General features: G+C 40.2%; 11 protein-coding genes and 1 long non-coding RNA gene across 32 annotated transcripts in view; 6 read left to right on the top strand and 6 right to left on the bottom strand.

The window, feature by feature from the left end:
• LOC103478225 (furin-like protease kpc-1) overlaps window positions 1-62,509 on the top strand; it is a 209,099-nt gene extending 146,590 nt beyond the window's left edge. For 4 of the 5 annotated variants that reach the window (XM_081597297.1, XM_081597296.1, XM_081597299.1 and 1 more), the window contains 6 exons: window positions 25,736-25,846; window positions 25,933-26,026; window positions 30,219-30,404; window positions 44,963-45,086; window positions 52,557-52,726; window positions 58,128-58,402. In XM_081597297.1, coding sequence (XP_081453423.1) covers window positions 25,736-25,846; window positions 25,933-26,026; window positions 30,219-30,404; window positions 44,963-45,086; window positions 52,557-52,726; window positions 58,128-58,367 — 925 coding nt within the window. In that variant the 3' untranslated portion in view covers window positions 58,368-58,402. Of the gene's footprint in view, window positions 1-25,735; window positions 25,847-25,932; window positions 26,027-30,218; window positions 30,405-44,962; window positions 45,087-52,556; window positions 52,727-58,127; window positions 58,403-61,008 lie in introns of those variants that run through there. The other variant, XM_081597298.1, reaches the window with a different exon arrangement.
• fbxl4 (F-box and leucine-rich repeat protein 4) lies at window positions 45,242-101,367 on the bottom strand. 3 transcript variants are annotated; one of them, XM_081597302.1, is made up of 11 exons: window positions 99,312-99,448; window positions 97,005-97,642; window positions 95,840-96,176; window positions 93,353-93,597; window positions 93,012-93,225; window positions 90,324-90,395; window positions 89,270-89,394; window positions 88,977-89,164; window positions 87,516-88,048; window positions 61,117-61,187; window positions 45,242-50,969 (listed from the first exon to the last, which is right to left on the bottom strand). In XM_081597302.1, exons 2-9 carry the CDS (start codon window positions 97,499-97,501, stop codon window positions 87,885-87,887), a joined length of 1,842 nt encoding a protein of 613 aa, XP_081453428.1. In that variant the 5' UTR covers window positions 97,502-97,642; window positions 99,312-99,448; the 3' UTR covers window positions 45,242-50,969; window positions 61,117-61,187; window positions 87,516-87,884. The 3 variants fall into 3 exon arrangements, with proteins under 3 accessions (XP_081453428.1, XP_081453427.1, XP_008430098.1); XM_081597301.1 differs by lacking the exons at window positions 45,242-50,969; window positions 99,312-99,448 and adding exons at window positions 55,126-55,425; window positions 101,261-101,367; XM_008431876.3 differs by lacking the exon at window positions 45,242-50,969 and adding an exon at window positions 55,126-55,425.
• pou3f2b (POU class 3 homeobox 2b) lies at window positions 70,574-74,532 on the top strand. The gene has a single exon (XM_008431868.3). The coding sequence runs from the start codon at window positions 70,849-70,851 to the stop codon at window positions 72,133-72,135; it is 1,287 nt and encodes a 428-aa protein (XP_008430090.1). The 5' UTR covers window positions 70,574-70,848; the 3' UTR covers window positions 72,136-74,532.
• Window positions 101,368-114,064: 12,697 nt separating the features above from the next.
• Window positions 114,065-120,704, bottom strand: LOC145547727 (uncharacterized). Its single transcript, XR_014084025.1, has 4 exons — window positions 120,314-120,704; window positions 117,924-118,158; window positions 116,689-116,833; window positions 114,065-115,393 (listed from the first exon to the last, which is right to left on the bottom strand). It is a non-coding gene; the product is annotated as an uncharacterized LOC145547727 (long non-coding RNA).
• Window positions 120,705-123,922: 3,218 nt separating this feature from the next.
• On the bottom strand, window positions 123,923-141,370 carry faxcb (failed axon connections homolog, metaxin like GST domain containing b). 3 transcript variants are annotated; one of them, XR_014083943.1, is made up of 7 exons: window positions 138,421-139,259; window positions 134,464-134,599; window positions 134,137-134,333; window positions 130,592-130,809; window positions 130,269-130,385; window positions 127,395-128,255; window positions 123,923-127,132 (listed from the first exon to the last, which is right to left on the bottom strand). XR_014083943.1 is itself a non-coding variant. In XM_008431880.3 (7 exons), exons 1-7 carry the CDS (start codon window positions 140,513-140,515, stop codon window positions 127,936-127,938), a joined length of 1,146 nt encoding a protein of 381 aa, XP_008430102.1. In that variant the 5' UTR covers window positions 140,516-141,370; the 3' UTR covers window positions 123,923-127,935. The 3 variants fall into 3 exon arrangements, 2 of the variants coding, with proteins under 2 accessions (XP_008430102.1, XP_008430101.1); XM_008431880.3 differs by adding an exon at window positions 140,480-141,370 and having other exon boundaries at window positions 123,923-128,255; window positions 138,421-138,542; XM_008431879.3 differs by having other exon boundaries at window positions 123,923-128,255.
• Window positions 141,371-141,986: 616 nt separating this feature from the next.
• Window positions 141,987-147,968, bottom strand: coq3 (coenzyme Q3 methyltransferase). The gene is made up of 6 exons (XM_008431881.3): window positions 147,722-147,968; window positions 146,594-146,731; window positions 145,643-145,742; window positions 143,622-143,888; window positions 142,652-142,811; window positions 141,987-142,503 (listed from the first exon to the last, which is right to left on the bottom strand). Exons 1-6 carry the CDS (start codon window positions 147,895-147,897, stop codon window positions 142,331-142,333), a joined length of 1,014 nt encoding a protein of 337 aa, XP_008430103.2. The 5' UTR covers window positions 147,898-147,968; the 3' UTR covers window positions 141,987-142,330.
• A 1,173-nt stretch (window positions 147,969-149,141) lies between these two features.
• pnisr (PNN-interacting serine/arginine-rich protein) lies at window positions 149,142-158,776 on the bottom strand. Of its 3 annotated transcripts, none has more exons than XM_008431882.3 (12): window positions 158,668-158,775; window positions 158,096-158,207; window positions 157,791-157,976; window positions 156,027-156,271; window positions 154,588-154,771; window positions 153,418-153,608; window positions 153,175-153,315; window positions 152,984-153,083; window positions 152,368-152,421; window positions 151,814-152,005; window positions 149,854-150,934; window positions 149,142-149,473 (listed from the first exon to the last, which is right to left on the bottom strand). In XM_008431882.3, exons 2-12 carry the CDS (start codon window positions 158,184-158,186, stop codon window positions 149,440-149,442), a joined length of 2,499 nt encoding a protein of 832 aa, XP_008430104.1. In that variant the 5' UTR covers window positions 158,187-158,207; window positions 158,668-158,775; the 3' UTR covers window positions 149,142-149,439. The 3 variants fall into 3 exon arrangements, with proteins under 3 accessions (XP_008430104.1, XP_008430105.1, XP_017165123.1); XM_008431883.3 differs by having other exon boundaries at window positions 149,854-150,931; XM_017309634.2 differs by lacking the exons at window positions 149,142-149,473; window positions 149,854-150,934; window positions 151,814-152,005; ... (1 more) ...; window positions 152,984-153,083; window positions 153,175-153,315 and having other exon boundaries at window positions 153,461-153,608; window positions 156,091-156,271; window positions 158,668-158,776.
• Window positions 158,777-160,511: 1,735 nt separating this feature from the next.
• LOC103478232 (uncharacterized) lies at window positions 160,512-168,826 on the top strand. Of its 7 annotated transcripts, none has more exons than XM_081597416.1 (9): window positions 160,512-160,994; window positions 164,018-165,599; window positions 165,680-165,764; window positions 165,923-166,012; window positions 166,114-166,262; window positions 166,439-166,753; window positions 166,855-167,094; window positions 167,255-167,324; window positions 167,426-168,826. In XM_081597416.1, exon 2 carries the CDS (start codon window positions 164,026-164,028, stop codon window positions 165,145-165,147), a length of 1,122 nt encoding a protein of 373 aa, XP_081453542.1. In that variant the 5' UTR covers window positions 160,512-160,994; window positions 164,018-164,025; the 3' UTR covers window positions 165,148-165,599; window positions 165,680-165,764; window positions 165,923-166,012; window positions 166,114-166,262; window positions 166,439-166,753; window positions 166,855-167,094; window positions 167,255-167,324; window positions 167,426-168,826. The 7 variants fall into 7 exon arrangements, with proteins under 7 accessions (XP_081453542.1, XP_081453541.1, XP_081453540.1 ...); XM_081597415.1 differs by having other exon boundaries at window positions 165,920-166,012; XM_081597414.1 differs by having other exon boundaries at window positions 165,906-166,012.
• A 2,085-nt stretch (window positions 168,827-170,911) lies between these two features.
• usp45 (ubiquitin specific peptidase 45) lies at window positions 170,912-212,212 on the bottom strand. Of its 3 annotated transcripts, none has more exons than XM_008431891.3 (18): window positions 211,672-212,212; window positions 208,417-208,527; window positions 207,275-207,444; window positions 206,761-206,861; window positions 204,908-205,008; window positions 195,135-195,286; window positions 192,488-192,583; window positions 192,098-192,228; window positions 183,198-183,285; window positions 180,198-180,279; window positions 179,792-179,883; window positions 178,117-178,173; window positions 177,861-177,992; window positions 176,320-176,992; window positions 175,301-175,398; window positions 175,096-175,182; window positions 174,263-174,407; window positions 170,912-173,297 (listed from the first exon to the last, which is right to left on the bottom strand). In XM_008431891.3, exons 2-18 carry the CDS (start codon window positions 208,517-208,519, stop codon window positions 173,167-173,169), a joined length of 2,439 nt encoding a protein of 812 aa, XP_008430113.2. In that variant the 5' UTR covers window positions 208,520-208,527; window positions 211,672-212,212; the 3' UTR covers window positions 170,912-173,166. The 3 variants fall into 3 exon arrangements, with proteins under 3 accessions (XP_008430113.2, XP_008430115.2, XP_008430114.2); XM_008431893.3 differs by having other exon boundaries at window positions 176,320-176,989; XM_008431892.3 differs by having other exon boundaries at window positions 195,135-195,283.
• tstd3 (thiosulfate sulfurtransferase like domain containing 3) lies at window positions 212,192-215,533 on the top strand. The gene is made up of 4 exons (XM_008431890.3): window positions 212,192-212,372; window positions 212,459-212,626; window positions 212,798-212,957; window positions 213,959-215,533. Exons 1-4 carry the CDS (start codon window positions 212,246-212,248, stop codon window positions 214,014-214,016), a joined length of 513 nt encoding a protein of 170 aa, XP_008430112.2. The 5' UTR covers window positions 212,192-212,245; the 3' UTR covers window positions 214,017-215,533.
• Window positions 215,534-219,778: 4,245 nt separating this feature from the next.
• Window positions 219,779-227,311, top strand: LOC103478235 (uncharacterized). Its single transcript, XM_008431894.2, has 11 exons — window positions 219,779-221,069; window positions 221,590-221,749; window positions 223,257-223,406; window positions 224,292-224,411; window positions 224,501-224,596; window positions 224,666-224,800; window positions 224,883-224,993; window positions 225,082-225,192; window positions 225,280-225,404; window positions 225,490-226,749; window positions 226,922-227,311. Exons 1-11 carry the CDS (start codon window positions 220,708-220,710, stop codon window positions 227,013-227,015), a joined length of 2,724 nt encoding a protein of 907 aa, XP_008430116.1. The 5' UTR covers window positions 219,779-220,707; the 3' UTR covers window positions 227,016-227,311.
• Window positions 227,312-229,165: 1,854 nt separating this feature from the next.
• On the top strand, window positions 229,166-243,044 carry prdm13 (PR domain containing 13). Of its 3 annotated transcripts, none has more exons than XM_008431897.3 (5): window positions 229,166-229,479; window positions 235,989-236,161; window positions 237,407-237,538; window positions 237,658-237,778; window positions 240,363-243,043. In XM_008431897.3, exons 2-5 carry the CDS (start codon window positions 235,994-235,996, stop codon window positions 241,853-241,855), a joined length of 1,914 nt encoding a protein of 637 aa, XP_008430119.1. In that variant the 5' UTR covers window positions 229,166-229,479; window positions 235,989-235,993; the 3' UTR covers window positions 241,856-243,043. The 3 variants fall into 3 exon arrangements, with proteins under 3 accessions (XP_008430119.1, XP_081453592.1, XP_008430118.1); XM_081597466.1 differs by lacking the exon at window positions 229,166-229,479 and adding an exon at window positions 234,933-235,139 and having other exon boundaries at window positions 240,363-243,044; XM_008431896.3 differs by lacking the exon at window positions 229,166-229,479 and having other exon boundaries at window positions 235,735-236,161; window positions 240,363-243,044.
• The last annotated feature ends 45,314 nt before the right edge of the window (window positions 243,045-288,358 follow it).

Raw genomic sequence — 288,358 nt, 5'->3', positions numbered from 1 at the left:
GCTGGTCTTCCTCCTGGGATGAAAGAACGTAGAGATAAATACAGGTTTATCCCTCCATTTGCTTGCTGATTGTTGAAAAGTGCAACGTCCTGCCGAGCATTTTGATTATTTCCTCTTTCTGTGCCAGACTCGGCCTTGTATCAGATCTCTATCAGTATTTCCTCAGGTTTCTTTTTTGTCTCCTCTCTTGTTCTTCTCTCTCCTCCAGCCGACCCCCTGCTGAGTTGTGTTGTTTTAGCCTCATTTGGTGGATCTAAGCTCACCGGGTTTGGCCTCTTGTGATCTCTTTTTTTTGTTTGTTTTGTTTTTGTCCCCCAGCATCGATCGTGTTGACTCTCTTCCCCCCAGTGGGTGGAAATCAGGACACATGCTGATCATCCATAGGTCACTGGCTGGGATAGAGGTCAGGAGAAGGTCGGGGTTCTTTTCACCTGCGTGTGAATGTGGATGGATGGGTCCGTCGAGGCGCCGACTGAAATAGTTTTCTGTTTCACTTCATGGAATCAAGCCAGCATCTTTACTCCGGAGTTTTGTGTTGATTCCTGGAGACTGAACACCTTCTGTCAAAAGCAACAAAAAAATTTTCTAGAGCGGTTGAGGAAAATCGTCCTTGCTAGATATCAGGTCAATATCTGCGTTTTCTCGTTACAAATGTACACAAAATTTGCTAGTGTCGAAAAAAAGCTGTTTCACAATTCTGTTAAGAAACGCAATTAAAATCACACGTGAATAAGCGTGTCATTGACAAACATCTTCCAACTACTTCTTGTCGTCTTCCTCTTCGTGTTTTGCTCCAGTAGTAACATCCGGTTGTTGATCCCGTGACTCGTATGATGCAAAAAAAATAATAAAATAATAATAAAAGTGTTTCCATTGCATTTTTATGTGAAATAAATCAATTTCAGTAGAGCTGAAAAACCACCTCATTCAAACCTTTTCATCAAAAAATGAGAGTTTAATCGAAATGGCTGTGTTTCCATTAAGTGAATTTATGTTCTAAATGTCAAATTGCACAATTATATGGTCAATGGAGATGCAGCTTCTGTCTAATTAGTTTTTTAACAGGGTCATGCCTCAATCAGACCTCTAGTTACCAGCAGTCGGTTTTTACTCTGTTCACCTCATCCTCTGTTCAGCACCTTCTTCATCCCTCCGTCCCTTTGTCGCTCACATCTTTACTACTTTTTCCCTCTTTCCTTACTCCTTCATCCTTCCTTCCTTCAGCTTTCAACTCTACTTCTTTTACCCTTCATCTTTCCTCCCTTCCTCAAGAACTCTTGTCTCTAAATCTGTCATCCCTCATCCATAACTTCTTCTCACCCGTCATCTCTGCATCCTTCATCCCTCCTTTTTTAACCATCATCCTTCATCCCATCCATAATTTCTTCATCCCTCAGGCCGAAGTCCTACATTTTGTCTTAAACTTTCATCTCTACCTCCGTCGTCTCTTACCCCAACTTGCCCGTCCTTACCTCCCTAACTGCTTCTTCCCAAACTCTCTCACCCTTCATCCATTACTCCTCCATCCCTCATTCTTTACCCATACATCCTTCATCCCTTGTTTCTGCCTCCATATCTCATCCCCTCTCTCTTCCTCTCTCATACTTAACTCTTTCATCCCTCGTCCCAAATGCCCTCACACTCATAGTTCATCTCAAAATTGTTTATAATACTGGAAAATAATATTTAAATGTATTTTCATTCAGCCAAGAAGTTTGCACACCTTTTAAAAACATTAAAATTTAAAATAGCTCGTCAAAGATAATTCATAACCTTCTCAATCTGTAATACCGGACCAACATTTTTTCTATTTGTTCAAAATGAACAACCAAAGGGGGGGGAAGCCATTCTTGACATCACCTTCATTTTTTGCTTCCTTCACATTTTCTCAATCAAATTTAAATCAGAACTCTGACTGCCCCAGTTCAAAACACTAATTTTACTTCCAGTAATACAGAATATGTTAATAAAATGAAAAAGTTTCTACATCTGCCAGGGTTCATTCTCTTGTGAGTACACATAAAAACTTTTTCTGAAAGACTTAATTTATGTAATACTAGTTGAGCTGATCACTAATTCAACCTGGTCTAAAGCAACATCTCATCATTTAGTCTTTGCTTTAAATAATGGCACAGTCCAACTTTACAACCACACACAGTGACGTCGCCTCCTTTCCTTCTGCTGAATAACTGCTGACAGCAAATTTATACTATTACTGACAATCAGAAGAAACATGTAAAACGTAAAGAAACCTAATAAATCTACCAGAGAAATGAATAAATTTAGTCTCAACCAACCTCCCCTTATCACTACATCCTTACTTCCCTCCTCCTTATCCACTTCATTCTTCAACCCTGATTCCTTCATCACTCATCCTCTTCATCCATCTCATCCATTTGAATCATTATTTTTGTCTGAGGGTTCCCTCGTCTTTCAGCCGGTCTTCTTCGATGTTCTAATCAAAGTTCCTGGATCCTCTACTCCTACAACATCTTCGTCTCTCCTCATTAAAACTGGCGTAGTTGTTGGTGTGGTCCTTGCTAGTGAATGCGGAGGCACATCCAGGCAGTGTGATATCAGTATCACGTTGTCTGACGGGTTAACTAACCCAACTTCCTGTATGCAGGTTGACCGACTTGCAGACCCACTGCTCTTCCCCAGTGGCCACAAAGGGAGGGAGATGGGTGAGCCTGATCAACCCCAGCACTGTCAACCCAATTACTCATTCTCTTAAAGGGCTATTAAAACATAATTGCCCGGCGATTTACATCCAAGTTAACGTGGCCCCGAGATAATTTATTATTTTCCATAAGCCCTTTCTTTTGTGTGCAGACTGAAAGAGTGTGTGGGGGAGAAAGGAGAGGGAGACTGTAATTTCCTGAGTCATGAAGAAAAGCATGTTGGCAGCCCAGTGTAATTGTTTAAACCCCACTCTCAGACACCTTCCAGTAACCCCCTTTTAATCCTCGTTATCGCTCTCATTAGCCCGGGGTCAGGGGTCAGTCGGCTCCCTCTAGAAAGACAAACACAGCGCTGGGGAGAGGAGGGCACGGATGGTGGGCTTGATGAGAGGCTGGAGCGATGGGGTTGTGATGGAGATTTTCATTTCAGCTCTGGGAATCATTTGGCTGCTGCACATTTTATTATTGCAAACTACGTGGGGGTTTGTTGTAAGGGGCGGTGTTATGTAAAATTGGCTTTTTTTTAGCTTTTACATCATGTTATAATATTATTCACTCATCAAAAACATACCAGGAGTGTTGCCTTGATTATTTCATGCATGTTTGAGAAATCCGTTGACCTCCCATGGCAACCATTCAGCTGTGCAAGATGCCTGGGTAAAAGCGAGTCACAGAGCACCCTTCCACCTGAAAAATCCCCCACTCAGGTCCTTCAGACTAGCCAGCAGCAATTAGCAAACACCTGGTGGAACTGAACTTCTGCTGAACTCATTATGTGAGCTACTTCTCAGTGCAAAGCTGGTAAAAAACCTTGTTAACGGTTTAAAGGAGACAAAATATGGGCATGATGACTTCCTGAAGGCGGAGTTTCATAAAAAAATTAAAGTTTTTAAAGAGACAGAGGCCCAATTTCAAGATGTTAAATTATGAAGTTAAATTTCTTTTAAGTTATGTTTGATATATATGTATATAGCATTTTTATAACAACTGAAGGTAACTTAACTGTGCTTTAAAGTTGCACTAGGTGCCTGGAAAACACATAACACTGCCCTTTAATGACAAATATTTTCAAGACAGTATAAGATTCTAAATGTCATTAAGAAGGCTGGGTGTTTCACTGGTAATTCAACACACTGGTACTGGTAATTTGCTGTCAGCATATTTTATTAATGTTAAGATATTTTATTAAAATTAAGATGTTTGTACTAGAAACTGGACCGAAAGATGCTTGGTAAGATTTTGTATTTTCACAGTGTCAATTTAATGTTACATGCAGTTTGTTCAAACGTCGTACATATCTGACTGTTTTTTTTTGTTTTTTTTTAATAATTACTGGTTGAGTTTGTCAGCAAGAAGCACTTCAGATGCTTTCGGGAAACTAATTTGATCAAATGAATGTGTGAATAAGCACCTCATGTCTACTGTTGGGGAAGATGCAATGATGAAGACGTGCTTCACTTCATAAGGTGCTGGGAACCATGTTAGAGTCCAGAACTTTGGGAAATCTCTGAAGTACTTGAACATTTCACCTAAAACTTGATGGAACAGGATTTCGACAGGATATCAATTCAAAACAAATGGCATAATCAACACAGAAATGACTCACCTGACAGAATCAGCCTTATTCTGTGGCCATCTTTATTCTCAAGACCTAAATACTCCAGAACACATGAGGTGAGCTGAAGAGGAGAGAGGACCCAGTACGCTCTATGATTCAGAAGAGCTTTGTGCCATGTTTGCTCAATAATTCCTCTCTCTTTATAGGTCACATAAAAGTAGATGCCCAGCACTGTGTGGCTTCAAATGTTTGGATGTCTGAAGTCAACAGGAACTAGGATACTGAATCTAATCAGTTTGTTGTGTGCACCTTGGTTTTAAATCATCTCATTCAGTGAGAACTACAGACTCATGGTACAAGACAACTACTGAACCCAATAATTATTGGAATTCCCTAAAATTCCCCAGAGAGGAGAATAAAATTGTGTCTTTCCCATTAAATGTACCATTATAGATGCATTTAGCAATAATGAAAATTAACACAAAGTTTTACTGAAGCAAGTGCACAAAAGCCACCATTCTAAAGGCCTTGCAACAACTCAACCCTGTTTCTGAAATCAAACGGATTCCTTTAAAAATATGCTACAATAACAGAGCTTTAAGATTGGGTTATAATTTTTTTTTGCAAATAATTTCACAGACCCTTTTTAAGACGTTGGGAATTGCTACCATTACAGAGAAATGGAGGTGGCTTCAGTAAGAGCATGTTTCCATTTACTTAGCAACAGTGGCCTCTGTGGTCGTGAGTGGTAATTACAGGATTCCTTTGTGATTGTGAGCAGTTTATCAATCAGTCTGGGAGCTGCCAACGCAACTCATAATTTCCATACTGAAATCTGGCATTTTGTCACCAAGGCAACAGACAATTAAATATCTGTGTGTTCATCTGCATGACAACTTGCTTTAGTTTGCAAGATTTTCATTACGCTGTATTATGGAGTGGCTCAGCTAAAATTAATGCAAAGTATATTATAGGATGAATTATTTCCAGCTCATCTTCTCTTGAGCACATGATCTCCAATTGAAGGCACTGCTTATACATTCTGATGAAGGAACACTGCCATTCTGTAAACACCACAAAATAAGAGGCACTGTGACATTATTTTAGCCTTTTCTTCTTTGCAAAATAGTTTTTAACTCGGACATACTGGAATATGGAGCCCAGACCATTACATTACCACCACCATGTTTGACTGCCACCATGATGCTTTTGTTTTTTCTTTAATGCTATTACTTTTGCATCAGATGTAGCAAGATACACACTGTCCACCTGCCTACACTTTTTGTTTTTAACACTGACCTTAACTGAGGCGTGACCTGCAGTGCGTTGGTTGTTGTTGAGCCTTCCTGGATGATTCATCAGTGTGCTCTTGGAATCATTTTAAATGGGCCGTCACTTCCTTGAAAGGTTCATATTTTCTCTGCTGTGGTTCCTTGGAGTCCTGAAGCCTTAATAATGGCTTTGCTTTTTTCAGACTGATAGATGTCAATGAATTTTATGTTGTCATGCCAGTTCTAAATAAAATAAAGCCTTTTATATTTACGCATTGAGCTTGTGATTAATGTCAGGTATGATGACTAAGTTTGAAATAAACAAATATAGGGATGATTTAAAGTGGAATTTATTAAACCCTTTGGATTTGGGACTTTAGACCATATGAAATCTGTAAAATAATACAACAGATGCAGACTCAGATTTTTTGTCTAAAAATGTCCATAAACATTTATTTGAAGAAAGATGCCGCAAACAGAAAACATGCTTCAAATCCAGTTTAATTCAATTCAAAAACTCTTCACAATACATATATTAGAGGTAAATGAAATGTTATCATGACGCATGTCAAAGAGTCATTGTGGACGGTGATGCTGTGTGCAGGAAGGATCTAGCCTAGCAGTCAGTCTTGCAGCAAATTTGCTCAGTTGTAAATGTCAAAACAAAACAAAAACCTTTTTGCCATTTTTGCCGTGGCTACATATCATAGCAACTGTCTGAAACTCAAAAAGTGAGAGCAAAAATCCAAAATCCAGCATCCAAACTGGAGTGAATAATTGTTCAAACAATGTCACAGCCAAAGAAATTATGAACAAAAAGAACAAATCAGAGCTGCTCCAACATGTTGCTACCATGAGTTACACAATTCTACAGAAACTTCATGAAGAACAATTAACAGCTTTAAAATTACTTTAGTAGGTTTATGAGTCACTCCTACTGGACAAAGGATCCAAGCTCCACCTGTTACCACTTCACTTGATACTTTCATCTATTTGGCCTTCAAAAACTTTTAGAACCTAACTAATTATATTACTGAAGTGGATACTCTAATATTCAGTAGCTTGGATGAAGCTGGAGCTGAACTCCACTGACCCATACAGAACAGAGGTTTTCCTCTGTGTATGTGTGTGTGCGCGCACGCGTGTGTGTGCTGTGTGTGTGTGTGTGAGGAAAACAAATATGATTTCTGTTTAAAACTCGACAATAAATTTCAATGTCGACTAATTATTATAGTTTCTGTGACTGATTCTGAGGAAAGGTCCCGCCACCTCTAACTAATGTACTGTATAAGAGGACATGTTCAATGCTGATGCGTCACATCTGCACAAAACTCCAGCTTAATCTTATATTCCTTTAATTTGGCTAAAGATTTGTGTTTGCCTGCTTCAGCTTTTCTCCTCTATTCAATAAAACGGTCTCCGTCTTTTCAGCGGTCTTTCTCACTTCCTCTGAACTTTCTGCCAGAATTAGAACCTTGTTTCCTCCCCCGTGTCCGTCTCTAACCGGAGCTAATAAGAATCAATCAAAGCCATTACAAACCCTGCTCACTAAATGCATTACCAGGCTCTCTGTCTTTCTCAGTTTATACCACATGTCTCTCTCCTGCCTCACTGTGCATGCACAGCAGGGGGTGGGGAGCCTGTTGGGTGTAGGGGCCGAGGCATTTCCAGGGTCACATCAATGAACAGTTCCTCTGGCTGACATTTAATCACATGGTCTGAGGCCAGTACTGATTCATTTGCATATATTTTCCCTTGTAAGTTACACTCAGACTGATATTCCTAATGATTCAAATCATTGTCAGAGATAGAGAGGATTCTGTTTTTTTTTTCTTTTATTAAAGATTCTTCTCGACTCCCAGAAGGTGAGGAATTTTCTCCATGTGCTTATGATTTTTGGCTAAATTTGTTCCACAAAAAATGACCTTAACAACAGTGTCGACTGTTGCTTCAGTACTTGCCAAAAGGAAGGAAGGAAGCTGTGTGATTTTCAATTTCCTTTCACAAATAAATTCTGTAAAGTGGTAAAACCATTTGTATGTTGCCACCTTTCTCTAATGTCATCCATAATTGTCTTATGCATATGTAGGGCTGGGTTTAAGGGAGATGCAGACTTCCCTCTCCCTTTTCACTTGGGCTCCTCCGGGGGAATCCCAAGCTGTTCCCAGACCAGCTGAGATGCACAGTATCTCCATCGTTTCCTGGATTTTCCTCTGGGTCTCCTTCCAGTGGGACATGCTCAGAATACCTCGCCAGAGTCCTCATCAAAGAGGCATCCTAACCAGATGACTGAGTCACTTCAGCATGGAGAAGGATCCTTCCTGGATGACCCTGTCTCTAAGGTTGAGCCCAGAGAACCTGTGGACGAAGCTCATTTCGACTGCTTGTATCCGCAATCTTGTTCTTTCAGGAACTGAAGGTCTGACGAGACAACCCCCACTGCTTCCACTGTCCAGCCGTGACATCCAAAACCTTGCACGGCAGGAATAAACAAAATCCATCTCAACCAATTGCTTTTAGAACGGTGTTTAATTGTATGCAGTACTTTGTGATGGTTTATTATGTAAAACACAGATGAAATACGTTTATGGGTTTAACATGACAAAATATGAATCCTTCGATGACATCCAACTGACTTGACAACATTTTATACATATATAAATATCTGTAGAGTAGGTTTGATTGTGCGATCCTTATCCACTGCCTTCAGACTTCTTGTATCACCACAGCCGAGGCTGGAGTGTTACTGCACTATCAAACGAATGTAACACCATTCCTGGTTCAAACTCAACAGAAAGTGATATGACAGCGTGATAAGAGAGATGAAGAAGGAGAATTGACCCATTCACAAGACAGCAGGAAGCCTGATGGTGCTACCATGAGCTGATAGGACAGTCGGCACACTTCTTTCAGATGACAGTGTGCGTGTATGTGTGTGGGGGTGTGCGTGTGTGTGTGTACTTGTCTGACTATCTTATATAGGGCCATTTCTTGGTGTATTACCTATCCTTCTGAAGACTGATGGGTCTTATGAATACCAGAACCTGGCCTTAACACAGAGGACCCCCTTGTTCAGAATTAAGGGTTTAGATGTATGATGTGAATTAGGATTTGGTCAGGGTTAGGAATAGACTTGTAAGGGTTAGGGAAAACATTTGGGTTACGCTGAAATACAGCAACTAAAATGAATGAAAACCAATACAAAGTCCTAATATGGGTAGAAATACAAACTTGTGAGGATGTGTCCTGTACCTATGAAGAAACATAATCAATGTGTTTTACATTTTGATTACAGTTTGTTAGAATGTAAAAAATACCCATTAAGTGTAGAGTTTGTTAAAGATTGCTGATGACACTGGTGGATGTGTCTGGTTTCAGGTGTGTGTGGTGGTGTGTATGAAATAGGTTTTCATTAGTGAATGAGACTCCAGTGTAACAGGCAGGAAGTCGCTGATCACTGAGGCTCAGCTCTGCCTCCCTCTCCATATGGTCACAAAAAGCTCTGTCTGCCTCTTCAGGTCTCTGCCGCTGTGAAACCCAGTTGTGTGGAATGGATGGGAATTAGACATCATTCAGAGCAGACACACAATTAAAAGATCTGCAGCTTTTACAAGCACTGGACACTGTGTGAATTCTCAAACCCATAACTTGAAAAGTAGTAGTAGTAGTTTGGTTTTTTTGTGTGTCATTTTTAGAGGAATTCATTCAAATAATAATTCTGGAAAGCCCAAACAGTAATTTGTACCATGTTATAAAAAGTTCACATTTATGTTTGTGCTTACATGGTTAGGGGTAAAGAGCCTTGATAAAATAGAAAGTGTTGAAAATGAACCAGTTCTGGTAACCATGCTGATTTCTCGGTGTTCATAATATCGTCCCAACCTTTTGTTTTCAAGTGAACAGGTTTTTCAAAAGGTTTGGTCTGCTTGACTCAGTGCAGTGTGAAAGAGAACCACAGCAACTGGAGATGGAACAACAAGTCTACCGGATTATTGGATGTGAAAACACCCTAAGAAGACTTGGCTTGAATTCTTTTAAGTCACTTTCTAATTCCTAAACTGTGTCGCTTAACTTAGTGGTGCATCTGTTTCAGTCCAAAAATGCCTAAGTAAAAAAAAAAAACTCTTTAATTTGCTTAACTTTATAGGTTTATAACTGATTTTACAAGAGCGTTAGCCTTAACTTAAACAGAAACAGTTTGCACTGCTTTATAAATTCCTTCAGGAAGTCTATCAAGATAATCGCTAGTACTGCTCATCTCTGCTGTATTGTCTCCTGTTTGCTTCATGTCCTTCATGATGCTTGGGTGGGCTGCAGTGTAAATATCTCAGACCAATTATTACTAGTCCCCCCATCCCAAAAAGATGTTTTCATCCCAAAAAAAATATCTTCCTCGCCACTGTCAAGCCACTAAGTACAAAATGGTGAATTGCAGACATGAAGAGAGATAATTGCCACTCACGCTGGAAATTTGGCAAGCGCCTTCCCCACGAGACCCGGATGAAATGGTGCTTCAACCCCCGAAACTGTCATTCTTAATGAAATGGTAATTACAAACCCAGCGGAACAGCTGAGGGGCCTGCCGAGGCCCACGGAGCCCAACTACAAGAATAAACCTGCTTCAACAACCTGCCGAGAAGAGAGAGAGAGAGAGGAACGGAGACGGGAGGGGAGAAACAGAGGCGCTACTACAAGGAATCTGCAATTTATTTCAATCGCGAAATGCAACACGCTATCCAGGCTGGAGTATGCAATGCATTGGGAGCCCTCATCAATAACACCGGCTGTGTGGAAGGCAGGAGTGGAGGTTGCTTAAAAGCGCCCACACAGCCTGAGTAATTGATTGCTTTGTAAGCGAACGTGTCTTTAACCTTTGGGAGGTCAGGCCCAGTCGGACACCATCAGTCCTGCCCGGGGTTGAACCGCTTCCAGCCGTTTGTCTTCCGCTGCTCCCTCATCTCGGGAGCCGATTTGTCAAGCATGAGATGTTTTGGGTGTTTAGATTACAGGCGAGTTGGGAAAACAAAAGGCAAAATGCCACCCCAAACAAAAGGCCCGAGCCTGGATCTCCCACTGATCTGCGAGCCGGGCAGGAGGCCAGCTACCTGGGGTGCTGAAACAGAAAAGGAGGGGCGGTGGAGGGATCTGCTAAAACAGAGCCACAATGAAGCCCCCATCCTGTAAAAACAACAAAAAAGAAACAACAACAAAAAAAACAGCCACAGCGGAGCTTGAAGCGGAGCCAGAATGGAGACTGAACGGGAGCCAACGCGAGAGCTGAACGGCAGCCAGGACGGTGACATGAGATAGAGCCGGAATAGCACCTTGAGACGGAGCCAAAATGGCAGCCAGAAACTCGGGCTGATAAGGGAGGGAGCCGGCGGGTGTTGGGTGGCGGCGGGGGGCGGCGGCTAACTGTTCTCTTAATGGCAATGCTTCTCATCACTGGAGATTTTAAAGTGTCCCTTTGCAACCCTCCCAGGTACTTAGGCCTGTCTGTCTGTCAGGCTGTTAGAGAGCAGCTAAAGATGATTTATCTGGGAGATTACGGAGGCCAGTGTGTCATCGCTCATGTGATGCCTTGGAGGGACAGGTCAGACACAGGTGCCACTTTCTGGGACCAGCGTTCAAACGCCTTCTCGTTGTTGGAGGGCGTGGAGTCATCTGTAGTCACCTCGTTTTGATGCGGCACCTAGCAACAGGAGTCCTTTACACTTTCTTTGCATTTTGTTAAGTTACATCTGAAAACTTGAATGTGTTTTCAATTACGACCTGTTGCTCTAGAACCACAGGTGGGTCTTTATCGGTGGCTGCTTTTGATAAAATAGATAAAGTTACTGATGACAGTTTAGAAAGATAGTTTTAGCTCCCCTGTATGTGATGATCAGGCTAGAAATGTCACATTTTGTTTTACAATCCTAATATTTCACTAAACTAATAAGTATTTGCTCTTAAAAAAGAAAAACATGCTCAAAGACAGACATGTTGGTGGCAGTGGGATGTTCTGGTCCAGCATTACTGTTTCAGGAAGTTGATGATGGAGCCGTGAACTTTGTATTCGTCTGCCCATTAGGCCAAAGTGTGCTCTGGTTTTTCAACAGGACAGTGGTCCAAGTTCAGGATTTGGAGAGGATTACTCGAAGTCTGTCTTTAAATAAGTTGTTGTGGAATGACCTTAAACAGTTGGGTAGCTTCTTTCTACAGCCGGGTCTTTTGCGAGTAAATTTTGATTAATTCTTTGTTTAGATTTTAATGCGTTACATACAAAAGTCCTGAGATGGAACATTTCTGTTCTGTTCCTGGTACACCCTAAAATCTGACGTGCAAGCAACATCCAAAAACAACCATGGATGACTTGTCTTGGGGGGATAATATTTGCTTAAAAAAATGGTTTGATATTACGCTGGAAAAGACTATTGTTGTGTTCAAGTTGTGCAAAATGGAGTAGGCCAACCGCTGAAGCTTTTCAGACCTAAAATACAGTCTCATTGCAAAAAAGGGGGAAAAAAGTGGTTTTGAATTGAAAAGGTTGCTTACTTTGCTGAAATGCGGTTTTCGAATACGTGATTAATTTCTGTTTTATTTATTTACAGACCCTGCAATTAACTCCCACCATTACTTTTCCATACCACATAGCTGAAATCTTAATTTAAAAACCGTTTTTAAAGCTTAGACCGGTTGCTGTCTGTGTCCATTACTAAAAAATGTGGGCTTCACATGCAGAGTGACAAATCTGTTAGGGGAAAATCCATCTCTACATAACTCTAGGTATTTGTCATCTACCTAACATCTATGCACTAAAAAAAGGACATAAAATTCTAATAACATACATAAGCACTGTTGCATGTAACTTGACAAAATGGGCAAAAGTTCAGTAGGAATGAGCAAAGCTCTCCAAAATTGCTGAAATTTTGCGAGACACTTGTGGATTAAGTCCTATTTACAGATGTGAGATTTTATCACCATAAGCTAAAAGCAGCTTGTTTTTAGCGTGTCTGTGTCAGTGTGTTTTTATAACATATGAGCTACTATGTGCACTTGACAGAAGAGAGAGAGTGTGTGCCTGCCAGGAGCATCTGTTGCTCTGTTACCATAGATGTGATGTACCTGCTGCTTTGCTGCTTCGTTGAGGAATGTGTGTGTGTTTGTGTGTGTATCCTCCCATTCTGTTGTTAGATCTGACAACAACTAACACAAGATTATGTTGCTGTGGAAGGGGAGGGTGTGTTGGGGTAACGGGGGGGGGGGGGGGGGCAGCCTCTGGAGTTCCAAATCCCACCCTGAACCTGACAGAGAGCCTGTCGAAGGCTGCGGAAACGCCGATCTCTCCTCTTCGCTTACACTCCTCACCTCAGTCCTCTGCCGAGATTTAAGCAACCCCCCAAATTCTATTTTGACACCGTTCCCTGAAGTGCAGTATATGCTCAGCGTGACACCATGTTCTGCTGCTTCTAGTCGAGGCCTTTATAGTGAGACTCGCTTGTTTCAGCTTTTGGTTTCACAGTAAACTTGTCCTTCACACTATTACAGCTGCTATTTCTGGATTTTTTGACATCCTAAGGATTTTTTTTCCCTCTCTCACTTCTCTGTACCCTGTAGGAAAGAAACAGAACTTGACTCTTAAATCCATTTTCTGCTTTTTTTTTTTTTTTTGCTGAAGGTGTCGAGCTTGTTTTGTGTAGGCTGATTTTTGTATTTGCACGCCACATTAGACCTTTAGGTGATTGTTTAATCTCTCACTGGGAGATTTAAAGTGCATGAAAATAGTTCAGTTTGTTAGCTAAATTGAGGATTGTGTATCTTATTTTTATCATATAAATGAGTCATCTTTTTTGTACTTGTTTAAATAAGGCTCAGTTGACGGATGAATATTATTTTTCATTACATCATTTCTACAAAAAGCTCTGCCAAAGTCATTTCATATGTTCCTACCTTCTAAACGTAAGCGTATTCCTTCTAATATCTGATGGGTGAATAATAAAAACATACATTCTAGATCTTTTTTTCTTTTTTGGTCTCTACATCTTTGTTACGATTTCAAGGTGAGTCATTTCACAACCTTTTAGACTTTTAATGTACATTATAATCTGTACAACTGAATTGGAAAACACATGTTTGATACAAAAAAATAATAAAAGCAATAAGATAAACCTAAGAAATGCAAATCCAACATAACTTGTATGTTTATTTCTTCTTGTTGTTTTGGGTGATGAGTCAAGCAAAATGGTGAATTTACACAGCCTCCCTCCAATCATTCCCACAAAACTTCAATCTGGCTTCTGGAGAAGCCATTGTTTTCTACATTATAATGTATGCTTTGGATTGCCGTTTGACAGAATAAAATGGTATCTGGAACAGTTTATTATTCTTTAAACTTTGACTAAGGCACCAGTTTAAGCTGAAGAAAATTACCCCCAAAACATAATGGTGCCACTGCCGTGCTTCCCTGTGACTACACTCTGCTTTTGGGTGATCGATGGTCAAAAATCAACATATATTTCCACACACTTTTCAGAATTTGTTTTTTTTTTTGAGAAAGATAAACTTTGATTTCTTCAAGATAAGAAAAATCTTCTGCTAGGGAAAATTCAGCTCAGACCTCTGACATATGAAGATTATCACATCTACAACACTTCAATTATTTGCCAGTAATTGCTGCATTTTACGTTAACATTAGCTTTAGCCTCTGTTTATCCTTCCTGTTCAGTTTTCTTCTGGCCATTTCCTCAGTTTTCCAGGTTTCTGTTCATTGTTGAACCATATTTCCTCCCATTGATGATGTCCGTTTAATGCCTGGAAATTTTTCTGAACTCTTCTTTGTAGTATTAAGAATGGTAAGTGAGTGTAAATGTGCAGGTTAAAGGTCAAATTGAAGATGGAAGAGGTTTTGAGATGATTTATCTTGGTCACTTTTTTATGTCATAAAAACCTGGCATTTTGATAAGAATGTGAGCCTTTTCATATCAACATTATGAACAATAAATAAAACACGGACAAAATGCTCCAATATTTGATTAAGTATCTTCCGAGCATTAAAAATGCAACACGCTTTAGTGAAGGAGAGGAACTGAGCTCAGGAAAAGTTATTTACCTGTGTATTATTTATATTTCTCTGAACTATACCAATAAAGAAAAGAGCAATTGTGTTTCAGAAAGAAGAAAAAAGTGGAAATATGAAAAATTGATTTCATTGTGAAGATTTTCCACATTTGTCACAGCATATTAAAGCGGTGCATGAGTAGTCTGCTTTGGAAACAAAACATGTTTTTCCCTTTTTCCGCTCTTTGGCTCACCGACTGAAGATCAAACACAAAACCTTGCAAAAGTTTTTGTACTCCCTCGACTTTTATTTATTTATTTCTTTTACAATTTGTGACATAACAGCTGCAGCTTTGAAGTATTTCTTTGGAACTTTGTGTGATAAACTAACACATTATTGCAAAGTGGTGGGGAAAAAAATCAATACATTCTGATGCCCTGAAAGAAAATCCTTTACGACTAACTGGACTCAGAAGTGGACTAAAAAATGTAGTAATCTCAGGATCTACATCACTGATATTTGTCTTCATATATTTGATCATCTTTCTTTAATTTGCTTCAACATGCATCATTTTGGAAAACTGAGATTCATCATCACTTCATTGAGCTGACTGAGACAATTTCATTTTATTTTTCATTTGGGCTCAATTTAACATTTATTCTGATTATAAGAATAAATGGGGACACAATTTGGGACACTTGCTTTCAAAATGCTTGCTATACATAGCCAAATTTAATAAGTTAGATTCAAGTTGATTTCATCTAAAATAAACTGTACAGGGGTCCATATCAATGTGGACCCCTGGGCTGGAACTAGTTTTTTTACCCGGTCTATTATAGCTCATTAATAGGTAGACCTATACATGAATCGATACATTGCAGGATTGATATGTCCACCGAGCAGGAGTTCAGTGTTGCTCTCAAAAAAATGTCCCACTTAATTTTCAAATACATGTTTGTAATCATAAAAATGTGAAACATATTAAAGGTACAGTATTATGTAAATTTGACTTTTTTGAGCTTTACATCAGTGATATAATCATGGAAAACATTCCCTCATCAAAAACATACCTGGAGTGTTGACTTGATTCTTTCATGTATGTTTGAGAAATCCTTTAATCTCCCGTGGCAACCATTCAACTGCGCAAAACACCTGAGTGAACCTAGCCCCGCCTTCAAGACGCCCAATTTCAAGGAGTTAAAATACAAAGTCAAATTTCTTTCAAGTCATATTTCATAGTATATACATCATTTATTTAGAACAACTGAAGGTAGCATAGTTACTTGATTGTGCTATAAATTGGCACCATGTGGCTGGAAAACGTATAACACCGCTTCTTTTAATACCATTCATCTGAAATGGGCCTACAAGTTTTCCATGAAATACAAAGCAAAACACGCATCGATTTAAAAGAAAACAATCTTTCCAGTAAAATTCTCTGATTAGACCAGTTCCTACTTATTATAAAAGCTTGGATATAAAAAGATGAATACTTGGTATTGTACTTTTTCATTGTGAGAAAATGTTGTTGGTGATCACTTTGCCCTGTTTACAGATAAAAAGTCTGGCATCAACCAGCTGTGCTGGAGCGGCCAGTCATGTCTGCATCATGCCAGTTATTGCAAGCATGTTTGTTTGCATCTTCCTGAGAACAGTCTTCAATCCACGAGTGTGTGTATGTGTGTGAAATAAGAATAAGTGCATACACACCTAATGCATTTCAGCAAGTCATTTCCAATTTGAACAAGACCGTAGATCGTCGGAGGGCAGCAGGTCTCTCTCGGTCCGACTCGCAGCCTCCCTGGTGGGGTTGTAAAACCGGCCTTGCGTCTCTCGCCCCAGCCACATAGATTAATGAATTATCCAGATTGCCTCTTTTTTCATGGCTGATCCAATTACTCTGTGACTGAGCATGTGGTCTATATATACTACTAGTTAGAGGAGAGAAAGGGACGGGGCGCGTGCGTGCAGAGGGTAATTAAAGAAATGGCCCGGCCACAGACCAACAATACCACTATTACTTAATACTGGAGTAGCTGAGCAGAGATATTGTTTCCTGTATACCAAGTGGGTGTGTGTGTGCGCGTGTGTGTAGGTAATTGTTGGTTCATTGAGAGAAAGTGCAGTCTGGCGATGTGAGTGGGTGTGTGCATTAGTTGGAAGAAAGAAAGAAGAAAAAAAAACCTGAAGTCGTCTTGTTGATGATGATAAACCCCAGTGAGGAGGACGACTGTTAGCTTCATGAGACCATGGACTTTTTTTTCTTTTTCTTCTGCAAATGTGCATCAGATAAAAGCAAATGAATCCCCTTTTTTTCGCTATAGTTTTCAACTTGGCTGACTTAAAAGTACGGAAATCTTCCGGTGTCCCTTTAATACGAAGCCCCTCTGGAGAAACGTAATAACTCAGCTTTGTCAGAAATGCAACATGTTTATGGTAATTGTGTGTTTGCGCCGGCGCGTTTTGATTGATGGGTCAGCAGATGAACCAGGCTCAATGCAAGGAAGGGGGGGAGACAAGGGGGGTGTTGTGCCCTGAGGGACGGTGGGAGAAGCGGAGCGCTGCGCCTCCTGCAGGGGGTGCCGTGTCTCCCAGCAGAGGGATGCAGCAGTCAAACAGAGGGGTGCCTGTGTGCCCCCCCCCTCCCCCCCCTGCACACAGACACACTCATTACCCCCAGTGCACCCTACTGAGCTACGAGGAGAGTGGATGTGGGGGTGGGGGGGATCCTGCTCTCTTCTAAACCTCTGCTGATGCATAATTCATGTGTAAGTAGCAATTTTGGTATTTTGCTACAGGGGTTTGAAAATAGAAAAAAAAATATGAGGAAAGTTTTTCCAAAACAGCATTACACTCCTCCTCCTCCTCAAACCTTCATAGTTTTACAACTTGAGAACATTGAAAACTGTAAATCGGGATTTAATTGTTTTAAAATATATTTTCAAACTTATCACTATATAGTGATAGCGGTATGTCTTCCACCACTCTATTTTTGTCAGTTCTTCTTTGCATAATAGCATGAGCTCCATCTGATTACACGGTGAGTGTGTGCGTGAATACCTATTTTTAGTTTAGCTACAGATTCTCATTTTTGACACCTGCATATGCTTTAAAGTAGATATTGCTGAATGTTAAGGTTTGTTGTCTTGCTGAAAGGTGAAACTGCCACAGTCTCAAAACATTTTGCTTCCTTCATAACATTTTCTTCCTAGATTGTTCTGTAAATTAAAAGCTTTTCCACAACATGATGCTGCCGCCACCATGTTTCACCATAGGGATGGTGTATTATGTGTATTATGTGTTTTCCAGCCACATAGTATTTTATAACATAATCAAGTAACTGTTAACTTCAAATATGACTAAAATAAATTTGACTTCCTAATTTAATATCTTAAGATTGGGCCTCTGTCTCTTTAAAAACTCCTGCTCTTTCTGAAACTCCACCTTCAGGGAGTCATCACAACATGGCTCCTCTATTAACCCTTTCGCAACATTTTTACCAGAAGCAGCCTGTATAATGAGCTCTGCAGATGAGCAGTTCCACCAGGTGTTTGCTAATTACTGCTGGCTAGTCTGCAAAGGGCTGAGAGGAGACGGCAGGGCTGCTCTCCCAGGTGAAAGCTCTGAGGGGGGGGCTCGGTCTCACCAAGTGTTTTGCACAGGTGGACGACCAAGGGAGATTCAAGGATTTCTCAAATATGAATGAAAGAATAAAATCAACACTCCAGGTATGTTTTTGGTGAGGGAATAACATTATAACATAATATGAAGCTCAAAAACGTTAATTTTACATAGCACTGCGTCCAGCCCTAGTTTAAATGTTGCAGTATTGCATGTAGATGCAGTAAAGGACTGCCGCAAACTACCAGCTCAGTGTTTGTTTTGTCCGGTGTGACGGCCAGCCACTCTGGACCAGAAACCCAAGACTTCTGCCAAACATTTAGCCATGTTATTCTCACAGCTTCTCCCTCTCCTGCCTGTTCTCTTCTTCTCCCCACAAGGGCAGAGACTTTTTTTTTTTTTTTAAAGGACCATACCTTGGTGCGCGTCCAACAAAAGCTCTCCATCCATTTTCATCTTCTTTTGAATTTGAGTTTGAATAACACGGCGGCCACAAATCAAAACATGTCGGACGCTTTGAGTGAGGTCCCGGGTTGTAGATCACCACGGCGTCCAGAGAACGTTTCCTTGTGTGTGTGAAACGCGAGGGCACGGCGGCCATGACTGATGGCTTTAGAGGGGCTCCTCGGGGCCCGCTGTCCGGTGCCAGAGCCAAACCCCTCATTTCACTCTCAGCAATACATTTCATTGAACTTGAAACTCTTCACAAGCTTAATTTCTTGACATGTTGAGGCTTTTTCTGCTGAGTGTTTCTGCCCGTGTAATTTCAGAGGCTTCATAAAAAAGAAAAGAAAAAAAAACACACAGAAAAATGTAATATTAAAAGGATAAAACCGGGCGGCATCGCAGCGAACCGAGCCGGGCCCCGCGCAGCGCGTCGTTTCACGGTTGCAACAGTAAGGGGTCCCAGTGGCGCAGATATAATTAAGACCTCTTCTTAATTACTTAATAAGCCTAATTAGTAACATTTCTGAGCCATAGATTTGGCTGCGAGAGCGATGAAAATCAGAGGAGTATTAAGTCTATTTGTTATTTCATTTAAATCCTAATGTTAATGAAATTAGCGCATTATGATACGACTGAAACAAACCACGCTGGGATTGACCAAAGGGGCTAACGCGGCCTTTTATGCTCCTGATAAGCTTCCAACTAAGAGGCACAAAAGGAGGAAAGGAAAACAGGAGGAAAACAAAAGCTACATTTCTGCCGGCAGATGACGTGGCAGATTCGGAGGCTCTCGCCGTTTCCGCTCGTCGTCGGGTTTTCTTTACCAGCTGTGAAGGCGAGGCGCGTGAATTCGAGAAACGTGAAGCCCACCAATCACGCGCTTGGGTTGCTGCTGCTGCTGCTGCTGCCGCATTCCCGGCCATTTAATTAGAAGTTGTTGGTACCACAGAAGGTGTCACCAACCTTTTCAGGCACCGAACAGATGGTGTCCCCCTTTCTTTTTTTTTTTTTCTTTTTTTTTGAGGTCCTGCCAATGCCCACTCTGTGGCTCCTGGGAAAATGACCTAACTCACAGGCAGCTGCTTAGTGCGGCTTGAGTGATTCTTTACAGCCGCTCATATTGGGGTGGATGAGTGGGGGGTGGTTGCAGGATGTACCACTGAAAACAAGGAGTGAGATGGCTATAGCATGTTTCCTGGGTAGCTGCAAAAAAAAAAAAAAGTATCTGTTTTGGTGGCCGTGTACCAGTTGTTTAAATCTGTGTTTTGGGGCAAAGACGAAGCAAAGGGCTCGACCCCTCGGAGATCTGGACCCCTCCGTGTGGTGGTCGCGTTTATGCCCACAGTTCCTTCACTCTGGGCAGATGGTGTGAATATCAACCGAGAAAGAAGCCGAGAAGGTCCGGCCGAACAAGAAGAAAAAAAAAGAAAAGAAACGTGAAAGGGGTTCCGCCACAGTTACAAAGAGGCCCCATGGAGAGGTGGGGGCGTGGGGTGTGCGCTAACAGATAAAAAGAAAAAGGGAGTAAGAGTTTGTGAGGGGGCAGTTGCAGTCGAGGAGCGAGAGTGGAAGGAGAAAACGGGAGAGCCGCGGGTTTGATATCCGAGGCGGGGGTCGTGGGAGTGAAGTGAGGGGAGGAGGTGGGGGGTTAACATGCTTCGTGCTGCGTGGACAGAAGATTGGCCGTCGCCCCGTTGTCAGCTTGGCTCAGCCTCCGTTCGACTACGCAGGAGGTGGAGAAAGAACAAGTTGAGAATTGGAAGGCTGTGATTTCTGACTAATTACTTGATCTGCGGCAGATTATGTGGGTTTGATTGAAAGTAACATTTTATGGCGCTACCACCGATCACTCGCATACTGAGGAGAAATTTTACAAACCTGTTTTTGGAACCACTCGACTGTTTTGTCCGACCCCACAGGCCGAAATCCGGATCTGCACACTTTTATAGTTAAAGGGCCGGTATTGTTTATTTTCCAGCCACATAGTGCCACTTTATAGTGTAATCAAATAACTGTTAACTTCAGTTATTATAAAAATGCTCTACATATCAAATTTGGCTTTGTAGTTTAATGTCTTGAAATTGGGCCTCTGTCTCTTTAAAAACTTCTACTCTTTCTGAAACTCCACCTTCAGGTAGTCATCACAACATCGGTCTTCTATTAACCCTTTAACAACATTTTTACCAGCGTTTCACTGAGAAGTAGCTCCTATAATGAACTCAGCAGATGTGCAGTTCCACCAGGTGTTTGCTAATTGCTGCTGGCTAGTCTGAAGGAGCTGAGTGGGGAAGTCAAGGGGAAGGGCTGCTCTGTTAGATGGAAGCTCAAAACTTTGGAAATTCCAACTCTGAGAGGAGCTTTGTCCTCAAAGGCGGGGCTAGGCCCCACCAGACGTTTTGGACAGTTGAATGGTTGCAATGGGAGATGAAAGGATTTATCAAACATAAATGAAAGAATTAAGGCAACGCTCAAAATATAGTTTTGGTGAGCGGAAAAATGTTCTAACAAGTCAATTTTACATAACACCGCCCCTGTAAGCTGACCCATAGGGTGCGCTCTTAATTCCAATTCCTGCCCTTTGATGTCGACGATGTGGCAGAAAAAGCCCCAGGAACTCCCTGAAAAGCGCCTCGGCTCAGTGGTGAGGCTCCATCGACGTGGCAGGAAACATAAAATCTGTCGTTTTCATCACGTTCCATCTTGGGTAAACTTGTGTCCTGCAGCTTTCTCTATTAGTTATCTGTTCATGCGGGTTTACGACCGTGGAGCAAGCCCGATCGATCAGCAGGAGCTGTGGGATTTAATGGGTGCAGCGCTCTCGCTTAAGGATACAGGCTCAGGAGTGTATATTTAATCACTAAAAGGGATGAGGGTGGCGAGCATCGGTCACCAGCAGTCTGTTATATGAGAAGTCAGGTATTGGTCCACCCCACGCTGTGAAATATCTGCTGGGGAAGAGTTATTATTGTTTCTGCAGCCAACAAAAATGATCTGAGACAGAGATCCAGACATACGGGTCAAAAGTGATTTCAACTCCAGATCCTTATCAAAAACCGAAATGTTCTCAATAGCAGCGATTTAGTAGTGTGTTACTTTTCACTTGTGAAGGTACATGGCTTCTAAAATAAATTTGAAAAATAAATTAACTTGGGAATCTTCACAGAACACCTGCATTCATCCTGAGATTAAATTATATTTCCATGGGTGGACTCTCTTTAATTGGTTGCACTGGATTTTATTATTTAGAGCATTGAGGTCAAATGGGTTGAATGCAAATGCACACCTTCTTTTGGCAGATTTTTATTTGTAAAATATTTTTTTTAAATGGGATATTGAGCATCTCAACATGTCATAAGGTTACTTCCTCATCAAAAACATACCTGGAGGTTCAGACCCCAGCCCTGTGGGGTGGGAAGGGTTACTCGCCCCACAGGTAACCCCTCCCCAGTGCCATCCCCACACAGCTCCTCCAGACTAGCGGCAGCAGCAATTAGTAAACACCTGGTTTAGCATAGTGAAGAGAGAGCTGAGTCAAAAAGCGAAGCTCTCGATTTACCGGTCGATCTACGTTCCCACCCTCATCTATGGTCATGAGCTTTGGGTCATGACCGAAAGAACGAGATCACGGGTACAAGCGGCCGAAATGGGTGGCTGGGCTCTCCCTTAGAGATAGGGTGAGAAGCTCAGTCATCCGGGAGGGACTCAGAGTAGAGCCGCTGCTCCTCCACGTCGAGAGGAGCCAGTTGAAGTGGCTCGGGCATCTGGTCAGGATGCCTCCTGGACGCCTCCCTGGTGAGGTGTTCCGGGCACGTCCCACCGGGAGAAGGCCTCGGGGAAGACCCAGGACACGCTGGAGGGACTATGTCCCTCGGCTGGCCTGGGAACGCCTTGGGATTCCCCAGGAGGAGCTGGAAGAAGTGGCTGGGGAGAGGGAAGTCTGAGCCTCCCTTCTGAAGCTGCTGCCCCTGCAACCTGACCACGGATAAGCGGAAGAAAATGGATGGATGGATGGATGGATGGATGGATGGATGGATGGATGGATGGATGGATGGATGGATGGATGGATGGATGGATGGATGGATGGATTGGATGGATGGATGGTTTAGCAAAACAATCTATTGTGTTTTTGCAATGGATTTTTTTGCTTTCTATTTTCCTGGTTTAATGGCATCAATATATAAAAATCCCCACAGCATAATGTTGCCACCACCATGTTTCACAGCAGGGTTTGTCCTCCCGTGCTTAGTGATCATAATCAAATATTTTAGCTTTTTCTTTTTGTTGTTGTGATTTTCTGGAGCTAACATGTGATTCCTGACCTTCTGAGCGCAGAGCCACATAAGGTGTGTGTGTGTGAGCTCATTCTACTCACCCCAGCCATCAAATCTTCCGTGACATCCTCAGCGGTGTGTGGAGAAACACATGAGGTGGGAGATAAGAAAAAATGTGCAAAATAATTTGTTGACTTCGTCTTTCGTGGCCACATAAAGTGAGAACAAATAAAAGTGCTGTGATCTAGCCCAGCGATCCGGCTTAATCAAATTCATTGTGACTCGTTTCATTAGTAGCAGCCCCCAACTCAGAATTCTTTTACGTGAAACTCAAAGAGTGTGACAAATATATATATACATATATAAAAAAGTGTGAATATACCTCCAGGTTCATCAAATGAATACGTAATTATATGACCGGCGCTGCATGTGAAACCTGAAATTCTCTGTTTACATTGCAGCGTCAGTGCCAGATTTCTCTTGTTTTAACTGTTTGTGACTGTGACAGATAAACTGATGGCTGCAATGATGAACGCTCCGAGCTGTAAAAGTGTTGTTTTCATATTTCACTTGAAATGCAGAAATATTGCCGTGTGAACCATCTTAAAGTTTCACTACATGCCAAAACAACACAAGCTACTCTCAGGTAGCTCCTTTATACCAGGGCTGCTCAAGTTTGGACTAGAAACTAGTCTGGGTAGAGTAGGATTTTGTATGTTTATAGTGTTTCAGGTGCATCCCTGCTCCTACACACCTGAATCAAATGAACAGTTCAGAGCTGGATGACTGCTGCTGAGAGAGTTCAGCTATTTGATCCCGGTCTGTTGGGGTAAGGATGCATCTAAAAGTTGCAGGACGGTAGCTCTGGAGGACTGAACTTGATCCCCCTTGCTTTGTACTGACCGGTACGTTAACAGAACCCCTCTTCTTCTGTTGTATCTCCTCCCTCTTTAATAAACCCCAAATGCCCTTGAACACTCACTCCAACCCTGCACACCAGTCTGCCTAATATTATTATGTCGGGACCTACATGCTACAAGTCATTGGTGGTGATAGCGCCTGATTAGATTGTGTCCATTGATTGGCCTGCGTGCTGTTCGGTCGGCGGCGGTGTGTGCCGCAGCTCCTCCTTAGATGCACTGACAGTCTGAGTCAGAGGAGATAGAGCCCCATGCAGGGCGACTGATTGAGTTATTGATCAGCGCTCATCTTCCTCCCCCCACCCCTCGTCCCAGGCTTTCCCTCCAAGAAACCCCTTCATCAGGATAATGAATTTCACTTATTGTAGATTAACGGCACAAGGTCTGAATGGGAATAATGGCGGAAATTAGCAGATTGTTAACCCCTGTGATTTAAAAAATAAAATAAAAGAGAGAAAGTGGGGAGAGAGAGAGGGAGGCAGGGAGGGGAGATGGAGACCGTTACTTGAGGATTGCTACTTCAGGGAAAGAGCATGAATGCGGCCGATTTGGCAGATTACGTGGGAGAAATTTCAGATTCTGATGTCGGAGTAGAATGAACGGCTAAACCCGAGTGATGATGAAGAGCGGAGGAGAGTTTCAAAGAAACGGCGAGTCTCTTGGAGATATAGGGCAAAGCGGGAAAATGAGAGAAGATTATTCCGAAGTGGTGATTAGCAGAGTGGAAATGAGCAGCATGATGGGCAGTGGTCACACAGTCACCAGGCAGAGGCGCAGCTTAAAGGTCGGCCATTGTGTCGCCAGCATCAAAATTGGGCTGGTAAAGAATGAATAATGAGGCTTGATTACGGTCAGTGAGATGGAACATTGCTTCGAATCAATCCTCCAGACAATTACAGGCAGCACAAACAGCAGCCCTCAGCCACGGCCCAGGCAGCAGGAAGCGATTGTGTCAGAGGACGACGTCTCCTTCATCAATAACTTGTTGCCTCGGCCGTGTTGTCCTCCTGCTTCTAACACGGCTCTGGTCTGATACTGAACATAAAACTATCAGGGTACGCAATGTAGGATTAAAACCACTTTGGGACTTTAATTACGCAACTAAGTGGTTCTTTTGCCGAGGTTGTACTGTTATACAATTTTTGGTTTTTATAAAACATAAATTGGATGCTCAAATATATAAACACAGTTTTCTAAGATGTTCTTGTTTGGGTTTTTTTTGTTTTTACCATGACAAACCACATACCTTTCCACGGAGCCCTCCAGGGGACATGGGAAAATTATTTTCTTTTGCTTTCCCTCGCAATAATATGCTTACTGCAATATTTGCTGGTCTACTTTGCATACAGTCACACCAGTGAAACTGGTGTTCCAGCAGACTCCAGTTGCTTTTATGAAAACCTTGAACCTTACTGGTTGCTGTGTCAGCAAAATTCAAATGACGTCATTCATGCATGACAGATGAATTTAAAAATGAGCCCAAATCCATTGACATCTTTCTTCTTACTGGAGTTAATATTGATGTTTTGGAGTGGTGCAGCCAAAGTCCTGACTGGAATCTGAAAGAGAATCTGTATAGGGGAGCTAAAGATTAGGGTGATGGAAGGAGGCCTGCCAACAAAGACTTGGAGAGGAATTATGAAAATATGAGAGGAGACAAGATGGCCAGACATTATAAGAAGGGCTTGATTGTTATTAGAATAAAGATTGAGCCATTCAGGAGGATATTAGAAATATTTGACTTGCAATTTTTAATAAAATGTAAACCCAATCCCTTCTGTTTTGTTATGTTTTGACAGAAACACAGATTCCAATTAGAAATAAACAGATGTAACTGTACTTTTCTGACCAGAGTTTGAATGCAAGTTTCCTGCATGTTATGCTACATCTCACACACTGACAGAGCATCCCTCCCACCTGTTGCAGGTACGGGTTTGGAGTGTTGGACGCAGGGCTGATGGTGCAGCATGCTGCGCTGTTCCAAGGAGCTGCTCCCCAGAGGAAATGCAAGCAAGAGGTCGCATTTAATCCTGCCAGGTACAGAAACTTCTTTGGAATTATTATTAGTAGTGGTATCAGTATTAGTAGTAGTATTATTGTTGTTGTTGTTGTTGTTGTTGTAGATCCTTCTCTGCTGGAGGCCAAGTGAGCATCGGCATCGAATCTGATGCCTGCCGAGGGAGAGCTGATGAAGTCAACACTTTGGAGCATGTGCAGGTATGCAGTCGAAAAATATCTTATCAACAGATTTAGTGTAAAAGGTGCAACTTTTTGTGCTGGAGTTCAATTTTACGCTACAGCCAAGTCAGTTCAGTTTTAAGGTGCAAGCAAGAACCCAACAGAAATGTTTGAAAACATGAAACTAAAATGTAACTTTTAACACCCACTACTGTCTAAACATTGTTCAGTCCCACCATGACGAGTGTCTGTTTGTGAAGTCATCTTTTTTTTTTTTGAAAGTATGATTTAGTTTGAAATTTCGATGAAACACTTGCATTGTTACCTTCATTTAATCATCCAAATTGTTGTTGTGCGTTTTGTTTGCTGCACACACTTGATTAATATTTAATTCTACCAATACGCTAAATCTTCAGTGGAGATTGAATCGTTTTAGGTGCGACTATAAGAGGTTATGTTTTCTTTTTTTTTACAGATTCAACAAATGGGATGTAAAAGTAAAATCGGTGAAGTTTAAAGGGCCAAGCGTATGGATTTTGTTCTCTTTGACAGTTTTCCCTTTATCTTACCTCTAAGCCTAGATAAGTTAACCCTGATGCAGCTTCTGTGAGAATGATATGGAAGATAAGATCAGATTGGTTTCAGTCTCTTCGTCCAAGTCTTGGCAAGAAGTGAAAATAAAGTTTGTTTTCCAACAATGGAAAACTTTTACTCTGAAGTAGAGAAAGGGACATTTGTCTATTTGACATGTCCTCACAGTGCTTTGTACTAGTATACGCCCCCTTCTTGAACTATTTTTTTGCATTTTGTCATCTTACAACTTATGTCTTAATACTTTGTAGATCCACTTTTCACTTCAATCTTTTGGGAAATGATTGCCAGCTTTTTGCACACATGCAATGAAACATCGCCATATTCGTCTTTTCCTATTAGCTGAAGTTTAGTCAACTAGATAGAGAGCGTCTGCAAACATCAATCTTAAACTATTGCCAAAGACTTTCAAGAGGTTTTAGTTCTGAATCCCAGCACATGACTGCTTTGATCAAAGCCATTCCATTGTGGCGTGGCTTTACTTTTCACTGGTGGAAAATGAAACACTGTCCCAGTCTGAACAGGATTTTTCCTTAAAACATGCAATACTACTGATGGTCTGCAAAATAAAATCATAACATACATAGAATAGACATGCAAGTTATGGATTAATAAGTTGATTGATCTTATTGATCGACTAACAATTAACTGATAAGTGGCCGTTTTCTTAAAAACCTGAATTTTCTCATTTCTCATTTCAGAGAGTCAGCCATCCTTCCTTGACATAAAGGGCTACATTTTTATAATAAAAAAGTCATTACATTTTAACATTATTTTATGTCAGCTCTATGAAATTCTGACTGCATAAACAGAAATTATTGTTCTTTCACATTACTAAACTTAAACATATTTATATGATATCCCAAAGCAGGAACCTCTTAGGTTGCTGAGTAGAAAAATAAAGATAAAAAGAATAAAATATGTGAAACACTTAGTCCCCCATGAACAGAGAAATACTCTTCCAGAAGTGCTCTATAAGTTGGATTAACTCATGACAAGCTTCAACGTCAACATTGCTTATTGGCATCATGTTTTCTTTTTCATCATGTTACATTTTTTTCTGTAATGCCCCTCCTCTTTTCTGTATTAAGTTGTATTTTTTTCCCCCTCAAATCAACTGAAGGTGCTTGTCAAGTATTTATATTTCAAAACAGAATGGCATAAGATGCATTTTGCATCCCACACTGGACGCTTTTTGGATGGTTTCACTTTCTCGTTCTGGTATACCCCTGCCATCTTTATTTCTGTATCATCTGGCTCTGCTTAAGGATGAAAACTACAGCATTAAAAGAGAAGGTCTGAGTGGCTCTTACTAATCGATTAGAACTCATTTTAATCTTATAAAAGCATTTATCACCAATGAATCATAAGTCAATCGTTTGCATCATATTTGTAACAAAACCTTTAAAAGTGCAAGAAGGTTTGGGATACTTTTGTAAGTTGCTGTGTGTCTCTGTTTGCCGTTGATGTCCGTGTTGTGCTACAGACGCTCCATGTTCCTGTTGCCCTTGAAAACATACAAGTCAAGTAGAATTAGTTTCCAATTTGAACTTCTGCAAGCAGCCAGGGAGGCTTGTCATACAAATAGTTTTCCAGTGTCTCTGCCATGCGCTGTATCTGAGAATAGAAAAGATAGAGGAGATTAAAAAAAAGAATCCAACTGTGATGTGTAATGTGTTGGCAGTGTCATTTGCAGAAAATGGCAAAACTGTGTTTTCTTGAGTACCGCCACATACATGCAAATGTGTTTATATTTGATTGTGACAGCAGGCATACGTGTCTGTTGGTGCACATTTGAGTTTGAGCGAGTTATCTGTGTTTGTGAGTTTGTGTTCTTGTGAAATAGCAGAGAGAGAGAGAGAGAGGAAGAGAGAGAGACAGGGAGTGTGTCAGCATGTAAATTGAAAAGGCTTCATCTTTGCGGCTCTGCTCCCTGGCAGAAAGCGTGGGTCAGGCCATCGCCGCGAGGTGTGATTGATGGACGTGTTGCCGTGGTAACATGCCGTAAACAGGAGCAGGCTGTCAGTCTTTTTGCAGCTTGGCGGCTTTCTCTGCGATGTGCCATTGTCACACCAGATGTGCTGCTTGTGATGAACAGGGACAGGGAGGGTGTTTACCGGGTGGTGGTAGAGTAGGGTGCGGGAGGATTTGGGGGGGGTGCAAGGCGGATGGGGGTTGGGGGGGAGGGGGGGAGTGCTTATCTAAATCATTTAGCTAATATTCCCCTCAGCTGTTTCTCTGCGCTTTCTCTACCTTTGCTTTTTTTTTCTTTCCTGCATCTCTTTGGGAGGGAGTGGAAAGGAGGGGGGGGATCATGGACAGATCATTGCCATGTCCATCTGTTCGGCACATTCAGGATGACAGACAGGAGCAGCTGGATCTGGATGTAAATTCACCGGCAGAGTGCATGGTGGCGCTTCGGTTTGGAGACTACATGGGCTGATCCATTTACAGATGCGTGTTTGTTAGAAACTGAAACGAAGAGGACTGAGATCCGGTTTACGCTCGCGTTAAACCACACAGGGATGAGATGATTAGCTTGTCCCGAGAGAGAAGTGGAAAATTGAACTGGACTTATTATGTGTATAGCTTCTGCTTGTCAAACATGTTTGGAAAATAAAAACGAAAAAAACTGTTTTGTATTTTACCTGTTTTGAGATGAAAAATCAGAAATGAGAGTAAATTATAAAGTACGACGTCCAACATGTTAAAGGGGCAGCGATGATTATGTAAAATCAACTTGTTGAGCTTTCCATCATGTTCTAATGTTGTTCTCTCAACAAAAACATAACTGGAGTGATGCCTTGATTATTTTATGCATGTTTGAGAAATCCTTTAATTTCCCATGGCAACCATTCAGCTGGTCAAAACACTCGAGGGGACCGAGCACCGCCTTCAAGGATGAAGCTCCTCCTCCGAGCTACAGTGTCCGATCTTTCGCCTAACAGAGGCCTCCTCCTCCTCTGCGACTCCCCCACTCAGCACCTTCAGACTAGCCAGCAGCAATTAGCAAACACCCGGTGGAACTGGTGATCTGCTGAACTTATTATACGAGCTGCTTCTCAGTGATAAAAACATTGTTAAAGGTTGCTAGGTGAGCCATGTTGTGATGACTTCCTGAAGGTGTAGTTTCAGAGAAAGTAGGAGATTTTAAAGAGCGAGAGACCCAGTTTCAAACATCTTAGCACTACGGCAGAAGTAGCATCTACAGACTTCCTTATCTGTATTGTTTGGGTTACAGCCAATCAGTGCCAAGGAAAATGATGATTGGCCATTGTGCAAATGCCAGCCAATGTCCAGTAGCGTTGTTCCAAAGTATTTCAGTTTCCAGACCTGCATTGTTTTTGGAATATTTTGGATATGTTCTGTAAAAAAATTGCAAATGTGAATTTGAATATATGTTGTACAGAAAAATTGAAAAATGGGTGAATCCATGATTACTGAGTCGCAAATTATCAAGAGCTCACTGCAAACTTCAAATATTTACTGATGCAAAACACAGATGTAGTAAATAAAAATGAGCATAACGTTTATAAGTAGTGGCCTTTGCTGGGAAACTTTGCTGGGACATCCTACAGCTACATGTATCATTTCTAAATAATGTCTCTATTCTCCACTTGTTCCTTGCTTCTCCTTCCAGGTGAGAATGAGTATTTCGGCGCTGTGTCGCGGCGACCTCTCCATAAGTCTGGAGTCTCCGGGCGGCACGGTGTCTCTGCTGCTGGACACCCGGCCCAACGACGCCTCGGCTGCAGGCCTGAAGAACTGGACCCTTATGACGTTGCACTGCTGGGGCGAGCAGCCGCGAGGTCTGTGGACCCTGAAGGTCAGAGAAAGCCTTTCCTCCTCTCAGCTCTACTGATTCATATGTTTACCACATCGTTTCTAGTTAGTTTTCAATGTCATTCAGCTGATGTCAGATGGTAAACGAAGATCAAAAACCACAATATTACTGCTGTTCGCTCTCAACCCTAATGCTGCCATTTTCATTATTTACCCAAATTGCACCTTTTTTCACATTCTGTGACATCACAACAACAAACTCCAGTACATTTTATTTGGATCTTACATGATAGACCACGTGGTTTCTCTATAAAGGCCAAAAAACGTGCAAACCAGAGAAAATGTTTTTTTTAATAAATACAGAAAAACTATTTTTTTGGGACAGTTTTTAGTTGTGTCTCCTCAATGCTAAACTAACAGGACAAGATTTTATTGAAACATACAAATAGGTCAGCCGTTTGTAGAAAAATGATCTGTAAATTATTGTCGATCCAACACACACAGAAGGATTTTTGGGTCGACTGATTCCTTCACAAAAGCCACAAACGTTCAGAGTTAAAGCTTCTGAACGTTTGTGGTTCTATTCACCACCAAATTAAGACGAATCCAGAAACCTTTTTAATGAATGAGAAATAATTGAAAAGGTTTTGCACAGCTGAATGGTTGCAATGAGAGATTAAAGGATTTCTCCAACATGCATGAAAGAATCATGGCAAAACTCCAGGTGTGTTTTTGATGAGGGAACGACATCATAACATGAAGTAAAGCTCATCTACATTAACCCTGCACAGAACCCTAAACATCACATTCCAGTTTGACAGAATGGTGGCGACAGGCAGCATCATGCTGGGGGAATGTTTTTCCACAGCATGAAGAGGGATGCTGGTTAGAGTTGATGGGAAGACGGGTGGAGCTGAAAGCTGGATGTTAGAGGATGTAAAATACTTGAGTCTGAGGTAGCAGAACAAAAATACATCCTTCTGCCAAATACCTGCTTGAATTAGATCAGAGCATCTTCATTCTAAAGTGATCCAGTCAAAGTTTTGACTTAAATTCCAATTGAGAGTCCTTATAGAAATGCTTGAAAATTGCTGCGTCAGGACAGGATGCTCTCCATCCAGACTGATCGAGAAGATTGGAAAAGACATAAAGACATCCTGCGTATTGTTTCCTGCTTCCTGTCTCTGTGGTGGTTAATTATACAAATCCCATTAAAATAAGCCAAAGTTTGTCGAGACCGGCATGATGTGTCTGACGTCTTCCTGGAATATCGTCTCTCATGATACAGAAATGAATTCCGACGCTTCACGCCGTCCTCTCCCGGTTGTTGCGGCGTACAGAAGTTTAAAAATAGCTCGGCTCAGCTTGCTTCAGTTCATTTTGCAATAGCAAAGTGAATCATCCTCTACTTTCATCTCCGAGCTTCAGCCAAGCATGGCAATCTTCATTTTCCTTCCCGCGCTCTTCTCTTCTCTTCTCTTCACTTCTCTTCTCTTCTCTTCCTCTTCTTTTTTTTTTCTTCTTCTTCTTTGGCTCTCATAGATGTGCTGATGTTTGATATGGAGGACGGAGCTAAAATGGAAAGGGAAATTAGGACTGGAAGGTTAAGTAACCTTGGCCGCGTTTGACAGACACAGTGCTGTCTGATTACAATCCGCTCTCACAGACGGCAGCACTGAGGTCATTTGCTGTATATATGTTGGTGGTGGTGTTGGTGGTTTACCGTGTAGAAATGTAATGCAAGTTTTGTGTGTGTGCAAATAGACGTCAGCGCTTGTAAACAGTTGGAGGTTGCTAAATAAAAAGCTGTGAAGATGAAAGACACCCACCTTCTGTCCTCCACCACCTACCTTTCCTGCAAACAAGCACGCAGACTCTTTCTCTCCGTCTCTTCCTGTCTGTCGCTGTATCTCGCCTCCGTCCTCCTGTAGATTTACTGTCCCCTCTGTGACCAATTACCAGCGCCTGGTATGTCGCGGGGATGGGAAGGAGGCGCTGACATTACGGGGGGTGGGGGGGAGAACGAGACGCTCATAAAACGAATTAACAGTCACATCTGATGGGCGGCAGGACTCTGGACACAGCATCCTGTACGCACAACTGACTCAGACCTGATCAGAGTCTGAAACGAATGAGAAATGAAACAATTTTTCCTAAACTGCATACTTAGTAATGTTAAAGTTACACTGGTTTTCATTAAAGAGGCAGTATTATGTCAGTTTGATGTTTTTAAGTCTTACATCATGTTATAATGTCGTTCTCTCATCAAAAACATACCTGGAGTGTTGTTGTTTGGATTCTTTCATGCATGTTTGAGAAATCCTTAAATCTTCCATGGCAACCATTCAGCTGTGCTAAAACCTGGGTGGACCTAGCTCCGCCTTCGTGGCGCAGCTCCTCTTTGGAGCTTCACTTTTCGAGCTTCCGCCTCACAAAGCAGCTCTCTTCTGCAACTCCCTAACTTCACTCCTTAAGACTAACCAGCAGCAATTAGCAAACACTTAGTGAAAGCGAACAGCTGCTGAGCTCATTACAGGAGCTACTTCTCAGTGCAACGCTGGTAAAGACGTTAAAGTGTTAATAGAGGAGCCATGTTGTGATGACTTCCTGAAGGCGGAGTTTCAGATAGAGCTTCTTAAAGAGACAGAGGCCCGATTTCAGGGTGTTAAATTACAAAGTCAGTTTTCTTATAAGTCATTTTGAATATATATATATATATATATATATATATATATATATATATATATATATATATATATATATATATATATATATATATATAGCATTTTATAACAACTGAAGATTTTAAAGTTACTTGACTGTACAAAAGAAATGGCAATATGCGCCTGGAAAAACACATAAAATACATTTTCTACTACAGCAAAAGAGTTAGATAAGCAGAAATGTAAATTAAATCTACAAGGACACCAGCCTGGTAAAATCCAGACCCTTGTTCTACTATTTGTTTCATACAGATGGTTTGCACTCATGGCTATTGAGAAGCGATTTCTTACTGGAAGCGTAGACTTTAGCCTATCGCTGACATTTGTCCATTACATTTGTAATGCAGCAGTTCAACGCTGTGAAGCTAATCTCAAAATGCCTGCGCTGTAAACAACCATCCTCCACGAGAGAAGGCCGAGCTAAACGAAGTGCCTAGTGTTAAGTCAATATTTGGAAATGTGACCAACATAGACTGAACAGCTTCATTCACTTCCTCCACTATCATTTTCTGTTGCTGACTGGCCCGGTTTAAATTCTCCCAGAGAAATCGGGCTTAGTCGGAGAAATCCCCAGCGGAGCAGAGGAGGGAGATGGGAATCTAGTGGAACTGAGTTGGAAGGCAATGGCCATAAAGACAGACATAAAGAGATTGCAAAGGTAATATAATAGTAGATGTAGAGAGTGAAGGGTAAACCATAAAACATGTGGCCAGGAATGAGACTTTAACTTGACTATCAGCTAGATTAAAATTTTGAAACTCAAGGGCGGCACAGAGTAGGCCTGGTAGGAGTGGGTTACTGGGTGGGGGCTAAAAGACAGGAAGGGGGTCTGAAAGAGTCTATATTGATTTGCCAAATGGTGGCAATTGTTAAAGAGCATAGTGGTTGTGTTGGAATAAAAAAAAGAGAGAGAGGGACTGAAGTGAAAGAAAACGAATGTTATGGCTCGAGGCTCATGACCTTCCAGCTCTGTGAAGGACACAGGACCGCGAGGCTGAAAATCCTCTCTGTGTCTCTTCTTATGCTGTCTGCTCTCCCCTGTGCCGCCTCTGCTGCCATCTGCAGCGCCTCGACTCTGCTCAGGGCTTTCACTGCTGATCACAGACAGGGTGGATGATTAAGCTTTCCTCCCAGGTGATTTCTAGAGGGAACCGCGACTAGTTAAACACGTTGGCCTAAACACGTTGGCATTTTCCTGTTAACCTAAACATTGTTGTTTTCGATACCTAAAATTTCATGATTACTTCAAACATTTTTGTCTCTATATTGGCTTTTTTGTTTTTGTCTGAGGAGGTAGCCATTTTTTTCACCTGCGCGATGCATGCCGGGCCAATGACTCGGGTAGGTTAACCAGTTTTAATTGTCACCCTCTAAAAACTTCCTTGTAAGTCAGTGGTTTCACTCAGGACACCATTGTCCTCACCACAGCTCTGGGGTTTTAAAGTGGACTACACAAAACCCGTGGATTGAGGCAAACTGCCTCAAAGTTTTCATGTGCATGAGGTATTTGTTGAAACAAACAGGCGAGGCCAGTTTCTAATCTACTGTTCACGATATTAGCTCCAGTTAGCAACATTAGCAGTTGCTAGCACAATTAGCAGTACACCATTAGAAGGATTGAAAACCAAACGTAGTAGCTAACACCATTAGCAGGAGCTAACGGCATTAGCAGTAGCTAAAACCTTTAGCAGTAGTTAAAACCATTTGCAGGTAGCTTACATTGTTAGAAACTTAGCTTATAGTGTTAGCAGGAGCTAAAACTATTAGCAATACCTAACATTATCAGTAGCTAACATTACTTTACTATTAGCAGTATCTGACAGAAACTAACACCGCTAGAAAGAGCTAACATCATTAACAGAAGCTAACTCAAAAAGGCTACGTTCACACAGAAGGTTTTGATGCTACATTAGAATTTTTAGCTGTTTACATCTGGAGAAGTCAGATAAAATGCAACATGACGTGCAGACTACAGGTGCTTCCAAAAATATTAGCTTATATAACCAGTTTAGCTCCATACATGGTAGTGGCACAGATCCAAACTGGGTCGTTCAGACTGCCGTGGAAAAGACAGATATGGTTTATCTTTTCTGGCCAGAGAAACTTCTTCCACTTCCTAAAGGCTGATTTCACTAAAACAAAAATAAAAATCGCAGCTGTTCTGCATGGTTTACTTCAGTTTCCTCACATAGTGTATAAACTCATACCACATGGCAATTTTCACCCCCTTTTTTTGTGACATCAGAAATATTTATTAATGGGAATTTATGTCCTGCAGCCACAAACTGGCAGAATATAACAAAAACTGTGTTATGAGAAGCCTCCAGAAGTTGAGGGGAAAAATCCGTCCATGTGTAATTCGGGTGGAGCGACCCTTTCTGCGTAATGCTTTAGCGCCTGCTCTAATTAGTAACTATGACTGGCAGCATATTTCTTTCCCTCTGCCGTGTAACACAATAGGTTTTCAGAGAAGAAGATGGAGGGGTGTCATTACTGTGCTCCACTTTCACAGAAAGCCGTTCTTCTAAACACACAAACACAGAAAAACACACCGAAATTATAAACACACATCCACAAGTCTCTCTTTCTTCCCACCAGGCTTTATGTTAACGTGCCCACAGGGAGTGTATTCCATTGTGTGCGTGTGCGTGTGCGTGCGTGTGCGTGTGCATGCGTGTGTGTGTGCGTGTGCGTGCGTGTGCGTGTGTGTGTGTCAGGAGGAGGGTGGCAGCAGTCTTTGAGTCTCCAGATCCCGGGGGACTTGGAGACTTAGTCGACTAGTGGTGCTGTTGGAATATAATGGCAATATTTAGCCTGAGGCGATGTGGACGCACACGCAAACACACAAACAGACACACTCACTCGCTGGCTGGCTGGCTGGCTGGTACTGACTGACTGTTCGTATATTTACCGTCAGCTTCTTAGGGAGTCGCTCCCCGCTTGTCTGCCCAGCAGATTGCACAAACCAAACATGCACAGTGAGCAAGTGATAAAAGAATAACCTGCAGATAATGTATTAATTATGCTTTTCAGCTGATGCACACAGCCTGTGGGAAAACATTATTAGCCAGCTTCTTCCACACCTGGAAGTGATGGATAAGGAGCGGCTTGTTTTATCATACAGCATACTTATTAGCAAAAATGATCAATATTTAGTCTCTGTAGCAAGATGAATGTACCAAATCGCTGCTTAGGGGCTCTTTTTTTTCTTCATCTGAGAAAAATTAATTTGTCAATATCCGGTGTCATGGTAATTATTTAATTTTCTTTAAGGAGATATTAGTTGGAGTAAAGGGAAATGGTTTCAACCCTATTGTAATCATTGTATCTCATGAGATTTGTGAATATATTTCCTATGTTTTCCAACATTTTCACAAATATCATCAAAAGCAAAACAAAGAAAAAAAAGCATATGATCAAAATATTAACACAAAAAAAATGCTTAGACTTTAAATAAAAACATCCTTCATTTTTCTCTGGTGCCTGCAGTTGTTCATCCTCTCCACTGTCACCCCATGCATGCGCTGTATGAGGTGTTGTTGCAAACTTAAGGAGTCAATGAAATCAACTGTCCTCTTCATGCTACACAGCTCGGTTTAGATTTTTTTTTTACCACAATCAGAATAAACTCAACTTCACTTCTTTATTTTATAACCAGGATCAAAATGTCCTGAGTGTAATTTACCTTACATCTGTGTAATTGGACTGAATTGTTGATGTTTTTCTGTGTATTAGAGATGCACTGCTTTAAAAATAAGAGCCATAATTGTTATCTGATTTCTGTTGTTGCCACTACTTGAAATGTTTCCCATTTTATGTTATTTTTATGGTAACACGATAGAATTAAACATTGTTTATCAATATCAGTTTTACTTATCAGATGTATGCCGTTATGTTATGTCGATATAATGTGCATTCCCTACTTTGTAAAATTTTAGGTCAGTTAGTCTTGTGAAGTTCATTGAGATGTTACAGAAACTGATTTTTCTGAAATCTTCTGCCACCTAATGTACGAGTGCACCTAAAATGATTTAACCCCACCTGTCAATTAGGTTTAGCAAAAAAAAAATCTAATTAGTTTCAATAACTAAAAATAACCAGATTTTTTTTTAAAAACTAACTACGAAGAAGTTATTAGAACTCAACACTGACTTTCAAAGTCTCAAAATGTTTGTAGCCCCTGAATATTCCTACATAAAAGCACACATTAGCAAATCAGTGTTTGTCTCAGGATGCAACCAATCAGGTCTGAATGAGTTAATACTTAACATTTACCCATGAAGGGTCTAAGATTCCTCAGGAATGCTGCGTGAAGCTAAGCCGGGTAAAAACCAGCTCCTTGTTCTACGCTTTGCTGCGTCAGGAGCCTCTGGAGAAACGATTGCTTCCAGTTTGAATGTTACTGACACTCTGCTAGTCAGTAAAATCATCAATTTCTGTTTCATTTGTAGAAACAACTCAGAATCTTCTTGTACGCATAACCATGTATGTTGAACTACGTAAACGTTTCTGGCTTCATTTGTGTTTTGCCGATTGCTGCTAGTTTATGTATTTTGATCAACTTAATTTTAATTGAGGGTTAAATCATTTTAGTTGTGTGTGGGTCCTTAATATTCATCAAGACACAAATCTAGATTTTACAGAGATCCACCGTATTCACTCAGTGGCAGAAAAGATATCTTTGACACATGTGATATTAATATCAATTGTGACTAAGTACATTTTGGGAGCTGCAGGAAGGTTATAACCTCCCAGGTACTTCATTCGTTTTTTTATTTGCGACTCAGGGCAGCTTTAAAGGCTCACTGCATGCCGAGGGAGCCGCCATTGAAACATCATCCTCTGCATAAGCTGGTCGTTATCTCACCATAATTTCCCTCTGGGATTAATAAAGTTTTGTGATTGTGAATTAGCAAACGCAGGTCAAGGGGCTTTTGTTACTGTGGTTCATACCTTCTTGCTTAAATGTCTTTCGTTCGGATTCATGATGGACCAAAAGACCTTCCTAAAGTAAAGCAGGAGTTGAACAGGAATAGGATCCCATATCTGTCCACATTGTTGATTTTTTTTTTTTTATATGTCTACACCTGCATCTGTTTTACTCTGAAATATTTTGCCACAGTCATCTGTACCCATTTATCAAAAGGGAGTTGTTCTGACCAGCCTGTGTTCTTTCACAGGGACAATTTTAATTAAAGAATGGACTGTAGATGTTAATGTGGATATAAAAATGATCCAGGAGACGGGTCAACTCGCTTAGAATGTTTTTTTAGGTTTTTTTTTATTGTTTTTACTGTTTTTTTCTTTCTAGAGGGTTTGGGATATTCGTTTTAAATACAACAAAACCTAAAACAGTCTTTTCTCTCTCTGTTTCCTTAGAAAAATTACAATCAAATGTAATACTGTATTTAATCTAAGGAAGACCTTACTAGCTGTAAAGTTAAGTTAAGAGAGTCCTCATTTCAAAATGTTATCCAAAACACTCTGTTTAGTGAATTAGTTATGCACATTTTGTCTTTTAGACAATTAGACTCCTTGTTGAGTCAGATGTAAACTGTTGTGTTAAATGCAGAATACAAAATTGATAATGGACATCAAATTAAAAAATGCTGTCACATGATAAAAGTTATAGGTATGAACAATTTATCAGCACCTTTAATGGTTAGTATGTCGTTAATGTAGAGGCACGCATAATGTTGTCCAGCTACATGTTGTGAATGTTTTGCTTTATTGTTTGAAACAATAAAATGGAGAGAAAACACATAATCAATCCCTATTGTGGGTAGTAGTTAGATTTTTTTAAAATGTGAAAATCACGTCTTTGTACTGTCGTAAAATCCCAAACAAAGTACAATAAAAGTTGAAGACATATTGATTACTGTGAAAGGCGATAAATGTCAAAAAGGAAGACACAAAAATCACTATACCCACTTCCCTGAAATGCAGCTTTATTGTCCAAGGTAAAGGCTGACTGTCACTGTTTTCAGGTAAAACGACCACGAACAGTCTGTATAGAACATTGCCATTATGCTTCAGTAGTCTATAACCATATTGTATCAGACGGCTATATATAAAGTATGATCTTGGGAGGAACTGCTATTTAGCTTTAAATGATCAGTTTTGCTTATTGGACTAATCAGAACTTCCTGTTTGATGCAAACCTTGACTTTTACCAAAACCTGCTTCATCCTCTTTGTCCTTAAAACTGCGTTATGTAACCTTAACAAAAATATGTTTGTGTAAACATACAGTATGAGACAGATCTGTGAAAAATTTGAGTTCCTCAATCTCCTTTCAGTTGTACTATTGCGGTCTGCAGAAATGCACGGATCCTGGTCAAAAACAGCTAATCAGATCCAGGAGGAGGGTCTTAGCGCTGTCAATCACCCTCATGTCCGCTGCTCAATGTGCGGAGAAAAACAACTTAGTGTTACAGGAAAATCATTCATCTGCCGTCTTCTGTGTCTATGTTAATCAGCCTTAGCATAGCTAGTTAGCATAGCTGTAGCTTATCAAAGAGCAAGCGGGAGGGCATGAACATAAGACACAATATAATACAATATATATATATATATATATATATATATATATATATATATATATATATATATATATATATATGAAATGGTAATGGCTAATGGCGAACCATTGTGGTGGTTGATAAAGAACAGAGGAAAGCCGTTGTGGTGGATGTAGCAATACCAAGTGACTACAACATCAGAAAAAAGGAGCACGAGAAACTGGAGAAATGCCAGGGCCTCAGGGAGGAACTGGAAAAGGCCTGGAAGGAGAAGACCACAGTGGTGCCTGTGGTCATCGGGGCCCTCGGGGCAGTCAGCCCCAAACTGGAGCAGTGGCTGAAACAGATCCCAGGAACAACATCAGACATCTCAGTCCAGAAATGTGCAGTTCTAGGCACAGCCAAGATACTGCGCAGAACCCTCAAGCTCCCAGGCCTCTGGTAGAGGACCCGAGCTCAGAGGATGAGAGAGAGAGAGACCACCAACGGAGGGTGAGAAGGGAATTTTTATATTCCCTTCTCATATATATATATACACATTTATTTATTTATTTATTTATTTATTTATTTATTTATTTATTTATTTATTTATTTATTATAGAAGTTACAAACTGTAGCTTTAACCATCATAAGATGTTGATCCCGGTCCAGTGACCTGCAGACGTCCTTTTGGTTTTTACTTGACTAGTTCAGCACCTTGGACAGCGCCCAGCTGTGTCTTCCTTGTGGACCTGTGGGGCTTTAAGGACTGTTGCAAAGTGAAAAAGGGACATGCTTTGTCTTTACCTAAAGTCAGTTACATCTTATATCACCGAATCTTTCCGGATTTTTTTGCAACATGTAAACATCTGCTGTCAACCTTCACAAAGTCAAAGTAAGAGCTAGCTGCGTAAGGGCAAACTCTCTTCTTAAACAAAGACATCGTTTTTCACATGAGAATTCAGTAACGCTGCTTTGTGTTGTGGTGCTAAAATGTGACACTTCTGCTGACCCAGTAAACTTTTCTGTTTTTATTTTCACCGAAATTGATGAAAATTTTAACCGAAAATTCCAAAAAGCAGGATGAAGTTTTTATTTTTATTTTTTTATTTATTTTTTTTGCAGATGCACTGTCAAAGCCTAAAGTGGAAACAGAATCACTTGCTCATTCAAACAAACTCTCACTTTCAACCACAAACACACACAAACAGTCTTCCATTCTCTGTGGCCCAAGGTGGATTTCTAGAGGTGCATACATTTGCATACATCTGCATGGTTAATGAGTTTTGGGAGATCAAGCGATCTGAGCGGCCCTTTGTGGGTATTTCTTTCTATTATTGTGTGTGTGTGTGTGTGTGTGTGTGTGTGTGTGTGTGTGTGTGTGTGTGTGTGTGTGTGTGTGTGTGTGTGTGTGTGTGTGTAAGTGGAAAGGAGGGGTGGAGGGGGCGCCTCCATGTAAATATCACCCACTGTGTGCTGGCACCCGTCACAGATGGTCGGGGGCGAGGGCGCCCTGTGGGCACAGGATGCCTATTTCTGTGTATCTGTGTGCTTTGAGGCTGCAAGGCAAAGAGTGTGACCCGGTGTGTGTGTGTGTGCGCGTGTGTGCGTGTGTGTGTGTGTGTGTGTGCGTGTGTGTGCGTGCGTTTGTGTGAATACTTTGCACTTGATGTGTTTGTGTGCCATTAACTGTAAGAACTTGTTAGGAGCTTGTTTGTCCCTGCGCTTGTTGCAGAGGGTTCATTTGAGTAATTCGGTGTCTGCACGCATGTCTGTTTCAACGGCTGCGGTCACATGATGGTGATGTGTGTGTGTGTGTGTTTAGAGGCGCTGCGGAGCGTGCGCGCCTGTGCTCGTGTGGCTCCCAGCATGCAGTGTGGCTATGATGGCCCTGTTTTGGATGATTGATGTGTTGGAGGGAACAGCGAGGAGCCCAGGTTGGGCCAGAGCCTCAGTCTGACACGCTGCTACTTCCCTGCTGCTTTACATATGTAGACGCAGCACGAGTCCTCCTCCCCTCCCATCTGACTCTGCCTCAGTCTCACAACTCAGCCAACACTCACAGGTTCTTTTTTTTTTTTTTTTTTTTAGGAAGGGTGGGAGGAGGGATTTTATTTTGAAGCTTTCTGTTTATTGCGAGAGGGAAGACTAGAGCAGTCTGCTGCAGTCGCTCCTGCTGCCGGACGGACACCTACATGCACACATCAGTTTTCACAGGCAGATGTGGAATTTGTTTTGGTCCTTGAACACAATAACAACACTCACAAATAAGTTGAACCTGACAAAGGCTTAATGGCATCTTGTTGTTTATCCCATATTTGACACAATTAATGCCCCCAGACTTTTCATAGTATTAAAAACAAGGAACATGCTTAAAATTTGAATGAGTTGGTCAAAATACTATGTGTCAGGTCAAAACATCAATTTCGTTTAGTCCCATTTTGAGTCGGATGACGATTAAGTTCATCTCCACCAGATATGGAAAATTGTATTTGTTTGGTTTCTGAATTTGTTTGTGTTTGTACGGATGACAATTAGGGCCATTAAATGATAAAGAATTCTAACCTTAAAACTGCTGTATGTAGCTTTTAAAAAAATAACTTTTTGCATGTTTGTTAAAACTATCACTATGTTGTGATAGTACATTATGAGACAGATAATGGCTGCACTAACTAGCCTGCACATTCGCGACAGGTTGGGAAGAAGCTGTAGCATAGCAGAGAGCAGAGGGCGGGATGTGAGCGGCGCATACATGAAAGTGATTGACAGCACTAAGATCCTAATCCTGGCTCTGACTGGTTGTTTTTGACTGAGCTATGTATTTAATAAACAGTAATAAAAAAACATAGTTCTCTACCTTTCTCTGTCTTATCTTTTACTGTCAGAATATCAAAAAATCTTTGTAAATATGTAAAAAAAAAACGTTTTTTGTTTTTAAATAAAAGTTACACACTGATTGGAAGAGGATTAGACTTTTATTTTCTCACCAGCTGATTACAGCTTAAGGCAAGTCAACATTTGTACCAAGTAAGTATTATAATAACATCCAGCTAATATATGTAGATATTAGTTTCATTATTTAAAATTACATTGAATATACTTGTTTTTGTCTGTAAATTATTTGTTATATTTGTTTATCCATATTGTTTGGCTATATTTTCTTTACCAGAGAATGAATATTACAAAAATGCAACAGCCTACATAAAGCTGACTTATAAGAAAATTCTTCACAATACCATGACGGTGAATTGTGCTGCAAACTGCTGATTAATCACTTCATGAAAGGCCTTCAACGTTTGTAGAAACGATTGCAAATATGGAACAGGCAGCAGAACTGTCCTCTGGTATCAGAACAATGTGGCATGAAATAACAGAATAGTGAAGGTGATGCAGAGCATCATCCCTCAGTGGCTTTCTAGAAAAAAAACAAACAAAAAAAACCTCATGGTGCATGTTGACCTGGAAAGGATCCAGTCTGTTTTTAATCAGAACCACCATGAAGAGCTTTTCCTCTCTTGTCTCCAGGTCTGCGTCTCTCTACCACCAGTTTTCTCTTTGTCTTCTCTTTTCTCACTAAAACTGTCTCTTCCCCTCTCTGTTTTTGTTCTTTTCATGTCTGTGTCTATCAGACTCCCACTCTCTGTCTCTGACTGTCTTCTCTCATCTTTTTTTTTTTTTATCTGGTGTTTGCCTAACTCAGTCTCAGGATCTCTTTCTAAACTCCTTTCTATCACATGGTCTCACTTTCCTCTCACCCATTTCGATATCCTGCCATCTCTCGCCCATCTCTAATCCTCCGCCCCACCACCGCCTCTTTTCTTCCTCTCTGTAGTTTCTCCCCGGCTTTGAAAGCCTTCTTCTCTCCCTTCTTTATTTCAGCTTTTGCTAATCCCTATATTTTCTTTTGTCTCTCTCATGTGTAGTTTGTTTCTCCAGCCCAGGCTTGGTTTGCCTTTGCTAGTGGCTCTTGCATTATTGTAGTGTGGATAAATGCAGTAGGAAATGATTTCTGGAGGTGTTGTACCATGAAGACGATGCACACAAACACTGAAACGCCATTTCGTCAGAGTCAGAGACGTCGAGTTACGTACAAAATTAACTATCGCCCCAATTAAAAAGTAAGTGCTGCAACTCAAAATACTGTCTTGATCATATTTCCCGGCGACAGCGAGGTTAAGACTTCTCACACAACCATGTCAGCCTCGTAGAAAGGCATGCTGGGAGGCTGGGAGGTATACAAGCCTTATTGATCCACCTGTCGCATCCAGCTGTTTGTTTACCAACAACAAATCAATGCAACTCTCAGCTGGGGAGCAACCAGGCCTGGCCCCAGATCTGCTCTGAGCCCTCTCTCTCACACACACACACACACACACACACACACACACACACACACACACACACACACAAAACACTAAGCGCAGTTCAACACAGAATACACACAAATACCACATACCTGCTCAATGCAGATATTACCGGTATATACGATTACTTGTATTCGAATAATTATTTTTCATTTTCCAAACCATAAGAATCTTTGTTTTCTAAAGGCGGTAAACAAAAAAACATTGATATCATCTGAAAATAATAATATAAACTAAAGTGTATGTGAGACTTTACATGATCTCATTTATGTATATTATGAACAATTTGGGACCAAATACACACCCTTGTGGAACACCACTATTTATGTCTATGTGAGCCGATTTGTACAAACAGTTCTGATCAGTGGCATCAAATGCTTTCTATAAGTCTATAAATATTCCTGCTGCATGTCTTTTTTTATTCTACAGCATTTGAGATTTTTTTTAAACCACTCCCAGCAGGGCTAGAGTTGTTGATCTTTCTTTTCTGTAACCCTGCTGAAAAGTCCATTTATTTCAGGAACGATGTAATGATAGAGATACATTTTTTCACCAGAGAATTACAGCTTTACTGCTGTGATTGGTTAAAACTGTCTATTATTTCACATTTCCTGTAAAACCAAATGTAGTTGATGACTGGGTCTTTACTCATTGTGTTTTGAGGTTGTATCTGATCTGCATTTTTAACTCAAGTTCACTGGTCTTGAATGCAGTTGCAGCTTATTGACAATTTGGCTGACTTTAAATTTAAATTTTAGATTTTAATTTAAAAACTCGTATTTGAGTGTAGATTAAACACAAAGTGATCTGAAACTGTTAGCGAGAACTGTTAGCTGACTGACTAAAAGCCTTTGATTCAACCTAATGCCGGTTCGCTGTTTTACAGTGAAACATTTCACCTGCCAAAGTGGTTCCTCCTCTTTATATAATATGTTTGTTTTTTGCTGGTGTAAGTTTTTCTCATCAACCTCTTTTGATGGAAAAATGACATCTTAGCTGCTGTGCTTGTTTCTAGGTGGCTGACCATAAAGGCAGCGTGTGGAGCTGCAGGAGGCAGAGTGAGGAGGAGGCTGGCGGAGCTCTGCTCAGCGCTACACTCATCCTGTTCGGCACCCACCGCCCACACGAGGCCATGCCTGGTATGTGAAAGTGTCGGCCTCTTTTAGTACTTTGAACTCACGCAAACTGTGGTGAGCGTGCAGGCGAGGACGCCGGAGAAGTGCGACAGACACCGAGCGAGATTGGAAAACCTGACAAATGATTCATTTCATGACTTGATTTCAGAAATTTCTTATGTTTGTTTGTTTGTTTGTTTGTTTTTTTGTTTTTTTGTTTGTTTGTTTGTTTGTTTTTGCATGACTCAAGCTGTGTTGATGCAAAAGACAAATATGTCGCCTGATTGTGTATTTTGGGATAGTTTTGTTTTTATAAGTCAATTTTTTCTTTTAAAGGTACGGGAGCATTTAGAATTTGATTTTGCATTATAGACTCCCACTCAGAATGTATGTTTTGCATATATTGCTTTTGTAATTTGATTTCAGATTCACTTTATTTTTGGTAAATTGACAACATGACAAAAACGACAACACAACAAAGTGCTATTTTACAAACCAATTAATTTCTCCTTTTTTCTATTCGCTAGCATTGAAACTCCTTCAAAATGTCTTGTCTTGCTTTTTTATTATTATTATTTTATGTCCTGTAAATCAAAAACTTAGGAATGGAGTAGTTTATTTAACAATTTTGCAAAAAGAAAGAAAATTGATATCTAAAGCAGTGTGGCTCCCATAGTAAATAACACAAATAACCCAAAAAAAGTTAGCAAAAAAATGTTTTTTATTATTTTTTTAGGAGACTGTAACAGATTTTTAATAACTTGTAGTCAATAAAATGATTGCACAAAAATTAAATTGATCAAAATTAATCAGAATCAGTGTTGCTCCTGGTTGCTGAGCAACAAAAAAGTTACATTGCAGAGTTTCTTTTTTCTAAACTCAATCAATTTTCCTTCAACCAAAACAACTTTTTCTTACTAAAACAGCCGTTGAAGTGGTTAATAATTCTGGAAAGTGATTAATGTATCATTCCAAAAGTAATAATGGCATTTATTTAACAAAAATCCCTTTTAAATTTGTTGATGTGTAATATATTACAGGCAATCTTTAGTATCCAAACAATACAGATGGAGTACAAAATGAAGGGACTCCTCTTGTTCCAAATGTAAAGATTTGAAATAAAACTACGACATCAGAATTTTCATGAAAACCTCAGAGAAACGTCACCACCTGAAGACTCTCCTGCAGCGGCTGGAGCTTTGTGGTCAGCAGAGTGACCACAGAGGCCCTGATGTGTAATTACAGTGTGACCCCTGGCTGCCCCCTCCCCGGTCTCACATGCACCTTGTTAGCGACAAAGCTACCCCAGCTGCCCCCGCGCCCCTGCTGGGGGGTTTTGGGGAGACCCTGAATCACACTTTCCTCTGTCAACATGAGCTGCTTGGGGTCGGAAAAAAAAAAGTCACAATCTTCCACAAATATTGATTGATTCAATGTTTGTATTAATTTTATTTATGCCTTTTCTCTTATTTTTAGCAAAATTTTGTTGAAAATCAGACTAGAGGAAAGAGACTGTGATAGAAGATGGAAATATGACAGGAAACTGATGGAATTTCACAGTGGGAGCCGTCTCTCCCTCTGAGTGCGTGCGCGCGTGTGTGTGCGTGTTTGGGGAGGGGAGGGATCTTACTCTGTCTTCTCTTTTTGTCAAAATGTTGATCTCTGTTGAGAAATCAATGGTTCCCCCCTCTCCTCCTCCTCTCTTCTCTCTATCCATCCACCCATCCATGTATTCCTCTCCATGTCTCTGGATCTCACCCAGGTTCAAACTGTTACTCAATCTGCTGTCCATGCACACCTTCACGCACGCACACACACACGCACACACACACACACATGCGCACACAGACAACTCATTCACAGGTTCCTATAGGCTACTGCTGCTATTCCTCCTTTCTTATTCCCATTCAAATTCTCTCACTAAAAATCAAATGCAGTCACAACGTTGTCATTCTAAAACCAACCAACATACAGTATATGAAGCTAGCGTTAGCTTTATATGTGAAGCTAAGGCTAGGTGTGGTCAGTACCATAAACTGTTTCTGCTTCTGTGCGCTAAGCTCAGCTAACCTGCTTTAGCAGAGAAAAGAGAAGAATTGAGGATCAACATGCGTTTATTTCTGAAACCAACATAAAATTGCTATGGATCTCAAAAGAAAACGTCCACCTGTCAAATGTAAAGGTTTTCTCTGATGTAACTGGGGAAACTGAAAAAACACAAAGAAACTGTAGCTGTCAGGTTAAATTAAGGTTCCAGCTAAAACTAAATCTTACATTCTGATAGATTTTAAATATGTAAATATTTCAAAGGTATGTTGGCCGAGTCCTACAAGAGAAGACTGAATGTTTAGGGGTTTTCCCATTTATGCAACTGAGTTATTGCAACTCTTCTATTTTTGATATTTTTCCTTAAATATTTTTGTTCATCTGTTTATTAGTTAATTAATTCTGTCATATTTAGCATCATCCTCTATGTTGTGATGAACTGAAACTGGTCAGAGGACTGACAAAGACTGGACCTCACCCTGTACATCTAATGAGTGATAGATTTTTATTTTTAAGAAGGCGTTCACATGTTTTTACTTAGATTTTATTCATATGAGCGACTATCTTGACTTTAAACATGTCAGTAATGTGTTTTTTTTTTGTCTTTCTTTAACCATGTGACACATTCTGGGATCCACAAAATGTGGTGGTGTTTACGGGCACCTTCACAGCAGCCCTGTTTAGTTTACTATAATCAAACTATGTTTTTTCCAAGAAAGTTCAGTTCGTTTGGCCAAGTGTGAATGAGTTGTCAAACTCTGATGTGGACCAAAGAATTGAACACGAGTCCGCCTAAAACCTGATATCTGTGTTCGGTTGAAGTGAACTCTGATGCGGTTTGAATGCGTATGTGAATGACAAGCAGACCTGAGACCACTCCAAAAGCAGGAAGTGGACTATAGTGCAGGGCAGTAAAAAGAATCAAAACAAACGTGTGTGTTTACTGCTAGTAGGAGAAATTGACCGTTTTTTTTTTTCTTTCTTTTTTTTTCACCAAACATGAAAGTGAAATCCTACGACGGCTAAAATTAGACTCCACTCCATTTTTGTTCACATTTCTTGAAGAAGGAAGTTGTGTTCGGTGTCTTCTTCTCAGGTTTTTATGCTGTTTCCTTCAGTGGGTCTTGGTGCAGCGCCACCACAGGCGAGGAGGTGAACAGTTTTCTCAAAGGGTTTGGTTCGTTTGACACAGTACAGTGTGAAAGCAAACCGCCCCAACTGAAAATGTAGCAAATGTTGCAACTCTGGTTCCCAATCGAACCAATTCCACCGGACTGTCAGGGGTGATAACTTCCTAAATTATCATCGTTTCCAACCACAGATTTCTCAAAACCTGCTGGGATGTGCCAGTAAATTCACAGTTTCTTAATTCCAATGTTGAAATCCTCCAATGATCGTTTCTGCACCCAAATCTATGCTAATGTTTGATAAAACTAGATGGTATGGCAAATATTTATGCCATGCAAAGAACATCAGAATGAATAGGGAGACTGGGACCTAACAGTGACCATAGTGGTTCATGATAACTTTTCAGTTTTTAACAAATCCATAGACCCTTGATAACAATTTGGATTCAGTAAAATCATTTTACTCAACCTTACACCTGAACGCATCACGTCTGTTCCCAGCAGGCAGAGCGTTGGGAGCTCTACTCTGACAGGATGAAACCGCAGCCCGTCTTTCTGGACCAGCCTTGTCCTTGTGTCTGTGTGTCTGTGTGTGTGTGTATGCGTGTTCCAGAGTGTTTTTCTAAGTGTACTCAACGCTGCGTGCGCGCTTGTGTGTTTGGCGTCCGTGCAGCAAGCGAAGGTAAATTGCTGTGATTATGTGGCAGTAATTGAACAGGGATGGTGTGTTTAATTGAGTTGTTGTTTCCTGATGTTTCTCTGTAGTAGCAGGAGGCTCCGTGCTGACAGGTGCCTCATCTCGCCTCACTAAGATGAGAAGTTTCTTTTCTTCCTTTTTTTCTTTTGTCTTTTCTACGGCAAAGTGCTTTGTGTGTCTGCTTAGACTTAATAGTGTTTGTTTGAGTTAGTTGTGGGCATGAGTTGGTGTGTGAGTGTGTGTGTGTGTGTGTGTGTGTGTTGTGAGGACTGCCTCAGCAGGTAGAAGAAAGCATTGACTCTACAAGCTTACATGTGGTATGAAGCTGCGTTTCCGTTACAAATGTGTGCAAATCGTTGTCAATGTATGTCGGGGAAACACAATTTCGTAGTCGCTGTAAAATTGAAATCATACGTGAAAATGGTGTTCACGCAATAACTCACTAAAAATCATGTCAGTGGCGGATATAAACAGCTACATGAGATATAGTCATAATTCAGCCATGACACTAGCGCCATCTGAGGAGACGTCTGCGTCTTATTCAGGTGTTGGAGCAACAAGCTCATCATACCTGGGACCGACTACGTAGGCGGCATTTTGGGGAAATTGTAGTTTGCGATTTTACAGAAGAGTTAAGGATTCAACAGGTTTTAATGACACACAACTTTTTATGAACTGTGATGCAGTGAACGTTCTGGTGGAGCCAGCTGCTCATTGTCTGAAAAAAATACACATTAACAATCCTTCTCTACTTCCTGTCGTGTTCTTTGTCGTTTCCTCCAGTAGTAACATCCGGCTGTTTGATAACATGACTCGTGTGACGTGAAAGAAGTGTTTCCACTGCAGTTCTGCAAAATACATCTATTTCTATATGACTGAAAAACCTCCTCACACTACCACGAAAAGTAACACTTTATTTGAAGGGGGGTGAATAAGACTGTCATGACACTTTCATAAACATGATATAACACCTGTCATGAACATGAATAAGCCTTCATGAATATTTATGAATGTTGTCATAAAGCGTCATTCGGTAAACTATGACACTTTTAATACAAAGTTGACATTATTCAAAATGTCTTTGTTATGACAACTTGACATTAACCAAGAAATCATTACTGTTTAAACTTTACCTTTAATAACATAAAGTTACCTAATTTTTAAAGTGCAATCAGTAATACTTTTATAACAAATTTATATCAGTAATGATTTCTTGCTTAATGTCAAGTTGTCATAAAGACATTTTGAATAATGTCAACTTTGTATTAAAAGTGTCATAATTTACCGAATGACGCTTTATGACAACAGTCATAAATATTCATAAAGGCTTATTTATGTTCATGATGGGTGTTATGTCATGTTTATGACAGTGTCATGACAGTCTTATTCACCCCCCTTCAAATAAAGTGTTATTTTTGAAATTGTTGTGTTTCCACCTGGCTTGTTTGGCGCCCTGGGCGAATCGCCCTTAAGGCACCCCTTACACCCCACTTGGGGGTTGAGGGTGAGTGCCGTTCCGACAAGATACTGCCGCTGTGTGTTTCTGCTAAGTGAATTTGTTTTCGTAATTTCAAGTTGCGCAATGTTATGGTTGACGGAAACGCAGCTTGTGTGTTCAAAAGGATTTCCAGTTCCTAAATCATGCAACTACCTATAAGGCATTGTGTTTGTGTGCATGTGTGTGTGTTGTATCTGATGATCTGCTCTGCCTCCTGGGCTCCTCGACCCAAATCAAATGGTTTTGTTTCCTACAACTCCTCCCCTCTCTTCTTCTATCCTTTCCACTTCCTCCCCTCCTAACTGCGTCGCTTTCTCTCTGTGGAGGTGTGATTACTTTCCTCCTCTGAGCACCAGTGATCTGAGGGTTCAGCGTGTGTGTGTGCGTGTGTTTGGTTGGTGATCTGAGCAGCCTGGTGCTGGGTATTGTGCGGCGCAATTCACGGACGATGTCTCCAGATGAATGCCCCCATTCACAATTACAGCTCCTCCATTAGCTGCAGCACCGCTCACCGCCTTGTTGTTGTCTTTTCTTCGTCTCTGAGAGGAAGAAAGAAAAAAAAAGCAATTAAAAGCAGGACAAAAACAAGATAGAGGAACACAAGCAGAGTACCTGGAGAAAGAGGGGAAGAAAAGAGAACATGAAGGGTTTCTGGCTGCGTCCGCATGCGGAGGGGATTCTCGCACGTTTTCCTTCCCTGAACTTTTCAGGCTAAATTACGTCTCCTCCTAAGTGGCTCACACAACTAATCAGCGCTGCAAGTTTATTCCTCGTTTTGCCGCGAGTTTCATAAATGACGTGCTTTAGGTTCTTTGGGTGTAAAGGTCAAGGGTGTCATTTGAGGAATAATTCAGAAACCATTGATATTTGTATTTTTCCTTCTCAGGAAGAAAACGGTTTAGAATGAAACTTTGAATTAGAGCGAAGGTAAACCATTGGGGCTGGTTCCTCAAGCTACATTTCTGCAGAAAAAGGAAGAAATATGTATATTAAATTAATAAATTCAGTCCTATTTAATAAATTACTGACAAATAAATTTATTTTAGTAACTATACCGCTAAATGAAACGCATCATAAAAATTAATTACGCACAGAGGGATGTTTGAGAGACTTTATTTTTGTTAAATTTAATGATTTTTCCACATCCAAGTAATGAAAACATGACTTTTAAAATCAGAATATTACATCAGACCAATAAAAATATATACATATATTTTAAAAACATTAAAATAGACTTCAAAAAAATCATATTTCATACCTGCATGAAGGTTGTTAATTTCAAAAGTTGCTTTTAATCTGACATACAAGACTCATGGAGACATATGTTCTGGTTTACTGAATATGACTTTATATAATGTCCTTTTAGAACATTTTTCTCACTTTATGTTGAGGAAATTCTGCGGAACAAGATTAAACAGATAACCCAGTGAACAATAATGATATTTATATTTCCACTTGTTGATCAACTCCTAACTTAAACGTTAACTTCTACTTTTTGATGCATCATAAAATTTAGGAAATTGTCGTTGGGATTGAAGTTTTACACTGTAATCAAGCAGTTTCCTTTAAAGACTAATTGTGACACCAATAATCAAACTATCGATCAAGTTTATTACCCAAAAAAGCAATTTGAAGTGCCTTAGATCATGAAAACAAAAACAAAAAAATTAAAAGTCATAAAAACATCCTACGGTCACCAAAAGAGAAGCCAGTAACAAACATTACGTTTTGTCGATTGCCATCATCAAAATCATTAATACACATCAGATATATTGATCAATGTTCAAAAGCAACTCTAAACAGATCAGGATTTTAGCCTTGATTTAAAAGAACTCAGTGTTTTGGCTGTTTTGCAGTTTTTGCTGTTTACAAACATTTTCAATGTGTAACACGCAGTTCTGTTCAGACTAAGACTATGAAAACATCTAATAATATTAAGGAATTATTCACTTAAAACAAGCTCTTATATCTTGCTGAAAAGTCACTTGTAAGTTAGTTTTGTCTCATTTCAAGTGTTTTAAGATATTTGCACTAGAAACTCGACCAAAATGACTTGGTAAGATTTTGTGTTTCTTGCCGAGTTGAGCTGCATTATGAATTCTCCGTTCTTCTCTGTTGTGTCTCAGAGGGGCCCCTGCGGAGCATCGTGTCCATGGGGGGCCGTCACCTGGTTCCTCACGGTGGGCTCTACCGGAGGGACCGCTCCCCTCCTCTGGACGTGCTGCAGTGGGTCTTCCACATGGAGAGGGACAGGAAAGTACGAGCTGGCGACATCACTTTGCCAACCAAACACAAGGTACAGTACTGTACACAGAGGTAAAGCATCTCACACACACCATACACACACACACGCATACACACACACATGCTGTGATTTACTGTTCCAATAAATCACTGGAGCCGCCTAATTTCCTATGGATTTCAATTTCCCCCTGGACATATCTGCATTGATCAACTTCAGGTGTGAGGATGTGCCAGGCGTCGCTCACGGTGACACTGAAGAATGGCTCTCAGATCTCTGCCATACGGCTCAACGTGTGTGTGTGTGTGTGTGTGTGTGTGTGCGTGCGTGCGTGCGTGTGTGTGTGTGTGTCTGTGAGTGCGTGCGTGCGTGTGTGTGCGTATGTGTGCGAGTGTGTTGGGGTATAACTGTAGGATTTGTGCGCATGCAGCGTTTCTGTTCAGCTCTGTCGTCACCGGCGAGGCGTTCAGGAGACAAATCCTCGACTCTGGGTAATAGGATCTGAAAATGTCAGAGATAGAGGATCAGACATATCGAGACTCCAGATACTGTTACTGCGATCAGATCGTCTTCTGTTCAGATCACGAGGAACAATTAAACATCCAGATCAGATCCGCGTCGTAACCAGCAAGTTTCAATGGATGCAATGCAGACGCCCATCTTTTATCGCCTTCTGTCTTTGTCGGTGCTGCATTATTAAACCAATTGTAGCGCTGATGAAAGTTTGCCTGTAGATGAAAGATGTGTGCGTGCGTGCGAGCGTGCGTGCGTTTCTGGCTGACATGTCCTTGCAGAGGTGTGTGCTCCTCTGGGCCTGTAGATGAGTTTTGAGCCGGTGTTAGGAGGCGGCGACGAGACCTGACAACGTTTTTACCCCGAGTTCCTCCCCTGGAGGCAGATCTGAATGGATTGTAGGAGCAAGGAGGAGAAATAAATTGGAGAAAAGGATAAATCAATGCTTGGCAGAGAGGCAAACAGACCTTCCAACCCCCAAGTCCACACGTACGCACACGCACACGCACACACACACACACACACACAGGTTCCACAGCGTGGCTTATTTTTTTCTTCCTTGGGCTGTATTGGATTGGTATGCAGAGCTGAAGAAAGAGACACTCAGAAAAAGACTTGGCCTACAAATGATGTCCTTTGTTTGATCCATTACGTTGGGGGGGGTTGTTGGTGGGCTGGTGTGTGTGTGTGTGTGTGTGTGTGTGTGTGTGTGTGTGTGTGTGTGTGTGTGTGTGTGTGTGTGTGTGTGTGTTTATTGAGGGATGAGGGGGGGTCCCACTGAGATAGTAGAGGAGCTGAGAAACAAATACTACATCTGAATGGGAGCATATCCTTCTTCCTGGGAGAGGGACAGAGAGCACAGAGGTGTTCTGTTTATTGCACAGCTTAGATTGTTTGAAAATGTCCTAATAAAGCTTTTAATCTTAGCAGTTATTTGCTTCCCTGTTGCATGTGATTTTTCTGCGTTTCAGTCACAAATGTGCGCAAAGACTTTGTAAATATTCCGCTAATGTAAAAAAAAACAACACAATTTTGCAGTTGAAGTGTTTCCATTAAATAAGAAATGCAATTAAAATCACATGTGAATACGTTTGTCCACGCGGTGTGTCGTTAAAAACCACACCGTGCCATCGTGCTCCAACCACTTTCTGTCGTCTTCTTCGTGGTTTGCACCAGTGGTAACATCCGGTTGCTGATCATGTGACACGTGTGATACCAACAAAACCTTTCCATTGCTGTTTTGCAAAATTAACTAGGTTTAGGTAAACTAGGCTTTATCGACCATCCGATTTATCTGTGCTGATTTCCTTCATTTTGGGAGGTCAGTGATCGGCCGGTTTTTACATGTGAACCTGATCTTATCCACCGATGTTATCAACCTCAGCAAAGGTCTAAAAAATCAACCATTGTGCTTTTCTTTTCTCTTTTTCTTTTTCTTTTCTCCCGTGAGAGAGGTTTGACTGACAAACCGGCCGACCAGCTCATGTCTACACATTTACAGTTAACAATAGTCACTTCATTGTTGCCAATTCAGCAACATTTCAGACAAAAAACTGGTATCGGCCAAAATCGGAATCAGTAAGTTAGGCTTTTTAAAAGAAAGTTAATCGCCGATCGGCCAAAAAACTGCAATCGGTGCATCCCTAAAACAAACTAATCTTGATATGGCAAAAAAATAAATAAAATCTCATTCAATGCCAAAAGTTTTTTATGGTGGAACTAGAGCTTTTTCTAAATTCCTGTCACCATTAAGTAGATTTCTTTTTGAAATGTCAAATTTCAAAAAATAAATGTCAGCTACTGATTAGAGAAAGTTTCCAACCATTTCAGGTTGATCAAGATAAATACTGTCAGATTCCTGTCATCAGTCTGTTTCTGTTGGTGTGTGTGTTACACAAGAAGTTTAGAAAATCGTGCAAAATTACCAACAAAAACCAAAATGAATCTTAAAGACAGCTTTATTTTATTTGTAATAATGTCAATATGTGGAAAAACAACTATTTTTGTTCATTTAAGAGTGAAAACCTGAACAGTGGTAAATATGACGAGATGTTTAAACAATCTGTACTTTAATGGTGGATGGAAACAACATGCATTTTAATCGAAATTACGACTAAATATGTTTGCTTTAAGATAGACTGACAACTTTAGTTTGTTCTCATAAGAAAAAACAGTGATTTGAAACAACATGAAGCAGGATGTCCAACCAGCAGCAGCAGCTCCTCAGAGATGACGCTGACCTGAGAGGAAGTTACACACAAGAGAACAGAGTTTAAGTTGGTTTAGAAAAAATACCCATAAATGACATTACAACAACAACAACACATTAGTGAGTGATACTAAAACTCCTGAATTTCTGTATTATTGTTTACAAACTAACTAAAGCTTATCTGGTAAAAAATGCTGAGAGTTTTCTTCTTCACGCTCTTCTCTCACGGCTTAAAAAGTCTACAGTTATCAGTCTACAGCAGTTAGTCAAGAAACTGACTGATTTATTTATTTATTGAATAAATCAGAACATGCATTCAAATGAAATCAGATTCAAAATACCTTTTGAAAATAACAACCATTCAGCAGGTATTAAACATACTTCATAAAACCCACATTTCCGTATTTAAATGTTATCTGATGTTAATATCCTAATCTGTTGTGTTTTATTACCTTTAAGCAGAAAAGCATCACAACTGACAGATATAAAATCTTAAAAACATTAAGTTGATCAGTACAACGCAAAAACACAAAGTCTTGAAAAGTAATTTTAATTTTAGTCTAATTTCTAATGCAAATATCTTAGTACACTGGAAATTAGTGCTGGTTTACTTTCAGTAATTCCTTAATATTGATGAAAAAGTCCTAGTTCCACTTCTAACATGGGAAAAATGTCTTGTTATTTTTGAAACAATCTGCCAGTGGAACTAGCATTTGTTTCATCATAAATACTAAAGATGCTAGCCTGAAATACAGCCCTACCTCTAACACACATGGTAAATTATTAGTGCAGTCATTTTGTTCACGGACAATAAATCACTCATCAGCCCTAAGCTGCTCTTTATATTTCTGCTAACTAGCAACTGTTAACACTTTATAACCAGCGATCATGTAAAAACGGCGCATAAAGCTGCCAGAACTTGTCGTAAACCCTTCTCACTTGCTTCTTAAATATGGATCTAATTGTATGAGCCCCCCTGCTGAGGTTATCAGACCATTTTCACTCTCAAAACAGACTCTTAAAATGCAATCAAATCTCAACTTCAACCTCCCTCTAATTATTTATGCAGCAATTTTTTCCCCATCACCGCTCCGCTCTGTCTGCGCTCCAACACTCTGTCTCTATCTCTCATTTTTTTTTTTTTTTTTTCTGAGACATGTACCACTCCGAGCTCTTCACACCCCGTTTAGATTAGCTTGGGAGTTCTCTCTCTCTCTCTCTTTTTTTTCCAGCGTTTCTTTTTATAGTTTGGTCGCTCGTACTGTACTCCCTGCTGTGCTTCTATTTTCATGAATGCTGTGAGAAATAATTGAAAGCGCCGTGTTCGGCGCCGTCTGTTGCAGCTCTCCCACTTGCTCATGCCTTGTAAATACTGTATCGCTAAAACCCCCGCTGAAAAGCTGCCAGTTCGGGAATCCTCACAACTCTGAGAGAGAGAGAGAGAGAGAGAGAGAGAGAGAGAGAGACGTCAACGCTGGCTGAAAACTTGAGCCAAGATCACATTGTTACCGCGAGCTGAACGCTGCTCCTGTTGGACGGAGCTTGTTCAGCTGCTTGTCCTTGTCGATTTTATATTTATTTATTTTTTTACTGTGAAACTAAATTCTCTGTGAATGTCTTTTTCTCTGTGTGTTTGCTCGAAAATTTCTCACCCGTGACTTCTACGCAAAGCGGCAGAAGCATGTCAGAGGAGTCGTGACTCCTGCTGTAAGCCACGCTGTAGCAGATGGAAGACATCAAGGAATCTTAACAGGAACGAATGTTGTGCGTGTGTGTGTGTGTGTGTGTGCGTGCGTGTGTAGAGGAGCTTTCCAGAAAATGACCTCTGCCCCGGCTGCCGCCAGGTGTGTGGGTGGGACTCTAAGGGAACGAAAGCCCCTCACCTTTACCAGTGTGGGTCTAATAATGTTGAGCACTGATACTTATGGCAGGAGTGTGAAACTCATTTTCATTTTTGGGTCATGTCAAGATCCTGGATGTACTCAAAGGGCCTGTTATAGCAGAATGTATTGATAAAACTGTTAAAATATTAATAAATAGCTCTTTTGCATTTGTTGAGTGCTTCTTGAAATTAAATATTGAGCTTCTTTTCATGTTAATGTACTTTGACGGTATGCAGAATAAAAAAAAGGCTTTGATTTGGTTGATAAAATCGTATTTAAGAGCAGTGGTGTTCAAGCATTTTGCCTTGGGGGCCAAAACTAGGGGATTTAAACTACATCTTTAAATTAAAGATGTAAAAATTTGTTTGATTACCCTTATTTTGTTTTTGTATCTGCTCAACAATAAACAACATTTTAATTAAATCTGTGTATCAGTAAAGATCCAAAACATGAAAAACTGTGGATTTATTAAAAGAGAAATAGACAACTTCCACATTTTTGGGGGTCATGAACTGTTTTCTGTTTTAGTGGCCACATTTTTACTGTTCTAGTCTTGTTGTGGTCAGGGGTTAAAAAATCATATCAAGGGTCACAAATGGCCCCCAAACCACACTTTGAAGAATCCTGCTTTTAAAGTCCAGAGGACCACATGAAAAATTACACTGGGCTGGATTTGGCCCCTGGGCCTCGAGTTTGACACACATACGATGCCCTAACCTCTTCTGCTTTATTATGTAGCGTAGAAGTGCAGAAAACAGTAAAATAATTTCCACTGTATTTCTAGTTCTGAAACTGGCACATGCCACTCACACTGCCTGCTTTAATATGAAACATCTCTTCCATGATCCAGATGTCGGAAACTACAGGAGGCAGAACGACGAGCTTGAGCCTCATCGAGCCCCCGACGTGGAGGGAGGCTTTGAAGGTTTGTAAACTGCAGCGCGTTTTTGAATTTTTTTTGGATGAGATGCGGGAAAATATTTTTCAATCAGACAAATATGTGTTTTCATGTGAGGCACACCTGGCAGGAAGCCTGCTTGGCCACCAAAATGTATGTTTGTTTTGGGGGGTTTTACGTTGCATATGTTGATGTCTACAGCTGGAACGGTTATTGAAGCTGGCAAATATTTTGACAATTATTCAGTTCGTAAAATCAATGTTTTCATCCCACAAATATGTAGCTGTGGCTTTTAGGTTTCATATGTTGCTCATTGTTGGCAGGAAAAATCTCACTGCATGAATGGCAGCCTGGGTCTAATGCTAGATTAATATTTATTCATATAGAGCTTTCTAGAAACATAGAGAAGCTGAGAGATAGATAGATAGATAGATAGATAGATAGATAGATAGATAGATAGATAGATAGATAGATAGATAGATAGATAGATAGATAGATAGATAGATAGATAGATAGATAGATAGATAGATAGATAGATAGATAGATAGATAGATAGATAGATAGATAGATACTTTTGTGAACCTACACTAGCTGCCCAGTAGGTGGCAGTGTGTTAAGTGAGGCTTTTATGCAAGCATAGCATCAACACACAAGTAAATTGAAGCAATAACTGTACTTGAAAGAATTGGCTGTATAGAGAAAGAAATGATTTAAAACTGGAGATGCTTAAATAAAGCAACTCCTTCAAAAATACCAAAATTTGGATTTTGATAATGAATCAGAGGAAAACACTTGAATATATTTAGGTATTGTTTATGCAGGGCCACGTTTTCCTACGACTCTAACACCAACAAATGACTGATTCTTTGTTGATGGTGGCGCCCTCTATACATTCTGCCCTGGGTAGTGAGCCATATCAGAAACCACTGCTCTTAGTAAGATTTGTTAGTTAAATGTGTCTGCTTGTCCTTAAAAACTCTTGTATTCGTGTATCTAAAATTAAGGCCTTAAAATGTCTTAAATTCTTTTTCTCTTTTTTTTAAAATCACAGATCTTAAATTTTGTTGTGGTAGGACTATTTAATCTCATGTAGTTTTCCTTTTTCTTGCAGGACTTTACTGTTATACAAATGTTTGAGTCACAAGACTCGAGGCGGTTGCAGCTAATGGTAACCAGCTGCTAATACGCCTTCGCTAGCTAACTATTGAGCTTTTTCAGGTCCATAATGGTTAAGAAAACGCTAAATTGCCACCAGCTAGCTGAGCGATTGGTTGACTTCTGTTGTCAAGCTATAAGATTTATTTACAGGTCATAAATTCCATTCAGAATGGCCTTAAAAAGTCTTACATTTAAGTTGGTGGAACCTGCAGATGCCCTGAAGTTGTTAAAAGACCTTTTTCACAGATTAAATGTAGACTAGCATCGACTAATTTATTATAACATATACAGTGGGTAAAATATGTATTGGACATGTCAATATTCTTCTCAGTAAATATATTTCAAATGGGGTTACTGGCATGAAATTTCCTCCAGTTCTCAGCAACAACCCAAGTAATCCACACATAAAAAAACAAAGCAAATTAGTCTATAAATAAAGTTGTGGTCAAAACATTTATTGGAACAGGGAATAATTACATAAATATCTTAAATATGGTTTTTTTTTTTTTTTAGCCTTATCAACTCTATTTCCATTGTCTTCCTTGGAAGTCATCTTCAGATATTTAGGTTGTCCTGGTACATTTATCCATTCATCCTCCATTCAGTAATGGTTCTTCCTCCAAAAATGATTTCTGCAAAGAGTTTAGCTTAAGCCTCAATCTCCAGGTAAAACTCTGCCTGCTACTCCTGGGTCTCTCTGAGGATCTCTGTTAATGCTTCTTGGCTCTTGGACAACAGTTTTGACTTTTCCATCAGAAATCCTATGAGAGACGCCTGGCTGTGTCTGCTTTATGTTGAACTTCTCCTCTTCTGGATTATGGCCCCAACTGGCGTTCACTGGAATATTTAGAGGTTTAGAAAGACATCCCATAACCATTGACGTCCAAATGTTTTGCAACGGTGCAACTTTCTTTTTTATTAAAATTTCCTATCTCTCTGTCCAATACTTTGCTAACAAGAAAACAGTTAATATTAATGAGTTAATATTAAACCAGCTGATCGCAGCTGATTCTAAATACTGACAGATCTCAGTTGTTGTTGTTTTTTTTGTCTTCTAGGCTTCGTTTTGTTCATGTGTTCAGTAGTTATTCCCTGTACCAATTCACTTCATCGCACATAACTTTACAAACAACGAATTTGTTGTTATCTTTGCATGTGTGGATTACTTGGCTTGTTACCAAAATTTGGTGTGAATTTCATGTGGATAGAGTGAATCCCCGTCTATCTGCAGTTCAGTTTTCGTCCATTTTTTGGTAGAACGTAACTAAGACATTGGAAAGAAATCCACCTTGGGAAGCTGAATACCGAGGCACATTGCTACTTGATGCACAATAGATCGAGGTTTACAGATCAGCCAAAGAAGAATCGCTATTTCCTTTCCTTGGCACTGAATGATTGTATCAGTGTTGTGGATGTTAGCTCCTGTGGTATTGCCAAAATGCTTCTACCGTGTGTGTTAAGGCATATTAAGGTAAATTTTATGTTTGAACTATTAAAACTGGCAACTCTTATCATTTCAGAGGCGTCTAAGTATTTCTACATTTCTTCTGTTTGCGGTCAACTATGGTCAATAATTCTCGCCAATACTGGGGTTGCATTGTATATCTATTTAGAAAACCATGGATGTGTTCAATGCATATATGATTAGAATGACTGTCACTTTTTTTTTCCACAGCTACGTCCATCAGATGTTCAGCAGATGTCCTCCCTACGACCCAGACCTATTCTGATGACGAAAACAGAACCTAAAGGAAGAAGACGGACCGACAGAGCTGCTCCTTACCATCATAAGACTCAAAGGGTGTCGCCATGAAGAGGGACCAATTGGACCAATCAGAACCACTAGGTGAAGCTCTGTAAGAAGAAAAAGAAAGAGGTTGGGAGGGTGTAGTATGTGTCGGGGAGTATAAGACCCAACATGGAACATGATTGAATAAAGACTGTTGTTTTCCTCTGTGCAGCAAGCCAATTGATCACAAATCCACTTGTATTTTCTACTGTGTGTGACCTCAGTGTCAGCTGTGATTATTGCTTGTAAATTCTTTACCCATTCCCCTTTCCCACCTGCCCAAACTGCACACAAACACAACAATCCTTTCTCCCACTCCGCCAAAAAAGAAAGAAAGAAAAAATAGTTTGAGGAAGAGGTTTCAACGCTCCTCAGTTCGCCTCCTCGAGTTGCGAAGGGTTAGCGAGCGATATGTTTGTCTTTTTCCACTTCAGTGAAGGGTGAATTCAGCTTGGCTGCAATAAGAAATGGATTACCCGTTCATTAAGGAGGCTGCGTCACTCCTCATTGAGCTGGACAAATAACAAATTAATTCCTAGCCGCCTAATTTCTCTCTGTTCTCCGCTGAATTTTCGATAGCGTCGAATTACTGATCACAGCCGCGTGGCCGCTCCCTCAACTTTTTCTTTCTTTTTTTTTTTTTATCAAAAATGTGCCACGCTCGGTGAGAAAGATGCGATGGAGGGAAAATATCTTCCTAGCTGGTAGAATATTTAGAAGGGACAAAAACTTTACAGGGGAAAAAGTTTTTTTTGTTTCGTTTTACAATAGCGTTTTTTTTGTTGTTGTTGTTGTTTTTTATCAAGTCGTCTCAATCTTGTATCAGTCAAGTGCGGGTCAGGTTGCTCGTGGTGTTTTGTAAAGTAGCGGCGGCGTATTGACGGGCTGGTATTGATGTTTCAATTAGAGCAGCGTTACATAGAGCTGCGGCTTGGTAACACGGCGCGGCTCCCGCCATCTGCTTCTGCCTCCGCGTCTGACGAACGAGGCACGTGGGGCTAATCGAGCCGCACATGAGCGATGGCACCGCGATATCTGGCTCGAGCACGCGAACGCGCACGTCCTTATGTGGGGGGGCGGAGGGGCGGAGGAGTGTGTGTGTGTGTGTGTGTGTGTGTGTGTGTGTGTGTGTGTGTGTGTGTGTGTGTGTGTGTGTGTGTGTGTGTGTGTGTGTGTGTGTGTGTGTGTTTGGGGGTTTGGGGAGGGTTTCTTGTTTAAACAGCCCCGCAGAAAAAAAAAAAAAAAAAAAAAAGCTTGTGCCCCGGGGAGCAGCCAGCAGGTTATTTCTCCCGACAAGGATTCAGGCTATAGAAGCACCAGATGCACGAGATGGAAAATTCTTCAAAAGCTTGTCTTGATGAAAAGACAAAAAAAAAAAAAAAGGAAATGGCCTGTGCCAGGTTTCTCTTGCACTGGGACAGCCTGGAATAACAGTGTGCATTATGCCTGGCGTTGCTGCCTGCCAAACCACACGAATCAAAGGCCTCATTGTGTGGATTACCTCGTTAATCTGCTGATGCCATTGAGCAGTATTGCAGGTGTTAATGTGCCAGTTTTTTTTCCCTTTCCTCTCTATCTCTCTCCCTCTCTCTCTCTCTCTTCTTTTATTGGGGAGGTGTAGCGTCAGGTTTGTAATCTGCTTTAAATGCTTTCTGGGGAACGACACACTGAAACTCTGCCAAGAGATTGCGAGGAGCTCTCTGTTAAAGGGGATGGAAAGGCGGGTGGTGGGGTATGTGGGGTGTGTGTGTGGGGGGAGACGCGGTGCCGAAGCCTGTGTGGACTATAGCTGGTGAGCTGCACGGCCCACACCACTTGTTGAAATATAGGGCTGCATGAATAATGAAAGAGGGAGAGGGGAAGCGATATTGCTAAAGCAGTCCCACAATGACATCCATCATAGTAATGCCCCGTCGCTCTGCTTCTTTTGTCTCATCCGGCGCACTAACTCCAAGTTGCGTCTCTTTGGAGGAGCGAGCGTGCTCTGTGTGTGCCTGGGCTGATAGACCAGAAGAAGCAGGAAAAGATAGATAGATAGATAGATAGATAGATAGATAGATAGATAGATAGATAGATAGATAGATAGATAGATAGATAGATAGATAGATAAGGAAAAAAAGGAGTGAAAAGTGGAGAGAAATGTGCTTCTTTTCTGCTCCCTGGGGTGGTCTCTTCATCCAGGGGCCTCAAAGAGCGAGAGAATACACCTCCCTGCTACAATGGAAGGGGGGGGGACCCACAGGGGCTGTTGCTATTTGAGTGTGTGTGTGTGTGTGTGTGTGTAGTGGGGGTGCAGCTTTAAGCAGGCCTTTGAGTGGCCTAATTGCATTGGAATACAGCAGCCTGAGAGCTGGTTCAGATCACGGCGGGCTGCTGGAGGGGTGAGCGCCCGCACCTCGACAGCCACACTCAGCAAAAGAGCCCCGGCACAAAGCGCACAATTAATGCTCTCCCTCTCGTTAACTCTCTCCCCACTTTTTGTCCTCTCCTACTTTTTTTTTATCCGCTCATCCCCCCCCCCCTCTCCCTCCATCTCTCTCTCTCACTCCGTCCTGACCGAACAGCTCAGTATGTCGTCACTCACCCACTGTATTAATCCTCCCATGCAGCCCCGTCAATCTCCCCATCTTTGATGCACACAACAATTACAGTAAAGATGAAAGGCGTGGGTCGGCTGCCTTCCCATTATGTAAGACTTGAAACAGGGAGAAAATGACTGAGATGCAAGCATGCTGGTCTGAAATAATAATAATGATAAAAAAAACTTTTAGAGGCGGATGGACATGTGATGTGTGCCGGTTCACACGTGAATATTTAAAGTAGAAACAGAATTACATGACTAAATGTTAAAGTTATAAAGAAAAAGAAAATTAGAATCTTTGCAGCCAGCCCAAAAAACAGCAAACATCACTAAGATGTTTAGCATTTACACTTTTTCTTTTATTATTGCTGCTAGAATTCAACCCAGAAAAGAAATTTGGCTGCATTTTAGTCTGGTAGATTTTAATCAATTACATTAAATTGGTATTATGTAAATGTAACAACTGAAAGATTAATGAAATCCAAACGGAACAAAATTTTATTAAATTCTAATTATTATGATGATTTTATTCATAGGGTTTGTCCATCCTGAAAAAAACAACAACCAAAAAGCAAGAATTGGTTCATAATGACTGAGCCATGAATCATTACTGAAATAGTACAAACTTTTTGCATGTCTCTCATGTAATTTATTATGCTAATCTTTTCAATTAAACCACCGCTGAGACGCATTTATGAAGGTTAACATGCTAGTAGCTTTGTCTTTAGCATTAGCGCTGTCGCTAAGCAAATCAAAGGTGGACACAAAGTGAAATACTGAAAACTATACAAACTGTTTTAAAAATTCTTAAAGTTCATTAAGTTGATATATTTTAATAATAGGATCCATATAAACATATCAGCCTTAATGTATTAATTTTTTAGTCATGGGTTGTTACAAAGTTGTTAATAACGTAGCTACTAATGTAGCTACTAATGTAGCTAATAATGTAGCGAATCTTGTTAGTTTTCTTCTTGTTGCTTTTACAAACTAATACGCTTGTTTGCAGTTTTAAGATATTTTTGGGCAAATATATCAAAGCTAATTGTTTTGTGCAGTGGAGCTTCATTCCTCCTTTCAGAGACGGCTCAGTCATTTTAGTATTAGAGACCTTACTGGTGAAAGCATTTGGATTATTGTGGATTTTTATTAGTGTTTATGATTATAGATCCTTAGATATGAATAAAACTTACTATCTTCAACTGAAACCATAAACTTTGTTGTCTCGATGTTTTTGACGTGCTGAATGTCTTCAACATGAATGCTGTTTTGTATTTAAGACCTAAGACACAACAGGAGAAACATGTTAAAATTTAGAAAACATGACCACCCTGCAACAAGGGTTCTTCTATGAAGTTGGTCATTAGCATTCTGCTACTTTCTCTGCATCATATCAGTAAAAAAATATTTTTTTTTAAATCTTCCACAGTCCAATCACAGTCTAGTTTCTCCATATTCAAACAGCCCTCACCTTGGATTCTCTGGGCCGAGTTGTGTGAGGAGGAAGTGGGCGATTCTGAAAACATTTCATATCCAACCAGCCCCAGCCTTTGATTTCCTTTATTACCGGAGCCGTGTCTTAATAAAATCTAATTATTTCCGCTCGCAGGACGTTTTCGGGTGAGAAACTGGCAGAGGGATGTGAGCTGATGTATGGGGGAGACAGTCGCCTAATTAGAGCGTTAGAAATTGAATCTTTACAGCACACGGGTCATATAATTATCCTACTGTTAATTTAACGCTTACATTCCCCACCGTTCACTTCACTCCCTTAAATGTAGCTTGGCAGCAGCTCAGCACCCCGGTGCCTGGGAGGAGGGCCCCCATCGTTGGCCCTTCCGAGCGACTGAATAACAGCAGACCCTGAAGTCCAAATAACAAGGCTCGCATCATTTATGCATTGTTAAGCCATGTAATTGAAACGAGCCGTAGTTTGCATATTACGCCATTAAAATAATGTGCTTCGCGTTTCTCCCAACACGACTGTTTAAGCCTGTGTGGCGATGTGGTAATTCCTCGAATTACAGCCTAATTACCACAATGTTCTTTTGATTTGGCCGATTTCAATGTTACGCCACAATAATGTGGAATATTAGCAGAATGAATGACCGAGCCGTGCACGGAAACTTTTTGCGGCATAACTTAAATCCTGGTGGCTGCTTGAGCCGTCAGTGCAGCTGGAGCCACATCTATAAAGGATTATTAGCCTATGAAATGAGATCCATTAAAGGCCCAATCACAAATCTTTCATTAAAGAGCTCGGCTTTACGTGGAATAGGACTATTTTGTGTGCGTTACTCTCTTGATCCTCATTATCCACTTTAAATCACAGAGTGTGCATGTGTTACTGCTGTAAACATCGTAATGATGTTTATGCTCACTATAAAAGTATATTTAATTTATGACCGGTACTAGGAATTTACAGCATATTTGCATTTTTTGTCATTTTCTTGTCAACACGCGCCTTTAAGAAATAATGTAGTAAATTATTGCAGTTTATAGCTATGAATATAGTCAACCTTTTAAAGTCTGATGCAATAAATTGTATTCAGAAAGCAATATAGTTCTAATTTTAAATCTGTATTTGATTCTCCTAACTAAAAGTTGAATGGTCGCCTTTAATTTCTGTTTGTATCATAATCGATACATTAGGCATATGTGGCTGTATTCATTAAACTTTCCCAACCAAACTGAGATTTTTAGTTTGCCCTAAAAAAACAACACAGCTAAGCAGCTTTTACCGCTGCACATTTGATCCAATCAAAAACAAGCGGAAAAAATGATGCGTTCTGTGCTACTGAGATTAAGACGACTATATCTAGGCCTCACAATGAACGATAAATCAAGTAATCGCATGATAAATTAAAAAAATCTCAATTTATCTTTCTCTTTCTTTCTACCAAAGTTGGTCTTCAGTTTGATGCTTTGGTCTCAACTAGCATTTTTTTTTTGCATTTTTTTAAGGACAGTTTTGTTTATAGAATCTACATGATTCATCTTATTTATTGTTTCTGTTGTTTTGTGTATTTATTTCGGATATTTAAAATGTCTTCCAGTTCCAGTGTTAAATATTCATTAAAATTTAAAGTTTATTGATTTTTGAGAATGTGTTCTTGCATTGTCATGCTGTCACCATTATATTACTTGAAGGGGGTCTAAAAACAACAATAGTATCGTTTATCGCGATAACGTCTGGGACAAGTTATTGTGGATCAAAATTTGTAATCGTGACAGGCCTACTTATAGCTCCTATTAAGATAATTTAAGGTCACCAAAAAGCAGAACCAAAGAACCCAACATGCTGCAATTGACCAAGTTGTTGTATTTTATAGCTATGATAGTCAAACTTTCAAATTATTAGGAAAAAGATAATATTCAGAAAGTAATAGTTTTCATTTGAACTTTTTATTTGATGCTTCTTACAAAAAGTTGCCTTTAATTTCTGTCTGTTTGGTATCATAATTGATGCACTAGGCATATATGGCTGTATTTATCAAACTTTCTCAACCAAATACAGTTTTAATTTGCAGTATTATAGTATTTTTAAAAAATACACATTCAAATTGTCCACCCTGGCCACCTAAAAAATAAAAAAAAGCAGTCAAAGCAACCATAAAAAGTTTTGGAACTCCTTCATATGGATTATAAAATAATCCAGTGCAGGTCAGAAAGAACTGAACATGCTGCAATCAGCACCTGCTTCTAACTAATTATTGCAGTTTAAAGCTATAAGTATAGTTAAATTTTAAACCTGATTCAAACAATGACGTAAAGAAAATAATAGTTTTAATTTGAACTCTGTATTTGATGCGCCTTTCAAAAAGTTGGATGACTGCCTTTAATTTCTGTCTGTTTTGTATCATATTTGATACATTAGGCGTATGTGGTTGTACTTATCAAACTTTCCCAATGAGATAGTTTTAATTTGCAGCATTCATTTTGTAAAATACAGATTAAAATTGTCCACCCTTGCCAATAAAAAAGCAGTCAAAGCAACCATAACATTTTTTTAGAAACGCCATCAACCAACACGTGGATCATAAAACAATCCACTCCAGGTCAGAGAGAACCGACCCCAATGCAATTAGCACCTGAATCTTCCTGCATGCCTCTGCATTGTTCTCATGTTCCCGTCTGCACATTTGACATGTGTCCTTGTGTGAACTTTTTTTTTTTTTTTAATAAATTAACATGGCTGAAAATGATTTGTGAGAGTGAATATTTAATATATAGGCTTTTGTGTGTTCCCTGAACACTTTGGATTTTTTTTCTTTGTGAAAGTATTTCTTTGATTGCTTTTTTATTGCCTTTTAATTTTACTGCCTGTCCACGTTATTAAATAAAATGTTTAATTACAGTTTCAGTCATTTGCATAGCAAGAAAGTTATAAATTGGAGATATCGGGACGTGTATGGGCTGATTTATTGGTTTAATTTGTTGCCACTAGGTAATAACATTATATCTGGTGGGAAGTAAATTGTTGTAGGCCAGACCAACCTACAGTGCTTTTTAATTGCATCCGTACTTGTAGGACGTATCCGCGCCTTTAAATCTAAATTGGTGACAACACCCAGAAGTTGTAAAGTTGAAATCTGCTTCCGGTCACAAAATATTGCGTTTCTGTTCGGTTTTGATTTATCCCTCGACAGAGTGAGGAGCAGCTCTGAGGAGAGACATAATCTCATCTTTTTCAGCTCTTCTAGTCCTCTCTTTCTTTATTTCTTTCTTTCTTTCTTTTGGGGGGCCTGCGTTCCTCACTCCTCCCTCCTTTATCCCTGCAAAGGCTTTGTCCCCTCAGCACAGAGCCTCTCTAAATAGAGGCCTTTAGACAGTCATGGTTTGGAGTGGGGTGGGATGGGGGGAGAGGCATCAGCAGTGATGCAACTGCTGTTGTTTCATTTACCTCTCCCTATGGCAACCAGCAGCAGTCGGCCAGGAATGTCCCCTCTCTGGACAAAGTCCTGGTCCCTGAAGCTGACACCGGGGGCAGCGACAGCTGGGACGGGATGGAGGCTTTGCCCTCCGTGCCCCGACTGGAGGCCTTAGCTTGGACTTAATCCTTCTGTTCACCTCTGTCTGTTTTCACTTCATTGGACGATGAGCAAGTCTTTGGACTCACTATTGCTTCTACAGCGGTTCTCTAGAACACACGGAAACAAATTCACTGACTTTTTTTTCCTGCTGATAGTCATTTTCTGCACAGCCTTTGTAACAATCCCACAATAAATCCTTAAAGAGCTGCAAACGTATTTCAGACGCCTCAAGTCTTCATTTACTGTCTTATTTCATTTTTTTTAAATCAAAATATTCTTATCATATGCGACACTAAAACTCAGCTCAAAGTTACTTTTTCTTTCTTGGGCTTCTGGCATCAGGTATACGCCAAGCTTTTCAAAAGTGATCATTTCCAAACTGCTACGTTTCAAGTCCGTTTACTGAAGTGCCAGACACTTTTCTCTGGATCATACCTGAGAATAGCACGGCCCTTCCCCCACCTATTGCTGCACACTGCCAGTCAGCTGCCTGAAAAAAGGCTGTCGCACTTTTCCCTCGCTTACAATAAAAACAAATTTCCCTCTACTGATATTTCAGTTGCAAATAACAAGCAGTTGATAAAGGTTACAAGATAACATTGACAAGGATTGACTTTATGTCTCATAATCAAAGTATCATATTATTTTAGTGGAAGTCTGAATAACTGTTGCTTTTCTGTTAGAGTTAAAAGCAACCAGATCAAGTTACACATGTAGTTTTAAAATTGGGGGCAAATGCAGTAAAGCAGTGTTATTTTTACTGCGTCCAATACCAGCTCGTGCCTCGCCTGTAGCCCCGCCCACTAAAGCTTTAAGTTGATTGGTTGAGCTCAGTTTGTTTACAGAGAGCAGCTGAGCATCTCTGAGAAATATCCAGTGAACAAAATCAGAACTTTAGCAGTCTGGAGATTCCCTCAGCCTAAAATGAACTGTGACATGATTATGAGGTGATCGTTATTTAATCTGGAAATGTTGTTTTATAAACTGTCTATCACTAAATTAGGAATAAACGTCTTTTGTAGTGGAAAATATTATTAATATTTATTAATCAATTAAAACATTTTTTTTTGTTAAATAAAACATCCTAGATATTGTTTTCCTGGATGATTTCCCGTTTCTTTTCAGACCTGACACTTGTTCCCTCATGAGGACATGCAAGAGAAAACCCGCTGCAGTTTGTTTAATAACTGTATTAAATACAACAGAGAACGAGGATTGTTACTTTATTTATCAAAGCACTTTTCGAACCTTTAGCTCATTTTCTTGTTAAACTTAAAACCCGCAGTTGTAATTACATTCTACTCCGTTGGATGCATGTTTATGGAACTAAAAATAGTGGGAAATTGTAGTTTTGTTGCAGCTCTAACATACGTTGTTAGCATTTTCTCAAAGTGTTTTTAATCCAGAAACGAAAACAAAAAACGCATTTGAGTTTTCCAGCTAATTAATAGTTAAACATTTATTTAGTCACTAGTTAATCTAAATAGTAATATAGTTTACATCTTTAAACTAATAGTTTGATTCCATTAATTTAAAGAAGTCGAAATGATGATGTGTAAGGAGAAATGGTGTTATGAATTTTTACACACTAAATAAGTAGCAATGCACAAATAAAACGGTCTAAAATTACTAATCAATCACCCAGCCTGCAGTGATAAATATCAAAATTGTTCTAAAAAAAAAAAGTCAACGTGTTACAAAATACACATAAAGACGACACAAATGTGCAACTAATTTGTCTCATTTAAAATAAACATGACTAAAATAATCACATTTTCACAACCTAAACTGCTGTGCACAATAACACCTTAACCAACAAAATAAATCTGCTGCCTACATCAGAGGAAATCCTCGCAGCTGGAGTTCGACTACCTGCAGTCTGAGTCCGGATAAAAACCTGACTGCCAGAGTAAATCAACTGGATCTTTCAGCCGCACCTGCTGATCCCGGAGCTCCGTCTCCTCGCGCCGCACTCCGGCTCTCCGCTTCCACAGGAGCCTCAAACAACTCGCACCTCTCCGGCAAAACAAGGCTGTGTTTGTTGAGACTCCCGCCGAGCCAATCCGCGCGCCGTTGCCCCTGGCAACCGTGTCCATCATTTCTCGACGCCCAATGAGCGACGGGGGCGGCGCGGAGTCCAGGTGCGCCTCGGCGTCCACTTGGCAGAGCGCCTGTGAGCCGCCTATGGGCAGGAGCGGATCTGTCAAATGCGAGGTTCCTTTAATAAGAGCGACCAGTCCGGCTCCGGGAGTCATGGCGACCGCAGCGTCTAACCACTACAGCATCCTCACCTCCAGCGCATCCATCGTGCACTCGGAGCCCGGCGGCATGCAGCAAGCCACGGCGTACCGGGACGCGCAGAGCTTGTTGCAGAGCGACTACCCGCTGCAGAGCAACAGCCACACGCTCAGCCACGCGCACCAGTGGATCACGGCGTTGTCCCACGGAGAGGGGACCCCGTGGTCCTCGAGCCCCATCGGCGCGGAGCAGGACATCAAGCCCGCAGTGCAGGGCGCCAGGGAGGAGATGCACAATTCCAGCAGCAGCCTGCAGCACCAGTCGCGGCCGCCGCACCTGGTGCACCAGGCGCACGGGAACCACCACGACGCGCGGGCGTGGAGGACCACCACCGCGGCGCACATACCGAGCATGGCGACGACGAACGGCCAAAGCCTTATTTACTCCCAGCCGGGCTTCGGCGTCAACGGGCTGATCCCGGGGAGCGGCCAGGGGATGCACCACCACAACCTGCGGGACAGCCACGAGGACCACCACAGCCCGCACCTCAGCGAGCACGGCCACCCCGCGTCCCAGCACCAGCACCAGCACCGGCCGCAGAGTCACCACGACCACTCGGACGAGGACACGCCGACGTCGGACGACCTGGAGCAGTTCGCCAAGCAGTTCAAGCAGCGGAGGATCAAGCTGGGCTTCACGCAGGCGGACGTGGGACTCGCCCTGGGGACCCTGTACGGAAATGTGTTTTCCCAAACGACCATATGCAGGTTTGAGGCCCTGCAGCTCAGCTTCAAAAACATGTGCAAACTGAAGCCGCTGTTGAACAAGTGGCTGGAGGAGGCGGACTCCACCTCGGGCAGCCCGACCAGCCTGGACAAGATCGCGGCGCAGGGCAGGAAACGGAAAAAACGGACCTCGATCGAGGTGAGCGTAAAGGGAGCTTTGGAGAGCCATTTTTTGAAGTGCCCTAAGCCGGCCGCGTCGGAAATAATCACCCTGGCGGACAGTCTTCACCTGGAGAAAGAAGTGGTGAGAGTTTGGTTTTGTAACAGGAGACAGAAGGAGAAGCGCATGACCCCTCCCGGAGGAGCGCTGCCGGGCAGCGAGGATGTGTACGGGGACACGCCGCCGCACCACGGGGTCCAGACCCCGGTCCAATGAACTCTACCGGACCGCTCCTCCAGGACTTGTTCATCGGTTGTTGTTTTTTTTTTAATTATTATTATTATTATTATTATTAATTATTATTTATCCCCGAGGTTATATATAAATCACTGGACTATCAGACGATCTAGTGAGTGTTTTATGTATAATAGATTGCAGTGAGCACCTCCACGATATCTGCAGTGAATGTGTGAGAGATGAAGGGAGGGTGGGAGAGGGGGGATGGGGGGATGGGGGGGGACAGTTTGTGCTCTAGGAGGACACATGCCCAGCACTGTGAGTCGACGCGGTTTCAAGGTGTAGCCCCTGTTGTGTATTCAAAATTATATTTGACTCAAAAAAATAATAATAATAAAATAAAAAAATAATAAAATAAAAATATATAATAAAAAAAACAGAGAGGGAGGGAGGTATTTTTTAGATGAAAAGCCTAGCAGAATAGTTTCCACTTTTCTACCAACTCCGACATCATTGTTGCTGTGTGCAGAAGAGGGTTAGTTTGTAGTTGCGCGTCCTGCAGCGAAGGGGGCACCGGGGATGATGATGGGGTAGGGGGTTAGGGGGTTGGGGGGCAGATAGGGGTCACAGAAAGCTGCGTTAATGGAGTGAAGTGGAGGCCAGTAAAAAAGGCTGAAGCCCCAGTCCGGTGGAGTCCCATCTGTCAGCACAGAGGTCAGCTGCCACTCATCCATTTCTATTATTATTATTATTATTATTATTATTATTATTATTATTATTATTATTATTATTATTATTATTAGTCGTGCTGCGACCTCTGCAATTAGCGGCGTAAACACAGAGACCGCTCTGGGGTTTTTTCTCAGCCATCACAACCAGTTCAATAACATGATCTCCTCCCTCAGAGCTTTTGTTCTGCTCGTAGAAGAAGAAAAAGAAGGAGGAGAAGAAGAAGATGAAGAAAAGGATCCACGGCGACTGATTGGACTATCTGGCACTTTTCCCACGACAAGATGGGCTCTAGATATCTCAGCAAAATAAAAATGAATAAATACCAACAAGACGGCAGCAAAAACATTCGGATTCACATCTGTAAATATTGTACAACTTTAAACAAAAAGTTATGGATTTATCCCTTTTTTTAAAAAAAAATTATATATATATATTTTCACTGGGGCACTTTTGTTTTTGTTTTATTCTCCCCCTTCCCCTTTTCATTATTGAGTTTCAGGATCCAGCCTACCTGCTGCCTTGTATTTGCGTGCTGTTCTTTTTGTCGCTCGAATTTAACTCTCAAATGCGATTTTTTCTTCTTCTTTTTTTTTTCTTTTTTTTTTGCGCATTTAATTTGCAGCTCTTGTGTTATTGATTTAAATGTCAGCTAATTCATTTTTGATTTGAGTCACTTCCCGTCCGCTCTGAGTGGAAAACAAAAACAATTCAAAACACAGAAACCTCCAAAACACAAAACAGCGCTTCAGAACCGGAACCGAGACGGATTATTAATATTTAGAAACGCTCAGAAATAATTCAAATGTTCCAGAACGACGCGTTCGATAATAACTAATAATAATAATATATTAACAGATATAATAATAATAATAATAATAATAATAATAATAATAATAATAATAATAATAATAATGATTTTGCACATTTTGTTTTCAAATGATTTTAAAATATATTTCCAAATTTTGCACCCTTTGAGAAAATTATTATTATTATTATTATTATTATTATTATTATTATTATTATTATTATTATTATTATTATTATTGCTTTATTGTGGAGGGACTATATGGTTACAGCAAGTCGATTTTATTTTTCTATCTTTGTTTTGTTTTTGTTTGAGCTTGTAATTTATTACGTCATTCTTATTTTATTTACGTGACGCAAAAAGATGAGATGAATCTATTTAAGCTAAACTGAGACGCAGAGGGGAGGCAGGCAGCCTGGACTAGCCAGACAGAGTTATGTATATATAAATATATGTCTTAATTCCACACAGTAGCTCGCTTTTGTTTGTTTGTTTGTTTGTTTTATGCAAATATACATATCCAGGGATTTTATTCCCACCTTTCTTTTTATTATTTTATTTTACTTTGTTTTCATTTTCTTCCCTCTCTCCTGTTTCTGCAGAAATGATCACTGGAATCTCTCCTCGGTAGCTTTAATGGAACGATCAGATTTGACTGAAGTTGTGGGATGTAGACCTGTAGCAACCCAACGCTGTGGATTTGTTCTGTTTACTGCTTGTTTTTTTATTATTATTATTACTATTATTATTATTATTTGGGGCATATTCACTGGATGAACTTGGGGTCGAGCTATCAGAGGTGATAAACGCCTGCTGGTGTTTCATCTCTCGCCACATGAACAAAGGGACTTGCACATTTTTAAATAATGAGGTTGATATTAAAAAGGCTTTTTTTCCAATGTCAAGCCTACATGTTTTTTTGTTTTTTTTTAAAGCAAACGCAGAGATAAAGCCAAGAAATGTTCCTGCTGCTGCAGCAGGTTCATGCTGTGGCTGCAGCTCCGTCGTTTGAGAGGAATTAATGGCTGCGAGAAAATGAGGCTGGATGATTGTGAGCTGATGATGTTGTTTCTGCTTCCAAACGGACTGACTTTGGCCCGGAGAGGCCACAGCTTTCATCGAGGGGAGGGGGGTTCGGTTAGGTCTTCAAGCTGGGGCCCGAGGAGCAAAAAGTGGCCCCTGGAAAGGACTGAAAGGGGTCCACTACAGTGACTGCTTTTGACCGCTTAAAAGTGTAAGTGCTTTTATTATTGTTACTATTATTTGTATTTTCTGCTTCTCATTTCAGCTGGTCTGAGATGACGACAGAAGCGATTTCTGTCATTTGTTTGCTTGACCGTAGTTTGCCAGATTCTAAACTTAAAAAGGGGCCAAACGGACCATCTCTGGGAGACAGTAGGAATAAAATCGACACTTGTAAAACGGCAAAAGCAGATATATCTTAAGAAGATACAGTGAAAGCACCAGCTCTCTGTTTTTCTATAGTACCGCTTCTCTGAAATGTTTCCTGAAGGAGGGAAAAACTGTAAGCTGCTCATTTTAGCTCCAAAGTGCCCAAATCTGCCATATTTATTATTATTATTATTGTTTTGATTTTCAATCAAATTGTTCCGTTGAGCTGGGAAAGAGATGCTCAGCATTATATGTGGATGAATAATGGGAGTTTTTGTCTGATCAGTCATCAATGACATCAAGTGAAAACACACAAACTTCCTGTTTGTAATCACTAATATGTAGTTTGATTGGTAAAAAAAAAAACAAAACAAAAAAAACTGAATGTTGGCCCTTTAATCTATCCAAACTCTGCTGAAAAGTGATTTCATTAACCTGATTGTGTTTAATCCACAAGTTTTTATGAGGATAGACAGTTTATATTATATCATCCCCACATCAGTTCAGTTGCCTCATCATTCCCCATCATCATCATCATCATCATCATCATCATCATCATCATCATCATCATCATCTACATTTGACCTGACCTGCCGTTTTTACGCGTGACACCAGGAAGCAGCTCCTCTCCCTCTCTCTAATATCCCAAGCAGACTTTTCACGGGGCCGCGTAGTAAAAAAAGGGGGTGAAGCACACCCCGGTGCCCTTCATCCGCTCTCTAGCAGATGCAATTAATAGCGCGACGCGTTAATTACACCTTCCTTTTTATTTAGGTGACTTGAAATTTCCCATCAGGCTCACAGAGAGGGAAGAGAGAGAGACAGCAAAAAAAAAAGAAAAAAAAAGATGAAGAAAGTCTGAAGCAATGGAGGAAAGTCGGTGCGCAAGCGCCATCTAGTGGCGTCAACACGACCAAAGGGTGAGTTGAAGATCTTTAATCGCTGTGATGCAGCCAGAAAAAAAACAAAAAACAACATGGTGCACGGAATCTGAATAATTCTTACTGAACAAAATGCAAGATTGCAAAGGTGTGTGGTTTTAGGGGGGAAAACAAACATAAATATGAAGATGCAGTTTATACTGAAAATGGAAATTTTAGGTTAAAATTTCCAATTGAGAATTTGAAATCTTCAAGATATCAGAACAAGCTTAAAGATGTTCTTAGTTATTTAAGTGGTTAGTGGAGTTTATCCATGTTAGTGACACTTTTTCAGTTTATTCTTAAAAAAAAAAAAATCTGCAAAAGAAATGTACGTTAACTCAAAGTGCTGTGAACTTACTGTACCTGAGGTAAAGCATCTGTGGCAAATAAGTAATGAAGATTATTTTCAGATGGAACAGAATGGGTCAAAGTTGGTCTTTTATGTTTGCCTCATTTTACAGCCACTTATTGATCAACGTGATGAAATGATGCCATGTTTATAAACGGTTCAGTCCAGAATTATTCATACCCTGGCAGAATTCATGTCAAGATGATTTTAATTCAGTCAAGAAGTTTGTCTCTGATAGGCAACGTGACACAATGATGTAAAATAGTATAAAAAAATTTAAAAGCCGTCATTTTATTGACTAACAGAATGTTGAAAATTGTTTACAGCTTTGCCAATAAATAACAGAAAAAAACTTTATCAAGCTGTTCTCATATTATTACTGAGCAGCCATTTATTTTTAATCTCCTTTGGTGTTTTGATTTTTCTTTTCTTTTTTTTCTTTTGAAGGTCAGCTGTCTGTGAGGTTGGGATGGCCTCCTTTCCATCACCCTAATCTTTATCTCCCTCCCAAACGTTGATAAGAACCATCAGACAGAAGAAACCTGTTGATTAAATTTAAAAAATGTTGTTTTTACCTGAATATGCCAAGGGTATGAATAATTTTGGCTTTCACTGGATAGAATAAGATGCAAAAATACAAAATTGAAAATAAAATTTCACTGATGGCAGACATGAGGAAACCTGGTGAGATATCTCTCTGGTGGGGAGGAAAGCTGAGCTGCTCTGGCTGAACAGCTATATGAAATTCATTTAGCTTTTTAAAATATTGTTATTAATAATATGAAATTATCATCAAAACAACGCATCCAATATGAGACTGTGAGCTGGCTGGAGAAGAACTCAGTGATATATGAGCTGAGCCTCTGTTCATGGCCTCCAGGTCAGCAGGGGGCCCCCAAGAGCCCTTGATTTTTTTTTTTTTTTTTTTCTGAAAGCGTAGAACTGGTAAGCTTTATTGGCTGTTTGTTGCTTGTAGTGAAGTTGATCAGAAATTAGGTCATTTTTTAATTTTCTCCAATTTTTATTTATTTATTTTACAAATATCAGGTTCAAAATATTTCTCATTAGAAAATATAGATTTTATTATTTTTTGACATAAGGTTGAAAACAACTTCTACTTTATTCTTAATGTCATCTATGAAAATGATGCAAACTGACTGAAATTCATTAATGGCTTAAATTCCTTTTCTAAAAATGTGCCATGTTTAGCAGCTAGGTGGCGCTGTGGGGGCTCCGGTTCGGCACTGCTGACCCACAGGGGCCACTCAGAAATCACTCAGCGAACTGGAATCAAAACTGTGGGTTGGTTTATAAACAATAACAGAATTATATTCTGTTTTTTTTTTTTTGTTTGTTTTTTTTAAATAATTAGACAAAATATATTTCAGTTTTACACACGACGGATGTATTAAGGGGGCAGTATTATGTATTTTGTGCCATTTTGTAGCACAATCAATTAGCTATGTTACCTTCAGTTGTTAATTATATCAAAATATGACTTAAAAGAAAGTTGACTTTATAATTTAACTACTCATAATTGGGCTTCTGTCTCTTTAAAAACTCCTGCTCTTTCTGAAACTCCGCCTTCAGGAAGTCATCACGACATGGCTCCTCTATTAACTCTTTACCAGCGTTTCACTGAGAAGTGGCTCCTATAATGAGCTCAGCTGATGCTCAGTTTCAACAGATGTTTGCCAATTGCTGCTGGCTAGTCTGAAGGAGCTGAGAGGGGGAGTCGAAGCTTGGTAACTGCAGCTCCAAGCAGGAACTTTGTCCTCGAAGGCGGAGCTAGGTCCACCCAGGCATTTTGCCCAGATGAATGGTTGCCATGGGAGATTAAAGGATTCCTCAAACATCCAAGAGCGAATCAAGGCAACACTCCAGGTTTGTTTTTGATGAGTGAATAACGCTGTAACATAATGCAAAGCTCACAAAAGTTGATTTTACATAAAACTGCCATTTTAAAGTGGAATATTATTATATTATTTCACTATGCTGTCAGAAGAAAGTGTAACTGGTCAGCATGTTGGAGCAAATGATGACTCAGCTTAAACAACATAAATATAAAAACATGGCCTCACATGTGGAGATTTTCTTCTTCAGTTTGAACACAAAGTCAAACAACATGTCCACCTCAGAGGCTCTGTGTCAATCACTCGTCCAATCTGTACTGCTTCTGTCTTACACGCTTCACACTAACACACACACACACACACACACACACGCATACACATACACACACACACCTCTCATATATAACCCCAACACACACACACACACATACACACACTCAGTCTCAGCGTGGTTGCACCGTTTGACATTGCGGCTGCTCACTCTCACTCAGATGCATCGCGGCTAATTACTCTTTGCACACTTAAGTACACAAATGCGCGTGTGCGTTCATTTGTAAACGAGTTATTGTTTAATTATAACTTCACATGAACTTTGTTGAGCAGCGGGGCGAATCGTGTCTCCCCCTTCAGCGCGTAATTACTCGGACTGTAATTGCCAAGCCTGTTTGCTAAAAAGGCGCTCGTCTCCGAGCCGCGTTCCCTCCTCCACACACACACAAACGCCGTCCGCGGTGGGGGCCCCTCCTGGAGGTTGGGCCCTGGGAGGTTTGCCATGGCTGAAATCTGATCACATAAAATCTAGAGACTCAAACATTTTCACCAATTATGACCACAAACCTGAATGAATTTCATTAGGATTTAATAGATGGTAGTTTGTGAAGTGAAAGGAAAAAGATACCTGGGCCTTTTGCGTTTGTGTTCAGTCCCGTTTAATAAAAACTTTCTCTGCAGTTCCATCGACACGACTCAGGAGTCACCAGCTTCACTCGTCTAAAGAGAGAAACGTTTGTCCATTTTTTTCTTACAGAAAAACACAAAGCTCAGTCCAATGGGATGGACAGCATTTATTCAAATCCTGTCAAATTCCCAACTAATTCTGGACTTTGACTGGGCCATTTTAACTCACAAATCCGCTTTTATCTAATCCCTTTTTTGCTATGTTTACTGTTGCTGTCCTTGTGGAAGCTGAGCCTCCAGCAGGTCGTCTTCCAGGGACCAAACTCCCAATGACAAGCACTCCCACAGCATAATGCTGCCGCCACCATGCTTTACTGTGAAAATGGTACGTTGAGGGGGATTTACAAAATTTTAAATTGAAAGCGTCTCATGTCTTTCTTCATGTCACTTATTCCAGCAGGTAAGATTTAAGCTAAGGTTAATGCGTTCCTGTCCTGGTATTCACTAATTGGTCAGAGTGGATTTCATTTTTAGGGGTATCAGAGTAAAAAGGGGGGGAGGGGTGAACACAAACACAAAAAAACACTTTTTTAATATAAATGACAACATATTTATGTCTCTTCTGTTTTATAGTTATTTATTATTTTGTGTTGGTCCATCAGATAAAATTCTGGTATAAAAAACAACAAAACTTTATGATTGCAATGTGAGAAAATATATTTAAAAATCAAGTACAGTAAAAACTTTTGCGAGGTACTTTACATTTATTGAGCAAAATTTACTTTAAGTGAACTTTACTGTTCGCTCTGTGTGTGGGACCCTAATGACCTCTGACCTCATGTTACATAAAAACCACCGGAAACACGAACACCATTTCACTTTGTTTTGTTAAAACTTTATTTTTAACTATGGCAATGTTGAGTCAATATATTTATATGATTGTTGTTGTTTGTTTTGTCTTTTAAAAAACTTTAGAGTGATGAAGGATTAGCTAACATCACATCAAGCTTCAGCTAATTTTCTAAAGGAAGCTATCTTTGGGAAAAAAACTAATTCCTTCCGATATCGATGTCTGAAGGTCACAAGTTGTTTTGCTTAAAGAGGCGTGTGACTAAATCTCTCCTTTTATTAATAAAATCCTTTTTGTTTTTTCTCTAGAAGGCAGCAAACAAAGACGCGTTGTTTCGAGCCTCCATGGGCTTTTATGAGACAAGCGATCCTGATCCTGAGCGACACTGTTTATCTCTTCAGCGAGAGTCGGATGGGATCTGCGAGCAGCCTCTGTGCGCCGTCGCCTGGTTACAGTAATTATACAGCAGTATCACAGTCAGACTGAGGCGCGTGCAAATGAAAACGGTTCTCCTCGCCGACTTGGTCATGGCGAAGGAAAGCTGCACACGGATTTCTGGGCTTAAATGGATTTGAGAAACCGAGCTCTGACATTCTCAATATCCTGGATTTAAAAACAAAAAACAACAACAACAAAAAACACAGACATATCAAAAATAATAAGCTTTAGACACGACAGTGTGAACTGTCAGGGATGTCTTCATTATTAGAGCCTGAGCTGGGGGAAACTAGAGAAGGAACGCCAAGCCACATAATGACGGGTATCACAGGGAGGCCTCCCTCAGACAGGCCTGAGGAGAGGAGTCCCACCACAACCTCCTGCAAGACGAGGCCGGTCCTCCCGCTCTGCCTGGCGGGGGACGCTGCCAGTGGCCCAGCCAGACACACAAAATAAAAACACAAGGAGCGGGGAAAGTTTGTGCTGCCACCCCAACACTTCCCTGATTCAAACACTAACTGCTTTTAATCATCATTCAGGAACACTTACATCTTTAAAGGGCCTTGTAAAAGTAAACACTTTAACTTTTCCACATTGTGCGACATTAAAACGTAAACATCAGGGAGACTTGAGATAGGCCAAAATGACACAAATGTGCGACAAGTAGGGCACATTTGTGTTCAATCACTTTTGGTTGCAATTTCAACTCCAAGTATTGGAAGTCGACATTTGTCAGGTTTCACTGTCAAATTTGGAGTTAAGTATTTATTTTGCCAACTATAAATATTTAGCTTGGAGATATTGAAGCTCTGTGTTGAGCTCTCTAGCTAAGCATTTAGCTTGGAGCTAGGTATTTAGTTTAGAAACTGAATATTCACCTTGCTAATAAAATATTTAGTTTGAAGTTAAACATTTGATTTGAAGCTAATTACTTTGCTCAGTTTGGAGCTAAGTGTTTAGCTGGCTAATGACAGAGACTGAAGCTACTTTAGCTTCAAGTTATAACTAAGCATTTGACTTGCAGTTAAGTATGTACTTTGCAATCTAAATATTCAGCCTGTTAACAAAATATTTTGTTTGGAGCTAGCTAAATATTTAGCTAGCTAATTATTTTTGGGAAACCCACTTAGGAAAAAAACCCATACCCAACTCTAAACTAAATATCTTGTTCTTGAGCAGGTGATTTCTTAACTAAGTATTCAGCATCAACAATGTATTTATTTTTAAGCTAAATATTTAGCTAGCTAACTAAACATTTTGTCAGGAGCCAACTACTTAGCGGATTAACTAAACATTTATTTTGAAGCAAAATATTTAGTTTGGAGCTAAGTGTTATGTTTGTTAACTTGATTTGCAAACAAAATATATTTTGAAGCTAAATATTTAGCATGAAGCTACATGTTGAGCTTTCTAACTAAACATTTAGGCCAGCTAAGTATCTAGCTGGTTAAAGATTTATTTTGTACTAAATATTTAGTTCTAAAGAGCAGCTACAAGTCTTTGACTTGTGTATATTCATGAATATGCTTTCATCTAAACCTTTCCACATGGGCTGCAAGAAGCTTTTATTTAGGGGCATCAGCATTAAGAACACAAGAAGTCTTCCAATTATTATAGGTGAAAAAAACACATGGCTTACTTTGTATCTTGGTCTGTCACATAAGATCTCATTGAAATTTGAAGCTGTGCTCTGACAAAATGTGAAAAAGTTCCAGTGGTGTGAACAGTTCTACAAGTTGCTGCGTGTCCCCTGTGCTGATGCGTTCTGCTCTCATCTGAGAGCTCTACAACCACAAATAAAAGGCTGAACTAATTGCTATGGATCCCCTGGATACTACATCAGCCTCATAGAAGAGTGTGACAGCGAGAAATCAAGCCGTAGCTGCACGGCGAGCAGCCGCCATGAATCACGTCGCGCTCAGCCGCGGCGTTAAGAGCTGAGGAATAATCATTGGGGAGGCAGTCCAAATTAATACTTCAGCTGAGGCCGCTTCATTCTCCGTCATTAGGGCACATTACAGGGCCACAATATACATCATTAAACCAGGCATAAACAATTCATTAAAAGGCCGTTAAGAAGACAAGCTAATGTCACTTCTCCCTGTGGTATTAATAGACTGTAAAATGGCAGCAGAGTTGAGGCAAAAAGGATCATTCCGCTACAGCTACCCAGTCACTCACCCTGAATATCCCTGAGCTGAGCTACCGATCACACCGCGAAGAAGAGATATGTTTATATTTGTTTTGGCAACATTGGTGTAACGAACTTAAAAAAAAAAAACGGGACATTAAATAGCTGCATGTTAACACCTTTGCAGGAATGAAGCCACTTTGTTCTCTGGTTAGGTTCCGTTGTAATATCTGTGATCAAAACAAAGACTGTGAGGATTGAGGGGAGACACGACGCGTCAGTCAGCAGCTCTCCAGTTTATTCAAACCACCAAGCCAGTGAAGCACACAACCTTCCTCCACAACAACCACGCACGGTGCAAATGTTGATCACACCTGACATGAGAGGGTGAGTGGTGTCGCAGCGGACCGCTCCACCGGTGAAGTACATCACCATAACCTGCTGGTCATTAGCTGTACACTGTAGACATCCAACGTGTTCTTACAGGGACACTTTTATTCACATATACTTGAAATGATACACTGGAGTTTGGTGGATAAATGAAGGGGGAAGAAAAGTTATCAAAATAACTGACTTTAAATGTAGAGGTTAAATGTGAGGTTTTCAACCAAAAAAACCTAATAAACCTGGAAAAATCTTTAAGTGTTTAATAAAATGTTTTACCAGGACAAGAACCGGGCTGGTTCTTCTTCTGCTTACTCCTGACTACCAGTAGTTCATTTTTGTCCTCTTTAGAGGACATTTCTAAACTTGAATATCTCCCACCCACTGTATACTATTTAATTAATTCCTTTTGGTATCTAGAGAGGACATTTAGAGCTTTTCAATGATACCACATGTGAAGGGGTGGGGCTTTTGTACCTTCCTTTTTCTCATTCATAAAAAATTATGTTCATCAGTACAAGCACATTTTATGGGAAGAGAAAAAGTAAGTGCATTAAACTTTTTATTGTGCAAATTTTGGTTTAAAATTTTGTTGGCATATTCTAATCAAGTCTCTTAGCAGCATATTAAAACATTCTATGAATTATTTTGACTGTATTTTATCGTAGTATTTAAAAGTTGAAAAATTGTCCTCTGTAGTTGACATTTGTAATTATTTTCTGTTTTTTCTGTATCCATCCATCCATCCATCCATCCATCCATCCATCCATCCATCCATCCATCCATCCATCCATCTTTCTATACACTTTTGTCCCTTAGTGAAGTTGGGAGGGTTGTTGCTGCCTATCTCCAGCTAACATTCTGGGTGAGAGGCGGGGTCACCCTGGACAGGTCGCCAGGCAACACAGAGACAGACAAACAACCATGCACACTCACACCTAGGGAGAATTTGGAGAAGTCAATTAACCTGACAGTCATGTTTTTGGACTGTGGGAGGAAACCAGAGAACCCAGAGAGAACCCACCATACACAGGGAGAACATGCAGACACCATGCAGAAAGACCCCAGGCTGGGAATCGAACCCAGAACCTTCTTGCTAGGCAACAGTGCTCAGTTTTGTCAATGTGAAATTCATTCTTATGTTGATGTTTGGATATTTTCTTTGGGACAAACTGGTTGCCATCAAGGTTCAATTTCAAATGTATGGGGTTCCGATGTCCACTGTAGTGGACACATCATATTTCAAAACTTTTTTTTTTTTCCAAAAAAATGTTTTCAGTATTCTAATTACCTTACAAAGATTGTGGAATTTAAAAAAATGGTGATTGGACAATATTTTTTGCTGGTAGTCAGAAGGTACAGAAGAAGACAAAAACTTAACTTCAGACCAGAAGTGGCAGTCAGGTGTAAAAAGCCTTAAAATAAATTCAGATCCAGTATTTAATTTTAGTTCATTTATTCAATGATGGAGGAGTAATAAAAAAACTAAAAAATAAATAATTATTGGCATCGATCTGCTGGTGGGGGTTGTTTGCTCTGGTGGTTACTGGTCACTGGCAGGTTGTCAGGGCAACTCAGAGGCACACAGGACAAACAACCAACAACCAACTCAACCTTAGAAACTGTTGGAGGAAGCCGGAGTACCCAGAGAGAACACCTGGCTGCTGACGCCTTAACTTTGTCATTTTTAAATATGAAATATTTTGATCACTTAAGTTTATTTCAGTCTTATTCAAGTCATTTCTTGGATGACTACCTTTTTTTTTTACTTTTACTTGAGTAAAAATATGTAGTAGTGCTACTCTTTAGTACAATTTTCAGGTATATGGATGATATCTGTATGCAAACCAGTTGTCTGGGTGTGAGGCAAAAAAAAAAAGTTTGCAAAACTCAACTAGGACTTTCTGGATGTTTCAGCAGCAGACAATCTATAAAACAAAGATCTGGAAAATCATTCCCAAAGTTAAGCAAGGTGTTGGATCTCTGATGTTTCTCCTCCAAAAGCCACAATGATCTCGTTAGAGTGCAAAGTATCATGGATACAATCGTCTAATTGAAAACGTGTTTTTTAGCCAGATACAGGTAAAAAAAAATATTCAACCAAATCAACGCAGAACTTATTCGAAGGCTTTTTGCACATCTTTAACAGCGTTGACAACAAATGTAACCAGCAGCGTTTACAGAGTGAACTCCGCTGGATGGCGCTCCACACAGGAAAGTATAAATAAATGTCATTTTTGCATATTAATTTGCATGGCTGATGCGCGGCGCTCAGAGCGGTCAGACCCAGCCCAGGGCCCCGATTCAGCAGAACACTGTGAATTCCTTTGGTAGGAGGGGCTTCAGAGCAACAATCTAAACTCAACCACTTGAACATCTCGCAACATTCATACGGGAGAATAAGGCACAAATATTTACGACTAGCAGGTCCTTCGAAGAAAAGTTCAGGTTTTCTTACTGAAAACAAAGAGGGGGGGGGATAAAACCGCTTTTCAAGCCGACTCCCCCAAAGTTTCAGTCACTGAAATAAATAATCAGCAGATTTTTCTAAACAGCAGCAGCATCAACATACATTTCAACTTCCTCAGTTACATTAGTGACTGTTGTTGTTAAAGCTGACTCAGTCGGCTGTAAGTTACAGTACATCCGTCCTTTGATTGTAAAGTAACTTACATTATTAAAAAAAAAAAAAAACAACAATATGATGCTGATATGTATGTACAGAATGGACAAGCCCTGAGTTTGATACACGTTGACAAACCGTCCTTGGTTTAAAAGGGCAGGGCTCCTTTACAACCATGACCTCCGTTTTAATGAGAATTCATTCAGTGATGAATTCTTGAGGGGAAAAAAAAAAGTTTAGAAATCGCCCCTGCTAAAGAAGCTAAATATTCAGAGTTTTAAATCCATGTACGTACACGGAAAGTTTAATGGAAGGAAAAAGAAGAGGTAGAAAAAGGAGCAGTAAACTTTTTCTATTTCTGAAATAAAAAGGTGTGAATCCTTATTGTAATGGTTTAACTTTAGAGGAAAACAGCAAAAAAAAAAAAAATCTGATAGTTTGGTGAACTAAGAAAATTCCATTTAAATCAACAGCTTCATGTTTGTTTTCTTTCTCTACCACTTTTACTTCCAACCACTAACTTTCAAGTTGATGCCTGTGGATTTTTCAACTCTGCTTAATATTTACATTTTAAAAGAAAAAAATGAAATAAAACAAGTTTGATCATGTTCTTTACGACCAGTATTTGCCCCCCTGCAGACTTGTTAACTTTTTTTTGTTTTGGTTGTTTTTCTGTTACTTTTCCCAATTATTGTTAAAACAATAATTAAATAACATTTATTTATTGTTATAAGATTTATTTTATAACAATAAATAAAGGTTATTGTTACAAATAGGAATTTCATTCATTCATTCAGTGAAGTCATTCAAACCAACATGGTCTCATTTAACATAAAATCTTAATGATCCCCAGTGGTTTTAGGAAATATTCTGACTTCAAACAGTCAGACATGGTAGCAGCAGTATGATGCTGTGGGTCTGTTTGCTGCTCCAGGACCTGGACGACCTTTGCTGTAACATGCTGTAACATCTTCTTTCTGCCAGAAAATATGACCAAATCCTACTAAGTTCCCCTCTGAATGTTTTCAAAAACAAACAAACAAAAAAAATTGATGGTTTTGTTTCGACTGAATCCAAAATTTCTCCACATCGACGTAAAAAGAGTCACTGCCATAATCAGCGAAATGGTTCACACATTTCATTGGCTTTCTATTTAGTCCAGTTATTTGACATTAACATTCGTCTGATTGTCTGAAGAAGAAGAAAAAAATCAAGTAAAGACGGGGAATCTGAAAGGGGGCAAATACTTTTCCATAGCATTTCATCCAATGAGCAACAAGGTCACTGACTGTTTCTTCTTTTTTTTTTTTTCAGCATAAAATCCTGAATGAATCTGTAGCGATCTCTCTCCCTCTGGTTTCAACCTTTCAGCCTGAGGCAACGTAGAAGCAGGAAGTGTGAACCTGACTATGACGGACGTTAGCAAATGTCATCAGAAAGACGCTCGTATGCTGCATGTTCTCAGCTTAAAACACACCACTCCTGCTTTATTATTATTATTATTATTATTATTATTATTATTATTATTATTATTATTATTATATTATTATTATTTTGGCTCCTGTTAGAGTTTAACTAAAAGGCCGTTAACATCCTGCTGTGGTCCAAATGAGGAAGCGGTAAGTGCAAGTACTTGATAATAAAAGTATAAGTTGATTTTCAGTAAATTACATGAATTTATCTAAAAAAAGAAAAAGGAAAAAAGGGGCATAATCAATAAATAAACTAACAAACTGTTGCCTAAGTCTGCTTCTAAATACAAGAAACAAGGTACTTTTTGTTGAGGACCTAAAGATGTCTTTATTTTATTTCACAAATAAACATAAATTATGCAGTTTTGTTTTTGTTTTGTTTTCTACAAACAAAAAAGAAAAGCTGCTTAAAATACAATTGCTGGTTATTCTGAAAACCATGGCAGCAGCCAGGAGTGGTACGCTGTGAAACTGAGAACATTTACACCCGATCGCTCTGACAAGGCACTAAAAAGAAACACCTGGGTTGTTTTATTGTGATTGAAATAAAAGAAAGGAAATCATTTTTACCAGGTTTTGTTCGCCTAAGTAAGCAGCACGATGCACGGGTGTCGCTTCCTTAGCGTGTCACTCGTCGCGCCGAGTTTCTCGTCCTTTTGGAGCTTGGCGATGCAAAAAATAAAAAATAAAAAGTAGACGTTGAGTGTCAGATTAAGAGGTCAGCAACCCTGATTCGGAGCGGGGGAGGTTTTTGTGTCGTACAGTCTGAAGGCCGGCTGCTTGTTCATTCAAAGTCCAAATAATCTCTCTGACGACGTCTGACCGCTCCGAGGACGTAAGCTATTCCCGGCGTTTGGTGTCACTCGGACCCGTCGGGGAGCCAGAACCCGCTGGTGAACCTCTCACTTGGTCGTGACGCCTCTCGACCGGCGTGGGGGGTCACTGAGTAAAACTTTTCTTGATGGCCACGCTGGGGAAGAGGCTAGAGAGTTCCTGGACTGCCCGGGTGTCCACCTGGGAGCAGAAGGAGACATCCAGCAGGACAAGCTGAGGACACGACTGGAGGAGCTTCTTGAGAGACGCGTCGCTCACCAACCGTGTTCCTGATGATGAAAAAAAACATAAAAATAGCAAAAAAAAAAAAGGACTGAAATCCAAAACTATGAGCTAATTTTAAACTAAACCGACGTTACTTACTTCACAGATTAATGTGCAACTGGATTTACCATCATCAACATTTCCATCTTATGTTTTTAATGCAGAAGTATTCATACGTCTTAAACCTTCTTATGCGATAACAAGTTTAGCTGGACGATAAATCGTCCCAGAAGTTATCACGATAAACGATAATGTTGTTTTGAGGTCAAAACAATTAAGTGAATTATTTTTGAAATTGCGGAAAAAAAACTCTAGCTTAGTGGGATTTTAGGTGGATGTCACTTTTTTTTTAAACCACAAGTTTACATACACCGAAATAAACCTCCTGTCTGAAGTTAAATCACACCACACGTCTCTTGTTTCAGGTCAGTCAGAATGGCCTAAATTAGCTCGATTTGTTAAATACACAATGAGAGAGATTTGTTTATTGTCTTCAAATCAGAAGTTTACATACCTTTCCTCAGAATTTCTCAGAGTTGCCTTTGATCTGTACGAGTTGGGTCAAACGTTTTGCTTCCACTAGTGTGTGAATGTGTGTTTGTCAGATACACTCTCAAGTTGGGCTGCAGCTGCCACTAAATGCATCTTGCACCATGTACTTTCCAACGATGTTAAACTGCTATTATTATACAAGCATATAAGTTTGTTGTTGTGGATTCTCCGTTTTGTTTCCTGCAGGTGTAGAGGCAGACATTCTATCTATGCTTCTTTCTCTACCACTCCTCTTTTCCTTTAGACCTTTTCTCCCTTACTTTTCTCATCTCTGTGTCCATTACATTTGAAACAAGCCCAAAGCAATTAACTTAAAACAAAATAAGAAAATCAAAACAGGGTGATGTGCAGCGTTAATAGCTGACCAAACGCAGAGCGTACCCAGTATGTCGAGGTGCTGCAGCGCCGGGCAGCACGTGGCCAGCTCCTCTATGTCCGAGTCGCAGATGGTGCGGTTGGCGGTGAGGAAGAGCTTCCTCAGTCGGGGCAGGCTGCGGGCGAGCTGCTGGAAGCAGCCGGTGCTGCTCTGCAGGGTGGGACACCAGCCCAGGTCCAACTCCTCCAACATCCTTAGTCACCGCAGAACGTCAAACCGTAAGGAGCCGTCGCTCTGCGGTACTCGCGACGCTCTAAGCGTGGTGTGGTGTGGTGTGGGGCTGTGCTGAGTTGCTTACCTGCAGCCGGTAACGAGCTCGGCCAGGCCTCGGTCCGTCAGGTTCCTGCAGCGCCACAGGTCCAGAGAGCACAGGGAGCGGCACCGAGTGGCCAGCATGCTGGCAACCACATCATAGTCCTCTATCTGCAGAGACAGACGGATGTCGCTCTGATCATCTCCTCAGGTGTGTGCAGTTGGAATGTAAAACTTAAAGGTGTAGTTAGTAACTGTTGGTGAAAAAAAATTTGAGCTTCTCTGACTCCTCCCAGCACTTACTGCAGAAATACACCACTAAGTGAGAAAACTAACCAATCAAAACCAGGAGGATTGTGTTTGTGTTAGTGCTGTCAATCATGCTTGTGCATGTGTTGCTCACACCCTCCTAATTTCTCTCTGCTACACTGCAGCTGGTTCAACACAACAACACCTGCCACACCCAGATGCTAAAGCTGGAAAGCTGGTTAGCATTTGTTGTATGACTGTGACTAAACAGTTTTCCTGGAACAGTAAATCGTTTCTCCACCGTTAGCACATTTAGCAGCATGTACACAAGAATTATTGACAACATTAAGCACATCCTCCTGGCTCTGACTGGTTGTTTTTGGTTGGGAGTGGTTCATTTCTTCAGAGGGCAACAGGAGCTCGGTGAGGATCTTTTCACATTATCCGACTCATATGAAATTCTCACAACATGGTGACAGTTTTAACAAATATGGAAATAAATATATTTTTATAAAAGCAACTTTAACAAATTCTGCTGGATGATACATTGTCCTTAATTTTTCAAAGAACATTTAACACTGAACCTGGAAGATATTTCAATCACTCTTATAAATCTTATTTGCAAAATAGTTCAGATTCAGTTAGATTGGATAGAAACTGACTGAATGACTGAATACTGCTTTTCAAGTTTTACCACAGACTACATATTGGTTTTAGGTCACATGACCTAAATCAGGATGGTTTCTTATCTTGGAATCTCTGTTTTACTTTAATCCAATATGTTCTGTGTCTAAAAACGTGACTGTCAAATGCATATTTACTGCTTTTTATTTGATTTGTTTTTTCCTTACCCTCACACAACTCCCCAGGTTGAGATGTCTGATCTCAGGGCAGAAGGTCAGGATGCTGAGGATGGCTGTTTGCTACAGAGGGGACATAAAGAAAGAAAGAAAAAATACAATTAAAACAAAAAAGAAAAAGCAGAAAAAGTAACAGGCAATTTTATGAAGCGGTATTGTGTGTTTTCCAGCCACATAGTCTCATTTTATAACACAATCAAATAACTGTGTTACCTTCAATTGTTATTAAAATGCTACATATATCAAACATGACTTAAAGAAATGTTACTTTTATTATTTAACAACTTGAAATTGGGGGCCTCTGTCTCTTTAAAAACTCCTGCTCTTTCTGAAACATAACATGGCTCCTCTATTAACACTTTAGCAATGTTTTTACTAGCGTTGCACTGAGAAGCAGCTCCTATAAAGAGCTCAGCAGATGTTCAGTTCCACCAGGTGTTTGCTAATTGCTGCTGGCTAGTCTGAAGGAGCTGAGTGGAGGAGAATCACTCTGTGAAGTAGAACTTTGGAGGCCACAGCTCTGAGGAGGAGTTTCATCCTCGAAGGTGGTGCTAGGTCCAATCAGGCATTTTACTCAGCTGAATGGTTGTCATGGAGATTAGAGGATTTCTCAAACATGCATAAAAGAATCAAGGCGACACTCCAGGTACGTTTTTGATGAGGCAATAACATTAAAACATGATGTACAGCTTAAAAAAAAGGCCACATTTACATGATACTGCCCCTTTAAATGTGAAAATAATGACAAAACATCACATCTAAATCACAGTGTTGCATTCTGCTGAGTCAGTCATGTCATCTGACCTTCCTCCAAACAGACCGTCTGTCTTCCCAATCAACATTTGAAGGAATTTAATAAAGCCCTGGAGATCAGTTCTGCGCACTGCGAAGCGAGCCGAGGACGGAGCCTTCTCCTGTGGCGCTGCGGCGCGCGCCCAGATATGGAAATTCAACGCGCCAATTGCCAACACGTGTACATCTGTGGCAGGAGAAAGTGTCAAGAGATGAAAGTGAAAGCCTCTTGTGAGTGTGTGCGTGCGCCGAACTCAGTCTGGCATCTTTATAAACGCCTCTCTCTCTCTCTGCGGTGAGCTACTCATTTAATTAGAGCGCTGACAGGGTAATGACAGCTGAGATGTCAGAATCCCCCCCCCCTCCCTCAGGCAGACACACAGCTCTCACTGTCTGTCCGCGGCGTAAACAACCTGCGGCGCGCGGCCCGGCTCCACTGCAGAAACCCGACGCCGTCCGTAACAACGCTCTTGTCTGCAGCACAGCAAAAACGCCGAGGCGCAACATGAAAACAACGCTCCGGACGTGCCCGCACCTGAACGCATGCCCCGCGGACCCGGAGCTGACAAAGGAGCGTACGCAGCGAGCAACACGAGCCATCAGATAAGAAGCCGGATCGTTTTACGACAAATAGTCTGAAGGTTTTATTAAAGCCGCTCTGTACGTGTTTTGTTATTGACGGGGCGTACAGAAGGCAGCGATACCTCAAGAGGTTTAAAGATGAACCTGTAAGTGAGAGACACTTACAAGAAAGCAGAGATGGGAATAAAAACAGGAGCTACTTTCATCTAAAAGATTTGCTAAAAGCCTTTAGATAAATGTATATTTAACTGCAGTAGCAGTGACCAATTGAACCACATGAGCAAATAATCGATTGTACCCCAACCAGTTCCTACATTGTACTGAACATTTATATTTTTCATATTATTTTACTAATTACTAATTACAGTACAATGTATATCAGGTTTAACACTGTGGCCAGTAGGTGGAATGTCAAACTTTTCAAAAAGTCAACACGCTCTCAGAATGCTAAGGCTAATTAGCCGATGATAGCAGATCAACAGTTTTCCCGAAATAGTAAGTTGTTCATTCTCCACCGACACATTTAGCAGCGCATACACGAGTCCGACCAACAGTGCTAAGACACTCCTCCTGGCTCTGATTGGCTGTTTCTGACCGAGAGGCTCTTCAAACAGCAATAGTAGCTCTGGGTGGAAGTGGAGGAGATCGATCTTTTCACAGATTATTTTACACTTTGACGACAATATGTAAAGACAAATATGTAAAGAAACATATTTTTATAAAACTTACATACATCCAGCTTTAACAGGAGCCTTGGTTTGCTGAGACGACAAATTCAGCTTTATGCAGCAGTGTGTCAAAACTCTTCCTAAGGATCAGCTTGGAGGATCCGTGGTGCCGTGGATCTGTTTCTATACCAACAGCCTTCAGAAGCTAAAAATAAACTCTCTGATATATGAAGTTATATTAAGTAAAAAATTGGGAGTCTTTTTGCTGGCAGTGAATCTGTGTACAACCCAACCTTGTAAGATGTGACAGGAGAATACTAAGAGCTTTCTTATAGGAAGAGAGACCTGCACAAAGTATTAACTCTGCCAACATCTAAGCCACAAGTGAATTAAATGTGATTTCACTGTTTTTTTCAGAATAACTGAATAAAACTTCCATTTATTTTCAGGCTTTTTACACATCTTTACCTGGAGTGAAGAGGACATAAAGGAAACTACAAAGAATCAAAACGAAAGTAAATGCTTGAATGAGTTCTTACGTGAAGGGTTTGCCAATTAAGTCTCGGTTTTTCTGAAAGATGCTCGATAACAGTGGACCTTCTACAGGTCATTGCAGTCCGCAGGTGACCACACCTACCTCTACCTTGGTGCGGTACAGCACCAGCCTGCGGAGGTGCGAGAGTTTGGAGATGTGCGTGAAGGCCTGCGGGTGGAGGCGGTCGCACGACGACAAGTTGAGCTCCTGCAGCTTGGGGCAGGCCTGGGCGATGACCTCGAGACACGGCTCATTCAGGAAGTGACAACACGACAACTCCAGGCACACCAGGCTGAGACCGCGGGCCTTCATGAAACTAGAGGGGGAAAAACAGAACGACCTTCTTAATCTGGACTTAGAATATTTGTCTGCCGTTCTACCAACTTTAAAACTATTCGTCCTTGCGAGTGTTTTTTTTTTTTCTGAGGTCATTTCGGTCTGACCTGCTGAAACCCGTCAGGGTGAGAGCGCCGCGGCTGCCCGTCCAGGACAGGTTGAGTCTCTGGAGGAGGGTGCAGCGGCTCTGCAGGTGTCCCAGGGAGGCGTCACTCAGCCGGGCCCAGTACGGCTGCAGGCTCAGCTGGGTGTACTGCAGCGGGTCGCAGCAGTGCTGGTGCAGCAGCTTGCAGGTCTGGGCCAGACGGCAGAGGTCAGGCAGGGTCAGGTGGCTCAGAATCAGCTGGATAAGCTGAAGGCGGAAGACCGGGAGGGGCGAGAGAGAAGGGTCAGGAAAGGAGAGGCGAGGAAAAGCGGAAACTCTTTAAGTGACGGTAAAAAGCTGAAGGATAATAAGTGTACCGTAGATGAATGTTTCCTCTCTATGAGGGAGAGATCTAAATGGCTCTGATGTTCCGCTCTGTGTTTGTGTTGCCTCTCTCAGAGACAAAGAGTGATTTGCCCCGCGCGGGTGTGTCGCGGCGGATCAACAACGTGCCGTGCTTTCAGGGCCCGGTGTCGGCTGATGGATAATAGCTGTATTGTGTTTCAGAGGCGGTTTGTGAGGACCGCCGTTAATGGCAGCGGTTTGGAGTGCAGATGAGACGAGCGCCACGGGCATTTTCTTGAAGCGTGCCGCAGACAACATGACGCGAGGTCGGCCCATTGGGTCGAGGACGGAGCCCCAACACGTTAATGCGTTTGTGAGGAATGCAGGAACATGGGAGTGTATTCGTACCACTTCAAACTTTTTAATCCTTTTGGTCACAAACTTCAGTGTGTCTTAATGTTGTGATGCCTGACAGAACAACACAGAGTAGAGCACAGTCAAGTAACAATGTGAAACCCCACACCATAATTCTACCACCATCGTGTTTCATAACAGGCAACATGTTTTCATGGTAATTGTTTTCCACTAAGGCTGCATGAAGTTACAAAAACATGTTGGTGAATGTTATCAAGGTATGACTTAAAATAAACAAATCAACTGATCAGTGTTTGTGTTGTTGTAAACAGAGACTCTAAAATAGCGACTCCAGCAAAAAGAAATTAACTTCTTTATTTCAAACACAACAACATGATTTAATTGGAAAAGTTGCATTTTTTCTCGACCTGTTGTTGTGAAAAGGAAACACTTTAGTTCAAGTTTCTAAGTGACTTTATCAAAGAACATTAAAGTGTCAATATTATGCGTTTTCCAGACACATAGTGCCATTTTATAGCACAACCAAGTAACTATGTTACCTTCAGTTGTTATAAAAATGTTATAAATATTAAACATGACTTAACCAAAAATTTACTTTGTTATTTATCCATCCATCCATCCATTTTCTTCCGCTTCATCCGGAGTCGGGTCGCGGGGGCAGCAGCTTCAGAAGGGAGGCCCAGACTTCCCTCTCCCCAGCCACTTCTTCCAGCTCCTCCGGGGGAACCCCGAGAGACATAGTCCCTCCAGCGTGTCCTGGGTTTTCCCTGAGGCCTCCTCCAGGTGGGACGTGCCCGGAACACCTCACCAGGGAGGCGTCCAGGAGGCATCCTGACCAGATGCCCGAGCCACTTCAACTGGCTCCTCTCGATGTGGAGGAGCAGCGGCTCTACTCTGAGTCCCTCCCGGATGACCGAGCTTCTCACCCTATCTCTTATGGAGAGCCCCTAGGGACACGGTCGAACGCCTTCTCCAAGTCCACAAAACACATGTAGACTGGTTGGGCGAACTCCCATGCACCCTCCAGGACCCTGCTGAGGGTGTAGAGCTGGTCCAGTGTTCCACGACCAGGACGAAAACCACACTGCTCTTTCTGAATCCGAGGTTCAACTAACCGACGGATCCTCCTCTCCAGGACCCTGAACAGACCTTACTAGAGAGGCTTAAGAGTGTGACCCCCCTGTAATTGGAGCACACCCTCCGGTCCCTCTTTTTGAACAGGCGGACCACCACCCCAGTCTACCAATCCAGGGAAACTGCCCCCAATGTCCATGCGATATTGCAGAGTTGCATGAGCCAACACAACCCTACAACATCCAGAGCCTTGAGGAACTCTGGGCGGATCTCATCCACCCCCGGGGCCCTGCCACCGAGGAGCTTGTTGACCACCTCGGCGACCTCGTCCCCAGAGATTGGAGAGCCCAACCCAGAGTCCCCAGGCTCAGCTTCCTCAACAGAAGGCATGTTTGCTATTTAATGGGTCTCTGTCCCTTTAAGAAATTCCTGCTCTTTCTCAAACTCCACCTTCAAGAAGTCATCACAACATGGCTCCTCTATTAACCCTTTAGTAACATTTTTACCTGCGCTGCAGTGTTTGCTAATTGCTGCTGGATAGAAACTGCAGCTCAGAGGAGGAGCTTCATCCTCCTTGGTTTGTTTTTGAATAACATTATTACACAATGTAAAGCTCAAAAAAGTTGATTTTACATAACACTGTCCTTTAACATTAAGGTTCCTTTGACCTTCATGTTTTGCTCTGCGCCCTGCAGTGTGTTTGTTCTGCTGTCACCTCGTATGGCAGTTTGTCAAAGTAGCCATTGGCCGTCCTCTGCTGCTTGCCGTCTCCTCCTGGTTTGAAAGGACAGCTGACGTCAGACATCTCGTCCTCGCTGTCGCTTAAGTCGCTTATGTCGATGAGAGGCATCTTATAAAGTGCGAGCATGGGCCTCTCCTTCACCCCGCGGAGGATAACGGCGTCCAGTTCGGTGTAGTAGTCCAGCAGGGAGCAGTTGACCTCCAGGCGGAGCAGATTGGTGGGGAAGTTGATGTGTTTGATTTTCGGGGAGAACTGTCGAGCCTGGGGGGTCAGCGCTTTGGTGGGCTCTCCTGACCACAACACCTCCCACCTGGACAACAGACAGCATGCTTAGCATCGCACAAGGTTATACTGGCTGATTAGGGTTAATGATTGTGTGCTAAAGGGTGTTAGCATGAGGACTTGTTTTGCTGCTTCTGCTTACTGGACATATTATTAAAGACAAATTAATCAATTAATTAATGAGCTCAATAATTTCCATCCTGATCATTAATCCTTTTTTGAAGGCCAATTTTGTTTACAGTGAAATCATAATCCATTACAATTATGGTTTCGGTCGTGTATTTTTTATTTTCCATTTCCATTTTGTTTATTGATATTTGTTGTCATGTTTTATTTTGCATATTAAAGGTTTTTTCAAGTTCAAGTGTTAATTGTTCTTTACAAACTTAAGTTTAATTCTCTTTGAGAGAGAATATTAAGTAATTGTCAATATATTACTTGAAAATGGTCTCAAAACAACAACAGTATCGTTTATCGCAATATTTACAGGGGCAATTTATCGTCTAGCAAAATTTCTTACATTTTTTTTGTTTCAAATGTCAAAAAAGTTCAACTTTTGCAACTTTTCAAAAGTTGAAAATGTTTTAAAAACTCAGAAATGTCCATGTTTTTTCTTGAAAATTTCTGAAATTAATTTCTAAATTTCAGAGTTTTTTCTAGAAAATTTCTCACTTTTCAAACTCAGAAAATTCCTTGGTTTTTTTTCTAGAAAATTTTGAAGCTTTTTGGCTAAAAAGTACTCCTCCTTTTACCCCCCTATCCACAATGGCCAAAGTACGCGTGGTAGTGCAGGACCCTGTTCTAGTTATTGCTAATGGAAGTTGCTTCAGGATGTCGTCACTGGGGGGGCTGTTACCTGACATCAGTGGGTGGGTTTTGGGAGAACGGGTTGTGGGAGCAGGCCAGGATTTGGACGATGGCTCCAGGATAATAAGTCTCAAACACCTCCACTGCCGTGGGGTAGACAGGCTCCTCGAAGCCCAGCTCGATGTAATCCTGACTGTGGAAGCCGTCGGGGGTCCGGCGGAACGCCAAGGGAGCGCTGGCGCACTGTTCCCACCACTTCCCGTAAGCTCTGAACACGGCCGTTTGCGTGAAGTCCCCCGAGCTGGGGTAAACGTTGGGGATCCCGGCCAGGTTCCACATGGTGTAGGACATGCTGTTCTCACTGCCATAGTGGGAGCTGAAGTCCAGAACCTCCTTGGCGTACTGCTCCACCTCCACGCTAACCGGCAGCACCGCCCTCTGGCCCGACTCCACGGCACGCCGGCTGGTCAGTGCCTCGCCTCGAGTCCCGCTCCTGGAGCGCCGCCGCAGACATATATAGTAAAACATGCTCAAGAGGGTTAACATAGGGAACTCTGGGAGCGGCAGGGGCGGAGGGGGAAAAGACGGAGGCTAGACGGAGGAAGAGCCTCCGGCTACGTGTAGCGTATTGTCTCGAGGGCTGGGTTCAGACAAAACGCAAGCTAGAGGCCCGGCTGCATGCATGACCTGTGGGGTTAGGCAGAGACAAACACATCCATGAGTGGGACGAGCAAAACATTGAGTCTGACACAACACAGACTCAATGTGTTTGTGTCAGACAACAGTTGTCAATCACACTAAATACACAGAGTGATTTGCAAAAGTATTTACACTCAACTTTTTCCCCATGTGTCAGGTTACAGCTATAACTTTTACAATGATTGAGTTGTAGTTTTCTTTGTTTTGCATTTACTGTTTATACTGATCGTATTTCTTAACTAAATTTGTGTAGCTAAGTTATTCTAACCTACTTTTGTAAAACCTTGTTTTTAGCAAGACATATTACTGATCATCCAAGGACAGCAGATGAAAGACATTTTGGCTAATTATGGAACATTTGCAGAAATGTTCAAGTGTTATCCAGGCACATAGAGCCATTTAATAGCACAATCAAGTAACTCTGTTACCTTCAGTTGTTATAAAAATGCTACATATATCACAAATGACATAAAAGAAATTTGATATCGTATTGAAATTGGGCCTATGTCTCTATAAAAACTCCCACTCTTTCAGAAACTCCACCTCCAGGAAGTCATCATAACATTGCTCGTACATACTGTCAGCACTCATAACATTACAATGTTTTCACTGAGAAGTAGCTTGTAGATCCTCAGATCCACCATCAATAGGTGGTTGCCAATTGCTACTGGATAGTTTGAAGGAACTGAGTGGAGGGGAATAGCAGGGGAGAATTAGCATAGAGCAACTTTCAATACAGCATTCAAAACTAGAACAAGTATTGTGCAAGTCCAAACCTAAAAAAAATCTTAATAATACAAATATTTATCAGCCTAAACTAACATTCTATGCAATAAGAATAGACCAAAGGCCCATAGAAGCTTTGGAGGAGCTGCACAGCCCAGGAGAATCTGAAGAAGTCATCGTTGAACAAAAAGCAAAAAGGACTTCCATTTAAGGTTAAAATACATAAAACTTTGGGACCAAATGAGAAAATGTTTAGGTGGTGTAAATACTTTTGCTAGACACTCAACTATACTTTATTTTAAATCAAAGTCATAAATACAAAGTTGTCCTTGCTTAAAGAGCAGCCTACAACGGGCAGGTCGGTCCGTCATCAGTGACCACCATGTTGGAGGTTTGTTGACAGGTACAAAGCAGCCAAGCTGTCTGACTTCTATGTAGGTCAATCAGCAGCAGCACCACTATTCGGGAGAATATCTGAGCCACTGTCAGCTTTAGTTAACGTTTAACTTTTTGACCTTACACAAACTCAGATATTTCTTTAGAATCCAAGATAAAATAAACATAAAATCAATGGGGAAAGGGTTTGTACTAGATAGCAGTGTTGTAATTAAAGTTGTTAGTAGGTAAGAATATATGTAAACATAAAACAAGGAACTTGCCCAATAACTCGTCTGGTTTTTTATATGGAAAATAAGTAGTATATTTCCAGCTGCGAGTTTTCTGTAAAACTTCAGTAAAGTGACATTAAAACGTGAATTTGTTTGGTGACATTTAACAAACAGCAGTTTTCTGTCAGTGGTGGCTAATGTTAAATAGCTGGGGTTAGCTAACATTCAGACAAGCTGAGCTGTCAAACATGAACCGCTTGCTTCCGCTTGGCAGCTTTAACAGCAAAACACACAAAAAACAAATGAACATGAAGTCAATTTACGGCAAACGGAGATCGATATATCCATTCATGGGGATGTATCTTCTTCTTTCCATCAGCTGTAGCTGGATATTTCAGTCCGCAAAATACATTCCTATCGCCTATCTCGTGTTCCCTTCAGGGACCAGCAGGACAACGTATTAAGTCACGAAAAGTCCACTGGATCCAACTAGCAAATGTCGTATTTTTTTTAATGTTTTTTTTTATGATTTGTGAAAAAAAAATCACAGATTAAAATTTGTTTAAATTTATATCATTAAACATTAGTTACCCGTATTAATTTCGGTAGAAATGCTTCGTTCTCCTCCTTGTAACATCTCCGCCGCTGCAATGACTTACTTTTGTTTAAAGAAAAAATAGCTCAGATAGAAAAGGCTACAGATTACAATTTGAACCGATATAATCAAACGCTACATATCTGACTTGTTTTAAAGAAGAACAAACTAGGCGTATGTACATAAAAAGAGGAGTTCCGTGCCAGCTTTGAAGGTGTCACGAGTTGTCAACATCCGGACGGCGAGCTTTTATCGCAAAGGATTATGGGGATAGTAGTTCGTATGATGCAAGGAAAAAAATACTACTGACTTCAAAAGAGAAAATTCGCATGTATAGTTGTACGTTTATCTAATTATATGTTATTGGGAATTAAAATGTAATAGGACAAAATCAGAAAGTGGAAGTTAGACTTCAAATAAAGCCAGAAATAGCTAATGACCGGGAAAGAAATAAATCTGTTTTGTTCATACAAAACAATTGAGATAATTTGGCTGTAAAATTTTAAGTAAGTCCCCCTTAATGATTTAACTTTAACATCAGTTAACTGCATCTCCTGCTGGTTTTGCACATTTTTATAAAGTCACCAAACTCTCCCAGAGTGGCCTGGCTTTCTTAGCACACCCCAGTCCAGATTTCACATCTGCCTCGTTTAATCCTCATCTGAACCTGTCCATGCAGCTAGGACCAAAACACTGAAGCACATCAGAGGGGAAAAAAAAGCAAAGCCACCACACACACACACAGACACACACACACACACACGCACGCATATACAAGCACAAAAAGGCACATAAACAGCATCCAGACAGATTTAGAGTTAACAAGATAGAATAATGCGAGCAGTGAGCTTCTGGGCCTGCACCCTGATTGACAGGCCAGGCTGCTGTCAGCTCCTCCAGGCAGGCATCAGCGAGCAGCAGCTCTGCTACTGTCAGAGCTCTGTTCTGGTCCACTGTGCCACCCATACATATGCACACGGCCAGGCTCACTCAAATGCAAATGGGAGATGGACGCACACAGGAGTGCCTGAAGAGATACATGTACACACACATAAATGCACACCCATACACCAACACATCCTCTGTACGTTCTTTTTATGCCCCAGCTGGTAAAAGGCAGGAAAATAATAAGTCTGCTGTACCTCCCCCTCATCCCCCTCCCACACCACCCTCTCCTTCTGTTTTTTTTTTTTTCTTTTGCTTGGACACATGAAAGCTGGTTGTTGCACATGTGAAGCACCGTGCTTGGTTATTCTCATTTAGATGGAGAAAGCAGCAGCCCTGCTTTGTTGCCGGTGTTCTGTTTTACTTCGATACTCGGAAATGAAAGAGCAATTTGTGATGTTTTTTTGCACCTGAAAGTATTACACGGCTTTCTCCGGCTTTGCTTTTTTGTAAGACTGTCCTACACAGACCTCAGAAAGGGCGTGTTTATAAAAGCAGTTTCTCCAAAAGTTGGGCTATTGTGTGAAAAGCGAGCAAAAATAAGAATACACTTGGTTTGCTAAGTGTTAAGCACTTAGCAAGTATAAAAAAATAATGATGCCTGCCAAAATATATCTCATATAAGAGACCCATACATAACAGGATAGAACTGGGAAGTGGAAGAAAAAGACTGCGTGGTTTAAAAAAAAAAATAAAGGCTGAAAACGTAAACACTTTTTACAATCAACACACCTTTTGACTCTTCGGAGGGGCAGCCAGTATGAAACAATGTTCCTTGTTGCTCTGTGAAAAACAGTGTCGTATTAACTGCTGTAACTGCGGTAATAACTGTCGTACAAACTGGTGTAACTGCTGTAAGTTACTAACTGCTGTATTTGGGAGAAGACTAACTGCACTAGACAAAAAGTGTTAAAAAGTTCAAAAATACAAGTGTACAGCTCGAACCAGAAATCAAGGGCTTCACCAAATTACTGGCAAAATAAAACACATTCAAATTTGCTGTAATAAAAACACATATGGCTATTTACATTAAATATCTACCTCGCTAACTAAATATTTAGTTTGGAGTTACTTGGTTGATTAACTAAATACCTAGGTGGCTAAATAAATTTTTAGCTTCAAATATTTAGCTTGTGAACTAAATATTTAGTCTGAAGCTAAATATTTAGTTACCTAAATATTCTAGCTAGCTAAACATTTAGGTTGAAACTGAGACGATTATAAATCAATGAATGATATTGTGATAAATTAAACCCTATTTGTTTCTCTTGTAACTTTAGAAACGTCACATCAGAGCTGCAGACGCCCAACGTAATTCTGGATCAATCACAGAAAGCCAGAGCTCAGGTGGAAGGATTGACAGCACAAATATCAGTCATACAATCAGAAGAGATGGCAGAAGGCTGTCATCATTGAATGAAAACTATAAGAAGTTTCTTTTGAAGTTTTGCCACAAGCCATATGAGGGACACAGAGAATATCTGGAACAAGGTGACCTGGCCAGATGGGACCAACTTTTGACTTTTAGGTCTACCTGCAAAATGTCGCATGAGGCAGGAAACTGAGCGCCAAATCTTACTATCAGTTTATGTGCGAATTTTGTGTTGGTTTATCACATAAAACCACATTTTAACCACATGGAGGTTTGTGGTTAAAATGTGGCAAAATGTGAAAATGACTGAAGGGTATAAATACTTTTTCAAGTTGCTGTAGAAGAAGAATGTGAAATTACATTTTTCAAATGCCATACAGTTCTGTTTATTTAATTTTTCCTCTTAGTGTGACTTTTTTAACTACCATATGCAGCACAGTAAGTTCAGCAGTGTACAAATTCATTCCAAATACATTAATGAGTGACCTTTGCAGCATGAAATAGTTCCTCATCTGAACAAGCCTCCCTCTCTCAATAACTTCAGATCGGTATCAGTTTAACATTTTGATTCATCACATTTTTACTCTTACAGCTGCGGCCGAGTCAGGAGCCAAATATTCAGCAGACTTTCAAGCGTATTCCTTTCTACAGAAGTTTTCTCTTCCCAATACTTTCTACACAGTTCGACACAAATTCATTCATTTGAAATACTGAGTCGTAAGAAGTGGAGAATACCTACCTCGCTTGAGTCAGTGCCATCCCGTCAGAAAGCACCAACCTTTGGATTCATTTATGAGGAAATAGCAAGCGGTAGTGATTTTTATGGGGTTTTTTTTCGCAGATTATTGACGTGAAAAAAGCTTTTTCCCCCTATGTTCCTTTTCCTATGTTGTTTTTCATTAGCAGATTTTTTTTTCCTTCTTTTTGTTGTTGATGTCTAACTGTATAAGCACCAAAGTGTGTGTCTCGTGTGTCCTGACAAAACCCACAACACACAGCCGCCACGAAAAGTGCACACCGATACTTGAGTGAACTAAGAATATTAACCTCAGGTCTGATTTTCAGTGGGGATGATTTAATTCAGAGTCTTTCTCTCACCTCCATGGCTCTTAGCTCTCATGAACACTGATCGTTTCAGTCACCGGCACGTTTGGGTTGTTTCCGGCTGATTGCAAAAGTTCTCCGACTTTTTAAGTCTCGGCGACAGAATTTGCAAATATAATTACCGCTGCGAGAAAAACCCAGCCGAGATAGCGGCGAGGAGCTGTCATCTGCCATTGTTTCTTGCCCGTGTCCTCCAACTGAACTTCACCGACCGACAGTTTAATTGGTTTCAGGGAATCGAGTGTGAAGAGGAGCCATGACCTTGATCTTTCTCTCTGATAAATGATTTTTTTCCCCCCCCCTTCTCTTTTTGTACCGGCTATACATGCAAATATGAAGACCGTGTGTGTCGGAGTGCTGAGAGGAAAGTAAACAGATACACATTGTCTCCTTTTATTGTGTGTTTAGTGGCTGATTAGAGGCCTAATTAAATACGGTGTTGGTGAGCTCGGCGGCAAACAGAGGAGACACTGACCCCGTGACTCCTGATGCACCCCGGGGGACGGTCTGAACAAAGAGAGGAGATGCACTCGGCCTGATAGAGAACATGCATTCAGAGACATTAAACAATAAAGCACCATCAGACCCCTTATCGTGGTAACCTGTCCTGAATTCGCCCCCCTCACACCCCACCATGGTTTGTATGATAAATATTCATCAAAAGGCCAGCAGGAAATTGAACAAAACTAACAGCACAATAGTGTTGGCTACAGTTCAGACTTGTAGGAGTAAAAGCAACGCAAGAAAGCAAAACGAAATCAGCAACAAATGTCTTGACGTGGGTTTAGGAGGCCATCTGCACTCATAGTACCATACCTATATAAAAAAGAAAAAAAATCAACCACCTGCTCAAATTTCTCTTCTGAATTTGCTTTTTGGTTACATTTAAATGTTGATCAGATCATCAACTGAATCCTACAATGTGACCAGGTGACTGTGAACCCATCCCAGCACTGAAGAAATGCTTAGAACAGATCAATGTGTGGGTGTGCCGAAACGAAACTGAAGTTATTATCTCTTGCGTCACCTCACAGCTTCATTTATTACAGCTGGAAACTAGAAGTCAGGCCCGCAATCTGACATCTAGAGATAGACTCAGACTGAACCTTCAAAGCCACATGAAGACAACTACAAAGTCGGCCTTCATCTGATTAAAGGAGCAATGTCCCAGCAAGACCTAGAGAAATCCAAACAGAACGCTTCCTCAAACCAGGAACATAGAGCACATCACCCCAGTTCTAAAGTCCTTTATTGGCTCCCAGAATTTAAAATACTGTTGTTAGTTTAAAAAAATCACCGGATGTCTGATTTGATATAGCATTTTTATATCAATTGCTGGTTGATTGTGTTATAAATTGACACTGTGGCTGGAAAATACATAATGTCATCCCTTTAAGACACCTCTTATTCAAGATAACAAGGGAGCAGTGAACTAGTTATGATTTACCTCTACTTAGTTTTTTCTTGTAAAGAAAATTAAACTGAGGCTGGAAGGTGAGCTGACTCATAAGTCCAAATTCTGATCTTTTTTTTTTTTTTTACTTATTTCACATTTAAACTATATGAAATAAGTTACTCCACATCTTAAGGTTGTGTAGTATACTTCACAGAAGACATGAACAAAAAAAACATTTAAAAGCCCCCAAAAAATGACATAAAGTCTGTAGGCAGAGTAAATACAAAGATTGCTTATAACAGCGGTCAGTATAACCATCATGATGGGAAGAAACTGCTCCAAAATCACTGCAGTGGGCTAACGTTTGATTTTTCCTCTGTGTGTCTGGAGGCCGGCGAGGGTTGTTTCACATGCAACCCCAACCCCTCCGGTCTGGTGCCCCCTCTCCCCCACCCAACCAACCCTCTCCACCCCATCGGCACCAACAATACCCCCTCTCACCGCAGCTCCCCACTCTCAACAGGCTTCTGCGCAATTTATTCAAATATTTTGACATTTCGCCTCCCCTCACTTCCCGAGCAGAAATGATTTGTGACAGCTGGAGATGGGCTCTGTCGGAGGAGCTTCCTCTAAAAACGCTCTGCCTTCTTTTATTCCCCTCTCCCCCTCATTCCTCCCCACTCCGCACCCCGCCCCTCTCTTTGTAGAAGGGCACGTTTTTCTCTTTCTACTCCCATCTTTTTTTTTTCCATCTTCCTTTATTCACCGCTGCTCCTCTTGTCAGCCGGTGCAGCCCATAAAGCAGCTCCCCTTCAATTTTTTTTTTTTTTTTTTTTTTTGCTTTGTGATTTCTTAGCGTGATATATAAACTATTTGTTGACATTTTTTGTATTTCCTGTCTCCTTCGGGCCTTTTTCCCCACCCACTGTTTTGGCTCCTAGCTTTGAGCCTTGTGCTTGGGAAAAAATAAAATAAAATAAAATAAAAAAATTAGAAGGAGGACACTGGTCGCTCCTTTCAACTGACCGTCGCTCACTCTGCTTTTGGGTTAATATCAATCCTCTGAATCAGTCGGGAAGATCCCACAATTCAGGAGAGAGGAGGCGGAACTCGCCGACGGTTTCAAGGCGCCTCGGTTTTTGTGCTGTCGCAGGTGACAAACTGATAGAGCAGAGCGTCAAAAATCACGCAAGGCTGCCTGTTACAGCGCGGTGCGTCGACAACAAAGGCTCCATTTGAATAATGCTGCTCATTAGCTAGCAGGGAGGGCTGGAGAGGTGAGGCGGTGGAGGGGGGGCAGGGGCCTTGTTCTGTTGCCGCCTGTCCCCGGTCACTTTGCGGCACCGCGATATGGACAAACGCGCACATGGCTCACAGCGAAGCCGGAACGTCGTCCATCACTGCACGCGAGATTCCCCGTGACAAATGCACCTTTCTGCGGGGTTTATTTACTCTGCTGTGATTAGAGGCTTTCTTTCCAAGAGCACACGCGCAGAGGGGGGGAAAAAAGGAGCCGGCGGCGGAGCTCTCTCCGGCGTAGCGGCCACTGAATGCAGGTGAAAGGAGGATCTGAGAACCGAGCGCAGACAAGCTGCTGGAAAACGAGTCGAGCTTCACAATAGGAAAGGATAATGAACTCCGCAAGTCACCGTGAAATACTCAACATAACAACGGGCTGCTATCCAAACAGTATAAGAAAAGATAAAAATTTTTAAAAAAAGGAAAAGGAAAAACAGCAGTTATTGTCAGGTCTTTAGTCCACAAACCTTTCACAGGTTGTAGAAGACAGCGTCTGTTGGTGAAGAGTTTGAGTAAACAGTGGATGCTACATATTTATAGACTTTTTCCAAATCCGTTTTAAAACTAATAAAAATAATATTCTATCAAGGTATAATTAACTAAATTGATTCAGTAGAGTTCTACTAAGACTTTTTTTCATTGTTTATACACATCATCTGTTCTGTGGATCTACATGGATGGTTGAGTCCTTTTTAGATGTTGATGGTACAGTGAGCTGACCTTAGAGAATATCTAAGATTTTTTTTCTTCAGACTTCTCTCTTTTGTTCACATTTTTGTTTATGTCAACATGTGACAAGTACATTTTAAACTGTGTATGAAATAAAATAAATGAATGACTGTATTTGCTTTGCTCCCAACGTTCAGGCAAACAAATTCACACAGTAACCCCTCATGTCTAGACAGCGTCGGCTCTCCTGTGTAAAGGAATGAAAAGATCAAGGTTGGCTCTGTTCAGACGCTGCCTAAGTGAGAACATTTCTAAATCAACTCTGATGTTGGTCTTTAGTTTGTAAGAAAAATCATGTTGTCCATTTTCTCTGTTAAAAAGTGCTGCAGTCGCCTCTTGCAGTTAAAAATAGTCCTCACTACTCATCTTTTTATCTACTGTAACACCCCAAGACAAGATTTTCTGTGTCCAAGCAAATCTCAGAAATGCGTTCGCTTGTCAGATCTTAAAATTAAGCAAACGCAACAATAAAACTCGGTGTTGAGGTAGAAGAAATATCATTTAGAAGGAGGGGCTGTGGATGGTTTTATAAGCACCAGGTGTGGAGTCGGGTCAGACTGGACAGGATTTCAGCAGATTACAGTCTCCACCCCCAAACACCAGCAGGTGCCCTCTGTCCAGACAATCTACATTGATAATGAAGTGCATCAATGGAGTATCTATTAAAAACGCACATCAATTATGTATGGATTATATGCTAAATACCAGTGACGTATTTATTTAGGTTAGGAAATAACAAATTTTTATCTCGTTTGACATCTTTCTAAGGTATATGACTAAGACCTGATTTCATTAGGACTTTGCTTATTCCAGACTGGATTTGGTTATTGTGTGACCATGATCCCAATGCTCTGATTCTTTAAAATCAAAGTCCAGAGAAGAACCAGCTGACTCGTGTCTCCTTGACCAAAATGAGTGCACAAAGCTTCTATTTAACACAACACAGTTTGGGTGAAATATAAAAGCGTAAATATTGAAAAGTTTGTATTTTAGTCATTTGATTCACCAGTGAAACACACGAGCCTCCACTTAAGTTCATGATGATCATTTTCAGCTTCTAGCTGATGAAAGTATGAGATTTAACATTAGGATATTACATCAGACCAATGAATTCATAAAATGTATGTTTAAAACGGGCTTAAAGGTTGTTATTCTGAAAAGATGATTTTAATCTGACAAATAAGCCTCACTAGAGCCCATGCTCTAATATATATGATGTATGGATTCATGCAGGCCTGGGCTGATGTAACCTGAGCATTAGCGTTAGCTTTTAACTCCAGAAAAGGGGCTAAAGTGACTAATGTATAATACTAACGCTACCAAGAGTTTGGTTAACAATAATCTGATCCATATCCTGAATTACTAATCCAACCAGCCATATTTGACATTATAACAGTACATTTTATATATTACCAATATATAGAAACTTAGCAACCAACATTTAGGTCAAAGTGTGGACATTTAACACAGCGCTGGCTTGCTGTCCCTCGTTCTCTGCTGGGAATTAGTCATTAAACAACTGGCTGATGTGATCACTATTAAACAGCAGCATTTCAGTTTAGCCATTTCTTATTTTATCTTTTGAAAGACGTTTACAGAGATCTGACCAGGTTGTTGTTTAGTTAAAAAAAAAAAGGTACCTTCTAGTTTCTTCTTAGACCAAACAAACTAAGTTACAGTCTTCAGACTAATGTTATGTTTAAAGAACATAAACCTAGCCGAAATCAATAATACAAAAGCAATAATTCATCTATCCATTCATCTTCTTAGACCTCTATCCCACTGGGTTTGGGAGGGGCGCTGGTGCCCATCTCCAGCGAGAGGTGGAGTCACCCTGGACATGTCAGTCACAGAAGCAATAATAAAATAATCAAAAAGCACTCAGTGCTTGGTCTCATTGAGATACTTGTAGGTTCACATGAAATGAGCTGTATTCAAGCATTTCGCAGCTAAAAGTGAGGAATGGGGCAATGTTTCCTCAGCATCACTTAACTCAATATACAAGACATTTCTGACTAGTTATTTCAAAGTTATTTCAACAAGAGGACATGTTGATAAAGATGTTTAATGGGTCATGTTTATTTCTTAATGTAACGCAGTTGATAATAGACATCCTTTTCTTAACCATTTCATCTCTAAGCTGAACTATTTGCCTTTGTTGATCTTTGTGTTTCTGATTCCCAGTATTTGTAGTGATTTGAAGCTACTCTTTAGAAGAGAGCTAGGTCAAATTCATCAGAGAACAATAAGGTTGTACAGAAAATGATGATCTATGCTGTGTTCTAACTGGTCTCATATCATATATACACTTTGACTTTTGGGTTTTTAATGGACTGTGGACTATTTAATGTTCATTTTAAGTTGTATTTATAACATTCAGACCTTATTAGGATAAGGTAAACAAACTGATAAGACAAACAGAAATGAACTTGTAAAATTTCATTGTATTTCTGGGTAGAAGTTTTCAAATTTAACAAAAAAAAAATAGAGAAAAAAAACCCCCACTGAGATAATTTGGTGAAATTCCTACCAGTTACCACGGTAACTTTGCATGTAAGGCATAAACATTACTAAGATAGTGAGAAACCTTTTTTAAGTTTATTCGTACAAAGTGACATGGGAAGCTGTCAATTCATTACAGCCAATCAGTCACAAGGAAAAACAATGCTGCTCCTCAATCTGCAACCAATAGGATGTCACGTAGCATTATGCTTAATAGGCTGGGGTCAACTGTAATATGTCTGAATAAAATTAAAGTTATTGTAAAAGGCTGATGTTTAGCAGTATACAGAATTCCTTTTGTACTATATCGCATCATGTTTATTAAAACATGTATTCAATGTATTAACATTACTTTAGATTTAAAACGTGGGTAATTTTATATTGAGATTACAATCATGGTATTGTAGCTTTTTTTTGTTTTGTATTGATTGTATTTATAGACCGAATTTGGAGTTAAGCTCAATAGTGAGACAAATTTTCCAATTGTCCAGGGAAAACAGATGAAAAATAACCAATTGGCTAATTCTAGCATATTTACAGTGAATGTTAATTACTGTACATAATCCCAGCCCAAAATATATCACCAAATTTCAAAAGCGGCCTTCCTGGGACAGTTTGGCCGGGTCCGTTCTGAGCAAAGTGAAAATAGAAAAAGAAAAAAAAAACAGTTTGACTCAAACCGAACACGGGAGCTTTGCAATTTGTCTGAGCAGACCTGAGGAAAATCCAGCTGTAGCTCCACAAAAGGAGAAAATCAGTCATCTGCCAAGGACAGCCGGAGCTAATAAGTGTGTAACATGATAGAAAAGAAAATTAGTTCATAGCTGTCATCTTCTTGATGAAGAGGCAATCAAAATCAAAGTGAATCATTCTGCGAGGAGGATTGTGTTTTGGAATTCAAACGGGCAATGCCTCAATATGACAAATCAGCCGGTGTGGTGCATGTTGATTGATTCCGTCCATGAAAACCTAATAGATTTAGCCCTCTGTGAATTTGGCTCTCATTAACCTCGCAGCGTTTTCATACCAGAATGTATTGGAGCCATTTTATCCACCACTCAAAGGCAATTCAGTGGGTGATAAATCCTTTGGCTTATCTGGCTGCAGGTGACAGCACAGCAGAGAAATGCCGCTGACGGGGGGAGCAGGAACACGCACATATGCATACATACACACACACACACACACACACACACACACACACACACACACACACACACACACACACACACACACACACACACACACACAAACACACACACACACACACACACACACGCACACGCACGCACACAAACACAAATTTTCTCTGAGGGGTCGCCATGGTGACCCCCCACACAGGGAATTAAATAAATAAATAAAAACTTGTGATCCAACCGGAACCGAAAGACACGCTCCTTGACCTGAACGGGGGCAGCCACCACAGAAAAAAAGAAAAAAAAAAAATCTTCCTCTCAGCTTCTGGAATAGAAGAGGAGGGGGAAAAAAACAGAATTCAATTACACAGTCGAAACCCACTCTTTGCCCTCGGGGAGTGATATCAGCACCATTTAAAAGTCTGATTACTCACAAAACCAATAACATTTTGACTCCCTGGTAATGGACCAGTAGATTAGAAAATTTAGATTACATTTAACTGCCTGTAGATTCTCATTAAAACGCCACCAACTAGTTAGAAACAATAGGTAATTAAGAGTGTAATGAAGCGCAGTAGCGTTAGCGCTAGTCGGCTTTATGCTACTCTTGTGGGACCCAGCCTTACTTTGCACTTATCCTGCAGCGAAGCCGTACCCGCCGTCTCATTTGGGCAATACGACATATTTAATTAGATTAATGAATTTCGGTGGCGTCTCCGTGGGGCTGGCGGCTCTCCTTCGTGGTGACAGTGTAACAACAGATTATATATTGGGGAGGGGAATGCGAGCTGCTGGCAGACCAGTGCTGGTTGCTCCCCTGACAGACAGACAGACAGACAGAGGTGTGACAGTTTGGGTGGAACCTGTCTCAGGTTTTACTGCTGCTAAATAGTTCAAATGCAAATACTCACAGACAAGCGCGCTGCATGAGTAAACACACAAACTCTTATCCAAAACTCCAGATTTTGATTTAGCAAAAAGGAGGCCTATTGAATTAAACATGATTGATTGTGACACGACGGGGGAACAGCGCACAAACACAGGCAGGAAAGCCCATGGTGATAAATGGGCTGGTGGCCGCGTTTAGCTTTAAGCTAGTGTTTGCGACTCTGCTCAGCCACGAGGAAGCGCTTCGACACGAGCTGAAGACTGAAGGAAATGAACTGGAGCAGAGTTTCTCTGAAGCTAACTAAAGTTTGTTCGGAAGTCTTCTAGCCTCCTCCAGCAGTCAGCTACTTGAGCTACTTTTTTCTGTTTGCTTTTTTTTTTTTTTTTTTTTTTTTACATTTTCAGAAAAGAGAACAAGGTTTGAAGAATACGCGCGCAGCTATGGTTAAAAGTCATCTGAAAAGGCTGCAATAAGCAGAAGGTTTATGGTCAAGCTAGCTAACTTTGGCGGTGGCTAAAACAGGGCTCAATGGTGGAAATACTTCAAAATTTAATTTTCTTAATTACTACTTGAAAGTCCAACCCCGATATGCTTGAATTCTTTTTTGAAAAGTCCAATATCCATCATGGCTGCTGAACACAAAATACACCATTAAAGTTGTCTATTCACCATAGAGCTTTTATAACTCCTGTATCTCATTGCAGCCATACAGGACTGTATCTTCTCTATCTCGTCTCTTAGTGTTTAAACACACATGGAGGGAAATATGTTCTTCGCACTCCGACAACAAGCTAATCCCCCCTGGTTTCCTGGCTTGTATCAGGGCATTCAACTCAGGAGTAGTGCGATTCCTGGTTTTAAATTTTAAATGTCAGAGACAAATGGCATCCTCATGCTGAGCGCTGTTTGTACTTGAAAGTTAGATTTTTTAAAATGTGTTTCCAGATGAAAATGCAACCGTGTCTGGAATCAGACTGGCTCTCCGGACAGGCCCAAGTTCAATATCCAATATGGCTGCAGAGCATTCAACACGCTTGAAGCTGTAGGAAACTATTTATTAGCACCTCCTGACTGTTTTTATCTAATTAAAAACATATTATTGGGTTGTTATTTTTTTAATTGTAAAAAAATAAGAATTTTTTGTACATGTTCCTTTAGAGTTTGAATGCACAAACCAAACAAAATGCATAGTTATCAGCATGTCTTGCTGTTAGAAGTTCACACACCAACAATTAGTAGATCTCACCCGTTTCCCAGCTTGAAACTTCGAAGGCAGTCACCTGGGATGTGACATAATTCTCAGACTCGAGTTCTGACTTTGAGAAAACTCTAATGCAGCATTGTGCTGCATTCTGTTTGAACTCAGAAGTCGGATTTTCCAAGTTTCCAGCCGCAAATACAACAGCGTTCACTGAAGTAGGAGTTCTGATTTGGAAATGTTGACATTTCCTAGCAGCTTCTGCATGAAAGTCTAGCTGTGGATCTATATCTCACAAGATCTAACTATAAATATCTAAAAGCCCTTTAGCATCAGATCATTAGGCTATAGGCCGTGGGGATCAATTTAGGCCACCCTCAATGTACAGCAATGTTTTCTTTAAGAAAGCCATGTGAAGCGTTTCAAAATCCACTACTCTTTTTAACTAACTTCATGTGCTGCACATATGACATGTAGTAAAACCTGTAGATATAAACTATTTATTAGCAATTCTCGCAGTTTTAGAAGCGACACACACAAGACAGCGTTCCTTATGAACGTGCTCCTTTAGACGTCTGAAAGCATAAAACAGAAAGATGTGAGTCGTTACTCCTCGCAATGCTAACGCTAGTTAGCGCCACAGCAATTAGCAAATCCCACTGGTTTTCTGTGAGCAGAACGCATTCAGCCCAGGTGTTATGTAATTCTGAATGCCACATTGCAGGCAGCATGTGAGGCAGGTATAATTTGCTGTAGATGTGACATTTAAACATTTAAAGGTGCTAAAAGTGTTACATGAGCAAATGTTGGATAATCTTCCTCCACTATAACACTTTCGCTCTCTCAAAAGCACGTCAGTGTTTCGGCATATATGGCTGTATAACAAAGCGATTGATAATGTGCAGGTGAACAGGTTTATATTTAAAAAATAATCTCAAATCTAACATAAAAGTTTTTGTTGTCATTTTAAGAGTCTAAGATGATTTGGGGCACTGAACAGAATTTGATTGGAATACCTTCCACAATCTACTTAACTAATATCTGCTTATATTTTCAATGGTGGAGTATTTACACAAATCACTTAACGCACATTAAAGTTCACACCTGGAAATAACCAAAAATAACCAGAAAACTTCACGAGACTTTAACTGGACAATTTGAAACTCATGAGTCATTTGTACAATGTAAGATAACATGATTTTTATTATGTTTAGAAATCTTAAGATATTTTTTCGTTGCTGATTTGAAAGAAATTTTGCTTTTAGATTCTGGGGCCGAACTAGACGATTAGAGGTTCACATTTTTTTTAAACTGAATGCTTTTTTCGTACTAGTGTAGGCAGTTCTTCCCCCTGCTGGTGTGGTGACTTGCTTTGTCAGATCTAGTTTTGATGAACTGTATGTTCCAGCTCAATTTTAAATCTCAAGATTTCTGGGGTTCCATTTCTGTTGGTACAGTAAACAGTAAAAATATTGTGGCACAAATATACAATATGTATGTAATGTTCGTAGATTGGCAAATCCAGTAAAAAGAAAAAAGATTTTTTTGAGCTGTAAGATAACCAATCAGGGAAGACTTGATCGCCTTGAGACCATAAACTGACCGAAGCTATGAGGGAGAGATAAAGACTGCAGACAGTGTGTTCAATTTTGGTTTGAGAAAAAAACAAAACATATTTTGTAAACATATTAGAGTTTGTAAAATCTTCAAACTGTTCTACAAACTATTCATAATCCTAATAATTTGATCTATTAAGCTTTTTCTGGCACACAGAAATAAACCCCCTGCCAAATCAAAACTGTCTAATGTTGTAAACTCAAAACACTGAAGTCTAAAGAAGAATATCAATAATAAAATATCAACAAATTAAGCAGAGTAAAACTTTAAATCAAAATGAAACATGATCAGAACAAATGATAAAAAAAGAAAAAGCTCATAGAATACAGTAAAAACTTAAACATTGATGTCATAAGGGAGTGTAGCTTAGACACATTAGAAAACTTGGAGATAAAAGGCAGTGAGTTTTCCGTTTGCGCCTTTTTCTCATAAGGTCACGCGCTACAGGTTCTCTAATGTAGCAACACACTGCCCTCTATCGGCCTGTACTGTTACTGCCCAACACAGACATGGATTTCTCTCTCACACAGCCTGCCCAGCTGTTTCCCCAGCACCTTATATCCACATATATATTCCAACACGGAGAGAATTCCAATCTGGCGATGAGCATTTCAGCCACTCCGTCCTGAGCCGAACGTTTCCTGGGTCAGCTGTAAACGAGCCAGTGGGTTTTTTTTTATTTTATTTTACTTTTGTTCAGATGACATGGTGAGAGTGGTGAGAGAGACACAGATATTACATGCTTTGGCTGTATAGATACAGGAATCACAAAGGGAATATGTCTTAAAACACACACACACACACGCGCGCACACACACACCTCCAAATAGGCAGAGAGTAAACACTGGAGCAACTGAGCCAGATTCAAACACTTTGTTTTGCAGAAAGGAGAAGGCGAGCAGATGGCCCAGAGCAGATAGACTCTGACACTGAAAGCGAGGTGTGTTCTCTGAAGGACGAAGTCCCGCATTGTCGCGGCTGTGACGGCCTCTCTGTCACACCGCGTACCAGGGGTCCCCAAAGAGCCGGGGTCTTATGGTGTCAGAGCCCCACCGCTCCTCCGTTCCCCTCCCCTCGCTCCTCGCCCTCCAGCCCTGGCCTATTGTGATTGCCATTTTTTAATTTCTCTAACGCAATCAAGTGTGACACAAACTGTTTACCTAGCGTGTCTGCCACAACCAGAAAGAAAAAGGGACCAGAGAGAGAGAGAGAGAGAGAAAACTGCCTCACAAGCCAGGATCTCAGCACAAAATAATCCTCCATAATACCAGAGAGTTTAAAGAGGCTTTGCCAACACCTCCCCGAGTCCTCCCTCAACCTGACTTTGCTCTTGTGAAAAAAAAGAGAGAGAAAGAGAGAGAGAGGGGTGAAAATTAACACACGAGAGAAAAAGAAAATCTGTTAAATTCACGTCCCTGGCTGTCGTTTTGGGATTGCTAATTATTGTTTTTAGAGCTAAACAATCAGGGTATTAGGGCGTAAGCGGATGGAGATAACATCCGAGGCGGAGGGCAGAGGAGGGAAGGTGGAGAACAGAGGAGAGGTACACTGGGGGGAATGGATAAGAGGCTGACAGAAGGGAAGTTATAATAAGGCCTGGTACCATGGATGTTTGTGTCTGGGCTGTGAAAAGAAAAAAAAAACAGAATAAAAGGAGACAATGAATCAGTCCTTCTCCAAATGTCTGGAAAAGTGAAGCGAAAGTTTAAAAAGTCAAACAAGATCAGAGAAACAAACAGGAATTAGAAATTGATCCAGACTGCTAAAAAACCCCAACAAATATTCCACCATAAAATTAAGGGATTTTTAATTCGTGGCTAGATGACATTGTAATTGTCATTGTTGCTGGGCTCGATGTTTTACCGTAAAAGAAAATGTTTTCCCTAAAGTGCACATGAAAACAACATTTAAAATGAATTTCACCGATTAATTTATTAATTTGCATCAAATCAACAGTTTTAGATAGTTTTATAGTCTATATACAGATACAGATGTTTTTGTGCAGGAACATCAATACAGCTGTAACAATCTGGAACCAGAGAAATCAGACTTCTTTTGGCATTTTTATGCTTCATTCATTCATCATGATGTTAGATGGAGATGAAATAATCTTTTTATCATGTTAAAGATGAGGCTTAGATTGTTGAATAATGTCCAGATTCACTCTGACGCTATGAACTCTTGATTTACACGCATTTCAATGTCACAACATTTCTGTGAGAAGTGAAGTGAATTCTGGTAGTTTAGAAACCCACAGACTGTGAAACTGAACTTCAGCTTAAAATGCTTTTAGCCAGGGGTATTTTTTTTATTAATTAATTAATTAATTTATTTTTGGTATTTGGAGCTGGAGCTTCTCTGAAAATGTTAAATGTTGGCTTTGAAAAAGTAGAAAAACGTATTTTTCTCAACTGTTACATACTGATTTCTGTTAGCCCTGAATGCTAATTCAGAAAGGAGCTCACCAGGTATCAGATACAAGCTGTAACATTTTTTTTCACTTGCTAAATTGTTTTTCGTTTATCGCAAATTTCAGTAGTTTAATCTTTGCACCGCAAAAACACAAAAATCCTACCAAGTATTTTTGGTCTATTTTCTAGTTCGAATATCTTAGTTCATTTGAAATGAGACAAAACTAACTTACAGGTCAATTTTCAAGTTCCACAGGCAGATTATTTCACTTATTACAAGACATTTTCTCCATGTTATAAGTGAAATAATCTGCCAATGGAACAAGTACTTTTTAGTACTTATATTACCAAGGAATTACAGACCTGATCGTATTTTTTTTTTAAAGAGAAGCAGCCAAAATGCTCGTGGCAGCTTTGATATTTACAGCTCAGGTGAGGAAGTCTCTTGACAGAACCGTCTAACCAAATACAAAACATGATGTGCCGTAGGATATTTTAACTGCATACCCTGAATGCACCATCCCCGTGTAGACACTTCACGATGATGGCAGTGTCAAGACGGGTGGATGTTTTTCTTCAGCGGGGATGGAAATGTTGGAGAAAGTTGATGGGAAGGTGAGTCAGGCAGTGGTAGAAGAAAACCTGGTAGAGACTGCAAAACATTCACATTAACTGAACGATCAACCAACAAGCCAGAAACTGTCAGAGTCAAAAGTTTCTCTTCACTCAAATCAACAAACGTGTGGAAATCAAATGTCAATTTAGATACTTAAACAAGAAACGCCCACAAAAAAAAAAGGAAACAAATGTGCGGAGGCACAAAATGCCCCAAAAGACACTTTTTGTTTTTCTTTTTCCTTTTACATTCATTTTAAAATGTTTTCTAAACAGCTTCCTCAAAAGTAGTTTTCACTTTTCTGCAGGCGTTTCTTGTTTAAAAATGTACATTTGTATATAATTTAAAATGACATTTTTTAATTTTTAAAAGCTGGCAAAAACATAACCAATAAAGTGAGCAAAGCTGATTCAGAGTATTGACTCTTTATGGTGTACAATTCAGCTTTTTCCCCTTCACAGATATTAACTACTTCATGTTTATTTTACGATCAATCGCATAAAATCCCCCTATTGAACTTTGTGGATTTTATGTGACAAAATTTAGGGAGCATGAATAATTTTTTCAAGGCATAACTCATCAACTTGTTTTCATTGTTGTAAATGAACTTTACATCAAAACATGTAGGTATATTCCTAACAATTACCTAAATAGTATTTGCTTGTAGATAATTCAGCATTATTAATCCAGTTTATGAAAATGATAAAAAAAAGTCAACTTTTTCAAAATATACCTCATCAACAGAGCTAATTGAAATAAAGTTGGTTGTTTTTCCTGATCCTGATCCAGTGTAACGACTCAAACCCGTCCTCTGCAGGGTGAACTTTAACCCAGGTCTCTCGCACGGCAGGACACCATCGATACCGCATCGCCTCCCAGCGACGACTAATGAACGAAACGCTTCCTCCAAACACCGCCCTGTGAGCGTGATCCAGTCAGCGGCGCCGTTGTTGCCAGCAAAATATAATTAAAAGGATTTGTAAAATACGTGCGCAACTTCTTGTAAACATGCTTAGCCTTTGGCAAAAGGAAAAATAGACGGGTTCAAATCTAGATGTGAAAGATTAAACAGTGCCTGGCTTTGCACCAAAGGGAGAGAAGAGAGCTGTAAAAAAACAGACTTCACCTGAAAAGGTTGTGTGTCTGAGAAGAGTGCAGGGAGAAAAGAACTTCCATTTGAAGCGTCAGCGTCCAAATGAATCCGTTGGCAGGTATAGCAGAGTCAATTTTTTGTAAATCTTCTGAGGCCTCGTGTCTGATGTCATCTGAAGCAAGTAAAGACTTCCTGTTGTTGCCACGGGAGTCCAAAGCGCTCTGCGAACTCCTGAGTCAGATCCGTCAAGGGATTGAATGTAGAAACTCTGTGAAAGTTCAAATTGCTCAGCTGTTAGATAAGCTTAAGACATAAACATGATAACAAACAGACAGTACTGAAACTGTGTGATTGAGAACAAAGTGGCAGGATGTGAATGCAGAAGAACTTCCTGATGTTCTGTGTGGGCTTTCAATGTAATTTTAATGATCATATGAAATTATTAAAGTATTATGTTTTTCAAGTCATCCAATGCCATTTTAAAAAAATTGTTGAAACTATGTTAATTTAAGTTGTTTTAAAAATACTACGTACATAAAATATGACTTAAAAGAAATTTGATTATGTAATTTTGAGCCTCTGTCTCTTTAAGAAGCACCTGCTCTTTCTGAAACTCCACCATCAGGAGTTTAACCCTTTAACAATATTTTTTTTACCAGTGTTGCACTGAGTAGCAGTACATGTGCTCAGTTCCACCAGGTGTTTGCTAATTGCTGCTGGCTAGTCTGAAGGAGCTGAGTGAGGGAAGGGGACTCTATATGAGGCAGAAGCTCCGTAGCTTGGAACTATCCAACTAATGTATGTCGCTTGGTGTCCTGATAGAAATTTGGCTTTAGACAACAGCCCAGACATTTTCTACAGGGTACAAATCAAAACGCTGGAACAGACATTTAAGATGTTGAATTTTTAACTTAATTTTAACTTTATCCATTCAAAAGTCAGTTTTAATTTACGTTTGGGATCATTGTTCTCTTGGACCAAACACAAATACATCCAAGTTTTAAACCTCTAATGGTATCGGCATCAGATCCTGGGTGATAAGATCGGTTGCTTAGATTTGTTCTCGAACTATCATTTTTGTGGACTTTGTTTATTTAGAAAACAATGCAATCCATTTGTTTCCGTTTATCATTTCAATATGTCATTAAAATGCGTTATAGAAACCTATAAAATTATCTAAATTCTGTCCTAGGTCTTAGCAGAATAATTCACAGGTAAAATCAGAAAAACAGCAGCAGTTTGATGATAAATCATACTTATTGACCATCAGTATTGATATCAGTATCGGTATTGATATCTGCGATATGGACCCTGTATTCATTTGGTATTGGATAGATACCAAAATATGCAGTATCATATGCCTCTAGTTTTTAAGTGGGAAAGTAAAAGTCGTATTTCCTTTGAACGTAGACTGAGATGTAAATTGACACTGTAGAATGGCCTTGACCTCAATTCTTACAAAAATAGAAGTTTAGAACAGAAAGTTAGGAAAGTTGTATAGTTGATTATTTCTTTGTTGTCTCCATGTTTCCCTTTAGCATAAATCTTAAGCTATCTAAAAGGCTGTTTATTTTTCTCTAAATGGTGCAACATTTGTAAAAAAGTCATGATAAAAGTGCAGTTGTGGTTGTGTGTGGTTCATCCTCGCTCTACTGAGACTCTTATTTGTTAAATCAACACCAATATGTATCCTTTCTTCAAAACATCAATCACAATTTAAAAACTGACACCAAACAAGAGCCAATAGCAGATTAAGTTGTCTGTCCTTTACAAACGAGGCGCCATTTTAAAGAAAAATATTCACCCTGTGAAGACCTGTCGACAGGACGCACTGTTGCACCAACAAAATAACCCAGCACAAATTTCTGCAAAGTTTAATAAAGAATCTCATGGTTTGTGCCTCATAGAAAAGAAGGGGGAAAAAAACAAAACACATACACATGCACAAACGCACACACACACACACTCACGCACTCACACAAACGCAAACACATTGGCTTTTATCCTGCAAACCACAAGGCCGGCCAAAGTCATCTGGAAGCTTCCACATGCCAATGAATAAATAAAGCCGTAATTAGTAAAGAAAACAGCGCCACCTGTTGGCGTCCCACCCCTGTGAACCCAGGCTATTATAGCGAGCTGTGGGACGCACCTGAGCCTGCAAAGGTTCTGTGTAAAGAGCTGGCACTCGCCAGCGCCGCGGTGTTTCATCTGGGCCACCCATGTAACCATGTGTGTTGTAGCGCCTCCATTTGTAAAGAGGCTTACTGAGCATATGTGTTGCTATTGTGAGGAGAGTGCACGTACTCAGTATGTGTGTGTGTGTGTGTGTGTGTGTGTGTGTGTGTGTGTGTGTGTGTGTGTGTGTGTGTGTGTGTGTGTGTGTGTGGGTAAAAGGTCCTACTGTGCATCCTGGGACCCACCTGGCAGCGCCGGGCAGATTCTGGAGTCGGAGCAGCTGGCCTGGGGGCTTTTCACGGTGTTCGGAGAGTGTGTGTGTGGAGGGGTCTTCCATGGCCTACGTCCCACCAGAACCAGGCGGTACAGGAGGCAGATGGACAGGCCAGAGACACTGCCAGAGGGCCACAGGGGCCACAGGACTCAGGGAGGGAGCTAAGTGAGATCAGTCTGCAAAAAATAAGTAAAAAGGCAAAGTGACTACCATAAACTTTTCCAGTGTTTAGTCACATTTCGATCACAAATTTTTAAAGTATCTTAATATGACTAAGTTTGATGAATAAGTAGCACATAATTACACTGCAAAAACACAACATTTTACCAGTAACTTTGGTCTAGTTTCTAATGCAAATATCTCAGTGCACTTGAAATGAGATAAGACTAAGTAACTTTTTATCAAGAAATAGGAGTTTGTTTAAAGTCAATGATTCTTAAAGATTGACTTAAAAACTAATAGTTCCATTGGCAGATTATTTAACTTACTGTATAACAAGATATTTTTCTCATGTTATAAGTGAAATAACCTGCCAGTGGAACAAGGGCTTTTTCATCAATATCAAGTAATTATTGACTTTAAAACAGCTGAAAAGTTGCATGTTAGTAAGTTTTTCCTTATTTCAAGCGCACTGAGATATTTGCACTAAAAACTAGACCAAAATTACCTGGTAGGATTTTGTGTTTTTGCAGTGTATAATGTGGAAGGAAGCCGTAATTAGTAACTTTTCATAAAGTTAGGAAAAGTATGTATGTATTCCTTTACATTTATCCTCTTACTCCGATAACCCTAAATAAAATCCAGTGGATCCAAATCCCTAAATTCCTCCTGTGTGTAATTTAATCTCAGTATAAAAACAGTGGCTCTGCAAAGACTTCAGAGGGTTGTTGGAGAACATTTGTGAAAAAAAGTTGAAGAAAAATAACATAGTAAGCTTTTAAATCTCAGTAATGTTTAATCCATCATCTGAAAATAGAAAGACACACACACACATCATCACTTAACAGAAGGGAGAATCTGTTGAATTGTGGACACAATAATCTAAGTTAAATTAAAAAACGGCAGGTAAGAACAATCACATTTTGAAATATGCAGCGAAATGACATCTTATTCTCAACTGCCACAAACTATGTAACAAATCAAACTTTTTTGGCATACCTGCAGAATGTACAAGTAGTTGAGAACTAACAGCAACCCCACCATAATCCATGGTACTAGCAGCATCATGCTATGTGATTGGTTTTCTTCAGCAGCGACAGGGAAGATAGTAAGAATGGTTGAGAAAATAGAAGACAGATTGAGCATATCAGAACGGCCTAGTTCAAGTCCAGACCAAAATGCAAACAACAATTTGCAGCAAATTGATATTAAAAGTTCAGTTTGACTGAGCTTGAGGTATTTTGCAAAAATGTGTTGGGGAAAAAATTTGTCTCTAGAAAAAACTTGCAGCTGTAAGTGCAGTGAAAAGTAGTTCTTTTTTAATATTCACTTACGTGGGGCTGAATACAAATGCTCTGCAGATATGTTCAATTTTACTAGTAAAAAGAACAAAAACTCACATGATTTTCATTCCACTTCAAGTGACACACTATTTTATTTTAGATTGTTAAATTTCAATAAAAGGCATCAAAGTTTAAGATTATAATGTGAAACTATGGAAAAAGTTGAAGGCACAGCATCTGTATTTAAAGGGGCAGTCTCGTGCTTAATGGAGGAACTGTTGTGACAAAGTGCTGAAGGCAGAGTGACGAAATTGTAGTCAAATTTCTAAGTCATTTTTGACATTAACATAAGCTTTGTTTCCTTAAATAACGCATGCAAAACATTGTCAATATTCCACTATTGTCAAAAATACACAATTTCCAAATTGGAACGTTTTCGTTAAATAAGAAATAGTCTTGTTAAAAAAAACATGGTGTGTTGTGATCATCCTACCACTTCCTGTCATCTTCTTCTTCGTGGTTTGTGCCAGTGGCGACATCCGGTTGTTGATAATCTTAGCGCCAAACTTTTTTTTTTTATCAAAAAACAAGCTTTGGTAAATTGGCATTAAGCAAATTAATTTTAAAAATGTTACAATTGCACAACTATATTGTCAATAGAAACTCGGCTACTGTGCCTGAAAAACACCTAATGCTAAAGCCAGGTAGAGCATGATGGGCCTTGTTGACAGGATGAGTAGAAAGGAACACGTCGAACTCACGGTGTCGAAATCAGCCACCGACTCGGGCGGTCCAGAGAGTCACAGATGCTTCTCCGTTTTGTGTGTTGACTCTCCGTAATTTGTTTGCTCTAATTTGTTTTGCCGAGCCAGGGGAGTTCTGATTTTAATTTTGCTCCGTGTGTGTTTACCCCTCTTTGTGGATCGCTGATCTGTTAAGCGTAGAGAGAAAGGGAGAGACAGTCAGAGAGAGGAGGCTGGGCTGTTCGCAGAGCCAAATTTAAAAAAAAAAAAAAGGAGCAGTGCAGATTGTTTTAAGCTCTGGCAACCCCGTCAGGCCCAAAGGCCTCGCTCGCAGTCTGCACCTGCTCCGTCCCCCGGGAGCCTGGTTCCTGAACCGTGGCCCTCGAATCTTCTCCTCAGGCCCCCTGTAGCCCAGCCACCTCATCCCCTCCACATCTCTCCTCTCCTCCTCACTGAAAATTCTCTTTCTATATTTCACTTCTTTCACTCCCTCTCTCCTCTTCCCCCTGTGACTCCCAACAATCCCTCCATCCCCAGCTCTGGCTTTTTCCACCCTCTCTCTCCACTCTACCACCTGCTCCTCCTCTTATCCCTCCTTTCACTTTTTGCTCCTGGTTACTCCTGCATTTGCCCCTGCTGAACTTTGTCTTCCCCACAGCCCCTAGTTCCTTTCTTTTCACCTTCAGTAAATCTCTGCTGCTACTGGCTCACCCTCCAGCAGCTGGCAGGTCCCCTTGGCACCCGAATGACTGGAACTTGTTTGCCTGTTTGATAACACAATCAAACACAGAAAATACAACCAGAAATATGACAATTAGGAATATTTAAAAAAAAAGTAACATCTGCCATACCATCTTTACTCCCTCGAGAGATGAAAAAAAAATAAATCTTAACAAGATGTTTAAAATTGTCACAGCTAGGCTTTATTGAAATCCTCCAGTCGCCTCACTTTTTATGACTGCACAGCCACAGGTAGTTGGATCAGTCAGTCAGACCTACATACAGCAGGATACACATTGTCACACGATATTTACATTACACCGGCATTAACTGCTATGACATTTCTCCAAAAACAAGACATCTAGTTTTAATATGGCTTGATTAAATCAATCCAACTGTACGGTTTGTGGTGACTGGATCGATCAGGTCAGACAAGACAACATGTTGGAAACAGAACCTTAAAGTCCAAGAATCGAGCTCTGAGCTAAAGCCATTAGAGTACCTAAACAGTTTTCAGGTTACTAAAAGGTCCGGTGACATGAAAATAATTTTGGTTTCAGTGTCCAGCTGTTAAAATTGACCAATTCTGTCCCAGACCAATAAAGATGAGTGGAATTTTATAGAATGTCATTCACACAACCATTTTAAACAAAAATATAAGAGTATGTAATCTAGTTTCTTTTCTTTTTTTTTTTTTTAAAGAAAATGCTTCAAGTATTAGAACCATAATTCTCTTTTGGGGTATAGAAATGTTCACACCTTTTTTTCAGCCAACTAACTGGCAGTGTGCAGTCAGCTCTACATTAATCTATGGCCCAAACAGCCAGAGAAAACACGTCATTTCAGTCGTTCTTTTATCCAGTTAAAAAGGACTTTAAAACATTGAAATAATGACATTTTACCAGCTCTTTTGTAAAACATTTAACCGTCTTTATTCCACCGTAATGGGGCAGGGATTACGGTGGTAGGAACCAAGTTTGAGAAAAGGTGTGTGGCTCTGTGTGCTCACTCTAATCACACTACTGCGCACGCAACGCCCCAAATAAAAAAAAAATTTTAAAGATCTTTTTGGCTCTAGTGCCCTTTATTTGATAGTTAATTGACAGGAAAGTGGGTAATGAGAGAAGGGGGAAGACATGCAGCAAAGGTCGCCAAGGCCAGGAATCGAACCTGCAACAGCTGCGTCGAGGACTAAGGCCTCCCTATGTGGGTTGTGCTTAACCCCTGCGCCACCACAGCACACCCAACGCGCCAAATTTTTACTTTTTTTTGTAAGAATTATTTCGACACTAGCATCTTTTATTCAACAGTAATGTGGCAGAAAACCAATAACGGGGGTTCACCTTGGGATGGACGAGTCGAGGTTTGTGGTTTCTGTATGCGGGTCGCCGCTCTAAGCAGCCGCCACGTGATGCCACAAATTTAAGCACATTTTAAACTTTTTAAAACCTTCATAAATGGCCCCTTACTTCGAAAAAAAAAAAAATAGGGTTAACATGAACTTTTTAATTATTTTCAGTTTTAAACAGAAATCTCGAGCAGCATATCTTCCTGTTTGGTTGCCAAACGCTCAGTTGGTGCACTTTACCAGCCAGGCACTGGCTTAATTGGCGAGTCATTTGTTTTGGAGCAATCATCGTACATGGGGTTTCGGTTTTCCCTCTGCTGAATGAGCGGCCTGCTGCTTCTAGGAAGGATGCTAATGAGAGCAGTGATACTGAACCAAAACAAAACAGAGAGGTTGTGTCACTGGAAAAAAAAGAAGTGATTTGCAGATAGCTTTTGACAAACTTGTCATTTCAGAAAGAGAGTTCTTTTTCTTTGCCATTTTTTTACCCAATATACAAGCTTCTCACTTTTTGTAACAGCTTTACTCTGAGAAATCATTCATCTGGTGACAACTGTTCCAGACAATTCAGAGCAGCAGAAGGTGTAAAAAAAAGTGGCAAATAAAATTCCACTCATCTCTTTTGTTTTATGGAGGTCTATAAACCACTATGTGTGGGAAATGTATTCTCTAATTTCACCAAGTTTAAATACAGATGTACATATTTATTGGCAACAGTTGTAAAGATGTGCGAACAGCCCTAAAATTAACTCTTGTATTGCAGTGGCATAATTTTACACAGAAAAAAAGTCAGGGTAATCCAATTAAAAATGTAATTGTGTTTATTAAAATCAAACTTGTGGGTATCCTTAAGAATCCCTTTGACATAAATGTAGCTGAAGCTTTTTAAAATAATTTATTTTTAGTTGTTTAGCTAACTTTCTAGGGACTTCTTAATAGATCATAACTTTCTGTTTTCCTGGGATGTCCATGTGATTTGACACAGGAACATGTTGCTTTAAGCCACTAGACTAGATGATAATTCATTTTTATCTTCCCACTATGCATTGAGCAGTACTGTACAGGAGAAGAAGAAAAATATCTTCAAAGCTCATTGTTGGAGAACTGTGATAACACACAATCTAGATTTCATTTGTGAAGCATGGCAGAAAAAAAAACTTTTCCAACCATCACATTTGTAAACAATAAGTTTACTTAACTTCAGTAGTACTACTCAAACACAATTAAGTATTGTGCTTTCTGTCAGACAAGACAATGACTGATCTTTTCAGCATACAATATTAAGTCACTTGTTTATTTCCAGCATAAATTCAGGATAAAAAAATGCAGAAAAGGATCTCATGCCCGTTATTAGGTACGGTAGAGGACATTTGATGCTGAGTCTGCTTGTCGTCCAAAGGGCCTGGAAATCTTGTTAGAGTGCCAGGCAACATCAAGTCATTAAAATACCAGGAGATTTTACATGACAATCTGCTGTACTGTAATGGGAAATAGAAAAAATAAAACCCAGAATGGATCATCTAGGCATATTGTTCAAAGAGGCCAAAAATCTCTCTGTGTACGCAGACTTCATTAGATTTAACAGGACAAGACTAATATTTATTTCCAATGTTTTATTTCCCCTCATCTTTAATTAACAATTGGATGGAAAAAATGGTAATGTGAAATTATGGTAAAGCAAGGAAAGATGAATTAATTTTAAGGCTATTCACGCATCTTTACCGGCGGAAGCAACTAATGTATCCACATGTCTACTATTAGTTTCATGTTGTGTAATCATCTTTACATCCATCACGTTGCCGTTTTGAGCTCTTCCACCTGAAAGCTCCCCAGATACTTCTGATCCATGTTTTTACTCAGACATTTCTCATCTAGCTACTTTTGGTTTGAAATCCTGTCTCAGTCCATAAAGAGTTTTCATGAACTGTCTCACTGATGACATTCACGCAGGGTAACATTCACATCCACACAGCTAACAGGAGCGATGCATTCTCCCTCACTGAATAATCATTACCAGGACCTCTTTAGTTTCTCATGTTACATCCATCACAGCATCTCTTTTTGGCCTTTACAGCAGACTTTCCTTTAACATAAAGTGAAAAGAAATTCCATTATTGCAAAAATAATATATCTCTGACAGCAATAAGAAAAAAAACATAATAAAAAATATATATTTGTAAACATAAACTCATTAGAAAAATAATCAAATGGCACTGTTAATAAATTATGATGGAACAAAAAAATGACTAATGTCACCACTTTATAAATATTCTGAGCACTAAGGTTGATTTGTTGCTGTGTGCTCAGTTTCAGTTTGCAGTTACGCATGCACCCACACACAACACCTACACGCTGTATGACAAGTCACCAATGAATAGGAATTACAATGTCAGGAATGAAGGACAAATACTTTGTTTGTAGCAGTAAATGACTCATATCTTCTGCAGAAGTCTGCTCCATGTTACAGCAAAGGAAGGGCAAAAGGGATGTCTCATGCCGCCATCTAGTGGTCGAATATGGCTCTGACATCAAGTGAGCTGAAATTGTAATAAATAAATGAATAAAATTGAAGCTTAAACATGAAGTGCATGTAAATAATTACTCAAAATGAAATCTGGTAACTGATACAGGCACAAATTATTTCTTCTGCTCTCAATCCAGTAAACCTGCGACTAGACCTGGGTTGGAGATGATGAAGTCATAGGCCTCCTTCCCCAGTCTTTAATCAGATTTCCACAATACACAGCAGCATAAAGGAAATGACACTAGGATCTGTGACGGACGAGAAGTGGCACTCACTGTTATCTGTGTTTACTATTCAGCACACGGATGGTAAACAGCAGAGACACGGCAGCTGTTCCCTTTTGAGCCACATGATCAATCTGCACCTGTTGGAATGGATTTACGCGTTTTTGACACATGGCAGAGTGGTGATTAGTTGCATCATCTCGTAACAAGTGAAGTGCCACCTGTCACGTCTGCAACACTTCCTCCTCCGTCGCCGCGCTTCTCATGAGATCCGACGTTTGGTTTGTGTAACTTTTGCGCCGGCGACTTCTGGATCTGAGGGCGAAACAAATAAGGCAAAGAGGAACTGGCAACGCGACAGTTCGGATGGTAAGGAAGGGGACGAACGGGTACGCCATTATGAGGTTTACTTTGTATCCTCTGCATATAAACACCCAGTCTGATGGGGGAAGTTGGAATTAGCGAGTGGAGACACTGGACTAGTTTCTCCAGATGTGCAAAGCGTCATCAGGACAGGTTGTAGCTGGCTGTAGCTGCCTGCCGCATCCGCTATTCCGCTTTCCTGTTAAGTCCCGCTCTTACTGGTCACAAGTCAAACCTCCAGGTCTGGCATCATCTCCTCTTTGAGCTGAATGTCGTTTTCGGAGCCCGTCCCCACATCCGAGTCAAAAAGCGAGTGGTCCGACTCGGGGGAGGGTGTGTGTGTGTGTCTGGTGGACTGGCTGCCACTGTCACTGTCATCCAGAGTGTCAGTCCTGGAGAACAGGCCAAAGTCCAGCAGGCCTGCAGGGGTGCTACTGCTGCTGCTCTCACTGTCTCCGTCATAAAAAAGGTCCTCTACCTCCACAAACCACTCAGGCCAGAACTTCCTTCGCATCCGCTCACAGAACATGGCCAGGTTGATCAGCTCTCCTGAGAAGACATTAACCACAGATACGGCATTTCAGAGCAAGAGTTAAAAACTCTGGTTTAAGGACTTTTGTTTTTTCTTTTCACAACTGTTAAAGGGGACGTATTATGCAAAATTCACATTTTACACATTTTGTACTTCAAGTTGCGTCCCAACCGCTTCTAAAAACAGCCCAAGCACTTAAAAAACCCCACCCTGCTGTTTTTTGGCAATAAGCGACTACTGTTTTTTTAAAGGTATGGACGTGTGGTTTATTTCTGCTCTATAGTTTGATTCCGGATGGAAACATGTCAGAGAAGACAAGAAGACAAGACTGGGGCAGAGTTTCACTTTCCAGATCAAAGCATATTTACATGTTAAGATGGCCCAGTCAAAGTTCAGACCTAAAACAAACTGGGAATCTGTGTCAAGCCTTGAAAATTGATGCTCACAGAAGCTCTCCACAAACTCCGATTGTTATACTGATCCTTTAACTTCAGTATCTATAGAGAGATGATTTTAGAGATTCACATGTCAAGTTTATTGTTTTTTAAATATCTGGTTGTACAAGTTTTGTTTCTCTCATCATTAGGAGAAATGATTGCCCCTGTGATGGAGAGCTATTTTAGTGTTTTTTGTCACATTCTAATTAGAAAAAGTGATTTATTATTCTCCTACCAGATGACGTTTAAGGATTAAACACCAAAGTGCTCAAAACTTCTTTTGTTGCGCAAAAGACCACTGCCATCTTGTGGTCAAAAGTAAAACATCATTAAATATTCCTCAGGATTTCCTAAAGTTATAGAAAACCTTCTGCATAAGTCAGCTTCATTGTATCTTTACCCTTCAAATGGCTATCTCAATTGGCCACTTTTGTAGTTGTATGGATTATTAGAGTTAATCAATCCAATTCGGCAGATAAGTTTACATTTGCCATACAGGTTTAAGGACTACTCTGAGACACTGGCTTACATAGCAGAGGTTTGATTACACTAAAAGACAAAACTCGGAACAAAACATCCAGAACAAAACATTAGTTATGTTTCGTTTTAAAAAATAAAAACATTAAAAAAAAATAATAAAATAAGGTTAAACAGGTGGTGAATCTGTGTGAACCTTTTATGTGTTGTACTCTGGAATAAGCTTTAAATATGGAAGCTGTTGTATCAGATCTTGGAGTCTCCGGTTTGACAGATCCTGCTGAAAGGGTTCCCACAAGGTTATCATTTCAAAATTTTACACTTTTCCTGACTAAAATCTCAGAACGTTTTTTTTTTTTATGGTGTTTATAACATTTGTGTAACATTGCCCTCATTAGGTTTTATTATATGCGTATCAAATTTAAAATCTAAAGTTCTAAATTCATACATTTTTTCTGATTGGTATGAATCAATACTTATTTAAACTTAACTTGTGGTGGAAAAGGTGAAACACTGGTCCTGAATGATAATGACTGATACATATATTCATACACGTTTGTCTTGATGACCATTTATCTATCAAATACCTTTTAGTTGACCTACTTTGACACAAGTAGTGATATACTTTTTACCCCTATAAAGTATATGGGTATTTGTACCCCTATAGTATATAGGGATATACGCTTATAACCAATTTTATGTAATAAGCTAACACAAAGTAATTTATAATCAAGTTCTACAGAGTGCTGCTAATGACTTAATGACAGATTAAGGTGAGTTGGAACAGCGGAACATCTAAAATCCATCTGAGGGCTGCAGTTTCACCCTGGTGGGTTAGATCAAAGCGTATTCATGTCTGACAGCAGCCCAGCCCAAATCTAAGTTAAAGAGCTTTGGCAAGAATTAAAATTTGCTGTTCCCAAAAGCTCTTCCTTTCTGCTGAATCAGTGGAGCGGACGCAAATGCAGGACAAACTTTGATTTTTTTATTTGTAAAACCTTTCAAAAACCATCTATTATCTTCTTTGTGTCAGTTAAAAAGAACCGTGATAAAATACAACTGAAATTTGTGGTTGCAATGCGACAAAATGTGAAAAGGTGCTGAAAGGACTCCAACCTTTGATGAGTTGCTCTGGCCGGGTCCCGGGTAGAGTCCACATAGCCTGAGCCAGATGGCCGAACACTGTGGCGTCTAACGTTGACATCTTGGAGCCCATAAAGTATTTCTTATCTCCTACATGACAAAACAACAGATGTGTTAAATTCAGAGATTTTACAGCATGAGCTCAGCTGCTCCTCTGCCATAAAATCATGTCATCACATGTCACCATTTTATCTTTATCCTAATTAAGGATTGGGCCAGTTACTTTCCAGCCAACTTCTCTCCCCCTGATCATGATGATGCTGATGATAAATGAGCTGATGGGTTCCTGCTTCTACCTAGCAGAGTGGCCAGTGTCCTCATGTCCTTCTCCATCAGCGTGTAGACCTCCTCCTTCGAGAATCGGCCGATGCCGTGGCCGTACATCTCTCTGCGCACCATGCTGCCGTTCAGGTGGCTCAGCAGCCACTTCAGCGTGTCACTCAGAGGACCGTTCATCGCCAGCAGCTTCTGGGTTTCTTCCACATTGTCCACCCACTGGCAGTATGCTATTGTCCTGAGGAAACACACGGAGTAACTACAGTTAAAAAATATTAATGAGAATCAAAAATTGCTTTGCCTCAACTTTGAGTTCACTGCAGTAATAGGAATCTCATGCTAAGAAAGAATTCCACCGGTAATTTTCTTTAAAAACGTTAAACAAAAGGCAGAGGATGATGTTGTAATCTCTATTAGAACTATCCCCTAGATGCATTCAATTCTTTTTTTTATCTCAGATTTAGTATTTCTTAAATGAACTTATAATAATATGTTTGCAGAAGAATAAGTGTTAAGTGTCTTGACATAGCAGAGAAAGTAGTTGTTGATGGCTTTTGATGCATGCCCAAACAGGGTTAATTGACAATTTATCTTACATCTCACAATGTTCGCTTCTCACTGCTGGATTTGGCAAATCATGCGGATCTAATATTAAAGGTGCACTGATTGCAGTTTCCCCATCATACCCCATAACTACTTAATAATAAAAAAAACAAAGGTGTGGAGTGAGAGGAGAAAATGATTACAACGGCTCTAGAGGAAACTGGGTAAAACAGGAAAGGTCACACCACCAGTTTGGACATATTTCAAATATTTAAAACCAAAAACTAATCAATAATTATCAATATTGACTGATGTGAAATACTGACATAATGATTTTTTATTAAGCCAAATCGTCCAGCCCTATCAAAACGGATTTAAATGTGCAACAATTTTTTAAAAGAAGAATGCATGCGACTTTGGTTGAGATTTGACTTTTTATTTTATGGGAGTTAATCCGATAGATTTGATACAATAATAATAATGCAGTGTGGTGTTTTGCTAATTTTGTGCAGCTCTGATTGAAAAACTGCAGAGAGTTGTTTCAGTTTCAGTGTACTTTAACTGGAGGCTCAGATCCTGCCTCTGTGTCTACACAAACTTCAGTCTAATTAAAAGAAGTGCACCACTAGCAGTCGCATTTCTCTCTGCTGCCTGCCAGCTCGCTTCATCTTATCAGCTCCGTATCCTGCCTGCTACTTGTTATGTACTAGAGGCCAAGCTGCAAGATGGCACAAAAAAAGTGACAACGGGTGACAAGCATAATATTAACATTTTAAGGAGGAGAAAATTTTTTTTAACAAAAACATCTTCACATTGCAGCTTATCATCTTCTCTTAAAGAAGAGGAAACCAAACAAGTTGCACTAAAACAATCCATCTATTATCCTGATGTTAAGTTAGAATTTTCTCAAAGCACTGTTACTATAAACTGTGTTGTATGTGTGTAAGAATAAACAGATCTAACTCAGTTTTCCAACTATAGTCTCTATAATGTCACCTAGATGTTTGTGGCTATCACAGAGCTACATTAACAAAGCTACTAAAAGAACGACTGCTTTTTAGTGCTTATATGCTATTTGATACATTGATTTTTCTCCATTTTTAGATCAAGCTCTGTGTGCATGCAGCCACTTAATGTTTCAGTTGCTTTGCTCCCTAAAAACGAAATATTTATTATAAAACAGTTTGGTTTTTTGCTTGACTGAACCTGACCAGTGAGTGGCTGGTCAAAGTTACAATGTATGATTTATTTAATCAGTAAACTCGCCATATGTAAACGTTACCAGGACACACTGAAAAAAAAGAACAGCGCCTGCTAACCAGGCTATTATAACAGAGTGAGACTTTGCTGGTTATTTTCACATAGCTTTTTCATAAAAATGAGTGATGTTTACCGTTAGTAGTAGCTACCACAGTAATCATGCTAAGTGCTAATATAGGATGCTAAAGTTACCTTTGAATCTAAACTCATAATAATTGTGTATTTGTTTCATACAAGCAACATGCTAAAATGTCACCTCACCATCTAAAGTAAATAATTACATTAACGTCAGAAATGGTAAAAAAACAAATATTTCTAACGCTAATTATTATTTTAGCTCTTTCAGAGAATCTGCAATCAGCAATAAGAGGTCAAAGTTTTACAGAGAAACATAAATCAGGAATCAACTCAAAATCTCTGGTTGGTACATCTCCAGTCAGATCTTTGAAGTCTCTTAGACTATCTCATACTATGATGAGCTTCAACCTATCAGTTCATCTACAAAATCTGAAGCCTGATGTCAAACTCCCTTTTGTAAGGAGATGGAAGAGGTCCAAATCTCCTGCAGCACTCCTTCAATATACTGTGTATGACTGGTTCCTTGACACAAATTCAATCAAAGACTCTGGGCAGTATCGTGTCTGACTGCAAACTGACGCTTGTATCTGATATCCCAAAGACAGACGCAGCTTTATTAAAATAAAAATAAAAACTGTTCGAGACGTTGGCTAGTATATACGGTCGCCTAAAGCGACTGCTTTCTAAAAAGGCTTCCAGTATATGAATACCTTCCATAAAACACATACTAATAATAAAAACCCCGGACCAGCAGCGGTTGTGTGGTATTTAAGAGCAACATGCGAGCTGTAGCCTCTGGGGCTCAGGAAACAGCCTGCAGATGCTTGCATGCATCTCATCACGTAACGAGCAACAAGCTGTCACAGTGCCCTTCATCAATAATTCAGCCCACAGGTCTAAATGTGGGTCTAAATGTGGCAGGTGGATGTAGTGGCACAGAAAGCAGTCAGAGGGGAGGAAGGATTGGAGGAGGATGTGGGTTATAAGACTGATCGTGGGTTACAAGACTGATCTCAGCTAATGCTATGAGGAATCCACTGAGTGTGGGGTTAAAACAAGATTTTTCTGGATGCTGTGTCCTGATCTTATGAAAGTGATGGAAATGAAACAGAAGGTTAAAGCAGTGTGTGTGTATTATGTGTGTGTGTAGGGGATGAGAGGTAGAAGATGGATTCAGCTTTTAGGTAATGGAAAACAACCTGTGTGTGTTGGAAGAGGAGTGAAAACAATATCCTAGAAGCAGAAGTAGCCTGCGTTTGTTCCAGTCGATCTGGTGTGACTCAACACACCATCAAATCAGGAACCTTCAGGTTCCTGAAGATTCCGGACCAGCCCATAGAAAAATGAAGAGTATTATCCTTAAGTAAAGCTAGAGGGCTAGTCAGCAAACAAACCTTTTTTTTTTTTTTTCAGAATGACAAAGTGGACATTATGTAGCTAAAATAATGTGATCCAAGTTTGTACCAAGCTGTTATACATCCAGTCTTTCATAATGTACCAGGTCTCCATGCTGTTAATAAATATCAGTAGATGTTTTGTCAATTATCTCCAGAGTGGAAAATATGAATATGTTTGTATTCAGTGGCAAAAAGCTTACATAACGAATGATTTTTTTGTTGCTCAAATAATCTCAAACTGTCTAAGAGAATGTTCTGTGAGTGTTTCTTCTGGGTCACCCCTTTACCAGTAGAGGTGCTCCTCAACCATCTTGGTGACTGCTCTGGACACGGCTATTTCTTGTGGGGTCAGGTTCTTGTTCAAGTTGACCCCCAGTTTCTCCTCCAGAAAGTCTACGATGAACTCTGACCCCGACACCTGCTCATGGTTGTACTCGATCCACGGCATCTTTCCCTGCGGTGATAGCTTCCCATCAAAGTAGTTCTGCAAGTGATAAAAACAACAACAAAAAAAAGATGTACTCAGGTCCTTCGTCATTGGTACACAGGCTTTATTTTGAAATCACTTTCTCTAAGGATGAAAAAATACAGCAACTGTGGAGAGTCTGTGTTACCTGGTAAGGCAGATCCAACATGCGCAGGTACGTCTCTATTTTGAGGCAGAAGGGGGAGAGGCTGGGGATGCCGTTCTTTGGTCTGGAGAACTGATGGAGGATGATGGCATCTTTAGAATCCAACTCCTGCTCCTTCCTACACACACAGAGAGGCAGAACACAAATAAATAAAAGTATGCATTTAATAAAGTTAATTTTTACTCTATTTAATCAATTATTTTGAGCTCATTGTTAATAAAATGACAGTTTCTTTCAATGAATTGATTTGTACGAATATATTTTGTCACCTGGTTTAAGCTTTACACAGAGAGGACTCTAAGTTATCAGTCTGAGATGTTCAGCACTTTAAGAGATAATTTATTCACGGAGGGTCATGGAGCGATAGGTATTTTAAGCTAGCTTGAAAATATAGCTGATATGCCACTGTCCTGCTCCAGTGTATCAGCTGAGCGGTATCAAGGGCTTGTGAAGGACTTGAATGTGGAAAGTAAATGAGTCATTCTCCCCCAGCTCAGAGCAAACATAATGATCTGATCTGAGACCTGCAGCCTGGAAACACTTAGTGGTGTGCTCATTTGTAAAAAGAAGAAAACTTCATGAGGGCGAAAAGGAGAAATCAGCCACATTTTCCCTCATTTTCCTGCTCACATCACAATATTCAATCAATCAACTGTTAATTTAGTTCCTCCAACAGGACGACTTCTCAATTTTTCTTAAAGCTGAAATAATAAAATGCAGTAGAGGAAATAGCTTTGGTATGCAAGGCAAGATAAAAGCAGGCACGGGCTTTTTTTTAGATTTTATAGAAATAATGACCTTGAGTAAAAACACAAAGGTTACACTGTGTTTCCACAAAGGGGTTAAAAAAATTTATACAAGCAGTCAATCACAGTGAATTGCTGACAGTTTAGCATGCACATTAATATCAAATAAATGACATAGTAAAGTGACCAGCATGGTGAAAAACTGACAAATCACAGTAATGATTAGGAAGTAAGGAGAAGCAATGAAAATTAAAAAAAAAAATGTAACCATCATTTGGTCCACACTCCTTACCAGTTGGTGGCAGTAATGCTCCATTAAGCTATTCGCTAACTGGCAATGAACAAAAAAATAGAAGAAAAACCAATTACAGTTCCTAGAAGACAGCATATCCTATACTTTTGACCTCTAAACAAGGAGCGTAATGTGGAATCCAATCAATTTTGGTCTCATCTGACTAGTAGTTGATTGCCTTCTCTAATTCCAGGTCTTTCTGAAGCTCTTCACAAATAGTCCTTGGCTCTTGGACAACTTAGTACCGTAGTTTGTTCTGTAACCAGTGTAATAACTGTTTAGGTTGCAAAGGTCTTGAGAGAACTCATTATTTTTGCCAATTATAAAAAGTTTTTTGTGCGACGTCGTGGTAATCAGACTGCTGGGTCATGACCGCTTTCTAATTATGGATGGATTTCAGCTGGTGTCATGGCATTCCTTGCACCCTCGCAACCCCGTTTCTTCACATGCTCAATACTTTTTCCCAGTGGAGTTTTTCCCACATCTAATACAAATTTCACATCAACTGCACCTTTAGAATTACATTTACTTGGAAATTTGGTGATTTCTTCACTGATTAACATTTGTTATTTTGGTTGTGATACACAGACTTGAGCTAAATTCTAGAATAAATATATTTTAAAATGTAGTAGTATTTTTCAAGAATACATGGACAGTTTTGTCCCTTTTTGCAGTTCTTATCAATTAGATTTCAAATTGCGGTTTTAAAAACAGTCATTTCTCAATAGGATTGACAGATCCTATTTCTAGTTATCATTAAATTTGCTTTTCATGGCTGGAGAGATTATGTCTAGCTCAATGCAATCTTGTTTTTTATTTAACTTTTAACTACAATTGTGTAGTTTTCAATTTCTATTTTTAGTATTGCCATTGTTTACGTGCGTTTGCAATGGAATGGCATCATTATTGGAAAGTATTCTATTCCAGGGATGGCCGATGGCCCATGCTTGGCTTTTCAGTGAGACATGTTTCTTGCAAATATTGAGTTATGTTTCTGACCATCTGTTCTGTTATTGTATTATCACAGAATTCAAAATTAAAAGCTAATTTCTATGTCACAAAGATTCGTATTTCATTTTATTTTTTTACTTTAGCTGAATTATATCATTGTCACTTCAACATCATGGAACAGTTCCCAGAATCTGGTCTATGTGCAGACTGACCTCTCTTTAGTTATTGATTTGTGTAGCATAGGGCTGTCTGCTGCTGTGTCCTCACATCTCCCCAGCTCAGCAGTGCGCCACACACGAGATACTCTTCTGTGTCCTTGAACTGCTTCTTTGCCTACTTTGTTCGCAACTACAAAAACACTTAATGTTCAGCATTTGTTTCGGCAAACTTCAAACTATCGTTGGACTCTGTCCTGTTGTCCTTCTTTTTGCAAAATGATGACAAAGCTTTCAATGGCGGCTGGCTGTTAATGATTGGTCTTGTGGATCAGATTTGCAGGACAAATGCAGTCATATGCATTTGAAAACCGACTGCACATTTTTTTTTTTGGTCCCGCATTCTGAAGGTTTGTGTGGAACAGCTGCAAGTTCCCCTTTTTGCAGTTGTTCCACTTTAATTGCAATTGCCATCTAACAAGCTGTAGCCACACAGGCTGTCTGGTACCTTTCGAGAGGAATTTAAAAATCACTTTCTACTGATTCAACTGAAAACAGTCTTTTTATATTGGAAATGATTCCTGTGAAATGTGTTACAGTTTTTCAATGAGGGTCTTAAAATTGCAAAGCAATCCTGCATTTTGTACTCAGGCTGGTGTTTGTATTAGAGCAGGCCTTCAGACTGTTTCCTCTATTTAATTGTAGGGAAAACAAATTTCGATAAACTTCAAGGTTTTTAAACATGCTTTACAAGCCGTTATGTTGAGCTGTATTTTATCTACTTATAGCCTAAAGTTTGAATGAAAAAAGGCAATATGTTTATTTACTATAAAGTAAACAATATAAATGATCACTGTTGTATGCAGTTCTCTATGCTGCATGCAGAGGTGCTGAATCTCCATTTGTCAGATATATGAGTGGCTCATAAATCGCTGTCCACACACTTGTGGTGCTGAAAACACTCCAAACACTAAGAAACTTCAACCTTGATACAGTATTAAATGCGCCGTCAGCATCCTTTGCTTTGAAATCATGTTCATGCAAAGGAGGAGATGACATGAAGAACTACCTCAGACTTATATATATAGAAGACATAGGAGACAGGAAGTGGCTGTCTGTGAGCAGGGTAATCTAAGCTCGTTTATTGCTGCCACTGCCAACAAACGTGTGACGTGGTACAAACAGATGATTCCGGCAGGCTGCATAGCCGACATCAGCAGCCTGCACGTGATTCAGCAGCGGCTCCAAACACAGCTTACAGATGGGAGGAGGGAGAGAAAGCACAAACTATCAGGCCACTGTAACAGGATGTACTTACTGCCTGGCACTGGGCTGCTCCAAATATATAATCCCTCTTCTGTCAGGCACTCATTGCTGCTCTGACAATAGTCCAGTGTTATCCACCGTACTGCGATTGGAGATGTTAGAAATAAAATTTTGTTGAGGGTCTTCTCTGTTGTTTTCATGAGCAGCTGCGGTATCTATTCATTGCCAATACATGTATTACAGGCCAGGTTGACTGCGGAGCTCCAGAGTTTACACTCACTCACAACCGACCTATGACCCTAGAGTAATGTTTTTGTTGTTGTTGTTGTTGTTTTTTTCTCCAAGTAAACATGTCTTGTCCTTAGTAGGAGGAAACAGACTCCATACTGAAGTGTTATTGTAACATCGATCTATTTGAGATACCACTTAACATCGTTATAAAACCCAATCAATCCCGATTATGGGATTATAAACACTGACTGGTGAATAATAATAAAAACACGACAGTCCAGGTCGCGTGCCCACCTACCTGATGGCGAGCAGCTCGTGCAGTAGGTAGGCTGCAGCAGCCAGCAGGGCCCCCCCGGTGATGTAGAGGGTCTTCTTCCACCAGGACTCCGAGCCCAGAGCCGACATGATGCCGCCGTAGTCCTGCAGGGGAAAGGCGATGATGTAGCCATACAAAGACTGCTGCTGCTCGGAGCCGCACAGCCCGAGCGGCAGGCTGTGATTCCGCCCCAGTTCCACCACGCACGGCCGGGAGGAGGCAAAGCCAGCAGCCCAGTGCATCCTCCCACCTTCGGTTACAACCACCCGGCTTCCTGCCAGCTGCGGTCCCCGTTCGGTATCATCCAAGCGCCCAGTGGGTTACCCTACGGCATGGCGGCGGCGGGACTGCTAGCTATTCATCCAGAAAGCTGTCTGGAGTAAACATTGCGGCTCCTTCTTCCTCGGAAGATGCTCAGCGCCCCGCTCACCTCCCTCTGCGGCTTCTACAAAGCATTGTTACGCATACTGCAAAAACAGCAGCACTACTTCCGGTTGTATTTTTCTAAATAATTGCCACGGGCTTAGGTTAGTTGAGGGTTTCACAATGTTCCAATCTACTAATATTCCTTTCATTAAATATGCAGGTTAGTAAACAAAAAAAAAAACGAAATAAAAAATCTAATGAAGGCGCGGGGGTGTGACGCAGGGCGACCCATGTACGGAGGGCCTTATGGTGAGCTTTTTGAGCGTCAGGCGTGTCTGATACTCAAAGTTAATGCGGATTCGCGTTGTTGAGGCGAGTTTCGAGCGTCTAGCGCAGCGCGATTAAACCGTTTTGAGCGGAAGAGTCGAGCGCATCCAACGCGTTCGACGTACCACCTAGAGACATGCGTGTGTGAACGCACCAAAAGTGCACACAAGTCGAATTTAGAGCGTTGTGGATGCGCGTAACACATTACTGTAAAAAAAAAAAAAAGCCAAGTGTTGAAAATGCAATCTGTTGAAGCTAGGTGTGTTTGTGTGTTTGGGGGGAGGAGACCTTAACTCTAATCAGCAACAACATATTTATTTCCTGAAGTTCACTATATGATTTAGTCAGATTTTTAAAAATAGTTTTTGGTTGCAATTTTACATAATAATTCAATGATACTTTGACAATAATAGTAAAATTCCATAGTTTGACGTGAAAAATGTGTTTATTCAACATCTTACATTTTGTGCTAGCCATGGTCTGGTGTGGCTAAAAATAAAGTTTCTCTGTATTAACGCAAAACATTAAACACAATCCAATTGCTTTGATTTGCAATAAAAAAGCAATAATTAATGGTATGGTGCTAAAGTGACATTTGCTTTTACCAAACACCGACAAAAATACAGTGTGCAGTAGTATACTTGTGTCAAAACTGACAGGGAATATGAAGTTTTAGGGGTATCAAAAATTACTTTTTCAAACTCACCATAAATGAAATGAATAATAAGGTGTCAATGAAGATGAATCTCACCCAAGCTACATATTGCATTTGCAGTTCTTCTTTAATGTATAAAAATACAAATCAAATAGTAAACAAGTTTGAGATAAAGAAAGGCTGGCAATAAGCAGTAAGAGTTCTGAAACTTTCTTTTACTTTGTAGCAACATTGTGACATCATTTCCGGTGTGGAGGTATTAAATTCTGTCATCTTGATGTAGCTTTCCTATTGTCTGATGGGGTCACCCCGCCCTGACGAGCCTCCAGCAGGATCCCAGTGAAAACACGGGCTCCTTGTAATGAACGTACGTCACGTGCATCTTTGATAATATCGAAGCAACTTCCCAATATCATAAAAGTAACCGACAAAAACGCTAATAACGCATAATGCACAACCCATGAATGGAGGCCTTAGTTCTCGACTCAGCCGTCGCAGGTTCGATTCCCGGCCTGGCGACCTTTGCTGCATGTCTTTCCCCATCTCTCATTACCAACTTTCATGTCAATTAACTATCAAATAAAGGCCACTAGAGCAAATAAAACCTTTTTTTTAAAAAGTCTATACTGTAACAAAGTTAAAATATAAAGTAAGAGCAAATATCACTAGAAACTGACAAAGCTTTCTACTCACTCTGGAACAACCTCGAAAGTGAGAGAGGACGGTCATGTTGACGGCTTAATCCAGCAGGAGCAGCCGAGTTGATAATTTGTTTGTTGGGCATGACAAGGACAGGAAGATGGAGGCAATTTCGAGGAAAACGACCCTGGAGCTTAATAGTTAAGACACCATACTCCAAAATGTCCCGCTGGTGTCTGCGTCCACGTTAGGGAGACCGACTCCGACGACGACGAAATGGGTGAACTAATTATGGACCTTTAATCTTTAAGGCGTTTAGCGCTGCTATGGCGACTGTGCAGTCGCGCGCCTTCTGGGAACGTGCACATTAGCAGCGCGAGCTTTTGTTATTCTTCACAGCTGGGGGCTAGACCGTGAAAAACAGCCAAATTGTTAGCCTTGTGGGTTAATTAATATGATGATTGTTATTGATATGATTCTTGAGAATAGGGACAAAACAGGTCCTATGGATAAAGCACAAAATTTGAATAAAATATACACAAAATATAAGTTTTAACTCTGGTTAGCTTATGTTATTCTTTAGTTTTTTCTTCTGTTTTATTCCTAAGGTGCTCACAACCATGATGTGTCAACTCCATAACTGACAATTTACAAAACTTTGATGAAAGTTTGTGAAATAAAAGCTTCATTTTGGTATAATGTAAAGATTTCATGGACCTGATGAGCTACAATATGGCCTCCTTCAGAATAACATCATATAAATTGAGGTAGTTTGGCTTTTTGTCAACTCCGTCAGATGTCATCTCCATCAGTTTCTTTTGCCTATTTCAGTGAAATTGTTGTCAAATCTCTTAAATGTGCAATTTATTAATTTTAATGTATTTTACATAAATTGCATTACTTCACATGTATGAAGTTTTTAATTTTACTGACTAGTTTGTCACCACCTTCAGTTCTGTGTCAACTCCGTCATGCACTGTCAACTCCATCAGATGGACTTTTTTATTTTTTTTAAATAGTATTTATTTTGTTTCTTGAGAAGCATTTGTCTGTAAAATGAGTGAAAATATCACTAATAGGGTATTTTAAAAATCATTTTATATTTATTTGTCAGATGGCGATAAAGTTCTGGGTCAGGTCGATTAAAAATGTCATTTTCTAAAAAATTTTGCAACTTGGGAGCCTGAACCTTAGCATCTTTACATTTCCAAAACATTATTTGTCATATTTGCATACATAAGGTTAAGAAATAATACAAAAAAATATGGGAAAATTAAAACCCATTTTGTCCCTATTCTCAAGAATCACTATATAGAATAAGTGATATTTTTTATTAACAGGTAGTCACAGTTATGTCCTTGGAGTCGTTAGAACATTGTGCAAACATGACTTATTCTCTGCTGCGGGGACATTCTGTATTACATAATATCTCCAAAGAAGACCCATTATAATCCCAGAGGAAGCGACCCCCTCCCCCTCTGAGTGGGTTTACAAGCTAAATATGGAAACTGGAAAGCCGTTTTTAGCGGACAGACAAAAAAAATCTGAATTACAAGATGTATAACAGTGAAAAGGGAAAAGGTACATTTTAATAGAGGAATATGCATTTGATAAATATTCACTGAGGCAGAATGGCATTTGATGAAAATAACGATATGCTCTGACACAGAGGAGTCTTAGAATTACTCCAAGCCTCTTTCCATATATCGACCACATTAACAGATTGACTGAATATTATGACTTAATGACTAGTGCACACACACAGGTCATTCTATACCAAGTCTGTCTTTAATCCTCGAATAATCTTAAATCTCTAATTGGTGTTTCACAGCTGACCTGAGGGACACCAAAAGTCCAACTACACACCTCAATCCCTGTTTTCTATTTTTTTTTAAACAAAGTGGTTCAGCTGTGTGTAGCTTCATCGTGGCCCCCAGAGGGACTGCTGCCATCCTGAGCTTCATCGTCCTGCTTGACAGCATGGAGGGCATAGTTGATTTCAGTGTTGTTTGTCCAGCTCCAGGCTCCAGAGATCGGGTTGTACAGCATGCCTTGGACAGACTGCACTAAGAAACCATCTGAGAAGGAAGAGGAAGGCAAAAGAGACAAACTTTTATCATACAAAGCAATTGTAATAAAATATTTGGGTAAAATGCAGACAAGTAGTTAACATCTGTATGGGATCTTAGTTGGTACTTTTCCTTCTTATAGACATTTGAGACTCACTGGACTCCAGGAGGCGCTCCAGCTCCACAGGGCTGATGAATTTCTCCCAGTCGTGTGTCCCTCTGGGAACGATGTGCAGCAGCTGCTCGGCAACGACGATGGCCAGCGCATACGACAGGTTGGTTTTATTTAGAGTGGTGATGAAGAGTGAGCCTCCTGGCTGCACAGAGAGAAGACCTCAGGCTTAGATCCGAACATTTTTGACATTTCTGGATCGTAATGCATCAAAAACATACAGATGTAATAAGCTACTGTATTTTCTGTCACCCGTTGAGACATGTTTGATTCATTCCGCCAGAGAAAGTGAAGCAGGTAACAGGAAAGATCACTATAGTATAGCAAATGCTTGATTTGGAAAATGCTGCCAGGTTTTTTTTTTGACATTTCAAAGTTAATGTAAATACCTACATTATTTATAATACATACACAGACATTTTTTTATCTTATTTTATGGTTCATAAAGAGAATCCAGCTAAAATTTGTATCAGTTGAACAAAGAGTTTAAAAAACTGAGATTAGGACTGAAATCTGATTAATCGTCTACAGAAATCATAATCAACTAATTTAGTAATTGATTAATCGTTAGATTATAGACTTTTCCTTTGCTACAAACAAGCATACACTAAAGGAATTCTATTTTCTTGTATTGTAAGCAATAAAATGTTTATTTTATTTTTTTTAAAAAGAATGAAATTATTTATTGTATTTTTATTGCATTTCTAATATTGTAGAAAATAAGCTAAAATGAAAAATTTGAAGAACGTGGCAAACTTTTAAGATTCGATTAATCATCAAAATAATCGGTGGAATAATCGATTACTAAAATAATCGCTAGCTGCAGCTCTACCTGAGATAAGAAGTCAACCAAGGCACCATATGTACAGTCTGGGCGCTCAGGTGAATGTGTGTCACTATAGCGATGTAAACAGCTAGGGAAGTGAAATGACACAAACACATAAAGATGACGCACCTTCAGAAAGCGACTGCAGCAGATGGCAAAAGTGTCCAAGTCGGCCAGATGCTCCACCACTTCAGACGCCACGATGGCGTCGAACTGGGTCACCCCCTGCTCCGGCTGCTGCGGCTCCCCTTCGCCGGAGAGCTCCTCCAGGGTGCAGGCCCGGTAGGACACCCGGTCGCGGAGGTCCGGGTCGTGAGCAGCGTGCAGCTGGGCGATGCGGACGCTGTCTTCTACTGGATCTATACCCAATACGGTAGCTCCCAGGCGACCCAGTGGCTGTGGAGGAGAGGGGGGGAAGAAAATAAACAAAAAAACATCAGTTCGCAGTTTCAAACCGTTGATTTTATTGAAGAAAAACATTCATTATTACCAGAATTCGGCCTTGTGTTAATATTGTTGCAAAGATTTAGTCTTCTAATTCCTGAGAAACAACAGAGTTCGTATAATAACTGCTGCCCTGTCAAGCAATATTAGCATTTTTTTAGTGACAAAACACCACAAAATCTGGAAAGTATTAATCTTTTGGGCACCTTACACTGATGATTATGTTGTAACAGAGCCAATTGCTTGTAAATTATAGGCAGTGAGTTAAGAGAACAATTTGTTTTCTCAATAAAAAACAAATTGCTGTCAATAAATTATTGCAATAAACAATGCATCATTATTTTGAGACCATTCTCAAGCAATTAATTTTACAAATGCAAAATTGTAAACTCTAAACAAAACTGCTCCTCAAAAATAAGTAGTGATCATCAGGATGGAAATTATTGAGCTAATTTTAGTTTATGTGATGATTACGCAAATGCAACAGGTTTATGTTCAGTCAATTATTAACCACCAAAAAGGATTGAAAAAGCATTTTTCACTCTTTCCCCTGTAGTGTGTAAAGCAAATGAACAGATCACATATCTGTGTTTTCACCTTCTTTCCAATCATTGTATGTTTTGCATTAGCTTAAACCATATTCTAAGGCCAAACAATATATTTGCCTTAAAAATTGAACAGTTTGAAGAGTGTGACAGGCAACGTTCTCACATTACGCCAGTGCAGATAAACTCTTGTGAGTAAACAAAAAACAGACTGATTCTGTATAGAAAAGTCTCAAAAAGAGACTTTTAGCTGCTTCCACTCAATCTGGGTTTGTAGGTTTTACATACTCTGACTCACATATATTAAGTAAATGACCCACACCCCTTAGATTTAGCTAGAATGCTAAATCTCTACATTCTAGCACTCTTGTGACATTTTTTACAATTGTCTCATAAATCTCAGTTAAGGTCAGTGGTCATGATTTAACAATAAGAAAGGAGACTGAAGAAAAATAACAGCATTCAGGAGAGTTCCAAATCAAAAACCACTGCTCACAGAAAACAAAAAACCTCACATTTTCTGAACTTTTGATAAAATATTCTGTCGAAAGAAAAGTGGATCCATGAATTCAGCTCTCTATTTGGACAATCCTGCTATGTTAGGTGTTGACTACACTGCCCTCTTGTGGAGAGATGCAAATATTTGTCCAGGAGGCTTCATTGGTTCATTCCTACCCCCGTATGTCTGATCCACTCTGATGGGCAACACAACCCGACACACAGTAAACATCTGTGATCCTAACATGGCCTTATATGGGCGTGTGTGCGAGTCTCCATAGATATGACAGGATGTGCCCTACGGAGGCCTGATTTTGTCATCCCAGATCACACAACCGAGCTGGTTATGTCTTCCGTTCAGAACACGACTGTCCACCTACCAACAATAACAAACAGAAAAAACAACTGTGGACGACTAGCTGTCCAGTCCACCACACCGCGACCAGTTAGACCACAAGAGAGCAGAACCGGAACGACACCGTAGTGCATGTTTTCACATGCGGATTGGAGTCGGCTGCCACTGAAACGTGAATGAAAAGCTTCAATGCGACAGAGAAAAAAATAAATAAAACAGCAAGTAGACAGATACTACAGAGCAGGATGTGTCTCGATGTCTCTATGCTCACTGCGTTGCTCAAAAAAAAAAAATAAACATTTCTTCACCTCTGAGAGCAGGCCTCCGCCACAGCCCACATCCAGGATTCTCAGTCCTGCCAGCGGTTGTCCGGGGTGACGCTCTCTCTGCGCATTCAACAGATTATCCCTGAAAAGATGGCAAAGCCGTCAAAAGTCTCACATTCAAATTTGCTGAAGAACAGAAAAGTTTTCTTTCAATCTGGATAAAAATGGGCAAAATGGTGTCTAATAAGTCCAATTTAAGACTTTTTAGGATCTTTTTTTAATGCCACTTTGAATTGAATACAAGACGGAAAAAACTAAATCGAGAGAACAGCTGTGGGATGATGATGTATTTCAATCAAGCAGAACAAAAGTAGAGAAAAATGTCGTCCAACCAACTAGCGATAAATTTGCACTAAATTTGCACTTCGATGACAAATGTAAAAAAACTATCTAACTAGCAAAGATATTTTAGCAGCTAGTTAATGGTAGCCTGAACCGCTTCGAGTTACAGAACGCAATAAAGATGTCTTAAGCTTTTGCCTGACAGAAAAGTAGAAGATTAAATAGTCCTGCCATGCCAAAATGTAAGATCTCTGACTAACATATTTAACGCCAACTTCCTTTTAAAAAATGAATTTAAGACATTTTACGGCCTTCATGTTAGATACGTAAATTTAAGACTTTTTAAGGATGAGCGGACACACTGTAAGCAGCAGGAAACCCAAGATTCAAAACACTTTTTAGTTGTATTTCAAAGTGTAAAACCCAAATACATCTTAAGAACTTGAACAAAGCAAGTCCGTGTACGAGTTTACTACACTTATCTCATTCCGTTCCATGCTGTACTGGCTCAGAGGGGCTGAATACAAATGCACATCACGCATTTTTCTTTTCATTCCACAATTATGTTGATCTACTACACATGTACATATTTTTTAAAAGTCTGCAGCAAAACAAACAACTAACCAAACCGAAAGACTGACAAATTCTCACCGTACAAAAGGCACCCTGAGGTCGTTCATGGCATGAAGGGCAGCAAACTCTCCCTCTTCATCCCACCACTTGTTGGCCAGCAGTTGGAACCTCTTCACCTCACCGGGGTCCACAGTGGTGTGGACGGCTGACCTAACGCTGCACATGGTTCAGTGGTCATTATCATGTCCAACAAAAAGATATTAAATGTAGCTTTTGAGTCTCGTTTTACTCAAAAGCTACATTTAAGCGTGAACTTAATGCTGTTACTTCTCAATGTCGCATTGCTCTGCATTTAGAAATATAGCGATTTTTTAAAATTTTTTTTTTACAGGAACAGTCTGCTGGGTTCCCTTTTATATAAAGCTTTTTTAAACTAGTTTGAATAATAAACTGAAATTGACTGCATTGTTTGGTAACTGGGATCAGTTGGAGTATATGTATGATTCGACTGAATTTAATTTTTGTTAACTGGTTTGTGAATTGACACCATGTAATTAAACCGAATTTGGTTAAATTTAAAATAATATGTCTAAAAAATATATATTTTTATCAATATATAAATTTAGCTTGTAATGAGGTTAATGCACCCATCCCATTAGAGGAAGGAGGCAAATTTATCTGATGTTTTCTCAGTCTATTTGTAATCAAGATAATCAAAAACGAATTGTTTCTGGAAAATTCCATGGTATTTGGGATCATTTTAAGTAGATTTTTCATTGAAAATGTTAAATAATTTGCAAATGCATTAGCATTAGCGTGTTTATGACAACTAAAACAGGGTAGTGAAAGGGGTCTGAGTTTGGTACCCATATGGAGGACTCGTCGGGCAAAAAGCGGTGTGCACACTGGTAATGTTAATATGATACAGTGGAAAATATTGTCTAACAACAGTCATTATCAACTGTTGATTACGACCGCTCTGACAGTATGAGTTGTTGTTGATAATCAACAATTGTTGATTATGACAACTGGTGGTATAGCTAAATTGCTACATATACCACCAGCTCCGGCTTTTGGCTGGTCCACGTTAGGATAACCAAAAATCATCGGAACGCTCACTGGAAGACCTTGTTTTTCACACGGACACCGTACACGAGAGGCTCAGGTGGTTATCAAACCACCCCCACCCTCGGTTCTGTTAAGTACCCGGTCTGGTGCATCCCTGCACAGGCGCTCCTCTGCTGCCACAGTGTCCGCTGCTTACACACCGCAGCCCAGCTGAATCCGCTCCTAGCCGCCGCTCTCTGGAAGGCACCGGAGGCGGAGGTCACTTTAAGGCCCTTTAACCCGAACATGAGACGGCCAAGCTTGTTGGAGTACATCTCCCTAGTCGTTAGCTGTGTGCAACCCTTCTTGTTTCTTCTTCTACTAGGTTTTAATGGCCTCACGGTTGGCGAACTACAACACGGTGCATTACCGCCACCAACTTGCAAGGAGTGTGAATTAAAATAACATAAAAATATTATTTTTCTAGCATTTTTCTTTAAATTTCCTTTGAATGCTTTTTTTCTTCTTTGGCTGTCTTGTTGGAGCTGTGGGCGTCAACACGTCTCTCCATCACCTGGATGTGATAGTTACCCAGTTTGGTATATTTCCCAATTTTACATATTTTCTTCACGTTTTCCATTTTGAGTAAGTTTTATTGTTAGGTACTTTTTGCTCTCAAAGAGTGGACACCTTTACTATTGTGAACTGCCATTTATTAACGCCAGTTCGCAAATGTCCATGTATTTTTTTTTATAATTGAAAGGCACAATACAGTAATGCAGTGTTGTACAAACATGACAAACTTGTAATTGATATTGTTCTAACACACTTCACATAATATGGTCATATTTTTCTTTTGGTGTTACAATTTAACACTATTTTTTTATCTTTTTGAAACGCATCATTTGGAAATTGTCATCCTTCCCTCTGTTCTTCCTTATTAGTATATTCCCATAAATTTCCCGTATTATAACAATAACTGCCACCTCTCCCTCATCCTCCACTCTGACAGTTTTGGGGGTCCCTGGACCCTTGCTCCTCAAGTGTTGCTTCACTTCCCAGTTGATTTCATCTTAAATTTGAATCTTTTGTAAAAGTCAGTTTGGCTTCGTATTGACATCCAATTGTTGATCGCTGGATGATTCTTCACCATTTCAGTGACTTTTCATCAATCCAACTGAAGCCGTTTCTCTGGTCTCGACTTCCATTTGAAACATGCGAGATTTTAGATGACAACCTAGCATATTTAGGTTCTCATTTCGATTCTCTAACACAACTTTTTAAATCCAAGCTACATCGTTCTTCCAAACTCTGCAGTTATTTTGAGTACACCTTTTCCAATTACAAAGGATCTGCACATAAACTTAAGAGTTTCTATTCATTTAAATCTCAAAACAGGACCAATTTCTCACAATCCAAACTGGCTTTGCAAGACCAGGCAAGTGGCTTGTTTTTCCCTCACCTGCTAAATCTAAATCTACATGGACGAAGGCCACTACCTAATCGCCTTTATAATAAATCATCTTCTGATTTGTCAAAGCAATGACAATAGCAGCATTTAAAATCACACGAGACAAAACAAGGAAGAAAACGGCTTTATTGGACATCGTACAACAACGTGAGAAGGGAAGGAAATGTTCATGTTTTAAAACGGTACAACTTCAGATTTTAGTGTGATTAAACTCTGCATAATGAAATCTAGCATTCAAAATGTATTGTTCGTCAGTCACACTTTAAAAATTACAGCATATTTACAATAAAAGAAATGTATGAGGGGGGTGTTCACCTACACAACTGCCTCTATAATGAGACAAGCCTGCTCAACTCATGGAATTTTAAGCGGGTGAAAGCACAGATCCAGATGTCGACTGTGCTCCTCAGCGTTTGCTTCGATGGGATGGGGATGCGGACCTGGAAGAGAAGCGCATGGCGCGACATTAATGATATATTTAGTGCTCAAAGTATACGCTACAACATGCAAAGACAAATTCTGCTTCCCAGCCATCATAGCAAAGAGACTAATGTCCTATAGGTCTCTACATAGGAAACTACCATGAAGACAGTGCAAAGCAACAGTTTTACATTGTACTACGAAGATCCTCAAAGGCAAAAATGACCCAAGGTGTACTGAACATATGGCATAGAAAACCGTCATAAGCCCTGTATTGTATAACACTTGATTTTACACAGTTGAGCACTTTGCAGCAACGACAGTCAACATTTCTCTGAAAATACAAATTCAAGTGAGACACACAACAGAGTAAGTAGAGGGAATAAAAAACGAATACTACCTTGATCGTGACTTAGACTTGTGTTTGCGGCTTGCCTTCTTACCAGACTTGTGAGATTTTTCCACCGACCTTGACCGGCTACGTTTGGATTTCTTAGATTTCTTTTCCTTGCTAACTTCGGGGGTGGGGGATCTACTTGAGTCGGAGTCTGAGCGCTTCTTGCTAGCTTTGCTGGAGCCCTTCTTAGATGATTTGCTATCGTGCCGAGAGCGCTTGTCGCTCTGGGAGTCCGTCAATGAATCGCTCTCTTTCCTTTTCTTTGCCTTGTCGTTCTCCTCTGTTACAGAGATTCCTTTTTCCTTCTCCTTGTCTTTAGATCTAGGTTTCTCTTTCTTTTTGTCTGAATCTTTTTCTCTGTCTTTATCTTTCTTTTTCTTATCTTTTTCATGGCTTCGACTTCTGTCTCTCCTCCTCTCCCTGTCCCTGCTGGAGGCCTTTTGTTTGTGTTTGCTGCTCCGACTGTGACTGCTGTCCCTGCGCTCCCGGCTCCTCTTCCTGTCCTTGTCTCTAGCTCTGTCTCTGCTGCGACTGCGGCTGTCTCTGCCCCTACCCCTGCCTCTGTCCCTGTCTCGTTCCCTGGACCGGGACCTACTCCTGCGGCTCCTGTGCTCTCTGGAAGCGCTGCGCTCCCTCTTATGGCGACTTGAGCGCTCTGCGCTCCTCCTCCTCCTGTCCCTGGCCTTCTCGCTGCGGTGCCTGTGGGAGCTGTGGCTCCGGCTGCGCCGCCGAGCTTTGCGGGATGAAGAGCGACTACGCCGCCTCTTCCTTTGTGGGGACAAAGACCGAGAGGAGCTACGGGAAGATGCAGAAGAAGACGAGGACGTGGAGGAGGAGCGGGAGCTGCTGCGGCTGGAGGTGGAGCGGGAGCTGCTGCTGTGGCCGTTGGCCGGGGAGTCGCTGCCACCTCGCCTCGATTGTTCCTTCCCTCGGCCCGAGTGCTTGCCCTCATCACTACGGGACCCACGCCTGTCTACCACAGACTCTGGCTCCTTCTCGTTTACTTCCTGTTTGTGTGCATTTTCTAACTGACCCTCATTGTATTCCCCCTTTTCTCTGCTCAATCTCTCCTTCGCCATCTCTTCTGGAAAACACACAAAGAAAGATTAAAACCAAATGTAGGAAGAACCTTAGTTTTATATAAAGTTGTAGTAACTGGTTCTCACTTTGTATAATTTAAGTTTTTTCATTAAAGATGCAGTAGGTAACTTTTATAAAAATATGTTTTTTTTACACATTTCTTAAAACTATCAAAAGAGCTTGATTGATGGCGCTAAGATCCTCTTCCTGGCTCTGATTGGTTGTTTCTGACTAAATTGCATTTCTGTAGTTAACACAGGAAGCAATGTCAGAAGACAGAGTACCAAAAAAAATTTTCACAGATTATGTGTCATTCTATTGTCATGGCATAATTAGTTTTAACAAATATGTAAAAATCACATTTTTATAAATATTTCCTGTTAAAGCTTTAATTCCTTTTCATGTAAATGCTTCTTTCAATATTAAATTAAGATAAAGGACATAAGGAAAGCAAGAAAAATCTTTAGAAACCAAGGAAGCAATGAAAGAAACAATATATGGTGGAGGAAGGGAAAAAAAGTAAGGACACAAAGTAAGGAAGAATCATATTTAGTCAAAGAGAGGGAATTGCAAATATCTTTCCATACGTTTCCAGGCATGGAAAACACCAAAATGAAATTCCACACTTTCAGATTTTCTTGTAACTGCATTTTTTATAAAATGTTTCAAATTACATCTACAGTCGTAAAATGTCTAAAGCAGCATTATTCTTATATCACATGTCGTTTATGAGACCACATTGTAAATGTAGTGTATATCTAAGAAATAAGAGGTTAGACAGTCATAAAAATAATTTTATAGTATGTATATAATTTTATACTTTGGAAACTTCAAAAACTTCAATTCCTTTTAAGTGCTTCAAATAATCTAAATTGAGACTCACCACGTGCAATCAGAGCTTCTTGCGCCAGTTTTTCCTGCAATTCCTGCTCTTTACGGCGGAAGGCGTCCTGCTTTGCTCGGATGCGGTGGTGCAGTTCTTCCTCGTCTGTCTCCGAAGAGTCAGACCCTCGAGCGCTGCGAGCGTCGTCGTCCTCGTCCTCGCTTTCATCTGAGCCGTAGTCACCAATCCCACCTGCCACAACAGAGCCCCCCCAGACCGTTCAATCGTTGGAAGGAAAACAAGATGCATTCTCACACAATTAGGTTCCAAATAACGAAACCGACTCAAACACAGGAACCCCCAGGAAAGGTACTTAATCCTATGTAAATCTGCAGTCTTCACTGATAAATCTAATAAAAGAAAAAAAAAAGAAAAGCATGCTTTTGTGAAACTAAACAGAAAATGTGTGTTGAACGATTTTAAAAAACTAATATATTTTGCCGTCATGTCTTAAAATTCTTATTTCTTTGCCCAATATAACTCCAAACCATGATTTCTAAGCATTTCCCGTCCCCCCTCTCCACCCCCCCAACGACAGAAAAAGGGATACTCACTGAGACCGGTCAGAGAAGCCAGTGCACTTGACTGTGCCAGCTGTTTTGCAGGAGCTTTGATTCACATCAACAACAGGAACAACATGTTAAAACACAAACTGCCATTGTCTCTTAACGGAAGAGAGTTGCTAGAGAAGGGGCCACAGATTTAGCACTAGTCACAAGAGCTGCCGTTGGTAACAAGAGATTAAAGCAAAAAGGAAAATATATAAAAAAAAAAAAAAAAAAAAAGAAAAATAGAGAAAAAAAAGAGAGGGTTAACAACAAACTTCAAGCCAAACAGGAAAGAAACCAATCTGTACTAATGCAGTAACTTCAATAAACCATGTCACTTGCTCCCCTAGAGGTAAATTCAGTGACCACACACATTTTTTTCCCATTTAGCTTTAGATTTTTCTTGAGATCATTTATCAGAGGCATACTCTCTCTCTCCGTCTGGTGCATTAGCAGAGAATGGTTTAAAAAAAAATGCATATCAGATAAACTCCATATGATGCTCAATCAACTTTCTTACATGTGACTAGATAATAAACATTATTATGCACATCATTTATCTGCAGATTTGTTGATAAAAAGCAACTGGTGATTATATTGAGAGGGAAAGGGGCAAGCAGACCTCGAGTGGCTTTTCTGTGAGTATCCCTGGCAACGTGCATGATCTCCTCATTGGTGACCGTGAGGAGGATCTCAGTCAGAAGAGTTTTAGTGATGCCCATCTGTAGGAGGGATGTAAACAAACAGGTTCATGTTTAACATGGCTGCAGCCGACTGTTTGTGACGTTGGGATGATGTGACAGAGGAACCGACCAGCAGCTCCTCCTTCAACTCGTCAGTTAGTTCTGGTTCGCTGTCCTCCGCCGGCGGAGATGGGCTGCGGGCGGCAAACTCTCGCTTCACGGTTATCTTCTCTTCACTCTCGTGCTCGTCATTGCCCTCGTCGTCGCTGTCCTGATTTCAAAGGTAAGTAAGAATTGGGAGTCGATACTACTTGATAACAAAAAGAAAATAATGCGCAAAATGTCCAGCATCAAGATCCAAAAAGATTCTTACAAATTTGCTCTTGCGGGGCAAACGGGGCCCATCCCCTTCCACGCTGACTTCGTGTTCTTTCCTGTCGTCCTTTTTCATTTCGGCACGCTCCTTCTCCATCCGCTCTCGCTCCAGCTTCTTCTGCTTCTCCCTGTCCATCTTCTCCAGACCCTCTCGGATCCATGCTGGCAGCGTGCGGCGCTTTACGGCGTCTGAAGAAAGTTGACATTAATGATGAAAGTACTTCTTTCGTCAGGAACGATCATCGAATAATTACCTTCCTGTTTACAACATGAGATATTCTTATAGCTTGTTGACTTTTCAGTGCACAACAAATGACTGGAAATCATTTAAAACTGACATTTCTTTTTAGAGTTGTAATAAACTTGAATGTTTTTCATGAACTAAACTTAAAAACACCTGAAATATTTAGAAATTTAATTCAGGTATGTTGCAATGCTTTGCCAAAGAGTTGATGCTCTTATTTTGTCACACTCCAACGTTCATGTATTTATTTGAGTATTCTGACATAAACCAACGCAATTTAGTGCATACTTGAGGTGAAATAGAGTAGAATCTCTATCATATTCAAAATAAATAAAAAAGAATAGTCCTACAGTGCGGAAACTAATTTGTTACGGCAAAACAGTAACAAAATATGCCCCATTGAATGTAAAAATATTTTTAAAAAACAAACTTTAAATTAATGAAATAACTACAGATAAAATAAAAACACGTGAAAAACAGTATGTTCTTTTGTACAAGCTCATATGTGAAAAGTCTGACCAAACTGGTCAGGTCAGGTTAAATAAATATTCGACAGAATTACACTGAAATGTTGAATTCAAATCAAAAGGAAAATACATCACTTTCTTCTACTAATATTTGTGTCATGGTTTAATTGGTTTTCTTCCCGATTGTCCTGTATTTAGCTCCATCAGCTGGTTGTGCTGGATTTTATTTAGGAATATCAGAATAAAGAGGACAAAACACAAATCTGCACTTTTCATTAGTAAAAAATTTTGAAACGCACTTGCTCTCTTCGCAACCATGTACTACTCTGCAACATAAAGTCTCAAAAAATACACAGAGATTTGTGGTTGCAATGTGGAAAGTTTGAGGGACTGAATACTTTAACAAGGCATTGTAAAACTCCACCAGGTTTACAAAGCAATGGATAGTGAAACTCACCTAGAGGTGCTAGAGGAGCCAGAGGAGCTGGGGCCTCTGGAGGCTTGACGGGGAGCTGGATGGGGGATCGGGGCCGGTCCCTGAAGCCAGGTGGTCGGGCGTCCCGCCTGCTCTGAGGGGGGCCCTGCCAGTACGGGGAGTGAAACCCTGAGGGAGTCGGGGGGAAGGACGGAGCTGCACCGTGCTGAGAAGAGACGGAACAGGCTGGAAATTAAAAACTGGGCCCGAGCAAATGGAGCTCATCGTTTCTTCCATCACTGTAGTCGTTAGCTAGACGGCCAGGTTTCCTACCGGAACCTTCTGGAAAGTCAACGGTGGCCCTCAAAGGGCTTCATCTTTACATCTGGTTGTCATTTGTTACTTTATATTCAGAGAATTAAAGTTGCTTTTAATTCAGGCTCAGTTACATACAGCAATATTCTGCTATAAACTCCTACTCTGAATAAATACTTGTGATGTAAAGATGTTAATCAAATGACATCTGTTCTAGAGCTGCGAAACTAACGATTACCTTAGTGATCGATTAATCAATTATTCTGACAATTAATCGGACTTCAAAAAATATCACGCTCTATATATTTTTCATTTAACTTCTTTTATACAACATTAGAAATTCATTCAAGTATACAAATAATTCAATTCCCTTTTTAAGTAAGAAAATAAGTATCTTATGGCTTAAATTCAACATTGCATCCTTTAAATGAATGTTTTATGCTGATTATTTTGGGAATTGACTGATTAATAATTACATACAAAGATGTGCTTAATATGGCATTTTTAAAAAACATCATTTTACAGAATTTGAACCAGTTGAAGCTAAAACTGCTACCTGAGGAGTTTTAGGTCAACATTTATAGAGAAAGAAGGATTTTTTGTTTATCTTAGATTAAAAAATGTAAATATTTTTGGTGTAGTTTTGGCCTAATCACTGCTCTCAAGTGTGTTTTCCTTTCAACAAATCCTAGGTCTGAATTAGTATAATCTAATTAATTAGTTACTAAATTAGTTGACAATTACTTCAATAAATTCATCACAAATAAATGGCCTCAGTCCTTCTCTGTTCTTAGGGGAACATAAACTAGACGTGTTTGCACTTTGATACTAAATACCAGCCTGAGGTTTTGCCGTCTCAGCAAATCTTCTCTGTTTTGCCTATTAACACGCTGGATGTCCAACTTCTATAAAAAGTGCGGGTGCCTCACTTCATAAGTTGAAATTTGCAAAATGATGCAGAACATCTGCAGCCTGGAAACTTTAATAACATTTTATTAAACACTCCAAACATGCAGAGTGTGAAGCATTACATGTGGACAGAGTCTCTGACGCAGCTAGACGCTGGCATCAAGCACAGACGCTGCAGACCGCCTCTTCCTCTGCTACTCGCTTCTCACACTAAAACCCAACAAGCTTCAACAGTTTCTACCGCAGCATCTGCATACCTGATAATCAAACTGGTTCATGGCCATGGGGGCCATGGCGTAGCTGTCGGGCTGTGCCCCATACCCATGGCTGTTCTGGGAGTAACCCCCGCGGTGGGCGTCAGAGTTGAACTCCACGCTGTCCTGGCTGTTGCTGTCCTCGCTCGGGGCCACCACGTCCATCGGGCCGGACCCAGGAGGGATCCAGGGCTGCTCGGGTGGAGGGGGCGGCGGAGGGGGAGGGCCCTGACCATGTATCCCCCACTCTGCAAGTCAACATATCACCATTTACTCATTATATGCTTTCCACAATTTCCAGCAAATCTCATCCTTTATACTAATTTGTTCACACCGATTTCTGGGTGAGAGGTGAAACCAAGACAGGTTTCACGGTTTATTGAGGCTTCATTTAATAAAGCAAGTTCAAATGGCTAAACATGTAACATTTGCAGCCCTTAGACTGCGCTCCAGCAGAGATGGAGACCTTTTTTTATTTTAATTAAGGCAAGATTATAATGGAGAACATTTTTTTCCCCCAATCAAAACCAGGTTAGGTTAAAACACAAAACAATTGTCTTTTAATGACCACACTTTTAAAATTCTCTCTCGTTTCATAGTAAATATGAACATATTCATCCAGTGACTTTTACTCAAAAGCAGACTTTGGTGGACCAAAATCTGCTTATTTATTTTTTATTTATTTATTTATTAAAGTGAGCATATAAAAAAGAAAAAAAAATATGATCCAAATCCTGGTTTTACTGCAGAGTGTTTTGTCCCCAATTTGTTTCAATTGAACATAAAAGAATGTGCAAATGTTTTATAGAGAAAACGCTTCCTGTCGCAAGTTTGGACACTCCTGGTCTTCTGTCTGTGATTGTACATCTGCCACACCCTCAAAGAGTCACATGGATACAATTTACATAAACAATAGAAAAAAAAAAAGAAACTGAAATCACTGCCTGTTTTTATGAACACGATTTATACAACTACTTTATAGGCAGAGGCAGGTAGTAACTAGCTACATTTACTCAAGATTTACTTGAGTAGCTTTTTAAAACGCATATCTTGGAAAAGTTTTACTTAACCTTCACTTAACCTTACTTCTACTTGAGTAATATTTTAAAACAACACTGCTATTATTTTCGTCAAAAAATACCTCTGGTAACTGAATGAACAACAATTTTCATAATCAGAACTGCACAAGACACAATCACATCTACACAGTTTATGTTAGGATGAGACTTCGTTTTCACAACCTGCATTCTTCTGATACTAGTTTGTATCTGATCCTGTTGTACCATATGGAATCTGAGAGACGATATAATAAAATGTACATATTGTAAATTGTTTCACTGATCTTACAAATCTGGGTTTTCCCTGATCCAAGTTAGCTTCACCCTTTACAATTACTTTTGGTTCTCTCCGTCACATGACCTGCATTTCTCAGAAGCACCAGGACAGAGAACTGCTGAAACACAAATTATTGCATTTTACAACATTCAGAGCAAAAGTACTAAGTTCACAAACCTGGAAAACGATTTTCCTGAACGATTTTCCAAACAATTCACAAGGAATATGTTATAAATTTAATACTTAAAATGTAAGTAAGAAAGAGTGAAAACAAAGAGTGAAAAAAAAGCTAATGCTAGCCTAGCACTCTAGGCATGTGTTGAATCAGAGACATCAAGCATTACTTTAGAGTTCTGATCTTTTAGTTGGAGCAGAATTGACCTGAGAAGTGGAGCTCTGGGAAGCAGACAGTCATATCAAAGCAGTATTTACCTGGTTGCCACATCCGTCCAAATCCAGGTTCACCCTGAAAGGCTCCATGGTTAGCAGGAGGAGCAGGTGGACCAGAATCATGGCCGGGGAGGTCTTGACCATTAGGCTGAATGTTGTGCGGTTGCGTTCCTGTCGACTCTTTTTGGGCTATCCAGGCCTGCGCCAGAGCAGCCCAGTCCACTTGACCTAAATAAATACCAAATAATCACAACATTTCAACAGATAATCACACAATCGTGCAGCTTCTGTCTTATTGGAGAGCAAAAAAAAAAAAAGTTTAGAACGTGAATGCATCTTTCACTGACCTGGGTCATGCTGGTGCTGGAAGGACTGCATCCATTGCTGCTGGCTGCTCAGAGGCCACTGCGGCCACGGCTGTCCTCCCTGGTCCCACATCTCTCCTCTCCGCAGTAACACCTGCAATATGCCGAACAAGTGACATTCAGGTTCGGCTAAGACGACATCCGCAATCTAACACACGTTACAAGACAGCCTCTCATTAACAGCTAGAAAAGCGCCAACGTTGCCGCTGGCTCACTAGCTAAAAACGCCGGGGATTCCTAAAAATTGTTGACAGTTTTTTCAGCTGTTGTGTTGGATACAGGCGAGGTGAAGCGACGGGTCTTATGTCATGTTGACGTGCGAGACCAAAATAAAGCGCACGAGCAGATGAAATGCCAACCTCCAAGACAGCCTCGAACATAGAGCTAAGGAAGCTAACGTTGGCTAATGTTAGCTAAGATTTAGAGCTCGCAGGAGACTCGGTTGTTATCTCTAAGGCAACACAGGAGCGAGTCTGCGGTTCGCACAAAGGTTAAAAGGAGAGTAGACATTAAATTAAACACGCTTGCTTTTCTTAGCGTTACACAATTCCCACCTTTGCCAGTCTGCTTCTCTCCGGAGATGCGGTTCAAATCAAAATGGCTGCAGTTAGCAAGAAGCTATACAGAGGAAGCGGAGCTATGCTGCCTTTACATAAAACTGGGAATGTTGACATTCAAGTTTAGGAGCGGGTAAAGTTATGTCACGCTGCACGGAAGCAGAACGAATTAGATTGTATGTTCAATAAGAAAAAAGCAAAACAAACAAACAAAAAAAAAATGGTGGGACTTCCTTAGACTAAAAAGAGGTGAGGATTTTTTTGTTACTTAAAATGTATATAGCTTTCATATTTCAGGATTTTCTGTTTCAATAAACACTTCAATAAAACAAACAAGAAAAAAAGAATATCAGTCAACTAAATATTGAGCCAGACCAAAATTACTTATTAAATTTTTAGTGGTGGATGAATTAAATACTTTTTCTTTTAGATTTCACTATGCGAAGTAAGAGAGTCGACGAGCGGAAATAGCACCTAAACGCAGCACCAGTACAATCCTTGGTGAATGAACGCTTACATGGCCATCACAGGCGAATCAAAATTGTAGCGGGCCCAAAGCAACACTGGACTCCCTTTCCCCCCTTTGCTCTCTGCTATGCTGCAGCAAGCTAAGAATGTCATGAATACTCAGGTCAGTTGATATGGCCACCAGTGACAGCGGATAAACAGTTTTCCTGTAATGGTAAGTCATTTCTCAGCCATAAGCATGTTGAACAGTTGATTGACAGCATTAAGGCCCTCCTCCTGGCTCTGATTGGTTGGTTTTGTTTAGGAGCGGTGCATTGAAAGTGGAAGACTCTGGATATTTAGCTTACCTTTAGGAAAGAATGTGTCCTTCCTGTGCACTATCAAGAGTTACATAAAGGCCAGCTTCTTTTTGTCTTGGTGGATCGCAAGCAACTTTAAGGTGCATACCGCTATCTACTGTACACGAGTGTGTAGTAACACTACTTTACATCGATTGAATTCTATTTTTAAAATTTTGTGTTCTGAAAATAAATAAATAAATAACGCTTTCCTTCATCTGTAAATATCCCCTGTGTTTGAAGGCGTGGCTTAAGCAACACCGCAAATATGACAGATCCGTCAATAACTGCCAGGTTACACTGGTGACGCTCATGTCACATGACTTGAGTTGACCAGCAATTAAAACAGAAGACCTGCTCCACCTGCTAATCAACTGGTTGTAACATATTGTGGAAAAGATGAGGACATGATGACTTGAACATAAAGTCTCTTTCAATTATCTTTTTTTAGGCAGAGATTAAGGAATGTGCGTCTTATTATGTGATGATTCTCCAGCATCACTGAGACAACAACACTGGGCCAATCAGAAGAGAGAAGACAGAAACGATGGAGGATTCTTCACAAAATTAAGAAAATTCTGGGCAAACTCTGACCATCCTCATGAGACCATCTTGAAAAAACATAGTATCATCAGCCAGAGACTTCTTCAAATTTGCTGTAATACAGACCGCTACAAAAGATTCCTGCCAACAGCAATCAGTCATCTGCAATAACTCGTTGAACAATCTGAATGAATGAGCTACAACAACATTTAATTTTCCTTTTGGATTAATAAAGTATTTTTGAATTGAATTTTGAATTTGAATTTTTCTTCCCATGCAGGCTTCATGGCAGAGAGAAGTTTTCCCATTTGGAGGACAGAAACTGAGTTAGTTAAGAATGAAAGCAGAAATATAATGTAGCACTAGCGGAACAAGTCAGCGTCAGGCCAAGTCGCTTAAATCAGACATTTAAGCGACTTGAAACCATTCCTACCTCCCTGGCACCTCCAGACCCGGGCCCCCATCCGGCCCGGGTCTGGAGGGGGGGGCTCCAGACCCGGGGGGGCTGGGGGGCAGCCGCCCCCCAGCCCCCCCTATAGCTCCGCCCCTGTAATGTAGCACCAGTGTAAGTTTTAAAAATGTCATTGTGAACTTAGACCAGTTGGCCAGTAGGTGGCAGCATACGGAGTGATAAACAAGACAGTGTATTATCTGCATTATTTGTAGTCCAATTTCTCTCACGCACCAGTGCGTGCGTTCGTCAATGAAAGTCATGGAAACGAGGTTAGCGTTCTCAACCCCATAAATGACGCTGACCTTCTGAATTCTTCCCCTTTGCGACGGGACTTTTGAGAGAGACGCCTGAAGAAGCATTTGAAGCCTCGGAAGGTTTGAGCTTGTCGAGAAGTCTGCTAGCAAAACTTGTTAAAGAAGCACTTGCTGAAATACGCACTTGCTGAAGAAGCCTGTGGTCAACAAACCTGCGGAAGACGGTTCCTGGCCAAGAGAAGCACCATCAGGGTGATCAGCTGGAAGGTTAAAACCATTCCTCTACTATTTTTAATAAACGAAAGCAAATTATTACTAAGATATTAGTGACTTGTTTAGTTTATTTTGTGTTTGTGTGTGTGTTTTAAAGACATTCTGACTGCTGTACAAAAAAAGACAAGTAGCATTCTTTGCTAGCATAGATCTTTCCTAACTAATGAGCCTTTTTCTTAACTGACTTTCGCTGGAAATGTCGGGAATGTTAAACTATGGTGTAGTGATTTAAGAAATATATGTGTTTTTACTTAATTATAGTCAAATTAGAAAAATTAACGTCGAATTCATGGAAAATTAGCTTGTTTTTTGACCGTTATTTTTTGAAAAATGCAGATAAACACTCAGTTTCCATGGATACGCTAAATGAAATAAGCTAAATATTTAATATTATTTTAAAATATATATTAAAGAATAGTATTTACCCTTATAATAGCCTATATTTTAACTGTTTAGTTTCACAATTTTTTCAAGATATGACACGTTGATCTGTTTGTTTTATTTGTTTGTTTTTAGCATAGCCAGGAATGCTAACATGGGTGACTTATGTATTAGCATATTGACATTTGTAGATAAATGTCTGGGATATTAATTGTTATGCTGGTTTGAAAAAACAGTCAGATTTCTGTCCAATTATTGGTCTTTATTTTTATTTTTTTTTATTGTTTGTTTTTTGAAAAAATGCCCTAACAAACATATTTGGTTTCCATGGTATCCACATTAGACTAGCGGTTTATTAGGACACTCAAAGACGCTTTACATAAAATCAGTGATTTTCATTCATGTACGCACACTGATAGTAATAAGCTAATGGATTGTAGCCACAGATGTTCTATCGTGCCAGCAATAAACTCCAGCTAAAGGTGGGAGAAGTGCCTTGCTCAAGGACACAACGACAGAGGCGGGCCATTGCAGGGAAAATTCCTACCAGTGTCGTAAACATTATAAGTGTGTGTACGTTAATGATAGACCATTAATAGGCAGTGAATCATGTATAGTCGTAGTGATCATCAGTCAAAACTGATTTTCACAAACAAAATAATGATTTCTTTGTGAAAATCAGCTTTGACGACTTTGGAGTCCAATTCTTGGCAAACTGGATGGTTTCTGTCCATTTGGGTTTTTTTGTTTTGTTTTTTGTTTTTTTTTAATGTCCAGACAAACATATTTAGTTTCCATAGATACACTGGTGACATTATTTAAAATGACTTCAATAAAAAATGAAGAAACACTTTTAAAACACGTGCCTCCTGTAATAATCCTAAATTATTTACTTTACCTCTTTTAGATCTAATTCTAGAAATGTCATGAATGCTTATGGTGATGATCTTATTTTGTTTACATTTTTAAAATAATTGATCTAAAACAGATGAACAAAACTAGATTGTCCTTGACCTACTTTCAAAATATGCCCTGACAAGCATGTTTGTTTTCCATGTAAATAAGCCTAATACTTAAAATATACATAATATTAATTTCTAATGACAGACTATAATATATGTGTTTAGTTTTCCTACATGGGTGAGCTCATTTTAAAAGAAAAAAAACATGATTTGAGTTGGTTAAAATCAGTTTTGATGACTTTGGCGCTCAGTTTTTGGAAATTCTGACTCTTTGGTTAGGAAGGTATAATTAGCATTTTTAGGATGTAACATATTTGTGAATTAACTGAATTTGTATTGTGACTTATTATTTGAAATTTTGGAAAATGTCAAATGTTTTGGTTTGAAAGAAGTTTTGGAACCAGCTTTTTGAAAAATGTAGTTTCCATGGATACATTGAAAATAGTGTTTTTATTTGATTGCATTTCAGTGACGTATCATTTTCAGAAGTTACCTGAATGTTAAAATTCATTAGAAAAACAATGATCTCGGTTCCAGTTGGTCCAGTTGCGATTCATTTGTTAGTTAAAATATTTTGGGGGTTTTGGGGGTTTAACACTGCTCATGTGGTTTAAAAAGTTATTTCTGGTTTTAGAAGATCTGTTTTGTTTTAATCAGATATTTGGAATAAGAAGTTAGTGCCTGTTCCAGGTTTCAAAAAATGCATCAATAACACATTTAGTCTCCTTGGATACGTTGCTTGAAATAAAACCTTAATACTTGAATTATTATTTCTAAGTAGTTTAGTTTATATGTAAACTTATTGTTGTTTAGTTTGATTTCTATAAGGAAGAGGAGCTTTGAATAATTAGTTGTTTACAAAATGCTGTGTTGGTCCTTTGCATATTTGGAGCTCTAATATATTTTCATGCTGATTGCATTTTCAGAAAGAGTCAGCAATATTTATAGAGGTGTGGTGATTGGAAAACTTTAGTTTGAGGGAATTACTTTTAGAAAATTAATTTTGTTGATGTTCTTTGTCTCCATGGAGATGGTAATATTGAAAGAAGCATTTGGAGCAATATAATTGTGTTAACATTCATCTGAGTTTATTGCTGGGTTGTGTGCAGCCCTCAGATCTTCAGACTGATGTAATGAATTTCATAACACTACCTTCAGCCATAACTGACCCATTTGGAGTAATATTAACATGTGATAATAAGACTTTGAAGCATCATGCACACATAATCCTAAACACAGTGTATAGCTCTTTAATTTATGTTCCCAAAAGTTTAAGAGTTTATGGCTAGGGATGAATTACCAATAAGTCTAAATTTGATTTGTTGTCTTCAGTGATTGATTGGTACCAAGATGAAGCTGCAAGTTTGTTTGTCAGAGTGTTGATGGTGTATCATTGAGTTTTAGAGTGTGTTCTGATTTTCATGTAAAATTGTGTTTTTGTGACTAAATATAAGCTTTATTTATTTTATCTCTTAACTGCCGTTCTTGTATAATCACATCTGGCATAGCAATAATATTGTTAATAAAATATATTCAAGAAAAACAAACACATTCACAAACCTGGGTTTTTGTATTGTTGGTATTTCAGTGTTCCCTCTAAACATTGCTTTGGACTTTTGTGAAGGTCAAGATACTGATTTATAGCTTGTTTTGCTTTGTTTTTTTCCCTCACAGCTCATACCATGGCGCTTCCAGCAGATGGATCCCCGACGTTGGAGGGACTTCCAGACAACGGTAAGGAACACGGTAAGGTGTGGTTAAATGAAACTGACATGGTTTCTGAAGACCACGGAGAGGAGTCGAGGTATAGTACACCTCTGCAGTCTGTGGACCTTTCTATCAGCTCCAGTGAAGACGAGGTAGGTCATGACTGTACTATCCGCTCCAGTGGTAGCTCTACTACCAGCTCCAGTGAAGACGAGGTAGGTAATGAAGACCAGGATGGCATTAAATCCCGACTTCGGGTTGTCCAGGTCCTTCGACCAAACATTAAATTCCTGTGGGGCATACAGGTGCTTGAACAGTCATTGAAACTCCTGAATTCGACCGTTCATCAGCTGTGCTCCGCTGACAGTAGTCTGACGGTGGCCGATGTTGCGTCACAGCTTCTTGAGATTCTTCCCCCAAATTTCAAATACGTACAAGTCATGGGGGTGGCTCAGAAGCCTCGAGAAGACACGGCTCCCTCTACTTCACTTGAATTCACATCTGGACTTGACCACCAGGAAGAGCCCATTTTGCGTCCAGAGAAATCTAGACCTGTCTGTACCTTGCAACATCCTCAGGTAGGTTTGAAAGAGGACGCGGCTCATGTGACATCTGTGACTGGCACAAACAGAAAGAGGACAAAGGACAGTGAAGCTGAAGAGGAGCCCCTAGCCAAGAGGACCAAGTATAGTGATGATGCCAGTGGGGAAGAGGTCCTGGAGAGCACCCTCAGAAAGGTGGCATGGAGATGTCTCTCACCATGGACGTCGTGTGAGGATCCTGGACTGTCATCCCCCGTCCTCAGTCCCTCTTGTGAAATGGCGCGTAAACGTCCTGGTTTGTCATCCCCTGTCCTCAGTCCCTCATCATTGTCGCACTGTGAAGATCCCATTCTGTCACCCTGTGTTTTCAGTTCTTCACCTTCAATACAATGTGAAAGTCCAATTCCATCCCCTGACTCGTATTTCTGGATGGAGACTGAAGAGGACGTAGAAGAGGAACCAATACCTTCAACATCTAGTGGAATTACAGCAAGAGCGAGTTCCAGATACGTGTGGTTTAGACCTCGCTACGTCTTGTCAAGTGACTCTGATTAGATTGGGATCCGTAAAAACTGAAGACCTATTTGGGAAGTCACATTAGAACATCATCATTTCTCTTTTGTTTTTTGTTAAAGCCAATGGCTTTCTAGCAAGCCTGAGGAAGACTTGGGTAGCACCTCACACCGGGGCTTTTCTTCATCCCGCTGATAGACTTAGCATTTTAGATGGTAAGGATTCTGGCAGGACTGCGGAAGCCTGAGGTATCGCCTTGCACCAGGGTTTTCTTCATCTTTGCGTTTTCCTCTCAACTCCCCCATGTTTCAGGATGTAATAGTGGTGCTTCCCTACATAGTGCTCTCCAGTATAGTAAGTCATTCTATCCTGTTCCTCTACTAATCCACTCTCCCAGTTTTTAATCTTTCAGGTTTTAGCTGCTCGTCGCTGGATCCTTTCGTCGTTGTCCATGTGGTTCCTGCCTTCTGGATCCTTTGTTTTTCACTCTGCTTGTAAGTTTTTGCATTCCACTTTCACATGATACTGCCTGCCTCCTGCTGGTGGCAGATCTCTGATTCTCTGTTCATTCCAGGTTGGATCTCATCAGCCTGTAAACCTCCACCTTCAACACCACCAGCCAGATGGAGGAAGATAAGAGAACCCAGTTGAAAAAAAATGTAAGGACATGTACTTTTACACAACAAAAAATGTTCAACATGCAGAAGTTTGAGGTCAATGTTCAAATCTATTTCCTATTTTATGCTGTACTTTCTCCTCACTGACACTTTTGTTTTGTTCTGTGTTTTTTTTTTATTGAGTCCTTTCATAACAGCAGAGCTTTGATGAGCTTTGTGCTGATGGAAGGAGGATCAGGAATAGAGCAGAGGACCTGCTGATCTACTGGTTCTAGTAGATTCTATAAGTGGTGAGGACATGATTATGACTTGATCAGAACGTCTGATTCAGTGATCTGTTATTTCGACAGAAATGAAGGAATGTCTGTCTGATCATCTGTTGATTCTCCAGCATTAATGAGACGAGAAAACAGCACTGGACCAATCAGGAGAGAGAAGACACAGAGGACTGAGGAGACAGAAAATCCTGCTGGGAATCCTGAGATGAAGTTTCCTGATGGAACAGGAGGACACAGAACAAAGAGACAGAGACCATGTGAAGTAGGTCCTTCAACAACAAACCAAGCTTTGCCATAAAATCTTATGCTGAAATTTCACCTGTTCATCAGTCAGACATTGAATATTAAACAACTTTAGAAACATTGTAGAGAACCCAGCATTGGTTTCTGATCCCAGATTCAGATTCTGCAGATCAATAATGTCTCTGATCATCCCAGGTTGGATCTCATCAGCCTGTAAACCTCCACCTTCAACAACACCAGTCAGATGGAGGAAGATAAGAGAACCCAGTTGAAAAAAAATGTAAGAAAACCTATTTTTACCTGGCTAACAATTTTAAATATGGATGAAATTGAGGTCAAATGTCAAAACTCTTCTTTCTTCTGTCCATGTTCTCTTTTTTAACCCTGTTATCTTTTCTCTTTATTTTATTTCTCCGTCAACTCATGTCACATGACTTGAGTTGACCAACAATTAAAACAGAAGACCTGCTCCGCCTGTTGATCTACTGGTTGTAACAGATTGTGGAAAAGGTGAGGACATGATGATGACTTGATCAGAAAGTCTCTTTCAATCATTTGTTATTTAGACAGAGATTAAGGAATGTGTGTCTGATCATGTGTTGATTCTCCAGCATCACTGAGACCAGACAACAGCACTGGACCAATCAGGAGAGAGAAGACACAGAGGACTGAGGAGACAGAAAAAATATCCTGCTGGAAATCCAAAGGTTTAACAGGGGGACACTTGAGGACGTGTGCAGAATAAAGAGACGGAAATTATGTGAAGTGGATCCTCATCAGCCTGTAAACCTCCACCTACAACACCACCAGTAAGGTGGAGGAAGATAAGAGAACCCAGTTGATGAAAAAAAGTAAGAAAACTTATTTTTACCCAGCTAACAATTTTAAATATGGATGAAATTGAGGTCAAATGTCAAAACTCTTCTTTCTTCTGTCCATGTTCTCTTTTTTAACTCTGTTATCTTTTCTCTTTATTTTATTTCTCAATCAACTCATGTCACATGACTTGAGTTGACCAACAATTAAAACAGAAGACCTGCTCCACCTGTTGATCTATTGGTTGTGACAGATTGTGGAAAAGGTGAGGACATGATGATGACTTGATCAGAAAGTCTCTTTCAATCATTTGTTATGTAGACAGAGATTAAGGAATGTGTGTCTGATCATGTGTTGATTCTCCAGCATCACTGAGACTAGACAACAGCACTGGACCAATCAGGAGAGAGAAGACACAGAGGACTGAGGAGACACAGAAAAACCTGCTGGAAATCCCGAGATGGAGTTTCCTGTTGCATCAGGGGGACACCTGAGGACACAGAATGAAGAGACAGAGACCATGTGAAGTAGGTCCTTCAATAACAAACCAAGCATGAGTTGACCAACAATTAAAGCAGGTCACTTCGTCTATCTGCTGATCTACTGGTTGTAACGGGTTATGGTGAAGGTTGAGGAGATAACTTGATCAGAAACTGGCCTAAAACTGTAAACGTGCAGCAAACAGGAAAACGAGCTGCAAACAGGTGAAACGGCCCAGAAAAAGCTAAACTTAAAGATCTTTTTACATTTTTCGTTTCATTTCATTGAAACCACTAAGGTTGAAGAAATGCTGCCGAATCCCAAAGAGGGGCTCGGTGACTGACGCCATCTGGACCTGCAGCTTTGTTCTGGTTCAGCCTCTCCAGCTGCCTCTTCACCTGACTGCTAGATACAGAAAAGTTGAAGGTGGAGGCAAAGGGAGCAGCAGCGTCTCCTAATGTGGTTGAAGACAAACTTGTGGAAGCAGAAGAGTCCATGACTGAGGTGGAAGATGGAACATCTGAGGTTTTGACAGGAAAGCTGTGGGACAGAAGAGGATCAGATATCAGTTTGGCTGGAGACGGGAGAGGATGATGATGATGATGATGATGATGATCTTGTTCCTGGACTGAACCTGTTGAAGAATGTGTTCAGCTCATTTGCCCTGTCCAGAAAATAATATTGTTAAAAAATCATGGTGGCATGTTTTTATGTAATGTTTGGAATGAAGAAGATATGCTGCATAATCTGATGTCATTACAATAGAGTATTGTGGCTCAGTGCAAAAACACACATTTTGTTGGTTTCTGAAGAGTAAAAACTGAACAAATGTATACACTTAAAGATTAAGTTTATATTTAACAGACATCAATGCTAAAGAAAAGTCTCACAACAGTGTGAAAATCACGGTGTTTATTTACAAGACAAGAAGCTGGAGGAAGAGATTAAAAAATGTAACATATTTCACAGTGTCAGGTTATTTCTATGTATTATGATGTAATGATACATGTATTTTTGGGCTTATTGTATTCTGTTTTATACTTGTGTGTAACTTGATTTGTGAAAGCATGAGGAAGATATTTTAAAAAATTTAATATATTTTGCAGTGTCAGGTGTTTTCTATGTATTATGATGTAATGGTGAATTTTTGGGCTTATTGTATTCTGTTTTATACTTGTATGCAACTTTCACTTGATTTATGAAAGCATAACAACTAATTAAGATGATCATTGAGTTAAATAACGTTAAGTTGTAAGCAAATGCAATAAAAGCTTTTTTTGCCTGTCACTGCTTTGGTTTTATTCAGATATCAGATTTGGATCATTTATGTTAAATCTGCTTTAGAGCAGTAGAACAATCATTTGATTTATTTTTAATGCTATTTCAACTCATTGGTGTGAAGCCTGGTACAAACAAACTACACTGCTCAAAAAAATAAAGGGAACACTTAAACAACACAATATAACTCCAAGTAAATCAAACTTCTGTGAAATTAAACTGTCCACTTAGGAAGCAACACTGATTGACAACGGGGACCCTTGTCTGGTCAATCAGTGTTGCTTCCTAAGTGGACAGTTTGATTTCACAGAAGTTTGATTTACTTGGAGTTATATTGTGTTGTTTAAGTGTTCCCTTTATTTTTTTTTAGCAGTATATATGAGGTTAAGTCATATAAAAACAAACAAGACATGTAAGTTTGATCATTTATGTTTTAAAAATAGCCTCAGTATTTACAGCCCACATCAAATATATAATCTCTTCTCACGCTCCTACTGGTACCACGGAGTCTAAAGGAACAGATTAAACTGAACTATACAGACTTTTCCTGGAAGGGATCAAAAGGGCATGGAGAGGTGAATGAAAAGAGATAAAGGACAAACACATGGGAAATATGGGTGTGAAAAGACCTTTAGGATAATGGACAAATTATCCTAAATTAGTGAACACTGGCCAAAAATAAAAGACCAAGAATCAAATTTACAAAAAAAAAAAAAAGAGAGCTATTGAACAAAAAATATCAAGAATTAAAATGCCCAAGACACATTTAGCCTGTAATAAAAATGTATTGCTAGAGTCATGTTTGTGATATCTGACATATTGACTGGATTAGTATTGTGGGTCCTAGTCAGACCTTTCGCTGTCATTGGCATTTTTTTCTTGAAACAAAAAGCTAAATAGATTTGCTTAAGCAACAGGAGAACCAGAGCAATTCAGATTTCTAAACACAATCAACATATCATAGTTCCAGTCCTTAAATTAGAAAAGTTGATGACGTGCACCACAGGGCCGCCATTCAGAACGCTACACAAGAAAAAAAGAGGCTCTGCCCTCTGCCCTCCCTCTACAGGTCATAAGATAGATCCTTTCACATATCTGCCTCATACCATACTGTCACAACACGGTGACAGATTGAACAAGTCAAGAAAATATGAAAATTACCTATATTTATTTTTCTTTATACAAAAGTTACATATTGTAACTTTAATCTACACTAAATGTATCACGCAAATATTATTCAGCAGTCTTAAAAGAATCACTTGCCAACCTTTGATAAAGGATTTTTGCAGGTGTTGTCCGATGCTATCTTGAGCTGTGTTCGTGGTGAACGGCACCCGGAGAAGAACAAAGCCCCAGGCACGTGCAGTCCAAGCTGTCGACGTTAGCATGAGAAAATGTGTTGAGTGCTGGGCGCCTGCGTCTGCCGAGGTGAGGCCGACAGTGACCGAAGATTGCATGGTGAAGAAGACAATTTTAACCTCCACTGCTGGTAAGGCAGCACTCCAGCAGCACCTTATTACTTTCATCCCAGTGTCTCACAAAATGTTGGGGGGTGGGCAGAGGCGGGAGAGAAGAAGGCACATTTCATTAAGTGAGATTAAATCACGTCAAACGCCTCAGCAGCATCTCCTCCAGCTACACGCCCTCCTGCCCCCTTTAAAAAATAAATAAAAAAATAGACAGAAACACATTTCAGGAGGGATTTGCCGTTTTCGTTGGTGGCCGCGTGACAACCGGTCCCAATGTTCCAGTTGTGTGACAAGCACGTCACCGCGCGCGAGGAGTCAAGAGGACACGCGGGGCGATGCTTTTCGACGTTGCCCTTTTCATGATTCCACACCCACCTCCTCTTCACCAGCTCGCGACATGTTCCGAAGCAGTGCTGCTTTGCACCCGTCATGGCCGGGAACAGGCCACGATGGGCGGGATGAGGCTCGGCGGGATGTGCACTGACAGCCCGGACAGAAAAAAAAAACAAAAACGGTATGACAACAGTTTCAAAGTAGGAAACATAAAATCTGTTTTGATCTCTCTTTAGCTAGCACTGTTCCACAAAAAGATGGAATGTGAAAAATAAAGGAGTCCTGCAGACTGTACAGTTCATAAATCATATTTATTTCGATACAATGTGTTTTATTACTCATTCCAAAACGTTTATTGAAGCGTTACAGAATTTCAATTTTTCTCACTTTCAATTCCAGGGGGGTAAATCTTTCACACCCAAAGCACCATGAGTTTTTAACTCTCTTTTATACAAATACACATACTTTGTACTGTTTCTGCCGACAGAAATCTTTATACTGTACATAAAACACATACGTCCCTGTTTAAATTAAACTCTGCAAATATTTTATCATCACACACAAGTTTGTTAATATGAAGGCAGAGGCACTGAATTCATCCTTTTTTCTTTTTGTTTTTTAAACTCGAGGTTGTGACCCGATAGTCTGATCGCTCTTTGTACATTTGTGGCAAATGATTGGCGAGCAAAGCGAGAAGAAAAAAAAAATCCTGATGCCAAAATTAGACAGTACATTCATTTTTCCCCAAACCAGCCTTCACGGATTTCTTTAAATTGATATGAAGAATGTTTAATTTTGCTCTCATCCCCGTGACGCCATGGAGGAAGATTACATCTGTTGCTCTGTAAAACACATCATTTATATCCTTGCGTGCTTTTAGTTTACAGCAGGATCCACACCCGATGAAGGCAGATGAGGTACTGTTGATTTCACGAACGCCGTTCATGTTTGCTTGAGCGATGCTGCTGAACTGGTGACCTCACAATAGTATGCATAAATAAAGTACGACTCGCCTGTTTCGCAAAACCTGTCTTTGGCAAACTCGATCACAGAAAGTCTGATATTTGTACATTCCAATAAAATAAAAAGCAAATAGGCTTACAGAGTAACTGCTCTTAAAAGGTGCTATGTGTAGCAGTTTCCATCAGTATTCGCCGACAGCTGCTTGTAGTGGTAAACGGGCAAAGCTATTAATGAAAATATTAGATTTTAGCAATATTTGCGGGTTCTCAATATTGCCAACGCAAGAACTTGTTACATTTACTTGATATGTTTCTGTCTCCTAATGAATTGTCTTGTCTTTGCTGTACAGCAGAAAGGAAAAAAAATAGATGTAAAAAGATATCAAGAAATGAGAGGAGTCGTCAGACTTCAGACTCGACCAATCAGTAATCAGATGGTGACACGCAATAGCCCCACACCGGAGTGTTACCAGGTTGCACTAATTAAAAACAGCCTTCAGTACAGAAGTTGTTTCAGAAGGAAGCAGACTTAACGTTTTTATTTCTTTTTTTTCCCAGTCTTATTTGTTTCCCTGCTGATGAAACACATAATGACTCAATGTGAGGTTTTTCTTCGCAAGGCGGGACAAACAGCCACACACATACCTCTAATCAACATAAATCATATTTTAAAATAAATATGAGGTAAAATTGCTGATTTATTCATTTTGAATTTTTCAAAACATAAACTGAAGACTATTAGCTTAACAAAAATGACATTTTTTTTGCCATTTTGCCAGCATTACTGAACGACAAACAAAATTGGACCCTGTGTTCTTCTTACAATAACTCTTGAATAAATGCCATAATAACCCAGTGACCTTGAAATTTATAGCGCAGCAGCAGCTAATCCCATACCAGACCACAGCGCCACAAAAACAGTCGGCGATTCTCCTCTCGCAAGTGCATGATGGGATACAAGCGTTAAAGGAGCTGCAGACGAACAGAACTTGGAAGAGCAACTTGGCAACATTATCATGTAATTCAGACTAGCATAAACATGGAGACAACATAGACGAAATATACTGATATATTTACTGTAACCACCCAAACTGATAGACATAGCACCTTTCAGCTACATTCATTTGTCTTTCGCTCTTTCATTCTGACACACAATGTATCGACATCAACAAGTCAGTGCAGACTGCGGTTAGGCATGCATTGATTCTGCTAGTTGCTAGTTCCTTATGGTAGCAAACTCCATCATGCGTTTTATACCTTCAGCAAGGTACTCAGACTGAGATTAATTAGAAATACTAACCAGCTCCAAAGTCTTTCTCCTAAGCTCGCTCTCAGAAGACGGGGGTTTGAATTCAGGTTCTGAAATGAAATTCTAGGTAAAATCCAGATGATGTCGACATTTACTTTTTCTCTTTTTCCTTGCATATCCTTTCTGTGTTTGAAAATGTCCGTTTAACGAGACTAATGCTTCCCTTTTTTTTTTTTTTTCTTGTCTTCCTGTATTCGAACTGCATGAGGAGCTGTATTGAGTTTTTTTTTTTTTAATACCAAAAATAGATCAAAAGAAGTAGAGCGATGCGGAGGATCACAGCATTTCCTCGTAGAAGAGCAGGTATGCCTGAGAGCCGAGTACTCTGGACTCGGGTACAGTCTGAACGGTGGTGTCGCTGACGTACACCCACTGGCCCTGGGAGCTGCCGCCGGCCTCCTTTGCACCTGGAAACATGGAAAGCGTCGGCATCGTTGACATCTGGAGTTTACATAATGACTTTGGTAACACTTTATTTGAAGGGGTGTGCATAAGACTGACATGACACTGGCAAAAACATGACATAACATCTGTTATGTCATGGTAGGAGTCTTTATGAATGTTTATGACAGTTATCATGAAGTGTCATTCGGTAAATAATGACACTTTTAATGCAAAGTTGCTCTAAAAGTGGCATTGAAAGTCCAATAAAAATGCCAACTTTGCATTAAATTGTCATTATTTACAAAATCATGCAAAGTTGGCACTTTTAATGGACTTTTAATGCAACTTTTAGAGCAACTTTGCATTAAAAGTGTCATTATTTACCGAATCACACTCAAAAACCTGGTAATGGGATGGAACTAAAAAGAACAGAGGAGCAAAGGTCTTTCAAACACATCCTTCCATACAAAGTGAAGCAATCCCGTTTGTTAAATCTCCTTTGAAATGAACTACTTGAAGGCAACCTTTTGGTTTTACCCAAAAAAAGAGACACAGTGTAAATATTAGTCATTCATCGGTGGCCTTGAGCATTGTTTTAAAGTTTGTGGATGCCACCTCGGCTCTGTTTGAGTCTCCAGCCTTCGATGGTTTGACCTGGCACACGAGGCACAATTTAAATGCCAGTTTTCCTGGCACTTCAGAACGTGGCGCTCGCACTGACTTCGTCGTTTTAAAATTCAAAGGAAAGCAGCTGGAGCGGAGAGAAGAACAAACTGTGACAGATGAGCTTTTATTAGCAGCTCTTATAGTTGAACAAAGAAGACATCACGTTATTCTAAGGACGCCTGCTTCCTTCGGGTTTCCGTGACCTTTCCCAATACGTGCAGTTTTCTTTGAGTGAAAAGGGACAAAAATAAATTAAAAAAGATGCCACTTTCACTAGGTTTCCACAAAACAATGCCAGATTGTAAAGAAGCTGACCCCTGACCTGACAGGTTCTTGTGGCGCTGCTCCGTTCTCCTCTGCGGGGTTCGCACTTTGACGTAGGCAGTGTAGTGGCCGCCCCGCATCGAGCCGCTGTGTTCCACGATCCCGTACAGGCTGTAGAGGACGCGCTCACCGGCAGCCAGGTTCTGGAAACCACGCAGGGACAGAAAGAAAGAAAGACACAAAAACTGAGCAAAAGTCTGAAATGAAGTCTGAGCAAAGACATTAGACTTACGGATGTAGACTCAAGTCTTAGTTTATTATCGTTGTACAAAGACGCCACAGGGAAATTGGCAATAAAATGACAGATTTTTGTGGCGCTAGAGACTGGAATGATGTTGTGTTAATTTATTAAAGGAATGTTTATATGGTTGTAACCTAACCAGGAATTTTACATAAAAATAAAGACACCATACAGTGAGTGATTTTGATGTCACCAACAAATTCACACTGACATTACTAAGATAGAGTGTTAAGGCCATTCCATAAAAAAATTAAAAAATCATGAGAAATCATACAATTAATAAAGTTATAAAATCATGAGAATAAAGTCATAATATTTCATGAATAAAGTCGGAATATTTTGACTTTATTCTCATTATTCTCATAATTTTTTATTTATTACATTTTTTTAGAGTGGCTTTCACAGCCGGTCATGTTTTTTTTGCTAATTTACTAGTTTGTCTTTTGGTGACTAAATACATCTAAAGTGAGTTTGACTTATTTGAAATAAAGATTTCCTTGGTAGATTCAAACAAATACAAAATAATTGATGTTTCACCAATTAAAGATGAGTAATAAGTGAATTTTTGAGATATGGAAATATGATGCTACCTTGCAGGACGCAGAGCAGAAGGGAGCCAGATCCAGGATGAGAGGAAAGTCGACATGACGGTTCACCTTCCTGAGGTTCATCCCTGCCTTTACACGCACGCACGCACACACACACACGCACGCACACACACACACACACAGAATTAAGATATATATATACCACATTTCAGCACTAACGGCCGTAGATGAGCAGGAGGCGTCCTACCTGGTGGAAGCGTTTCAGATGCAGCGTGATGACAGGAGGCAGCAAGGATATTAGCATCTGTTTCCTGGCACTGGTGTAAATCTTCTCCATCTTCTTATCTGTGGAAATATTATGTGTTAGAAGAGCCTGAAGTTAAGTGTAAAACGTGGAGGTTGAAATCTTCATCTGACACTGCAGTGATAATAATCCTGTTTCAGAGTGTAATCTCTGTAAAAGAATCACAGTTCAGGGCTGCAGACCACCAGATTAACCATCCTACTGACAATATCACAGATCTACTCTTACTTCACTGCAAAAACAAAAAATCTTACTGACTTTATAGTGCAAATATCCCAGTACACGTGAAATGAGACAAAACTAACTCATAAGTAACTTTTCAGCAAGATTTGAGAGCTTATTTTGAGTAAATAATTCCTTAATGTTGATGAAAAAATACTTGTTCAACTGGCAGATTTTTTTAAAGACATGGGACAAATGTCTTGTTATATGTAAAATAATTTGCCAATGGAACTAGAATTTTTTCATCAATATTAAGGAATTATTGACATAAAACAAGCTCCTGTATCTTGCTGAAAAACTACTTTTGAGTTAATTTGGCCTCATTTCACGTGTATTAAAATATTCTCTCTAGAAACTAGACCAAAAGTACTCGGTGAGATTTCGTATTTTTTCAGCGTTCAACACCAACAACAGAGGAAATCTACATTGGCAGAACTCCTTTAAAGTATGTTATAGTTATAAAGTGTAACTTCGACTGGTTTTATTGCTAAAAATCATGTGTTTATATATTTTTTTAGCCACAGGAGACATTCTTCCACATATTCGCCAGATAAGTGAAGAAAGAGGAGTGACCTATTGCAAAAACACTCAATTTTATCAATGAATTTGGGTCTAGTTTCTAGAGACAAAACTAAGATGTTTGTACTATAAACTAGTCCAAAAATACCTGATAAGATTTTTTTGTTTTTGCAGAGCTATGAACACGGAGCTACTCGGGCGTGCCGGGCGTTGGGTCTCACCTGCAGCGCCGCTCTTGCGCAGCTGCTTCTGCCTGCGCTCGGTGCAGTTCTCACAGAGCAGCTTGTTGTTGCCCATCAGCAGCTCCACCGACGTGAACTGGTGCAGGCAGGACTGGATGGAGCATTCTTTGGAGGTAGGAGTGTAACTGTGGGACAGGGCCTGGAACGCCCCCTGGTGGTGGTGGTGGTAGTGGTGGAGCTGGTCTCGGCTCTGGCCGTCGCCCTGCTCCTCAGGGGGACAGTGACCCGACGCGGGCGTGTCCCCCGCAGAAGAGAAGCCCAGGTTGACTTTAGAAACCGCGGTGACCAGCTGCTCCACGGCGCCGCCCTGCTTAGCGGAAGCTGACGACAATGCGGGGGAGGAGGAGGAGGCAGGCGTGGGGGACGGGGTGAGGGTGGAGGTGGACGACGGGGTGGAGGCGTGGCCGTGACCGGAGGAGCCGCCTCGTGGTGCCCACTCGCTCTCGGACGCCTCGCTGTCGGCGTCGTTGCTGCTGTCCTGGGCTCCAGAATCTCTCTCGCTGCCGTCGGACAGGCTGCCCGCCGCCGCCATCTTGCACACAGAGACGCCGCGCGCCGAGCCGCCGGCGATCGCCTCCTCCTCGGCCCGCTCGGCACAGCAGGCCGCTCCCTTCTCCTCCACGGAGCTGGACGGTCGTCTGTTGAATTGCTTCTGGAAGAGAAGTAACAAAATGTGAGTCAGGTCCTTTCACAAATTTGGCCATTTTCTAAAAATGAGCAGCTGAGACAGTTAATCCTTCAATTCTAGTGCTGAGCTTCTGAAACAGCAATATCGCAGGATTGTGAGCTTCATTCATAGATACTTTAACAACAACAAAATCATAGAAATGTATGCTAATCACAATTATAAATGTTTCTGAAACATGATGTGATTCTCAGGACATTTGTTTTTGTAAAAAAAAAAGATGCAGGGCGAATAAAAATATTGTTATTTTTCCAAAGGTGAAAGTAATTAGCTCTTAGCTTTAATTACTTGTGGACAATTTTGATATGTACATTTTATACTTTATAGATTATAGCAATCTCAATCCTGGACTAAGCAAGCTAAGCTACTAAGTTGAGTAAATAAGTAAAGTAAGTAATTAAATAAGCAAAATAAGTAAGTAATTATACTACGACAGTAAGTAATTAAAGTAAGTAAATTAATTAATTAAGAAAGAAATATCGAAAGAAAAGAAGGAAACAAAGAAAAGAATGGGTGGCCGGGTAGATAGAAATATTTGGAAATAATAGTATTTTTTCACCATGAGTGTCCTTGCACAAAATTATTTATGTACAAGGAAATAATTATTAACTCAAACTCCACACTTTTCTATGCAGTTTAGAAAAAGCTTACCGTTTTAAGCAACCAAATTTTAATAGACCGCAAAGCCAGTTTGTTAAAAACAACATGGGAATCTAAACTATAAAAAGATAGTCAATAATTGTGACTTAGTGTTGGAGGCAATACATTTAAAAAGGACTAAATTTGATGCCCTGACTGGAGGACAACAGGAAGCAGGTTGCGTCGGCGGCCTCACCGGTCCGCTGGGCTTCCTGGAGTTCTTGTTGACAGAGTGCGCTGCTGAAAGAACCTGCTCACTGTGGGCTGTATGGCTGTCCTGCTCCCGGCTGCCCTTCCCCAGGCGACCCGGGTTGGACGGTTTTGATATCTGAGGAGACAGGGGAAGGGCAAACAAAAAATAAATTAGGAAAAACGGTCAATATTATATTAAAAGCAAGTATAAGAGCGACTTTCAATCCCACTGGTGTTGAACATGAATCAAAACGACTCACCCTCTCCTCTATGATTGGCAGAGAGATGTCTATGAAGGCTTCCTTTACTGTTGAGATCTGGAAAAGAAATGGCACAAAAGCTCAATACGTGAACATGAAAGCATGTCTGCATGTTTATCAAGTTCTTGATTCAGAAAATGTCCACAAAATAATAATAAAAAAAGATAAGAAAAACGTTAAGCTTAACAGATGAGCTCACATTCCTCTGATACATGGTCAATGTGGGTTTTATAATGGTGAGACGGACAAATCACCTCAAACCATGACACGTCCACCGCCGTGCTTCACAGATGGAACGAGGTTATTTATTTTTAGAGACATATGTTGAAAGAGCATCATCTAGAAGATCTGGGTTTTGTCGGTCTCTAAGCTTTATCCTGGCTTTTGTGGTTTTATTACAAACATACAAGTTATGCAGTCTCTCTCTGGACAGCTTCAAAAATGGTGGCCACTTTCATATTAACAGGAACTAGGATCTCTGGCTGTTTGGAAATATCCTCCACTTCTCCACCAGTTTCTGTACGGTGGAATTGATGATTTGATTTTTTTTTAAAGGTTATTGTGCTCTTTTTATTGATCATTGTAACATATCCATGGTTCAAATAGGTAAAAAAAAAAGAACCTTCAAACTGCTGAGTAGTGCTGCTGTAATGATTTATATATAATGTAATATGCTTTATTTAAATGTCTGATTTTATCCATTTCAAGTACAAATACATGTAGATGTCTCTTAATTTATTTCTCCCTCTTTTACCAAATTTTTTTGATAGGCTTTATAATGTTTTTAAATATGAGTACCATATTTTCCAGATTATAAATTGCTCTGGAATAAGAGTCACATTAATCAAGAAATGTGACAAGAAACAGAGGAAAAAGAAAAAAACATATACAAGTCACAGTAGCAGCTAAATGACAAAAAGAGTGACTTATAGTCCAGAAAATATGGCATGTTCAAATATTTTAGAAAAACACACAGGCTGTCATTTTTCCACATGAGTGTAGCTCCACATGGGCTCAAACTTCAGCTGCAGACTTTGCGCCCATTTAAGTGAAGAAGCTGCAGCTTCTCTTGCTTTTTTTCTCTCTCTCTCTCTTTCCAGCTGCACACCTGGCGCTCTCTTCCTGCAGGCATCCTCTTTTATTTTTCATGGTGGCATTCGTTTTCTTAAACAGCCACAGCTCTTACAGTAAGAGCCTGCCGTAAACAGTTGGTGTTGGAGCTGGTCCTTGAAGTGGTTTTTGTTTCTTCCTTCCCCCCCCCATCAACACCTCCTGTTTTTTTTTCCCTCTGACTTTTTATTCTATTATATCAACATTTGTTCCGTACATAACTAACTTAGAAACACTTAATGGCTACCACACCATGAAAAGAAGATGATTACTTTCTTTTTTGGTTGTTTTGTTTTTTTAAGCTCTCTTGACTTGGGGTCAAAAAAACCCAACAAATATCCACCACAAATGAGGCGAACGAGGAATGCCTTTGCAGCTGGAAATCTAATAGCCGTCCTTAGCAACCACTTAACACTAAACAATAAAGAGGAGGAAGAAGTTCATGACAAATTAAATAGCTGCTTCTGTCCTACATGGTGGCTGAATCCAGCTCAACACGTGAAACTATGCTGCTTCATCGGCCATTTATTCTCTTTTTTTTTTCTCCCCTGCCACATGCACTTACATGCTCGCACTCTTCACACATTATGGTGTTGGTGAGCTCGCCTACGAAGATCCGGTCAACAAAGGTCATCTTCACACCTTCTTTTCCATATGCTGATGAAAAAGCAAATGTTTTAGTTATGTTTCCCAGCGTTTGTATTTATAATAAAATGCTTCAGCTTAGCGTAGATCAGTGTTCAGACACATAATAATTGAAACCTGCTTAAAAAAAAGAAAGGGACAATTTACAAAAGTAAGATGGGTGACAAAAACATCAGAAAGAGACAAAAAAAAACCCCAGTGAAACAGTATTTGAGCATCTTTTTTTTTTTTTACGTCTTCTGACTTGACTTGTGGCTGCATTTTCATTTACCACCACCAGGTGGAACTATTGGTCTTGGACATCTTTTTAGTGCAGTTTGTTCAACCTTTGACTTGGCGTTTGGTCTCCTCATCTGCCGTCTTCTCTGTTGGATTGTTGAATGCCTTTAAAATGGCCGCTTTCACTCTCTGCAAGCAAAAAAAAAAAAAAAACAGTGACAGTAAAACTTTAAAATGCTGTTCAGAAATATAAACAAAGTGTAAAAGTAAACATCCTTTTTCATCCATGATGATATGTGGGTAGTTGGGGTTAAAGCATTTATTATTATTATAAATGAGTGAGATATCAGAATCTAGCCTGCAGCTGAGTTTGACAGGTATACCCATTATAGGCATCATTAGTGTAAAATAATTATTGTGCTTGTCTAGAACTGTTACCATGTAAATCTCATAATGAACTGTGTATGTATGTGTGCGTGCATGTGTGTGTAGGTTTTAGGTAGGACCCTCTTCATTGAAGGTGACATGGTCAGTGAGTGTGTTGGTGAGAGAGCTATGAAGAGGTACAGCCACTATAAAGCACCAATCAATAGATAATTGGCCGTGGTCTATGTCTGAGTCATGACCAATCAGCCCCACCGACCCCCCATTGTCCCGGGACCCACGCACCAAACTGGCTATTTAGGTCAAAAAGCCCCCGCTAATCCCACCAAAGTCAAACCAGGCTGTGGCTCGCCTACTAATTAATTACCAGTAACCCCCTTCCCTGTGATTCCTTTCCCTCCCAAACATAAGAGTGAACTGTCCCAGAGACGATAGGAGGGGAGGGATGGGGGCCGTCGGACTGGTACATGGAAGCAAACGCGAAGATGGAGGTGAAGAAGCGCCGGACGAGAGATATACTCCCCATCTCAGTTAATTGCCGATAATTGCTTGGGCCCAAATTAGCATATTCAGATCGCTGATCCTAATGGGCGATCAACACAAACACTTGGGGCTACTTGAAGCTTTGTGACCTCCTAGTGGGAAAAGCACCGGTGTCTTCCTGACCCAGGCCAAGGAAAGCACGGGTCGGTCCGTCATTTGAGTTGCGGTTCTATTTAATTCTTTCTTCGATTATTAAGACGGATTCATTTCAAACTGTGGTTAAAATTTGCTGTTGGCACGCAAAAGCGACCAAAGCCACTTTGATTGCCTTCTATTGTCCACTCGGTCATTAGAAAGGAAACTGGGATAATGTGTGCGTTCAATTAAAAATATTTCACAATTTGGGGTTTACAATGCCACTGTATCTTTGCTGTAAAAATGAGTTTCTGAGTGGATGAATAGAGGTGCCCCCCCCACACCCTCCTTTTCTGCTTCCTTGATTGGATTGGCGGTGATTGTGTATGAGTGTGTGTGTGTCTGTGTGTGTGCTGGAGGGGGCTCTGGGTGACCCTCGAGCACAATGGAACGGCCCTGGAGCTCATTCAGCAGCTGTGGGTTTCCCAAGATCACACAATGATGCCGGTAGTGCCACTTGCAAGCCCCCTAAGTGGCACAACTGATGGCGTTCACAAGTTTGAATGGAAGCAGAGGGAGCCCAGCCTGTGGCTCCTCCTGGGCCTGAGGCTGACTACTAAATACACCCGCTAACTTCTCCTCCTTGGTTCACGTAGGCACTGGTGGGCCCCTTCCAAAGAGATGCTGTGGGGTCTCCTAATTGCCCTGTGGAGGGGTTGAGGGAAGGTGGGGGACCGCCATGTTTGCCAAGAAAAAAACCCACCAGGATTTCTGCAGGCTTCATCAACTCAAATTTGAGGTTTTTAAAAACCATTATGAATGAAATGTAAGACTTGTATCATGACAGAAATGTACCAAAGAAAATAGTATGTTTTATGTAACGGTAGTATCAAGCTTTTTTTTGCACAGAATGAATGTTGCATCAGATGGGTTGGCAACAGAAGTCAGTCAATGGCAAAGACAAATACCATCCTGCCAACTGGCTTTAAATTTATACTTACCCATCATGGATGCAAAAAGCTAGCTAGCAAACTATCAAAGGTATGTTAGCAGTTGGTTAGCAATAGCCTCAACCACCTCGAGTTATGTTTGCCTCGAGACAAACATAATGAAAATGTCTGCATACGACTCAAACATTTGTCGGACGGAGAAGTCCCATGAGAAAAATACAAAATAATCCTGCCACCACAAAATTTAAGACCTCTCATTAGCGTGTTTAAGGCCAACTTACATTTATTCTAATGAATTTAAGGTATTTTAACCCTCCTGTGATCTTACGAGACAAAGATCTTAAGAGACAGGGGTCACAGCGTAACCTGCAGGCTTCTTACAATGTGCAAAGTCTGGCAGGTTTGCAATGACCCAACATGTATTTTACAAGCTTTTTTGTGTGGTTTCGGGAACTGACGGGACACCAGCCCCTGAATCCCCTCTGTCTGACTGTGACATTTACCAAGCTCCTCCTGGGCATCACGCTAATACCGCGGGACGATTATTAATGCCTTACTTTCAGGTACGTGAATTTATCTAAAAGTAAGTGAGTAAATAAGAGAGAATCAATTAATCAGATTAATAAATTCTTGAAATAATTGTCACTAATTTAGTAATCAATTAATCGTTAACTGGCGCATACAGGCAAAAAGAAGGCCATTTGCTGAAAGAGCTACTCTTATTAAGCATCTTTTGTTAACCAATTATTAATTGGTTAATCCAAAAATAATGAATAGATCAACCCTACACTGCTGATGTTAAGTCAAGCAAAAAGGGCTGAGCTTTTCACGTTGATGTCAGAAGTAATTATTTTGGGTGCAGATGCGCCCTTTGCTGCAAAATATTAAGCATCCAATGAAGGAATGGTGCAGTTGCATTTTAGGCACTACACCATGAAAATGTTCATTTTCTTATTAATGTGTTATTGTGATTTTTAATGAATTTCTACTATTGTAAGGTTAAACTAAAAAATCTGCAGAACAAGACAATTTTTTATTCTATTAATCATCAAAAATAACTGATAGTTGCCATCCTAAGACCTTACCAAACCTTGAGTGAACTTAGCAAAAGGTTCCTTGTAAAATGGATTCTGAATTCACAAATTGTAAACTTACTTTAGTTTCTTCTACTCTTATGGAGTCCAGTAAGTAGTGCAGAAGTTCCTGGCTGTCTTGTTGTTGGTAGCCCTTGAAGCGTGGAGCTCTGCAACAGAACAAAACTATGAAACCAAGTGAAATAATAATAATAAGAACAACAGAGAAACAGAAAGTCTGGAAAAGAGACTAAATAAAATAAAATAAAAACAGTACAGTGAACAGACAGTGTTGTTAGTGAATCTTCAACATTTTACAAAACAAACATATTGGCAGACAACAAAACAAACACCCAATGAAGTCAGAAAGAACTAACTCACACAATGAGCTGAGAAACAAAAGAAACATGAACAAAAGATGAACCTACAATTGGGTTTAGTGAAGACCTTTTCACACCTTCTCAGTGCTGGATGATATCCTGGCTGGAAGCAGCTCAGATTACTCACACAATGAATGTGTGTTAGGAGAAGACATGACAGACTATCAGGCAAATAAACTTCGATGACGGCAGCATTGTTCCGTACAGAACCAACTGGCACAGATCTGAACATAAAAGTGCAAATATTGAACATGTTTATGCAGCCAAGGCAAAAAGAAGCTGCACTTCTCTTTCTATAGCTCTATGTAATTAAATAGTTCTGCAGCTTTATGTAATTGAACATTATCATTTCATGCTTATTTGGCTCCAAAATGACCAAAAACACAAACCAGACTCCAGACGATATTTAGAAAGGAAACTGGTGCTGCTCTTTTTGCCGTCTGCCGTTTTTTTTTTTACATTTGTATTTTCTCCAGGTGCAAAATGCAACTCTTTCTGATGCAGGACATTTTATGAATGTCAGGGGAACATTTCATGCATGCCTCGACAACCTGCGGTTTCCAGTGGTTCTCTATTCTTTCTTCACGGTCTACTTTAAGGAAATGTTATTTTGTTAATCTAGTACTTAATATCTACCTGCAATAAGTCATTTAGAGTTGTTTTTGTATAATTTGTCATATTTCATAACAGGAATCAAAACAATGATCAGAATAGAAACAGGATGTAATACAAAGTTTTCAGAAAAGAATATGCAAATACTTCAAGTGTTACATGAGATTTGAGCTTTTCTATAACCATTTAGCATCGTATTTTTTTTTTTTAATACTAAGCTGTTATTCTCCTGGAAACTCTCCCAAAGAAGCAACACTTTGGCGCAGAGAAGAGCTTTAACATTTAATATACAAAAAGGTTATTAGAGTATGAGATGTTGAGATGAGAGGTTGTTTTATAATTTATCTGAGATTGGTTGGTGCATTTACTATCAAGATTTTCTAGTTTAACATCTTCTAATTTAATAATGATTCTCACTGTGGAATAAAATGCAAGTTGCTTGAAAATGGCCATATTACCCTTCTGAGATTGACTGGCAGCAACAATTGCTTCTCGAAGGACGCTGTTGAGGTCTTTCCAATTGTTCCCCAAATTAGACCAGATCATCTCCTTTACTGCAATTAACATAATTACTGGGGTTTTACAGATTTTCTACCATACATTTAATAACACATTTAATTTTGTGAATTCAAACCACTTAACTGTCGATAGGACGCCGGTGTCCTCATGGATTCATTGGCTCGCATGCAAGTGTTTTCGGGCTGACAGTTAAGGGGTTTAATAACCCACTTACAATAATAACAAAAATACTAGAATTTACTAAACCACAGAAGTCTTGGCTTGAAGACGGCAATAATATAGTAAGGCATTTCTTTCACATTTCTTCAACAAAGCTAAAGTCAACCTCCAACAGGGTTATTAATGCTAAAGGAATTAGAGGGGAGGCTCTCCTTGGGTTCCTCCCTGGCTGTCCACGGTGAAGCAGATGTGCGGACAGATGCCAGGGGCAGAAGGGCAGCCGAGACTGGAGCCATGGCAACCTGTTGGACCGAGCCTGCCACATAACTAAAGACAGGTTGGTCGGGCCAGCTCGCTGAATAGGAGGAGTATTTTTTTATTAGAGATGCCATCAAACAATGCCAAGGATGTTTGGATGCCTAACTGCGCTAGCATTACTGGGGTTCAACTTTATTATGTTTTTTTATGTATTAAAAATAGAATTATAGCAACATAAAAAAGAAATCATTAGACTAAAGTGTCAAAATATAAATATCAGCCATTAATAATCTGAATCAGAAGAGAAATGGTTGAACAGCGCTACATTGTTTTTAGGTGTTTTGGTGAAATAGAACAATTTATTTCATTGCCTGGTAAAATGTATGAACTCTTGAGAAGATTTCAAAATGTTTCTGAGCTCACAAAATTTACAAATTTATAACAAATTGCAGAAAACTGACCCATTGTTGATAATAAGCCTGGAGAAGATTAGGGGGACCTTCAGAATTTAACATGTAGACAGCTTTTGGGTGTGCATGAACATTAAGTTTGCCCCAACAGATGAAGATGTTAACCAGCTGACGACATACATTTAGCTATTCCAAATTAGAAAACAAAAGAAACATAAGAAGTAATGGCTTGGCCTGAAGAAAACTGAAATATAGCGCACATTCGAACACGAATAGAAAAGTGGAGATAAAAAAATAAATAAATACACAAAATAAAAAACGAAGGAGATGGGACTGGAAATGAAAAGCATTGTTGGGATCAGTGGGAATGAGGAGGTCTGGAAGCTCATCCCAGTGGAGGGAAGCAGAAGGGCCCTGTAGCGCTGCTCTCAATCTGGCCAATGCAAACAGCTGCGGTGCTAACACAATTAATAGCCGGATGAGTTAGTACCAGACACAAGGCCACACAAGCTTCCCCTCCCCATCCATTCACCCAGTCAGAACACATACATGATACATGTATGAGCAAAACAGAGGCACACACTTCACACAATACAGTAATCCTCTGGCCACAAATAGCCATATTATACAGAAATACATCGGAATGGGATGAATTGAAACTGTAAGCTCAAAATGTGCTGAAAAATCTATGTAGCATAAAAATTTGTTGGTATTCAGTGCCACTCTGAAACCTAAAACACTATTTTATTACTTAAATCTTGAATTACACATATCAATTAATGTAAATTAGTGAAAACTGTTTTGCAGTAGAAATGCTCAGAAAGGGGTTGGTGATGGAATTTGTCCGGTTTTTACGCAAGCAACAAGAATCCGACTTTTTTCCCTCCACACATCAGTGAATGTACCACACCTAGACAACAAGTCTCACAACAAATCTCTCCGGTGTGCAGTTTGTTACTTGAGGAGAAAACGCAGTTATTTTTGGCATGACATTAACTGAGCATAAAGGAAGTCGAGGGAAGCAAAAAAAGTTTTAGGCGCTTCAGGAAAGAAGACTCAATTTTCTATAGAGGCATGTGAGATATTCCGTTAGGATAGCACTTGATAAAAGCAAATAACAGGAAGCTGACCGTATTATTCCAAATTTGTTCGTTTTTATCCTTTTGAAAAGTTCAATTCTATCATAGAACTACAGGAAGTCTTTTTAAAATCAGCTAACGTAAAGACCAATTTGATCTACAGAAAATACACAGCAATGCCAATTACTGGTAATGCTAACCTTGCTAACTGTGCCAAATGTCAATTTATAAAAAGACAGTTTTAAAATACTAACTGCGTTGTCATTTTGTCTTTATTTTGAATGATTAGCGAAGTCCTGTTTAGTATCAGAGGAAAAATGACTCCGCTCTCTCACACAGTGTGACGTCACCTCTGGTCCTAAGATAAATATTGATTGCATCTGAATAGTAATAATAAATGAATAAACGACTTAACATCTGTTATATCTAGTAAATCACATTTTTCTAGATATGATGAACTACATTTTAAAAAAAAAAACAAAGGAGAAAATAAAGTTTGATACATTTCTTCTTGCGTTTTAATCATTGTAGAGCGGTTCATTTCTGGTTTCACATTTAGTGATTCTATGTTTTTTTATGTTTTTATGATGTAAAGCATTTAAAATGCCCTGTTATTGAAATTAACTCTACAAATAAACATTAATTTAATTTTGATTTGATCTGTCCCATAACCTAGAAAACTTTATTGCACGTGTAGACTTACTTTTTCTTTTTGATAAATGCCAATAGAATTTCTCTATGAAAAACGCATTCCTTATGATTGTTAAATTTGAGTTCACAGAAAACAGTAATGTATTTTGTGGTTAGACAAAGTTGTTAAAAAAATTTAATCTGAATAGGTCAACACTGGTTATCGGCTTATCAGAGCTTTATAAAATTGGTGGTCGTTAATAACCCACATAACCTCTGATTGGTGCTTCTCTATTATGTATTTTTAATACGAAGCAATAACACAATGTAATGTTCCACACATATTTATTCATTTTCAAATAATATTAAAAAGTGTTTTTTACAATTAGTTTTTGGTTCTTTAGCTACATCATGAATAGCTTAAAATACCAACCATGACAAAACCCCCCAAAAAAACACAGTCTTATTTCACGGTTAACACGAACAAATGTATTTAAAAACACTCAAAATTGTCCATATTCTGTTGGGAAGATATGCGCAATCTAACACTTCTCTAATTGAATAGTGTGTGTGAATATCTGCTTCGTTAAAAGTATGTGGCCCGGGATGTGTGCGCTGGCGTTTGTGAGACTCGCATGATGGAATTCATTGTTGTCCTCTGCTATTTCTATCAGGGATGAAAGACATCTCACAAAGCTTATTCCTCAAAAATATTTGAATGATGTGGGTATGCAGACTTTAATCCACAATAGAAGAAGAGAGGAGGGAGCCTGCGTACTTTTCACGCTCGCAACGCACACACGCGGGCGCACGCCAACACAAAACATGTCCAGTGGCTATCCTGAAATTGAATCAGCCCTTGAAAGAAGCAGGTGTAGATTGATATCTGTGTGGATAATTCTGTTCAGCTAACATATTGGTGACGCGTGGAGTGTATATCAAGGTACAGAAATGTACTGAAAGTAGTACAAAAAAATGTAAATGTTGCTTTGGACTGCGAGATTGGTGGAACCCAATATTTGAAACCTTGGCAAGCTCCTATTTTTGTCCTCTGTCTCACCATTAGCTACAATCTAGCTGCTGACTAGCTTTGAAGTACGCTGGTTACAAGCTGGGACCGTCCCTGGCACCAGATACAGCGTGGTGCTGACCACACACAGCCTGGCGCCGGTCCAGGCGACGACCGGAGCCCCGCGCTCTGGCAGAAGGACGAGGTAGAAAGCTGTAGGGAACTCAGCTGGTCGAGGTCAAATCCAAGTGAACCCATGCGCAAAAACACACACGCACACACAAACTCTGGTGCACATGAAACACTCAAACAGTCCTCGATTCGGAGCCAGAAAGCATTATTAACCTGCTTGCCATTACGCACATCGAGAAAGACGCTGAAAGAGACGCGGTAAAAGAGATGTCAGTCCCCCACAGGTCAAGGGCAAACCCAGCCTCCTTGAAAGGGAAGACCCTGCAGCGGCAGCGGCTCCGGATGGTTGTATTCACAGAGTGCTGCTGTCACACGGGGTCAACGCTATGAAAAAATATGTTCTTGACCCTGAACTTTTTATTACAGAACTCAAGACCTGAAAGAATGCGGACAAGTCTCTCTGTGAAGGAGGCTGATAATAATAAAAAAAAATTTAATAAAATGGCTTAAGAAAGGAATGAATGTGTACCCAACCATGGCAATAAACCACAAGGAATCAAAACACATGAATTAATAAGGAATAGTATGATTTTAAACGAGAAGGAGTAACAGTAGCACACAAAAAGCTGATATTAGCAGGTGAATCAGTCAGGCTATTTACTTGAGGAACCGCACAGCTCATAACTTGGCCGGCTATTGATTCTTTGCATCTACGTCGCCTGATCAAGTGGAGAAGCCATGATGGATGTCGGACGCGACACGGATTATTGAACTGCGATAGTTTCCCCCAAGTTGATTTTGCTAGTGTAGCCATGGCTTCTACTTGTTCAAGTCGACTTGTTTTGTCTGTGGAAGTAGCTCGCCTAGTTTGGGCTAGAAAGCAGTATCTACAAAAGCTGGAAGTAGCTAGCTTAGAAACACAGACCTCCTTCCCTCCTGACATGTTTGTTGATTTGATCAAATCTTCCTGAATTCATGCCGCATGGTTTAATACCAACATGTCATAAACGATGTTTCCTCTTACACCAGAGCAGACTTAAAAGCGATGTTAGTTTTTTTTTGTACATGGTGGGCTACATTATTGTGGGGCTTGTTCCCCGTGGTTACTTATGTCATACCTTCTCCATATTGCAATATTTAGTTGTATCTTACTTACTTAGGAAGTATATAAATCTGAATCTTCTTACCTTGTGAAAAGTGTTCCCTGTAGCACTCACTTACAAATATTAGAAATTCAGCAGTGATTATGATGGATTTTGGAGGAGGAATTATTCTATCTGGAGCATAAAGTAAAAAAAAAATAGTTTTCCTTTCAAAAATTTGCAAACACCTTCAAGGATTTCTGCTTAAAAGAATGAAAACGGAGATGTTTGTAATCTGAAATGGGATTTTACAGACACATTTTCAAAAACAAAAAATATGCTCACAGGTGTGAAGCCAATTAAGTGATTTGGTTAATATACATTTGTTTTTACAGTGCGACTCGATAGGTGCCACTGTTTGAAACTGGGAGGTATCGCCGCTAAATAACAAGGTCACATTGGGGAATTCAATTGAATTTCTGGCACACAATGTCTAGACCTGCATCGCAGAGTACAAATAAAGACTTTGCAGGTTTTCTGGTTCTTTCATGGTGATTTGTCTGAAAACTTATTAAACTAAGGAATTTTCCAAATTGCCTCAGTTTAGATACATGTACAGAGCTCCAGTGTACAGGTGAAACTGTTTTTAATCTGTTATTTTTCGATTTTCACATCAAGGAGAAAAATAACTATTTCTCAGTGAATAGTAAATTTGTTTTTTTTTCTATATGTTCTGTTTGGAAGAAAACAACACTTATTTTACAGTCTCAAATAAAGGGGAAGAATTATGTGTTTTCCAGGCACATAGTATCAATTTATAGCACAATCAAGTAACTATGTTACCTTCAGTTGTTAGAAAAATGCTATGAATATCAAATATTAATTAAAGAAGATTTGTTTTTGTAATTTAGCACCTTAAAATTGGGTCGATGGCTCTTTAAGAAACTCCTGCTCTTTCTGAAACTCCGCCTTCAGGAAGTCATCACAACATGGCTCCTCTACTAACCCTTTAACGACATTCTTCCACTATTGTACTGAGAAGAAGAAGGCATAATGAGCTCAGCAGATGTGCAATTCCACCAGGTGTTTGCTAATTGCTGCTGGCTAGTCTGAAGGAGCTGAGTGGGGGAGTAGAGGTGAGGTAGAAGCTCAGAAACGTGGAAACTGCAGTTCTGCCTTGAAAACGGCACTAGGTGTTTTGCACAGCTGAATGGTTGCCACGGGAGACTACAGGGTTTCTCAAACCTGCATAAGCGCATTAGAGCAACACTCCAGGTTTGTTTTTGACGAGGGAATAACATTATAACATGATGTAAATCTCAAAACAGTTGATTTTACATAATACTGCCCCTTTAAAGCAAACATGACGTCTAACTGGGTGATGGGTGCTGAGGCTTGAAACCAAATCTCTCTCTTCACGAATGAATGCCAGTGGAATAGATGAGCCCCACCTGAAATTAAGCGAATGAGTGCATAAAGGTGTGGGCATTGCGTGATGTTTGAATGCACAATTGCCTGCATGTGTGTTGCAGCCCGAGATGGTGCCAGGTGAGGTGGCCGACCACGCTCGCAACACAGAAGCACACGGCGGACCGTCTGATGACGGCGAGGTACCAGAATAACCGTCAAAGCCGCACCAGAGACGGACTCGCTCATCCGGCATTAAACGTCCTGGTTACCCACCTGCACTGACAAACAGTGCGAGACCCGCCACATACACACAGATACACATACACACACAGGCAAGCTGGACCCAACCAGTAGTGCACTGTACTCTCAACAGGAAGTCACTGAACCTGTTCATGAAAGAGAACATTGCTGTTCAGCTCACAGAAGCAAAGGCTTTGGGTCTGCCGGTCACACAGCGTGTTGGAGATTAGCCAAAGTTAGCTGCTGATCATTTAATGAGGGGCAGAGTGTGATGATGGTTCACTGCTGAGAACAGGAGTTACCTGGTTAGTAATGTTCAGCCCTGTTGAAATGGGAAGAAAGCAGGTGGAAGTAAAGGCTGCTATGGCTGAGAGGGAAAGAGTACGATCCAAATGATTACAACTAGAGGTGTGCCAATCAATTTCCAGATATTTACATGTGAAACCGATTATTTACATTTAAATAGCTACAAAGCTGCTGCATTTGGGTATTTTCTTTTTGCACTACAAGAAAAAATAAATAAAACTCAAGATACTACTGGTTGTTTTGTTAGTTTGTCCTCAACTGACCTCAGTCTAGTTCTGATAAGAGGCTCAAAACAGATCTGTAGCTTAAACTGTTGTGCAAGTTTTGTTTTTAAAATGTGAAAGTGTAGTATAGTTTAGTTAATAGTAGTATGGCCAGCAATGATTTAGACCTTTTATTGACATTTAAGAACACTACTTTGTGTAGTTAAAACTAGTTTGTGTTTCTTTACGGGTACTGTTGATTCCCCCCCATAATATCAGATTGAGACATTGAAAGTGTGAGAACTTTTAACACCTGACAGCATCAAAAATCTGTATTAGTCAAAATCGGAACCAGCAGGTCAGGCTTATTAAATAAAAAAATAATGTACTTTTTTGTTGTTGCATCTCGAAAGCCTCACGTGTGTTGCAAAGCTCTGAATGTTTCATTTTTTTACAGTATTGACCAAAAAAAAGTAGATGTGTCAAGAGAGTTAAGACAGTTGAGGTCAGGAGTGAGAGGCATTAGATGCTGACTTAAAGGGTTAGACCGTACTTCTGGCAGAGCTGATTGAAGAGGACCTTCGGGTTGACGGGGCCTTTCCCCGATTCCTTCATGCTCTGCAGGAAGTGAATCATGGCTGCAGTCAGCGGGTCAGGGCTGGACAGAACCACAGTCAGCTGACTCTGGAGGAGTAAGGAAGTGATGGAAGGAAAATGTCAAATAATCAGATCAAAAATCTTAATTGAGCTTAATTGAGCTCTAAGAAGCAAAACACATTGTTTTTATGACTTTAGCCACATTTTCAAGCTTCCTTGATATGTTTCTAACAATGATCATTTCTATGGGAAAAAATAAAAATCATGAAAATTTTGAATTAGAAATTTAGAAAAGACTAGTAGGAGTTTACATTTGTCTCATCAGAGACATGACAGCAGACTGTACCAGATTTGTCTCGACAGGCGGACAGATCTTCAGCTTGTATCCTTTCTCCTTCACTTCCTGAATGAGGTCGATGAGCATGTGCGTCTGCGACAGGTTCTGTTAAACCAAAAGGAAAAACACCTTGGTGATTTAATTAATCGAAAAACTGGATTCCACTGAATCCATACAATCATACATACAGATGTTCAGCTGTATTAAGACCCAACTATTAATTATTTACTTCATGAGCCGTGACCGGTGGCCGCCAGCCGGAAAGATCTGCACAACACCTAAGAGCTACCAGCAACACGCTTCATTGTGGAAGTCGTTACCGACAGAAGACAACTCAAAGTTAGATATTTAGAGAATCAGAAGTACCGATTTGAAATGAAACTAATTTTGACAGAGGAATGTTTCCAAAATTTCTTACAATATGCTATTGATTTGCATCAATTAATGGCTCACTTAGATGAGGTTTTGTCTAATTTCTGAAGAAACAAGCTGACCGGGAGCTGACTTGGGAAAATACGAGGAATACTTACTGTTAGCAATGCTCAACAACCCAATTGCTAAAAAAAAAAAAACTATAATCATTTTGTTTCTCATCAACACTAAAATACTGTTTATCAGTGAATTCTTTATTTTACATACAAAATGTGATGTTGGCTCTGATTCTATTTACAGCAGGAAGGACCAAATAAATGTTGTCAACAGAGTTAATTGTATTTCCTGAGAAAAAAATTTAATCTGCTAAAATTGGTGAGAGAGTCACAAAAATGTAAAGTTGTAAATTGGTCACAAACCTCTGAGGGTTGTATTGCTGGTTTATGACAGCGAAGATTGCTTGTGGGATCCTAAAATGCTGTATGCAACACCTGTGCCAATTGCTATGTCCATTTTTGCAGCATTTGGAAATTCAGGTGAGTTTATTGTTCTGAAAGAGGCTTTCAAAAAAAGGCTTTCAAAAAGTTATTTATGATCCACGGTGTTTCTCCACAGAGAAGAAACCTTGGTGAGGAGTTGGCCTGAAAACAATGGCTGCCGCTTCACGTTATAGAGGCACTTTTTTTTTTCCTCCTCTGCCTTTCAATGGTTATTTGTTTTGTCAAATCCTGCCAATAAACACTGTTGCTATGGAAAACACACAATAAAGCTGGGACTGTGAATGCAGACACTGCTCATTCTCTGACAATTATGTGTTTTCACTGAAAAAGATTGCAATTTTCAAGGGGACAATACAAACAAGGCGGAGAGAGAGACAGAGAGAGAGAGAGGGAGAAGCATGCAAAGCGCGCTCGCTCGAATTGCAATCAACCGCCGAGACCCTGAGGGTGATTAACAAAATGGCTGAAAAAAACAGCTTCATTGTTGCAGAGGCATGTCAGTTTGCAGTCACCATGACATGACCAGGGGCTGGCTGAGGAGGCTGTGTTGTCAACGCGCTCTGCACTGACTGAGCACCACTCGCAAGGTCGGTGTTTCCAAGCCAACTCGGCGTGAACTGCTGCCCTGTGTTTCACTGCTGCCCTGTGTTTCACTGCTGCCCTGTGTTTCACTGCTGCCCTGTGTTTCACTGCGCATCGCGGCCGGTGGACTCTGTTATTGTGGGACTGTATTCAGCGTCGACTGTATTCAGCGTCGCTTCGGACCAGCCTCATAAATAGATGAGTGTTTACACGTCCTACAGAGACGTGAATTTATCGCTGAGGCAGAATGGAAATCCTTGTGATTCGTTAGGTAAACGGTCGGCAAATAAAATGATTACTTGTAAGCAGGTTGTTTGCGATGAGATCAGCACTTTATTACACAGCTCTACTTCAGATTTATACCAGCTATTGTCATAAAATAACAAAGGGCTGAAACAGTTAATTGGATTAATCGTGATTAATCGATTATTGAAATTATCGTCAACTAGTTTGGTAATCGATTAATAGTTGGCTCAAGAAGAAGTCACTTAATATATATATATATATATATATATATATATATATATTTTTTTTTTTTCCCCTTTATTTCCTTTACAAACAACGTTGAGATCTAGATCTCATTTTCAAGAGGGACCTGGGCAGAAGTCTGCATGATTAATCGGCTTAGTCGATTATTGAAGTAATTGTCAACTACTTTAGTAATCGATTGTTAAAAAAAATGCCACTTACTGGGGAAAAAAAGCACTCGGAGCAGTAATTTATCCAAAACTGTACTAAAAAATATACATTTTCCATTTATGATAACTTTCTTTCTCTGTAACTACGTTCGACCCAGAACTCCTTAAGTAGCAAAGCTTAAGCTTCACCTGGCTCAAATTGAGCAAAAAAACACAATTTCCCATCAAGCACCTTTTGCATTTTAATTATTAATTCGTTAGTGCAAACATTAATAACTAATCTACAAATGATCAAGTTTACACTAAAGGAATGCTATGCTACTGTATGAGTAAAATATTTATCTTCTTATTTGAAAAAAGAACTGAATGATTTGTTAAATCATTAAGCAATCAATATAATAATCGATTACCAAAACAATTGTTAGTTGCAGCTCTAATATATTATGACTAAAATAAGAGATGGGTTCTGGTTTCTAAATGACTGTTCTCTGCTCCAACATCTGCATCCTGTCACTAACTGAGCCTTTTTACACAAGCTAAAATAAAAACATCTTTATTACCAACCTGCATAACAGCATTGAAGAAGCAGGTGTTCCCAAGGTTAATTATCCCCTTAACAGGGACCAAGGTGCTGTTGATGGCTGGATTCTTTCCTCTTTGTGCTTCAGCGTAATCTGATGTTTCCTCTCGCAGCTTGATGATCTTAGGTGATGCTGCTGGAATACACACACGCACACACACAATGAAATACAGATGGTTAGCTTAGACTCAAGCAGTCGAGCACATGGACAGTGGTAAGATTAAATGGTAAGAATTGGGTGGTTAAAACAGAGCTGCAAGACTTTGTCATTTTTGACTTTCCAGAGTCGGCTAAATCTCTTTTCTGGCCCATTTTGCCTCAAGAAGGAAAAGGTGCCTATTAATTGTACACGCCTTGATATTGGGTGAGTAAATATCAAGTAAATAGGCCATACCATCCCTCATTACACACCACCTGCCATGATTAAGTCCATTAAACATTCAAGTTTGTCCAGCTTGGAGTGAGAAAATATGCCTAAAAATGACGATGAGGTAAAAATACTCACTCGCCTAATTATGCACACAGTATAACTGGAACTTATTAGTAAAGCGAATCAGACAACATTAACCATTTCTGTTTCAAGCTTTGTGAATAAAACAAAGTTGTAGTATTTTCCATTACCGTTATGTCATGAACAAAACTGGAGTCAAATTTGGAGATAGAGATGCGAAAGTGTGTGGTTTGAGATTAAAGTTGCATATAAAATGATAATCAGTTTCTTGCCAACTTTGATTGTGAAAAAAATATATACAAAAAAAAGAAAGTGGATCAGACTTGACATGAGAACTGGGTTGGGAGCAGGGTGCTGCGATGGCAGCTGGAAGGAGAGCTGGGTCATTTGGGGAAGGCAGATGACAGCTGTTGCAGTTTCTGCTGGTTTGTGAGAAGGAGGGGGAGCGGGGCGATGGTTGAGGCAGGAGAACTCCCCTTCCATAGCCAGCTGTTACTTCTGATCACCACTGAAAACTAACCTTCGACAGAAACAACGACACAGATGGTCAGTGCGGAGCGGTGCGCGGAGCGAGGGACAAGCCGGAGCAGATCCTGCAGCTGCGTGAGCCGATCGCAGATCAGGAAGGTTAACATCTGACTGACAGAGTGCTAACACGTGTTAGCAGACGCTGATGTACCAATGTTCCAGTTAGTGACTAGCAGCTACAGTGCCTATAAAAGTATTCACCCCTTGGATGGTTGACCCTCTTTTCTGCCTTTATAAATCAATCATGTTCAACTAAATTTAACTTTTTTTTGACAAAAGAATTTACACAAAAACCCTTTTGGTATAAAAAAAAAAAAAAAAAAGAAGTCAAATTTTTGTTTGTATTGATAGCAAGTCCAGACCCAAATCCCAATGAGAATCTGTGAAAGAGCTTAAACCTGCTACAAGCATGTTCTGTATTACCCATCTGACTGAGCTTGCGAGAAAAAAAACAAGTAAGTTCATAAAGTTGAAAGAAAAACACACAAAAGACATTAACTGCATCCATACACATAACACACTTTTCAAAATTTATTCGAAAACCTTTTTTTAACAACTCGCTACTCAAATTCCCTGCTGCTGCTGTGTGCTCATCTATGACTTAAAATTCCAAATGTCAAGCAGTTCAGGGAGGTACTTTTGTCATCCACTGGACAAATCCTGATGCTAATTATTAGGTCTGATGCTCTGACTTAACTTGGCCACATTTTAGAGAACTGGGGAATATTCCTATTATTTGTAAGTAATGGCCTCTGGAGTCCAAACCAATCACACGTGTCTCAACAACAAAGACCAAACATTTCCACGAGTCAAAAGAAGAGAGGTTTGATGCAACTTGTCTTCTGAACTTTTTGGTCAAACAATCTTTATTGCAGTACAGAAGGTCACAATTCTATCCTCACATTATTGTATGACATGAAAAGATAAGGGAAAAAAATCATAAATCTAACATAATGTTAAAAACTTTTTTATTGGAGAAGGAATTTCACGTTAACAAAAGAAAAAAAAACAACTTCCTTCTGATTTCACAATGACAGAAACGTTTCATTGAAGTATTCAATGGTTTGTGTTGAGAAAGAAAATGTAAAATTACTCTGTAGAGACGATAATGATTAAAAAAAGAAAAAAAGTCACAAAAAGGCAGATTCCAGCAGGGACTCGGCGCCTTCAGCGCTACAGGCTGTGGAGATCTCAAAGGAATGCCGGGATTCACAAAGGATGCATAAACACAGGTCACAAGCCCAACCTGTTCACGCCTAAACCAAAGAAAATCAATCGAACCGCAAGCCTTTTGAAAGAACCTGCATCTTTACTTTAACGCCCAAATGGCCTTGTCTTTGCATGGATTCACTTCTTGTGCACAACATCTTTATTGCAGATCTATTCAACTTACAGTGACAGAGACTACCAGGAAGGCTTTTCTCCACAGGGGGGCCACAACTCTAAGTCGTTGGAATATAAACCTTGGACTTAACGCTCTAAAAACACACTTAACGTGAACGTCTCATTCTGTTTAACGAGAAAAGTAAAGAAAAGGGTGACTTCTTTGGGAAGTTTACAGTCTTGATTTCAACAAATGCTTTGACTTTGCGTGACTTTTCCAGACTACCATTCGGTAAATGTTGATGAGAAACAGCTTACACATCCTTCAGCTTGTCCTGGAATTTTGGGGAGAACGACTGTACAGGTGAGGTTCAGCTTGTCGGGACGACGAGTTGTCGAAGCACTCTGTCTAGGAGAGCTAATTGCATCTGGACCTCTGCGCTTGCAACATCTGTAGGCCTGTTTTTTATCCTCGTCAGGCTGCCATAAGGGAGTTCCCAGATGTCAACACACACGAATCCAAAGAAAACAAACTGAGATGGGGAGGCAAGGGAAAAACTGTGCTTTTGAGGTTGGTGTGAAACGATCTGCTCACGCACGAGTCTACGAGTGATAAAAAAAAAAAAGAAAAGAAAACGACAAGGGTAAGCGTGAGAGTCCGAGTGTTCGTGAGCCAGATAGTGGAATCGGCAAGAGTTGAAAAAGCTGTGACTGGCACTTGAAAGTAAAAGAGAGTGCAGAGGAATGAGGAAGCCAAACGGGCGGAAAGAAGATGCCGATGGACACGCTCTGCATCTGGGACCGTCACCCAAGGTAAACAATGTTCAGGGAGCCATCTGGTTGAGACTGCGGGGGGCGGAGGGGAGGGTTGGAACGAGCACAAGCATATGGAAAAGCAGATCTTTCCTGTCCCTGCAGCGGTCGGCGAAGGCAAATGTCAGTATGCGCCGTGTCCACGCTTGAGTGTGCCGCGCTCAGCACCACCACCTGGCCCTCCTTGCTCAGCCACCGAGTGTGGGCAGCAGTGACACTGTGGAGCCTTTCCCCCGGGGGAGGAGGAAAGCACCGAGGTGCCCGAGCTCGACCACAGGCATGCATGCACACCAACACCTCCTGCAATGCCAGCCCAGAGATGGACAGAGGAACCAGTGACTTGGCTTTCCTTTACAGGGGATATAGCAAGAGTCCGTAGAAACAATGCTGATGATCCTCCTGTTGATTCAGATAATTGTTATAGTCAAATTACGTCGAATATTATCTCTAGGCACTTGCACCAACAGCTCCAGTTGTTGCTTCTAAATGTACAGTTTCTGTACATTTAGAAGCTTAGATAGCAAAGTCAAGCTGATTGCAAGGAATTTACAGAGATATCTCACAACAATCCTTCGTAGGGATGATTGGCATCATGGGATGTACCCCTAATGAGCTTCACAAAGAGCGAATGTCGAACGACACCAACAGGAGAAAGTTTCCACCAACCAGGGAGAAATCCAGCACACGGGGCACAATGGCAACAACAGAAACGTTCTCCTGTTGTCGTTTACCTGCATGTGCACGTCCGGGTCCTGGGTTGGACAATGGCAACCATTGTTATTAATCAGAAAACAATACCACTTACTTGCAGTTCTTACATTTACACACGTAGATGCTAAACTTTTCTATGGTGAAACAACAACTGACATTCAAGTGTGCCATTTACCGACATCTACTGCTTTTAGCACCAAACTCGCCACAACCCACAACGCCACAACTGGCACTTGAGGTCAAAAACTATACTGATCTAATCTAAAACAACAAGTCTCTGCAAAGAGATATTTTCCAACAGACTCTTCACAGCCTTTTTCTTTTTTCACAAGCTTCACAGCTGAATAGAGAGGCAGCCGGATCGCACGGCCAGTTGGCTTCATCCGTGCATCCATGCTCACTTTCAGCGCAGCAGCGTGGAGGGCCAAGGCCAGCTCACTTCATGCAGAGCAGGCAGTCAAGAGGAAGGCCAGGCAACACCAAATGTCTTATTCATTCGCTAATTTGTTGTGACTGCAGGGCATAAAAAGCTTGCTTTCTTGCCATCTGAGGCCAAGAGAGCCCACTGACATGCTCCTTAAAGACACACACACACAACCCCCACACACACACACACACACACACACACACACACACACACACACACACACACACACACACACACACAAGCAAACAGATTGCGCTACCAACTATCTGCCCTACTTTTCTGTGCAATGGTGGTAATAAATAGAGACTCACTCTTGATTACTTTCATGAAAGCACCACCAGGGGACGAGCATCTAGCCACTGACTCAGCAAAGTTGAAGTGACAGTTCCTAAAGATGGCCGTTTGCAAAACAAATAAAAACAGGTAAGAAGACGTGCGTGAATGTAGCGGTTGCCATGGTGCCTGAATTCAACCGCGGCTTACCCAATACGAAAAGCCAAAGCGCTAATTCACCATGTAACAATGCAACCGTTTTTCCACCAAGATGAAACCCTTTCAAAACATGAACAAACTTTACGCATTTACATCAACATTTCAGCCAAAATATATACAGCACTCCATACAGCATTATCCTAATTTGACATTAAAGCTTCTGGATTAAATAGCAGCAGCATGAACATAAATGTGGTGACAACAAATTTTCTAATAATTGAAAATGCATTTTATTTAGCATTTAGTTACTTAGCATGTTTTATTTAGCACATGAGTTTTCATTAATGACCTTTTTTTGCCCTAAACAAAAACCAAGGGAAGAACTGCATCAAAACTCAAAATTAAACAACTATGACAACAACAAAAAATCACTTACATTATTGTTGCTGAATTAAATAAAAAGAGTGAAACAGAACAGAAAATGCAGAAAAGCGGCACAAGATTTAAAACTAACCAATGAGACTGATGGTGTAATGTCCAGGTTGGAGGTGGAAGACGCTCTCGCATAAATGTTGACATCAGAAGACAGGAAAGAGCAGGAGGCTTCATCTTCCTTAAATAACATGAAGCAAGTTGTGACTTCACGTTTTAATCAATTAAATTCAGAGTAAATAAAATCAACTAAAATTAAACAAGAATTAAAATGGCTACAGATGATTGAATTATATTCATAGAATTTTGTCAGTGTCAAGTCTAAAAAAAATTTATTTAAACCAAAGTCATGCCATACTTTTGTCCGTCATTTTGACTGACCGCTTAAACAAATAAATTGCGTCTATTTTTAAAGTTTTTTTTTTTAATCAAATATGATGAGAAATCTCAGTTTCCCATTATAATATACTGGGCAATTTCTGTAAAATGTATTTTATGTATTTATTTAAAACATGATATAAGTATAAAATCACACACATGAACAAGGAATGCAAAAGGCACATATTTTGTTACCACAATAATCTTAACATGCTCAAAAATACAGCTAGAATTTCTTGCAACTAACAATCGTAAATGTAGAGCCCCAGAACATGATAATTAACTTGGCAACGTTTACTAGAAAATCATTTTAATTCATTGATTAACCATTACCAGTCATATTTTGTAGTAGAAGAGGTTTCTATTACCCTGAACACCATTTTAAAAGTGGAAAAGCAACTTTTCCGTTTTTGTTGCCGTTTCAGAAATGTTAATCTTGCCCGCACACCTTGGGGACTGAGGCCGCCCTTGTTGTTAAAACATAGTGACGCATCTGGGGATCAATGTGTAATAGATCTGAAACATAAAGATTCTTCCTTGTTTTGATTTCTGCAATGTTTGTTTTCAATTTTCTTGCTCTGAAATCGTTTTTTGCTTATTCTCACCAACGTTTAAAGAATGTGTGACCAGGTTTGATTTTGAGTAAACAGTGCCAATAGTCTGTGTAAACCTTATCTGTAGTGTTCTTGAAATGCAGCTCTGGGCCACTCTGAAACATTGTGAGGGCTACAAGTGGCCCAAGGGCCTCTGCTTTAACACCTCTGCTGCAGGTGAACATTGACGTGTAATTACAGCGGGATCTCGCTGTACCCATCAGTTACAGAATGTCTCTTTGTGTGGAAGTTTTACTTTCTGAAATGATCTAACAGAGGAGAGGAAACGTGATAAAAGTTGCCAGTGTACACTGGAAAAAGACGTGCTCAGTTCTCACTCAATAAGCCCGCTTCAGATGAGCTTTAACTTTAATTTCAGAAGAAACAATCAAGCTTTCATTCCAAAACTCATTTCAAGACTTTTTCCACACCCAAACGCTGGCGGTCAAACGTCAAAACCGGCTCATAATCTGATTATGCTGCCAGTTTTGCAGTATGATGTAAAAGCAGAGAACACAAGAACAAACAAAGAGCATAATGGCGCGCATATCAATGCAGCACAATCTGAGGAAGAAAGGCAACAGCTTGAAAACAGAAGCGGGATTGTCGGATTTCAATGCGAAACAAGCAGCGCCGTCCTTCCAGCGCCGACATTTTAATTTACTCAACAAAGCCTCCCCAGCTGTGTTACAACGCCGGAGCCCGGCTCCCTGAGGTCAATTCGATTTCTGCTGGGACTCTGGTACTTGAGCTGAAGGTCTTGATGGTGAGAGAGCACAGTTAATCGACTTTCTTTCTTCCTGGAGCTGTTGTTGTATAAAATTATTATAGATTCTGAAAAAAGGAAGAGAAAGAAAGAAAAAAAATCGGAGCTGTGGCTCCTTTTGTGCTTGAGGTCTATAGGAAAAAAAAAAAAAAACAGCATAACAGTGGCTTCTTAAGAAAAACCTGGCCTTCACAATCAAATGCAATTTCACAAGCTGCTTACCAGGCAACAAATATCTACTTTGCTGCGACAATGAGGGAGTCGCCTCTACACACAGCTGCAGACCGGTGTGGGAGAACTGAGAGGCAGGGAATGGGTGAAAGGTCAGTTAAAAGAGGAAGATGTAGAAGAAAGGTGTAGGAGGTCACTTTCCACTTCGGGGGGGTCAACAGCAAACCTGGTGCCACACAACATGGCTCCCCCAGAGAACGGGTTTGTTCTAGTTTATGAGGAAAGACCCCAACGCATTTCCCTCAATTTTTCAGAATTTAAGATATTTCTGTCAGGTGTCATCGTGGATTAGCAATAAGTTGTGTGTTGCAGCTCCACTATGTTTAATCAGAATATACAATAATGCTTTAAGAAAACAATAACTATGTTTCCATCCAACTGTCACGCAAAATTTGAGTGAACTTTTGAAACATTGCAAAAAAAGCTAATTGAACGCGTTTCCCTCCACTTGTTTGGAGCGAATCAAGCGGTCTAACAAAAAGTGTCGTTTTGGTAGATACTGATGACACATATTGCTGTAAAAAACAAAATGTAGAGATTTGCAAACTGGCAGGAACCATGCATCTAAAAAAGGCTGAAAGTGTGTTCACACCAGCCCCGGTTAGTCCGCTTTAATCGAACTGTAGTTTGTTTGTCTAAAAAGCCCAGTTTGTTTGGTGAGATGTGAATGCAATATCAAACTCTGATGTGAGCCAAAAATGCAAACTCCGGTTCGCCTTAAAGCCTACATCTCAGTTCGGTTGATGTGAACTCTGGTGCAGCGCCTCTGGCCAGGCTGACACGCCTCCCCTCCCGTGCCGGAGGTTTGTGAAGTGATGAGTGATTAGCCTGAAGTTTTTTTGTTGCGCTCAAACATCAACAAGGATATTTCTTTTCAACTAGCCCGCTTCCACAATCTGGGTTTTTGTGTCATGATGACACAAAAAGTAAAAAAAAAAAAAAAAAGTATTCATATGTCAGTAATAATAATTCCTTAAAATTTATTTACAAAAAAGAACTAGTTCCACCGTTAGATTATTTCACCTATAACAAGATATTTTCTCCATGTTATAAGTGAAATAATTTGTTAGTGGAACTTGTACTTTGATTCAATATTAAGTAATTATTGACTTAATACAGGCTCCTATATCTTGCTGAAAAGTTACTTGCAAGTTAGTTTTGTCTTATTTCAAGTGTATTAAAATATTTGCACTAGAAACTAAACTAAAAATACTTGGTAAGATTTGGTGTTTTTGCTGCATAGGTAAAAAGTTTGCCATTTTTATTCGATGTAAAATCTAAAACAATTTATAATGTTAAACACATACGTTTTGTGGCGATAAATTTGAGTTTTATTACAAAAAGAGGGCAAAAGTGCTAAAAACAAGGAGGTAACAGTAAATATAAAGGTTTATGAAAGAAGACTTATTTTTCCTCCATCAAAATAACTCAGCATTTTAAAATACGGACATGCATAAAAGAATAAATCTCCAAATAAGAATGCAACAAATTTTTTTCAGCAGGGCTCACGGCACATTTGTAAAGTCAATATTTTCAAGTGGAAGTTTATATTTTCAAGGTTCAGCATCCTTCGTCGTCCCTTTCTGTGCGTCAGCTTGTCTCCGCTGAGAGTTGGAGCGCTCCAGCTGTTAAAATCCAGTCGCTCTGACTTGTTGAGGACCCTGGCTCCCACTAGTGCGGCGCACAGGCCCAGAGGTGGTGAGACGCACAGCGGCTCCGCGGGAAGGACGGCTACGGATAGCGACGGCGAGACAAAGGATGACGGCGCGGGAAGCTGGACCCCCACGCAGCTGCTCGCGTTCTTCAGGGAACGCAGGCGGGAAGCGTCGCTCGAGCGCTTAATTCCTTTAATACGTGCAGTCATGCGATGCGCAAGGTGGGGGGGGGGTGTGGGGAAGGATGGGCAGTAAGAGGAGGGCAGATAAATCCTGCAATGGTAGACATGAGGGACCAGCTTCACTGGGCCTGGGCAACTGGCCGCTTGGCCGCTGGCGACGTGGCACCGGGCAGTGGGCTACGATGAGACCAAAAAGTGCTGATGCTGCCCACCACCCTGATCAGATTCAGTCTGTTAGTAGAGCTCCCTGCATGCCAACACAACGCAGTGGGGGGCACCAGGAGCCAGCAACAGAAGGTGTGTGTGTCGGTGTGTGTGTGTGAATACATGAGATTATCAGGAGTTATATGGCTGACTGAGCGAGGAGGACTCAGGTGGTCTGAATGAGGTGAAAAGGACAGCTTAGTCCGAATGTTTAGTTCAGCTACCAGTCTATGTTAGTATCTGCTGTTCCCTTTAACACACAGAAAATTATCATTCATAATTCTTCAGAATGAAGAATGAAGTATGAACAGGTTTTTACTTCAGTTTGTCTTATTTTGTGAATGATAGGAGGAAGAGACAGCTCCTGCCACAAGGGGGAGCCGCTGTACGGCAAGCCGACTACTCCAACAATTGGTTTAAAACTGGCTCATCTTTACTATGGAAGTTGACAAAACTAAATAACATAATATTTTAAAACAGTCATGCAGGTATACAGTGTTATGATGATCATCAAATGAAAAACAGCTGCGTTCAACATCAGCAAACTTCAGGGATGTAAACATGTTTGTTTTATGTGCAGCACCAACGGTGTCGTTTTAAAGTGCTTCATGAATAAAACTGTAAGTATTACCTGATGTCGCCTTGACAGAATGCTTCTGCAAAAAGTCGAGAGTCTGAGCCAAAGCCTTCTTGTTGCAGTGTGTAGAAAGCTCTTCGTTACATTCAAAGCACCTGTTGACAATAAAAATATATATTTTATTAAGAATATGACAAAAATACACAGCTAAGCAGACAAATACAGATGCGCTGATCATTTTAACAACAATTTGGTAAGAGTGGAAGAAAATTGTTTGCTTAAAGCCGTAAATGTGAGTTTTGACTAAATATAGGCTAAATTTGTTTAGTGTCTATTAGGGGTGTAGTGATACAATAATTTCATGGTACGATATACGATATTCTGGTCACAATACGATATGTATCACGATATTTGTTGAACGATTTGATGCGATACAATCCGGTACAATTCAGTGCATTTTTACAATTTTCTGAAAAAATTTTAGAAGGGCAGAGTGATTTTAGTGACATTTTGTATTCCATAGACTTTAATTTAGTTAACTGAAAACTGATTAAAAGCACCAACTACACAATACCTGACTCTGATTGGACAGTCTAACAGTCTGCAGCTGGACAAAATGAATCAAAGATGCAGTGAGAGGATTAGTTTCTGTCATTTAATTCATGTGGATTTGACATAAAACTCCAAAGTTTAAACGGTAATCCAGGAGCAGAGTGGGGAGATTATCAGCCTCTCTAGACTCTCAATATGCAAATGATTGCACTTATGCTTTTTCTTTTTGACATTGTGGCTGCATTTTGGAGTAAAAATGCAGCCACAAATGCAGTCTTTTGGATTATGGGGAAAAAGGCTTTTCTACCTTGGCTCCCGGAGTTAGCCGTGGCAGTAAGCTGCTTTCTTCTAACTGCTAAAGTAGTGGCTCCGCCTCACCCCGTAGTGATCGACTCCCTGCAGCTACACAGCGCCGCTATTCCCCTGCTTGGATCTCTGAGTAGCTGCCTCTCTGACTGCCAGGATCTCATCATTCTCTCAGTCTCTGATACTCTTTGCCTGTTGCTAATAAGAATGATCGATCAGCCATTGTTACCATGGAAATCTTTACTGCGCCGCGGTTTCCGGCTGGGGGTTTTTCCTGCTCAAAACACAGCGCGGCTGCGCGCCCGCTTCAGATGTTATCAACCCATGTTGATTATTCAGGTAATTCTTTATATACAGAACAGAACAGCAAAGCTAAAAACTAATTACGAAGTGAATGCTACCAGTCGAAATATGCATTAATTTCGCGATCTCACTGCTTTTGCAGCTGCTCCGTTCGCGCCGCTACTCCTTTCCGCTTCTCTTTTACGGTTACTTGCGCAACTTTACTTCGTTTCTCAGCAACAAAATACAGCCCATCGTTATTTATTGAAGATTTTACATGTCCAAAAACACAGGAATCTAATGTTTCGTTTTGTAACATTCGCTCTCTCATAATATCGGAAAACCGGGGGAATGGCGGCACTTTTGATATTTCTCTGACATTCAGAAAAATATGGTTTACTAATTTTAGCGTAACTCCGGTTATACTTGGCCTATTAACACAATTTAAAAACTGGTGTGTAGTTTATAATGTGCACTTTAAGCTCAAGTTGAAAGTGAGACTGAGCGAGGCGGATTCTTGCTGCTACACCGTAACAAACAAGAAGTTAAAAAGAGCTATAAGGCTATGCACCCCTATGGTTTAACGGATCGATACTCGTGGATGAAAAATCGCTACTTTCCGAGGGCGGAAAATATCGATATATATTGCCGAATCGATTTATTTATATAGCCCTAGTGTCTATGCAAGTCAAACATAGTCATAAATCAGCCCTCTGGTTGTGCAGCTTTACTTTTTCCTCGTCACGGTAACCTGCAGTGATTCTCACCAGGCCTTCCACGTGTTCAGGCTGATCGTGATACAGTGAGACTCTGGATGAAAAGTCTGGTGATGCTTGACGGCATGCTGGATTCCTGATTGGTTACAGCCCTGTAAGACAGTTCATTCAGACAGCTTAAGTATAAAATATCATTCTACTGATTGATAAAAATTAGACTTGTGTTTGGATTTCTTACATTACAACCTCAAACTATTGTGTATTTTAAAGGGATTTAACATGAAAGTCCAACAAAAATGTAATGCAGATTTGGGAAATGGAAGATATGTTTTTTTTATTATTATTATTCACAAATAAAAAGCTTAAAAGCAGACCATGCATTTATATTCACATCCAATTACTAAAATAACTATTAGTTAAAGCCTTAATGAAAAAAAAGTGTTTTTTTTCCTCAAAAAAGCAGTAAATAAATGGCCAACTTCAAACATACTGCAAGATAAAAAAAAAAAGACAATGTTCTTGATCATGTTTTTACAATGTTTTATGTAAGAGAAGCAAATCTGACCTGAAAGCCACACTTGAGGCAGACCAGGATGTCGTGGGACGCTGCCGGCTCGCCGTCGATCATCGTCCTCTCCCTCAGACACTCGGAGCAGATCAACCACACGCTCGACAGGACCGACTTCTTCACCGAGCTCAGGTCCACTGCTTTGTTAACATGTTGGCATGTCAGCCCTGGTCGACAAACAGCATTCAATTGGTTAAAAGTTTTCTATACGTGGACTTCTAAAGGGGTACCACTTATTCAGGGTCTTAGGTTTTTAAAAAAGTGATCAAATTTACAGAGACAACAGATCAGAGTGCTCCTAAAAGCTTGAAATACCAGTTAATAAATTGTTTTAGCAAATAATCGCCTGAAACTGAAAAACAACATTTTAGAATAGTAACAAAAATGGGAGTGATAATTTGAACCATGGGCTTTAAAAACTGTTATAAACACATTTACTGGAGTCAAGGTTTTAGTCAAAATCAATTTTGGTTTCAAAATAAGTCAACAGAAAATAAAATAAAACTCTAAAAACAGCTATGAATGCAAGTCTAAATGCAAATTAAAGTTATGTTTGTTCAAATTATGGAGTTGGGAAAAAAACTTTTAACCGTTCATAACTAAAATAAAATTTGATAAAATTAAGGCTGCAACCTACAATTATTTTAGTAAATCAATTATTCTATTGATTACTGAATAATTTATAGAACTAAAATTTTGCCACTTGGTAAAACATAGTTACAAACAAAGAAGGCATTTTTCATATTAAATGCAAAATTTATATATACATATTTATTTTTTTATTTTTAATTTTTTTAACAATTTTGACTCAATTACTGCTGTGAATTGTTCTTTCTAAAATCTGCCGGTTTTTTTGAGGCTGTATACTCCAGTTAACGATTAATTGATTACTAAATTAGTTGATGGTTATTTCAATAACCGATTAATCACTGCTGATGCGATTAATCGTTTTAGCTCCAGAAAAACATAGAAAGTAGTAGCAGTTTCAAAAGTGGAGCAACAGCAAAAGAAAACTAACATTTCAGATTTCTGTCTACTTTACTGTCTGTTCAGAAAACGTTAATATTTTGTTAGCATTTAAAACCAAAACTTAATCATTAATGGCAGGTTTGGTTTTAAACAGAGTACTTTCGACTTACCGCTGACTTCATCTGATGACTCCTCATCTCGAGGTTTCCGTGGTTTATTACTCCGCTTTGTCATGTCGGCGGCTTTCAAAGAAAAGGGGTCCTTTAGCCGCATCTGGAGCTCTGAAAGCGCAGATAGAAAATGAGCTCAAGTTAGTTTTTTTGTTGTTGTTGTTTCTGCTAAAAAGAGCAAAAATGTCTCAACAAAACTTTAAGTCAGAACAGTCCAAAATTATGATTTAGGGAGCTAAATAATCTCCATGTTTCAGTAGATGGTCATTATTATTCTTCACCATAAATGTGGAGAAATGTTGAAACGGTCTTCCTTACACATTGTTGCTTCAGTTCATTTCTGCGAGCTCCATTAAGCTCCTACCACAGCATTTCAATCAGGTTGTAGGTTAGACTTTGACTGGACCATTGCAGCACATTGATCCATGTCTTTTTCAGTAAATCACAGACTTCCAGCTGTGTTTTGAAGCGCTCCACTATTATATAAACCAGTCATATAGTGAGTCATTCTGTCCAGATAAGAACAAACTGGAATGAGATTTCACCTTTAACTGCAAAGCACCTTGGTTCTGCTACATCTAAAGTTTGTTTAGTCTTTTTCTTATTGCACCAAGCTTAACTTTTATATTTAACACATTCATTGAGGACCTTAAAGTCAGAGAAGGAACTCTGGGTTTTTGTCACTTTTCTGGAATTTGGGATGAATTTGCTACCTGTAGCAAATATTTGTTGTTAACTTACTAAGAATTTGTGAATATTGGACAATTGTTTGGATGTGTTCTTTAATTTGTTATTTATCAACATGCTCCACTAAGAGAATCTAAAGTCTACAGACAAACACATCAATGAGACATTGGGGAGAGAAAATTATGAAAGTGCGACATAGCCCATTTTCTTATATGAAAAACAGAGAATCATTGCTTTGACAAGTTATCCTCCTGACTACGACTCCTACATGAGGCTGTTTCAACAGTTTATTGATCAAATGCAGACAATTTACTCTAAGCCCACACTTCTTCTGCCTCCAAAAACAGGCCAAAGAAAAAACTGGAGCGTGAAAGCAAAATTAATATCTGACACTGAGCCAAAATTAATAAAAACTAGAGGTGTGCTGATCGATCGGTCACCTATCATAATCGGCCGATTTTCGTGAAAAAGTGCATGATCGGTGATCGGCGATCATTGGCTCTTGTTGCCGATACCGATCACCTGCATCTCATTTCGCAGCCTGCCTGTGAAGCTGGTCTCCTCTTTCCTTCACACTGCGCAAACGCACAAATCCTAAGCGATGTGGAACTATAACGCACCGAGTGAATGGGGAAGTTTGCGTGTTGCGGCGGAAAATTGAGGCATGTCAAAATGCATCAACACAACGAAGCTAATATGGCATAAAAACAATGCCATACTTGACAGAGTTTGGCTACATTGAGGCTCACTGCAGTAAAAAAAAAAAGACATATGGAGGATCAGATAGCAGGTAAAGCAGCGCACAGCTACAAACACTCACCCAGATTAGCATGACGGTCAGAAAGCTAAACAAAATTATTTAAGTCTTCGAGCTGCGATGTAAGACGCTGGTTCTGTTCTCGCTGTTGAACCGCTGCTACGCTACAGGTAGTAATATTTCACAGACGGAGCGCCGCTTCTGCTCCACCTGGTAGTGACTCTCACACCGAACCTGTTTAAAGCTGCAGCATCCAACTTAAAAAAATACATTTTACATACGTATTAAAACCTTCGCTGTTCTAACATGAGACAGATAATCTCTAAAAAAATAATTGATCTCCTCCCTGTTCTGCATAATTACTCCGCTCAGTCAGAAACAGCCACTCAGAACTAGCAGTAATCAGCTAGCCGTCATGCTATCAGGAAGTTTTCATTCAGTAACTGGATTGTTTATTGTAATGGAACCTGTATTTACCTTTGAATGTTAAGTTTTACAAGTGGATTTTTTTGGCAATGTTGAGAGGTTTTATTTTGTCTATTTGCATTATTTAGCCTCTTCAGAGCCTTCATATGTTATCAGTCTGTTAAAGATGGTATTACCGATAGCAGTACAATTTGCAGAATGCCTGATTTGTTTAGTTTTCTTCTTGGAAAAAGTTATTAAAAACAAGCTTTTGTCTAAATTAAGGTGAATTCATGGTTCCTTTTTCCACATAATGTAACCAGTAGTGTTTATGATTAAAAAAAAAAAATTATTATGTGATCGGTATCGGTGATCGGCCCTCATGGGTGATCTGTATTGGCAGGAAAAAACCTGATCGGCACATCTCTAATAAAAACACATTGTTTATTCAACATAAAGTTGAATAAACGCCAAACTTCGGATGAAGACATCCTTGTTAATCATGAAGTTGTGGGAAGTTAAACAAGTTTTCATGATGAAATTTTAAATTTCTCCACATTTAGATTTCTGTAATACTTTACATTTAAAAGCATAAAAATGTTGCTTGTCATTGAATTTTTTTATATATTTTTTTGCAGTAACAAGGTTTAAAATGTGGGATATGAAACAAAAACAGTCTCGAGAAATGAATGAATGGATAGACATATGGATGTTGGGCAAATGTACTGGAGAGAGGGATAGATGGATGACAGACAGATAAACAAGTAATGGATAATTTGATACTGTTGGTGAGATTGGTGGATAAATAGGCAGATGGGTAGAAATACGGCTAAACTTTTTGACAATGGAATCAGGAGGAAACACTCTGAATATACTTTCCATAATATGTTTTTGTATACCGATCAAATTATTCCAGGCTCTCACAAACCCTGGGATCAAGCGAAAGGTTGTGAAAAATTTGTTGAGACAGCTTCATGTGGTGCTAATTCAGATGAATGATTTAATACAGCAAAAACCTTCACTGCTTTTTCTGGTGTTGCTAAAAGCAAGTACTTCAACCATATTCTCATGTTGTAACAGGAATCCAAGAGATCTTTCCTTAAATGATTTATCCAATACTTGCTCGTGATATTTAGAGTTTTTATATATTTATGTTAAATCTAATGATCCTATCTGAACAAGCAATAAATACGTTGGAGTAAAAAAAAAAAAGGTGGGTGAAAAAAAAGAGTTAATTCACAGTGAATACCTACTCTACAATGGGCAAGAACACAGATAAGAGGCCTACAGTGTGGACAGTCCGGATTTAAGCATTAAAAACTTCCCACAGTTAACATGAACAACCTACACCTCAAACACAACCCCTCCTTTCATGACCAGACGCGAAGAAAGCAGTTTAAACTTACCTCTCTCAGCTTGCTCCTTTGCTGTCTATGTTGGCTGAAGCCAACAGTAATGTCTCAACTCTTCCTGGCTAGCTAACCAGCTAGCTGGATTAGCATGTCGCAACAAATACAGCAACTAACACGTAACTTTCACACAGAACAATACTTTCACTTTACGACCTCCCAAATGTTTACGCTAGCGACGAGCGAACAAGCCGCAGACTTGGTATTTCTCTCTGTCGGTTTCACTTTCACCAGAAGATGCTGCTAAGCTATCGGTAGCTCCAACTTTAGCCGCAGTAGTCAACATGTGACGCAACTACGGGAGCGCAGCTTGATCAAATGAAGGATTTGCGTAAAGTGGAAAACGTTTCTTTCAGAATTCACCAGCGTTAAATGTTCTTTCTAAAACTTTCAATGGGGGGTTGTCCTAAATATGTGCTTATAAATAAATAAATGAATTGCTAAATATTCACAGGTGATATTATTTACACAAGTTTGTCCTTTAAATGATCTGCACTACTGCGCAAGCGCATAAGAATCATTCTGGTACTTTTGTGCGGTAACGTGGTTTTCTGTTCACACGCTGGTTATTATGGCGCTTAGAAGATGCTGGAGGTTGACCGGTGTTCTCTCGAGACTCCCCGTTCCTCGTGGGTCTTCTTCCCCTGTGGGACGGCTAGCTGTGTCCTGCTTTGTCGACACTTACCAGGGCTGCAAAAGTGAGTTTAACACTAAACGACTCCTTGTTTTGCAACGAGGCCCACGTATAACCATTATAACCCCCCCGTGTTTGTTTGACTTTCAGAAACAGAGTTCCATCTCCGTAGATTCAGCTCTGAAGGACGGAACACAGATGTGAGTTATGGGCAGCTGAAGCAGCTCCTGGCTGACGGCAAAACTGTAGTTGTGGATGTCCGGGAACCCTGGGAGCTCCGAGAGTACGGCTTCATCCCCGGATCTGTCAACGTCCCACGTGAGTTGAAAAAGCTAATTGAATCGTCATTATATGGTATTTGTGGTTTAAAATCTGAAAGTACTTTAAGTGAATTTTTTTTTTAAAGCAGCTAGCTTCACGAATGTGTTATTTTTATCTAACGGCGCGTTCTTTTTCTCTTGACCTCTTTGCGCTGCCTTCACTGCCCAGTGGGACAGGTGAACACTGCCCTCCAGCTTGCTCCGGAGGAGTTCAAAGAAAATTATGACGGTGAAATGCCCAGGCAGACGGATAACATTGTGTTCATGTGTCTGGCCGGGGTCAGAAGCAAGACTGCCCTCAACACAGCTGTTTCGCTGGGTTTTACAGAGTAAGTGATTGTTTTGAAACCTCCAAATTTAAAAGTGCAATGCAAAAAAAAAAAAAATTCATACTCATCCAACTTTTTTTTTAACCTGTGTTACAACTACAAACTTGAAGAAAAAATAAAGTTGTATTTTTTAAAGAAAACGTGATTTTAAATTTGGTTTAGAAGTAAAAATCTGAAAATGTGGTGTCCAGTGATACTCCAGATCTCAAATCTCCCTGACGTTAATCTTTTTCCCTATCTGACCAAAGGCTGCCTTGCAGTGTCATGTGAGACTCTGTTTTATTGCGGTTTCACAGTTTAGACCCTGTTGTTGCACAAAGCTTTATTATGTGGTGTTCTTTGGAAAGATGCCACACATCTGTTATACATCAAGCCAAAAAGTAGAGCAAGAAAATGGCGCCGCAACAGGAAAAAACCTTACATTTATTTTATTGTAGAATAACTTCACACTGGAAATAAAGAAATAAAAATTTAACTTGCTCAAAGTGTCACAGGATTTTCATCTAATTGTCATATCAGAATTATAAATATGTAACAAAGCCACCATGTTTCGTCTGCTCTTACCGCTATAAGAAATGGTAGAGAACATGCCATTAAAGTAAAGTAGATGTGTGCAGTTAGGCTTGTCACAATAACACATTTTGCTGGACGATAAATTGTTGCAATTATTGCGATAAATGATAATGTTGTTGTTTTGAGTCCATTTTCAAGTAACATAATGGTTATGGTATAAAAATAATGCAGATACACCCTCTCAAATATCAGCACACTTTAACTTCTAACAGACATTTAACTGGAAGACATTTTAAATATTTGAACTAAATAAATAAAACTCCAAATAAAATGGACCCCGAAGTAATAAAATTGCCCTTCAAAAAAGAGACTTCTTGAGAATTATTATTTTTTCGTTACTGAACTGAAACCTATTTTAATCAGCAGTGAACATTGAGAAAGACTTGAGTGATTTTCTTCAAGGTTTTTTTTTTTCTCTTTCATTGCAGTGTTCAGCATTATCCCGGTGGATGGCAAGACTGGGCGGAACAGGAACAGCTGAAGTGATCCACAGATTTTGGAAACAGGAAGTTACGATGAGTGTGATCACAGCCGAGACAAACTGGTGACGTAGTTCCTCCGCTTTCTGCCACCTCGGTATCGGTTCTCTGGAGCGCCGCTGTAGGGATTGAACCCAATTCCTCCAAACTTCAGTCCGAGTTCTTGCGGTTGACCAGGCAGGTGGCGTTCTATTTACTGCTATACAATAATATCACAAAAGAATTACGCTGGAATTTCATTTTAAGGTATCAGTATTTATCGGGCTGAGTAGAAATGCGTGCCACACTTTTCAGATTTTATTCGTTAAAAAAGAAAAAAAGACATTAATAAACTATGTGATATTTTATTCTCCCTCTAGTTATGGAGGTTTCACCTCGTATTGGAGAGCCACATACTTAAGAATGTAATTCATATTTCAACTTTACTTGAAAATGTGTGTGTGTTTGCATGTGTGTGTGTGAGAGAGCTTAAATTTTACCCGACTGTGAATCCAAAGAGTAAAAACCAGAGGGCTCAATTAACATGTCTGCTGCTGAACGTTTTGGATCCAATCTAATTCTACTTGAAGTCACTTGCAATGTTTTTTTTTTGCACTTGACAATTTCACTAAGAAGATTCATCCATGTAGCTATTTACATTGTTGAAAGAAATTGCTTGATTTGTTTTCACATGTTCTTGTTAGTGAATAACTGCATGAAATTATGTATTTTTTTATTTATTTATTCATTTTTTTAGGTCTTAATAATTCTGGAAACTGAAACTGATTGTGAAAATTCTATTTTTTTTCTAGAATTTTCTTACAGGCTAAAAGAAAACTCTAACAAGGCTTTGTAATTTGCAGTGATTTTCGCATGTATTTATTTTTAATTGCTATACTTTATGCTTGATTTACCACATTGTACCTTGATTTTAATATTTTACCCATCAGTTTTCTGTTGATTTTTTGTTTGTTTGTTTTGTTCACTTACTAACTGAATGCACACTAATTTTTGAAACTTTAGACAACTTCATACTCAGTCAAGTTTATGACTTAAAGCCGCCAAAATTCACAAACTCATGTTGACAGAATTAACATTAATATTGGAACTCTCCATGTTTCCGATTTGTTAGAGTTAGAGTTTAAAAGTCGGTTCAAATGCCAAAAATAAAACTGGGAAATGGCTCCAAGCAGCATTCTGAAACCCGGTTCTAGCTCTTTGTTTTATTTCTAGAAGAAATACGACGACGCGATAGGTGAAAATAAAAAAAGAGTACATCTGTGAGAACAAAACTCAGAAATGTTTAGATTAATCTTAGATATTTTCTAGATAAAAAATGGTAAATTTCTGACCTCCAAAAGTTTAAAATTTGCAAGATAAAGTGAAGAATTTTTTAGATCAATCTCAGATATTTAAAAAAAAAAAAAAACTCAGAAATTTCAGTGCTCCAAAAGTCGAAAATTTACGGGAAAATTTTTTTTCTAGAAAATTTCTAGATTAATAAGATTTTTTTTCTTGCAAGTGTATTTAAAGTGGCCCTAATACGCTATCTTACTTATTCCAGAGGAATATTTATCTTCCAATATTCAGAGTGTTACAAAAAATCGTAGAAAATAGCACTACAAATATATGAAATTTTGGCTGTTAAATATGTAACAAGTAAACAGTCTCTGAATCTTCTACCAAAGCCAACGATTTAATAAAATCCATATTTTAACAATGAAAAAGAAAGTTTTGTCTTTTCTTTTTTTTCCCTGTCATTTGTGGGACATTGTTGGACATGTCCAGTGGAGCTGACCTGAGAGGACATTTAGTGTCCAGAGTCAGATATAAATAGACGTGGAGAGGCTGTGGGGTGACAGCCGCTGTTGCCGTGATGATCTACTGTGTTGAAGGTTCATATCTAATAGCCGTTGTGTGCGTGGGGATGAATTTACCACTGACCCTACAGGAACCGTCAACAGGTTCCCCATCAACCACCAGGTTTGTCTTCGGCTGACTAGTCTGTCTCTGAAATAAAACACACGGGATGGCATTCTGTCGTTCACTCTAGAGTTTAAAATCCCAAGAAGAGCTCAAATGGTAATCTCAGTCTAGTTTATTCTGGTCATTGTTTCTGTTTATTCCAAATCTTAGAGGCAGCTTGTTGACTCTGAGTCATTGGCAGTGAAATGAAAATGAACTCGGCATGACTTCCCAGATATATGAGCAAATAATCTAGCTCTGTTGCACCGATACTATTCCTGACCACGTTAAACGCCACAGGTGCGGAACGTGATTATTAAACTGCTTTCATTCACAAGCGCATACAGAAAAAAGAAATCATTTGGTATTTTATATGAGATTTGCTCTTTATTTTTGTCATATTTACTTTATAGATTCTATGAAGTTATTTTATTTGGACTTTAGTTTGAGTTAGTAACAGTAAAATTCACAAAGTTATTAATCGCACCCCCAGGCAGATTTAACTTATATATATATATATATATATATATATACAGTCATGGCCAAAGGTTTTGACATAACAAAGTCTACTGCTTCAGTTTTTATAATGGCAATTTGCATATACTCCAGAATGTTATAAAGAGTGATCAGCTTAACAGCAATTAATTGCAAAGTCAATATTTGCCTAGAAAATGAACTTTATCCCCCAAAACACATTTCAACTTCATTGCAGCCCTGCCTTAAAAGGACCAGCTAACATCGTTTCAGTGATTGCTCCATTAACACAGGTGTGGGTGTTGATGAGGACAGGGCTGGAGATCAATCTGTCATGATTAAGTAAGAATGACAACACTGGACATTTTCAAAAGAGGCTGGTGCTTGGCATCATTGTTTCTCTTCTGTGAACCATGGTTATCTCTAAAAAAACATGTGCAGTCATCATTGCACTGCACAAAAATGGCCAAACAGGGAAGAGTATCGCAGCTAGAAAGATTGCACCTCAGTCAACAATCTATTGCATCATCAAGAACTTCAAGGAGAGAGGTTCCATTGTTGCCAAAAAGGCTAAAGGGCGCCCAAGAAAGACCAGCAAGTGCCAGGACCGTCTCTTAAAAGTGTTTCAGCTGCGGGATCGGGCTACCAGCAGTGCAGAGCTTGCTCAGGAATGGCAGCAGGCAGGTGTGAGTGCATCTGCACGCACTGTGAGGCGGAGACTCTTGGAGCAAGGCCTGGTCTCAAGGAGGGCAGCAAAGAAGCCACTTCTCTCCAGGAAAAACATCAGGGACAGACTGACATTCTGCAAAAGGTACAGGGAGTGGACTGCTGAGGACTGGGGTAAAGTCATTTTCTCTGATGAATCCCCTTTCCGATTATTTGGGACATCTGGAAAACGGCTTGTTCGGAGAAGACGAGGTGAGCGGTGAGCGCTACCACCAGTCTTGTCTCATGCCAACTGTAAAGGATCCTGAAACCATTCATGTGTGGGGTTGCTTCTCAGCCAAGGGAGTCGGCTCTCTCACAGTCTTGCCTTCAAACACAGCCATGAATAAAGAATGGGACCAGAATGTCCTCCGAGAGCAACGTCTCCCAACCGTCCAAGAGCAGTTTGGTGATGAACAATGCCTTTTCCAGCATGATGGAGCACCTTGACATAAAGCAAAGGTGATAACTAACTGGCTCAGGGAACAAAACATAGAGATTTTGGGTCCATGGTCTGGAAACTCCCCAGATCTTAATCCCATTGAAAACTTGTGGTCAATCATCAAGAGACGGGTGGACAAACAAAAACCTAGGAATTCTGACAAAATGCAAACATTGATTGTGCAAGAATGGACTGCTATCAGGTAGAATTTGGTCCAGAAGTTGATTGAGAGCATGCCAGGGAGAATTGCAGAGGTCCTGAAGAAGAGGGGTCAACACTGCAAATATTGACTTGCTGCATTAATTCATTCTAACTGTCAATAAAAGCTTTTGTTACTCATAATATGATTGCAATTGTATTTCTGTATGTGATGAAAACATCTGACATACACACATGAAAACCAGAGGGCAGCAGATCATGTGAAAATATAATATTTGTGTCATTCTCAAAACTTTTGGTCATGACTGTATATATATATATATATATATATTTCAACCAGTAAGTTTGTTTCTAATTGTAAATGCATCTCTTCAAAGATAATAATGCAAAGGTTTCATTTTACTTTATTTGCAAACTAATTGAGCTTTAAACCTCAATCTGCTGGGGGTTTGTGTAATTTTGGGCACAACTGTCGCAAAAGGAAGTTAAAGAAAGACAACTTTGGGTTCGCCTAAAACACGTCTGTAAAGTCTGAATAAGATTTAGCCTGTCTACCATAATCTTTCTTCATTTATTTGCCTATCTTGATTTGATTTTGTCCTGTTTTTCTTATAAACTAGCTAACTATTCTTAATGTTATCTTTCCATGTGATTGGCAACAAAGAATCTTGACCTGTACTGTCATAAAATTGTCAATTTATTGTGATTTCAATGTTTCAAACACAAGGAGCATTTTCAAGTTTTTTAATTTTCTTACTGAAACTTGTATTGATTGTGCATGTAGTGTTGTGTTCTGCGTATTAGTTTCTGTTAATTTTAATAATTCTGACTAAAGCCAAAAATTTTAATGCAAAAACGGCATTAAAATTAGCTTACATAATCACGTGGAAGAACGCTGATTTCCGGTCACTGATTTCGTTCATAAAGGATTATTGCTAAAGAAGCTAGCTGTACACAAAGTGCTGCGTCCAAACATAATCATGGAAAGTTAAGAGGAAGGAAAAACTGTGGTAAGTGCACAAGCAGCTTTACACAATAACATCACCAGGACGCATGAAGCTACTCCATGTCTGTAGTCGACCGATAGAGCATACGTAGGGTTCTTCACTAAATTAGAAGCTTAAAATATTTAATGACTACATTAGAAAATATAATGATGTGCAACATTATATGACTGCAAGCTGGCGAGTAGTAGGATGATTGTACACATGACTGAAAGATTCCATCTCTCCTCCAATGTTCCACTCCGCTGTAAGACATGAGGTCAAGGGGAAGGAATGGCCGCCCTCTTACTGCTTACAAAACGTGGTTTGTAGCTGTTAATTCTAATCTCTTTTTTTCTGCACAGCCCAGTTTTAATATGTTATATGTTTTTATATGTCAAACAGACCAGACTAATAAGTTTTAATTCACGTCAAATCTTGACCTGGCTCTTCTACAATGACTCAAGTCATCCTCTAGCTTCTGCTCAGCATTCAACCAGGCCCCTCGTCCAATCAGAGTACATAACATCAGAGCTGCACCTACTGTAGGGCTGGACAATAAATCAATAACAATATGTACCGTGACAGACACATAATCAATATCAATAGATAACACGTCTGATAGAATGTTCAATAATTTCACTGAACTCTGATCCATAACCGCACAGCATTCTGGGGGATGTAGGCAGAGGAAAGTCTTTAGTTCAGGGGTATCAAAACTTTTTGTCACGTGGGAAAAAATTGTAGACCCAAAACTAGGAAAAAAGGATTTTTTTTTTTACCAAGGTGTATTAGGGCCTTTGTAGATAGAAAAAAGGAGAAATTTTCCCCAAAAATTCAGAAATGTTGGGGGAAATTTCCCCTAAAATCTCAGAAATTTTCTAGAAAACTTGTAAACCTTCTAGAAAAAAATATTTTTTATTTTTTTTGACATTTGAAATTCAAAATTTTTCACATTTTTTGTAGAAAATTTCTGATATTAATCTAAAGAATTTGTAGTAAATCTCCAAGTTTTTTTGTTTTTTTTAGATTACTCTCAATTTTTCACTACAGTATGCCATAGCAGATTTTGTATCTTTTCTGTATTAAAAGAAAGAAGTCTAGTTTTCAGTTTCTTTTGGGTTCTGTTGAATACATTTATTTTCAGTAATAAGAAGAGGATTTGGGTCACGTTGTTTCAAAAATGATTGCTATATTTACCCTAGTTTAAGCAAGAATAAAAGCTGATTTGGACGCAGCAAAGTTGGCTTTTTCATTTTCCTGTGTAAGAAATTATGTTGGCAACAATTTTTACACTGATTATATATGAAAAGTCTCCATCTGCATCTACAGGACAAACCTGTATAATTTTTTAATTGCAGTTGAGGACCGCACAAAATCAGTGTAAGGGCCACAAATGGCCCCTGAGCCGCAATTTGGACACCCCTTATTTAATTGCTCAAACTCATGGACTGCTATAAGTTAGGTTGGTGGCATCAACGTAACCAACTCGCTCTTTGGTTACCTAGCAACAACCTGCAGCAGCAGTTTAAGGTTTCGCCATCCCATAACTGTTGAAATTAAGAAAACAGCAAGATCGAAAACTGTGGACAAGATACCAAAAGTGACGCCACACTTGTATTTCAGATATTTAACCAAACCGAGAAAAAAATAAATAAATAAAACTAATAAAAAATTACTGATATGACCGGTATGAAGCGTATATCGTGATACGTTTTCAGCCATATCGTCCAGCCCTAGTGTACTGTGTAACTTCATCCTCTCTCATTGGGTCCCAATGTGTCATCCTGCTGATAGTGCGCGGCCCTGCAACCCACAGATTACCGACGTTTCTAATAAAAACCAGCCTTATGATCACAATGAGCATTCTGAGGAAACATTTGACATTATGAACCGCTTTCCCAGCCCAGCTCCGCTCCTCACAGGTTGCTGACAGATATCTGAGCTGCCCGTCTTGGTGCTGAGGCTCGAGATTCCACAGGTGTTATCTCATGTGCCGGGGCGGCTCTGCTGGACCCAGAAGCATCTCTGACAACGAAGGCGGTATAAAACCCGACTCCTGGCCGACAGGACCGAGAACGAAGGATTTCTACACAGTTAAACCCCGGCTGAGTTTAGTTTCCACAATGAGTCGCAGCCCGGAGAGAATTTCATCTTACCGCCGTCACTTTGAGGACAGCAGTAGCAGCTCGACCTACCAGGTCAGGGTGTCCAGCCCGTCCCCGACCCGGAGGGAGGTCCGCCATGCCTCCGCCGGCTACTCTGCCAGAGGCGGGTCCAGCAGCATGCGCGTGGACTCGGTGGGACGAAGGAACGTGTCTGCGCCTCGGAGGTCACGCATTGCTGGAGTTGGGTAAAGAGCAACAAAAACGCAATGTGGCTGAATTACACTGTAAAAACACACAATTTTAACAGGTGTTTTGGTCTAGTTTTTTTTTTTTTTTTTTTTTGCATACTTGGAATAAGACAAAACTTAACTCACAAATAACTTTTTAGCAAACAGGAGCTTGTTTTAAGTAAGTAACTCCTCTTAATATTGATGGAGTACTTTGGCATATTATTTCACTTATAAAAAGGGGGAAATGCCTTGTTATAAGTGAAATAATCTCCTAATGGAATTAGTTTTATCAATATTAAGTGATTATTTACTTAAAACAAGCTTCAATATCATACAAAACAGTTAGTTATAAGTTAGTTTTGTCTTATTTCAAATGTACTAGGACATTTTCTCTAGAAACTAGACTAAAAATACTTGATAAGATTTTTCTGCAGTGTTTTTTTTTCTTCTCTAATCAAGTCGTGTGGGATATTTTATCCCCATCTGCTCTCGTTTATTATAAACTGACTGGTGCTTTACCGATGTGTGTCGTCAGAGTAAGCGCAGGAGCCATGGTGTGTGTTGGGCCAAGAGGAGAAGCTCCCATGGATCTTGATGCTGCTGCAGCTGAGAACCAGGAGTTCCTCAGCACCCGCACAAACGAAAGACAGGAAATGATCGTCCTGAATGACAGACTGGCTGTTTACATCGACAAGGTAGAATGTTTCCTGAACTGAAATCATTTTCCATGTTACATCCCAAAAAGTTACATTTATCAAACTGGGATGTTTCATAAATCCACACAAAGTAGCACATACCTGGCAGGCTGAGGGAAAATTAAAGAAAGTTTTCACCTTTTTTTTTCCACAAACAAAATACTGAAAGGTTTAGAGGGCTTTTGAATTCATCCACTTTTACTCTGATACCCCTAATTGAAAGCCAAGCCTTTCAGAAGTCAGCTAATGGAAAATAGAGCATCTTTGTGTTATGTAATCTCAGAATAAAGCCAACTATTCTGTGAAGGTCTCAGATTTGTTTTTTGTTTTTTTTTGGAGAACCTTAGGAGAAGAAACGGCGACATCACGACCAAGTAACACAACAGACAGGGTAGGGAGAATGTTGTGAAGAAATTTAAAGCAGGATTCACTGTTTTGTTTGATAAAGAGGGACAGTTTCCATTAATGAATATTAAAAAATAAAAATGTAAACACACCCCATAAAGTCAAAAGGCTAATTTTGATGTGCGTGCTCCACAAATCCATTGTGGGTAGACGAACGTATAACATCTCATTTTGGCCAGCATTCACAATTGTATGTATATGATCCAAATATGACTTCATCAAGGTCAGGTAAAGTGCTCAGTGTTGAGTCAAAATCCAAATTTAAATCCAATCAAATAGAGTGGCAGTACTTCAAAATTGATTTTCATAGATGCTCTATTTTACAAAGAAGAACATGGAAAAATGGCAGTCTCCAGATGAGCAAAGCTGGAAAAGACCCACCTCAAAAGACACCTAGCTGTACACAAAGAAAAATGGCTCAAAACGTTAGCCATACTTTCAGATTTTTATTTGCAAAATGTGCACATAATCCAAATTAAAGGTTTATGGTTGCAATGTGACAATATATATATATATATATATATATATATATATATATATATATATATATATATATATATATATATATATATATATATATATATATATATATATATATATATAAAAAACCAACCGGACATTGTGGTGGTGGATAAAGAACAGAGGAAAGCCGTTGTGGTGGATGTAGCAATACCAAGTGATTACAACATCAGGAAAAAGGAGCATGAGAAATTGGAGAAATACCAGGGCCTCAGGGAGGAACTGGAAAAGACCTGGAAGGTGAAGACCACAGTGGTGCCTGTGGTCATCGGGGCCCTCGGGGCAGTCACCCCCAAACTGGAGCAGTGGCTCAAACAGATCCCAGGAACAACATCAGACATCTCAGTCCAGAAATGTGCAGTTCTAGGCACAGCCAAGATACTGCGCAGAACCCTCAAGCTCCCAGGCCTCTGGTAGAGGACCCGAGCTCAGAGGATGAAACAGACCACCCGCGGAGGGTGAGAAGGGAATTTTTTTTTTTTATATATATATATATATATTAGTTACACTAGGCTAGAATAAAATGACTATTGTGAAGACTGATTGCTGATCTCAGTAAAGCTTCGCTTTTGTGTGCCGGCAGGTTCGAATGCTTGAACAGAAGAACAAGTTGGTGGAAGCAGAGATCGAGGCCTACCAGAACAGGTTCGAGAAGCCTACGGGTCTACGCTTTCTCTACGAGGAGCAGCTGAAGGAGCTGAAAAAGATTGCTGATCAGATGAGAGTCCAGCGGGTAAGGCAAAAAATATTTTACACTGCATGCCCTTTTTTCTTTTTTCTTTTTTTCCCCTCCTACATTTCAAATGTTTAGCAAGGCATGAAGCTTTACATCTTGCTGACTTAGAAGCTCTGCTTGAGCGACGCTACAAGACGTCAACTTGGTGTTTTCAGGGTTCTTTACCTGGTAAAACGTGCCGATTTCTGGCAGGCAAATGTAGAGGTGCCTTGGTGCGTTTGGGTGTCACAGAGTACAGCTGTCATCGGTTATGCTTCATGCACAGATGATGACTTGCTCATGCATTCGCTTGCACACAGTCACCCAGACGCAGGAGGGATGGAGCAGCAAATGCAAATGGGGTTGCATGAGCTACATTCCGCACGCCTCCTTGGGTTCACCTTCACATTTAAATGGGCAGTATTATGTCAGATTGACTTTTTTGGAGCTTTACATGATTCCCTAATCAAAAACATATTCCTGGAGTGTTGCCTGGACTCATGCATGTTTGAGAAATCTTTTAATAGTGGCAACTATTCAGCTGTGCAACACTGGTGGTATAATTAAGCGCTGCCGTTGACAAAGAGTGCTGTTTCAGTTCACACTCCATTCCAGTTGGTGGCGGTAGTGGACACCTCAGGTTTTTTGCAAACCGCCAAAAAACACTAAAGGAAGAAGAAGATTTTGCAATGACCTGCTGAAGGCAGAGTGTTGGAAAGAGCAGTAGCTTCTTAAAGAGACAGAGGCCCAATTTGCAGGCGTTAAATCACAACGTCATGTTTGCTATATAAAGTAATTGTATACAACTGATGGTAACATAATTATTTGATTCTGCTATAATATGGCACTATGAATAATACTGGTCCTTTAATGCACAATGGAGTTACTTCTGGTTATTTTCAGGACATCTCTTTTGCTGCTAAAGAGGCTGCAGCTGGTCAACTAGAGGCAATCAAAATCCGATACGAGGAGGCCTTGGAGCTGAGAAAGAAGGCCGAGTTAGAGATCGAAGCCTTCCGTCCAGTAAGTGCTATTTTATTGCTATCCAGAATCTCTGCTTGTGACGACAAGCCTGCAATCATAAACACATTACAATCAATGGTTTTCTCTAGGATGTAGACAAAGCCACTTCCTCCCGCATTGCCTTGGAGAAAAAGCTGGAGCAACTGGAGGTTGAAATCGAATTCTTGAAACGGATCCATCAGCAGGTAGATGAAGTGTCTGCGGGAGAAATGATTCCCTCCCAAATTATTCCTAAACGTCTCCTTTTCGTATAGGAAATCGAAGAGCTCATGAAGCAGATCTACGCTGCCCAGGTCTCGGCCGAGAGCGCCTTCTCTCTGCCCGACCTGGCTGGGGCTTTGAAGCAAATCCAAACCCAGTATGACGATATCGCAGCCAAAAACCTTCAAGTCAGTTACTGCTAAGTGCAAAAAGACAAATCTGCAGTGTGTTTTGACGGATGCCTAAAATTAGTTTAATTTCCTACCTTAGGAAATGGATACATGGTACAAGAACAAGTTTGAAGATTTAACAAAAAAGACGTCAAGACATGTAGACAAAGTTCGAAGTGTCAGGGAAGAAATAGCTGGGGCCAAGAAGGATGTGAGTATCTTAATTTGATGTACGCAAATAGGAAATAAATTCTGCATTCTATCAGCACTTTGCATCATTCATTGCAAAACACTGCTAGATCCAAAACAAAGAACGTGGCTTGGACTCCCTGAGGACCAAAAATGAAGCCCTTGAAGCACGGATTCGAGAGACACTGGAAAAGCACAAGAAGGAACTGGAAGAGCTGCAGGTAAACGTTGGCTCATGTGGTCCCTGGGTGGACACCTGATCACACCGCAGTAATCACGTAACCACCTTAGCACATTTGTTTCCACAGGCTCGGATTGAGGCCCTGCAGCTTGAGCTAAAATCCACCAAGACGAAAATTGCCCTGCACCTGCGTGAGTACCAAGAACTTTTAAACATCAAGATGGCTTTGGAGATTGAGATTACCACGTACAGGTACATCGCAGCCAGGTTTTCCAATGAATTCTGTGTATTGAAGTAAACTGTGACACAAAGAAATAATTTTGTTTTCTCTTTGCAGAAAATTAATTGAGGGGGAAGACCTGCGGCTCTCTGGCATGATGAATTCTCTTTCTGTAACCAGTTGTAGCATGAGCGTCATTGGTACTGGGGTGAGCATTAGCGCAGGAAGCATTGATGGTGTTGGCGGTTTGGGTGGTGGACCAATAGGAGGAGGCAGAGGAGGAGTTGGAGGTATGGCTAGTGGTTTGGGATTGAGTGCGGATATGGTTGCCGGAGTCACGGGATCACGCCCTGATGATGGAAAAGTTGCGGATGGCAGGAGTACCGGCGATATGAAATGTCCCGCTGGCAGAGCAGGTATTGCCGGCATGCATGGTGGTTATGAACAGGGAGGTGTAGGTGTCAGAGCTGGTGATGGGAGTCTTGGCACTGATGGAAGAATGAGTGCTTCTGGTGCTAGTGGTTTTGGCTCTGGTAGCTTTGGTCCTGGTACTGGTAAAGTGGGTACAGTTGGCTCTGGTGCTGGTGTTTTAGGCGCTGGTCAAGAGGGTTCAGGTTTTGGCACTCCAGGTTTAGGTACTGATGTTGGTGGTGAGGGATCTATCCATAGAGGAATGGGGGACAGAAGTGGAATCGGAGCACATGCAGATGGTGACATCTCAGGGTTAGCAGGTGGTGTGGGTGCCGCTGGAGTTGGATTCAAAAGAGGATACGGCGGTGAGACGGAAGGCAGAAGTTCTGGTTTGGATACTGGTGTTGGTGGAGTAGGATTTGGCTCTGGGGGAATAGGTGACAGCAGTGGAGTTGAAACAGGTGCAGATGGAGACATCTTGAGCTCAGCAGGTGGTATACATGCAGCTGAAGCTGAGATTAAGGGTGTTGGGTTGGACACCGGTGTTAGTGGTGTGGCACTTACTTCCAGAGGAAGCGGTGGGGTTGGCACACAATTGGATGGTGACATCTCAGGTGGCGTGAGTGGAGCTGGAATGGGACTTGGAAGAGGTGGTGCAACTGAGGGCAAGGGCACTAGGGCTGATATTGGAATGGGTGGCGATGGAGGTACAGCCCGTGGAGCGGCGCTTTCTGAAACCCGAAGAGGAATCTCAGGTGCTGCTGGATCTGCAGGGAGGGGCGGGGACGCTGTGGGTGTTGCTCTGTCAGGCGGTGGCGGAGTTGGTGGAGTTGGTAGGATTGGTGGAGGGAAGGGTGACATATGTGGTGTCAAGATTGGATCTGGATCAGATGGCTTTGAAGGCAACACAGAGTCCTTTGTGGAGCAGGCTGTGGAGCTGACAGAGAGAAGAACAGTGCTTATTAGGTAAAAGTACCACTGGTCTCAACTTTTTGAATAAACCCTCTTTAAAACGTGTGACTCAAACTCGGAAACTGTAATCAAACTAATTTGGTAACACTGATTCTATGAGTTTAAGCTCCACCAGTTATCAGAGCATTCCTCATTACGCTATCTCGTCTTTTCTCCTCTGCTACAGAACAGTTAAAAAGGAGGATGATGTGCTGGAGATGGATCACCAGGAACAGAAATACACCATCACTGGCGCTGCCAGTGACTCCGATGTCGAGTGAGGATCACAAACTCCCCGGTGACCTCTTCTCGCCCTTAAACCTCCTTACCCTTTGAGCTTTGCACTGACCAAAAACAAAAAGTTCCCATGTTTGGGCGCTGACCTTTGCCATATGGCCTGGACAAGAGAACCATGAATGACCCCTTGCTACACACTGACGAGATATATATATATATATATATATATATATATATATATATATATAAAACAGGCCATGGCTTCTTGACTTGTATGTGCCTTACACTCCCCCCTCCTTGTTTCCCTCCTGCCATAAATAAAGTTACCAGCATTCAATAACCGTGTCTTTCTTTTATTTGATCTCTTCAAGAAAGAATTTTGGTTCAGGGCCGAGAAGGCCGTTTAGTGAAGTGACATAGTGGGGATATTTCGCTAAACATAAAGAGATACAGTGCTATTGCAAAGCTATTTAAATCATTACTTTTTTTTTCACAACTGGTCATGTTACAACCATCAACTTGCTAAATCTATCCTCTCATCAAGTCCTTACAAATAACAAAACATTCTCACAGCATGATTCTACCTCCACTGTGTTTTACTCTGGAAGAGTGACTTCAGGGTGATGCACAGATGACAGATGAAACTGTGAGATGTCTAAAGTTTTGGTTAGTTTTTTTCCTCAAACACAACCCATGTACTGTGTTCCTATTTGTCTATGGGATGCTAAATGATGTACACCAATATTCCTTAACCAGTTGTAAAAATCTGATTGGGCCACTGAAAATAAAAGAATTCTGTCTTTATCTCAACATTCTGATGTTAATCTCAGAATTCTGACTTTTTTCTCGGAAGTTTAAAGTCAGAATTCTGAGGGAAAAAAGTCTCTTTTTTTTATTTTTTGTAAGGTTTGTGTCTAAAGGCTACTGAATGCACTGGATATCATTTATAGTTATCAGAGTAAAGGAAGCTTAATATGATTGCACATTTTTCTGTAGATTTTTATTTGTAAAATTGTTGAAAACTGTAATTTTCCTTGACCTTTACAGTTCTGCACTACTTTGTGTTTGGCCGACACATAAGATCTCAATAAACTGTAGTGAGTTTTGTGGTTGTAATGTAACATAAAGAGGTCTGCTTCAAGGTGTGTGAGTACTTCAGCAAAGCGCTGCATGTGGCTGCGGACTGATAAAGGGTGAGGAAGTTGCGAGGGAGCAGACAGACGTGGCACCTGAGGGTCGCGGGGGGGACGTCCTGACACTTCCCGGTGGGCTGAAGAATCAGTCAGTCAAATCCCGGGCCGTGAGAAGTGACGGCTCACAGCAGTTTTCTGTCCTCATTCCATCCATATCCACACCTTCTTCTCCTGCTGCTGATTGGGAGAGATTGGATCTGGGCGCCATGTGCCAAACACGCTTAGCGTCCGGCTCCGGGACAGAGAGTGGAGAAATGCAACAAACCCCAAGAGCTAGACGATCAATGTTAGGGCGGAGGGAGATTTCTCTGGCTGTCATTCATTTATTTATTTACTTATTTTTGAAATCCTCAAAATCCCGAAAAGGCAGATTTCATGTTTGATTCTAAAACTGTACAATGACAAAAAAAAAAGAAGAAGAAGAAAGGTTTATGGTTTTATTCGAGGCATTTTGTGTGTGTGTGTGTGTGTGTGCGTGCGTGCGTGCGTGCGTGTGTGTGAGGGGGGAAGAATTTGCAAAAAAATCCTTGATTTTATTGAAGTGTTAGTAAAGAAATAATCTCAAAAAGAACATAGTTTTAGTTTAATCACACGCTAGAAATAAAGAATATTCAATTACAAAATAATTTTTTTTTTTTTTTTATTTCCTATTTAAATCAGAGCCTGCCCAAGATCGCATGGAGCCACAAACAGGATTTGGTTTTGTTGCCCAATTTCAGTAAAGTCCACCTCCACCTACATACAGCCAACCAACCGTCACCCTAAAATCTATTTGAATTTGTCCCAGTTTGATTTTTTTTTTTAAAAATTTTAAAATATAAAATCCCCTGAGTTTCATGATTGCTACACCAATCAAATGTAGTTAGTTCACATTATTCAATAAATAAATAACTCAAAATAAGCTTTACTTTTAAAGAGTTAAGTTGTTTCATCCTTCTTGAATATGCCTAGTTCTAAATGAACATTATTTGTTGCCATCATTTAAAGACAGATATACGGAGCACATTAAAACTGCACTGTTTGATCCATTGCATGTGCATGGAAATCATTTGCAAGATTAGCCTGCATACTTCACTCATGCGTCACTTCCACAAGCTCACCCCACCTGAACTCTGATGAGTCAATTAGTTTGAACCCAGAACTGTCAGTCGCGCATACAGGCCGCGCATAATGAGGAGTCTGCGAACGGTGCAGCCGTTAGATAACATTTTGTTGCAGCGTATTAGGAGTGCGGTGTGCAGCCAACCCGAAGGACGTCCAAAAACAACAATACCGGTCTGGGTTACAAAATCACATTGTGAGACGTCGCTTTAATGTAAGTGATGCGACTACGTAAACAGAGTGTGCGTGCTTGCGTGCGTGGAACTCTCCGTGGTGCTTTGTCTAGGACGCAAATTGTCACTTTTTTTTGCGCACAGCTCTCCTCTCATGCATCTTTTCACAGAATGCGTTTAAACGTTTGTATCCATATGTCTAGTATAGATAAGTCTCTCTATATATAACCCTGAAACAATAAGGGCTGTTTATTATTTCCAAGCGTAAATTCTTAATTCTGGTCAATATTTTTTTTTCATCACCCAATCGGTCACACGGAAGTCAAAGCTGCATGTCTCTAAACATGCTCTTTGCCACTGGAGTTTGTTTTGCTCTCACTTTTAGGTTGCAGAAACAACCCAAAAGTCCCAGCTGGGTCAATAACCTCCACCCCCATGAGAAACATGGGGATTTACTTCGAATATTCTCCAAAGAGGGCAAAAGTTGAGACTTCTCTTTGAAACCAGCCATTTTCTGTCACTTTGTGGACATGCTTTGGGTGACTAAAAAAAAAAAAAAAAAAAAATCCCCAATTAGGGTCGGTTGACACGCCGCTCCATTCACCCGCAGCCATGCCTGCATACAATTTGCCTTAGGAACGAACTCCTTTAAATGGACCCGCCGCTAAATGCGCCGGACAGCAGAGAGAATCGGCCTGAGTGACACTTGCTTTCTGAGGCGCTCGAGTGAGAAAAGGTATGAATTTATAAGGAAACACCGAAACATATCAATTCACGCAACTTCTCACGCGTCTTTATCCGCGTCTCCTCATGCGAGAGGAAGCGGCCTTAAGTGAAGAACTTTGTTCAGACTTTGAATGCCAAAGCGGTGCAGCCCACTTCAAGGAGGCGATGAAGAAGGCGAAAAAAAAAAACAGAGAGAGGGGAGGCATTCTGAATGACATCACGCATGAACAGCGCTGAATCAGGTGCCGTTTACTCGGCCGCTCTCTAATGCGATTTTGAATATTAGTCTGGCCTTAAAATCCCAATCATGTCATCTGGTGGGAGTCCCATACAAGCATAATTACTATTCAAACGCGTCGCTAATGTCCCACCCGCACCCAGGCAGCTGGTCTGCTCCTGCGGGGCGCAGGCTGCATCTTTCCCCAGGATTCCCAGGGAGCAAAACATCTTTAAGTCAGTGTTTTGGGGTTTAATGCACTATAAAAAGACACTATATGTGGGTGTTAAATAATGTGCCATTAAGATTTCAATTAAGCCTATTGGTGTGCAATGCTTTAATCAATAGTAGTTCAGGTCAAACATTGGCTAATTTCAGAGACTTGTCATTTAAACAATTCTATCATAAATTGTTGTCAGGTGATTTTCAATTCTGTGCAGTCAGGAGGTGAGTGATACATTCATAAGGGTCAATTAATCGTTAAGAACTGCCATAAAACTTATGACTGGAGGCTTCTGTGTCAGAGCAAAACCTTATACAAATAGCGTCGCCAACTTTTCTGTATTGTGTCCCATATTTTAGGTATAAGTTATAGCTTTGACTAGCTTAGCGTTAGTAGTGATCCTAAATCCAGACTTTTTACAGTATTCTGTGAAAAGGAATCTTTAGCAGACTAATAATTGCCATTAAATAGTTGCCATTAAAATGCTTAAAAGTTTAGCAAAGCTTCAAAGTCGTGCTTGAGTGAGAAACCGGTTGGAGCAAAATGAAAGTTGGCTTTAACCCGCTCAGTGAAAGCACTAAAGCTAAAGTCAAACCTCTTGAATAATAAAAAAAAACATTTATCTTGGTGACAAATCCTACCTAAACATTTTGATTAGCATGTTAACTAAGGAGCTGGATAAAACCATCATGGTGTTGGTTGGTGTGTGATATAAGGAAACGGTAAGGTAAAATGTGAGTTGTATTAACAAAGAATATATCAACTTAGTCAAATTTAAGGACTGTAACAGTCAGTGTTGAAGCAGTTTCGTATAAATCTTTAACATGTTTAACAGTGCAAAACGTTGTAGTCAAACTTGCTAGCAAGGTATGCTATAAAAGGATATTTTGAACAGTATTGAGTATCAGCAACTGAATTTGAATTTCTAAAAGGCTCTTAGTTTGTGAATCTAATATTCAAGGAAAAAAATTGTTTTAACATCTAGCACAGAGCAGATCATTTTAGATAACTTAATTATGCTAACACTGAAGTCTAGCTTGCTAGCATGCCTCATTGTTACAAGAACTTTTATTCCAAAACATGTATATTTATTGTTTTAATGAAGTGTTTTCATTAGGAAATACAATGCTCAACAATGGTTTAATTTGAACAACAGCTACTTTTTTGGTAAGAAATCCTAAATATTTGTATGAATATTGATTCTGTCAAACGTTGCCATTCATTGTTGCAGACAGTATAAAAGTGTATGAAAGTTCATTACATTTAATGTTTAATTTAGCAATTTATCTTGTTTAACAAAGGAGGAAACAAAGTGATTATAAAACAGAGTGAAATTTATTTGTATCTTTTCACCGTTAAATGTACATAATTTCAGAAATACTGATTAAATCTGGCCAGACCAAGGTGGTGTAATCCCCCCTCCCCCCACCCCCCAGCACCCCTATCCATCTCTCTTCTCTTTTCCTTGTACATCTGAAGAGAACGATAATAACTTCTGGTTGTTCGAAAAGCACCGAAGATTTAGGTTTTCTTCGCTTCAATGCAGGGAAAGATGTGTGGCAAATAAACCGATTCTGGGACAAACGCGGAGGGATCTCTGCAACGTGGGAAACGGGCCGCGCTGTAAACTGGGACAATGATCGGGCCCTTCCAACGTCCTGAATAGAGAAAAGTTTATGGGGTCGACATAAAAAATGTGTTTTCTCTCCTGCGGCTCAGGAAGGTCTCAAATGGAAGGCCAATAAAGGCGGAACAGGAGAGGTGGTTGTTGTTGGTGGTGAACCTTTGGCACAAGTGAAGTAAGGCCCCGCAGTCACGCAGCCTGAATGGAGATCCCTGGTGGGGCATTGCGGTCTGTATTTACCGCGTTGCTTTGCAGGCAGGTTGTTCCTCTATATTCATGGCTCATTAATGGGCCAACCAGTTAAATCAGCGAGCCCCACCGTTTAGACAGATGAATTCCCCTCCCCCTTTAAAAAAAAAGGGGGGGGGAGGGGGGGTTGGCCGGAGTGGACAGAGCCTCCCATAAAAACGTCGCCCTCCTTCTCCCAGCTCCGATTCTTCTCTCAGATCGTTATTTAAGTTCATTAAAGAGATTGAGCTCCTGCATATAGAAGCGCATTTAATTGACTCCACAATATTGTTCCCGAATAAAGATCCAAGCATGTAATTAATGTCTTTTTTTTTAATAAAAGAGAGGATGAACAATACCCCTGGTGAGGCCATTTAATTTCATTTAATTTTCCATCCCATTTACTCCCAATGCTGCCTTCACTCTCACACCGAGTCTTTTTGCCGCTCCTCGGGGCTCCAAGGCGCACTGTGCGCCCGGGATTCACCACAGCAGATTCTCCTCAAGACAGAAAGGATCTCTCTCTCTCTCTCTCTCTCTCTCTCTCTCTCTCTCTCTCTCTCTCTCTCTCTCTCTCTCTCTCTCTCTCTCTCTCTCTCTCTCCCCGCGCCCCCTTCTTTAGGAGATTAATTAATTTCACTTTGGAGTAAGGTGCGGGACGCATGGGATGGGAACCAGTCGCAAAAGGCCGGGCGTTAATAAATAACCCCTCCGCTCAGCCGGGCGCAAACATTGCGCCCATTGACGAGATTGTTCGCGTGTCGTTCGGATGGTTTTTGAAAGAGCGCAGGGAGGAGAATGGGCAATCTGACAAAGACTCGCTTTTAGATAAATAAGATACGCCGATAGATTTTTTTTTCTGAATGCATTTATACATAACTAAATTAACCATTAAACACAACTTGTTACTGTGCATACTTTTTAGGCTGTAATCGATTTTTCTGAATAAAAAAAAAAGTACGTTTAGCAGCTGAAAGATGGTGAAATAAGTCAATTTAAATGTCAATTTTAGTTGCGGAAATAGACAAAGAAATTTGTGGTTGCAATAAGAGCATAAAACATGAGTGAAATACTAAAACATTTAAATCTATATGAATACTGCTAATCTTTGTGGCAGCCACTGGTAAGATATTCGTTGGCAAAGACTGTCCTTATAGGAGCATCTTGAGTTTTACTGTTAAACTAAAGATCCACTTCTTAAATTCATGATTCAAACTCAAATGTTCTCAACTTCAAGCCTTGTGCCATTTACTTTTAAATTTCTGACCCAACTCTTGAGTTATGAATTTTGACCCAATATTTGGTCAAACTAACCCAACCTATGACCCAACAGCTTCTACCCAGAAATTTGGTTGTGAAAATTACCCAGCAATTTTTACGATATAGGAATTGTTACCATATTTAAATGACTACAATGTAACGCGCTCCCAAAGTCGTTTTTTACAGTGTGTAGTGTCTGTCGTTCCTCCAGTCTGGTTTTCTCAGTAGGTTTAACTTGGGGGGCCAGAGTGGACGGGTCAGAGGTCAGTTTAGGCATGGTCTGGACTGACCGCCTACAGGTTGTTGTTGCCTGTCTCTGACCTGACAACAAAACCTTAAATCACACGTTCTCATCTTAATTAGACTTTGATTATCATCATTTTCTTTCCGAATAAGTGGCTTTTTAATAAATAAATAAATAATAAAAATAAATAAATAAACTCTGCTAGATTAATCAAATAGCGCAAAAACTCATAGTTTCAAGAACTAAACAGTAAGCAGTTGCTCTGACGGAAATTTTTACATTGGAAATCCTCCTTTGAAGGCCACGTGTTGATGTCGACACTATGGTCATTTAATCTTTTTCCTTCTTCCACAACTATTTTTCGATAACAACCTCTCACCTCACCATGCAAGAACCTGCAAAAAAAACGACAACAAATAAATATATAAATAAATCAACTAAGTGGCTTTCCCAGATTTTTTTTCTTTCAGAAGTTAATTGCAAAAACAAATCGATCCATCAACCAATTAATTTGTCAATCGGGCCTCTGCGTCACTCTCCTAATGGCTAATCCTGATTTTTTTTCCCTTTTTTTCCCCTCTCCTGGTTTTAAATCATGAACTGGTCTATGTGTTGAAATCACTATAGAGAAAATATATACAAACAGCAAATTTGTTACATTTAAACACTTTTCTTTTTACTACATTTTCTTTTTACTTCATTCACATCACCCTGGTGCCGATTTTAAAATGCCTTCTTGGAAAAGTCTACACAACAGTTATTTAAATTTCGGAAACCAGCCGATGATCGATGTTGAAGTCGAAATGAATTGCAACTCATATTCTCCGATGGGGATTATTAAAATCATGCAATGAATGTTCCCTCCTTGTCTTTGTCAAAGTGCAGAATAAAACAGCTGAACGCATTGTACGAGGAGACAAGAAAACCACAAGTGTGTGTGTGTGCGCGCGCGTGTGCGCGCGAGCTGGGAAAATGATGTGGTTTTTTTTTTCTGCCTCTCCCTCTCTCTCTCTCTCCTACTGCTGCTGGTCCTCCCCTTTCAGTACCTGCCCGATCTCAACCCGGCACACGCCGAGAGTCAATAGAAGTTAACAAGTCCTCTAAACTTTCCTGCTCCTTTTGTTCACACTAAGGACAAAAAAAAGGAGGAGGAAGAGGAGGGGATAGGAGCCCTTTGAAGTAAGTAGAAGCCGTAAGAATGGCAGCCAAGTAGATTTAAAGTATGGCCAAAGGAAAAAAAAAACCTGAATGGAGAAGGGTGAGGATTTATGGAGGAATTATACAGTGGATTTGTCAGTGAAAATATCGGAACTGTCCGGAGGACAAAGCCGCGTGGTGAGGATTAATGGCCGCTCCGGACCTTTGATTCCGCGCTCTCCTTTCTCTGGCCTTGACAAATTGGATTTCGGGGATGGGAAGGGTCGCCGGGTTCTTTTGTGTCTCTTGACCGTTTTGGGAGCAATTCATTATGCGGCGGAGTGAGGGAAAGTCTCCATGTGAGCGCAGGCCCGGCCCGTTTTCCCCTCTGCACACAGCTGCTGGGAGAGCCCAACTCTCTCACACTCACACACACACACACACACACACACACACACACACACACACACACACACACACACACACACACACACACACACACACACACACACACACACCTTCTCACCGCTGCTGAAAACTCAGGAGCGCTCCACCCCGGCACTCCCCCCCCCCCAAACCCCCACGCAAACCAGCTTCACCTCCCTGCAGCACCCACTCTGTTCTTCTTCCCATTGCATCCTCAGATAATCTTGTGTGTGGTGTGTGTGTGTATGTATTGTGTGTGTGTATGTATTGTGTGTGTGTGCAGAGAGGGGTGTCAGGGGTGTGCTCCATTACTAGAAAAGCCGGAGAGCATAACGCCACCGCGTCACTTTGAGGGCGGACATCGGCCTGTCCTCATCATCTTCTTCATCTTCTTCTTCTTCCTTTTCCTCCTCTTCCTCCCGTCCCTTGTATGCGCGCGCTCTCTCGCATTCGGGTCTCCATCAGTCTTCATGGTTCTGATCTCACCCCGCGCCATGCAAGCCACCCGGGCGTCCACCACCGTCAGTGTGTTTGCGGACTGCAGCGTCCCGGCCGGGCTCCGGATAGGACCGGTACCGGGCGTCTTCAAGCTGGGGAAGTACCTGTCGGACCGCAAGGACGTCGGACCAAAAAAAAAAGTAAGCCGTAAACTCTCAATATGCATATTTGTACATTAAGGTTTGAAATTGTCATTACTTATATATGTATATTTTTTATTTATTTCTATTTATATAGCTGCCATATTAAAAATTTAATATTGGACGTTTCAGTTCATATTTTCATCTGCTCAAAATAACAGATGAAAAATAAAATTTATCCTTTTTTTTCTTTGTAACTGACTTGTCAAACTTCATTGAGCCGCGATTTATTAATTGGTTTGGCCTGTCAGGTTAGAAATAATTGAGCTCCATTAGTGGCCGACTTGTCAGCTTAACCGGCCTAATGGGCAGACCCGGGTGTGCGCCCTCACGTTTCCCAGCCTGCCGGGCCTGTTATTCCGATGAGCCGTTTACTGTTAATGGGATCCGGCCACAGAAAGATGCCAGCGTGTCCGGGTCGGGCCTCCGCCTGCAGGCGGCGAAAAATTGTTAAGCGGAAAAATGCTGGAAAAGAAAAAAAACAAACTACTATGGGTTATTCAGCTGCGTCCACATGCATTGCGTTAGAAATATTGATTTTTTTTTTATTATTGAAATGCTAACAAAAATATAAAAAAAATACAAGGAACTATTTTCTGTAAAAAAAAAAAAAAAAAAAAAAAAAAAAAAAAAAAAAGTTTTTTTTTTAAATCTCGCCTTTATTTTACGATTCAAAACGAGTGTTTGTTTTGCTTGTTTTCTTTTCTTTCTTTTTTTTTAATCGCAGAAAGCTGTCAGCGGCTGTGATTGATGCGTCTAAATGCGTGGCCCGGGGGGCGCGGCGAGGAGGGGGCTCATCAGGTGCAATGTCTGTGTCAAATGTCACGCCTCGATCCCTAATCTCCTAGAACAGTTTAGAAACGCTCTGACACTCTTCAAATTCGTTTCCCATATCAAGTCAATTAGGCCCGTCCGCCGCTCTCTTTAGGAAATTATCAGCAGAGCGGATAAAAGACGCGTTAAGTGCGCTTTGCTCCCAACAGCGGCCGCAACACCTCCACCTCAGGCTGCAAACGGAAAGTCGCGAAAGTCGTGGGGAAAAAAGAAAAGAAAAAAAGACGTGTTAGATAAAATTCTAAATGAAAAGGTGATCTTGAAGAGGAAAGGCGCGGAAAATGGAAACGAATCAAGTTTTCGTTTAGGTTCCAGTCGAGTGCGAGCTCGTTTCGGCCTTGGTTTTTTTTTTCTTTTTTTTTTTTAGTGTTTTCGGATTTGCCCAACTTGTTTCTCCCTCTCCTGTCTCAGATCCGTTTGGTCCGCGGAGAGTTCGTGGACGAGTCGGGCTGTTCTGTGCCCGATTGGATCGGATTCATCCGCGCCGCCAGGAATAGCCAGGAACAAAACCTGGAGGCAGTGTCGGACTTACCTGGCGGACAGGTGAATTTTTTAATGCCACGACGTCCCACTTTGTTCTGTGGATTTTAAGCGGGAATAAAGTCACATAAAAAATATACAGAGAAAAAAATATCAATTTTATTTTTATTGTTTTGATTTAGATTTTTTACCGAGTCCTGAGAGAAATCCCAGCGGGAGAGGAGCTGAGTGTGTGGTACTCCAACCTTCTCGCCCAGTGGTACGACATCCCCACCACGGCCACTCCCACGCACGACGAAAAAGGTGAGCGAGACCGTTAATGTGCAAAAATAATTATGTTAATATTGCATGCATATGTGTTTTTACGCAACAACAAGAAATAATACCGTTTTTATTATTACGCGTCATTGCGCAATTAGTCAGTGATCGAATTTTGTCGCTTTATTGCCAATAGGAGGTAATGAATTGCTTCTTGTCGTTTATCCATCAGGTCATTTTTTTGGCTCTTACTTGTTGATTTTAATGAGAGCGTAAATGATCGACTTTCACTGCAGTTTAGTTTTGATTAAGCAAAATAAAATAAAATGATGAAAAAAAAAACGTTTCAAATCGAAAAATAAAATAAATTTCGCTCAGAGAATAGAAAAAATATCCCGTTCAAATAGAGGGGATATTTTGGTGTTCCACCGATAAGTACGCTAAAAACGACAAATTGAAAAATAATAATAGTAACAAACGGGGATTTGAGAATCAGCAAATGTTCTTGTGGTTAATCCTCTTGTTCGGCCTGTTAATATTAATAATCCGATGTTTGCGCTTGGGGGATTAGCGCCTCATCAGAGCCTAATCCTATTACAGAGCAGATTATCAACAGATACTTCCATGGAAATTCCTTCATCAGACAATGACCCGTATTGTTCCGAGCTGCGAAGTCCTCATAAACCTGATATGATATCAGAGTAGGTATAAAAAAAAAGAAAAGAAAAAGGTAAAAAAAATTGTGGCGATGTAATTACGGTGCTTGAATAATAATAATAATAATAATAATAATAATAATAATAATAATAATAATAATAATAATAAAAAGCAATTAAACGCATAAACCGACGCGCCTCGGTGAGCGTCGAGGAAGAAGCGATTCAGTCGCTTATCGGAGGTTAACGAATGTCACCCCGTCGTTAATATTCATGTATTCAAAAGCAAATAATTCAAAAACAAGTGCTTCACGCTGAATTAGGTGGCTGCGTTAAGGTATTGTGGCCTAATGAATGCGAACTTTTATGTCGGGTGTATATTGCCCGGATTCTCTGGCGCAGCGCGCACCGTGTGTGCGCTCCTGGACATACGCGCTCACTCCCCCCCTCCGTCCCCCATTATTGAGGCGTCAACAGATGGGCCTGCGCCATTGTTTCTGGAGACTTGCGATTTCAAGCAACAGCTGCTGTCACTTCCACGGGAAAGCGCGCAGAGAGGGAGAGGGCTCGCGTTCAATGGGTCCCGGCTCCGGAGCGCCAGATTGGGCAGGGCGTTTGCCCTTTTGATGGTGATCATAAACAATGGCCCGTATGAGGATTACAAAATCATTACATCTATATTATCTTTTGAGTGCCCGACTGGGGGCCATTAGAATGGCTCCCGGAGTCTATTACCATTTGGCACCAGATCTTAGGAGCGGATTTCGTTACCCATGGTGTGCAACGCGGGGGTGGAGATCTTTATTTATTTTTTGTTTTTAGTCACTCTGATGATGTAGTGATTTATTGATAATACTTCTGACGAGCTGTAATGTTTCACAGGTAAACAAAACAGTTATGTGAAATTTACCCTCGGATTATTTTTATTTTAAAGTTGAATTACGCAGCAAAGCCAGTCCGAAAAAATGTGGGGGCCCAAAGCAGAAGCCACCAACCCTAATGCTCATGTCATTTAAATTGCATTTAACACATAAACAAACAAGACAAGCCTAAGCAAACAAACAAAAACTCTAAGTAAATAAATACGCATCATTTTCTTCAGCCTTAATATAAAAAACTTCTTGTGTTTTATTAAATAAAATTTTTTTAAATTTCTCTTATTTACTCTTTTGATGTGATTGTCATGTCTGAGTCAATACGAACTCTGTAGATTAGGTGAAGAGTTGTCAAGTTTACTGAGCTGTGCTCACTAATTAAATGTATCATTTATTCAGTTGTTTTAATGTTTTGCAGTCACGGTGTGCATGGAATAAAATCAGTCTTTGTTGTTATTCTAAGAAATCTGCTTTTAGCATGAAATGATCCAGTTCAGGTTTGATCAGTCTAAGTGTTTTAGATTTTGAACAAATTTGCTCTGGAAACCCTAAAACAGAAAAATGTTCCCTTTTAATTTGACAGCATACGGCTTTTCAAATCTGATATCAGTTTCAGCGCCTAAGTCACTGCTTTTATCACCGCTGTACAGAGCACACTGGGATACTTCTTTACTTTGACTGGAAAAGCAATAAAACAATAGAAAAAAAGGTGTAACAATTGTTCTGTTGCCCCCTTTAACGTTCCTCCCAAGGTGGAGAGCCAAAGGGACCACATACAAAATTCCCATTGGTTGACATAACAACCAAAACAAGGAGTTCTCCCTGCAGAACATTTCAGTTTTTAAAAAGCATTTTAAAAATGACATTTTAAAGTGGAAAACGTTTCAAATTCATACTGAATAAATACATTTTACAAATGTCATGTCTTAAGATTCTCTGTGTGAAGTTATGCGCCCTTCACACAGGCCTCTGTTGGGGCATCTTAGGTAGCTTATGTCCGGATGTGTTTTATTAAATAAAACGCATATTTCAGAGTCTCCACTTTGTCTCGTCGGATCTGCGGTAACCTTGTTGTCAATGTGGTGTTTTCCTCCACAGGTGAGGAGCGTTACATCTGCTGGTACTGCTGGAGAATATTCAAATACCCCAACACCCTCAAGGCCCACGTCCACTTCCACTGCGCTCTGAGCAACGGGCGGGGGTTCGTGAGCGGCGAGCAGGCCAGAGGTACAGAGTCGTACAGTAGGTCGCCCAAGTCCGGAGACATCCCCAACACCTCCGGCCACAGCAACTCCTCGGACTCTAACCGGCGGGCGGTGTCCTCCTCGCCCTTCCCCAGCAACAAAGGCGGGCTGTCAAAGAAAAGCAGCTCCGAGGAGCAGGACCGGGCCCTCGACATGAGCGTCGCGTCAGCCAGGAACCAGGGACACCTGATAGGACTGGGAGCCGCGTCTTCAGTGCTGGGTAGCATGGGTTTCCATCCGGGCGTGCGGTCCGCTTTCAAGCCGACGGGCGTCTCTAAAGTCCCGGGCGCAGAGGCGTCCAGAGAGGAGGCCGGCGGCAAGCTGAGCGGCCTCGGATTCAGTAAACTCATCGGGAACATGAAGCCAATCCGCAACCTGGGCGAGGGACTTAACGGGGCCGGGAGCCACCCACCAAAGTGCGCGCCCGCCATCGTGGACTCCACGTCTCAGATGGTACCGTGCGGGAATCCCATGCGGGGGTTCCCACTGCTGCCGCACGTGGAGGAAACGTCGGCTTTCAAGCACGTCGAAAGTCGAATACACACCGGGTTGTCCCCCTCCCGGTACCCCCAGATCCCCCCCGGTTTGCACTTTGAAAGGTTCTCACTTCCTCACTTCGACGGCGTGAAGACGTACGGCGGAGACTGTAACATCCCGCTGATGCCCTTCACCGTCTACAACGGGGAGCTCCTGTACAGCTCCCCCTATTACCCGCTCAAATTCCACTTCAGCAACCTCCTCAAGTACCCGGACTCCGTGCCCTACTTTGGCGCCCCCCCGCTGAGCCAGGACCTGGGCTCCATCACGAACATTGACCGGGAGATCGCCATGCACACGCAGCAGCTGTCGGAGATCACCTCGGATAAGAGTCGGGCTCGGCTGGACTCGGTGCCCGCCGGGAGCACCGGCTCCACCGGCTCGGGCAAACCCAAGAAGGGCCACCTGTGTCTCTACTGCGGGAAGCTGTACTCCCGGAAGTACGGCCTGAAGATCCACATGAGGACTCACACGGGGTACAAGCCTCTCAAATGCAAAGTGTGCTTCAGGCCCTTTGGAGACCCGAGCAACCTGAACAAGCACATCCGGCTGCACGCGGAGGGCAACACGCCCTACAGGTGCGACTTTTGCGGGAAGGTGCTCGTGCGGAGGCGGGACCTGGAGCGGCACGTGAAGTCCAGGCACCCCGGACAGACTTTGAAGAAGCTGGACGACAAACCGGGCGGCCCGTTCGACGACGCCGACCATAAGAGCGACAACGACAGCGACGTGGACGTGTGCTTCACCGACGACCAGAGCGACCAGGAATCGAGCAAAATCAATGACTTAGTTTTGTCAGAGACGATTTAATGGGAACTTTCCCCCCCTCCTCCTCTTTGGTGTTGCATGAAGTAATATCTGCAAAAGAAATGTCACTTCTTGATCGTTATTTTCCGTTACATATGGGGAAAAAATATATTCAAATAAAATATCCACATTTTTTCTTAATTTAAATATTTTTATTTATCACTCGGTTGTTTCTGGAATGCGTTCAGTAGGCCATTTGGGCTTCTCACGATAAAAAAAGTCAAATAATAAAAAAGCAGCAGCTCAATGCAGCAGCCGTTCTGTTTTATTTTCTTTACAAATCACTTTTTAAAAAATCGAAATAAAAACATTGTTTTCACGCAGACAGACGCTGAATCCACCTGCGCGCAAAACAAACAGCAGTCAGTAACAGTTGTTTCGTTTTTTAAAAATTTATTTATTAATTTTTATTTCAAGCCACAAAAACAAACAGAAAAAAAACCTGCCAAGGTTGACTAAGACATAAAGTTTGCTTTTTTTTCTTGCTGAGGAAAAAAATAATCTGGATAAAGTCCACAGTCATGTATTCAAGAAATCAGCGTGACTCCCAACTTTTTAAAAACGTATTCGTATTGTGAATCTTACTCGAATTTTCCATTTTGCACTTTAAAAACAAACCATCTCCACTGCTAAGCTGCAAAATAATTTCCCAGCCCCACCTCTTTCCGAACTTGACTCGAATTTGCACTTTTTTTTCCGACCCGTTCTTCTTACGGAAGCACCATGCAGCTTCCGGTTTACTTAAGGATTTATTGCCAGAGAAAAAAAAGTAGCTATTGTTTTCAGTCAGACAAAATGTAAAGAAGCTGTAAATGAAGAAGATGTTATTTCGCATTCTGATGGAGAAGTTGTGTATGTGTGTTTATACGTGCTGTTTGTCTGAGAGGACAGTAATATACTCCTAATTATTAAATGGATGTTTTTTTTTCTCCCATTGGAATAAAATAAATTTGAAAAATAAAAATGTGTATGAAGTGTTCCTTTTATGTCAAATGAGACAAATTTTTCCAACCAGATTAGAGATTTGAAGAAATGCGTTTTTTTTAAAAAGTTTGCCACATTTTTTTTCTTTCTCCACAATTTTTAATAGTCCGCAAATCTTGACACAATCATAAATCTTCATAAGTCACACTGAAGCCTTGGCTTCAGTTTGAAAATGGTTGAAGATGTAACACAGCACTGCATCATTTTTTCCGATCCTACTTACAAAAGACACAATTATTTCACCCCTCACTCTGTTTAATACTAATATTTATTTTAAATGATTCTTTATGTAAATAGAATGTATTCAATTATTATACAATAATCTAAAAAAAAAAATCTGAGATCAAAATAACTGTTCAGATCATAATTTACAAGACAAATTAGCTCACAGGGAACTTTGAAAAATCTTATCTAAGGCATGTCATTAATAAAATAATTGTCATTAATAAAACATATTTAGTACTTTGGATAACTTCATATGCAATAATGTTAAACATTTTAGATAAATGTTTTAGCTTTTTTAAAACTTAATAATATATGAAATTAATGAAAACTGCAAGATAAACGACACTGTTACTGGAACCACATAATTACATTGTTAAAATAAAACACGGCAAAGAATTGTAAAATAGAAAAAATGAACTACTGCATTACAAATGTAAACTCTAGTGTAGATATATTTTTTAAATTATTTTTAATTAGGGCAAAATTAATACTTACAATTTTTGCAATGGAAAATATTATGTACCACACAAAAATATATATGTTTTGTTAACCGCCTTTTTACATTCTGCTTATTTTCATAGTAAATATGACCACATTTGACCAGTGTCTCCTATTCAAAAAGCAGACTTTGGTGCACTCAAATCTGCTTTTTTGTATTGAACTTGGCTAAATACAACAAGAAAGGAACAGTGATAACAAATTTTGTTCTTACTGCTGAAAATAGATTTAAAAAAAAATCAAGCTCAAGATTATTTGAAAACTGGAAGCCTTAATAAAGTGGAAATTTAAAAAAAAATCTTTGAACTAAATTGAATTTTTTTTTTTGTTATAGCGCAACTGAGTGAAATATTTGGACTTTAAGACCACTGTCAGGTGTCATCAAGGATAAAAACATAAGAAAGCCAAGAGTCGATGTCCAAGATGGTACTCCAAATATCCAAATTAAACAACCAATATAAGCAAATGAAAAAAATAATGAAAGACACTTAACCAAAATACATGTGAACAAATTTGAGCTTTGGATCAACAATTTCTCACACATCCCTTTAGAAAAAAAAAATCTCTTTGCTGAATTAAAATATTGCTTGCTTAGCTTATCTTTTAGTAGGTAAGACAAATTCATATCACTGTGTGAAAAATTATTAGGTAAGTGAGTGTTTTGACCATAACATTATTTTTAGGCGTATTTTATAACTCCAACCTAGATAAAATTGAATTCTTAATGGTTTTAATGGCAGGTGATGCATATATGTGGAATGACCTTGGGATATCAACACCCTATGTCAGGGTTGTCCAAAGTTAGTCCATGCTTTAGTTCTCTCCCTGGTGGTAGTGACTGCCTTTTCAGCAAGTCAATGTTCTTCTTAGGCCTTCCGATGAGCCATCGTTGGATCCAGGTGTGTTAAACCAGGAAGAGAAGAACTAAAACATAAAGGATGCCAGCCCTCGAGGATTGGCACCTTGACATAGGGCACCAGCACCCTTTGTCAAGGTGGGCCTATGTGGCAGTCTTTTTTCTTTAGGAAAAATGGTCCAAAAAGAAATTCAACTGGCTATGAAAAGCCAAAAATACTCAAAAGTCTCTCGGAGGGATGCTGTAGTCTTGTTAAAATGTTGGGGTGCGATCACAGAACGGTTTTTTTGTGTGTGTTTGTTTTGCAAATAATCTACAGGGTCGCTAGAAATGTGCTGAGAAAACAAGATGCAAAGGAACTCCAAAGGAAAGAATATAGTAGACATATCTATTTTGGATATGAGAAGAAGTAAGCGTGACACCATCAGGAACCCATTATCTTCCAGTTCTGTAATATTCCATAACTGTTGTAGCTCATAAACATGGCCAAAGTAAAGACGGCTGAAACCAAACCTGAAGAAGACACATCAGCTGTAGTGTCTAAACACGGTGATGCTGCCTTCACCATGTTTCGCTCTAGGGACATTTGTATCATGACATTGTGCACTGTTAAGTTTTCCACCAAACAAAGCTTTTTACATGTAGACCAAACTGACAAGAACATCGTTTTTCACACGTTTCTCTGTCTTCTGCATCAGTGGCTCTCAACAGTAGACTTCAGCATTCAATGTCGATGATTTAGGTGTTTCCCTGCTTCCAAGGGCCAAAATACCCTGGTTTGGAGAACCATTGCACTTGCTGACTGTTTTCTTCTTGCCAATGTTCCACGAAGATCCGATTTGCAGAGCGCGCCTGTTGACTGATCCTCCCACCTGAGGTGTGAATCTCTGCAGTTCTCCTAGAACTACCATCAGCCGTTTGACTTCTTTTCTGATTGATACCCTTCTGTCTCTTGCTGACCTGTCAGGAAAAGTACACGGCCATGTCTTGACATTCTTTATGCTTTCAAATCATGAATTAAACATTGCTTTGTAAGATGATCAAAGCTTTAAGCTTCCTCCCTGACCTGTTTGCTGTGTTCTTTGGTCTTCATCATGCTGCTTGTCCTCCAATGTTCTCCAACAACCTTCGGAGGCCTTTCATAGAACACCTGCATTTACACTGAGACTCATAATTGCTGATTCAGTGAGGTCTTGTGTTCTAATTAGTGCTGTCAATCGATTAAAAAAATGTAATCAGATTAATTACACTCTAGCGCTGTGATTAATCTCTATGCGTAATGTTCTAAGCTTGAAATGTAAATATGCACGTTGTTGAAGAAAAGGTTTTATTGTCCCAAAAGCAACATATCGTAAGATTCTCGGTATTTCAGGTTTTCATATTTAGGATGTTTTAGAATAAGTAATTTTGTTTCAAACATTAGAAACGTTAACTTTGGACTGTTTGTGGTTCAGTTGAAGGATAACTCATTGTTGCAATAACTACATATTACGTTGGTTTTATTCAAAGTCCAATGTTGTGTTTTTTAAAGTGAACTTTGCTGCTGAGCACACCAGACTGACTCTCTGCTCATCTTTTCTATCGTGTTTGAGACTCTACATCGCTGACCACAGTACAAGACCGTAGGACACACTGCTGTGAAGTAAGTGACCCTCTGCAGGAAAGAGACTGATAGGTCAAAACAGGTCATGCGATTAATGTGCATTATGTAACATTAACGCGTTTCCAGACTAATAGCATGCGTTAGCGCGTTAACCGTGCCACAATTTTAAAGATGCAAAGATGTCAAAGAGGTGGTACGGCAAAAAAAATATGACCTCTATTGTGTTTTGGCTCTCTGTAAACACCTGAGAGCGTTCAACAGAATGCCAAAAATCATTTAATTGACAACAACACAAGAATGATGGTAGTTTCCCAAAAAAGTGTTCTCATGCTCGGCAAGCTTAAAACTCTCTGTTCCTGTATTATAGTCTCTCCTCCCTGCTGAACACTTTGGGCCTCTCCAGCTCTGTGGGAGCCGCCATCTTCCTGGATCAGGTCCTGACGCTGTTTTGCAGTCAAACCCTTCCATACTCAGCTCCTCGCTCACACACCCCTCCCACCAGAGTTTTCAATCAATTAGTGCTGTTCATTAGTGGGAACAGCGCAGAGGGTTGAAAAAAAAAAGAAATTTGACTCTCAACCCGATCAAAAACCTAACTTCATTGGCAGAAAAAACCTGCAAGGCCGACTTGCACATGCAGCGGTCTTTTATTATTACTTTTTTTATATACGACTTTCTTGATTGAGGAATTCTTTTCATCTTTTTAATATTGCTCACCAAGCAGCAGATTAGACGTGATAAAGGTGACCGTTTCTTCATGCTCACATCGGGGAACCGGACAAGTGCAACCATTATCGACTGCATTGACAAGGATGGCACAGCGTCCCTGCACGGTTTGAAAGAAATGAATGTGGAATACTGACATGGTCTTAGTCCATTGTGAAAGGAAATCTTTTTTTTTTGTTAATAAAATATTCATTCAAACCCAAAGCTTTTCTAAACTGAGAGCTGATAAAGCAATCAATAGCGCTGAGGATCTGTGGAGACTAAAATAAGAAGAAAGCCACAGCAAGGACAGAGAATCTGTAGACTTGAAAGAAGAAAAGCGGTAATGTTGGACTGGATATAATAATATGGTCATGATGAATAGTTGTAGGTCAGATGTTTTGTGCCCTTTATTCATCTCCGTCACATAAAACATGTTGGCACTGGAACAGTACGCACAAGAAGGCTGGAGCTTAGAAGACACCTCCCCTCCTCCTCGCATGTTTAACCGTACCGTCTTTCACGAGCTTTTTCGTGAAATCAAAACAATAAAAGAAAAAAAAAAAAACATTTGAAATAAGCAAGGAGAAGGTTTTGATGTTCAAAGATTTCTTTTGACACCAACTTGATGTTACGCGTGAATCGGTTAATTTCTCTTTCGGAGGCGGACAGATAGATGTCGAAATCGGTCACAATAAGACGACCGGCAGCACATCTCAAGTGACTTTGGGTCTTTGTGTGAATGTTTGGATAGTAAGGGATGGCGAATGGAAGAGACATTTGAAACGAATGAAAGCACGCTTTCTGTTCCCCCTCCAACTATTTGTGTTTAAAGAGAAACTTCTGAAACATCTTTGAGGATGTTAATTTAAAAAAAAAAAACAGGATTGAAAATATAAAACTTTGGCTTTCAGCCACAAATTGCCACATCTAACGTGTTTCAAAAGCACAAAAGTAGTTCAAATTTTTTTCAAAAGTGCTAGGAGAAAGTGTTTATCATGCCATGCAATTACACCTGAAACCAGACATTGACCTGCACTGTGTAACAACATCAACTTTTTCTTTTAATGTCCGACTGTAAATCAGAATAAACTTTTCTGTTTTAGGTCAGTTACCGAAATTATTCCAGTTATCCAAAGCCAGAATACTGAGAGAAAGATTTTTCAAACGATTCTGTTATATACTATTCAATTCAGAAATGTCGCATAGTTGTCTTTTGACAAACTTTCCACAATAGTTTGGTGGAATTTTGGCCCATTCCTGACAGAACTGAGTCAGATTTGTAGATTTGAAACATTACTTTTGTTAACTTTTTTTGCATATTAAGGGTCGTTGTCGTATCTCATGCCAACCTTTTTGCTTCACTGTATGAATGGTGTTCTTAGGCTCCTCCCCTTTTCTTTCTAAGATTTATGATGGTCAAACGCTGACAACATCAGACTACTATCCACAAACATAAGGTCTCTTTGCCTTGGCACAAACCTGATTTTATAATAATGGCCTTTTCCATTCTGAACGGCATTTCAGGCTCATTTCACGGTGTGTGCATGACTTCTCTCCTGGTACTTTCACTTCTACCTGCAATCCAGAAATATGACTTTCTAGCTAACCATTTACTCTAAATCGGCCTTTGAGTGTGTGTGTGGTGTGATACTGAAATTCCAATACCAGATCTTTATGCTCTGAAGTCAATTCTCAAATCAAAATGTTGATGATTTTGATGCTTCGGTTATTTGAGGTAATGTATGTCATTCACAAAAATACAGCGGAAAGAAACTGAAATGTTGAGATCTCGTATCAATTCTTTGGTTGGTGGGGACTACTTGTTCATCCGCCTGGCCTGAGTAAGTGCACAATTCATAAGAGCGATGTGCAGTTACTCAATAAAAATAAATACCTAGATTTCACAACAATTTCAATTTGAGTCACACTGGATTGGACAACAGCAACACTTCTTTAAATTTACCAGACACATTATCTGGACTCGATTGGCGTCGGATCGTAACGGAAATCGGTGGCGTCGAACATCGCTAGTGTATGGGGGGGTTGTTGAACCGGATCATACCAGAATGAGATCAAGCATGGCCGATGAAACAACAGCATGTCTCTGGGAAACAGGCCGTGAGAGCTTGTCTCAGTCACTCAGTCGGCTTCGACTCGGACAGCGTTGACGTTTCCAGACCTCTTCACGGCCGGCGGCCTCCGCTCCTCCGGAACAGGTAGACCGTGAAATCTGTGCAGGTAAAGTCAACGTGCACAACTGGTCGGATCGAGGTCGGAAGAGATGGAACAAATGACTTCACGTGCTTGCGAACCCGCCGCACCGGCAGCACGCCTACGCGGCCAGGGACAGACCGAGGGAGCGGATTTAAAGTGACGGCAGCTCCGCTGGCGGCCTGGTTGTCTCGGAGCAGGTAAGTCAGGTAGAGTAAACGCATGCAGCTGGTTTCGCAGAGCAAAGTAGAGGGATGAAGCACACAGATGCAAGAAGAAAAAAGCTACGAGGAGGATGCATGTTGGCATGCATGCACATTGCTGTAGGCGGAGCGGCAACGAGGGAAGGACACAAGTTGTAATCAGAAAGATGGACCGATACAGAAAGAATCTCAGCCCACCGCTCAAGATTGTACTGTTAATCTCAGATTATCACCCAGCCTGTCTATCAGTCGGATGAGCAGCAGGTAGGAGGTTTACACTGTGGCACACCAGCTGTGGCCCACTGGTGCCTTCTCCTCCTCCGTCCCTCCGCCACCTTTGCGACACAAGCACATGCTAAACAGGCCGCCATCGCCGCCGCCCACATTCAGCTGCAAATGAGCCGGCCCCCGTTTGATGTCATGAAAAATGAGGGTGAATTTTCATGAAAACACTACAATTTCTGCTTTACAGCTGACACACCAAGCAGCCGGCTCTCTAGGTTCAATGAATAAACTTCTATCCTAAAAGTATAACATGTCAGAGAAAAAAGAAACAATTATTATTTAACAAATACATGCAGATTCTGTCTGACTAACTGACTAGCTTTTTTTTTTTTTCCAAGGCAGGTACATCCAAGTTTTGAGGTATTGAGAACATCCGCAGTGACACATCATGTAATCATGAGGATGTCATGATGGAAGTCTGACAAAGTGGATGTGAATGAGGAGTTCCCCTTTTGGCAATCTTCCCCAGACAGAGCGTGCACTTACAAATATAATCACTTTGTGGGAAAGGCAGAGAAAAGCAGAGCAGTAGAGCACAGGGTCGTCTTCATACCTCCTGACCTTATTCCACATTTTGTCACGTCATGATGAATTTCAAAACATGAAGGATTAATGTGATAGATGTACAGTAAAGAATGCATTGTTCTACTTACAAATAAGGCAATTTTTTAGGTCACTTGCACCAGATTCTGAAACAATAAACTTATAAATGCATCCATCATTTTTCATTGTCGGTCCACCACATAAAATCCCCTTAAAACACTTTGAAGGTTGTGGTTGTAATATGTAAAGAAGTCAAAGATTTAGCATTGTGTCAATGTAAACAGTGAATAAGTCACTTAAACCTATTAAAGAGTTTATTTTAGTGAAATTGTCATTAATGTGAGAACTACAAGCTTAGACTTGGTGTTACAGCATCTTAATGACAATACTACATCATAAACTTCTGACTAAAATAAAGACAAAAAATAATAATCTATAACATATAAAACAAACCTCTCTGCCCTTGTTTAGAGGTATAAATGACATCTTTACAAATAATCTTAAAAACTCTTTAAACCTTTTTGACTTAAATTTGCCTATTTCTGCTTCTGCTTGCCATGCTCATGCTTCAGCATAGGGTGCATCTCTTTCATTTGCACCAGCAGTACCGACATCCTGTATAATGGTTCCCACCCGGAAATTTCCACAAAGAAAGTCACGTAAAAACATACATAATGGAAAATAAAATGCATAAACAAAAATTATGGCAGTAAAATAATGCTTTTCACAGATTACATGTTTCATTTTTTTTAACAACCCATTTTAACTATTGACTGCAGTGGAAGAAAAAAAAAGTCTTGGGAGGTTGTGTTGTATCAAAGAAGAGTTGTGTCTGTAATGATAAATGGCACTGGCTGCATTTCAATTATAAATGTGCGCAAAACTTTGTTGATATTCCGCTAAAGTCGAAGAAAAACACTATTTTGTAATTGTTGTGCTTCCATTACATAATAAGAAACACAATTAAAAATCGCACATTAAGTTTATTCATGCGATAAGTCCTTAAAACCTTATCGCATCGTCCTAAAACTACTTCCTGTCGTCTTCTTTGTCTTTTCTGGCAGTAGTAATAAAAAAAAAGTGTTTCCAATGCAGTTCTGCAAAATAGACAAATTTTAAAATGTATATTGTCTGATTTGCATGGCTGAAGTCCACATTGTCATGTAAATGTAATCACGTTTTGTGAACTGTTGAACAAACTGTGACTGAACTGTTGAAATGTTCTAATTTCCTCATAAATTTCTCTTCCTAACCTCTTTATATTATGAGGAAAGGTCACGGCAAAGTCAAAAGGCCATGAGAACGCTCTGCTATCTTATTGCTGTAAATGCAAGTAAAACTGGCAAGTCCTGACCATGACAGTCAGCTTTATCCATTTACAATTCGCTAAAAATTAAAGCAAGAAGCATCAAACTGGATCAATCTGAACAATGAGCCACTGGAATGTAAGGTCTGCTGATTGTAGTAAGGTAATGTAAATGTTATCTGTGGCAAAGCGTTAGCAAGTGCAATGAATTAGCTGAAAGACTTCATCACAAATAGTTCAAAGGTCACCAAATGACACAAAATAAACCAGGGACGATATCTAATTCTTATTTTCCAAGAAAAAAACCCCAAACAATTCAAACCAACTTTGTTATGCTAATCTAAGATAATGATTCGCCTCCCTATTTTTCCGATTTTATTCAACGGATTGATAAAATAGACATGACTATTTCTCCTAATTTGACTGTGAAAAATGAGGGGAAAAAGAAAAATACTACAGTTGACAAACAAGTGAGAAAGAAAGGCAACTGGTCAAGCACTCATCAAATAAATGGTGGGTAAATGGTTGAATTTAACTGAAGCCTACAGGCTAACACAAGTCAGTATTGATCATCTGTTTATGGCACTCTATAACGGAGGGAGAAATTGTAACTTTAGGTTATAAATCACATATTCGCCTGAAAAAGAACCACTTTAATGTGTAGAATCTAAGGAGTGCTTACCGAGAAGACTATTATTTAAAAAAAAAAAAAAAAAGAAAGCATATTCGATTATAAGCTTTAAACATGTTGAGTGATGACCATTGATTTTCCAATTACCTTCAGTCTACTAAACAACCCAGCAGCTGCTAATGCACTGGTCATTACAATTCAGCGCGACAGGCATGGTGTTTGAAGGCAAAACTTCCCCCCCGTCGTAAAGTGTTTAATATTTTTATTTTGTGTTATATTGGTCATAAGTTGTCTGACAAACCAGATTTTTTGGTTACATTTTCTGTTACTGTTCTGTGCTGAAAAACTAAAACTATGTGGATTGTAAAGAGTAGGTGAGAAATATCCTAAAATGTATCCTGCAACTATGACAACAACCAGTTACGACTTGTAAGGCAGGCTTTCAATATGGCCTCTCCTTGCATCAACAACAGTACGCTGTGGTTTACTTTACGAGACACACATAAGAGTGCGTCTAAGATTTATGTTACATGTAGCATCAGCGACTCTAAACTGAACAAATTAAAAGTGATGTGTGCTTATGGAAAGTAAAGCTTAAAGCGATGTGTGGAAGAGGTATTGCAAGCGACGTCTACTTGGGCGTCGCCACGGCAAAATTCCATCTTCTCCGACTGTCAACTGGAATGCCGTTTCCTCAGGTGTGACGTCAAACCACCCGGCTCTAATTTTCGATTTAAGTGAAAAGCAGCGTAAGTTCAGTGTCTTGGCGTTAAATATTCACACTCCCTCAGCCTGCCAGTTTCTCCCTTCCTCAGCTGTTCCCAATCTCCCGATTTCCTCACTTGCATCCATCGTCATTCCCTGACGCTTCTTTTGTATTTCAGCTCACCAGTTTTAATTTTCCTTTCACTTCTCATCTGATCCAGGTTCCCTGTCATATTCCTTTCCCTTCCTCTGCACGTTTCTGTTGTCTTTTGTAAAACATTCATCGTGATCATTCCAAACTGCATTTTGGTTCCAGCTTATGAAACAAAGCAGCTTATATTTAGGTTCAGTTTATGAACATAAACTGGACCAAATGACAAAAATTCCCATGACAAAAATCTGCTTTGTCATGGGACAAAGCAGATTTTTGTCTGCTTTGTTCTTCTAATAAAAAAGAAAGTCCAGATACTTCTACCAAGAAATACTAAATGGATTTTGAGATTATGTTATCAAAGCAAGTCAGGTTCTTTGGATGCATTTTGTTTGTGTTTTGAAGGATTTTTTTTAAAGATTCATTATGTTTCAGTTCTAAAACTAATTCAAGCCAGCAAAACATGTCATTGGTTAAATGACTGACATTAGAGTTTTGCACAAGAAAGTAGTCCAGATCTTACCTTCTTTCAACACTTACAGTGTAAATCAGCACTAAAACTTTTGTTCTAGTTATTATTATGTCTTATGTAACATTTCACATGTATAAATGCAAACGTTTGGCTGAACTGTCTGCTTTTTGACCGAACCAAAAAATATTTTTTCCCCTGTAGTCTGTCTTTTACATCCTTCGGAGACAACCATTACCAGCCGTCACAAAGGAGCGCTATTTAAACCCTTGCTCTCGTTGAAAGCAGCGGCGCTCCAAGAAAAAGATGGAGGAAAAAAAAAAAGGAAACAAAAGCCGATATGGACCCCAGGATGACATGAAGAGGAGAATTAGGATGGTAAAGACAGAAAGAGTGCGAGAAAGAGAAAGAAAGAGAACGGTACACAGAGGGATGGAGATGAGGAGGCTCCATTGGGGTGCAGTGGGCTGTGAGACAGGTCCATTCACCCCCCATCTAAACACAGTGTCCCACCGCGCATCATCGCTCTCACCCGGGCAGCCAACGCTGTGACCACAGACACAAAGTTAACCAGTCAACTCCATTACAGTGCAGGGGGCGTGTACAGACCTGCCACACCAAAGGGATCACGCCGGCCGGCCAAGAATATTAATTGCTTTTAAATGAAGTGGAAGTCTCTTTATTGGGTGTCTGGTGTTGGTTTGTTATCTGCGGGGTTGAAAAAGGCCCGACTGCTCTTTGGTCTCGCCGCCTTTGAAAGAGAAAGTGACTCTGGATGAGGTCATTGATCAGTGGGGGCTATATACTCCCAGTGGGTTTTTGTGCGTCCTGCCCCTTTAACTACCCCTATTATCCTCTGCCCATTGATGGCTCAGTGCGCTGCAGGTTAATATACATATTTGTTAATGATGTTTCCTCTCGTGCGTGGATGCACTCCAGTAAGGATTTTTGTTTTGCAGAGTCAACATTAAAGACACAGAATTCAATTGTACAGTTTTCTAAATGACTAATTTTTAAAATTTAATTTTATTAGACAGAGCTTTAGGTACAGTATAATATGTATTAAGATGTAAAACTATCTTTCAAAATCTTTACTTCTGTAGTTACAGTCTGAATACTACTGTGTTAAAAAAAAGACAGTTTGGATTATTTTCGTAAACTGTGTAGTTTTGAAACAGCGCAGCCCAAAAATTGGTTGAAGCGAATATTGATTAATATTAGAAATACCACAGAGTGAGAAAACAATGACCCATCATGTCGATTAGTACGCAAGTTATATTTGGACAAAATGCAGGATTTCTTAAGATTAAATTTGCTTTCCAAAATAATTAAGTAAAAAACATGAGGACAATAACTTATGCTCCAAAAAGATTTAACAAAAAGTAATATTTGCATTACATTATTCATAAAACAGTGTAAAATATTGCCTGTCAGTATGGACTTTGTGACCAGTTCTTTGGTCATAACGTGAACGTGGCTAGCACATGTTCGTTAGCTTGTTAGCAGGAGAAATGTTAGCTTAAACAAACAAACAAACATAAAGCAAAAACCCATCATTCGTTTAAAGAAAAAAAAAGTGAATGCGTGTGTGTGTGTGTGTGTGTGTGTGTACTCATTTATGTTATGGGAAGAAACATTTGTTACAAGTTAGTAAATGAAACAGTTTGATTCAAGTTGTTTCTGAAGCTAAATAAAAAGCTTTAATCTGCAGTAGCTAATCTCTATTTTTACATAGCAAACTTTAAGAAAAGCTACATTCATACAAGACTCAGTAAACAACAGAGCTGCAGAAATAATAAAGGACTCCATAAATCATGTTATTTGGTTCCTGGCTTTTCCTCTGAGTTCTTCTGTGATCGGGAAAGCTATAAAACTATCATGCTTGTTTCCACAAGACAGCACAAGTTAAAATATTTACATCTGTATTTGGATAAAACAGTACAAGTCTTACCAAAGCATTTCTGCCACACCTATGAGATAAAACAATATTAAAGTAGGAGAAACATCACCTTTAACAATTTCTGTCAGTGTGGAAAGGAGTAAAAGAATATGATGGAAACGCACAAGTTCACAAAGCTACTGTGAAAAATCTGTCAGGTTCTTCCAAGGAGTTGAAAATCTCTGCAAATTCTAGGGTCAGATGTTCTCCTGTTTCTCTTACACCTGACGTTTAACCAATACCGTCAACGGCAATGGTTCCAATCACAGCAGGATATGTGTAATGGAACGGTACAAATAGGAAACAAAGGTTGCAATGGCCCAGTCAAAGTGTAGAGACAAACATCTACTGTACTAAAGCAGTGCTGAAAATCAAGTCAACCACAGTTACTCCACCATGATGGAAACTAAAAAAGTCAATCATCATTCAATCATGGAGAGTATTTATTGTGGTTTTGCACGTTTATTAGTAATAACAGGCTTATTTTTAGTATCTCCTCATCTGCGAAACACAGGAAGCAAAAAATAATGTGCTCTTTTCATTTGTTTGTTTTCTTAAGTGTGACTATGCAGTTGTGAAATGTCTCCCTGTAGCTCTAGTGACCGCCATGCCAAGTGCACACTTTTTACTTTACGCCAGTCACCGACTCGCTGTTGTTGACTGCGTTACCACCGGCCAGCCCTGCCAGGACTGCACAATGGCTGCTGTAGCTCAGATCATGTACGGTACAGTGTATCCACCACGGTGGTCCCCACTGAGCTGTGTGTCTGAGGCCTATAGCAGGCTGACGGGGAACAGAGGGGGGTGGGAGGGTAAAGGAGAGCGGATAGAGAACATTATCTATAATTCCCCCGCGCTGTCTCTCGCTTTCTCAAAAGAGGCCCAGGCACCAAACAAAGCCTTGCTGCTAGACAGCTCTGAAGATGAAGACGACACTGAGGTTTCACATCCGCATGAATACGGCTAGATATTAATCCAGCTAAGAGAAGAAAAAACATGCTACAGGTTGCTTTCTAAGCTTTCTTTGTGGGAGTATTTCTTTGTGTTGCTGCCTGGCTCTTGAATAGAACCCCCCTCCACCCCCAAAGCCCCACCACCACCACCTCCTTTGCTTCTCACTATGTCCATTGAAAAAAAAAATGGCTTCCAAATAAAAGCTATTAGAATATTTGTGTAGATGAGTAATAAGTTATTAGTTGCAATTACTGGTCATCTATTAGCCTGGTATAATAGACTGATTAGGCAGTGGGCCTTTTAACTTCTGAAGAAGTAATTTGGAAGACAGCCTACCTTTGAGAAGCCAAAGAAAGGCTTCCTTTGTTCGGCCCGTATCAGGCTATTGTACTAACAGACATGTTATAATGGGATTACTAGCGACTACCATGGATGGATAAAATCAATGGCGAATGCGTCATTTTGTATAATTCACAGGTACTGGAGATGAGAAGAGATCTGTGCTAGTGAGAGGGCACTTCAAACAAGATGAATAGGGAGTGGTATATGCATCTTACCACCTATATTTAATGTAATTGACCGCATATGGGAGACGGTGGTGGGACGTTTCACTGCCTCGGCCTTTTCCCGCGGACGGCCTCTGTGTGTTTTTTTGACTTTGGGAGCGATTAGAGCAGCCTCGTGTTACGAGGTTGCATTTTTTTGGGGGGGATGACGTGTTTAACCTTGGAGAAATGGGAAGCGTGAACTCCTCCGTACAGGTAGCGGTGCTGGTCCTTTGTCAGAGATGATGGCGAAAAGTTCCATTTAAATTCAGACTGAGCTTTTCAAGGACACCTGATTGTTGGCAAACATGCCCCCTTCGCTGGAAAAAATTTTCATTCTGAAGAACAACAAAAGCGCTAGTGGTCATGGGGCAAATGTTCTGTCTTTATTTTTTTTTTTACCTAGTTATCCTGTGCATTCTTTGTTATCCTCAGTCCAAAGAGATGCTGGTAAAATTAAAAGCTCTGTCTTAACCAGCTTGTTCAAGTTTTATAAAGTAACATTAGGAAAATGTGAGGTAAAATTTATATTTCTCCGAAACTTACAGAGCTGTGAAGAAGTACAGATTTAAATTTTTTTTGACACAAATGTTTCACATCATTCAGGTTAGATTACAGTTTAATTTAATCAGAAACAAACTATCCAAACCAACTTGACCAAGAGTGAAAAAGTAACCCAACCCATACACTTAAACAGAACCTGCCTGACAACATGAAGTAGGATTAAAGTTTCCACAAAGCAACACATCATGCCCCAATCTAATGAAAAACCAGAACTAATCAAAATGATTGACAGCCATCAGACTTGGAAGGTTTATCAATCATTTCCACGGCTTTGAGTCTTCAGCAAATTTCACTGAGGGCCATTATCCACAAATGGAAATAGTACAGAATTGCTCCAATACCTCATTTCAGTTCAATCTTTCATTTCGAGATCCACACATGTTCTTTACGCCTCGAAGTCACGACCTGAAGAAGCCATGCCACTGATATTACAGCCCTGATCCACCTCAGCAGGTAGTCACGAACCCTTCAGCGGTGTGAACGGAAAGCGTTGACACGGGACTGTGGAAGGAGTGTGACGTAGCGATAACATTCAAAGCGAAGACGGCTTCGTTGAAGAATCAGCAGCAGTCAGAAGCATGTAGTGAGAGTAGACACACCGTATGATCCTAAAGAGTAAACCTGATCTGAGAAATACTTGGTGTTTCTCTGTGGAATCTGATATGAATGCTAGCTCACAGCAACTTCAGTTTACTTTACTTGTAGAATCCAGAACATCATCTAAAGAAGGCCATTATTGCCCAAGTTCAGGTCTATTTTCATGAGTTTTCAACAATAGAGAGACTGGGTAAAAATGCTGTCCATCATAGAGTTTCTAAAGAAAAAACACAGGTTTTGGTTAAACAAAAATAAAAAAGTTTAATGTTTGACAACCTTCAGTCTGATAATTCCCAAGACTGGTGAAAATATTCTGTGCACTGGTTCGACAAAAGTGGATTACAACTAAAAGCATTTCAGAAAAAGAATATATTTAATACAATTAAACATGGCTGTCGCTTAATGGTCAAAAACAATCAGTAGAATAATCGATTACTAATGTAATTGTTATTTGCACTGCTACTCGGTTCATTTCAGTCTGGCTGAAATTGATGACCAAAAAAAGAACAAAAACAGAATAAACCTGTGCAGGACCTTGTCACTTGTAGAGTGACCAAAACATGAAGTTTTGCTCCACGTCTCCTCATTCAGCGGCGGCCGCAGATGGAGCGCCACGTTGACACAGGGCCAAATAACCCAGAACAATATCATCCTCCTTCCACTTGCAAATGACAACAGGAGCGCATTGCTGTCTTCCTGAACCACTTGTCTGCTCTCTTTGTAGCGACACGTCTTCCCTGCTTGTTGTTTATTCTAATGCGGTCCGCGAGGAGCAGCTGGTGGTGACACGGGGTTGATTATGCCGTTCTTACAGTGACATATTCAAAGGCAACAGGGGAAGGCGCCATTGTTGCCCGCGATCTGTGGATGACAGTCCTGCCTGTTGAACCAACTCCACTGTGGTGATCTTATGGTCAGAGGGCAGCGCGCCGTGCCAGCAGGGATACGGTCAGGCCAGGCTGGCTTTGAAACGGAAATGTTGGTACCAGGATAAGTTGTTGGGTCTTTTTGATGAGGTTGCATCAGTAGGAAATATTCTGACATCTTAATTTGTTACAGGAGGTATTAAAGACAGAACCAGCACAGGTTTCAACACTAACCCAAAAAATGAGGTAAACTCCGGTTTTGGTAGGAGTTCTTAAAGGGATCATTCAGGATTTTTTTAGTTGAGATTCTGGTAACAGATCATCAGCGTTTAGTCTCTGAAAACCAGACGCTGTTTTTGTCCTGTATTTGGTGGATTTGTGGACCCACAAATGTGGATTAGACAAATGTGGAGTTGTCTAAATTCATATTAGTTGGTACTGGTGACTGGAGCTAATGGAAACGAAATGGATCTCTGTTTAAACATCTCCAATCTTAAAAATGTTGGTAGTTTTTGCAAAGTGCTAACATTTCTCGTGATCTTTAAGCCATCGTCATCCATGCATCGGATGTTGATTTACGCAGAAGTAACTTGAGAAACGAGGTTTTTCCAGAAAAAAAGGATATTCTTGTGTGAAACAAGTATCAGATAGAACATGTAAAGATTTTCTAGTCAGAGTAACTGGCTGATATAAAAAAATTATGAAAAAACACTGTAGTATGCTGCTTTATTTATTTTCTCACTCTTTTTTTTATATTTGGTAATCACATTAACTAAAATGCTTTACATATTCTTTTCTCTGTACACGTGTCTATGCTTTTTGAAGGTTTCACCAACTCGACTTTAAGACTTTTAAAGACCATTATGAATGAAATTAAGACCTGTTTCACAACAATAAATAACAAATCATAGGGGTCGGAAACATAAGTGAGCCAATGTTTAAGGCGAACATCATCCAGCCAGCTGGAGATAAACTGGGACTCATCCATGATGGACGTAAGAAAGCTAGCTAGCTGTAGCAGCTATTAACAGCTGCTACAGTGATAGCCGCAATCGCGTTGAGTTACAGTGAAGATCTCTGTGCGAAACTCAGAAGTCTTCCATAATGTTAAACTCCTGGATGAAAAAAGAAAACTGTGTAGAATATGTTTCAATAGTCCTGCCACAACAAAATGTAAGACATGTGATTAATGTATTTAAGACTAACTTATTTTTCTATGAATTTAAGGCTTTCATTACAGATACATGAATATAAGATTTTTTTAAGGATGTGTGGACATCCTGGTTTCATGCAGGAAGATTATTGGTGGCGCACTGCTTCCAACCTCAACTTGTCGTGTTGCTGATACTTAGTTTCTGAGTGAATAACCACCCACTGTAGCTTACCAGCTCGCAAAATAAAACGTTTGCATTTTTATCAAAAAACATGAGTTTTTTTTTTTGTGTAATTTCTGTGTTTCCATTAAGCACACTTATTTCTATAATTCCAATTTGTGCAATTATGTATATGGCCAGTAGAAACACAGCTGGTGGTGAGTCTTGAATTTTACTTTGGAAATCAAATTTAGTTAAAATTGACAACTAAGCATTTAAATTTAAACTTTGTTAAAGAAATAAAGATATTAGTTTTAACTGGATGAAACTATTGATGTGTAAAGATTGTTTGAGATCTACTGACTTGTTTAAATTGATCATCAAAGTCAACATTTGTATAATTTAAAAATAAATATAAAGGGTCACAAGAGGTTGGATTTTGTGGCTAGTAATCTTAAAAAAAAGTGAGTCCACTGCCTTTAAATCCCTTAATGATCATAATTACTGATTAATTCCTTATCTCCATGCCTTGGTTTTGCTCTACATTATGAGAAAATTGCATATAGAGAATGGTTTTGTGTCACCTAATGTCTCGTCTACTCCAAGCGCTCACATGCCCTCCTATGCGCGGTGCATAAGCACTCGTATATGTCCTGAAGCACTTGCTGCGCTCTGTTCAAAAGCAAAGGATAAAACCATAAACACAAGCAAATAAGAATAGGAGAGCCAGTCACTCAGTCAGTCCAGCCTCTTCATCACTAGGCCCAGTTTGGATCATTTGGTCCGTAATTGGTGCCCACAAGTGAGCCACTCCACATGAATGGAAGTGCAGTAAAGCGACAGTGGCCATGATCAGTGTCTGCTCCCAGGTAATAGCACTCGTTCCCTCCTCCCCTCGTCTCCAGCCCAGTTTCCCTCTCCCAGGCTGCTTCTTCTGTTGAATGAGGGGATAAAAGTAGGAAGAACGATGCAGAGGCGGGTTGGGGGGTTGTGCAAGGAGAGGAGGGCCGGGAGAGAAGGGGTGGAGGGGCAGCAATATAGGCAATCCATAATTACCTGTAATGAGACTTTTGTCTTGAAGCATTACGGGGATGTTCTTGAAGTCACTGCGGAGGTGGTTTTCAGATGGAAGGAGAGCTGCGCGCGCCTCAAGTCCTCTCATGGCCCATCTCATCCATATGTGCAGTAATAAGTAATTACTGAAGTCTCATTGAAGTCCACGCGGAGCATCCTCCGTCCCTTTCTCCTGAGGCGGATGAATACCCGCCACTCACCTATTACACAAAGTGACACTCCTGAAGATCCGACGTGTCATCTCAATCTTCCTCTTGAGTCCTCCTCGTTCCTGCCTCCATCCCCGCCTCGGTTTGAGAAAACAGCTGGCGTCCTTTGATGTCTGACTGGCGCCCGCGCTGGGTCACCATCACTGCTGCAGCCGACAGGGTAGCTATTCATGCCAGTCTTGGGGCATTGAAATCATTTTCTATATAGCACCATGTTGCAAATAGCTACCCCGGGCATCGTGTGCTGCTGCCTAACACCTTAGCGGCTGATAGCTCTCACACAGGGAGCAAAATTACAGAACTGCTCTGCTGGCTGTTTGGTCCTATTGGACGCCGTCTCCTAAGTCCACTTTGAAAATCTGCCCCATTGTGTCAGTTGACAGAAACCATCTTATGAACTAATTAATCTTTGTTGGGTGCTAAGTAGGCCTTATTTCGTAGCAGTTGGAGCGCAGCCACCTAAAACTTTGCTCTGAATTACAACAGTTCAAAAAGTATTCAAAGATAAATCGTATGCTGCAGTGTTCTGCACTGATGAAAATGAGGCCTTGAGTGATTTAAATGATGCTGTAGGTTCTTTTTTGGCCTTCTGGATGAGTTGTCACTGGAAGCTAGATTGGCAGCTAGCATCGCACACGCTAAATGTAATGATCTAGTTTCTCATCTGTTCTTGGAGTTCTTTACGTGATCTATTTAATGCAATTTGTTGGTTTTTGACATACTTAAACCTACTTCTTGTCAGTATTTTATTGATTATACGGGACTAGCATCAATCAACAGGGTTTGGCTGGTGAAGTTGAACTTGGCTTCAGAAAAATAGTGGTTATTTGCTTGATTCCCTTTAAAGTAGTACTCAAATGTAGTTGGCTATTCCATTTCAAGCTGACAAAGCTACTCAAATAAGATCAGCTAATAAATGACTGTTGAAGGTAAAAAGAGAGAATATTTCAAAGTATTTTGTAGTGAAGTTCAGCTAAATAGTTTCAAATTAAACATCTGTTTGCATCTTCATTTCATATATATTAAAGTTAGTCGCTCTGTAAGGCAATGCAAACAGCTACTCTGAAAGGGACCAAAACCCAAATGGGTTTTTAAAAAATCTTCCTGCATGAAACACATGCTGACAGTTTGCTATCTTTAGAGTTTCACTTTCATATCAAACATTATGTTACTGTTGAATAGAAAAGTCACAGAGCACACATTTATATTTAGTGTCGAGGTAGAATTTCCAACACTCAGAGGATTCTATTAATTTGTTGGATACACAGCTCATTGAGCTAAATGGGAGCGACAAATGGGATAGTTAAGACACGAGGCTGATCAGCTACATTACAGTAAACTGACAGGAAGTGATTACAGTAAAATCATTACATTCCTTCTCAAGAAAATTGAGCAATAGAAAGGTCCTCACCTTCGAAAACAGTTAGATTCAGTTAATATTGTGGTCGTTTTCAGGCTTGCAGCTGGAAACGACTCGTCAACAGAGTAAGAAGGTCGACTCATGAAGTCCTGCCGCTGGCTTTGGAAAGGCTCTGAGACTCGTATCCCTTTGACTAAAACTGCCCAGTAAGAAACATCTAAAGGCGGTGACACCATAAAAGCATGTTTTAAGAAACAAGGACAGGCTATTGAAAAAATGTGGTCGTGCTGAAGGAAAGACAAATTTTGTTACTGAGAGAAAAAGAGTGTCTAGAAGCAGCAATTTACTTTTTCGGCCCGTCGTGGTTTTACCACGCTGTGGTAGAGTGTCTCTTTCGTGCTATGTTATTTACAGGAAATTCCAACATCATATTTTGAACTTGGTGTTTGTAATGTGATAAAATGTGAACAAGTTCTTGATGTATAAATACACAGGAAAATGTGTATTAAGAAACAAGGACAGTCAAATAGGAGACAGTACGAGTGACAAATGGTTGTGTCTGAACCCTCAGCTATTGAGAAACGATTACTTCCTGAAGACTTGCACTCAAAGTTTTACATTTTTCCCAATCGCTAACGTTTGCTGCTCCATTTCAATGCTGAAACTACAGGCAGACTACAATCCCAAAACAGCGCAGAAAATCCACATCAACCTCTCCTGCTGTTCACTGATTGGTCCGGTTGAAATTCTACATCAGTTACACTATGAACTGGTGTCATCCGTCATTTTACGCTTAATCTGGGATCGGGTCGCTGGGGCAGCAGCCAAAGCAGAGAGGCCAAGTCTTCCCTCTACCCAATCACTTGGGTCAATGTCCTACAAGGAAATCCCAAGACGTTCCCATGCCAGTTGAGAAACATTATCCCTCCACCATATCCTGGGTCGTCCTCTTGAGTCTTCCCCCAGTTGGACATGCCCAGAACACCTCAAATGGCTCCTCTTGAAGTGGAGGGACAGTGTCTCTACTCTGAGTCCCTCCTGGTTGACTGAGATATACCCTATTTCCAAAGGAGAGCATGGACACCCTGCAGAGGAAACTCATTTGGGCCTTTTGAATCTATTTCTTTTGGTCCACATTCAGAGCTTGTGATCAAGAGTCTTTTGGCTCAGTCCTCATTCGGATCATGGTTCTATCAGATTGGTACATTGCTTGCGTCACTTCCGATGCCACACCAATCCGCCTATCAATCTCCATCTCCAAATTTTTCTAATTTGTGAACACATACCGGAAATAAACTGGTGGGTGTTGCTACAGTAGAAGTATAAAAACATGTCAAAAATGTCCAATCCTTCACTGCCAATGTCCTGCAAATATCAGATATCCCGTTGGTCTACATGCAAATGAAATAGCTCAATTACTTCCTCAGCCTGCCACCAAGTTCTACAGAGAATGACTAATTCAGCTCGATGTCTAAAAGTTGTAAAACGATGGCCATGGAGGGCCGGAGACTGAGACACCTGGTCTAGACGGCCGCCTTTGTTCCAGTAGAAGAGTTGTACCAGCACTGACTTAAATAAGCCGCAGCAACGGCAACGCCCACAGGGAGATGTTTTCAAGCATCTTTCAATTCCTACTCCATTAGGATGAAAACGTAACCTGCTGCAAGCTGCTCCGTCGGAGTTGTGGTGAACACACTGAAAACAGCTGTGACCTTGCTGCTGTTGGAGGATGACTGGGGGAAACAAAAACACACACTGTGATGCAACGAAGAGATTAAAAAAACAAACAAACATAAAGCTGTTGCTTTCCTCATTGCGTTGCTGCGAAAAGTAATTCAGCGATGTTATGCAGCTCCTGTAAAGATCATTTTCCTTCCCTCTAACATCGACCCTCATCAATGCATTCCCCCCATCAGGCTATTAATTTGTTTTCAAGGCTTTAGGTTGACACAAGCCACCAACATACTCATTAAAACAGGCAAAGAGAAATTCTAACACCATTTGAAGCATCTCGAAATGTGCTTGAAGGGTGGCATAATTTGAAGTGCGTGGGGAAAAAAACAAAACACACACACTTGATATGTATATGAACTTGAAAATCGAGCTGAAGCCCTTCAGCTCGATTGTTCAAAAGAGAGAAATACATCTCTGATCTAAGCACTGCTGTGGCTGGGAAATAAAATCTATTAAAAAAATTAGAGGTATTTATGAACTAACAGATACACACTGACGAGGGAGATGCCGAATGCTTGATTCTGAGCCTGTTTTCTACCAGACATTTGGCTTTCAAAGCAGTAAATGACCCTCTGGTGACCACACGTGCTCAGACTCACACACCGATGTCTGCACTTGTGAGCCCGTGCAAAACAAAACAGCTGTGCGGGTGGGCCTCGTCTTTGGGCCTGCTTGTTTCTCTTTTGATGGAAGGAAGTCGCGTTGCACTGCTGCTCTCAAAAGTGCATTCTAGGGCGAGGGAGCGTGCCATGTGGATCGGTTTTCAGGGTCCACTTGGCGCTGGGACTAATTTGCATTCCATTGTTTACGGATAAAAGACACCTATTCGGAGGACAGAGTTTACCAGCTGCCGTCCAGGACTAGTCCTTATTAGAGCCCTGCTGTTCCTCTGAGAACGCCAGCACATGTTCAACATGCGCTGCGGCTCACACACGACCACGAGGCCCACGCACGCACAGACGCACTCAAGGACGCACGCGTGTACCCCCGGAGCTCAGACAGCGATCCATTCGTACACGAATGGAAACACAAAAAAAACACAGACGAACAAAAACACACACAAACTTTACTAAATAAAGAAACACTAGCGGAGGATCGAAGCGGTAATTATCTACCCCAGAGGCAGATGTATCAAGAAGAGGAAGGGCAAAAGGTCAAACTCACACAAGTTGAACTCAGACCCTGGATAAACCACTTCAGTTATTTGTTTGGATAGTTTTTTTCCCTCCAATTTTTGAAAACATTAAAAAATGGTGCAACCCACAATATCCACAAAACGTTGGCAACAATGTAGCCTGGTAAAAACCAGTCTCTTGTTCAACATTTATAGAAAGGTCTGGACCTTTGGCTATTTCCTGGAGGAGTGGACTCCCAACAGCCAACATTTGCTCGTGGCGTATATAACGCGCCACTTCAACGCCAAGAAACTTACAGAAAATGATCTACCCTGAAAACAACCATGTACCGAGACGATCAACATCGGACCAACACGGACTGAATAACTTCCTTCACTGCCATTGCTAAAAAAAAACTTCCTCTGTCCAGTGATTGGCTTGTTAGAAAATCTACTGAAGAGAATCCACTTTAAAGATTGAGCTGTGAAGAGAAAGTTAAGTAATTCGGAATCGCCTGTAGCAATGGCCAGGCTAGCGACAATGACAACACTCGTAGAAAAATTTTGAGGGAGAGCATCCCAAGCCCGGCTAATGCAGTTCATGGCAAACCATTTAAACCACTGTAGCTTTGTAACACTCTGCTGTCAATCGTTTAACAGCAACAGAATAGGGACCAAATGGGACTACTGTGAAGGTAAGTAACTCACACAGGTGGGTAAACTGCAAATTACATTTTTGAAAAGGCTCATGTAATACGTTAAAGTATGCCAAGTCTCCACCAGATGTATTATCACTGATGTCAACTCAATTATTATTGATTATTATGATTCTCTCATGTCATAAAAATGGCATGCGGAGCCATCTTATTCAAAGACAATATAACTAATATCTAGCGTCCTCCGTCAGATTCATCCTGGCGAAAAATTTACATTTGTTTATATCAAATATCTAAAAATATATTTAAAAAGGGCCTATTCCAAGAACATTTAATGTTTTTAATTAAGTAAAATTGAAATGACTGTCTTTCGGGGATTTTTATTAAATGAGAAGTTGCGCTTACTAAATTTTTCACAGTTTAGGGAAACGTCTTTGCGGTCAGTGAACTTGAACTGAACCCCTATCGATGCTCCATACGTGACCGTTATCACAAGCTGCAGACGGAGGCGGCATAGGAGAGTAGACAAAAAGAAGAGGTGTTTAGGGGATATGCAGCTACCGCAAATTACCTCACTGAGGACTCTGACCACTTAATTACTTATTAGCAGCACTTTGTTGTGCCTCCTATCAGAGGCCTATTTGCTATCACTCCAAATGTCATTTAATTGCAGATTGAGGGGGGGATTTGGGATTGAAAAAGAGAAACAAATTGTTCAATTTAGCCTAATTAGCACAGAAAATGAAGAGGGTGTCGGTGTGACCCTGGCTTGAAAAACCTATTAAGAGCAAGAAAAGAACTGTCCGTCCATGCCCACAAAATTACAGGCAAAAATTATAATTCACCTTAATAAAATAATTTACATGAAGCTCAAATATACCCCTCTAATGTCTACATTGCTTAGAATTTTTTTTCTTTCTAGTTTGCAAAAGATCTTCTGAGGTTTAGTCTGCTAAATTTGGCTTATTTTTTTAAAATAAATTTAGAATTATAGTCAGAAATACAATGTGGTGAAAGAGTGCTTGCCCTCTTCCAGAAATCTTCTGGTTTTACTTTTTCGGTCATTTAAATGTTCCAAATCAAATTAACTTAAACGTCGGACTGAAAAAAGTAAGTAAATATAAAAAAAAATACCTTTTTATATTTTAAGGGAAAAAAATGATACCTAAACCAATGTTGTCCTGTGTGGTTGAATTTTAAATTAATTATGATTAACCAAAAAATCTTTGGCTCAGTTTTCACCAGCCAGGCCCAGACCTGATCCACATCTAGATTGGAAACTCCATCAGTAGGACTTTAGCTCTGGAAAAATGTGTTTTCTTTCTTCAACCCTTCAAGAACAAACACGCCACATTTGATTTTTGCAGCCCAGGTTCAGGAGCTCTCACAGATTTTTCCTGGAACATTAAATCCAGTAAGAGCTACAGACAGACCAGGTGGCATTAAAAAGTCTTAAATTTGACTAGCTGAAACATGGGGATGCTCCGTGTTAGCCTAAACTAACCAGTTAATAAAAAAATAACATGTAAACTTCACACTTTGTTACTGACGGTCTTTTCTCGTGCGGTGGTCTGAGCAAATGGATACCAGTCATTCAAGCTATCACCTAGTTATGAAAAAGTAATCAGACAAAAATATTTAGAAAATTGTGCTCATGTGTAAAAACCAAGGTACAGAACACTACCTTGTGGCAACAGCAACTTGAAAAAAAAGAAGTAATTGGATTCCCTCACTATTGACTAGCTTAATTAAAAATGATTGTGGACCACCACTGATATGAATGCAAGTGAAAGGTAGTCATTGAACTAAATCCAGCCCTTTACTCACAACCTAAAGGTCGTATGAAATGGCTGTTTGCTGTGCTATGTTTTTTTTTAACCATTACTCCGATTGTGGGATACTCAGAAGTGAAAGTGGGGCTATGTGATGGAGTATGACCGCTGTCACAATACAGACAACAGGAAGACATGGTGAAAAATGTAATTTCCCCTCCTCTGTGGTGGGGGGGAACAGAAAAGTGGGGCGGAGGGAAGAGAGGAACCCGGCAGAATTATTTGCCTGCAACTGCTAGAACTTGTGGTGATTACAATAATGATGTCTCCAAGTCAGGGCAGAACCAGTGCCGCGGTCACACAGAAGCTGATCAGAAAATACAGAACTGAGAGGGCAAAGAAGGCAGCTGCATTCCTCTCATTATTAATACATGCTAATAAGTGATAAAACGGCACCATCTGGCATTCTGTAAATATGCAGTGAGGAAGACAACTCTGCTGGGAAGGAATTCCTCAACTCTTGGTGAAAGCTGTTGATTGTTTCCGTTTGTTTGCAGCAGTTTAGTTTTAAGCGTATGATATAAATCAAAATCACCCAACGGGAGACAGCATGAACACACTTAACTGGGATTTTTTTGAAGTGACGTGTCATTCAGAGGTTATTACTGTATTAGTTTTATATTTTACTAATGGTAGCAAATCCACTTTGAAGTTTTATTTAGTTGAAAACATTTTTCCCCCTCCCAGCATGCTAAAGCTAACAGCTAGCGTCCAAGTTAGACCAAGATCTTTAGTTGCAAAAATGTTTAAGGAGTTTCTATAAACTTCTGAGCTGCTTTAACATTGGCTTTAGATGTTAAATCTCATATAAGAAAAAGACTGCACGCAAAATGAAATAGTGGGCCGTGATTTTGAAACGCCTCCAAAATGTTAGCAAAAATATGTCAGAGGGCATTTGGAGCAGTTTATTTGCCCAAATAACTGATAGAGTGTTTAGTTAATGGTATGAGATAAAACTAAATTGTGTACGCAGCATGAAGCTCTGCATCAAACAGTCCTAAAAGAACTGAAAAAAGGCCTATTGGGGCAGAGCTTAGATGTGAAAACATCCAAGGAACTTAGAACAGATATTTACGCTGTGTTTCGGTTTGTCAGTGTCTTTTTGTGTGACGGAGACAGAGGTTATCCATTTTCAAAGCTTTAATCAGCACACCAAGAAAACTATTAATTACAGCAAGCTGGAGGTCATGTCCTCAAATCACAATGGTCCCACCACATATTGGAAATTTTTTAATTTTTTTTAAAACACCAAAAAAAGAAAAGCTAATTTAATTGACAATAGAGCATGTGTTTTATTTCATAAGTCAGGGTTCATAAAACCACATCAGGTAACTAAATGCACTAGACAAAATGGCATGTGAAATATATTTTTAAAGGATTTTTGCAAAAATCTTTTCAAAAACAATTCAGATGAGAAATTCTGAATTTCTGTTAAAAGGTTATACAGTCAGAATCCACCTTTGTGTTTTGTTTAGTGGCAATTCAGATTAGGTCCAGTAAGTTAAAAGTAACAACTGCTTGCTGCTTTTGGAGGGGTCTCTGGTCCAATTGCATCCACACATACATTTGAACTGCGTTAGAGTTCACTTTAACCTAACCAAGACCTGGGTTTGCAGGCAGATCAGAGTTTGATTTTTTTGGTCGGCATTAGAGTTCAGTTACTCATTCCAACCTCCTCAAACAAACCGAACTTTCAAGACAAATTAACTAGTTTTTGATTAAGCAGGATTAACCAGGGCTGGTGTGAATGCACACTAAAGATGGGTAAAGACAATGCTAGTAGTTTGAATCCTAAGTGATCCCATATATGAGAGCAAAACGAAGAAACTCAGCTTCCATCAAGAAGAGTGACTCCAGCTAAAACACAGAAAAATCAGCAGTTTCTCTGCGCCCGTCCTGAGAAAACATGGTGGACATGCAGGGACTGTAGGCGGCCGATTCGCACAGATGTTCCCCCTCACATCCACGAGGGTGACACTGCACTCACTGGTTGGCTCCCCGACGCCTGGCGCCCGTGCGCCCACTAACACATCTCCTCTCAGGTCCCCCGTCCTCCTCCTCCGCCGCCCTACGTTACACACAGCTCCGCTTGAGTCTGATGGGTCCTGAAAGCCAGGAGACATACGCAGCTGTAACAACATCAATGCGCTTCGCCAGGTTTTCAAGTCAGGGGCCAGCGTCTCGTTATAATTACTACCTACGTATTATTTATTTTGCTCCAGAGCGGGGACGAATTGTCATGGTGCTTCGCGGGGCGGTTTTGTGTTTACCTCCCCTTTCTCCCTCCCCTTTCTCTTTCCTGTCCTCCTTTTTCTCGTCCCGGGCAGCAGGAGCGAGCACAACAGTTTGGGAAGGATAGACAGGGTGAGGGGCAGGGGGGAGGTTGGTGGGGGCAGCAGAGATCTGCAAATCATTTATTTACGTTTGGCATCTGCATAATGAGGCAGGGAGCCAATGGCAGTCGAACACAGGGTGGCATGCCTTCAGTTTTAATGGGCACGCCGAGGAAACTTCCAATCCTTCTTGACGTTTCTCATAGCAAAATAAACGTGCTCCGGGTCGGAGTGTCTATTAGGGAGATAAGAGACGAACAAGTCAATTATACTTCAATGACTGCATAGCCAGGGGACCTCATTAACATGATCAGGAGGCCCGTGCCGCAGCAGCCCCCTTCTTTCCCCCCTGTGTGTAGCCCCTGATTAAGTTCTAGAAGAATGACATGGCCTTTTTCATGTTGGGAAAAGAAACCATGAATATATTCAAATGTACACAAGCAAGTACAAACCTACATGTGCGCACACACACACACACACACACACACACACACACACACACACACACACACACACACACACACACACACACACACACACACACACACACACACACGAAGCGGCACACGAATGAACCGAGCAGACATAGCCAGGACGTGGTGTCTGGCCAGCCAGCCAGAAATTGTTGACACATTCAAATAAGAAAAAAAAAAAAAGAGAGGGAGAGAGAGAAAAAGTGAGAGGCATCCTCCACCGGAGGTTTGCGGGGAGGTTTAATCCGCTGATAGGCTCGGAGAAGTGAATGCGTCGGGAAAACATTTGTGGCAGCGAGCTGTCATGCACAGCCTGGATGCATGGCCTTGGGTTGCAAGTGGAGAGGGGTGGTGGTGGTGGAGGGGGGGTAGCAGGCTGAAGCGGGAGGCGCGGGTTAAAAAAAGCAGAGCCTGGGGTTTGGTGGGCGGAGTGGTACATGTTGTTTTTTTTTTCTTTCCATCTTTCTTCCCTTTTTTCCCCTCCACCCTTCATCCCCTTATTCTTGTTTTCTCAGAGAGGACGCTTCGATCTGTTGACGTTGATGGGATGAGTGCAGACAGGGGACAGGGAGCGCGGCTTGTCTTTTCTAGTGCTTGCATAGTGTGCATCATCTCCAGCCGCCGCTCGGCTAAGGCTCTAATTATTTAATTCGAGCGCTTCTCTCTGGATCAGCGAAAATTGATCAGCAGCCGTCGTATCAGTGGGGAGATGCCTCTTGCACTGCAGCGCCTCTTTTCACTTTAAAATAAAAAAAAGGCTAGCTAGCTTGAAATAATTACAAATGTATTGTGTTCAGAATATTTTTTAGTAAAAATCATGCCTAGATTTAGCTTCACGGAAAATCCAGAATCAGATACAACAAAAGCAAGACACTGTGGAGGAGCCACCTTAAGGTCAGCAAGACACAATCTTTGAAATTCCTTCACACTTCTGGGTTTTGTTTGCATAAAATGCATCTTATTTCCATAAAACAGAAAAGTAAAGTGTGTTTGTGAAAAGGCCAGCCTTTGTTCCCCAAGCACACACTCAAAAAGCATTCCAACGGAAAAAGGAAACAGCTCCTGCACGTCACTGCTCCCTGAAACATAACTGATTTGATTATTTGATGACAGCTTATTTCTTAAATCTGTTCCGGCACCATATGTGTCTAATGTGCGGCTCGCCCGCCCGTACGAAGGCCCTGCCCCGGGGACTGCGAGAAGACCGAGCAGTTTCTCCCCAACCTGGAGGGGAGGATCGGCTTGTGAACTCAGACAGGCATGTATACTCGCTGTGCAAATGCGCATTGGACTGGATGTAAGTGCATGTTCAAGGAAATGTCCTCCTGCTGCCGCACTTCTTCTCTCTTGCTCTCCCACGTTCTGTCTGTTTTTTCAATATATATATATATATATATATATATATATATATATATATATATATATATATTATTATTATTACTATGAATTAATAATGTTGCTTAAGGCTAAGAAGTGATGTTTGCGAGTATCTTGGCCCGGACGACGCGGGCAAATCAGGCAGAACGAATCTACGGAAAACCGCCATCATTATTTTCATCCCTTCCAGAGTAACAGTCTCGTTATCATAATTGGTTCCCTGTTTCTTTTGGTCCTTTTCTTCATTGTAGGACTTTTAGAACAAGACGACGCGAGCCTCACATTCAGAACTAGCATTACCTGCCTTGCAGCCAGTGTTCTCAGCAGTTTAATTGGCTGCTTGGATGATCTAATGCGAAGTCGTGGCGCCATTTTTCCACGTATGTTTCACACGCCGCGTACCGATGAAGTCAAATTGTAAGATGGCCGAAATTATGAAACGGAAAACATTCAATATAAATACTTCGGTGATTATCCTCTCCTCTCTTTGTCCAGTTCAGCTTAATTCAGATGGGTTCTGTGATGATCCATTGTTCTGGTTGAGCCCACCAGATTTTAACTTAAAGTTTCCTGAAATTTCAAATAACATGATGTTTGAGAGTGACAGGCCTCTTAGGCGGTTTGTTATGCCTCCAGTTGATTTCTATGTCTTATGGTCAGACCAGTCAAATTAAAATAAAATGTTCACATTTGCCCCAAATCTATCAATAACCCATCTGTCTGAGAGGTAGGGTGGCTTAAATTTCTCTCTTTATACAAAGGAATAGGAGTGATGTATTGTAATATGAAAATATGTTAACTCTCAGAATCACAGTTTTGACGCTCAGATCAGTTATGTTGCATCTTGTCACTAAAAGAATCAATTGTTCTACCAATAATCCCACTAATATATATATATATATATATATATATATATATATATATATATATGTGTGTGTGTGTGTGTGTGTGCGTGTTTGTGTGTGTGCGTGTGTACCAAGAGACGACGGATGTTAGCTTGTCTTCCCCATCATAAGAGACTAACACATGTCTGTAATATTTACACTCCAAAGAAACAGAAAGTTGTGGATTACTTAATAAAGATTCCCTAAAAACTAAGATTAGCAAAAATAAACAAAAAAATACATGTAATCAAATATTATGTGATTATTATTAGTAGTATTATTTACAATGCTTACTGAATATTGTTAAATATGAAATTAAGATTATGAAATAAAACTGAATCAGATAACTACAAATGAATTTATGTGGAATTATTAAATGATTTTCCTTTGAAACTGAACAATTTAATACAGCCACAGGTCTAAAATTTGATCATTAATCTGAAAAGTGATAAACGTCTTCCAAGTCCCTGCTTTTATTTCATTCCATCCTCCCTAAGGTAAGAAGTAACTCGCAGTCAATAACAGGAAATATTTAAGTATCAAAATACCTGCAGAAAGAAATGCAGACTCCTTCCAAACAGATGGAAGCAAAAAAAAAAACAAACAAACCTAGTAATCATCAAAGTGTGACAGTTGGTGTATACAAATTGTCTAAAAAGAATTAAGGAAACCATAAAGGACATTGGTTATCTTGATTAGTGCTCTGCCCTCTCAAAAGAACTTTTTCCCCAACAATCGGAATATACCGGCCTTGGTAATTCTCCCCTTGAATCAAATCAATTCACGAGCGCTGAAAGGTCACGCCGTGGTCTTGGGATACAAGTCTTCTTTTATCTAACTGCAAATAAAGCGCACCACCGCTTCAAGGTTTGCGCTGAAACAAAATTTCCCATGGAGGAAAACTACAGCAAGGGCACGTTCAGACACTTTTGTCCAAATCCATTCTGCTCATGCAGAGCCAAAACCAGAAGTCGCTTCCAATCGCAGCCGAAGACTTTGTCGTCTAACTTCCATTGAATTCACACTGTGGGTAAAAGGAGAGAGGCACGATGTCGTACTTTGCAGTCTGTTGAAAAGAAGCATGTAGGGTTAGGGTTAGGCCATTGAAGGAAGGTATCTTCGGCTTGTCATATCTAAACTATTCAGACCTCAGAGGACATGACTCTTTTACTGACAAACCTCACTTTGTCAGACCATTAGGTCTGGAGAGAGAAGGGAGCTGGTCAAGTGATTTTGAATGGGGAGCAGAATGATTTATTTTTTGTCTCTGCTGCCTAAGATCTCTGCTGAAGAGACGGCTGTAACAAGACATGCTATTCATGGATGACTTCCTACCTCCAAGGCTTCTCGGCAGGGCGGAAAGCAAAAACAATCGGTTGAAACGTAACGATTACGGCACATAATCATCGTCTCGCTCTTCAGACGTCTGAAAGACCAAGAAGCACCAGTCAATTCAATACTGCCCCTAAATATTGACATTTTCGCAGGGATTCAAATCATTGGCTCGTCTCCCACTAATGTTGCTTATTACTGGGAGGAACTGAAGCACATAATATCCGTCCCTGCAATAACTTGTGAGCCATACGAGAGCTGTTATTTCTGGAACAGAGGACGGCACTCTCACTCTGCCACAGCAGGAATAAGTAATGCTTTATTGTAGTTTCAGTCATGACATTTCAGATTGGTACTTTGACTCAGACATTTTCAAGTAAGCATTCTGAAGTAAAGGCAGATATTCTTGAGAAAATGAAAAGCTTCAATAAGTTTAGTTCAAATAGCTCGTACTCAAACCCGCTTTGGTAAAGTGCAGTGTGGATGATGGCATAAACATGGCTGCTCTCATTCAAATATCTCAATAGCTGTTTGAAAATGGACACTCGTGTTTAAGCTGTGCAGGTTCCTAATGGTGGGAGTGCAGCGACGATTCACACCGACGATTAAAGATTTAGAGTTTCAAGCACTTGGTAAACGTACCACAGCGATACAGGCTCAGGGATCATACAGAAGATGCTGAAAGTTTCCAAACAGGATACTTGATATACTTGATAAAGTCAAAAACTGTTCCAAAAAAATAGAAATTAGGCTCAAAACATGACTGATTTTCACTCAGGTAGTAAGACAAGGAACTCAAACACAAACCGACCAGACAAGACATAACCGGAAACGTAAACAGTGACTGATCAGACCACTGCTGACACACAGTGCGTCAGAAACTGACATTCAAAGACTTACCTGACAAACAAATACTGATCAGAATAGAGCTAAAAAATAATCTTTAAATTCAACCAACACTATTAGGTCAGAACTAGCTGCCTGCAGTAGAAGAAAAGCTGAGCAAATGATAAAAACAAACTTTCTCTCTCCTTCCAATCAGTACTTTTCTTTTGTGGCTCTCCATCTGCAGCTCCACTTTAACTGCTAACTCAAAACGCAAACAAATCGATCTGCTACCTATTAACCACCATTCAAAGTACAACAGACCTAGAAATAAAGTTAACTATATGCGTGCTCTCCAAATAGTCAACTAAAGAGTTAGGCTAACAAAAATGCCAAAGATTTTAGGTGAAAACTGAAAATCTAGATCGTCTAGTTTTTAATCAACTGTCAATTTATTTTATGAATGAAACACAAGCCGTCACAACCCCATCAAATCCTCACACTGTTGCCCCATGTCCTTCCAGGTCGAACAGGCTACCAGCTCAAGCTGTGGGCATTATGAACTGAACCGTTTCATTACCAGGATCTAAGCTATGTGTTATGTGACCGGACTGAGCTGACTTCATAATAACTAACTTTGTATTTATGTACACAAACTGGATCTGTGTTTTGTAAAGAGCCTCAAGACGACATTTCTTTTCAGACAAAATGAATTTAATTGTGCCTTGGAATTTGTTGTCGCTTGTGGCTGTAACTTGGCGAAAGGTGGGAAGAGTTCAAGAGTACGAATACTTTTTTCAAAGCGCCATGTCCTTCAAGAACATGGCTATTCTCGCGCTCACAATAGCATTTTGCTTTTATTGAGGCCGCTCCGTAAAACCAATCATTTCACGGTTGCAAACATTGCCAGGTTGATATTATATACATGGCCGTGGCACCAGGCCTGCGTCCTTCTAAATGATCTGAACCGCAACACGTTTGCGAGATACATTAGCACCCTCTCACAGCTTGCTCGAGAGCACGCATTGTGCAGATTCTATAGCGCTCCACTTTAATGTGCGAGCATTGTGCGGCAAAAAGTTGGACCTCAGGAATCGTTGCTCCTGCATTCATCCGTCTCCCGAAGGCTAAAACGGGTCAGTGTCAAAATACTCATGTGAAGATTAGTGTTTGCTGTACTTTCACACTTCTACATGTGGTGCCAAATTGACTGGTCAGTAATTTGATTTTAATTATTCTTTTTTTTTTCCTCCCCCCTTTCCCCACGTTGCAATCCTTCACTTGCCTTCATGTTGTTAGATACAGAGAAAAAGGCCTGTTTTGATTGTCTTATTCAATAAAGACGGTTTGGGGATGGGGGCAATTAATACCTTACAACATCCCAACAGGGGAAAAAAAGGGAAGCTAACAGGGGCATTTCCTGAGGACATCATAAAGTCTCATTACATCAGCTCTTATTTGAGCAATTGTGCCTGCAGGGAATACGTTTGTTTTAAAGGTCACACCTAGAAAATGTTTGAATTATCAAGAACGATGTGATCCTGAGCTGTAAACTCTGATTAATAGGGGGATAAAAAACAGAGGAAGACATTCTTGTCAAAGTAAAGGTAAATAACCTTTACGTTCCTGCTTCCCTTTTATTGTTTTTCAGCACTTTATGCTTAATTTTGGTGCCAAATATTTTGAGTGAGAAGAAAAAAAAAATGGATGTGGATGTCTTTGTCGACAAACAAAACAAGAGAAGTTGAGGTTGTGGAGTTTGACCGGGACAAAATGTCTGGATTGAGGCAAACGGACTCAAAGTTTTCTTGTGCCACTCGACACAACGTATCTGTTAAAACAAATGGGTGTGATTGGCTTTGAATCTACTGTTCAGTACATAGAGAGCTAACACCATTAGCAGGAACTAACACAAAATCAAAACAAACTGAAGGATAGTGAATGTGTTGAAAGTGACAAGGAGGCATCTTTAAGTCATTGTAACATGAGATTCTAATATATTTTAGAAAATGATTTGATTCCTTTGCTAAATATAAAACAGCTGGAGTTAGAAGGTGGAGCTCTTTGCAGCATAATGATGGCTTGACGTTTCCAAGCAGGAGCTTTTTCTGCTGAATCTTTCCTCCTCCTCCAGTTGATGCTCCTCATTTTCATTTCCTCTTGTCATTTCTCAATTGCCTTTTATTTCAAAGGGCTCCGGCTGGACGGAACGAGCGCTGTATACGTCATCTACCAAGAATGCAGTGCAGCGTAAACATCCTTGTGACAATATGTTATTTCAATTTATAAAAACTAAACAGCCTAAAGTATTTTTACTGTACAGTTTTTACATCTGAAATTAATGTTTCTCAAAGTCTTTTATCACAGCTGATCATGAAGGCCTTTAAGGACTTGATCTTGTAACAAATGTAATTATCTAACGTCTCTTGATTTTTTCCAGTAATATATCAAAGCACAAACTGTCAGGAAAGTCTAATGGTTAATTTCTTTCTAGCTTTGAAAAGTCCTTTCACAATCCAGTTCTTCTTCCTTTGATTTTTTGCCCCGCTGCTGTCACTCTGATACCACAACCGCTCTTGACTCTCTGGTAGTTCGACTGATATTTCTGTGTGTCAGCTCACACTGTCCAGGGTTAGTCCAGACTCTCAGAATTGTAACCTTATGATCCTCCAGGCCAAACTTAATGGGACACCAGAGTCCCAACCCGCCCCAACCAGTCCACTGGATTAGTGCTACTCCTATCCCATCACGTCCAGGCCCATCACCAAGGGTCTTCAGACCGCAAAACTGCAAATATGAAGCGGCACCTCCGAGCCCAAGACCTGCCTGAGTTTACCCATCGCCTCGGGGTCGTGTGGCTGTGCAGACCTGCTTTCATGGCCTGAGGAAACGGAACGAGCGGCAGCGGAAAGGGCCTAGAACAAGGCCGACTGACCCAGAAAGACCAGCAATTTCAGATACAGGATAGTTGGACTCAATTGTTTTCCTATATATGAAATAAAGAGCATATGAAAGGTATCTCTGCAATTAAATGTCCAGTTTTGGATTGATGTAGGATTAGGAAAGACCAACGAAGGAAAAGGGTAGAAATAAGGCCGACAAAGTATGACGTGGGTCTGGTTCTGAAATGCTACGTTTCTACATTTGATTGATTTAACACTGTAGCTTACTGCTTTGTAAAGGTTTTCATGTTACAAACACATTGAATGGACTAACTGAACTTATACAGCGATTTTCCAATCATTTGCCTAGGGGGACATCGACATGTGGCAGGAGGAAGCTGCAATCAAACCCAAAACTTTCCACTCACAAGACGACTACGCTACCCACCGTCGCCACAGTTGAAGTTTATAGTTGATTTTTAAATCATGGTCTTCTGGATGAGAAAGGGAATGCCCATCGATCCCTCCTGATGGACAGACCGGCCCACATCCACATCTTCAACTAGTCTCTTGATCTGATGTTTAGGATTTCGTCTCTAGTGAAACTGACCGGACAGGGGTGGCTAATCACTCCGTCCGTCTGTCCACGTTTCACCTTTGCAGGGTCTTAAGTGTCCAGTTCATCACACAGTGACACAGAGTCCGACAACCAAACCTAAACTACAAATTGCAGCTTATGGCCATAATGACCATCATTCAATTTGGAAGAAAAGTGGGAAAGTTGGGAGTTTCTTAACACAATCCCAATTGAGAAGTAGAGTGACAAAAGCATCAAGTTGTGGGGATATTTTGCTACAGGACATACTGGTGCACTTCCCAACATGAATGACATCGTGACTAAATAACAGTTGGAAGCAGAAATATTGAAGCAAAGTCTGGGTCTTTGAAATGGCAATGAGGTATGAAGCACTCTGCAGGTGTGCAGAACGAATGGCTGCACGATTTGCTCTGTGCATGGGCAGATAACAAAAACAATGGCGGATAGCATGGTGCTGTGTTTGCTACTTAACCTGTTCAGCTTAAAGTGACTTCTGATAAGGAATATACATGAGGACTTTCTTCATCTGAGTTTTCTGGAAACTAGGGACGAGGAGGCCAAGGGTCAAAATGCATGTTTTGACAACAACCTAAAATCACAGCGCCATCCAGTGGCCTGGCATGACAACCACAATTGACTCAAGGTGTTGTAGCGGTCTCTCCTAAACGTGAACATTTTCCCCAAACTGAAAATACCGGTGGTCTCCAGACAGAAGCCTTGTGTAAACTTTATCCAAAATTCTGACTTTACTGGAGGACATTTCTGCACTTCGTTACAACAAAGAACAGAGCCGCAGCTTTAACTTCGGAAGTGTTGTTGCTCGAGATCAGTTGTCAACAGGAGACACAATACTGAAATAAACTGATAAACATACTAACTGCACTCCCTGTAATTTGTGTGCGTGAACATTTAGACATGCATATGTACACCTGTGAGAGACACACACTCAAACACACATCAGTACACATATAATTTCGGACCCATTCTTTACCTATCGGCAGATACAGGTTTTTCTGATTAGAAACCCGGCTCTCCATTCATCATCTTTTCCATTATGTGACGGTGTTTTCAATTAGTTACTCGCTGTTTACAGGTATTGTGCTCACAGAGACCAGCGTGGCCTGGCCTCCAGGCTATTGTCGCCCTCCACAAAGGATAATTAACCATCCACCTATACGCGGCACGTAGAGGATGGACCCACACTATGATTTCACTAAGACAAGGATATAAACATGCTTTCATATGTTGTATCGATTGGATTATTCTGCTTGTTTTTCAGGTGTTTTTTTTTTTTCTCTCTCTCTCGGGGGATCATTTGACCCGTGACACTTTTCCCAATAGTCTTTTTTTATGGGAATTTTCTGTTTGGAGTTTAGGATATTACAGTGGCCATTCAGCACAATGTCAAGAGTCTGACCAGGTGTTTTTTTTTTTTTTACATTCAGGACTGTGAGATAGTCATTGAGCAGTACAATAGATGATGAATCCTCTCTAGGGGATAAAATAATGACCTCAGGCTGTTGGTTTGTAAATTGTCCTTGAGGATTTTTTTTTTTTGTACGGACAACACACCTTTGTTACAAACATGGCAACAACATAAATGGATTTTATTCCTGGTGGATTTCTATAATCACTCTGAAGCTCCATCGCCTCAGATTTTAGCCTATATTTCCTCCCTATGAATAAAAGCAAACGTGACAATAACAATTTGCAGAAATCTACCATTAAAATCTGGATATATATTATTAATATGCATCTTTTGATAAGTTGGAAAACGTAAGGAAGTTTGACGAAGCTTAATGCAGGGAGGCAATGCTGACCACCAGATGGACTATATGTGTACAAGCTGATGAAATATAGTTCAAGTTAAAAGGTTACACTCACTTATATATTCATGTAAGTCTCAAATATTAAATTATGTATGATCAGCATTTTTTTTCTTGCAAGATGGAATATTCATGCTACAACTGGAATAAGAAAAAACCCCTGAACATTCACCAGCATAATACAGAAATGTGGACTTGATGAAAAGTCTGTCCAAAGGTTGTTTTCAAATAGCCTAAGGGCCAAAATTCCTGCAAAATATTGTGCCACAAATATTTCACCAAAATCATAGTTTAAAATGGAGCTGCACCAAATGCTACGAAGATAAATTTAAAAGTCTCTCCCCACTGTGATTATGGCATTTATCTAATGGGAATAATTTCTGTAACTTACCATATAATTGCAAGATTTGACATTCTGAAAATAAATTAACTGGAAACGCAAATATTTTGAAAAATGTTTTTGATAAAAAAAAGTTCAGCCGATAGGACGAGGTTTTTTTTTCTTCTTTTTTTGTGACTTTATCAAAATTGGTTCATTTCTCAAAACTGCAATGGAAACACTGTTTTCACATCACACGAGTCACATGTTCGACAACCGAATTTTTGCCGCTGCCGCAAATCACGAAGAAGAAAACAACAGGGAGTAGTTGGAGGATCCTGTTTTTTTAATGAACAAACGTATTCACCTGTGATTTTAATTGCATTTCTTGTTTTTTTCGACATTAGCGGAATATTTCAAAGTTTTGTGCAGTTAAAGTAAACTGCGATGTATCCGAAAGAATAAAAAATAATTTAAAAAAAACCCACTGAGCCTTGTTGGTTGTTTAATGCGTCAGGTGGATGGACTCAGGTGGAGCCTTTAGCAGGTAAGGAGATAACACAGCAGGCAGATTTACATGCCACAACTGATGCTGACCACATCAAAGAGGACCAGACCATTAATAGGCAAAGGGAAAAACACTGGATCACCATCACATATACATCTGACGGCCGCAGTGACTCACATTTTGTGCAGCAGGACAGGCACCATGACCACACAAGCTAACGGAGACAAACTACTTTTTATACCCCATAACAACCAGGAGCTGATGTTGCCTCTCACAATTAATTAGGCAACTTATTGAGCTCAAGATGCAATATGCATGTTAATTTAATGGGCTAGGTCTGGTTTCAGAGAGAATGAGCAAGTGCTTTGATGTTTACAAAACTTGGCAGAAAATCACTGGCGGCGAACAATTACAGAATTAATGAAGATCAAAAGAACAATTGCAAAAGGCTATTCCTGCAAATACATGCATGCTAATATCAGAGGACGCGCGCATGTTGAATGCGATGGCGGCCAATCGCGAGCGGCCGAGCTGAACATCAATGCTCTCCTACCGGTCATGAGAGCATGGAGTGTGTTGGTGGGCTTACCTTTCTTTGTTAATGAGTGCTGTTTGTTTTGGAACAGGTTCATACTCACTGAGTATACAATACAGGAAAGAAATGCACCAATCATTATAAAAAAGGCAAAGATGTTGTATTTAGATATCACCTTGTATTAGATAAGGTACTTAATAGTACTTATAAAGCGAATTATCGCACCAATCTGAGCAGCTTTTTTCTTTGGCGTGTGGGTACTTCTGGCACCAGGTTTCCTAGAACCATACAAGGATAAGTAGGCATGGATGGATGGATGGATGGATGGATGGATGGACGGACGGATGGATGGATGGATGGACAGACGGATGGATGGAGCTACTTTTAGGTGTGCATTCATGCATTGGGAACAATGTCACAATATGTGGTTTATGGCACAACTGCAGTTTGCAGTTGTGCCATAATCTCTCTCTTTTAGGATAAAATATTGAGTTGTACTCCATGAAACTATTGTCATTGTTATCTAACAAACCTCTTAAGTCTTCACAGAACGACTGCATTAATCGTAGGGCTGTCCAGGTTAGCTCTGGCGAATAATCTAAAAAGTCTAACGCCTTAATGTTACATAACACAGATTGATCGCATTACCTATTTTGACCTACTTAGTTCGCAGAAGGTCTTGTACTGCGGTCAGCAATGCAGAGTCACCAGAGTGAAAAGATGAGAGTCAAAGTGGTGTGCTCAGCGGCAAATAACGCTTTAAAATGTTGACATTTTGCCTCACGTCTTCCTGTCAGATAACTGTCAAATAAAGACCACAAAAGCCCCCAAAAAACAACAAAGTACTGATGGAAATTGGTTTAAGACCATGGTATCATGTAGTCTACTAATAGCAACAATGTCTCATTCTTCCAGTTTATAGTTAACATTTCTAAATTACATTTCAAACAAAATTACTTCTTCTGAACCTTCCTGAAGATGAAAATTGAGATGTTTGAGGTTTGAAACATTTTCTTAAACAGTTTTTGAAAACGTACATTTCACAGTTACAAAGTTAAGCATCGTGATTGATCATATCATTAATCTGAATAAATTATTTAATTGACTGACTACTAGTGAAAAAAAATGTAGCCTTTGAAATCAGGTGGTCTCTGAATGCTGTTATTTCATCTAGGAGTATCAGGTTAAGGGGGACTGAATACAGAAAGCACTCCACACTTTTCAGGTTTTGTTTTGGGTGGGGGAGGTACATTTTTTTTTTGAAAACCATGCATCATTGTGCTTCCACATCACAAGTGCATCTACAGATTTATTCTGTATACATCTGAATAAAATGAAATAAGGTTTGTGATCGTAATGTGCCAAAATATGTTAAGAAGGGTTATGAATCTTTGCAGGGCACTGCAATGAGGTAAGTTTAACAAAAATGTCCCAATAAATAGCTATTGAGATATGTAGAAAAATTCAAAGGATGTCTTATAATGCTTATTACTCGCCTTGCTAACAGTTTGTTTTTTGCCCTTAAAACATTTTCTCATGTTTTCACTCATTCCTTCAGATAATTTATCAGCATCTATACTATAAAGTTATTCTTACACTTGGATCATGATCTAATTACATTGAGTGAAATAATTGGATTAAAGAAAACATCCGACAACAACTCGTTAGTGTTGGGTAGAAGTATAAATTTTGCAAGATCTGTTCATATATTTTGCGTCCAGCCATTCTGAGGATATAATCTATCAGAGCAGAGTTGTAGAAGAGCAAAAATTCAGTGTTTATTTAGCAGATTCCATTTTTAGGCCGACTTGTTGGCATGTTGGAGCAGGAATGAGCAATTTGGGTCACATGCAAATATCCTGCCTTTCACATTTTTACCATGTGTTAGTCCATCTGGAGCATGCAGCAGAATAATAGGCACAAGCCCGTCTACCATGCACGTTTACTCCAAACGCGGCAAACACATGTTCGGCAGCTAAAGGCATTGTAATGCCGCTTCAGTAAATGTTGAATTTTCATCTTTGTTTTTTTTGTATTTATTTTAAAACTGTTTCAATCTGCGTGCTTAAGCTGAAAACCTACAAAAACTGGGGCTTACCACCTGTTGAGTTTGATGTGAAACACATAAACATAAAAAAACAACTCAAGTTCTAAAATGAAAGCAAGTGTCCCATTTCAGTTTTAGTTTTTTTTTTTTTCTCTCTCTCTGCCGTGACGAGAGCTGCAGGGACTGAGGTCGAAACGCCTCGTGCTGCAGCAAAAAATTAATTAAACACGACTCTGGGTCGTGATCACACATGTCACGTTGAATTTCAGCGTCGGAGTCCTCCCGAGTGCCGGGTGCGGAGCCTTGTCTAATTATGGAAAAGTTGTCAAGGCGTCGGCGCTCCTGCTTGGTAGCCGCGCGTGGTACCCGCCTGAGAAACAACAGGCTGTCGGAAACCTGCGCCCACCAAAGGCCCGTCGGGCTGAAACCTGTGCCGCGCGCACGCCCTCGCGTTCCGTCCGCGAGACAAGAGCCGTCTCTCTGAATTATTCCCCGGATGATTCACAGGGACGGCCGAGCAGTAGGAGGCTGCTGAGCAGAGGTGGTTTCTGGGTAAATGGTCCTTGTTCAGTCCACCACCAGCCAGGCCGAGCGCTGGACATTTTGCTGAGGGAACAGTCTTCTCCATGTTGCAACTATGCTAAGCTAAAGCTAGAGCAGAGTTTGAGGTCGTTCAGTTTGTTCAGGGTTTATTCCGTCTTGCTTGGCAGGTTTTAGAGTGGAATCAGAGCAGAAGTGCATGTTTAGGTTTTTTATGACCTAAACTTATAGCAAGAAAAAAAAAAAAAAAACTAAGCGAAGAAAAGAAACATTCAGTAAAAATAACTCAAGGACTAACAGAGGGGATGAAAACAGAATATGTAAAAGGAACACGCAGATGTTATGATGAACATCTGCATTGTGTGGGTTCATTCTGAATGGGAGGATTATGGATAATAAATGCCTTCCAAAGTGTCACCTTATTACCGCAAATTTCGGTCTATGTTACATTTTGCTATTCTTTTTTTGATACTCTTAAATATATATCAAAATTCTAATTCAAAAATATTTTATTGGTCCCAAAGGGAAATTAAATGTTGCAACTTATATTCAAATTCTTCAGAGTTATTGAAGAAGGCTGTTAGCAGTAAAGATCTTCTAGCGGTCTGTATTACAGCAAATTTGAAGAAGCCTCTGACTGAAGTCACTATTTTTCAAGACAGTGATGAACAGGACGGTCAGGAATGTCCATAATTTTCTTGATTTTATGTGATCTTTCTTAAAGATGAGTTAAATTGGAAGAAGAGCATAAGTGAAGATCTATTTTCATCTTTTGTTACTTTTTGTCAGTTAATTATAGGACTGTACTTTGACTGGGCCATTGTAGGGCATGGAATTTGGAGACCCAGAAGAAAACCCAGGGCGCATCAGAGGGACTATGTTTCGGTCTGAAAACCAATTGGGAAGTTGAACCTTTGCTCAGGCTCACACATTTCTTAGAAGTATCATGAGACACAGCATAAGACAGATGATCTGTGAAAAAAGAGAAAAAAAATTGAGCTCCACTACCTCTACCGAAATACACAGCTTGGTCCGGAACAACCATTATCAGAGCCAGGAGGGTTCTTTGCACTGTCAATCATTTTGTGTGTGCGCTGCTCACAGCCTGCCACTTTACGCTACAGCTGGTTCCCACACAACAGAATCTGCCATAAATGCTAAGTCTAGTTAGCAAAGCCATCGATGACAATGGACAAACGGCTTTCCTGTAGCACATTGAGCAGCATTGATTGACAGCACTAAGCCCCGCCTCCTGACTCTGATTGGTTGTTTCTGACTGGAAGTGGTGGATTTTTGCTGAGGGCAAAAGTAGAACTGGGAGGAGCTTGATTTTTTTGTTTTTTACATGTCTCATACTTTATTATCAAGACATGGTGACAGTTTTAATAAATGTGTAAAATCCATATTTATTTTGTAACACTTCCGTACTGCAGCGTTAAGAGATTTTATCGCAGGAATGTCCTGAATTTTGTCCCACAGTATGACACTGCCACCACCATGCTGCATTATAGGGATTTCTGGACGAGTGCTCAGTGACATTCTCTTCACTAATGTCCTCTGGCAAATATACGAATTATGCTCAAGTTTTTGTCGGCATGTAGAAATCCAGTAGAAACACAAGGTCTGCAGATCAACGTTAAGAAAAATGAAAAGGTTTAACGATGTCAATACTTTAGCGAACAATCCTGCCATGACTCTTCTTTCCTCTTTATGTTTTGTTTATATATAAAAAAAGAAGTTTTCCTCTGTATGTGGCAGAGAGCAGCAAAGTTAGTTAGAATGGAGTTTTTCATGAGAAACGGAGGCGAGGGGGAACACTGGCTCATCTTTTAATTGGGTTTTTGTGCCGATATCCATTCTGGTTGTGAATACGTTGATTTGTAAAGGAGACCGGGGAAAGTTGTACGTCGGCTGCATTCCTTTCATGTTTACTGGTAACACTTAGCAATCAATACGTTTCAACTTTCAGCCAGCCACCATCAGCTCTCACAAATGTGGCTCTTTGTGCCTGAGAGGAAAGCAAAGAGAGCGGCGCACAGGTGCACAGAAAATCCTTGAGGCAGCCTGAGCCTCCGCTGTCCGGCGGACAACAGAGGAGACGCACGATTCCTGCCGCCGATGGTAGGTGGCTGAAACAAAACATTTACGAGACCTTCATCCAAATAGTTTCTTTTTTTTCTCTCCCTTTACTTGTCAAGGCTTGTGGTTCTGGGTGTTTGTGTCGACAGTTTTATATGATTAACCTCGAGGTTTTTTTTCAAACAGAAAAATCTTTTCTTTTGTACCCTCTTTTTGTTAAGTTTCTCGTTATATAAATATATACATATATTTTTTTTTTTCGCAGCTCATACTTTCAGATCTCCATCACTATAAAATCACTCTTACAATAATTAGAGCATAAAGTTACTACACTGACTGAAATGATTGCAAATAGAAAAATTACAGCCAAAATCAACACTAGAGCGTAGCTCTGAAATATTTAAATTGTGTAAAAAGTGTTGATTCATGTTGCGCACACTTTATTAGACACCAGGGCTGCAACTAACAATTTTCTTAGTAATCGATTATTATGATTAATTGATTAATCATAAAACAACCTAACAGTTCACCTAACACAATATTAGAAATACATTAAAAGATGCAAATAAATCATCTTTTCACATAAGAAAATACAAATGTTATTGCCTAAAATGCACAGCATTCCTTTAGGGAGTTTGAACCAGGTGACTATAAAACCATGAAACTTTTGGAGATTTGGGTGAAACAGGTTTGTTTTAATCTCAAATGCAAAATGTATGTTAGTTTTGTACACTTTTGGTTTAATTATATCCTTTTTTTTTCTTTTCAAAAAAAGGCATCTTTTGAGTCTGTCTACATTCCACTTGTCGATTAATCTATTACCAAACGAGTCGTCGATTATTTCAATAATCGATTCATGACGATTAATCTGATTAACTGTGTCAACCCTGTTGGATACACCTTACTGGTGCTGGCTTCTCATGGGAGGGTTTGTGCCTCAGCTCTCCATGACAGGGATACCGTGTCAGAAATATTTGAGATTTTACTTCACTTTTGGCACGACAATGTTTCTCAGTTGCTCCATTAGGATTGAATGACGGGAGGATGGAGCTGGTCATCAACAGTGTTTAGGCAGGCTGTGACGTTTAGATGAGGCTTCAGACTTCAAGACTGTACCAAGGAAACCAGGAAGCATACCTAACACAGCTTCCTGTGAGAATAACCGTTAATGCTGGGTATTAAATTAGTAAAGACAGCAAAACATCCACATCTGTAAGATACCAGTTCATGATTACATAAAAACTGTCACAGGAGCAATTATTAAAATGTTGATATACGCCTATGTGTAACATTTAGGTGATCATTTATCATCTACATAATACAATAAGTCTCATTAGTTCAGCATGTTCTGTATTTAATACGTGTTACTGCATCTATGTGGTTCTAACCTTAGATGCATCAAACACAGCAAGGGAAGCTGAGAGCGTCTCAAATACCGTGTTAGTGCGCCCTCTGCTGGCCATTTGCAAAACCGTAGAGCGCACATTCACTTGAGTAACTGAGTTGTTAGGGTTGAACCACTTTCATAGCATCAGTAAGATTAAAAGGCTAAGCTATCCTGAATAATAACAGAGAAGGAAAGGAAGCTATTCTGGTTTCATAGTTTGGCGGCGATAGAGAGGAAACAGGGAAATGTCACACGGAAGAGGACAGGGAGGATGGCTAGACACAGCCACACTAGCAAATATCCCCTCAGGGTTTGGTGGGGGGAGCTTTACTGATTAGCACTAATCAAAACGTCCAAGTAAGGTGCCATTTAATGAAACTGAAAACAAGGTCAGAGGGGTGTAAGGTTACAGATGCCAGTCACAGA

Source organism: Poecilia reticulata, chromosome 16, assembly GCF_904066995.2.
Source record: "Poecilia reticulata chromosome 16, P_reticulata-male-v2, whole genome shotgun sequence".
In the NCBI taxonomy this organism is placed as follows: Eukaryota; Metazoa; Chordata; class Actinopteri; order Cyprinodontiformes; family Poeciliidae; genus Poecilia; species Poecilia reticulata.
Note: the sequence above shows the minus strand (reverse complement) of the source record. Positions and strands in the feature narration are given on the sequence as shown.

Coding starts and splice junctions, on each gene's coding strand:
- pou3f2b (XM_008431868.3), top strand. CDS start 70,849: ATGAGCGACGGGGGCGGCGCGGAGTCCAGGTGCGCCTCGGCGTCCACT.
- fbxl4 (XM_081597301.1), bottom strand. CDS start 97,501: ATGTTAACCCTCTTGAGCATGTTTTACTATATATGTCTGCGGCGGCGC. Junction 89,165..89,269: donor GAGCTCGTTACCGGCTGCAG/GTAAGCAACTCA, acceptor GCGGTGACTAAG/GATGTTGGAGGAGTTGGACC. Junction 88,049..88,976: donor GCAGCACCTCGACATACTGG/GTACGCTCTGCG, acceptor TTTCATCATCAG/GAACACGGTTGGTGAGCGAC.
- faxcb (XM_008431879.3), bottom strand. CDS start 138,680: ATGCACTGGGCTGCTGGCTTTGCCTCCTCCCGGCCGTGCGTGGTGGAA. Junction 130,810..134,136: donor GTTGAGGAGCACCTCTACTG/GTAAAGGGGTGA, acceptor GTGTTTCCTCAG/GACAATAGCATACTGCCAGT. Junction 130,386..130,591: donor GACACTGGCCACTCTGCTAG/GTAGAAGCAGGA, acceptor TTTGTCATGTAG/GAGATAAGAAATACTTTATG.
- coq3 (XM_008431881.3), bottom strand. CDS start 147,897: ATGTACTCCAACAAGCTTGGCCGTCTCATGTTCGGGTTAAAGGGCCTT. Junction 146,732..147,721: donor GCAGGGATGCACCAGACCGG/GTACTTAACAGA, acceptor AACCATGTGCAG/CGTTAGGTCAGCCGTCCACA. Junction 143,889..145,642: donor GCGGAGGCCTGCTCTCAGAG/GTGAAGAAATGT, acceptor TCTCCTCCACAG/CCACTGGGTCGCCTGGGAGC.
- pnisr (XM_008431882.3), bottom strand. CDS start 158,186: ATGTGGGACCAGGGAGGACAGCCGTGGCCGCAGTGGCCTCTGAGCAGC. Junction 150,935..151,813: donor AGAAGCTCTGATTGCACGTG/GTGAGTCTCAAT, acceptor TGTGTTTTCCAG/AAGAGATGGCGAAGGAGAGA. Junction 149,474..149,853: donor AAGTCTAAGTCACGATCAAG/GTAGTATTCGTT, acceptor CTTCTCTTCCAG/GTCCGCATCCCCATCCCATC.
- LOC103478232 (XM_081597416.1), top strand. CDS start 164,026: ATGGCGCTTCCAGCAGATGGATCCCCGACGTTGGAGGGACTTCCAGAC.
- usp45 (XM_008431891.3), bottom strand. CDS start 208,519: ATGCGGCTAAAGGACCCCTTTTCTTTGAAAGCCGCCGACATGACAAAG. Junction 206,862..207,274: donor GCCTCAAGTGTGGCTTTCAG/GTCAGATTTGCT, acceptor ACTGTCTTACAG/GGCTGTAACCAATCAGGAAT. Junction 192,229..192,487: donor CGCCTGTCGAGACAAATCTG/GTACAGTCTGCT, acceptor TTACTCCTCCAG/AGTCAGCTGACTGTGGTTCT.
- tstd3 (XM_008431890.3), top strand. CDS start 212,246: ATGGCGCTTAGAAGATGCTGGAGGTTGACCGGTGTTCTCTCGAGACTC. Junction 212,373..212,458: donor CACTTACCAGGGCTGCAAAA/GTGAGTTTAACA, acceptor TTTGACTTTCAG/AAACAGAGTTCCATCTCCGT. Junction 212,627..212,797: donor CGGATCTGTCAACGTCCCAC/GTGAGTTGAAAA, acceptor TTCACTGCCCAG/TGGGACAGGTGAACACTGCC.
- LOC103478235 (XM_008431894.2), top strand. CDS start 220,708: ATGTGCCGGGGCGGCTCTGCTGGACCCAGAAGCATCTCTGACAACGAA. Junction 224,412..224,500: donor AGATCGAAGCCTTCCGTCCA/GTAAGTGCTATT, acceptor GGTTTTCTCTAG/GATGTAGACAAAGCCACTTC. Junction 225,193..225,279: donor AGGAACTGGAAGAGCTGCAG/GTAAACGTTGGC, acceptor TTGTTTCCACAG/GCTCGGATTGAGGCCCTGCA.
- prdm13 (XM_008431896.3), top strand. CDS start 235,769: ATGTATTGTGTGTGTGTATGTATTGTGTGTGTGTGCAGAGAGGGGTGT. Junction 237,539..237,657: donor CGGACTTACCTGGCGGACAG/GTGAATTTTTTA, acceptor GTTTTGATTTAG/ATTTTTTACCGAGTCCTGAG. Junction 237,779..240,362: donor TCCCACGCACGACGAAAAAG/GTGAGCGAGACC, acceptor TTTCCTCCACAG/GTGAGGAGCGTTACATCTGC.